The sequence below is a fragment of the Colossoma macropomum genome, unplaced genomic scaffold (assembly GCF_904425465.1).
Source record: "Colossoma macropomum unplaced genomic scaffold, Colossoma_macropomum, whole genome shotgun sequence".
Lineage (NCBI taxonomy): Eukaryota > Metazoa > Chordata > Actinopteri > Characiformes > Serrasalmidae > Colossoma > Colossoma macropomum.
The window spans coordinates 11,522,953-11,786,005 of record NW_023494801.1 but is presented as its reverse complement, the minus strand read 5'-3'; the positions used below and the strand labels follow the sequence as shown (position 1 = coordinate 11,786,005).

The 263,053-nt window shown below is 39.0% G+C and overlaps 2 protein-coding genes across 3 annotated transcripts; both read left to right on the top strand.

Moving 5' to 3' along the window:
* The first annotated feature begins 3,515 nt into the window (after positions 1 to 3,515).
* Positions 3,516 to 8,074, top strand: ndufa4a (NDUFA4 mitochondrial complex associated a). The gene is made up of 4 exons (XM_036589770.1): positions 3,516 to 3,707; positions 6,405 to 6,493; positions 6,919 to 6,979; positions 7,728 to 8,074. The coding sequence occupies exons 1-4, from the start codon at positions 3,666 to 3,668 to the stop codon at positions 7,782 to 7,784; spliced, it is 249 nt and encodes an 82-aa protein (XP_036445663.1). The 5' UTR covers positions 3,516 to 3,665; the 3' UTR covers positions 7,785 to 8,074.
* Positions 8,075 to 84,602: 76,528 nt separating this feature from the next.
* Positions 84,603 to 193,298, top strand: LOC118821828 (speckle type BTB/POZ protein). Of its 2 annotated transcripts, none has more exons than XM_036590563.1 (11): positions 84,603 to 84,689; positions 113,551 to 113,724; positions 143,213 to 143,525; positions 144,791 to 144,912; positions 145,378 to 145,529; positions 159,222 to 159,349; positions 176,517 to 176,694; positions 180,139 to 180,194; positions 185,842 to 185,964; positions 187,805 to 187,947; positions 191,989 to 193,298. In XM_036590563.1, the coding sequence occupies exons 3-11, from the start codon at positions 143,448 to 143,450 to the stop codon at positions 192,131 to 192,133; spliced, it is 1,125 nt and encodes a 374-aa protein (XP_036446456.1). In that variant the 5' UTR covers positions 84,603 to 84,689; positions 113,551 to 113,724; positions 143,213 to 143,447; the 3' UTR covers positions 192,134 to 193,298. The 2 variants fall into 2 exon arrangements, with proteins under 2 accessions (XP_036446456.1, XP_036446457.1); XM_036590564.1 differs by lacking the exon at positions 84,603 to 84,689 and adding an exon at positions 98,310 to 98,428 and having other exon boundaries at positions 191,989 to 192,164.
* Positions 193,299 to 263,053: the final 69,755 nt, after the last annotated feature.

Here is a 263,053-nt window from a genome sequence, read left to right as displayed (position 1 = left end):
TCATGTTGTGTGTCTTGTTTACTGTCTGGGAAAATGTCATTTTCCTCTACATACATTTAGAGAAAAAAAAAAACACTTTTGGAATAATTAGTTTTGGTATGTGTCTTTTTCCTTTTTTTGTGACCAACCCCAGTTGGAGCTATAATGGATGTTAAACTAAAAGGGACTCTGCCAGGCTGGTGGGGGTTTCTGTTGACCAGCTGTTGTATATGAACGGCCGCCAAACATTGTGTTCAACTCTGCCAGTTACGCCATGCTGTCCATCTGTCCAGAGAGAGAAACGCCCAACAAGATGACATTAAAATTAGAGCTTGGACGTAAATGAACTCAATACGTGCATCTTTTCTCCACATACATGCAGCATTACGTAATATTTCACAGACTCTTTAGCTGCAAAGTCACATATGACTAAGCAGATGTGCCAAAATAGTTCTCCCAAAAGATTCTGTCCAAAACTGTACTATCCATGAAGTACATGAAAAGTATGGATATCTAGATGCCATCCTACCACCGGTCAAGTTCCAAGACATGCACTGCACACTATCCAATCCTGTATTTCCAGTGGTATGGAGGGCTGTAGCATCTGACAGGTCTGGTCAGCTTTGAGAAGATATTCTTAATAATAGCATGTGATTATTATACTTCATTATATTTCATTATGTCATAAACAAGGGCACTAGATAAAACTGTCCAAAAATCCAAGGTGACACTATTTTGAGTGGTCCTTTTAGATCAAACACTCAATGGACTCTCAGTATCATGTCAAAAACATATGAGGGTTAGGGTTGGGTTTTAGGTTGAGGTTAAGATTAGGGTTGGAATTAGGGCCAGGGTGAGGGTTAGGTGTTGGGTAAGGTTGAGTAAGGTTAGGTTTTGTGTAATGGAAGTAACATTTTAACTACTTAATGTAAGTAATGAATCAACAGAACATCTACAAGATATTTACTTCAGTGTGTTCAGATGCTTCACTACTGCTACTCCACTGATATGTTGTTAATGTATTACTGATAATCTGTTAAGAGTTTGTCAATCATCTACAAAGGACCACTCCAAATAAACTGATACCAAATCCAATTTAGGTAAATTTATTGGTGTTAAATAATCTATTCCAAAATATGACATCCCAAAATTTACTATGCAGTAGTAAATTGAGCCTGTAATCCTGTGCAAAAGTCAGAAACCGCTCGTCATTTATTTAATTTCCAGTCAAAACAACCATTCAGACCAAGTTATTTGTTTTTCAGGAGATTCTGAGGAGATACATGAAAATCCACGTGGATAATGAAGGGGAAAGTCAAACAAAAACAAGTGAAAACATTGGAGTTTCCAGAACTGGAATTCAATAAATGATTAAAATATACAGAGAAAATGGGACTCCTAACAACAATACAAGACCTGGTAGACCACCAACACTGACCCCATCAGATAACCTGTTCTTGAAACTTTAATCTTTGAGAGAGAGGAGAATATGAAGCTCCACTCTTCTAACAGATCAGAAAAAAATCCACAGGTGTTTCTGTGAGAAGACAACTCAACACTATGAGTCTGAAAGGATATGTAGCTGTCAAGAAGCCCTTAGTGAGAAAAGAAATAGACACTAACAAGTAAAAAGGAAACTTTGCAAATGAAACGAAAAAGCTGCTGGTGTTTTCAGAAAAATGGACTGACCACACCCAAGTCCAGACCTCAGCATCATTAAGTGTGTTTGGAATTACTTGGATTGTGAGAAGCAGAAAATGCAATTTACAAGACTGAACTTTGGAGAAGGGAAAAATATGTCTGTAGATTTCTTTCAGAGACTGAAAGTATCCTGAAGAGAATAAGAGCTGTAAAGAAGGCAAATAGTGAACACAGTAAATACTGAAAAAATGATACTGATTTAGTAGAGGCAGTGTAACTGTCTGTTAAATACGTTTTCTCTTTTTTTCTGATGCTAAATTGCCATTTTGACTGCAAATTAAATTAACAAAGGGTGGTCTCTGACTTTTGCACAAAATACAAGGTGTATGTCATCAAATAATCAGTTTAGAGGCTGTCGGGATGACTAGCTTTGCTAACTATATTCAGTCTATAAAGTTTCACTCGCCTGAATGTAGTGCTAAGTAAGCAGGAGAAATGTATGTTGCAAAGAGGTGTACAATATGTTATACTCAATTCAGTCATAATGGGAAGATTCCCCCGTGCCAGTCCAGGCCTAATCCAGGACTGAAAGGGATTTTCAGTGGTGAATCAGCATTGGCATTACAGTTTAGTGTAAAACTAACTGTATGAGAAGCCAGCTAATATCTTTCTGACCAAGTGTGATGTAACAGTCAAAAATAAGAAATGCAGTCTGATTAGCACAGGCACTTTTCTGTAGAGATCTCAGCTTTGTGTAAATTGTCTTTTTCAGAAGAGAGTGGAGTTTAGAGCAGGTCAGATGGCCCTGGAGGGAGTCTTCTCTGCCCACCTGTCGTATTCGTGACATGGCTCCAGAGTGTCGTCGTTTGCCTCCGTTTGCTCAACCAGGACTCTCTGCAGAGAAAGGTTAATGCTCAATTGAGAGCAGAAAATGAAATTGCAGGGAAACAAACACGAGTGGGTGTCAGGGAAGGCAATCTGATTAAAGGAGTGAGCGGAGGAGAACTGGCAGAGCAGCAAAACCCTACATTTCCAAACTCAGCGTTTAAACAGCCTGCCCTCGGGGCAGCTTCACTCAAACACACAGTCTCTCTCTCTCTCCACCTGCTGATCAAAGTGTAAAAAGTAGATTGCGTAAAAAGTAGATTATTTTCCCTACAAATATGCTTGAGTAGAATTGATAGTATTATTCGAAATATACTTTTTTATTAGTGCAATTATTAATACCAATAACAACACACATCACTACTAAATGGGTAAATTAACAGCAGCAAAATAATCTAAAATAACACAAAGTGAAATACGATCAAATAAACAAATAAACAAGATAAAAAAGAATAAATAATAACAACAACATAAAAAAATACAAAAAGAAAATCATAATGACAGCCAGACAGTGAGGGATTCAAAATATGTTGCAAAGCACCAATTTTTTCTTTTTAAATTTTTGCAGATAAAATACAAAAATTAATAACATATTGTACATTGTATACAACATATTGAATATTGTAGTAACAAAAGATATATTGCACAGTTAAGCTGTGTCTGATTTACAGAAGAAAAAATAGACTTAAGTAAAAAACAGACAAGAAACACAAAAATAAAGCCATAAGACAACTGAAACAGTGATTCACTTTCCTTCTTAGAAAACACAAGAAATCCTTCAAAACTATGATTAACTGAGTCCATGGACGCTCACCGAGATGGCTGTCCAGAGCACTGCCGTTTGGAAGTTACCCAAACAAACGTTTCAGGCAACTTTTACAACGTAGATATATCAACGTTAACGTTAAAAATATGTCTGTAACGTGATGAAACATAGTCCAAAGCAAAATACGCCTGCTAAAAGCTGCCGAAACAGATAAACCCTTATATTGGAGGTAGTTTGTGGAGACAGGCGGAGTGAGTGTCTGTGTTGTTTTCTCTCCTTATCTGGTGACGGTGAAGCGCTACTACTATAAAACCGAGTCCGATTCCTGAGGCCGCGACTTAATCCAGTTAGCTGGGTACAGTTTGGGAGATTTAAATCATCTCGATCCGCAACGATGCTGGGTACTGTTGCACGGCAACTTAGAAGCCACCCCGCTGTAAGTAAGACCGAAATCGTGAATAGTCTTAGTTTTTTACGGTGAAAACTGTCAGTTTGTTAGCTGCGTTGCTACGGAATGCAGGAAGCTAGCGTTAGCGGTTAGCGACCGTGTTTGTCTCTTTGTCTCGTATTTTTATGCAGGTAGGCGAGCAGTTTTCGCATATTTACAACAACCACAGCTAGAGAATAATTTAGTTTGCACAAACGTGCCGTTTTGTTTAACGTTTGTCAGCTATTTTATCACGACGTCTGTAATCGTTAAAACGTGACGTGTTAAGTGTCAAAAACAGGTCGCTTTCAGATGCGACCTCAAGAGCTAACGAAAGGTCAGTACTCGCTGTGATCTGACCGTGTGGTGTTACAGCGGTCACTGGTAGACTGTATTTTGTGGTGGTGTTGGTGTGAAAGGGTACCCCGTTCAAAAAAACAAAACAAAACAAAAAAAAAAACAAGTGTTAACGTGCGTTGGACCACGTTAGCTACTTGGCGGCCCACCCAAAAGGCCCCCTGTCACGTGACTTCAGGACCTCAAGGACGCGCTGTGTGAGCCGAGGACGAAGTGTCAAGTGCAGCTATGCACAATTTTCACTTCCTATTTAACACAGCAAAATAGAAGTGTTTGCATTTACCTTCCCGTCTGCAGTAGGTTTGCTTATCTGCTAAATTTGTACGGCTATTGTTTCCACTCTTAAAGGGGAGCACCGCCGTTTTTTCAAAATTTCTGAATTTGTAAGTTTCTCTATAATAAAATGCTTCATTGTAGAGAAACTTACAAACTCTAATTTCTTCACAGTGGTGGTGACAGGAAACAGGGAGCACAGTGTCTACAAGACAAACATATATCTATTTACCATCCAGAACCACCACTGAACTTGCACATCTTGAATTTTTATATGTAATGTTGATAATAGTAAAATAGTCATAAATCTGAAAAAACAAGCTTTCTCTGTAAACTGTTAACTTGCAATGCTATGCGGGTACCTCTCTGCCATGAAGCCAAATTAAGCCAACACGTTATCACAAAACTATCATAAAACAATGTGTCAGACACCAGGCAGCATATATCTACCCATTTCATGTAATAAGAGGCATTAAACTCTTCAGATGTCTGTTTCACCACCACTGTAAACAATTCTGACTTGGCAAGTTCCTCTAGAACAAGTTATTTCATGTTGAATTACTCTGAATGGCTTTGTTTACATCTCAGCCATTTAATTTTGTAGAAATTTTGAAAAATCAATCAGAGTTTTCCTTTAGCTTTTGGCCATTGTTTGGTGGGGGTGAAAAAATTTCAATACAATATTGGAAAAATGACATTGAAATGTAAAGCTGTGCTGCTGGTATGCCCCTCAGTCTTTTCCAGTGGTCTCTCATTTGCAATCTTTCATGGAAATCACTTTCTGATCAAAACTAGGCAGTTGGTTGAATGTGTTTTTGTATTATTTCTACTGCAGTTGGTTGGGGTTTCACACAAGGACATGCTACTTTGTAATAATTTGTTGAAGTAAAATTTGTAATTACCAATCTGTATTTGCCAAACCAATTTTTTAAAGTTTATGAACTCAAAACGTTAGAGGCTTAGGCTATATATATCTGAGTGAAAAGTAGACAGATTTCCTTACAAATCTGCTTGAGTAGAGGTGTTATTGTTTAAAATATTCTGGGAAGTACACATCCAATAAGATGCCATTTGAGTACAGGGAACTGAGAAACTATGCATGCTTTAGGGTCAATGAAATAGGTGTCCAGAGTATTGTCTTTTGGAAGTAACCCAAACAAGTGCTTTAGGCTGCAAGTGGAAATGTTTTATAAAAAAAAGAGGCCTCATTCACCAACTGTTCTTAAGACATTTCTTCTTAAAACCCACTTGCACAGTTTTTAAAAGATTCTGACTTTCACAAAGGTTTTCTTATTTTGGATTTGTTCTTGGGTAAGAACAGAATCTACACACACTCAACAAAAAAGGTGTGAACTATTATGTGGTTTAAGAACATGTCATGAATTTGACTTTCTTAGGACCTTTCTCATTTAAGGAAAAGTAAAGTCTTGGTGAATGAAGCCCATTCTTTATTTTCTGAGTCACAGCTGCGGTGTGTGCATGTATATATAATTAAGGCTGTGTAGAGTCGATGCCAATTTGGCACATTTTAGTTAAGTAAGTAAAATTGATTTGAATTCTTAAAACAATTGATATCAAAAATTGCATAGAACCTGAAAACATGCGTGTTATGTACCTGTAGTAGGAAATGGTCCCATGTACCAGTGTTTATTTTTAAGTACAGAACAGCAAAAGCTCATTTATAAGGGCTAATTTCCTCAAAGTGGTATTATACTGGTTTAAGAAGCTTTTTGGCATGGTGTTTGAAAGCTTTCAGTTTTGCGGTTTCTTGCTTGTTTATATTTTCATCATCACTCCAGACACAGTAAATCACATTTTTGTTTACTTGTGCATGAGCCAATATTTATTCATTAACCATTAACACTTGGGAGGCGTTGGGGCCCGTTGTATATTTGTCTCCAAGTGTTCCGTGTGGCCTCCGTGTCTGACACCAACAACATACTTGACCACTGCCTGGTTAGTTTATTCAGCCACCTTTTTCTTTTCAAAGTTTGCTGAGAGGAGATGTCAGCTCATTTACATCAACTTTTATGACCTTTTATGAATGATTTTACTCATCTATCTTCCTCTCCTTAGCTGATCCCCCTCTTTATCTTCATTGGGGGTGGGTGCACAATGTCATTGACTTACCTGGCGAGACTGGGCCTCCGTAACCCTGATGTCTGGTAAGATTTAGCAACACCATCATCCAGCTTTTCTTTGTAGATGCATTGAAAGATGCCTTTTAACTCAAGGGAGTTTAGATTTAAGAAAGTAACCTCAATGTTTAATTACTCTTACTTTATAAGAGATAAGCCTGATACATAGTGCAGGCTTGCAGTCCCAGTCTTATTGTTAAGTGACTAAACATGTCATTAAATGGACTGAAGTGAGACTTTTTAAAACAATGTTTTCACAAATGCAGCCATGTAGAGCTTTCATTAGTTCATGTTATTGAACAGTTTGACAGGCTTCCCTAAATTTGTTGAGATGGAGATCTTAACTTGAATTGGTTTCCCCTTGCAGTTAAAGGCATTGTTACTCCATTGCACCTCTTTTTGTTCATGCATGCCTTCATTTTTCATTCACTCATTCACTCGCTCATTCACAGCTGGGACAAATCGAACAACCCCGAGCCCTGGAACAAACTGGGGCCCACTGATCAGTACAAGGTAGGAATACAAATGATTAGTGCTAAAACTTGTTTGGCAGATCAGGGGTTAATAATGGCAGGTTGTTAAGACTTGAGGATAAAATAGTGTAATGGTGTTTTATTTTTACTAGAGTGTGTGAAAATAGTGGAATAAACGAATCTGCTGACATGTGTGTATATCTCATGAGCTGCAGACAGTCTGCATTGAGCAGAGGATATGAGAACAATTAAAAGCTTGCTTTAAATATCTGCTCACGTCTCAAGGTTTTGCTGTTTAGTTTTTGTAACTAAGCCACGGATTTCATTACAGTTATAAAACTGGTCTGTGACGGCAAAGATGGGGGGGATTGTGTGGGGTATTCCCAGCATTACTGAAAAGCACCCAAGTGTTGGTAGTTATCTAAGCCTTTCAGTGTTGCCGTGTTGCCTAAGGGGATCAAATTAAGAGTTCTGGCAGGAGCGAATGACCGTATCAGAACCTAATCTCCAATCTTAATGAGTTTAATTCATTAAGCCTTACATAAGCTCATTTTATGCGAGCTCCGTTACTAGTCACAAATCTAATCAAGCAGTCTCCTTAATGCGAATTTGATACAGCGCCAAGTTAGACACTTAAACATGGTTCGAAGTTATTGAATTTTCCAAAGAGCTTGTTAAAGTAGTTGGTTGTTGATAAATTGCTAATTTTGTTTCTCAATCTCCATTTCATGCCTATTTGTCATTTAAAAATGAACTCTGATTGGGATTGTGTCCTTTTCTGTGCTCAGTTCTTCGCTGTGAACATGGACTACAGCAAGCTGAAGAAGGACCGCCCCGACTTCTAAAGCGGCATCATCCAGTGAAGCCTCCTGCAACACTGCTGGACCAAAGGCTTGAGGAAAAACAAAGAAAGACAAACTAAAGAAGCAACCCGCACATTGTTCTCCAATGCCCTTTCCCCCAGCCCAACATAAGCAAAGAGGCTAAACCGCACAATTTTGTCTCTGCTCAATTGTTGAGTCCCACTTTTTTTTAATCTATTTGGGCTACGACTTCTTGTATTTTCTCATTGTTTATGGTTGTCTACAGCGACACAATAAAGGAGGCTTATCTCCCTTGTACAGAGAAAATCATGGCCATGGGTCTTGCTTGTGTTTGTTGTGCGTGTGTGAGGGGAACAGTCTCTACTAAACATTCTCTACCTCACATCTCAAAACCCATCCTGATAGTCTGGTGAGTACAGTTATCCCAGTCCCTGAAAGTGAGAGTCAGAAAAGTCATCATTCTAAACTAATTAGCTCCAGCTCTGTCATCCTCCATAGCTCCTACCAGCGTAACCTTTCAAAGAGCCAAGTGTGGTGCAATAATGGCTGTCTTCCAAGAGGCAGAATTGTACAGAAATGCCTGGAGTGCCTGGTGAAAGTACAGTAGTATTCTTGGCTCACAGAGACTGAATGAGCAGTCAGATTTCCCTCCTTCCTCACGTTTCCCCCGTCTGTCCTGCTGTGCTCCTGGACTTTGACAGGTCCTGGCTGCTGGCCAGTTCTACACTTTTAAAAACATTGTCTCGTCTGGATAGTTCCTGCTGGTTCATGTGCAATTTAGCATCTTCTATTCTCGTGAGTTGACAAGGTTACATTGAAAGGATTCATGGTAAATGCGACGTGGTTAAAATTAACTAAAAGGCGCAGGATTATTGTTATGTTCTTGTCTGAGGTCATAGGTTTTCTGCAGGTATTTGGAAATGTCTGTGTGCCATTTGCCTATTCTACCTACTTTTCTATGCCATGTGGGGACTACAGGTAACAAGCAAGGTCAATGTGTTATTTTTGAACATTTCAAACGTAATCAAACCACACAATCTCAAACCCTAGAGAGGCTGTGAGGGTCTGGTCCTCGGATCAGTGCAGAAGGCCACCTTGTATCTGAATGGGATTTATAGCCTCCTCCTGTGGCAGTAGCAGCAGTGCCAATTGGGTGCCCTGGGCGAAAGACATAAATAAATTCTGCCCCTCAACACATTTTCCAAAGCCAAGAAAAATGTGTTTTCACCTGCCATTTTGTCTGATAATATACGAAGCCATCACCATGTACCAAAGAGAAAAGGCTATTGACTAATCCACAAATAAGTTTACTAGATTTCACTAGACATATAAGAGCAGGTCAGTGTAAGTGGTGCAGTGAGGAGCTCCCTATTATAAACGTTTTGGGGACTAAACTGGCATTTAGTGATAAGGTTTTGGTGTATAGCTTGGATTATACTAGCTGGTTGGGTGGGTTGGTAAATTGGCTCCCACACTGCTACCAGTTTTATGATCTAGCTTGTGCTTCTGCTATAAATTATAGCACTATTAAGTAGTAGCCGGTTGTTACAACTGTCCAACCCAGATGGTTCTATAACACTGTCGATTGCAAATAGTTCTTCATATGTGTCAGCTGAGAAAAACTAATTTCTCCTGAAACACAACGCCTGTCTTGAGCTGGTTAGCCAACTACGGATGCTATAATTTAATAAAGAAAATGCACATCATAAACTGGCAGCAGAGTGGTGCCCCCAGCGGTCTGGCACCCTGGGCAATTGCTTGTTTAGCCCTGCCTCAATCTAGCTGTGCACCTGCACTTGTTTGGCCTAATGCTTTTTGAGTCAGAGGTTTTAAAGCAGGAAAACAGAACTGTGAAGTGCAGGTGGACCACAGGACTGGAAGTTAGAAACACTGGTTTAGTCAGTCTTGATGTAGGACAGTTGTTGTCTAACCCTGGTCCTGGACCACCCCTGACCTGGGTTTACAGGTTTGCATTTTAAGGCCTGTCCCAAAAAGTGCCTTAAGTCCAATGTTTTTTGTTTTTTTTTTTCCCCCAAGCCCACATTTTGGAGGCATAATGTACAGATATATAGGGCAAGAGACTGCAAGGGCACTAGGTTTAAAACATGGATTTGGGACTTGGCTACCATGGCTAAACTTATTTTATCCATCATCCTTTTTTCCAATCCAAGCTGCAAGTAAAATGCAGCTCAGCAAGAAGTTAAAGACATAAAGAAATGTAACTTTTTACACCTGAATCTCTTTTCCACCATGTTATCCAAGCAGCTGGGAACAAAACCAGCCACTGAGACAGGCTGCGTCCAAAAAAAAAATCATGTACTACCGTACTAAATAGCATATCAACGTATGCTACCAGTACCAGTCCATTCTATAGTAGGCTATAGTATAGTTGTATGCAGTTTTTGATGGAGCCTAGGCCTTTTTGTGTTTTATCTGCTCCCAATATAGCTGATTCAACTACAGCCATAACATTAAAAACCCACAGCAGTGCTGCAGGAGTATTTCACCTCAGTGTCACTGCTGGACTGAGAATAGTTCACCCACCAAAAATATCCAGCCAGCAGCGTCCTGTGGCCACTGATGAAGGGAAGGACTAAATGAAGACCAACACGAGCTGTGCAGCAACAGATGAGCTACCGTCTCTGACTTTACATCTACAAGGTGGACCAGCAAAGTAAGTATGTCTAATAGAGTGGACATTAAGTGGACACAGTCTTGTGGTGGTCTGGTGGGAGTCCTGGCCATTGACGAACAGGGTGAAAGGGAGGTAACAAAGTATGCAGAGAAACAGATGGACTACAGTCTGTAATTGCAGAACGTGTAAACTTTACTGAGTTAGAGTAGGACAGAGAAACACTTGAATGTGCAGAACAGGGGAACCAGGCTTGGAGAAGTGTGATGAAAAATATGCTCCCAATTTCCAGTGATTCCTGAACGTGTTTTATCTAATGCCATAAAGGCCCCTTTCAGCCATGATTCTGTTCCTCTCAAGCAGGACAGACTGTCCTCCAGCACGGCAGAAATAGTAACCCGTGTTAAAGACCAGACTAGCGTGTCGCATAAATAACGGCTCCGTGGCTCAGTTTTGTGGAAAAGAGCTGATAAAACGAGTTCTTCTCGAACAGAACGCGCTGCTGAGCTCTTCCTTCTCAAGGCTTGTCATCTTTTTTAGCTCGTGAGCCTGACGACTTTGGTAAATGTCACCGAGCCTCGCGAGAAATGTCAAGGAGCCGCTCGCGCTCGAGCAGCAGCAGCTCGCGCCTTCAAACTCTCCCGCCTTCCCAAAGGTTAGTACTTCTTTTCGCCGCTAATGAAAGAATACAGTTTCTTCGTCTTTAGAGAGCGGACGGGGGCCTGTTCTCACTTAATGGCTTCAGGGGACGGCGAGTATTAGAAAGCGCAGTTAAGTCTTACTTAATTGAGAGGAAATACTGTAAAGGTTGGCAAACTTTTCAGTAAGAGCCAGAGAAATAGAAAGAACACGGTTTAAAGTGAACCCACTGGAGTGAATGTGGGGCTTCAGCCCTGCTGAAAAAACACAAACAAACAAACAAACAAAAAACACAGTACAGACCAACATATATTCAATACTAATTTAAGCTGGTTATGCTGGTCTGGTGCTGATTTAGCTGGTCATGTTAGTTGACCAGCACACCAGCATCCAAAACACACGCTGTTGTAACAAAACCTTGTATCTCCAAAAAAGGTAACTTTACAGGAGAAGAAAAAACGTTCTTAACTTTGAATGGAAGTGAATGAAGTGAATATTTACTCCAATGAATTTTGGACCATTTCTGTTGGTCCTTTCATCATAAAACTTTGATATAAAGGGCAGCTGCCTTTTTCAAATGTTGTCAAAAAAATAAAAAAAACAATGATGGAGAAAAGTTTTGTCCTGACAGTGACAGTATACTGGTTTTGCTGGTGATCTGCTATGCTGGTCGATGCTGTATTTTTCTAGCAGGAGGTCCTCATACCTGAATGTGTGTATATGACAGAGAGCATTTTTTATTTCATGTCTCTATTTTTTATGTCTCTTGGGGATGCTTCAATTTCACTGTTTTTTTCCACCAGTTCAATTCAGAGTGGTTTGATGTGAAATGGCGCACTGTAGAGAGATTTTACCGACTTCTTTAAAGTGGTGGTAAGAACCAGGGGTCAGTCGAGGCCCACATATCTGAATGTATATATGACTGAGAGCACTTTTTTTATTTAACATCTCTCAGTGATTCCTCGACTTTTTAGACTATTTAGGAAAATTTCACTGATTTTTTCGACCCGTTCCATCACAGTCATTCAGATTGGTTTGATGTGAAATGTAGATAAACTTCACCGACTTCTTTAAAGTGGTGGTAAGAACCGAGGGTCAGTGTCCGAAGTTCAAATATAGCCATTTTATGTGCTATCCAAAATGAGTAGTGAACCTACATGCAGTTTTTAAATGTAACCTTAACAATGTGGTAAACCTGAAAAAGTAACTTGTCCTTCACCTTACGTGTCACTCTCTTCCAGGAATGTATTCAAAAACATCTCAAGACTATTGCAATAAAACAATGTCTCAGCATTTTGTGTAATAGCTTCCCTTGATGTATATTTTAGAGGCATTAAATGCTTCAGACGTCAGGTTCCTCTATCTACTGCTGTGAAAAATTCTGACCCTGTAAGTTTCACATGAAATCACTATGGATGTCTGTTTTATCTTATGATTGTTAAGCAGAACTTTTGAAAATTCAGTGGAATTCCCCTTTAACAGAGAACTTCTAGTCTTATGAAACAAATCATCAGTTTTTGTTTCTTCTTGTAGTCTGGTTGAAGAAAGCTGCATGCCTGCATTGGACTGAGCCCCCTGAAGTTGTGGAGGCCTGTGTACAAAGTGTGGCTATTTGGTGGACGTTTGCTGTCAGACACCTCAGGGGTCAGTGAGGTGTGGGCCAGTACCTGCCTGACCTCTTGACCCCAACTGAAGGCGGAGAGCTCTGTGTCACTGTGGAGATGGTTCTGATGAGGAAAATAATGAGAGTGGAAGGGGATAGAGTGTCAGCAGTGCTGAAAATGACCCACCGCAGGTCACAGGAGGATCGATGTGGTGTGAGACATGCACACACCCCCGCACACATACATACAGCAGCGAGAGTGACTGTAGAAAACCAATTGGAGTGGGAGTGATTGTGCACCCTACACAATGAATAGTTTCTTCAGTAACAGCAATGAAATACAGACATTGGTGCTGGTGAAATAGCCCACATATAAGCAACCTGCTTTCTCTTCCACTGGAAGCCCCCCACAGCCCTCACTTTCATACTCTTATATGTTCTGTTTATACATATATATGCATATATATAATACCAATACTATGCCAATTCTCAATTTTTGTCTCTTTTTCCCTCAAAATTTTGGGAGACAGATCTGGACTGCTGGCAGGCCAGTCTAGCACCCGCACTCTTTGATTACACAGCCACGCTGTTGTGACATGCAGAATGTGTGTTGATACAAAATGTGTTAATATTATTGCAGATATGCTACTAATGGTGTCTTCACAGATGTGCATGTTACCCATGCTATGGGCGCTAATATAACATGATAGACCCTGGCTTTTGTAGTTTACTCTGGAAACAAACTGGATTAAACACAATATCCATAATTACCGTAGACAGTCTGAAGGTTTGGCTTGACAGACTGCAGTACAGTTCTTACTGATCTTCTGTTCATTTCAGCTTGATCCTAGAAGCTTTCTGGATGATGCTAACATATGACTTCTGCTGTACGTAGTACAGTCTTGACTTGCATTTGTGGATGCAGCGCCGATTGTTTTTTATTGACAACGGTTTGTCAAAGTATTTTCATGTGGTAATATCCATCACAGAAGCATGCTGGTTTTTAATGATTTTCCAGCTGAGGGATCTAAGATCTGGGGCATTCAGTTGTGGTTTTTGGTCCTGCCCTTTACACTTAGTGATTTCTCTGGATTCCCTGAATCCTTTGACGGTATTATGCATCGTAAGTGGTGAAATACTAAAAATCCTGTCAATCGCTCACTGAGGAACATTAATCGTTTAAGAACATATTATTCAGTATCGCATTTTTTGACAAAGTGGCAAGCCTTGACCTAGCCATGCTTATAAAAGCCTAGGCTTTTCCTAGATGCTCTTTTTATACCCAAGCATGGTTGCATCACCTGTTTAAGAGTTCATTTCAACATTTCATTTTTATATCTACCAGGGGGTAGGGGCCAGTCACACTGGGGCCCATGGTGGATATTTTTATTGGGCTTGGACTGTACCAGGAGGTGTCTGGCTAGTAGTCTGACCTGTCGGTAGGACCATTCATGCCTGTTTCAGTGACATAGCCATCTTACAACTGATTACAAACAGAACATAACAGAACAGTCTTAAATCGTGTGGTGCCTACCAACTTACATTTGTACTTTCTGCTCAGGTTGATTAGCCCCTTAAACTTCCAGGCTTATTATGTAGTAAATACAGTGACTTCAGTGTAAACTGGCTGAGCTATTCTTGTGATAAGTGTGTGATAAAACTTTGGGCCTGCCTGTGGGCCATGGCCATTAGAGGTGTTAAAGGTATCACTGCAGTATTTACAGTTACCTACCAATACCTATTTTATCTAATCAGTCCTTCATTAAGTTAATACAGTTGTGCTTCTGATGGAATTGAACATATTCATGCAGTGGCTGGAGTGCAGAAGTCAGGAATGAAACGTATATAAATAACTTTTAATAACTTACAAATAATATATAGCAATCCAAATAGGTAGCTGCTAGTAGGTGGAGTAGCATGCCTTGAGAGCACAACATAACAACAGAAAAAACACGCATATTACACTGTCATTTTTTATTAATTGAAAGTAATTTTCCAATGGGGGAGGCGGGGTAATTTTTTTTTACACTGTGGCGTGTAAGATCATAGTTATGCCACTGCGCCATATGATTGTGTGTGTTTTACATTTTGTAAACATTTCATGACCAATCAACTAATGGTTCATAATTATTAGTAATAAAATCTCATTACACTAAATTGAAGATACAAGTTTTTCTTATATCTGTTGCACAGGTGGACAGGATATGGCAGCTCAGTAGTCATCAGAGTTGATATGGCAGCTGGATTAAAAATTCAGAACAGCGGAGTCTGCCTGAGCACACGCTGCAGCTGTCAGTCATGACTCTGTGTGGACACACACTGCTGGCGATGTCAGACAGGTGTGAAATACAGACTCACACATCTAACTTAGCTCAGTTCAGCTGCTGTGCAGACGCTGGACATTCCAGGGTCCATCCTCTCCAGCCATGGCTCACGCAGTGTTAGGATAGTGAAGTCAAAAGTGTTATTTTTATTGACAACACAGTGTACATACAGTGCAGTCTACAACTAATTGAACAGTGTTGTTTTTATTGTTTTGTCTACTTCAGAACATTGGATTTGAAAAGAAACACTGAGTTAGTGTTTGTGATGTTAAAGAACAGAATTTCAGCTCTAATTCAAGGATATTTGGCCTTTTTATATAGTTCCCCAATTTCAGGGGGATGATATTATAATGGCAGTCTTAAGAAAAGTAGTGTGAAGACATGATTCTGCTATGAGAACAGGCCTTTTATTAAACTGCTCAGGCAGAAAAACACACAAACTCATGGGGGAGGTCCCCACCAGCCACAGGCTTCACCCTGACTGTGGACCCCCCCTCCTAAACCCACACCCCAATGCAGAACATTGGAATAAACTCATTCACATAACTTAAACTAACCAACATCAACATAAACAACACAAACAGTACCACTTTTAACTGGGACACGTGCCTCCCATGAGCCTCTTCCCCGCTTGCCAGCTCCTGGTTGGCTTCGCAACCCGTGGCCGTTGCCACAATGTATAAATGGATGGTTAACACCGCAGTTGTTTCTTGGACAACTTATGTCATAACATTTATTCATGCTCTAGAGAACTAAAAAAAACTGATTCCAGATGTGCCATTGGTATCTGGAGCCTGTCACTGTTATATATCTGCTTTAAGACCAAAGGAGTTTACTAGGAGATGCTAGTAAAGCAGGCCACTCTTTCAGTTGTAAAGAAAAACTGTTTAACAGATTGAGAACATCATCCAGATCTAGTGCGTAGGCAAAGATGTGTGTAAGACTGCTGTAAGGAGAAGAATACACCAGCATTTCCTCAGAAAGATGCAAACCACTGACCTCAACAACAGAAGAGCCAATGCACAGTTCAAAGTCTACTCAGGGGCACATTTTTACAGACACCTGAGATGACGTCTAGCCTGTACCAGAGTGATGTAAAGAAAAAAGTGTAGAGGAACACAGGGGCTGCTCATTATCCAAGGCAAACCCCCTTATCTCTGAAACATGATGACACACGCATGTATGGCTATGAGTGGAACTGGCTCATTTGTCTTTATTAATGATGTGACTGCCTATGGCAGCCACAGGATGAATTCTGAAGTGTACAGAAGCAACCATATGCCTCAAATAGTGGATGACGCAGCTGGACAACGAATATACTTTGCCATTAAAGCAACTGCATAGTTTTTCAGGGCCTAAAAGTGATGTGTTCTTGGCTGGCAGATTCACCGCCCCCCCAACCTGAAACCCATTGGGTATGTTTTTCACTGACTGAAGACAACAAAGGTATAAAAACTAAAAAAAGCTTCATTACAGGTCTTGCTGAGGGATGTGCTGGTGATGGAATGGCTCTCAAGCAGCATTAATTGCAACAGATTTGCAACCAAGGCAGTTTGATATAAAACTATGTTAATTTGTCTAATTACTTGTAGCCCCCAGATCATGTGAATCCTACACTACATGGCCAAAACGTGTGTCCACTCCTTATAATTTTTGAGTTTGCCAATTTTAGTCTCACCCATTGCTAACAAGTACATAAAATCAGTGTGAGGCATACAATGTCCATAGACAAACATTGGCAATAGAATGAGTCGTACTGAAAAACTCAGTCACTTAAAATATGGCACTGTTGTAGGATACTACCTTTTCCCTGCCCTGCTAGAGCTGCCCCAGACAACTGTAAGTGCTGTTCTTGTGAAATGGAAACATCTAGGAGCAACAAAAACTTGGCCATAAAGAGGTAGACTAAAAGCTGAAGTGTATAGCTCTTAAAAATCAGTACTCACTACTGAGTTCTAAACGGCCTCTGGATATAATGTCTGCACAGGAACTATTTGTCGGGCGCTTCATGGATTGGGTTTCCCTGGCTGAGCAGCAACATGAAAGCTTAAGATCACCATGCCAAACTTTGGCTAGAGTGGTGTAGATTACAGTTTTGGGGGAGGAGGAATAATGTTATGGGGCTTTAATGGTTTGGGCTAGGCCTTTCAGTTACACTGAAAAGACATCTTAGTGCTCCAGCATATGATGCCATTCTAGAGAACTGGATGCTTTCAAATTTGAGGGTAAGGTTTTAGAACGGCCCTTTATCAGGCCTTAAATTAAAGTTGACATTGTGAACTTTAAACCTATTTCAAATTCAATGTAGGAACAGAATGAGACAACAAAAATGATCTGTTGTCCATATTCTTCATATCTCATTCCTCATTCTCATTACCAAGACTTATAGTGACACTCTACTCCAACCATCTGGGGTCCACAGAGAAATCCGGTTAGCTCTACCACACTGCCTACTTCTTGGGAAATGTAACTGTTCTTCCTTCCAAACTCCAGGTGTACTCTATTGTCTTTACAGAAGTTTGTTCACCTTAAGAAGGTTCCTGAGGGCGTATTAAGCTACTTTGCCTGTGTATTAGTTTCAGCACTCTGAGTGTTCTTTGGGTTTAAAAGCCGCAGTGTTGGCTTTGGATTATCCCATCTCCCAGAATAGAGAGAGCGCGCTCCTATATTAGTGAGTGGATGGGCAAATATTGGCTGTTTGGAAAGCTTTCAGTCATTCTAAAGTCTCAAATACTTTGCATTTTCATTTCATCTTAGTTTTTAAAACTTTAAGAGCTTGATATTATTAAAGAACCAATAACAGCTCATTATCACCAGAACTCACACTCCCCTGTCAGACTAGAAGATCAAGGCTAAAAAATTCCATCTTGATTTTTCTGCCAACAGTTATGCACACAGATGCACAGACTATGAACCCATAACTCTTGCTTCCTCCATCTAATATGCATTAATTTGGTCAGAGAGAAACAGAAACAGAGTTTTATTAGAAATAGCAACAGAAAATGGTTTAATGGATATAGTACATTTTTGGATGAAGCTCCAAAATGAGTGATATGTTACTGTTTTGTTCATGAAAGCTGTACTGGTTTGGCTTACAATATCAGTCAAAACGGCCATTAACGACAAGTTATTGATTTTCAGCATCAGGAATAAAACAGCAGAAAACATGTTCAACAGAAAAACAGACAGAAGTCTAAACAACTAAATAAATATCAAAAATTGTAATATTTGGTATGTTCAGGCTTTCTCTTTATGACAACTTTCATTCTTTTCAGGACACTTGCTTTCAATTTTTCAAAGATATGTGCAGGGATATTTTTCCACACCTCAAAAGTTCAGTTTTAGAGTTCAGTTTCTGCTTTTCAAGATGCAAGTAATCCCAAACACATACACTGATGTTGAGGTCTGAACTCGCAGGTCAGTCCATTGTTCTGAGAACAGCAGCAGCTTCTTTGTTTGACTTGCAAATTTTCTGCTTTTTTGCCTATTTTTTTTCAATAACAACTTCGTGACAGCTACACATTCCTCCAGTCCCTTTGTCTGGCCCATTGTATTGAGTTGTCTTCTTACAGTGGAAGGATGTACAGAACATTTGTGGATTTGTTCATATCTTAAACAAGAGTGGAGTTCATTTTCTCTTCTCTCTCAAAGATGAAAGCTTAAATTACTGTTTACATTACAGTTTGCCTGGAAATTAAATAAATGAAGGGTGGTCTCTGACTTGTGCATGGCACTGTACATTTAAAAGAACCATCCACCCCAGTCTTAAAAAAATTAAGGTGTTAAAAGGGTTCTTTGGATTGATGCTATAGAAGAACTACGTTTGATTCCCTAAGAAATGTGAAGAACCTTTTTAAAGTTTTAATGACCTCCAGATAATGTAAAGGTTCCATACCAATTAAAGTTTGTTCTTAGACCTGCCCGACTACAAATGCATTAGGAGCCATTTTTTAAAGAGTATATTATACGTGTTTGTTGAAATTATTTTGTACAGAGCTTTTTTTCTTAATGTTTTTGATGGTAATGGCATCTTGAAGACCTTAACACATAATACTTACAGAGACATGAAACTGCATCCTTGGGATGTTGCACCAGTGCTCCAGTGCGCAGGTGTGAAGAAAAAGAAGAAAATAATGATGAGGAGCTGAATCTGTATCTCCACTCTAGAGTTGTTCACGGCCTTACTGTGCTCGTCATCCTAAAGGTAACCTGAAATAACCTTTAGGCCTTTGTCTTGCTTGGCATGTGCTCAGTGGTGCTGACAGGTGGAGCTGGGAGCCTTCTGGGGATCCTCTGTTCTGATTGGATTATGAGCAGAGCATGCTTGCAAATGATTGGGTTATGCAGCAGGCAGTGCTTACAGATGATTGGGTTAGAGTGATGGATGGGCTTCAGTGTTGACAACATTTAGTGCTTCACGCTCTCTGTCTCTCTCTCTCTATCTCTGTCTCTCCCTCTCTCTGTGTTTGTGTGTGTACAGATGTGCAACGTACAAACATTTCAAACATTCTATTCATTCTTCTATACTATATATGACAGTATCTTTATTTTGATTGTTAAATAGGTTGTAGAGATACATTTAATTTAGTAATGCATTAATTTGGAGGAGGATATTTAACTACATTGGTTTGCAATGAATGAAATCAATTATAGTCAATTATAATCTATTGAAATATTCATCAGCACTTTATCACAGTAGCTGTAAAATGCAGCTTCCACTTGTTTTGGAAATGCCTCAGTTGAACTATGCATTTTTTTTCATCATAACCATGGATGAAATATATTTAAATGGAAATGTATATGATTTACAAAAGCACAAGCACAAGCTAGATTTCCATCTTAATATGTCAGTGTGCAAGTCAACATTTATAAACAACTTTTTATTGTGTTTAAATTTTTTTTATTTTATCGAGTTCTTTTATATTACTTTGTAATATCAGATTTCATTTTGCAGTTTGGGGGACGATTTATTTGTCCAGGTCAGTTTCAGACAGAATTTTAAGCCTGAGTCAGTTTCAGACTGAAAAGTTGATGATGTGATTCAGGCCGGGCTTAGACAGATTTTTGCTGGGTTTGGTTCATGTTCAGTGTGTTGGATGGGATCACAGTTGGATAGAAAACTCTCGGGCTGTATTTGGGGTCAGACCACAATTTCAGGCTTGATTAAAGCTGTACTACAGTATGTACATATTTAATGGCAAAAAATTGTCAGGCACATACTGTGTTTTTATTGTCCATTTTATCAGGTCTACTTACTATATAGGTGCACTTTGTGGTTCTGCCATTACAGACAGTAGTCCATCTATATCTGTATACTTTGTTAGCCCCCTTTCACCCCATTCTTTAAAGGTCAGGACTCCCACAGGACCACTACAGAGCAGGTATTATTTGGGTGATGGATCATTCCCAGTGCTGCAGTGACACTGACATGGTGGTGGCATGTTAATGTGTGTTGCGCTTGTATGAGATCAGACACAACAGTGCTGCTAGAGTGCCCACTATATTAGACACTCCTACCTGGTCCACCTTGTAGATGTAAAGTCAGAGACGATAGCTCATCTGTTGCTGCACAGTTTGTGTTGGTCATCCTCTAGTCCTTTATCAGTGGTCACAGGACTGTGGCTATAGAATGCTGTTAGCTGGATATTTTTGGTTGGTGGACTGTTCTCAGCCCAGCAGTGACACAGAGGTCTTTAAAAACTCCAGCAGCACTCCTGTGTCTGATCCACTCATACCAGCACAACACACACTAACACACCACCACCATTTTTGAGTCACTGCAGTGCTGAGAACGATCTACCACTCAAAAAATACCTGCTCTGTGGTGGTCCTCTTTACTGACGAACAAGGTTAAAGGGGGCTAAAAAAGTATGTAGAGAAACAGATGGACTACAGTCTGTAATTGTAGAACTACAAAGTGCACCTATATGGTAGGTGGAGCTCATAAAATGGACAAAGAGTGTAGATGCAAGGAGGTGTGCTTAATGAGGTGGCTAGTTGGTGTATGGTTCATCCAGGCACATTTGTGTATTTAGTGGTTTTTCTGAATTGTATGAAAATAAGTGGACTGAATCAAATTGAATCATGGTGAAATCTGAGATTTCATGATGCACTGAATCTTTTCTTCAAGAATCCTCTCTCTGTCTCTCTCTCTCTCTCTCTCTCTCTCTCCCTCTCTCTCTCTCTATCTCTCCACATACACTCTCAGACACTCATTCAGAGAAAGGTCAGCTGTGTCCCAGTAGTTTGGTGTGAAATATTGGCTGCTGTGTGGTCTTAGTACCAGCTCCATATTAATAGCTGCTGGGAGAGGCAGTGCAGCAGCATGCAGACAAAAGAGGGAGATGATGTCAAAGTTGTGCGTTTGGCTTTAGAGAGGGTAAAAGAGTGCAAGAGTGCATGCTCCTGATTTATGAGTCGTTTGTAGGTATTGCTGATACTGTTGTGCGTTTGTGGTTGTCAGGATGGCATGCCCGGTGTTAGGAAGTGTTTATGGAAACTGATGTGTTACATTTGCATTGCGGTTGTTTTTCTGACAGCCCTGCTGTCGGCTCTTACAGTATTAGTGAGCTGAGAACAGACTGAGGGAGTTAAAGAGGGTTAAAATCTCACTTTGCTCTCTGAACCTTTTCCTCAGCCAGACAGAACAATTGACAGAGAAAACAACACAACAAACAAACACAAGCACACCTTCTTATCTACCTCAGCATCTGTGCTGTTGTTGATTGAAATCGCTCCAACCCCCCTACCCCCCCCACCACCACCACTTCTGTTCTTCATGCATGGTGGCACGCAGAAAGCAGGTCAAAATTTAAATAGCGAAAATAGAACATCTGGCAAGGGCCTGTCGCTCAGCAGTGTGTAATGAAATATGGAAATGGTGGTGGTGGTGGAGGTGGGGAGGGTTTGGAGGGGCTCTTCAAAGAGCATCTCTCACCCCTCAGTGCCTCGCGCCCCTCTGCGGCCCCCCCCACCGCCACCCCCCCGTCCCTGCAGTGCGTGCCCGGCATCCAGGTGCCCCACTCCCGCTCCTCTGGCACTGCCAGCTCGTTAGTGCCCGCAGGCTGGCGGAGCTGGCAGCTGGCATCATTAAACTTCAAACCCAAAGCCACACACCCAGGGTGCCTCGGCACCAAGCAGAGACGGCCCGCTCAGCCCCACGCTGCCAGCAGCTGATTAGCGTCATGCTAACACAACAAGCCCCCTATAACACATGTACAGAGTCACCATCTAAAACTGTCGAGCCCCCTGCAAACACACGGCTTTTCTGTCATTGAGAATGGGTGCAGATTTAGGAGGATGAGAAGTGACCAGACTCAGATTGTCTTCATTTACACCCTGGTTCAAAAGTTTGGAATTGCCAGTCATAGTTAATCTTAGAAGTCCAGATGCTCTGCTATACTATTTCAATATAATTATGTGATCACATATTCATCCCCTTAAAACCCCAGGCTTCATACATGCAGTGGCTTATTATTTGTTAACTACATGGACTACAGTGCAAACTGGCTGACTTATTCATCTACATTCTGTATCGACAGTTTCAAGACTGCATTTCTGGCTTTTTCTGGTGTCAAAATTGACAAAAAATATGGCAATTTTTGTTTCTGTGAAAAAAACTGTGCACACAATAGCTTATCAGCAACTTTTATCTTAATAAAATAAAAAACATCAAAAAACACAAAAGTGCTATCACTTGAAAGTTGACTCAATTCCATTGTATTTGTCGCAATATACTTTTGTTTTTGCTGGCAATAATTATGACTACTAATGGTTAATATGTTATTTTCATTTATGTATAACAATAATGTACACATGTATATGCGTATGTTTCAGACATTGTATTCCATATTTCAAGTATTTTGAGATAAAGAAAAAAAAACAATAATCTATTTACAAAACACTACATACTTAAAAATGATGGTTCTTCAAGGGTTCTTTAGTAAGGATCATTCTATGTGGAGCCATGAATACTCAAAGAACACTGTCCATGATGGAGAGTGTTCTGTAGATGGTTCTGTATAGCACCTTTTCGAAAAGAGTTCTATATAGCTCCAAAAGGGGTTCTGCTGTTATTACGATGTCAGGCTTGTTACAATAGAAGAACCCTTTTCGGTGCTATATAGAACCCTTTTCAGGACATTCTCCATCAGTCTGAAGATTCCTTTCATAATGCAAAGAACTACTAAACCATGCCAAGTGTTCTATATAGAACCATTTTCTTTACTAAAGAACCCTTGAAAAACCATCTTCCCTAATTGCGTATATATTCAGAAGTTTGTAGACATCTGCTTATCAGGGGGGTCTTATCAGGGGTATTAATGGGGAGTTTGCCCCCTTTCGCTGCAGTAACAGCCTCTACTTTTCTGTGAAGGTTTTACACTAGATATTAGAACTGAGGATTTGATTGCATTGAGCCACAAGAGCATTAGTGAGGTCAGCTAGGATGGATTGCTGACTGGGTGTGGGGGAGGGGGGCTCAAATGGCTCAAATAGTTCCGAAAATCCACTGTAGCTGTAAGTATTACATGAGTGAAGGATCCTGGATATGTTCAATTGACTAAATAAATGAAATGCATGAAGAAATGTTGTCTGTTCTCAGGACCCTCAAGCTTTATATAATAATTGTCTCTAGGCATTCTGTTGTTTCTATTCAGGTTGTTTTAGATTGTGTGTGATGGTGGTGTTTACCCTTCCATATGTGTAGGACTGTTTGTGCTTTTGCATTCCGTCTCAGTTTGGCTAGAAAGAAAAAGAGATGAAATCTTGATTCAAATCTCAGTCCAAAAACACAAACTTTTTCTAGACACAGTAGGATGTTAAACATTAATAAGACTAATGTACTTTACTTTCCAAACAAAAACAAACACATTTCCATTGTTGCTCAGAATGAACATAAACATGAATGTGAAATATTGATTAAAATTGAAATCTGTTATTGTTGCAGTGCAGGGGCCTCCAAAGACTCTTGTGTCCAGGGGCCTTACAAGACCACGGTCCATCCTTGAAGGTCAGGTACTGATGTTGGATGATTAGTTCTGATCACTCCACCTCATCCCAAAGGTATTGGACAGACTTCCATCACTCCAGAAAACACAGTTCCACTGCTCCTTAGCCCAGTACTGTGGGGCTTTATACCCCTCTATACCCCTCTCGTTAAAGAACCCATATCTTGGAAAACACAAGTTCACTCTAGCCGACACTTTGCATTGGACATGGGAACCATAGGCCCATGTGCGGCTGCTCCAGAGTGTCCCATTCTATTGGCAGTGCTTTTCTATGGAGATCATAAAAGCTGCCTGTGAGATATTGAACACCTTTGTCAGTATTGGGTGCATCTTAAGGCAGCTAAATTCACTAACTAGAGGAGTCGTCTGGATATTTTTTGGTACAAATATTTGCCAAGTTATCTACCGTGAGATACTTCATTTCCAAAGTTCTACAGCTTTCTCATTAACTACACAATTTTCCACAGCTCTGTTCATCTTTATTTATTATCATTTTTACAGCTTCCTAGCTTCCTACTAATTAACTGAAAGCTGTGAAGCTGCGCAGGATTTGTATATTATAAACATTCAATACATAAATATGTATTAACATTAATTCCAAACTTTTCTACAGTGATTCCAAACTTTTGAGCTATAGTGTGTGTTAACCCTTTCAATCTGTTGTCTGTCCCATAGTCATGGAATGTGTCTGACATTCTCTCTCTCTCTCTCTCTCTCTCTCTCTCTCTCTCTCTCTGTCTGTCTCTCTCTCTCTCTATCTCTCTCCCTGTCTTTTGGTGCTGACTGACTGTGGCGTCCTCTCTGGCTGCTTCTGTGGAGCGACTCCCTGTGTGTGTAATTAAGTCGTGAGTGATAACGGTTCAATTATTTGCCCAAACGCGTCTCCATGGATTCATTACACACTCAGTGATGATGGAGAGTCCCCAGACGCACTGCGCAGAGGGGAAAGGGGAGGTGGAAGATGAAAAAACAATGCATCTTTGTAGACTTTATAGCATAATTTTCCTCTCCCTCTTTGTCAGGGGAGTGGCACTATTGCTAGAAAGAGAGTGAACTGCTGAATGAACGGATGATCTGCTGGCATTTGGCTTCAGACGGCTTTAAAGGAGAAATCTGACAGCGCATTTAGCCCTCTAGCCCACATGGCACTCTTGAGGGAGTTTTCTTCCATGATATTTCATAACATTTCTCATTATTCTATGTTTCTCGTTGAAGAGCCTTGATCTTGGAAAACACCATTTTTAGCCTAATGCTAATCCTAAAGTTTGAACTGTTCATTACACAGTTCATACATATAAACTCAGCAGCAAAAAGCAGCCTGTTTAGAAGTAAATGATTTTGTGATGTCACAAAAAATCACATTTACATATATCTACTTACTCAGCTTGAGGCAGTTTTGCCCCGCCCAATCACATTGAACTGATGACTGTTTCAGTCTGAACTGTTTTAAAAAAAATAATAACCACAATAATAATAAATGTAATAATAATACACACACACACACTCACACGTTCTAATCTGCTTATCCTTCTGGGTCGTGGGGGGGAGTTGCTGGAACCTATCCCAGTGCTCATTGGGCGGAAGGCAGGAATCACCCTGGACAGGTGTAATAATATACACTTTATTTATTTACCAACTTTTTAATACAAGTAATACAAGCACTTTACTGGGAGATTAAAACAAAATATTAAATTACTACTGAGGTAATTTGCATTTTATTAATCAATGCACAGTGACATAAGCAGCCTCTTTACATTGAAGAGATAATGAAAGGTTAGGAAATGGTAATGTAGAATGAATCACATCTATTTTTGATACACTGAATTATGTAGCCCATCTGGATATCGAGGTGAAAAAAAACGTGTAGGATATGGCAACTTTTTTTAACACTGTGAATGAAGCCTGGATTGTGAACAGTGAACTGACATTCTGATTCATGCGGTGTGGGTCAGCTGAACTCATTCAGCTTTTCTTACTGAAATGTTTATGGTTTTTGAAAAGGAAAGTGACCATGTACTTCCAGATGGTCCATAACTCATCAGTTTCACCAGATTAATTCCAGTTTTCGTGAACTTCTGAGGCCAATCTCCAACTGTCCTTGAGACTCCCAGGGGAAATGACGGTCATAGGCCTCCCAGCATGCCTTGCAGTGCCTTGGAGTGTTGCTGTGGAGATGTACTGCTGAGGCTGCGTCACTCAGACTCTCCCAGGCTGTCACTCCGATCAGCGAGAGCCACCGGCTGGCTCAGCTCTCAGAAATTGTGGAAGCATATGAACCAACATGGCAGACTGCTAGAAATGCAAAATGTAAATAAAAACTGAATGCAATGATTTGCAAATCTCATAGACTCATCATTTATTCACAATAGAACATAGAACACATGTCAGATGTTGAAAGTGAGACATTTTACCATTTCATGAAAATGATTTGCTCATTTAGAACTTGATGGCAGCAACGCATCTCAAAAAAGATGTTGGGACAGGGCCACGTCTACCATTGTGTTGCATCCCTTCTTCTTTTAACAACAGTCTGTAAACGTCTGGGAAGTGAGAAGACCAATTTCAACAGTCCTGGGGCTTCTTTGCTGGATTTTTCGTTTCATGATGAGCCAAATGTTTTCTATTGGTGAAAGGTCTGTACTGCAGACCAGCCAGTTCAGCACCCAGACTTTTCTGCGAAGTCATGCTGTTGTGATGGATGCAGTGTGTGGTTTAGCATTGTCTTGCTGAAATATGTAAGGCCTTCCCTGAAAAAAACACTGTCTGGATGGGAGCATATGTTGTTCTAAACGCTCTATATATACTGTTCAGCATTGATAGGTCCTTTCCAGATGTGTAAGCTGCCCATGCCATAGGCACTAATGCAACCCCATACCATCAAAGATGCAGGCTTTTGAACTGTGCGCTGATAACAAGCTAGACGGTCCCTCTCCTCTTGAGTCTGCAGGACACGGCGTCCGTGGTTTCCAAAAAGAATTTCAAATTTTGATTCATCTGACCACAGAACAGTTTTACATTTTGCCCCAGTCCATTTTAGATGATCTTTGGCCCAGAGAAGACAGCGGTGTTTCTGGATCTTGTTGACATATGACTTCTTTGCATGACAGAGCTTTAACTTGCGTCTGTTGATTGCATGGTGAACTGTGTTCACAGACAATGTTCTTTAAGTGTTCCTGAGCCCATGCAGTGCTTTCCAATACAGAATCATGCCTGTTTTTAATGCAGTGCCACCTGAGGGCCTGAAGATCACAAGCATCCAGTATTGACCATCGGCCTTGTCCCTTGCGTACAGGGATTTCTCCAGATTCTCTGAGTCTTTTGATGATATTATGTACTGTAGATGGTGGGATATCCAAAGTCTTCAAATTTTATGTTAAGAAACATTTTTCTGAAATTGTTCCACAATTTTTAGAAGGACTTTAGATGGAGTCTCTCAGAAGCAATCTTGCTTCTGAGAGACTCTGCCTCCCTAAAATACTCTTTTTATACTCATCATGTCGTCATGTGAGTTAGTTGTAAATTACTCTTCAGGCTGTTTTTCATTAGTACCACTTTTCCAGCCTTTTGTTGCCCCTGTCCCAACTTTTTTGAGATGCGTTGCTGCCATCAAGTTCTAAATGAGTTAATGTTTTTCATGGAATGGTAAAATGTCTCACTTTCAACATCTGATATGTGTTCTATGTTCTATTGTGAATAAATGATGGGTCTTTGAGATTTGCAAATCATTGCATTCTGTTTTATTTACATTTAATTACATTTTACACAGCATCCCAACTTTTTTGGAATTGGGGTTATATATATATATATATATATATATATATATATATATATATATATTTTACTACAAGGGGGGCTACGCACCTAAGATTTTCTTAATAAACGTAATTTGATTTGATTTGATTTGATATGACAAATGATCAAAATATATAAGTCAGAGTGTTCTAACATCTAATGATATTTTGTATGCATGTTAGGACAGATTGGGTGTAGTTTTCTTGTTGTGTGATTGACATAGCAGTAACATGGTTCTGTGTCATTTCAGTCTTACTGGTTCTGATTAGCTGCTATGACATACTGCAGCTTGTACAGTATAGCGATTTAAACTGGAAATTCAATGTTATGTAAAAACTCCAAACAGTGTATCGGTCCAATATGAATAATGTATGTATTTCACCAAAAAGAGTTGAGCTAAGGTTTTCTCATTAAGTTGAATGAGATATTTATAAAGCTAGACCAACCTCACACCTAAGAAAGGGTGCAGTGGATGGAGCATGAATTGGGCAATACAAAATGCGTTATATGATAGGAGTACCTGATAAAATAGCCAACACATCTATGTACAATTTAGATGTAGCTAATGAACTGGTAACTCAGTGTATCTTCTTTTATCCTCAAATAGTGCTTTGTGTTTTGTGCTGTTTTTTGGTTGCAAATTAGCAGCAGTTATGGAGAAATAAAACATGCAGTGGTAGAAGAAGTTGCGGTCAAGACTGTATTATTCCTGTTTTATGGGACGGCAGAGGATTGGTAATGTCCTATTATGAGCCTAGAGGGAGCAGTAATGGTGGATGTAAGGAGAAAAAATGGGCTTTTGTTGCTGTTGTAGGAGAAAATGGTCTTTGACCTAACTCAGACTTGATGGTAATAAGACCACACGCACAATAATACTGGAACAGGCCTGACTTTAAATCTTCAGTGACAGCAACCAGAGGTAGGAATCCCTGCAAGTTGTTTACCTACTAGCTCTCCCTTACAAAAGCTTTTGTTTCTCCTGAAAAATTACAGACACAGTCACTGATACCTTAATTGCTGATGAATGTTTTCATGTTGTTCTTTTTTCTCATTAGTCTACACAGAGAATGCTGGTGCCATAAGGTTAATGGTAGGTGCAATAAATCAACAAGTAAACTATCATTAAGACAGCCAAACATAGGTCCTTGTTTGGTTTCAGGTCAGTATGGCCTTTTGCCCTTATTAACCTTTGGCCCACGGGCTCAATTAGCTTCCAAACTCTGATGCATACATAAAAGTCCCAAGAGACTATGTAACCGTGTCTTTAACTTCCTTTTTCATACCGTTTGGCTTGATTAATGAAAGGATGCACCATTTATCCAGAAGTACATTACCAGTGTCAAGTAATATGATCACACAAAACTCTTTTTGACATCAATTTTTGTAATTTAAGGTGCTGATTACATTCGTCTCTAATTTGCCAAGTCTTATTTTGTTGAACATTCAAGGTTAGACTTCCTTACTACCATATAGGGATGCACAAATACGTTGGTGCATTATGATACACCGATCTGAAGGTGCTGAAATAATTGTTTTGATTTTGGAATGTTAGAATTGATTATAATAATGTTCAATAACCAGTGGTGAGCCTTGACTATTCAAGCTAGGCCTTCAATTTGGGCCATAAATGTGAGAACTTGGTGAAAAGATGTGGGAAAAATAATGCTAATATTGATAATGCTAACTTCTGCCAGCATCCCTGTTATATTCTAGTCCAGGGGTCAGCAATCAAAATGTTAAGAAGAGACATTTTGTCCTTGCAACAAAAATGAAATCACCTTGAGAGCCACAACATTTTATGTCCATTTTACTATCTTGGCTATAATTCACTGAACGAAATTGTCGATGTTTATCTTAAATCTGTCTCTTTGCCTTTTCGTTAGCTACTAGCTAGGCAAGACTGTTGTCTGTGTTGCTATGGTGAATAGCAGCCTGCACGCCAACCTTCAGGGTTAAAGGGTAAATTAGCAATTACACGTTAACTCCAGTATTTAAGACTATTTATTGTTAATACTGTGTTAGAATGATTAGCAGAACTTTATTTTACTGCAAAGGAGGATTATTATATTTTTACATAAAAATCTAATTCTGCAGAGCCACAACAAGGCAGTAAAGAGCCACATGTTGCCGACCCCTGTTCTAGTAGTTTGTTAGTGCAATAGATAAGATAACAGCGATTCATAGAAGCATTTTTTTGCAGTTCTAGATTAAACACAGACTTTGAAGCTTCTGAAAGACATTCTGTGTTTTACTTGAAGATCAAGTTTCACTGTGAGTCTTTCTGTAGAGAGGCTGGGATAGAGCTGCTGCCACTGTTTTCCATTCCTGCTGCTGCTCGTATTCAGTCAGTGACTAATCTGGGATTTCCAAAATGCCAAGAGTGACTGTTTTTTTCAAAGAATTGGTCTCAACTATTGGAAATCAAAAAGTGTTTAATTGATTCCTCTATCACTATATAGTTGGTTAATCTAGCACATTAGGCCTTCTCTTCAATGCTTGAAGTCCTAACCAATAGCAGAGCTCACTTTAAATCTACCCAGATATCACAGATAAAAACAGTTCCTGATTGGCTAATTTGCCCCTTTTGTTTCCATCTGAAACTTTGCAATGACAAAGGAATGGTACTGTAAAACTTGCTGAGTTTAAATAAAAGCATAATTCTGTAGAATAAAAATGAACTAAACGTTACGGACATTTATTTTTTCATTCACAGAGATCATGACACCTTTTAGGCCTTCAAAGAAGGCCTAATAATTTCTGGGAACTTCCCTTTCGTCAAAAACGTTTATGCCCATTTTTTTGGCCAAAATTACATTTTCAGGCTTGTGTAAAAATAAAAAGCCCAGAATCTGTCATGGGGAAATTCAGATTTACTTATGCATTACATCTTTTCCGAAACAATTGTGATTAGGTTGTATCAGGTCAGTGATTTGCGCCCGTATTAGTATGAAGTTGGTGTTTAAGTAACAGAACAAGTATCTGCAGTCCTGACCTGCAGTTCCGACTTTGACCACTTGGGAGCACTAATGTTTGCGTGTCTGTTTGTCAGGCGCTGTCAGTGTAAAGCGTTTCTGTAAGCAGTTGACCTGTGCTGCTGTGGAGAGTGTGGGTGAGCAGGCTGGTCCTGACCCGCGTGTTCCCCAGGCATGAGGCCTCTTTCCTGGCCATGAGCAGAGGACAGACAGGGCTGAGGGGGGATGAGGGGGATGCATCAGAATCTTCGGACTCCATCTGTCGCCACAGAGACGCCAGGGAGGTGATGGTGCAGGTGGGGTGGGGAGTGTGGGACAGGTGTTCCACCTCCACCAGCTGCCATCATCCCAACAGCTGGCCCACTGCAGTGGGCAGAGCTCCTCCTCCTCCTCTTCCTCCTCCTCCTCCTTCTTCTTCTTCATCATCCTTCTTTCTCCTTCGTCATATTCTTCCTTTTCTTCTGCTTTTTCATTCCCTCCTTTGTCTTCTGTTTGCTCTTCTTTTCCTGCTTCTTCATGTTTTTCCTTTTCTCTTCCTTGTTTTTCTTCTTCATTAGCCTCATCCTTTTCTTCTTTTTATTCTGATACTTTTGGCATCTCCATCATCATTATCAGCAGCAGCAGCATCTTCATCTTGTATTTTCCTCCTCTTTGTTTTCTTCTTCTTTGCTATCATCATCACCACCATCTTCATCGTCATCGCCTTCATCTTCCTCCTCTTCTGCTTTCACCTTCATCGTCATTGTCGGCTTTTGGTTGCACCTCAAGCACCTTTTTTCCTTCATCTTGCTCTTCTTCATCATCACCATGCAGGTGGTTTTATAACCATCTTCATTTTCTCCATCCTCTTCTTTGTCATCATCTTCATCTATCCTTCGTCTTTTCATTTCTTTTCTTCATATCTGTTCTTGTTTATCAGCATCCTCATCATCTTCTCCTCCTTACTGTACCCTTATTTGTATCATCATCATCATCATCATCATCATCATCACCACCGTCATTAACGTCTTCTTCTTCTTCTTCCTTTTGTTCCCTCCTGTCTTTGCTCCATCGGTTCTTGGTTCTTCCTCAGTTCTTTTCTCCTGGAGCTGTGTCAGTGCCTCAGCAGTGTGGTAACTGTGTGAATGAGACCGTCTCAGCGCTGTTACAGTCAGCCTGCGTGTACACAGAGCACGTACAGCTATTAAAGCACATGGCCCATAGAGGGCGCTCTCACACCAGCCCGCCGCCTCTGTGGGCTCGCGCTCCGGTGGGACGTGGCGGCGCGTGGCAGCGCGCTGTGTGTGATTAGTATTCCGACGGCTGCGCGCGGGAATCAAATCGCAAGGTCTTTACACAGAAGCCGCCTCCACACTTCCAACACTGGAAACAAGCCAGAGCCCTGAGTCTGAGTGGAGACTGTTTACGAGTATATGAGAGAGAAAGAGAGACAGAAAGGTGAAAGAGTAATAGAGAGAGAGACAGAAAGGTGAAAGAGCAATAGAGAGAGAGACAGGTGAAAGAGTAAAAGAGAGAGAGACAGAAAGGTGAAAGAGTAAAAGAGGGAGAGAGTAAAATAAAGAGAGAAAGAGAAGGACAGAGGGTGATAGAGAAAAGGGAAAGATGGGGTGAGAGAAGAAGAAGACAGAGAGGATAAAAGGTAGAGAGAGCTTGACAGACAGAAAAGAGAAAAAGTAAAAGAGAGAGGTGAAAAATTAAAAGAGAGAGAGAGAGCAAAATAGAGAGAGATGGAGAAAAGAAGAGAAAGTAGATAAAGTAGAGAGAGAGAGCATGATGGACAAAGAGAGAAGGTGAAAGAGAGATGATAGAGTGATAGAGAAGGGAGAGAGAGAATAAGAGAGAGTGATAGAGTAAGAGCTAGAGAGAGAAAGAAAGGGGAGAGAGAAAGGGAAGGAGGGAGAGGGTGAAAGAGAGAGAGTGGTAAAGGAAGAGAAAGAAGGGGAGAGGAAGAGGCAAGACAGAAAGAAAAAGTGGAGAGAATAATACAGAGAGAAAGAGGGTAAAAGAGAGGAAGGGAAAGAGAAAGAGGAGAAAGCGTGATTGAAAGAAGTAGAGTGATAGAGAGGGTGAAATATATGTAGAGAGAGTGATAGTAAGCGAAAGATGGGAGAGAGAGAAAGAGTAAAAAGAGAGCAGTACAGGAAAAAGAATGAAGGGGAGAGAAAGAGGCAAAACCGAAAGAAAAGTGGAGAGAGTAATACAGAGAGAAAGAGGAAAAGATAAATGGAAAGGGGAGAGAGAGAAAGAGGGGTAGAGACAGAAATGAAAGGAGTGATAGAGAGAAAGAGAAAGAAGGGAGAGAAAGAGGAGAGCATGAATGAGAGAAGTAGAGTGATAGAGGGAGAGCAAAGAGAGAAAGAAAAAGTGAAGAGAGAGAGAGAGAGGATGAGAGAGAGAGAGAGAGAGAGAGGGTGAGAGAGAAAGAGAGAGGGTGAGAGAGAGAGAGCATTACCGATTCCAGTGAGTGGACTGTTTCCATTTAGCTGCAAATTGATACAAAGACTGGAAGGGAATTTAAAGAACAGGCAGTCATCCGTGCCTGATTAGTCATCGTGTAGCCAATTATCAATTACAGTCTTGTGTTATGTTGCATACTCCGTTCTGTATAAACCTCACCACGTCCTTCTTTTAGAAAATAGAAATGTAATGGAATTGTAGTTGGTGTGGGCTGGCTGCATTAGAGAGCGTATAATGATGAGAAAGCCTTGGGGTAATTCATTCAGGCTTGAAACTCTAGAAGTGTAGTCGGCTGTAATGAGTCTACACACTGTTTGCGCTTGTGTTCAAAAGACACAGTTAAGTGAAACCTTATCACAAGAGCCGACAACTCATTAGGCCACAATCCTGAGGCAGTAATAATAGGCCTGGCAAGTGCCTTAAAACCACCGCAGGCCATGTCGTGTCCCTACATTAAAAATGCTGTTCTATTTGTTTTGCTGTCAGTGGGGAGAGGGTACGTGTTGAGCGACAAATATTAGATAGTTAATGTCACATTTGTGCATGGAAGCTATAGGCTACTGGAAGGGAAAGACTTGGGGACACAAAATTACCTAATTATTTTCCAGACTAGAGGGTTAAACACATTTATAGATGGCCAAACCAGTATTCAACAGGCCTGTACTGTTAATAGCGTACAAACAGAGAGAAGTAGTATAATATACAGTCGTTTGTAAAAGTTTGGGCGCCCTGGTCACATTCTGTTTTGTTGATTTTCTAAGTGAGAATAAGTTAACACATCTTCTACACAGAACACACTTCTGTGCCCTTAAAATCCCAGTCTTATTACGTTCTAAGGCTTATTATTCAGTTACTACAGGGACTTCGGTACAAACTGATGGAGCTATTGTTGGGTTATAGAATTGTGTGTAATAAAACATTGGGCCTGCTGGTGGGCCCTGGCCATTTACGGCCAGCACAATTGCACAATTACTTGTTTATTTGCAACATTTGTATTTTTTCCAACATGGTAAACTCAGCAAATAAATAGACAGCAAATAAATAGACATGCACTACAGTTTTGCTTTGTGAACTAAAAAGATTAAGGATTGTGTACAAACAAACAAAGAAAAGAAAAGCATTTTGGTAGTTTAAAATTGTCACAATTATGTGGTTTTCAGAACGCACACTTACTGCTCCCCAAGTTCTGTTTCAAGGCTGTGTTCTAGTGGCATACACGCATTGCGTATAGCAGTACACAAGCTAGTACCTTCCTGTAAAAGCACTGGCTAGTAATGCTCAGTACGGTCACAATTACTGCAGATAGAATGCACTTCACCATCATCACTGCTTTCCTTTCTCTTAAAGGGCCCTTATCATGGAAAACTAATTATACCTTGATTTTTTTTTGAATAAAAGAATGACAGCCCACTCCATACAGTCTATATATGAAAACTAAGCTGCAAAAACATCCTGTGTTGAATTCTTTGTTTGTGATGTCATGAAAAACGAATGCATTTATATTTAGCCGCTTTTCCAACATACAGCAGTTTAACTCTGCCCACTCACAATGTAGTTAAGGAGTGTTTCAGCCTGGACTGCTTTTTGAACACAGCACAGGGAATTCGTTCAGAACAGAAATCGTTTATATATTATATGGATATTATATAGACATAGAATTTGTACAGATGATCTAAAAACAGCCTGTTTAATTCTGAGGGATAAAGAGTGGTTGGAAAATTGACATGTAAAAATGAACTATGACTGTCTTTGGTACATAAACCACACAAACCTCATAAGCAGACTTCTTATAAAATACAAGAAAAATGTAAGACAGACAGTTTAATTACATGCCAAATAGATAGTTTGCAAGCTGGTTAGCTTGATGGTCATCAGCTCGCTAATACCAAAAATGGAATACACAGTGAAGTGAATTTAAACAATGCACAGGATACACAAGCGTGTTGTTGTTGAATAACATTGTGGTATAATTTAACACCTCTAAAGTTATTTGTAACTTTTCCACATGGTGTACTGTGTTCCTATGTACCATGGCATGCTCTGAGGCATGTATAAAAATCATAAGCAGTTCTCAGTTAACCTTGGTTTAGGATCAAGATGGCAAAAGAAAAAGATCTAAATGGCTTGATCTAAGATTATTGGGGCATGGCACTGCTGTCACAAAGACTGCTCAACTGGCCAGTGTTTCAACAGAAACAGTGAGTTAAAGCAACAATATGTAACAATTACACCCTAAAATAACAGCTTCAGAATCATTTTGATGGTACAGAGACTTATAATAGTGAGAATGGTGTCTCTGTCATTGCCGAGTCCCTGCCCGGAACACCTTGGGACTACCCGATTAGAACTGGAAACTCGATTTGGACTACGCATGCATGAAAAGGTAAGCCATCTAACCCGGTTTAGACCATGGATACACAGGAACATCTTAAAAGAATATCAGAAATGACATAACTTTGCTGTCCATGCGTAGTTCATATTGGGTTTCCGGTTCTAATTGGGTAGTGATATGCCTGCTATAAAGCTATGTAACTTTGGAGGAGCGGGCACGAAACCTCTCACAAGAACTGCTTTACGGCATCACAGCACAAACCAACAACTATGGCTCTTTAGCTGGCTATAAGAAGCTAGCAAAGTATTTCCAGTATGGACATCGTGGCAGAAGCTGCGAAGACACAGAAGATGTTAGCGGAAGCGAGGAAGAGAAAAAGAAAGAGACAGAGCAAGAGACTGGACAAGTGTAAATCTCAGATTGGCTCATGGGTAACAGGAAAACAACAAAAATCTGACATCAGATTGTATCCCTGCCAATGTTATTCATGAAAGATTGTATCATAGGCTGTAATCTTACCAGAGGTTTGTAATTTTGTAATTTACCAGAGCTTTGTAATTTTTACGGATGCCAAAAGTCGTCTAACCCCAGTCCTGTTTTAGGCATGCAAAGAAATAAATTAATCTCTCGCCAAATAGGCCTTGATAGTTTGCAACCTCCTGTAATGAAATCCTGTAATATTACTCTATCCTATAAGTCTACATGGTTGTTTCTCGTCTGATGTTGTCTTTGCCAGTGTTGTGCCGAATTCCCTCTTGCCGGCAGAATCTTGCAGAATCTTGCCGAATCTTGCCGGCACTCTTAGCGTGCACCCACGTCATACAGGCACATGGACGCTACAGATTACATTTGTGATTTCTGTTATTTACACATAGAAACATAGAAATCATTAGTGTAATCTGTAGTATTCATGTGCCTGCATGACAGGCTTGCGCACAAAGGGCCGTCAACAAATGCTCATGTACATGAGGGGGACACACAGTGCAATTTGTATTTGTGACAGTGGTGCAAAAGTGCAATACACTCTGGAACTGTAGGGGGAGCCCCAGAGCAGCAAATACCAATTCTCCCATAACCTCCTCATTTATAAAGATGAGTAGACATTTGAGAGTTCAGTGGTATAAAAAACACAAACACTGGTCTACAGAGACCCACAGAGATCTGGACAAAAGTGATATGGTTAGGTGAGTCAGTCTTCACCGTATTTTAAGGGGGCGAGTACATGTGTGGCGTCCACCAAGAGAGCAGTACAGGCTTGGATGCCTGACCCCTATAGTGAGGGGGCCAGTGGCTCTGTTATGCTGTTGGAGACATTTTGCTTGCATGGATTGGGTCCGTTTGCTATCTTAGATGGAGGGGTCACTGCAAATCAATACAAAGTTATTCTGATGAGTTGTGGATGGTATTGGTTTTCTGATGGTTTCAGTACAGTCATGGTGTAGTACATTTTCTGTGATTTTCTCAAATAAAATCAATTTGGATGCATAGGTAAATCTATTTGGTGTATTATTCTGGGATGCCCTATCACTTTTAGCTTTAATCAGCGGTCATCAGAATGCTGCTGGAATTGGATAAACGTTATAAGTCATTTACATTGTCAGCATTGTCTGAGAAGTTGCACAGCCTCTCGGCTTGTAATGAGGTCTAGGCCCAAGACTGTACGCCTGAAGAAGCTGCCTGATGGAGGGGCACTGTAGGCGGTGCACACAGAGATCTGGTGAGTCCCCATGCAAGGCTTATGCTAACAGCTAACTCCAAGAGACCACTTTTTCCTTCCACTCCCTTTTCCCCTCTTTAACCCAACAGCTCATTTATATTCTGAAGTCTGCTCCTTCATCAACAAACTGGACTAGCTTACTTCAGACTGCAGGTCACCACACGGGAAGTGAGGGACGTAGTGTTTTGCACTATATGTGCGTGGCGTTATTTGCGTTTACTTCTGGCTGATATTATAGTACTGACAAAACTCATACCTCAGGAAGAATTTCAACCAGCATACTGAATGAACTGGTATATTGCCCACTGCTAACTCTGTCTGTCACAGTCAGCAGATCTCGACCCAGTTGAACTCCTATGGGAAATCCTGTTAAACAGTGCTTTCTAGCACCATCATAAAAACAACAAATGAGTTGATATCTTCTGGGAAAATGGTGTTCCATCTCTTGAGTACAGTTCCAGAAACTTGTAGAATCTAGGCCAAAGCACATTTAAGCTGTTTTGCTGACCTTAACTAGATACAGCCTGTTACTTTGGACGCATTTATTTTGAGAGTAAGGCCCAATCCCAGTACTTTTTTTTTACCCCCTACCCCTTGTTTTCGAGTGTCACCTTGACCCTTGGAACTGATTTACAAGGGGCAGTGGTTAAAGATGTCCCCTACAAAATGAAAAAGAACATTACATCATTAACAGGCTACTAGCGGTGCTCTGTAGGCGACCCTGCCAGTCTGCAGTGATAGCAGAGGAGGGTAAAGTTCAGTGACCTCACTGCTGGGCTTTAGTTACATTTAGGGCATTATATGCCTTCAGAGAGGGGGGATGCTACAAGTGTTTATTAGCACCCACCCCTAATTCTTCAGTGATATGAAGCTGAAGTCAGCTATTTGCCAGCTTCTTTTTTTAATTTTCCCTTTCCAGCATGGTGCAGCAATTCTGAATGTAACTCCTGTGCCATTTAGGGTGGAATGGAAAATTTGCGACTTTTTTGCTTGTTATGATGAATGGACCATAATACATTGAAGCGACATTAAACTAAGATAATACAATGGTTATCGTGTTTTTAAATGCATACATTTGTGGGTTTATTTGGTCGCTTGTGCAGCCATCTTGCCGTTTTTTCTTTCTTTCTCATAACACTCTGTTTGGAGTGTGCCTCAGAAAACCTCCATTTGGAGGGCCATGTAGCCCTAACACTTCGCTCTACACCTGTATCTCAACAAAAATCAGGACACCCTACCCCTAGTCTTGAACATGCAAAACACGGGGCTAAGGGCTACATGGTAGGGGAAAGGGGTGAAATGGGATTGGGCCTAAATGGCTGAACTGTCAATGGCTCCTATGGCCTGTATAGTGTACTACAGAAGTCATGAAATAAGGCCTTCACCCAAGTATTGCACTGTATGTTCCATAGTGAGCCATTTGGGGTTCAGTCAATGACTGTGAATACTCTAGAGTGTTTACAGGCAGAATTGAGGAATAAATTCCCTGAAGATCCCAGATTAATTCACCATTTAGGCTCTGGATTTAAGCTACATGGCTACTTTTATGGCTCTTGTGGTGATGTTACAAGAAAGGCATGGTCAAGACATGCTAGATTAACCTTTTACACTTTGGCTCTGTGTAGTCTTTCAGTTTAAAGAGTAGAGAGAAAGCCAAAGAGTGGCATGACTGTCAGAGAGCTGTCACTAATCTGATACTCTGCCGAGTCCAAGACTGAAGATGGGCTTTTCTGCCTTTTTTTCACTTCTGCAATACAACAAGCGTGCGTCTTATAGTGCTGGTAGCATCTGGCACAAATGCTCGAAATGTCCCATATCCGTGTTTTTATATGAAGTCTAATTCCATTCCGAGATATTGCTTTCATTTGTCTCCGGCGCTATGGTTGCTTTAACAACGATTGGCGCTCCCAAGAGGACACCTTTTTTCACTGCCTTCACCTTCCCCCAGCGTTCTGCTTGTCACCTCGCATTCACATTCTCTTGGACAGTTGTGCTCGAGATCATTACGCTTTTCTTCTGATCATCCGTTATCTGTGACTGAACATATTGGGTTATTGATTTCACCAATCGCCATTTGTGTGAAAAGATGAAACGAGGCGAGGAAATGAGCACTAGAGCGAGAGAGAGAGAGAGAGAGTGTGAGATGGAGAGAGGAAGAGAGAGAGGGAGGTCATATATCTCACACCATTACCATCCTTTTTCTCTTGTTGTATCCTGTCATTTTTCAGCCTCTCTCTACAGCCAATAAGCAGACAGGCAGTGTCTGAACTTTCTTCTTCCTCTTTTGTTGAAGAACACTGAGCTGAAGAGAGTGACGCTGTCTGCGGCGCTGATTTAAATCAGCCTCCTTTACTCTAATTAGTTGTAAACGACACTCCACCTTTAAATAGGAGAGGAAAAAAAGGAAAATCTCAGTGGCCTTGGAGGTTTCACGTCAGTGTTCATCAAGAGGACAAGAAAGGAAGGTAGCTGAAAAAAAGCAGACATAAAAAAGTGATGAAAGGGAGGAGAGGAAAAGAGAGAGAATTGGATTACGGTTCAGAAGCTTCACGTCATTGCATAGTTTTATTGCTTTGCAGTGTAAATTTACACAGCAGCTTGAAACTCCTTAAAACCCAGTGATTCCATTGTAAACTCAATCTATCCAGCTGTGTATGTAACCAGTGAATACATTGAGTAAATAGTTATGAATGTAAGTGAAGTTCATAAAGTAATTCATAGAGATATGTATTTGACCAACTGCATACACGTACAGTAATACATAATAATGATAATAGTAATAATAATGATAATAATAATAGAACTACTGGGGGAGAAGGATGTATTAAAGATATTTTATGTAGTTCAGTGTGCTTCATTTCTCTAGATTCACTCTCTGAAGACATTTTTGTAGCATAAAAGTATATCTTCATCATGTATGTTTTTGTCAATCATGGATGAATGTTTAGAATTTACAGAATTCAAACCTGTATTATTTTAATCACCCTCTTAGTGGCTGCACCATTTTGTAAACAGCCAGTCAGGCTAAAGCACAGCCTCCACACTGTGTTACAACTGAGGAAACAATGAGTCCCTATCCCTCCCATATATGCTCAAAATAGTTCAAAGGCCCATAACATAGAAACCTAAATATTCTTCATTTTTCTGAAATAGAAAGTTTGATGTAGTATCCAAACACTGTCAAAGCTTTAAAACTTCTCATTTCGCAGTCCATACATTCAGAAAATAAGCTGCAAAAACAGCCTGTTTTCAATTCATTATACTTGTGATGACACAAGCACATTTACATACACCCACCTATTCAGCTTATAGCAGTTTAGCCCTGCACATTTATGTTAAAGTTGTTAGGAGTATTTTAGCTCTGAGTATTTTTTGGTTGAAACCCTACAGGGCAGCCAATCAGAACAGAGCTCACTTGCACACATCGGTTTTTAAGACACAATAACAAAAACAGCCTGAGAAATTCCAGAAATAAAGAGATGCGGGACAGTGATCATGTTAAAATGAATTATGATGCATATTATGAATTATGGTGCATAAAATCACACAAATTCCCATATTGTTATGTTGTTATGCCCTCACTCCTACTGAACACTGGATACTACCGATACTGTTATAACTACTTGGTTATTGTTAAGTAATTTTTAAAGTGTTTGAGAAGATTCGTTCATTGATTTTTGTACAGCATGTGCATCTCTGCTATGAATAAAACCATATATTTCCAGCACCTACTGTTTATGAATAATTCAGCCAAAAGTGGAGCGAGTGCAAATGTTACAACTGACCCCAAAAGTGAGGTTAACTATAATAGGCTAAAGGGGCTGATTGTAAAAGTTGCTAAAAAGTCTAGTAAACTGATGCAGAAAACAGTTCATTCAGTACAGTTCTACATTGTTTGAACCATACAAGCTTTACTGCCTGAACACAAAAAATATTTATTATTCTAAACAAATATGACAACAAGAAGAGAGAGACTTTGTTGGATATGGGAAATTTATTTCTGACCACAAAATAAAAGAGCATCTATCAGCACAATAAAATTGAAATATATTTCATCTACATGCACATTTATTGTGTGTTTCAGATTGATCTGTGCATAAAAACTGTTTTGGGTGTGTACTGGAGGATATAATCTTAGCTCATTGTATTCATTGGGAGGCTTAGCTGTAACACAGTGTAGAGACTGTACTACAGTCTGACTCTCTCTCACTCAGAGTTACTTACATGCTTCAAAATGGTGCTTTATTATAACCACCAAGAGGACAATTAAACTAATGTGGGAATAAATTCTGTTACTTATACAGATATATAACTCAGTAATGTAAAAACACCTATGATGAAAATGTTACAGTAACACTGCCTATGAATACCATATCTATGAGCATCTATAAACACATTATAAGGCATTCATAAGTCTTTATAAACATGGCTAAAATATTTCAAAAATGAATTATACCTTATTGCAGTGTTTATAGTTCATCATTAACATAATGCATTATAAGAAGTGTTAATAACTTATTAATAACATGTTATGTTGTCAGTGCCCAGTTCACAGAGTGCATTATGGTTAACAAACTTGCATAGTCATAAAGACACACAGAATTTGCTTGTCACTATGAGTATAGATTGTTATTGATGATATATGAAGTTATAACCACATTTTAGAGCTTTTAAGTTGTATTTGTCAGTTTTTAGTTTATTTACACCATGGCATTTCCAATATTTTATTTCTTACAACAGGTCTTGTTAGGGCTGGACCTTCGGGGCATAAGTCCTGAATGCTCAGAAGCCGGCCTCAAACAAGTTATTAATATAGTACAATACTGCTCTCACTTTAAAAATTACATTACATCACAGCAACCCAAGTACTCATCACGCCCCTCCCCTAAACCCTTCGGACATCACACAAAGCATGAATGTACTGTGGAGTGAAGGCATGGAGAGTGAGAGGCAAGTGAGTAGAGTGCTGTCATTGTTATTTGTTCCTTCACTGAATCTAACATTAACCATGAGAAGCCTTCACTTTGTAACATAACTACACTACACTACAGTAATACTAATTTCTACTAGCAAGAACACCAATCAGGGTACAGCATGCACTGTTTTGAACTTGTTTTGACCTGTTGGACATACCTACCCAGTGCAAGCATACGGTTCAACGTCAGTGTAACAGCATAAAAGTTTGAGAGTGCCTATTCCTACATAAATGATGGAGGAAACTCCTGACTCTAACCAAACTTTGTGTAAATAGACCACAATATAGAAATAAGTACACATATGCAGTTGTGACTGACGTGTCTTTTTTCTGAATTTTCATTTTATGGTAAATTCGTTTTGGCTAGTTTACGTTTATGAACAGAGATCTACAGATGCCATATAGTAAAGGAAAACTCATTTGTGAACCTGTGTTTAAAGCAAGTTTTTATTAAACTTGTTTAAATTTAAACTAATTTTTATTTAAAATAAGTTGCAAATACATCTTAACTGAAACTTTTCTTGTTCACAAAAGGTTATTTCATGGCCACTTGGTTCTACTTAATGGAAATTGTGTGCCTTCAGTGTTTTGTGCTTTTGATAATTTTAATAGACATCAGTGACAGACTAATTAATGACATTCTAATAAAAGATTGGTGTTACAAGAGTGACACTAGAGTATTTTCACCTAAAATGAGGTGATAAAGCAAGAGTCTTGTTAAAAAATGATAATAGGACATTAAAGTCATAATTAATCTTTTAGTACTTTTACTTTTGATACTTAAGTACATTTGAAGGCAAATACTTTTGTACTTTTACTCAAGTGGAGGTCTAAAGGGAGGACTTCTACTTTTACTGGAGTAATATTTTACCTTGGTTATCTCTAACTCAAGTACATGGTTTGTGTACTTCATCCGACACTGATTAAATCAGCCTGTCAGGTGGATATGAATGTGTTAGTCTAAATTTATTTTAGTGACACATTCACATCCACCTGACAGGCTGGTTTAAACAGTGAAACTTTCATGCAGCTAGTTTCTACTAGTTGCAACTGGTACAGGCAACATCATTTCCATGCAACTTGACAGTTACACCAACACAACTCAAAAACAAATTTGCATGCAACACATTTATTTACTTCACTAGTTTTTTAATTAACGGCTCATATTTTTGACACACCATATCATTCTCACCAGAAATTCATCCACAAAATACAATTTACACATTTGCAGGATTTTCATCATCTTTATATGTTTTTCCAGCTGTCATTGCCATTCTTTTCCTCCCATATCTATATGTCTGTCTTTTATCTACCTATCTAGATACACTCTTAAAAGAGATGGTTCTTCAGGGGTTTTTTAGTAAAGAGAGTGATTTTATTTAGAATAGAAAAAATTTCATGCTTAAATGCAATAGTTCTTTAGATTGATAGAGAATGTGTTGTAAATATAGGAAAGTATAGAACGTTTTTGAAAATGATTCTCTATAGCACCAAAAAGAGTTCTACATAGAACCATTTACAACATATTTTTCATCAATCTGAAGATGGATTTTTTAAAAAAGGTTCTACATAGAACCATATACAACACATTGTCCGTCAATCTGAAGATACATTTTCAAGAAAGTTCTACACTGAACCATATACAACACATTCTCCATCAATGTGAAGAATCATTTCACCATGCAAAGAATCATTTATGCGTGAAATGGTTCTATATGGAACTCACGGTTCTAAATAGAACCATTCCCTTTACTAAAGAACCCTTGAAGAACCATCTTTTTTAAGAGTGTCTATCTGAGTGTTTTTTATTTGGTGTGTGTCTGTAAAGAAGTAAAAAAATGAATGTAACTATTGTATTATATAAAATGTAAAACCATTAACTACAAAATGTAACTATTACTGTTATAGTCTACTTCACATCTCACACATCCTGTCCTAGAAGCACAACAAGTTCATCACAGGCCGCATATCAGTCTCCTCTTCTGTTATAATTTTCATCCTTTGGATCCCAAAGTAATTTGAGCTCTGTGTAAAATTAGGCAACATCAAGAGAGAGAAAATGAAGCTAACTACATAAATCAAGGCAACAGCAGGCTAAAAGAGAATGAATGCTGGCACAAGCAGCCTACAGCTGTTAGCATTAGTTGCTCGGTCTCCTTTGCTCGCAAAATAAACCAACTTCTGTTTTATTTATTTGTGTATTGATCCAGTGAAAGCAGTGAAATTATGTAGGTTGGCGTGATCACATGATGTGTTATCAGCATTTTGATTGGCTATTCCATGAAAGTGAGATGCTTGCAACTGTTACAGGTAAATATCAAATGAGTTACAGGACACTCAAGTGCAATTTAGTTTCATGTAGGTTTCAAGCAACTAAAGTTTCACAAAAGTTTCATCGTGTAAAGCCAGCCTTACAGTTGTGCTTGGTCTCCTCTCCCTGTCAGCAGTGACTAGGCAGAGTCGTCACTGCAACAAGATTTTCTCATATTTACACCTACTGTCTGTCTACACTGCAGCTTACTTCTGCACAGCAGGCTTACCAATTAAACTGTATAAAAATATGTGCAGTGTTTTTGCAGAGCTTTAGTTCATCAGACTGGCCATGCTGATGGAGGTGGTGTTGGTGTGTTAATCAGCTGCAGCAGCTGTTATTTTTTTTTTCCTTTTGGCAATTCCTCAACTGCAAACTACACCAACAATGGACCACTGTTGCAGCAGAAACTGGACTGCAGTATGTAGGTCAGGATAGACTCTGCTGAAGAGAATGTATTCATATCACCACTGACTGAAAGGGAGGCAGTCCAGCAGACAGGGAAGAGATGGTGTGCTTCTGTTCCACATTCCTAAAAAGGGTGCCAAAAATGGATCTTTGAAGCAAAGCCATTGAAGAAACACCTTTGGTTTCCTAAGGAACTTTTCAGTGGAGAGCCATTTTTGTAAATGAGATGTGCGAGTGTGAAGAATCTTTTTAAAGTTGAAAGAACCGTCACATAATGCAAAGGTTCTATTGCAAATAAGGTTTTTTCCTAGAATCGTCCATTCAAGCAAACAACCATTTAAGAGCCTTATTGTTAAGATTGTATAATGTGTTTGTTTAGCTATTTGAAGAATTTAAGCACTGCAAAAGTGCAAAATCCTAAATTCATATGTACACTGCAAAAATGGTATCTTGTCAAGTGAAATGATAGTAAGTCTGGTTGACACTTCTAATATTTCCTATTTTGAGATGGTTGTGCTCTTATTATGAGATTATCTCGCTTATTTCTAGACACTTTTTACTTGTTTTAGGTCATTTTATCAAGTAAAATTATCTCACTATACTGGCAGATAATTTTGCTATCTGAAATAATCTTAAATTAAGCTTAAAACAATCTCAACAGAAGAAGTATTAGAATTATTGGCTAATTTTAAGATAATTTTGGTTGATAAGATACCATTTTTTTGCAGTGTATGGTACAAATAGCTTTGTGGATGTTCACACATCCCTCTGCAAATGTGTTGTACAGAAACTGTGCAGAATTCATTCACAGATATGACCATTTCATTTCCAGTCAAAATGGCCATTAAGTACACGTTATTAATTTTTAGAGAAATCTGCAGGGATATTTTTTCACACCTTCAAAGTTCAGTCTTAGAAGTTGGTTGATTTTCTGCTTCTTACTATCCAAGTAATCCCAAACACATTCAGTGATGTTGAGGTCTGGACTCTTGAGTGGACAGTCCTTTTTTCTGAGAACACCAGCAGCTTCTTTTTTGACATGCAAATGTTCTTCTTTTTTGTCTATTTATTTTTCTAAGTAAGGGCTTTCTTGACAGCTACACATTCTCTTAGTCTCATAGCAGTTGTCGTCTCACAGTGTAAGGATGGACAGAAACACCTGTGGATTTTTCAGATCTGAAGCAACAGTGGAGCTTGATTTTCTCCTCTTTCTCAAAGATGAAAGTCTTGTTTATATGAAGGTGGCAGTGTTGGTGGTCTACTAGGTCTTACATGGCTGTTGAGTCCCATTGTCTCTGTATCTTTTAATTATTTCTTAAACTTAAATTTTGGAAATTTTTATTTGTTCCACGTCTTTTCCTTGAACTCAGAAACATCTCCTGAAAAAGAATCACTTGTATGTAATGGCCATTTTGACTAGAAATTGTGTGAATGAAGGGTGGTCTCTAACTTTTGGACAGTGCTGAATATATACTGTAGCACTGAAAACAAACAAACAAAAAACATGCATTGCCTTGATTGCTCCTCTCTTAATTCAGGAATCACAGTATTGACTTGGAAATGATGAGCTACTCAATTATTCTGCATAAAATTCACTTTTATATTGTTGAGTGTGCAGCTCTGTATAATAAAAGAAGAAAACAGCGGGCTTATTATCTTCCTCTTTATTCTGTGTGTTATCTCATACCTCTATCTGTTTTTGCTTTATGCTTTTCCTTCATCTTCATGTGTGTATATTACTGGCCTATAATAACATTTCAATTGTACTCTACACAGCTTTGGCATAATGCTACTTTGACAGTCATTTCAATAAAGCTCCACTGAGGTAACTGTAGCAGGGGGTGGGGGTGGTGTTGTGTGCATACATATATTTAGCAATATATGTTTTTTTTATACTATATATATCGTCACTCTCCAAAAAAATCTCCAAAACTTTACAGGAGAAGGCAAAACTGGTTATTTATCTTGATCCATTCATCATGAAATGTTCACACAATGTAAAGGACAGCTACTGTATTCAAATGATGTAGAAAAACAAAAATCCACAAAAATGGAGAGATATGTGGTTTTTGGTTAGTCAATGTGAGTACAGAGTCAGAGACCACCCTACATTTATTTTATTTCCACTCAAAACATCCATTAAGTTATTCATTTTTCAGAAAGCAGAAAGCAAATTTAGCAGATAATCACACTGAAGCCTCCATTGGAAAGTATGAAATTTCACATTTTTCAGCATTTAATATTTCCACTCTTCGTCTTTGGTCACTGACATTTGCACAGTAGTGTATCTATATGTAATAAGAATATTCTAAACCTGGCTCTGTAACCATTAACACAATGTCAGATTAGTATGAAAACAAACACACACACACACGCACACACACAGAACCATCTGGTTGTGAACTGATCCTCTGTGGAGATGAATTGGTGATGTGGTGTGAGCAGGAGAGAGAAAGTGTAAGTGTATGTGTGTGTGTGTGTGTGTGTGTGTGTGTGTGTGTGTGTCTGTACAGCTCAGGGGGTCTGTGTGTGTGAGAGTGTGTGTGTGTGTGTGTGTGTGTGTGTGTGTGTGCGCACAGCTCAGGGGGTCTGTGTTTTGTAGACGTCCTGCTGGAGACTCAGAGAATCGTGGCATCTGGCTGTAGAAAAGGGAATACACTGACGGAGGCTAGAGGAGAAGAGACTGGAGCTGATAGATGATTATTAATAGCTTAGCTCTGAGTGTGTAGTTGTGTAGTTGTGTGTGTGTGTGTGTGTGTGTGTGTGTGTGTGTGTGTGTGTGTGTGTGTGTGTGTGTGTGTGTGTCTTTCAGTTTTTGTAGGAAAAGGAGAGACTAACCTACAGGGCCAACAAAAGATTCTGACTTAGTGAGGTGTTTTTAAAAAGCTTCATGCATTTTTGCACTAAAAGAGCAAAATCATCTCTTCTTGGTTATTGAGATCAAGGATAGGGTTGGATTTAAACTATACATACAGATGCGTACACATATATACATGTGGGACATACATTTACTAGAACTTTCATTTATACATATATAAGTAGTAAATGTGGACACTTATGTATGAAGGGTTTCATTCCAAAACGCATTGAACACTTTTTCTTTTTGTCATAATATTGATGATTCTACCAAATAGGTCCAAAGTCAGAGGTGAAAAATTTTGGACTTTAGCCTGAATTCCTTTGGTTTTGAGTGATCTTATGTTTTACTTATGTTCATTTTATTAAAACAAATGACTAAAAATTCCATTTTGTCACAAACAAATGTTACAAAATTTAATGTTTGGTATGTTTTGGTATGTGTGTGTGTATGTATATATATATATATATATATATATATATATATATATATATATATATATATATATATATATATATATATATATATATATTGTGTACATATATGTGCCCTGTCTGAAAATCAGAGTGTGTGCGCATGTGTGTGTGCATGTGCACACCTTACATCATTCAGCAGACTCATGCTTCCCCCAAACACAATCTTTTCCTTACATATGTGTGTTTTTGTGTGTGTGTGTGTGTGTGTGCATTTCACCACATGTAACTCTTACATCAGTATCAGCTGACACATAGCATAAGCTCAGAGGCTCCAGCCAAACACAGCTCAGCTTCAGAGAAACCAGCCTGTCCCCTCCGCTCCCCACCAGCCCCCTCCGCCTGCCACCATCAATTACTAACACACACACAGCTGTTCACACCTGTGCATTGACACATTTAGTCTCTTCAGCATAGTTCAGCAAAAGACCTCAGAGAAGCCTCTCTATGACTCTTTACTGCTGATGAATCTGCCTCACAGAGATAGAGAGAGAGAGAGAGAGAGAGAGAGAGAGAGAGAGAGAGAGAGAGAGAGAGAGAAAGAGAGTGAATGAGAGAGAGAAAGAGAGAGAGACAGAGGGAGAGAGTGAAGGGGAGAGAGAGACAGTGAGTTAAGGGGAGAGAGAGGAGTAAAGGAGAGAAAGAGAGAGACTGAGTGAGTAAGGGGGAGAGAGAGATACTGAGTGCGTAAAGGGGACAGAGAGAGAGAGTGGAGAGAAAGAGAGAGACTGAGTGTGCAAGGGAGAGAGAGAGAGACTGAGTGAGTAAGGGGGGGAGAGAGAAGGAGTAGAGGAAAGAAAGAGAGACTGAGTGAGTAAAGGGGAGAGAGAGAGACTGAGTGAGTAAAGGGGAAAGAGACTGAGTGAGTAAAGGGGGAGAGAGAAGGAGTGAGTAAGGGGAGAGAGAGACTGAGTGAGTAAGGGGAGAGAGAGACTGAGTGAGTAAAGAGGAGAGACTGAGTGAGTAAAGGGGAGAGAGAAAGCAGATATATCTCATATATCTGAAATATGTATGTATATATATATATATATATATATATATATATATATATATATATATATCAGATGTACGAGTGCCATACACTCAGGGACAGTGAGTGACACACCACAGCCTTTACTCAATGTTATATATGTACATATGTAATATAAATGTGCCTTTTTTTCCTTCATTCTATTTTTTCCCTTTTTTAATCACATAAATATATTTGATTATTAATTTTTTTTTATTCTCTTTTCTGTTATAAACTACACACATATTTAATAAGTTTTGTTTTATTATTCCATATACTTTTAGACTGTTAATTGATGAATAACACTTTCTCCTCTTAATTATTAATATATTATCATATATTAATCTTGATTTGTATTTTAATTTATTTATTATTTTGTATTTATTTATTTATTTATTTATTTATATATTGTAATTAACCTTTGATATATAGATCATTTTTATTATGCTTTGACAATACAAATGTACATTTGTCATGTCAATAAAGCAAACTTGAACTGAACTGAGAGACTGAGTGAGTAAAGAGGAGAGAGACTGTCAATAATAAATGTGGAATAAAAATTGGCAATAAAATGACAGATCTCTTCACTCAAGGGCGTGGTGTCAGACAGGGTTGCAGCTTGTCCCCTACTCTATTTAACATGTACATTAATGATTTAGCGGTGTTACTGGAGCAATCTGCAACACCTGGCCTGACACTAAACCAAACGGAAGTTAAATTTCTCCTCTACGCAGATGACCTTGTGCTGCTATCGCCCACTGAAAAGGGGCTACAGCAGCACTTGGATCTGCTAGAGCAGTACTGTCAGAACTGGGCCCTGACAGTCAACCCAAACAAGTCATGATCTTCCAAAAGAAAGCCAGATCTCAGGAAAGCAGATATATGTTCAATCTAGGAGACACCGCCCTGGATCAAACGCTTTCCTACAATTACCTGGGACTAAAGATTAGTGCTTCAGGAGGCTTCGGTCTGGCAGTGAATGCACTGAAAGAAAAGGCCTGCAGGGCCCTCTATTCAATCAGGAAACAATTCCACAAGATTAATATCCCAATCAGAATCTGGACAAAGATCTTTGACAGTGTAGTCCTGCCCATTGCGCTGTATGGTAGTGAAGTCTGGGGTCCACTCAGTCATCGTGACTACACTAGATGGGACAAGCATCCCACTGAAGTCCTGCATGCAGAATTTTGCAGAATGATTCTAAACGTCCAAAGAAAAACACCAACGAATGCATGCAGGGCTGAATTAGGCCGATTCCCTTTAATCATGAACATTGAAAAAAGAACACTTAAATTTTGGATGCACCTTAAATCGAGTCCCAAAACAACACTGCAGTTTCAGGCACTCCGGTCCCAGGAGCTGAACCCTGAAAAGAGTCCCCTGTGTCAGCTGGTACAGAGATTGACCACTTCACTGACCCCCAACAACCCAAACTCTCTGACCAGCACTGCTTCCCAAACACCAATCAGAGTAAACCAAATTATTAAACAACGCAAAAATATCTACCTGGAACATTGGAAACACCAAATTCACTCACAAAACAGACTGAACTGCTTTCTGGCCCTAAAACAGGAATACAGATTGGCTGAATATCTTCTTACTGTCCAAGAAATGAAGCAGAGACGGATCCTCACCAAATACAGACTCAGTGACCACAGCCTGGCCATCGAGAGAGGCAGGTTTAAAAAGTCCTGGCTAGCGAGAGAGGAGAGAATATGTGGTCACTGCAGGACAGGTGAGGTAGAGACAGAGGTGCACTTCCTACTGAACTGCCCAAAATATGAATCTATTAGAAATAAATATTTTAACCAATTTGAAAAACAGATACTTCAGGACGTTGGGAGATACAGATAAATTAGCGATTATATTAGGAGAGGGCACAGCAGCGTCCACTGCAGCCAGATATGTATACGAGTGCCATACACTCCGGGACAGCGAGTGACCACCACACCACAGCCTTTACTCACAGTTATATATGTACATATGTAATATAGATGTCCTTTTTATATATATATATTTTTCTTTTCCCTATATTTTATTATTAACATTTTCTTTTCTCTTCTCTATTATAAACTACACACATATTCAATAGGTTTTGTTTTATTATTACATGTAATTTTATATTATTAATTTATGATTAACACTTTCTGTTCTTAATTATTACATTATCATATAGTAATCTTGGTTTGTATTTTGTTTTATTATTATTATTATTATTTTTTATATATTTTTCTTTATTAACTTTTAATATATAGATCGTTTTTTGTTGTGCTTTGACAATACAAATGTACATTTGTCATGTCAATAAAGCAAATTTGAACTTGAACTTGACTGAGTGAGTAAGGGGGAGAGAGAGACTGAGTGAGTAAGGGGGAGAGAGAGACTGAGTGAGTAAAGGGGAGAGAGAGTGACTGAGTGAGTAAGGGGGGGAGAGAAACTAAGTGAGTAAAGAGGAGAGAGACTGAGTGAGTAAGGGGGAGAGAGAAAGAGAGAGTGAATGAGAGAAATAGACTGAGTGAGTAAGGGGAGCTAGAGAGAGAAAGAGAGAGACTGAGTGAGTAAGGGGAGATAGAGAGAGAAAGACAGAGTGAACAAGAGAAAGAGAGAGACTGAGTGAGTAAGGGGAGATAGAGAGAGAAAGAGAGAGACTGAGTGAGTAAGGGTGTATGAGAATGAGCGAGAGAGTGAGAGAGAGAGGGAGTGATGAGGGGTTCTCTTCTGATCTCCTGAAGGGGGAAATAAAGGACACGGTCACACTGATAAAGTGCAGACGGTGAATACAGGCTGTGTGTGGAAACAGGCAGTATAAGAAATCATGCAGCAGCAGCAACTGAGCCAGCAGAGCAGCAATGACAGGACACTTCCTGATTAAATGTGAAAACAAACATCTAATCAAATATAAATATTTCTCTAATGCTGACAAACGGCCCATCCAATCAGGAGAAAAGAACAGAAACTGCTTTGGCAGGAGAGGATATATCAGAGACAGGGAGAGACTCTCCCAAACACTGCCGCACACACAATACAAGAAATACCTGTAGATAATGTTTTTTTATTATTATCCTAATTTAGACTTAAATCTGTAAAGGTTAGTTGTTGTTGAAAAATAATACAGCCATGCTAGTAAAACTCACTGAGCTGAGTTAAATGGCATTTCCCAAACTGAAAAAGAGAGAAGGGGGATAGAGTTTGTGCTTATTAAACTCTCTCTTATTAGACTCAGTGAGAGTTCTCTCACACCCTCACTCTGTCAGTTCTCTCTCTCCAACTCTCTCCCTCTGTTCCTCTCTCCCCCACTCTTTCTCTTTCTCCCCCTCTTCCTCTCTCACCCACTCTTCCTCTCTCTCTGTTGTTTCTCCATCTCTCACACATCCTCACAAACAACAAACACACACAGAGACAAATGGCGACTCCAGCTCTGCCAGAACTATTCCAAAGCCTGCTTTAAATTTACATATGTAAATGAGAGCAATTCTGTTCATAGATCTGTAATTAAACAAACAGCCCGAGCTTACAAAACAAATGTCCCTCTCCATTACTTTTCAAATAATAGAGTTGCCACAGCAACACATTTAAATGGGCAATTTCATCAGGTGCCTCTATTGCTATGGCTCTCTCTCCCTCTCTGATTATTAATGCTAATTCATTCTATTTGAGCCTTTATCCCCAGGGTTTTTTTTTTGGCCAGGCTGAAACGTTTAGATTCTTAAGTCCCTTACCCAGAGGATAGGCCCTTTGATGTGTCACTACAGTACGAACTAAAGCAACAAGCCACAACTCATTTTAGCCAGCGTTCAGCATGCAAGCATCTTTAGCTGCAGTCAACATATAATCTACAATGGTGATTCATTCAAAAGCATTGCTTTAGCTGGCTTGCCAAGTCATAGAACTCTATCTGTGAAAGGGGAGGGTTATATTATCATAATCTACAGCACATTTAGCCAGCTGGAGTTAGCTAGTTAGCTTGCAAGTATCTTAAGCTGCAGTTAATGTTATATACAGAGTCGTTTCTGAATGTTTGGGGACCCTAAGCATTATACTATTTGTGGGTCCTTGAGCATATTTTGTATGAATAGATGAAAAAACTTTTTTCATTTTTTCATGATGATAAAAAATGGTAAAAAAATGTTTGCAGCAGGGACTTTTATTTTGAAGGGTGGGTCTAGGTTCTGAGGGCAGTGGTTGTTGTAGGAGCAGGGTAGAGAGCCTTGTCAGCTTACAGAGCTGTGAGTTAGCACAACGCTTTGTTTGTCTTTCTTTGTTGTTCTGATGTTTCCTGAGTAATTCCAGAAAAGCTGAGTTGTGGACCAGAACCTGTCTAGGTTTCTTGTGATGTTGTGATATATATTGTACTAATTAAACAGATAATAAATACTACATACTTGTGGAGTTGTGGAGGGACCAGCTGGTAACTTGGGGGCCCTAAGCAACTACTTATACCACTTGTAGCAATAAACAGCCCTTTACCTGTTATTACCCACCCAGATAGCAAACAGCCATTGCACAAGCATCTATGTTAACCTCATTGAATCAACATTCCAATCTAATGTTGATTCTTAATTACTTTTGCATGCCAAATTAACAACACTGGCAGTGTAACAAAAATGCAATGTAACACCAACGTTACCTCAGTTATTTTTCAGGCCTTTGAAAATCAAAGCCATCGCGCATTACCTACAGCATAGATCATAAAAAGTAAACTGGCCTAAAACAAACAAGAAACTCTCTATTAGTTTCTTTTTTGTCAGATTTATTGAACAAGAAAATAAGATAACAAGATAATGCTTTAAAATTACTTTTCAATAGTCCAAAATCAGTCACACACTCAAACTCTCAGTAATTCATAACACCAAATGACTGTCTTACTTCACAACATCTTTTAAATTGAATTAAAGAAAGTAATCAAGCTGCATTTTTCAAGCTGTGTTCTTATTTTAGCCAGCTGGACTTAGCAAAGTAGCTTGCAAGCGGTTATCATTAAATACAATCTGATGATGATTGATAAAAAAGCATTGCTTCATCTGACTAGCCAAGTAATAAAACCATTAATAGAGATAGATTCTGATTAGAGCCATTCAGTTTATTTTAGCCAACAGTATAAGTTGAGTTAAAGCCACTGTGCGCCAGATGCTTTCCAGTGGGCAGTGTCCAAAAATTCTAAACCATTGTTTGTAATAAAGGTATATACTGTGGTGCTGACATTTATGTCAGTGTGCATCAGCACTTAGTGACTCTAAGCTAAGGTCACTAGATTTCTGAAATGAAAACCAGGGACATTTCTAGTTCAGCAGTCAATATGTCATTAAAATATACAATGTTTTATATATGTAACAAAAAGGGGTGGCAGTTTCCTTTTCATGTATTCTGATGGTGGTAACTATTCTATTTTAATAAACCATGATGAAGGCCCATTGATAAAATTGGGTACTAAATCATACAGTAGGCCACCATGGTGAGTAAAGCTATAATAAACTATGGAGCACTCAATAAAGAAAATGGTCAGCATGTATGGGAATAAATTCCAAAGGTCTATAACAGATTTATGTTTCTTGCTTTTCCCCTCACGAGATTTGTTGCTCAACACTTTTTAGAAATAAAGTTGCTAAGTAAAACGTCTCAAAAATCTGTAAGTCTAGTGGTCTTAGGAAGGGATTAGGCAGGGATACATTTACCACAAAAGATTCAGTGGTTGTATGAGCACATAATTCATATTCATATTAAATATTTTGGCAGTAAAAAAATAACCTGTGGCTATAGAAAAAGACCCTACAGAAAAAGAGACCCTAAACCCCCCCCGTGCTAGCTCCAGCTCTGGAGAGACAGAGATAGCTGGTATCAACATATGTCATATATGGATGGCTGAAAAAGTAATGCAGTTTTAAAAATTGTATGGTGCACAGTGGCGCAGTGGGTAGCGCTGTCGCCGCACAGCAAGAAGGGCCTGGGTTCGATTCCCGGCTGGGCGACCAGGGTCATTTCTGTGTGGAGTTTGCATGTTCTCCCCGTGTCTGCGTGGGTTTCCTCCCACGGTCCAAAGACATGCAGTCAGGCCAATTGGAAATGCTAAATTGCCCCTATGTGTGATTGTGTATGTATGTCTGTCTGTTTGCTCTGCGATGGACTGGTGACCTGTCCAGGGTGTATCCTGCCTTCCGCCCAATGACAGCTGGGATAGGTTCCAGCACCCCACCGCAACCCAGAAGGATAAGTGGTTTAGATGATGTATGTATGCCTATACTCCTATATACCTATCACCTGGTAGTCTGATTTAAGTCCCTTAACCCCACCCTGCTTTTAATCCCTGGGTTACCTTGTGTCTTTAAAAGATGTTTGTATTGATATTATGGATTCACTTGACACTTGAGTTGAGTTTCACACGGCAATATTCTCTAAAACTAGGCAAGCAAGTGGTAGAAGTGTTTAGTAGATAGCAGCAGCCAGCCCCCAATGTTAGCTAAAACAAGCACAACACGAGACGTCTGCCCATGAGCTCTGCTGCCAGATCTTTCTTAGGACTTTTTGATGTGTTTTTAATTCACAGTTCAAACCAGGGACATTTCCGGGAACAGCTCCAGCCGGGAACAGCCCGCAAAAAATAGGGACTCTGTATTTGGTTGCATTTGTCTTTATGGAAATGGAGTAAAGAGGTTCAGGGGAGTATGAAGAGACTGACAAGAGAACATAAACACAACCAAGGATTCTGTCCCGGAGCTCATTTCACAAGGTTTTCCCAGGTAAACAGTGCACTGGTGTTGATGACCTTAGGCCAACCCAGCCGGGCATCCAGAGTCCTTTCTGTGTAGAGTTTGCATGTTCTCCCTGTGTCCGTGTGGGTTTCCTCCCACAGTCCAAACGCATGCAGTCAAGTGGATTGGAGACGCAAATTTGCCCCTATATGCTTGTGTGTCTGCCCTGGACTGGTGTCTGCCATGGACTGGCGACCTGTCCAGGGTGTTTCCTGCCTTTTGTCCGATGAGTGCTCGGATAGGCTCCAGCACCCGCCGCGACCCAGAAGGATAAGTGAAAATCTGTGTGTTTGAGAATAAAAATATGAATTAGTGCATCTGTAGAGGCTGCTATTAGGCATAATAAAGCAGAGTGGCTTATTGCTCTTATAAAACATTGGCAACATATAATATGACAAAATATGCACGTTTAATAAATAATTTTTTGTATCAATAATAATTGCTTCCGCCAAGCAATCATTATTCCATGACCAGCAAACAGTTTTTTTTGTTTTGTTTTGTTGTCTTTGTGCAGTCATACGTGTACATACTGTTTACAACAGTGTGGCTCAGCCAATCATATTTTAGAGTTAGAACTATCCGTTTTGTAATACTCAGTGTTTCTGCATCCTTGTGTAGTCGGCTACTGTGGCTTTATGAACGGAAAACCTGAACCCTTTTTGACCAGGTGATGTTTCATCATCTCAGACAACAAGCCTTGTTTAAAACCTTTTGTCTTGTGAATGTGACAAATACAATTAATATATGATCTTGTCTTGGCCAGCTGTCTCGGTTTCCCTGTGTGTGTATAATTGCAGCCATGGCATGATCTTTCAGTGCACAAAAATCAGTGTAAGCTGGAGGATTTGAGCCTTGAGGTCATCATGACCTGCTTCTCTGTGTGTGTGTGTGTGTGTGTGTGTGTGTGTATTCGCCAGAGGACGCCTCTACAGACGGAATGAAAGGATTGAAACTCCATTTTTGTTTGAAGACAGGAGCGCATGTGACCTAAGACCACCAAATCCATGTCATGCATTTCTCTCTCTCTCTCTCTCTCTCTCTCTCTCTCTTTCTCTCTTCCTTCTCTATGTTTTCTCTTTATCTCATCATCTGTTCCTCGGCTCTCCTTTTTCTATTCTGTGTTCCCATTTTTTAATAGCATATAGTACTTTGCTTGATATATTTGCATTTATACTGTGAGAAAATCTGTCATAGTTAGATGTGATTTTTTACTGTTGTGGAAAAAGAGCCTGGGGGTCTTATCTGGTTCATGTGTTGTCCTGGTGCTGATGAGGGATTGGGACTGAGCTTTGGCTGAAATGTTAAGTGTCGTCTTCGGCACAGTCAGCTAATGAAGGCAGCTGCGACAGAGCGGTGTCTGGGAAAGACAGTCCAACTGAGAGTGAGCGGTAGAGAGAGACAGTGAGAGACTGAGGCAGTGAAAGTGAATTAGCCTGTATGTATAAGAGGAAGCTGAAGTTCTAATGCATGTGTTATATTCTCTATCAGACAGAATTGGCTTTTATAGCTACACCAGGGACAGTAATTGACCTATCTAAAGGTTTGAAGTAGGGCTATAAAGGTTAATGCATTAATAACATCTTAACATGACGAATTATTAACCCCACATTTTTTTTACACTCTTAACACATTTTCCTTGTTTGACACTTCGACTGTCTATAGTAGTGCAGGCTAAAGCTTAGCTGCTCAGGTGCTGTGTGTTGCTATGACTGACTCCATGACTGTCCTCTTATTCAAATATAGTTTGTAAATGGCCAGTTCCATTGATGGCTGAGTAGTTTTCAGCAACTCCAAAGGTGAATTTGTTTATCAGTGGAGTACATTGAGTCTGAAGTATCATTTACAAGGAAAAACACTACTGATGCCAGTAATACTAGTATTTCAGCAGACCACAGTGGACAGTGTTTATGAGAGACCTATGCATTAATCAAATTACAAATTAGAGTGTAAAGCCACAGTTACCTTACAGAGCATCTACTGTGACGAGAATCCACAGTGATGAAAACTGGAAATGCTATAGTTATTATGTTATAATTTATGTGTTCAGGTTCATGTGAATCCTGCATTCACATGATTAAAAGAATGTTATTTTGAATTATTGAAAGTTATAAATACATCCTGATCAAGCTAATTTTTTTTCCACTTATATAGCAATAACAAAATACACAGCTTTGAAATATAAAGAAGAATATTATAAATAAATATATAAGGAAGAATATTTTCCTGTCAAATTTGATCAAATTAGAGAAATCTTAATTGTGATTAACTACACAAATAATGTGATTATTTGCGATTCATTATTTTAATCATATGACAGACTGAGTTTAAAGTGTAACTGAAATTAAAATTTAACATTTTTAGTTAGTTTCCTGTTGCTGGTCATTATAAGCTCAATTCAGATAATCTCATTTAAAATCTAAATTCTTGTTTACCTCTAATCTTCCATCAGTATAATGACTTGCTTGCTTGCAAAATTTCTGACACCATGTTTCACTCAGAAATGAGTCCCAGTATGGAAGGAAAATGAGCTATGACTTCTGATTCTTTGTGACTTATTACACATACATCTACATACATTATACATCTTTTGCGAATTATTTTAAAATAGTGTCAGACTGAAGAAAATGTACTTCACATGTACTTATTAAAGAAGGGCGAGAGGAAGACGTCGTGTTCTGAGACACATCGTCCCACCGCCATCTTATAAAGTTCAGAGCATAAACTTCCCCTCCTCTGCTGACCAGTTTCTGCTCCCGCCACACTGAATGTTCTAAACTTTCGCTATGACATGACGCACATGCGCAGAACATGCTTAAACTTTCCGATTGGGAATGTAATCAGATACAGGCGGTTACATGGTTATAATTCTTCTATTTATCAGATTATTTACAGAATTACCCACCTCGTTCAATAGGATAGAAATTGTATTGCGAATGGCCTCAATCAGACTAGTCTATTCCGATTGAGATGTATACATTGATGTATTGTATTCCGATTAAGCGATTAATCAGATTATTAGTGGATTATTAGGCTGCATGTAAAAATGGCTATATAGTCACACCTGTTGATTTATTCATGATTGGGCCTGTCATAATCATGATATGGTGATTTAGTTAATGATTAGCTGCCATATAAATAACGGTGATTAATGGTTAGATTATTTTTTTTCCTGTTAATGTTATGCAACTAAGTACAACCTTAAAGCAGCCAAATTACCTACTATTCTGCTTCCTATCTTAGAGGCTAAATTAGCTGCTATTTTGCTTTCTAGCTTCCTAGCTTAGTAGCTCACTGGTTGTACTGACATGAAATTATACTGTTGTGTGCACACATGTACACTCACACAATGTCTGCAGTTACACAGAATCATGTGTAGAATCAAGCAAAGCTACATTTTTTTACGTTTTTCTAGCATACATGCTAAAACATTACTTTAAAAAAAAAGGTTTTACATTAAAAGCATGCTTAACAATGTATTATTATTTAAATTTTAAAATTGTGCTGTAAATTTGCATCGTTTGACACTTTTTCATTGTGATTTTTACCAGCTTTCTGTAGCTTGTCCAACAGTTTCTATGTAAGAACATGTTTGTCTGCAGAGCTTACGTCAATTGTGTACACTGGATGCCCCTTCTGTCTGTTTGTATGTCTGTCTTGCTATCTCTCTGTCTAACATACTGACGTTACAGGGCTTTTCTACTCAGTGGTGATGGCCACACTGATTGGGCCTTAATGAGGTTTAATGAAAAAGTCAATAGCATCTTTAATGAGTCCATCGTTGCACTGTTTGTGTGAAGTGGTTCACCCTCAGCTAATGACAACAAACTGCTAATACTTATATATGTGTATGTGCGTTGTGTTGTCCACCTTTTTGGATGGCAGAGTTGCAGTTACAAACACAGATGTCACATTTTCCAATCAGGAAACAAGGACACAAGTCCCAAGACAATATAGGACCTCTACTAACCAATACATTTCACTGTCAAATTCTCCTTTAGTGTCATTTATACAAACTTCAGGAGCAGCTTAGAAAATCAGCATGTCTTTACTTATATACTGTAAATAAAAACCTGGCGATGTTCACAATAGAGTTACAGATAACCACGTGTGACTTCCAACCCAAAAAGCACACCAACACTGTTTAAGTTCCAGACCATCTAGGAATCCACCCTTCACTCCATGTTGAGCGGACCCCTTCTCCACTGCTCCAAAATCAGTATTCCATCCTGTTAGAAAGCAATTAGAATTCCACCAGCAAATCTCTGGCAACAGGCCGCCTCCATCCGAGCTCCTTTCACTTCAAATATTTCACCCTCGCTTTTCATGTTGGGCTGGCTAATTAAAATATTAATAATTGGCTCTTTTGACGGGGGATGCAGGCAGGAAACTCTGAAATAGCAAATAGGACACTCATCCGCTGAGTACTGGAGTTATTGGCTTGGTTGTAGTAACATATTTCTCAATAAAGTGATCCTATGCCGGCCGGCATGCCGATGGATAGTGGGCTGGGAGAGTTTGCTGTGTTTGATGTTTCTTTCTGCTGCTGTCCATGTAGTCTGGAAGGATTTTATTAGGCAAACCTACACATAGATGGAAATTTGCAGGCCTGTATTTAGTTGCTGTCATAAAATAAAACTTGTAATTCATTTCTTGTCCCACACATGCACCGATAGAAATGTTGAAAAGTAAATATTTGGAGTCACAATAACATGTTGAGACCTTTTTTTTTTGCTTCTCCTATGAAGTTACTGTTCATAAGCTCTGCGTTTTAATACTGATTTCAACATATACTCACCTACTTCACCTTCTCAGTTGGAAATGAGTAGAACCTAAACAAGGAGTGGCTTTTTTAATGGACTAGCCTGAGTGACCTCATTAACTGTCATCCAAATTTTTTGTGATGTATGTAAACCGTGTGAATAATTGCTTTGTCTGGTTTACCCTTCAGTTTTAGAATGAAAACTATGGTTCACTGTCTTTCTTTTCCTTTGTTTTCAGCTATGAAGCCCTTAGCTTGGTAACTAGCAGGCTAGCAGAGTGAGGAACAAAGTTCTAAGTCTGAACAGTTTGCTGCATAAGGCTCAGCCTAAACAAAACAAATTGGATGTTACAGTTTTTAATTCTTACTCTTTGCTTCCGCCTTTGCTTACCATAATCTTATTCTTCGAAATCTGTATTGCTCTTATAAACAGCTTTGTCCAACATGTTTTTTTTTTTGGTTTTGTTTTAAAAGGAAATTGTGTAAGACTGCAGTGATTTCTGGGCAAGTTCTGCTGCTGAATTTCACATTTTGTGTTGACTTAATCCCTTACCTCTCCAACAACCACTGAACAAACTTCACTTGAAGTAATACAGTAATTAAACAATGTTGAGCCTTGTTGAAGCTTGTGTGTCACTGGAGATCCATTCTGAGAGTCTGGATATGGTCCTTTTAACCCGTTTAAATCTGCTGCCAGAAGATGTAGCGCACTACCCTTTTTCTAGCACTGTATAAAAGATGCATGTGGCTTCCTTTATTGTTGGATACACCAGGATTTTTTTCTGAGTGAGTGCACAAGTGGGTTTGTGGATTAGATCAGTAAGCACTAAATATTGTTTTTGTTAATCTCTATTAGTAACAGGACCAGTGTGTGACTTATCTTCCTTTTCATGCACTTTCTTGCAAAAAATGGTAGTTTGTGACACAGATTAAATAAAAATCTATGAATGTTCGGCTTTGTTAGATCATGCTCTCTACACATAAAAATAAATGCAACAACAGCACAGAAATCACATAATTAATGGTGGAGAGCAGATTAATTGGCAGAAATCCATGTTTTTGCATCGGCCTTAAAGGATTAACATGGCATTGGGGATTCTCCAAAAGGGAAACAGTCAGAGAACTTGTAGAGAGGAGAATTACCACTCTGTAATGTCTTCTGGATTCTCAAATGCTAGAGGGCGCTCCCGAGCGAGTCCAAAATAAATGGGTTAAGATGTGGCATTTGAGTAAAATCGTAGTTAATAAATGCTTAAACAGCATAAAACATTTTAACACCACTGTTATATTTATAAAAGCTTTTGAACTCGAGTTATAGGAGTTTAAAACGGCGCCTCATGTACATCCATGACATCTGTGAGTGTGAACAGCCAATGACCAATCAGTACTTACTAGCAGTAATGCTAGCATTCTGCTGCCCAAAACCCGTTTGCTGTAGGAAAAAGGAAACATATAGGTGAGTTTTCTTTCCTTTTTTTAGTAAAATACATCCTTCTACTTTCTAAAATTTAAGGAAAGTTCTGTTCAAGTGATTAGAAACTATTTTGACTTTTCTTTTTTAGGCGTTTAGCTCCATTCACTCCAATTCATTGAGGACTCGCTTGTGGGCGCCCTCTGGCGTTTTTCCGTCATGTTTGTGATATAACGGGGGAAATAGGAAGCGGCCAGGCTCCTTATAAACCGTCTCTGGGAAATAGTGAGGGCAAGTCATCGAGGGCCTGTTAAAAACAGAACTGAAACAGGGGGCCCTCTGTCTCCCTTGTTGTTTGGTCTGTAAGCCAAAATTTTCAGCTTAGTCAAGTTCATCATTAGTAAGGAACTGTGCCCAGACACCGCTCACTTTGTTGTTACTCAGGGCAGAAAATGAGAGAGAGAGAGAATATAAATTTATTTGGAAAATATGGAGCAGTCTTCCAATGGCTACCTCTAATTGGAGGGGAGGGAGTGTCGGCTGCGAGTATGTGTGTTTGTGTGTGTGTGTGTGTGTCTGTGTGTGCTTGTGTAAGTAATAGCGCAGGCCAGTCCATTTGCTTGTGTGAAGACTCATTAAACAGCTATTTACACTCCTCTGCATCTAATATTGTTCGGTGTTTGGATCTACTGGCTTGAAAGGCCTTCTCTTAATTTCCCTCTCGCCACAAAACACACACACACACACACACACACACACACACACACACACACACACACACACACACACACAGAAATGGCTCATCATATTCTTCTGTCCCAGATGCAGCTCTTTGTTTCTCCTGTTCCCTTGTTTCTCTCAGTCGTCTCTCTCTCTGTTTGTTCTTTGGCCTTCAGTGGCCTGTTTGATTACGTGTGTGTGTGTGTAAGAAAGAGGGAAACGCAGACCAAAAGAGAGAGAGAGATTTCATTGGGAGCGCTAAGGGGACAGTTACGGCCAATTCATTCAACAAAAGGAGAGAGAAAGAAAGAGAGAGAGAGAAAGAGAGAGAGAGAAAGAGAGAGAGAGAGATATGCAGAGAGTGACCAACAGAAAGAACGTGAGAGAGATAAACAGCAGGAGAGAGATAGTCAGGGAGTGAAACAGAGAGAAAGACATGTAGATGGAGAGAGCGACTTACAGTACTGTCGGTCGGCCACTCAAAGTGTGTCATTAGGCTGGCTTTACATGGTGAAACTACCATGCGACTTTAGTTGCTTGAAACTTACATGAAACTGCACTTCAGCTGCATACTGTAAAGCCTCCTGCAATCTGCAACTCATTTGAAACTCACTTGCAATATTTGCAAGCTTGTAAACTTTGTGAAACAAGTTACTTAAACAGCTAATCAAAATGCCAATAACACATCACATGATCATGTTGAACAACATCACTGCAAGCGATTGATTACACTGGACAAGAAAATAAAACAGAAGATAGTTTACTGGACGGTTGAATCAGAGATCTTTCTGATTAATTCTGTGCAAGGTTGGTAGTTATTCATTTTGACAGTTATCTGAACCATGACAAACAAACGTGACTTTCTCAAAGCTATGTAAACAGTAGGAGTTGTTTAACCGTCCACTTTTGTCACTGGTTATTCCTCTTTGTTAGCCTGCTGTTTTTGTGACCCATACAGCTAGATTATTCTTTTTCTCCCTTCTTGACGCCCCCTTTTTTGTCACTTGTGTGCCGTGGTTCACCCCTCTGGAGTTAAACTACATGGACTCACTGGGATTGGCTCTATTTGGCTTCAGCTCCACCCTAGCTCCACTTTCTTATAACAACACATCTGCAGCTAATTCCTGGACTCATTAGCTTGCACACATATTCTCCTCTGTTTGTATCTGGTCTTAGCAAAGTCTCTTATGTCCAGGGGCATAGCAAGAACTTTCAGAATGGGGTGGCCAGGTAAGACCAAGAGATTTTATTGTGGTGACACGCTGCTATGAAAAAAATTTAAATATAATACATTCAAGTAAATGAAATGTATCACCTTTTTCAGTGCGCAACATTAGCGTTAAGAAAGACGTTTCATGTAGGCAGACCATAGAAGTTGTTCATTTAGGCCCTCACTCTACATGAGTTTAATGATTAAAAAGAACAAGCTAGACAGCACTGTATTAACTAAGAGGGAATAGGCCAAGCTTTAGCACAAACTTGTTCTACAGATAGAATTTAGCCTACAACACATTATGTTCACCTGTGTAAATATTTAGCATGCTTAACACAGAGCAGCATTGCTGAAGGGACCCGGTGCACATTCACTCACCTGTTTGCTCTGCAAATTAGCTGATCACAGCAGGACACGCTAATTATTACATGCAGCATCGTCAGGCTTTTATTACTGACTGGCAACTGACCAGATGGCAGATTTTCATTGTAATGTGTACGGCTGAATGTTTCACATTTTCTACAACTGGGGTGGCCAGAAGGGCTTCATGCTAGAGTGCCACTGGCCACCACAGCCACCCCTTAGCTTCACCTCTCCTTTTGTCAGTGTTCGGACAGCGGAGCATGTTCTGCAACAAATCCTTGTCTGAACCTGAGCTGAGTGTTTTTAAACTTGCAAATGTGAGCAAACCTGTCCTACTGTACAGTCCTGCCTTCACTCTCTGGCTCAGTTTTACCCATTCTCTATTTTGTTTGGTTATCTCTAGAAAAGTGACGAGTGGAGATTCTCCGCTGAACGTTTTTGAGGATCTGTGGCGGAATGAATGAAACCCGCAGAATCCACAGCCTGCTGTAGGCTATAATGGAGTTTTGGGCGGAATGCACTAATGTTGTCTGTATACAGCCTTGAGTTCTAAGCTGTGTTTCTTACGATAGTCTTTTTTGGTGTTTGACCCTGGCCTGGAGTTTTCCTGGTTTTACTATTATGGATTCAAACTTGCCTGTTTTCTGACCCCTGCCTGTGATGACGGTGAGTGTTGGAGTGCTGTCAATAAAGCTACTCAGCACACACACATCCTTTGCAAGACATGGTCTACGAAGGCGTGTCCTTCAAAGGCTGCTTAGACTCACGAAAGCTGGATGAAAATGCTTCATTCTGCGCTACGGCGGATTTTCTGTTTGCATCTCAGCACTGCTGTTCCCATTTTTACCGTTGCATCACGAAACGCCGCTCCTGTCAAGTTCTTTAAAAGTTCTTTAAAGATGGAGCCATAAATTCTTATTTATTTATTTTTATTTTTTCATTTGTTAGACCTGGAGGTGCTTCACCACCGGCTACTGATGAGATTTTTTTTTGAACAATTGTATCATTAGCTATTTGCCTCTACTTAAAGCCAATACTTATATTTAAAAGTAACTCCTCAGCTGGTGCCGTCATGTTTTCGAATCCTCACTGGCATGCAGTGAATCTCAGGATATGCCTAGTTGTGCCGCTGTGATGCAATCGGCCTTCAAATGCAGCCTCTAAAGGATGCAGCCCCTGAATTGGGACACAGCTACAGCCTACCTACAAGCCTCTTTTCGGTGAAACATGGCTCCCACAAGAATCCACATCCAGTTTATTTCACTGCTTCGGTTGACGGCAAACTGAACTCTTGACGGAACGTACTGCTGACCGCTTAGTCTGCAGGGTGCCTACCATCCATCCATCCATCCATCATCTAAACCGCTTATCCTTCTGGGTTGCGGTGGGGTGCTGGAGCCTATCCCAGCTGTCATTGGGCGGAAGGCGGGTGCCTACCATCAACATGTAAATGCAGAATTAAAGCTCATTTGCATATTGCTTGCCTTCTATGACATCAGCATCAATATTGTGATAGTAATTAACAAGCGATTGTTATTGTGCAGCCCTAGTGCACAGGTGTCTCTGGGTGTTTATATTCCTGTGTGCACGCATGCTTGTGATTTTATCTGTGATTCCTCCCTCTCTCTCTCTCTCTCTCTCTCTCTCTCTCTCTCTCTCACTCTCTCTCTCTCTCAGATCTGATAGGGGGCTGCCTTCTATTCCCTGACTAATTATTATGCAGATTTTCTCAGAACATCCATCTCTCAGAGGAGCAGCAGAAATCTTTCACATTACAATGGTGCACAAACACACACACACACACACAGACATACAAACAAACCAACAGTGCCACACACACTGCATCACAAAACATCCCTTCTGTCCCAGCTTTTCCGTTGAAATAGGAGCAGAGCTATGTTTTCCTCCACCACGCAAACAGCACTTGGACAGCAGCTGATAAACTCCATCAGCAATGATGAATTTATTAGACAGAAAATATTAATCGCACAGATATCTTCAGAGGCGCTACTGACGAAGCAATGAAGTCCAGCCTCAAAGATCGTCTTTCCTGCCCCCTCTTTCTCTTTCTCTCCCTTCGTAGCTGCTGTTCAAGTTTTCTCTTTGAAAGCATCCTAATCTCAGCGGCGCTTGGGCAAACAACACAGTCAGTAATTAAGCCGCCAGCACCCCATCACAAGGACCTGTTTCAATTAATTATTCACATTATCTCGCATTGTCTTTTAAAGCGCAGCCAAGCAATCAAATTAGTTTCTCCCCCCTCCTCCCTGTTCTTGCTTTTTCTTTTGCACCCTACTCCCCTTTTACGTGGTGCACTCGTCTTAAAAAGCGCGTCCTTCAGCGCTCCTCCTTTCAGAGCGGAGTGGCTAAGCTGAACAAAGGCAATCCGCTGTTTATCGCAGGCTCGCAGGCAAATCCACTCTAAAAGGCCAGCAATAGCCTACTTGCTTGGTGCACCCATAATCCACCGGGGTATTTACCCCAGGCCTCGCAACCACATTGTTGATGTTGTTGTTGGTGTTTACTCCCTCTACCTTCCTTTCAAACATCACTTTTTTCATTCTCGTTCTCTTTCACAGGGAATTATGTTAATAAAGTGCATGCTCGGAGGACAGACGTGGAGAGAAAGGAGAGAGTGGTTGGATAAACAGTGTCTGACTTTGGAATGCTCCGTTCTCCCTCTGACTGCACAGCAGTGGTACGCACCATCCGAGTCAACACAATAGAACAATGTTTCATGGAAAGGACTAACCCTCAGGAGAAAAAGGGAGGGTGAAACTGGGGTAAGTTGTCTCAGCTGCCTCCATTTAAGTGGAAGTTCTCAAGGATACCCTCTTCTTCACACCAAACTCTTCCTAATTTCTTCTCCTTGGTGTATTTGGTGCCTACGCTTTTATAAACAATGGCACCAAGAAACACTCTGTTTTCATGACTTAAGACCATGCCTAGGTTTTCACACCGTGAAGTGACTAGTCTTTCTCTAAATGTGCCGCAGGACGTAAATATGCCGTAAATTAGAGTCCAAACTTATCTTAAAGGCTGTTTATACCATGCATTAACACGCGTCTGGAGACTGTATTAGAGCTACAAAAGAACAAACATTTTGATAGCTGACTATTCGTGTGAATTAATTGACTAATAACCGATTTATCTGCTTATATGTGGTCTAGAAATGTAAAGAGCTGTAATGATAAGATGTTTGGTGATGTTCTGATAAACTGAGGTTCTGTTTGCCAAGACTTAAACTACCACCATGGAAAAAATGTAGTTCTTTGTTTAAGCCTGCCCATAATTTCAAACTGCATTAACTAATAAGAAATAGCAAATAAGTGATACAATGATAAATATGTATAGTTATACTATTATTTATATAAATATATATATATATACTATGTTATTATATATACTATGTCATACATATATATAAATATTTATACAAAGGTTTGAGCACCTCTGGTCAAATTACATGTTTTGTGAAAATAATAATAATGATAATGATAATAATAATAATAATAATAATAATAATAATTTATTTACTACTACTACTAATAATAATCATTTAGCATGTCCTCTACAGGGAACAGGCTTAAATATAGCATTTTCAGTGCAGAATTTTTATTTATTTACTTTATGTTAAAAAATTATAAAACATGCAACATTAAATGTACCATAACTATTGCACAGTCTACATTTGATGTTTTATTTTTCCCAATGTGTTAAATTCAGCAGATAAACAGTGCATAAATAATTGTGCATTAAGATGAGCAGAGGTGTGATCTCTGTAGAGGATGTGTTAACTTACTATAAAATCAACAAAACATGTCATTTGAGCAGAAGTGCCCAAACCTTTGCATAAGGCTGCAGATCCAGCATCATTTAACCACTTTGACATTTTAACATGATAGTTCACTGCACAAGCTGTGTGTGAACAGATGAGCAGATGAGCAGATGACATTTTTTCACATGAAAAGTATGTTTACAAAATGAGTTTGAAAAGCTGACTAAGCAGTTGTACATAGTTAGCTACTTAATGTATGTGACACTGTGACAGGAAGAGCTGCCTTCAGTAGTTTTTTGAAGTAGCTGCTAAATACTTCTAATTAATAGAAACTGATATGACCAATATGATCCCAGTGACCAGCGTTAGATGAGCTTTAGTGATTTTTGTAAGCGTGACTTTAGCTCATTCAGTTAAATCACTTACAGTGTGAACTGCTTGTGCTCAGGGAGTAGTCCAGTTTGTCAGAACTCTGACATGGAGGAAAAGCTACCATTCACTGACCAGAGTTGACACCAGCATGTTTTCGGTTAAAGGTAACATTGTGCTTCCATAGAAAACTAGGTCAGCCTTGCATATTGCTGCTGTTGGAAGAAAACCTCGTATCTCCAAAATGGTAACTTTACATCAAAGAGAAAAAACCTACTTAACTTTTAATGTAAGTCAATGGAAACACCTTTTTCAAGTAATTTTTGGTCATTTCCTTTTGTCCAATCATCATGAAATCTAAATACAATGTAAAGGGCAACAGATATTTTCAAATTATGGCTGTAACTGAAAACGTCAAAAATGGAGATACAAGGTTTCCTTATGACAACAGCACTATGTTATTTGCGACTACTTTTCCCTTTATTCTGAGAAAATGCTCTCAGGCTTTACTTCGTTTTTAACTTTCGGCCATAAGTGTTCTTTTTTTCACTATCTGCTCACATAGGTACACAACTATCAGTGAACTACTTCTATCATCAGATAAAGTTACCTCGCTCTAGGTTGGATGTCACTTGAAAATGTAAAATCAACAATGAAAATATTATGGCTGAAACAATTATTTGTCGTGATAATGCCAACAGTAAAAATAATTAAAAACACTTTGGCTGGATTCCATTTATACTTATACTTGGTTTATGGAACTGCAGCCTCAGGAATCCTCCATCTTGTGTTTCCTTGTTTATCCTCTCACCTGCTAGTCAGCACTTCGTTCCCGTTATGTAATTGCATGAACATATTGAAAACCCATTTCAATCACACCTGTGTTGCACGTGGTCAAGATTTGTCCCTGACCACTACCGAATGTGGTTTGTGCAATCTGACTGTAATCTGATCTTAATGCATACTGGGAGACTTTTCATGCAGTTAAGTGGGGTCCAATCACAGAAACTGCATGTTGATGCAAACTGTAAACAGCATCATGGATTCTTCACTCTGGATGCCCACTGTTCCTTACAGAGAACAGATGTGCAAAAATAAAGGTTCTTGGCTTGGACATGTGGTTCTGGGAAAACCTTTAATTGACCGCCCTTAAATATGCTCTTTCATAGCATCTGTTGGCAGGTTGGACAAGCTTTCAGAATGCGGGCAAAAATCCCATTCAACCTAATGAGAAATCGTAGCAGGCTTGGTTTAGAGTTGCTATTGATAGAACTCGGATGACGTCACAATCGCGCTGGCACGGCAACTTCAAGTTCATTCAGCAGAGCTGTGGCTGTTTGTATTGAGATAACAAAGCGATAACCGATCCAGCAAAGGCAGTAAACATGTTTTTAAAGCACATTAACCAATGTATTTGAGTCTACTGACTTGATTTCATTTGAGTTGTGGTTGTAGTGATAACGAACGAAAGCTATTGAAATAGTATACAAAAACAGCACATTTATCATTAGAAGTGCACTCATTAGTGTAGTAGGTGAAGCACAAGTGTGTGGTTTGGGACGCAGCATTCAACAGCTCTGATGACTGATTAGCTTCGCTGTGCTGCTCGTTAGCTGCTCAGTAACAGTTATACATCTCCAAGTGAGAGTTTGAGGTATTTTCTGGTTAAGGATCATTTATTGAGGTAGGCTGATGTTAGCTTCATATTCGCCAACATTTTCAAACTTCATTCTATGTTTAAGGCGCCTCAGTGTAACTGCAGCACCATTTAAAGTGGAACGGAAAATTCAAATGAGAAACTGGCAAATAAGAAGCTGACTTAAGCTTAATATTTATGTATGAGTTTATTTTTTAGGAGCTTTGGCAGCTTTGGTGGCCTCTTTATATATATATATATATATATATATATATATATATATATATATATATATATATATATATATGTATATATATGTATATATACACTGGGATGTTCTGCGCTCTAGAGGCTATACGAATCCAGTCCACCAATCTAGCTAATCTTCTCCTTGTAGTGTTTTCCAGAGAAGCATCTAAAGCGTCTATATGTCTTTAAATCTTTTTTGCGGTCATTCTGGTTTATTTTGCTTGCTTTTGTATCCACCTACTGGGTTGTAGTGATGAGCTTGCCCACCAAAATGGTGACATGGTCTTCTTAGTGATGTAATCAAATACTATGAATATTACACTGAGCTTCCATTTGCTAAATGCTACGCTACTGAGCTAGACTATGTTGCTGTAGGTAATCAAAACTAAACAATGACAATAATTGATGCCACCATTCTACCAGTAGAGTACAAAGTCAACATACAAGAACATTTGAATCAATACTCTATGGTTGGATATTTTGAGTGTTCTGGTGTTTTATTGTGTGCTACAGTTTCTCATTAGACTGAATGTGATTTTTGCTTATGTTCTATAAAGCTTGTCCACCCTACATTTGTAGGTGGAATCAGGTCAAGTATCAAGTCAAGTCAAGTAGTTTGTGACCTTTACATTATGTTCTCTAAACCTTTAAAAAGGTCTTCACACCAGTACATCTCTTTTACAACAATGGTTCCTTTAGGAACCATCCACTGAAAGGGAACCAAGAATGCATTTGCCCCTAAGGATCCTTCTTGGCATTATTTTTAAGAGTGCAGTGAGGACATACAAGTGCCTTGGATTGATTAGATTGAGTGGACTACCAAAAACAAAGCTATGTGCATGTAGGCCTAGATTATCCTCTTCCTGGGGTCTTTTTGTGTATGCAGCTCATTCATACAGGTCTCCTTTCAGTCTCTTGTTGCATTCTTCTGTGTGTTATACAATGGCATAAATGCTAGTGATGCAAGATCAATAATCTGATTAGGCTGGTTCTGTCCTCAGAGCCAGGCCAGACTCATTGGAGACTATGGCAAAATGAAGGACACTGTAAACTTGTGGCTTATTTCTTTCTCCATTTGCAAACCATATTAGCTACACAGAAGCGTGTTCAGCAGCAGACTGATGAAGGTGCACTGTTCCAGAGTGCTATGTGAGGTCGTTCCTACTCCCAGTCATTAGGCTCTATAATGAGTCAACCTACAGCCAGTGAGGTATTGACCTTCCTTCAGACTAGATGGTTCTTAGCTGTGTAACACAGACACTGTGTTGATAGTCTGCCTTAGTATAAAACCATTTCCAAAAAAGTTGGGACAGTAGGGAAAGTAACACAAATAAAAACAGAAAGCAGAGGTTTATAAATCTACTTTGACCTGTATTTGACCAAAAACAATACAAAGAGAAGATGTGTAATGTTTTATCTTATCAACTTCATTGGTTTTTTGTTCAATACCTGCAACATATTCCAAAAAAGTTGTGACAAGAGCAATTAAAGACTAGAAACATTGTAAAATGTTTAAAAAAACATCTTAAACTGGCGATGCAGTCACCTGATAAGTGCACTGCAGAAGTGGCTGAATTTAAGGTTCATATCTCGCTCTGAATGGATAGACTCTTCACTGTTGCTGTGTACAGGATGGATAACTGTGTGGTCATGCCAAATCATTAAACATTCTCTTCCAAACTCCTTGTTGTGCATGTGGTGTGCATGATTGTCTGCGTATACCAAAAACTTTTTTGTGTGTAAAGGAATAGTTACATAACATTTACATTAACACAGTTTGCCCCAGTTTCCTTACCCCAAAAGTAGTCAATCAGCCAAGACATATTTGGTGTGAGAAGTTTACTTCTTTAGTTTTACACCGGAGCTACAAAGCTAATGTAGCTAACAAGCAACGGAAGCTTATGTACAGTGATTAGCATTAGCTAACTGCATACCTAAGACTCGGGACATGTTTAAGAACTAGCGATGACTATGTCTGACTGATGATTGCCTTCTGTTAGCTCAACAATGCCTCACATTTCCTGTGAAAATTTGCACTAGATCATACCAACTACAGCTGACACACATATACTTAAGTAAGGAACCAATTCCCTTTAGCAGACATGAGCAATAGTGTAAAGAATGTATTGTTTGAATGTATTATAAGCTTCAAATGTTCCATGTTTTCACTTGTGAAAGTGAATCACAGTTAGCAGTGCTGCGTGGGTAAGATGGCTACTTATAACTGCTAAAACAGTTAAAATGCTCATTCCTAGTGCTAAAAGTTTGCTACTTCCACTGGTGTTGAAAAATGAGGCTATTCTTTGTGTGTGTCCTCTTGAGAGTGCTGTATTCTTGCACTGCTTTCTTTCTTTGTTCATTTCTCTCCTCGTTCGCCCTCTCTAACAGCCAGCCGCCGGCGCTGATTCAAAATGCTCGGTCGGCCAAAAGGGTGCTGATGAGGACCGACTAGAGCCAACGGCGCCTTATACACAGCACTGACTATGGGCGACAGTCGGCCACCGGCGCTCTCCAACGGCCTGACGGCTTCCAGCGGCTTGGTGTGTCCCGGGCCTAAATCATCCCAACCTTGCCTCAAGCCATGTTGTGTTGTTCAGTAATCGTCTTGCTTAAGTGGTTTCAACATTGTGATATACTGTTATCTATAAAAACTACAGGCAAAATTTAGGCTTAAAAAATGATAGTAAAACTTTATGTAGTTTATGTCGCTTGTTTAATTTTAGTTGCAAAATCTAAAGGGCTTTACACAGGAAGATGAACTGAAGATTAGAGAGATAAATTATCTGTGGTCTGATAACAACACAATCACAAACAAGGGGAGAAAATGAGCGACGATGATTCAGCCATATGCCAGCTTAACAAATATGTTTTTTTATCTGGATTTAAAAATGAGCTGCACTATTCTCTGGAATGTTATTTCAGTTTAACAGCAACATAAGCAAAGGATCTTCCACCAACTGAGCTGTGAGCGATCCTGTGGGGTTTGCTGTAAGCCTGTCTCAGCTGAGCAGTGTGGTCTCTTCAATATGGCAGCTGCTAGTGTTTTCAGCTAGGCAGCAACCTTTGGTATGAGTCCATTTTTATTTTGTTATTTGGCATTTTATATTCATTTATATTGCTTATTTTTTGCCTGCTTCCATTACAGTCTATCCAAGTTTGGTTCTCATCAAGAAAGGAAGAAAGAATGAAAGGAAGAAAGGAAGGAAGAAAGGAATGAAGAAAGAAAGAAAGGAAGAAAGTAAGGAAGGAAGAAAGAAAGAAAGGAAGAAAGAAAGGAAGAAAGTAAGGAAGAAAGAAAGAAAGAAAGAAAGAAAGGAAGGAAGGAAGGAAGGAAGGAATGAAGGAAGGAAGAAAGTATGGAAGAAAGAAAGGAAGGAAGGAGGAAAAGAAGAAAGAAAGGAAGAAGAAAAGAAAGGAAGGAAGGAAAAGAAAGAAGGAATGAAGAAAGAAAGGAAGAAGGAAAGAACGGAAGAAGTAAAAGAACGGATAAAGGAAAGGAAGGAATGAAGAAAAATGAAGGAAGGAAGAAAGGAAGGGAGATAGGTGAAAAGACAGTGAGTGTTTGTTTGTCCTCTCTCTCTCTCCCTCCCTCTCTCTCTCTCTCTCTCTCTCTCTGTGGTGTCATAATTGAGAGAGTGGTGTGGCCCATGAGTCCAGTGTGTAATCCACACTCTATAAGCACTCTCTAATTGAAGTGCAAACTCAATACTCCCTTATCAGTCCTTCTCTCCCCCCATCTCTCTCTCTCTCTCTCTCTCTGTCTCTCTCTCTCTCTCTCTCTCTGTCTCTCTCTCTCTCTCTCTCTCTCGCTCTCTCTCTCTCTCTCTTGCTCTCTCTCTTTCTTCTAATTGGTAATTACACACAATGCCTGGCAATCCAATCACTGCAGCGAACACAACAAACAAACAATCAAACTAAAAGATAAATATAACTGAACTGCTTCCTATGTTTGGTTTAGGGAGGGACGAATGATTAAAAGAAAAAAAAACAAGTGGGACTAAAACCCACCACAACACCTCATTCCAGAGAAGATTAATTTCATATTGCTCGCTCTCTTTTCTTCATTTTCTTCATCCCTCACTTGGCATTCGTTTAGTTGTGTCCCTGGTGTGCGTTCCCATTACAGTCTCCTTCTTTAATGTGCAGGTAACCCAATTCCTCTCTGAAGATGTCTAATTATTTTTCCGAAGAGCAGTGAAGTGGTAAGCGATCCGCGGGCACATGGGCTGACGTGGGCAGGCAAACGGTGGGTATATTAAAACTTTTCACACAGACATGTTTAAACAATGAGGAAATATGAGTGTGTGTTTGTGTGTGTGTGTCTGTGTGTGTGTGTGTGTGTGTGTGTGTGTGTGTGTGGGGGGGGTATCACTTTAATTAAAGTTCTATTTTTCTCTCTCGAGGTCTCTATGGAGCTTAATCTTCCTGTTGACCGTGTGCTTATTTGTGTCTAATTCCGTTAGACCTGCCGCCCTGCCAACACAGAAGTGAACTCGGTGCCAACGCCGCATCACTGAACTGGCATCAGCCTGGCGAGAGGGCAAATCCAAGCCTGTCGCTTCATTTCATTCTAGTGAATCGCATAGCAGCACGGCCGTAACCCAAAGCCACTCTAATGGATTCCAAACTGACGCTGAGCGGTTTCCAGGCATCAGCCAGGAAGGACATCATGACGGCGGCAAATGAAAGTAGTGAAATGCTAGCTTTGAGTTAAACGCGCTGCTAGCAGTGCTTTGAGATAGCCATGCCAGATGAAGGCACATATGAAGACGCTTTGGTGTTTTATCACTATAGATTATCATCGGCTATATATTGCGTGTGTGACAACTGGGAACTTGGTGAGAACTGTGTTTGTGCTTCAGACAGCAGAGTGAGTATTCCCAACACGCTCCAGTGCTTCTGCTGGGGCAAACATGGATGTCCATAGCAAACCAGCAAATTTACAGATCGCAAGCATCTTAAGAGGACCTGCATTAACTATTACAGCAGTTTTATATTAGAAAATAACAAAAGCTGTTTAACACTTGATTTGGATAGTCCACTTTAGATGCTTAGTAGATACTCTATTTACTTTTAAGTTACATTCAACGAAATGTCCACTGAATTGACTAATTTTCTTAAACTCTAAACCGGCTCTAATCCTAACCCTAACCTTATCCTCAACCCAAAACCTGAACCCAACCCTCACCCTGGTCCTAGCCCTAACCCTGGTCCAAATCCTAACCATAACCCCAGTACTGTTTATAATCACCAGAGTTTCAACAGATAGTTTGTTAACAATTTGGACATCTGTAGAGAATATATAGGGGACTGTAGTGGACTATCCAAATAAAGTGAGACCGTAAACTGATGTAAAGGAGGTATTTTCACTGCTGTTTAAAGTTGGAAAAGGGGGATGAACACAGTAAGCTATAGCTGCTGTGAGAGTATAACTGAAAAGCTGTCAGCTTTTACATAACACATACACACAGGGATACACTTATGTATACTGAGTAAATATCTAAATGAATAAATATCTTGTGCAGTTTAAATTCTGCTGTTATGTAGAGCTCCACAATGTTGAAATGACATCACAACATTGCAACTCTGAGAAGTCTGAACTCTTGAGAAACCCTGACCTTCTGAGTGGGAATTACACATTGGAGGGTACCTTAAGTGGATTTTTCCTTCTTGGAAGTCAGAAGGTTCTTAAGAGATTCTCCGAGTTGCTATTCTATGAGCTCATTTCCACAGGGGGCGCCCAAAGAACAAGAAGTAATAGCTTGTTTTGAACTAGACCTTTGAGTTTCTATTTGTGTGTTTCTGTCTATTTGTTTATTATATGGCTAAACACAGCGGGATATTTAAATAATTTTAATTTAAACCACTCGTTGCAAAATAAGATTTTTAATCAAACTGCATGCCTTCATGTCTTTTTTGTTGGCATCTTGTTAACAGTGGATTTCCATACCCTAGTTCCACTTTTAAAATAAAACAAGCAATAAATGAATGACTCTTTAATTCATGTAAACGCTTTATAAGAGTTTTATACACACAGCCACCAAACAAATGTTAGCTTGCTGTCCATTTTTGTTCCTACCTCAAACAGCTGAAGCTGTGTGAACACTTTGAGGTGGGAAGTAGGGGTTTCCGAGTTGGAAAAATTCCAAGCTCCCATTTGTCATGAACACAGCGTAATTGATCCTGGTTTTATTGGGAAAAGTGTTTCCCATCAGGGGGCACCACATGGACACCCTTTGAAGTCAGACGTAGTAGGGTACGTCGGGAATTTTGATGCTGACTTTTGATGTCATCGCCAAGGAAAAAAGCAAACAGTTGATGAGTGTTAAATACATAACACTGTAGAAAGGTAGATTAATGAAAATAATAGTTTTTATATGTAACCCATAGTTTGTTTTTCTGCTACATTGTTGTTCAAAACCAGACACAGGCCAAACTTGTAAATAGTGAAAGATAGGACAAACCAACTTCTTCTACAGGGTCCAGAGGCTTGGTCATCCAGAGAAAGTTTTAGTGATTTCAAATGAAAATTAAGCATTGTGGTGCAATCTGGGAATGAAATACATGGAAACAAGTAATTGCTGTAGAAACAGGGGTTTCTAATCCACAAACCTGCCTCTAACATTCAGATGCCTTAAAGGCCTTCATTACCTGGATCAGGTTTGTTACATAAGGGTTGCACTTACAGAAAAGTCACATATGGTTCACATAATAAGTGTGAAATAGTTTTTTCACAGGTGATTACACATTTTTTCACTTCTGAATATCTTTTTTTTTTTTACCTGTGAACACATATTTTCACATGTGACACATTTTTAACGTGTTTTCTTCCTCACGTGTGAAATTCATGTGATTTTTTGTATGAGTGGAGCTACATTCTGCAGGGTGCAACAGCTATGCCAGGGGTCGGCAACATGAGGCTCCGGAGCCGCATGCGGCTCTTTTGCTGTTCTGTTGCGGTTCCATAGCCGAACTAGGTTTTTAGGTAAAAATAAAATAATCCTCCTTTGCAGTAAAATAAGTCTCTGCTGATCGTTCTCACACAGTTTTAGCATCTAACGAAAAGGCAAAGAGAAAGATATAAGACAAACATCGACTATTTGGAGACAAATGGACTTATTTGCATTTATAATCACTCCAGCTGGTTTCCTGATACGTTTAATCTACAATGAGAAACTGTCAAACACTAGAAAGTCCAGAAGCTGAAGTCATCTTCAGAGGTCAGAAATTTGTTAGCCTATACTAGCACATTAGCACATGCTGAGACATATTTACAGCCAAGATGTTAAAATGGACATAATATGTCGTAGCTCCCAAGGTGGTTTGCTTTTTGTTGGAAAAATTATTTTGTTTAAAATTACATATTGCTTAGCATACGAAGGTCAGAAGGTCAGTGTGTATGAAACTTGTTGGACATCTCCTTGCAAGATCCCTCTTCAACAGTTGTTATAAATAGAGACCATTAAAAAAAAAAAAAACATTTGTGTTCTATTGCTAAAAGAACTTTACAGACATTATGCTTGGACCCCAATGATTGCCACTTGTGTAATCTGCAATCACTTATAGCTTTTATAGTGATTAGAACAAACCGCAGAAATCACATGTTGCCTTTTTGCACTCACCTGTTTTAAGGTTATTTAAAACGATATCATATGTGAAAATTAAACCAACTTCTCAAGAAACTTCTGTTCCATTAAGGTTCCATTTATCAAGACTGCCAGTAACTTTAGCTAAGTGGATGTTGTCCAGCAGCACTCCGGAAACGTTTTCAATCTACGTGATTCATAAATGGCATATTTACCCTTTTAAAGCCACGATTTTTACTGAAAGTTTCATACGTTTTATGAGGACGCAATTAACTGGGGGTGGGGGGGGGGGGCTAATCAATTTTTTCTGGGACCAGCGACCCTGTGGCCCCACCCCTCCACCCCAAGCTATAGCTAACAAACTACAACATTTAGTTTCACGACTGCTGTGGTTTATATGCCACACAAACCATGTTAGTGTGACTGAGTCACGTGAAGAAGTTCCTACTCTGATTTGCACTTAAAAGCAGAATTAGTCATAACGCAGCGAGAGCAGCACTCGTGATACATGAACTGAGACTAGAAAACAAGGCTATTGGTGGACAATGAGAAAAAGGGCCAGACAGCAGTGTGGAACAAGATGGCATCATCTGTCACAGCATGTGTTGGTGGAAGTTTCCCTTTTATGCTGATCTGGGCTCTCAAGTGACATGATACCCAAAGAATGCTTACAGTGCAGAAGCACAAATAGTGATCTTTAGGGAACAAAAGCCTCTTTTTAATGGGGAAGCATGTGGATGTTCAAGCATGTTGCTTATGACCTCACACGTTATAAAGAAACAGTCAACCATTTAACCAGAAAGATAAAAAATCTGTCAGTAGAGCAGTACAGAGTAGCGCTCTTATCTTAGCTGGGGAGTTTCCCTTTTACTGACAGATGATCTAACCACGCTCTGCTATGTTAGCGCTTGGATTTCGGAGAACAATGGCGCTCAAAGTCAGCAGCGAAACGGTTCACCACTTTTGCTACAGGAAATATAATGGCTTTGTGAAACATGAAAATGACGCCTGAGAAAAGTGATGCTTCTAAGACTTCAAAGACGTGAGAGTCAGTTCAGTTAGAGTCAAGTACAGCTTCAGAGGGACAGAGGGGGGCAGAGTCATACCACGCACTGTGTGCCAGGCTGCTGGTGTTGTATAATACATGCGGGCATTTTGAAAAAAAAAGGGCACAAAGTGCAGCTTCTGCAGGCCACACAGCACTGGAACCAGCTTTAGCAAGCTTTGTGTTTGAATACCCTGGTGCATTTCAACCTAATCTCTATCTGCTGCATGCAAAGCGTATAGTCCATTACTACAATCATTTTCATGTGCTATACTGTACTAAGAATAGAAAACTCAATGCATTAAAACTCACTTATGAAAGTCAATGTGCAGCTGCTCAGCATTATTACACTGACAAATATGTATGTAAAGTAAAACTAAAAAAAGTGTCCTTCACCTACAACCTACAGTTCTATGCAAAAGTTTGAACACTCTGTGTTCTGAAATTTAACCATGGGCGATACTTTTGCATACTTTTGCATGTGTGTGCATGCATCAGATAAATAACTTAAAACATTAATAGAATCTACCTACAGCACTTAGATGTAATAGAAATGTGACCATTAAAAGATATCAAAATTCTTTTTTGCATTAAAGGGCCTTTAAAATGGAGCATTTTTTCCTCATTTGTTTGACAGAGTTTGATATAATATATAAACATTGCTACAGTTTCAAAACATACCGTTCATTCCCCGGTCCATGTATTGACCATGCAGTCCATAAATGGCAGCTAAGCAGCAAAAACAAAAACAGCCCGTTTTGAATTCATTGTTTCTGTGATGCCACAAAAACCAAAGCACTTACATATATTTGCCTATTCAGCCTAAAGCAGTTTAGCCACGCCTGTTCACACTGTAGTAATACAGAGTGTTTCAGCCCAGCCTGCTTTTTGCAAGAAGCACAACACAGGGCAGCCTCAGGGTGGAGAGGTACATGCAGGGTGTTCTAGGGCAAAACAGATATCAAAGAAAACTTTTGTCTCAGATTTATTACTAATTAACTATTATTACTTTACATTATAAATGAAAACTCAGAAGAGTTTGTGCAGGTCCGCTGGTCATTTAGATAATAAGAAAATGTCTATATTTGTGTTGTAGACATTATGATTCTTAGTTCCTATCACCACCACTGTAAGGAAATCTGAGTCTGTCAGCTTCTCTATAACCATTTCAGATCAAACCACTCTGAATTACTGTTCACATCTCAACCACTGAATTACACTGAATATTTCTGAAAAAAACACTCACAGCAACAAAAAACTTGTGAAAAAAGATAAACATAAAAAACCAAAAGCTACCTTACAGGAAGATTTTGCATTAAATTGTTGCATTGTTTTACAACAGATTTGAGATACAATTTTGGGCTAAAATGTAATTTTTTATGTTACTTATAAAAGTTCAGTATATAAAAACATTACATATAAAAACTCACTATATAAATAGAAACATTACATATAAAAACTCAGAAGACAGGTGTAGGTCCACTGCTGATTTTGGATACAAAATAAAATGGCTATTTGTGTTGTAGACATTATGATTCTTAGTTCCTATCACCACCACTGTAAGGAAATCAGAGTCAGTAAGTTTCTCTATAATGGACCATTTTAGATCAAACCACTCAAAATTACTGTTCACATCAGGGAAACATGTTGAATTTTCGTAGTTTGTGGTAATTGATATTACAACAAAGATGCAGTAGCTAGATATATGTAGACACGTGTCTCTTCATTGCTGCTTTTGGACAGTAAATAAAATGACTGTTTGTGTTGTGGACATCATGACTCCTGGTTCCTATCACCACCACTGTAAAGAAGCCTTTGTTGGTAGGTTTCTCTGCAATTAACCTTTTCACATCAAACTCTGAATGACTTTTATTATATCTCAACAATTGAATTATGCAGGCATTTTGAAAAACTGGTGAAATTCCACTTTAATCAAGTTATGGGGTCACATTTAACACACAGCACTATTCACAGTTTGCGAAGCCGTGCATATCTTCACATGCTCCCCCTGTTGTTTTTGATCTTATTCCCCTTTTTCTTCCTTTCAAGTTTTTTTTCTCCCCACTGAGTGTTTTTTTCATGAACTTCCTTTGGCTGGGATTCACATCTCTCTGCAGACGCAGGGCTGGAAGAGGAACACAGAACCTGCACACACACACACACAGCACATACACACACTCGCTCACTCACTCACACAGTCACTCACTCACTGATGTCCCTCTCAAAGAGAGAGTGAATGTCACTGTTTATTCTACTGCAGTGACTATCAGATGAAATCCAACAATATCGCAAGCAAACAAAATGAGCGTCCCTTTAAAACACTCTCATGCAATCATTTGATAAACATCATTAAAATGATGATGATAGCATGTTTATTTTTCCGGCAAAATGAAAAAAATTCAGATAATCGTCTCAAACTCCATAACCAGCGGCTTCCACGGAAAATGAGACAACAGCAGGCTTTGGTTTTGGTTTTTAGATGAGATGCAAATTTCCACTGAAATGCAGAACGAATAGATTGACTCAATGTCATAACAGAGTTTTATTGTTTTGGGTTTTAACTAAGACAACCACTTTAGAATTGTTTTGTTTGCATCAAGGAGACCCACCGCAAACACAGCCTCTTAGAGAATAAGTGCATGTCAGTATTCTACCATGTGATGCTACAAGTCTTGTGGAAAGCCTTCCCAGAAGAGTGGAGGCTGTTATAGCTATATTATTCATATTATTCCCCATAGTTTTGGAATATGATATACCCTGATCTCATATAGGTGTGCTGGTCAGGTGTCCACATACTATTGGCCATATAGTCTATGTATGCTTTGTAAAATTATTAAACTCTCTTAAAAGTCATCAGATTCATTTGGGGTACAAATGACACTTTGATATTAATGCTGGGTCATATTTAATTTTGAAAGACTGACCCTCAAAATGAATTCATTTAAAGTGATATTGGTTTTATGTAGGAAAAAACTGTGTCAAAAATTACTAACTGAAAAATGCTGTTTGCATAAGTATTCAACCCCTGTGCTGTGGAGGCTTCAAGTTTACACAAATGAAAGGTATTGTCCTACCAAGGAAACAACTGGCTTACAATCAGCCTCCAGTTGTGAATCATAAAAAAGTTAATCTTTTCTGGATAAAAGACCCCCTTAATTCAAGTATCACACGTCAGACTGTAAATCTAAAGGAAAGCTGTGAAAATGACCAAAAGACCAAATGACCAACGACCAAAGAAGTTACAGACATGCGCAAGATAAGAAAAGGCTACAAAATAATATCCAACTGTTTGGATATCCTAGTGAGCACTGTTGGATCAATTGTGAGGAATGTAAAGCTTCAGAATACCACCCAGGCACTGCCTGGACAAGGCCATCCCTCAAAACTCAGCATCAGAGCAAGAAGGGGACTTGTTAGTGATATCAAGAGCTTTGCACACAACTGGCCTGTATGGGAGAGTGACTAGAAAGAAGCCATGACTCCACTACTGAAGAAAACAAACTGATTACTGAAAAACCTTGTCAAAGCTTGTCTGGAGTTTGTCAGAAAGCATCAGAGTGAACCAACTAGATTTAGGTTAAGGCTTTTTTAGATGAGACAAAAATTGAGCTTTTTTGGCAACAACTTAAAATACTATGTGTGGCATAAACCTAATACTTCTCATTCCTCAATAGACCCCATCTCAACAGTGAAGTATGGGGGTGGCAGCATCGTGTTGTTGGACTGGCAATCTTATTAAAATTGAAGGACGGATAGATGGTACAAAATAAAGGGAGATACTGCAAGACAGCCTCCTTCAGACTGCTGAAAAACTAAAGCCTGGGAGAAACTTTTCAGCCAGAGCAACACAGGAGTATTTAAACAACAAAAAGGTGAATGTTCTACAATGGCCAAGTCAAAGCCCAGATCTCAGTCAAATCGAGAATCAAAATTTGTGGCAATATTTGAAAACTGTGGGCCATAAGTATCATCCAACTAACCTGAACGACCTGGAACAAATCTGGCAGGAAGAATGCTTATGCACCAGCAATTTTCAGTTTTTAATTGTTTTAAAGATCTGCTGGCAAATAATGTATTTTGATTTATTCAACGCTTTTGTTTCCATTCAAAACATAACAATGAAACAAGAGCAGTACTGTAATTGCTGAGTTTAAATACAAGCACAAGTCTATTTAATATAAAATTCACTAAAAATCCAGATATGCATTATGTATATTTTTAGTTTAGAAATCTAGAAGGCCCTGATGGTTCCCCTCTGTATACAAATATATCATAATTCTATCTGGTGCTATTTCATTTCTCTCAGCGTTTCTTCTTGTAGGGAAGCTTTTAAGAAAAACTTCCCTACTTGGAGTTTTTGCAAGAATGCTTTCAGACAATATTTGATCTGTCGATCTAAAGCAGGGGCAGTCTTTGCACTTTGCAATGGTAGGCAGCCGTCTAGGGCCCCCAAGAGCCAGGGACCATACTAATTATAAAATACAAATTAGATGTACTGTATGTGTTGATGTTTTCCAATAATTTCAAAACAGCCCCACCCCCTGATCATCATTATAATGGACTATTTCATCTTGTTACGTGACGACACTGCGTGAAGACAGACTGCACAGGAGGTTCTTTGGTGTGATTTTCTGGGTGTTGAGAGGGAAATTCAAATAAAAATTATACAAGTGCAGTAGAGAAACACAAAAATCACAGCAAGCAAGTGTTCAAAATTAATTAAGCCTTCAGGATGTCTATACTGGGAATGTCAAATACATTACTTATTACTTCCTGGAAAACAATATAAACAAAGAAAAAAAATACTTTATTATGTTACTTTCTACTAAATTATCTCACTATATTGGAATATAATTTACATTGTTTCAAGCAAAAAACAAGCCTAATTACTTGCTAATGTAGTGAGAAAATTGCACTTAAGAAAGTTTAATTACTTATACTTAAGTTAAATTATCTTATAATATTCTTACAACAATCTCAAAATGAGACATAGTCTATATTATCAACTAGATGAGTTCACATGCCAAGATATAATTGGTTTGCATTGCAAACGGACGTACCACTTGGGAGCCACAACTAAATACTAATACTAAAGATAAAAAAGTAAGATAAAAAATATAAAATCCTTCACATAAACTCTATTCACAAAATTTAACAAAATAAACAATTATAAATAAAAAAGCAAAAAAATATTTACACTGTAAGGATATCTTATCCGAATTGCACATGGAGTATTGATTATATTACTCCTTATAAACACTAAAAAATGTTTACACTATAGAGATATTTTACACGTATTGCACATTTAAAAATTTCATTCAGGGGCCTCATTCCTGTCTTTTTCCCACAGCCCCACAATCACTAAATCCAGCCCTGATCTGCACTGAACTGATCTGAACTGAGTTGAATGGAGCTGGAACACGGGGCGCGCTCCCCTTTTCCTGCGTGCGCGTGCCCGATTTTTGTCGTCACACGCTTAACCCGGACGTGAAGCAGCGCGACAGAAAAATATCCGATACGGTCGAAGAAAAGCCTCAAAAAGGTAAGTTTGGAAAGAAAAATATGGCGTTACAAGCCTCACATTTTAATGATGGTCGGCTGTCGCGCTTCTCCTGAAGCGGATGAACGGAAGACGCGAGCGTTAGCTCGTGCGCGGAGACATTTTACGGTCGTTAGCTGTAGCTTAGGAGTCTGTTGACGGGCTAGCCAGGAGCTAAAGCAGCAGACTTCAGTAGCTTCAAGCTACAGGCTGCCAGTTATTCTGTTATTCTTACATAATGAGCAAGAATCACATCGGCATTTGAGTTCATTACTGCTTTTTGGCCGGTGTATTATATGGAGAGGTTTCGGTGGCTCGTTGTTTATACGTCCTGATAGTCGGCGTGCTAAGCCACTGCCACCAGCTGGTGTTGCCTCATATTTAAAACTCTCGCATCTTTTCAACCAGCTGTCCAACTTAGCATGCTAGCTTAGCTAACTAGCCTGGATATAAGTTGTTAGCATTTTGGCTCTGTTTGTTGAGTGGAGGGTCAGCGCCCATCTCTCTTTTAGTACCTTTTCAAAACAAGGTGAGTTGTTCTGTGGTGTAAATAGCTTGTATAGTAGATTAGTATGCCATGGCTAGGCATTTATGACCAATCTGGGATACATTAGCGAGTAAGTTGTTTCTGTTAAGGGGCCTGTGCGTCAGCCTTTTGCCAAATAAAGATCCCCTATGTTGTGTACAGAGAATTGTGTCTGCGCATGCGCACTGACCCGACTCCAGCTGCTGCTAAATAATGAGCCTTTTCTCTGCATGCGCAGTGCAGCGCTGCAGGGGTGCACTCTGCCAGAAAGTGAGCTACACTGAGGTTGGGAGAAGATGGGTTCAGTGGGTGCTGCATTGCAGAAAGTAGGTCTGGATGGCGAGTTGGGCTAGATGGAGCGGTCATTACAGCAGGACAAGGATCCCGACATGGATGGACAGTGAGAGTAATGAGGAAGGGATGTCTCTTTAGGCATTTTTAGTAGTGTTTGCGCTTTTCGCCACACTTGCTGTTGTTCATGCTAGAACTGTGGAGAAGTGCCGCACACTTAACTAAGATGCTTCTTCAAGGGTTCTTTAGTAAAGTCAGTGGTCCTGTTTGGAACCGTGGGTTCTGTATAGAATCATTTACTGCTTATGGTTCTTTGCATGGTAAAGTGGTTTTTCAGACTGATGGAGAGTGTGTTGTATATATGGTTCTATATAGAAGCTTGTTGAAAATGGTTCCACATAGCACCAAAGAGAGTTCTGCTATTGTCACCTTCAAAACCAAATACAACACATTCTCTATCCATCTGAAGAACCGTTTCAGCAGGAAATGGTTCTGTATACAACTTATGGTTCTAAACAGAACCACTACCTTTACTGAAGAACCACCAAAAGGAGGCTTACGCTTTATTGTAAACATTAGACAGATATAGGTCACGTGCAAAAATGACTTTTTAGTGTTAATGTATTTTCAGCTTTTCTTTCAAAACAATGTGATGGACAGCAGAAACAAAACATCAATATTTCTGATCCTGTTGATTCTCGATATTTCTCTTATTATAAAATGTGTTTTTGAAAAAAGCTCTTATTCGAATATGTAAGACATTATTTGAATATCTGTTTGGCTAAATTGCATGTCTTTAGTTTACACCTTGCATTGCCGTGTGATCATGCCTCCAGTGACCGCTTATGACTGGATTTCATGACTGTATGTACCATGCACATTTATTATGTCAGTCTCTCACTGCATTTGTTGACAGGCAGAAATGTCCCACAAGTCCATTTTCATGCATGTGTGTGTATATACGTAGGCTGTTTCAAATTTAGTCTCTGACTTTTGCACAGTACTGTACTTTTTCATCTCTGCACATTTGCAAAGAGTTCCCCTTTTCACATGCACAACATGCACAACTCTTAAATGTGCTGGTGATGGTATTTCATGTTGGTATACCAGTCTCTGTATTGCTTGGTGTTGGATCGGGAAGGAAATCGCTCATCCGTAGTAGTGAGGGAGGGCTGCCTTTGCATTTCCGTTTTGTGTGTACACAGCAGGCATTGTTGGTTGAAGATGCTTTGATATCAGGAGTGTTTTTCTTCACACTTTCTGGTAATACAAGGACAGTAGAGACATCCCAGAAACCCTGAATCAAGAAAACACAGACACAGATACATTCTCTTCTACCTGTCACACCTGTTTGAAACACACTTCCCCCATGCTACATTCGAGCTTAGCTGAGCAGCAGGCTTGTGTGTGTGTGTGTGTGTATTTGTTTGCACCTGTCTGGGCATGTATGTTAAGTGAATGTAGCCTTCAAAGCAGTTCTCTAAATATAGCTTTTGTTAACATAAGTGTTGGTGAAAGTTGCCTTTTTGATGTTGTTCTGAGAGCTCTTTTACACTTTGCTTTATCTTGGTTATAGTATAATATTAAGACTTCTATATGCAAAGGCAGCCCTGTCTGAGACTAGAAGGGCTGTTCAGAACAGCACAGACCGGCAGCATTCCCCAGCACTTTGTGAAACCGTAACAAAGCAGTTTCTGCTATCACCCAAACTCTGCAATGACAACCTAGCTTGGTATTTGTAAGTAATGCCATGTATTTTAATGCTTTTCCATTTTGTTTATTGATTAAATGACTGATTGAGATTGAAATCTTGGTTATTTGGGGTGATGGATGAAGAGCGGGAGTGAAACACAGTACATATATTGTGACATTTTTGGCCGATATTTATCTTCAGATTTGTTCCTGAAACTGATGTTATAATGAATAAATAAACATGGGGAGAATAATAATGATAATAATGATAGTTTTTCTGTAAATGCTCACCTAAATTGTTTTAAGATCATTTTAAAATTGCAAAAAACAACGAATGCATTAGTAATGCTGGAGGAGCTTCATACATGTGGTTCACTCTAAGGGCCTAACCTTCTGCACTTTTATTCAATTTTATTCACACAATTTTTATGAAGCAGTATTATAAACTCGTAACCAAAATGCCCTCATTTTTGATCTGTGTTTATAATGCTGCTTGATTTTGTGGCACTAACCACAGCAGCTACAATCTAATTACTCAGAACTAAACCGCATATGTGAAAGTGAAATTAACTTGATTCTGCGACGAATGATGATCATAACGGCCATAATGACAGTTAGGAAAGGACACTCTCTTCATTCACACACAAAACAGCAAATGATTAACGAATGAATAAACTTTGCTTGGTGCTCCATTTCTCCAAAGAGTGTGAGGCACGGAGCAACGCTTTTTTTCTCCAATAAAACCTTTTATGCAAATAATTTAAAAAAGAGCTAAACCCTATCTATAAGAGTACAGGTTTACCACATGCTGGGCGCTGTACAATCCTCAGACCCTGTTTACACCTGGTCACTTCATGCATCTTGAGTATCAGGATTATATCTGGATAAGGGCAAGCCACATAAAAATGTAAAAAAGTGCATATAAAATAGATACAAATCCAATCACTCACACCACTTCAGGAGGTGGTCTGAGACAGATTTGAACCTCCCCATGCAGTACGTCACTGGGTGCATGATCCGGGTCTGCGAGGAACATAATCATGGTGGACGCACATAGTTGGAGATTGGATGAAACGAAATGCTTAATAACAATTTGTACAGGCACTACTATGTCAAACAAACTGCAGACAACTTAATAAACAGTTGGTAACTGGTTGCTGTGTGACAATGCATTGGCGTATTCTGTCCCACACGGCAGGATTTCAGGCCAACTAGCTAGAGACTACCATTGTTTAAATGCATGTGACTAAAATCTTATCAGGATACCATCCAGATACGTTTCCAGGTGTAAAACAGGGTCACAGACTTGGATGCAGAATCTGTTTCACTTGTATATTAAAGCATTGTGTAAAAGTAAATTTATAAATATTGATGCAGCCGTCACTGTGTCAATACACACATCACCACACGCTTATCCTTTATACATTGGCATATTGATATTTTGAACTCAGCTATAGATGTAACCAATGAAAAATTGGCCATAAGGAAGTAACATGGTCTGGGCTATAACAGCAGCAGTAATAATAACCATCGTTATCATCATTATTATTGCCAAGTTTATCACATTATGAGTTTTGTCCAAAAAAAAGGTAACAGAAGACTGAAAATGACAAATTAAAAAATGTAATAGAAGTGGTGAATTCAGTTTACATGGTTGATTACCTACTTGTGGTAATAATTATGTTTATTCATGTAGAAATTATGTACACATTTGAACTGAATGAAGTAAATAGTTACATAAATGCTGAAACAGTTTATGCATTGTTGAATTTATGAGAATTATTTAAGCTGTTCGGGTATAATTAGTCTTGGGGACAGGGCTTCGTATTGTTTCACCGCCTTTTGGCTTTTGATGTATCCTTAATAGGGTAAACTATACATAATGGGACATTACCGCACTGCTTTTCACATTTTTACCGGTATACCTTCCAGCCTTAGTCTGGAGATCTGATTTAAAGTTTGCACGGGGAGCCCTATTTCTTTCCTTCTTTAATACTTTGGTTTTGTGAAGGTGACTGGAGGATGGTGGAATTGGTTCATTGTGCAGAGAGTGCAGAGGCACAGAGCACTCCACCCAAACACCTTCACTTAGCTTTTACTGCCTCTCCACTTAAGCTATGTAACATGTTTTTCATTCAGTGCTTTCACTTTTAATTTAACTTGGTGCCAATCCATAAACTCTAAAAATGTGTAAGTGGAAAAAGTCTTCACAAGTCAACTTCAGGATAACACTTATGGCGAGAATGAGAGACTAGTGCAGAAACTTAGGCCTGTTGTACAAAATAGTGTTTTTTATGACTTTTAAAATGATGTGCTGCTTTATTTATTTGTAAGTGTCTGTCAGCATCTGGCAGGTTGTAGTAAGTAAGGTCTTTTTTAGGCTAAAGCCAGTGTTACACTACACAACCTTTACCCCAATTTTAGCCCCGATTCTCAGTCTGGCCAAGTCTGTGCTAGTTGGCTCTAGTCTGCAGATTTTTGGGTCGGTCGGAGTCGACAGTTGGAGAGAGAGTCGAGTAGTGCGTGAGAAACACAGACTCAGATTTTTTTGCCTCCCGATCGCATTTTAGACCGATCAGCGCGTATCAAACATGTTTGATTTTTTTCAGCTTGAATCTGAGCATAGTCCGGTAGTGTAAACTTGTCAACGCTCAATCTAAACGGACTCCTGCAACACTGAGAGTGTGAAAGAAGAAAATAGGACAAGTAAACAAAGAAAAATGGCAAAAAGTCACTCATGTGTGGAGCGTAGCTTTCTAATGAGCTGAGTTTAAGGCACAAGCACAGTTGAGTTTATGAACGATTGAACCTCTAAAAAAATACCACACTGATTACATTTTTAAATCAATGATCCTCACTTAAACACGTTTACCTGCTACTTCTTTACTACGTCCGTGCAAATGGCAGAGAAAACAGCAGCGAGCAGCTTCACCTTTGTTTATTTGGGTCTCCTAGTAACAGGAGAATGCAAGTTTGCGCCAGTTCAGTGAGTTCGGTTCGGTTTAGCAGCAGCTTAAAAGTCGAATAGTGTGTGATCCCTAATCGTTTAGTGTGGATAAGTATTTCAGTTGCCCAAAAAAATCTGCCAGTCAGATAGTGTGAGGTGGCCAGTCTTTTTATAAGCTGTTAAGACTTTAAAAGTCATGTAGTGAACCCAAGGCCTAAGGAAAAACTGATGGGCAAGTTCTTTGCACAACACAGTAATTAGGACTTTATAATTTGACACTTGACAGATATTCAGGTAGTTTTTACTCCTTAAGTTGTATTTTACAGTTAATCCTTCAGTAAACATTTCAACTTAAAGCCTGAAGCTGCAGGCAAACTAGACTTCTGCCTTTCACGCTGCCTTGCAAAGGCGGTGTGACTGAGGCTGCTCCAGAAGTTTTGCGACAAATGAAGTCTGTACAGTTAGCAAACTAGCTCACTACTCACTAACGCAATAACTATAAACAGTGCACAAAAGTGAAATAATTCTATCAGGTAATTATATACTTGTGGGATTGTAGTGCTGCACACTGAGTTGTACCAAAAACAGTAGGTAACTGGTAATGGTGTCGGCAGTGACATGCTAGTTAGCTACATTACACTGGTAAGCAAAAGAGCTAAAGCAGTTAACAAACTGGATGACTCGCCTACCATAAACAGGAAAAACTCAAAAGTGAACATTATTATATCAGATAACTATATATTCACCACACAGTAGAGCTGCAATCTGATCTGTAGCAAAAATGTGTGGATAACTGGTGTGGTTGGCAGCAGCGGGGTGACTTGGCTGCAGCTGTAATTGCACTGCAGTTAGCAAGCTAGTTAACTTGTCCGAAACAAATTGTAAAACCACTAAAGTAAAGGTAATAATACAGTCCCCCAGCTGACTGTTGTGCATCTCTTTTTCATGTGCTTATTTATAGCCAGAGGGGAAGCAATGATAGAAGGTTTGTCTATTTTGAAGGTGCTATGAAGTGCCACCCCTTCAGAGGTCAACACAGTGAAAACAGTAAGACTATTGGTTGAGGACATGAACTCTGGAATTATTTGCACACAGTCGTAGTTACTAAATACTACTGTGTTAGGCTGTTGGTTGCTAAACAAAACTGGGTCCTTGTGTAGGGTTATAATTGATGTGCCGTCAGTCCTTTTGCTAACATATGTACACAAGTTACAACTGCAAACATACATGTACTTGTGAGATCCTGCATGTTTTCCTTTCCTAAGCTAGTTGGAATGTGAGTTTTCACCTTTGATGATGGTGGAAAAAGTTCTGTGACCTCTTTTTGACATGCATTGGTTGTGCGTGGTGAATGTTTATACTCGGATCTCTTATCCGCTTAGAGGAGCGAAGGTAACACGTGATCAAACTGTGACCTTATGAAACAAAAGCTTATGTGCACATTTAAAAAATCCGCAACTTGTTTGACGAAATTCACTAAATTGAATGAGTATCTCGCACTAACTGACTGCAGATTTTTTTGGACAATTGAAATACTGAGGATCACGCGCTACACAGCCTATAAGTTGTTGCTGAGGCAGACCGAACTGACTCGTGTTCTCCCGCTACTAGGAGAGACAGATAAACAAATAATGAAGCAGCTTGCTGCTGTTGCAGTTTTGCCACCGTTTGCACTGACACAGTAAAGGAGCAACAGACAAACATTTAAATAAGTTGTATGGGTGATCATTGTGGTCACATTTAAGGTTTTAGATGTAGGTGCTCTCGATTAAAAAGCTTTGCTACACACATGAGGGTCTTTTCACTATTTATTTTTTTTCCACTTGCTGTGTTTTCATCTTTCGTGCTCTCAGTTTTCACTGGCTTTTGAAGAAGTCCATACAGATTGAGTCGTTGACCGGCACACACTACTAGATAATGCTAGTCGGGTCGAAAAAATCAAACGTTTCCTATTCTCTCACTGTTCTGAAACGTGATTGGGAGGCAGAAAAATCTGAGTCCGTGCCCCTACATTACTCGATTTACTCTCCCTACTGGTGACTCCGACTGACCAAAATTCTGCAGACTACAGCAAATAAGCACAGACTCAGCTGGATTGAGAATCAGGGCTAAACTCAAGGTACAAGATGTGTAGTGTAAACCCACCTTAAGTCTACACAATTTTTACCTCGATTTTAGCCCTGATTCGAGGTCTGGCAGAGTCTGTGCTTGTTGGCTGTAGTCTGCAGATTTTGGGTCAGTCAGATTTGACAGTTGGAGGGCAGACTCAGACTCCCAATTACATTTCAGACCAGTCTGAATGTATTAAACATTTTATTGTTTCGGTCCGACTCTGAGCGTAACCTAGTAGTGTATACTGGTCAGTGACTCAATCAGAATAGACTCTTCCAACAGCCATTGAAAACTGAGAGCACGAAAAAAGAAAATATAGCAGGTAAAAAAGAAAAATGGCAAAAAGACACATGTTTAGTGAAGCAGTTTAATAAACAGAATTTAAGGCATGAGCAAAATCGCGTGCATGTACATGGAACGCTCTAAAAACTCCCACACTAATCACACCTTATACCCACGACCCTCATTTAAATATGTTTATCTGATCCTTCTTCACTGTGTCAGTGCAAACACCAATGAAGTACGCTGCAGCTTTGACCTGCTTCCTTTTCTTTTTTTAGTGTGTATGCTTTTTTTTTTTAACGTTAACTGTCTTAATTACAATGTTAATAAAAATGTTTAACAATATAGTACTGCGTATCCCAACATCTTTTGAAAACTGTTTTACTTGTTTAAGATGTTACTGCAAACAGGTGCATTAATGAGCTGCTTCTGGTGCAGATTTATGGTGAATTGCATGCTAATAGTGCTCTGTGCTGGAGAAACTTCAGACTCAAGGCGGTTTCCAAAGCCATGTTCACGTGCTATACATATTAAAATACAAGGCATTTTCCTAAGCTGCACAGAAAATACTGCAAATTGTACTCACGCAAATTGTAAATCACACACAGCAGAGGCAGGGGAAGTTTACTCTGCCGTTATAGCTCAGTGTTTTAACAGTAAACGAGAATTAAACATTAGGTGTACATATTATTTGTTTCGTTTTCAGATTCTTTTTCTCAGCCATAAACGCTGGTCAGAGATCAACTTCTAAAGGTTCCAGGTTAGAGATAGCTGCAGTATGGTAATACCCAGTCAGTTTAGCTTGGCTGTAGTACTGCTGAGAGTCTTTCTATGGAAAGCACAAAGGAACATTGACATTTATTTTCGGTTCTATGCACTCGAGCCAAACTTTGTGTAAAGTAAGTAGAAGGAGAAGAGGTACTGTTAGACAAAGCTAGCAGTACAATGCATAGCAGAGAGAACTAACACAGGCAGCTTCTTAACAATCTCTATATCTCCCACACTCAACACTCCCGCACACTTCTTAAATGTGACCATACTGTCCGCGCACGTATACAAATTGTTTGATTTTAAATTTGTCCTCTCTAATTCTCCCTCTGTTCTCTTCCCAAAGCAGCAGTTACTAGATTTTACTCACCGGGGTGCTTATCCTTGATCGACGATATCTGTAACATTGCCCCATCGCCTAGGCCTTGCTGTCACTCTCGATTATATTAGTAATTGAAAATCTACTGAATGTTTTGATAATTAATTTGGAAATTGGAGTGTTTATAAAGAAAACTAATTTAAAAAAATGATTTTACAAAATGATCTTAGTTAACAGTAACAAACCATGCAGATCCTTTAAAAGGCTCAAAAAATACTTTATTGGAAAAAGATAAACAAGTAAGCCTTTTAATAAGACTCTTTAAAAAGATGGATATAAATGAAGGTGTCCTTTTATGAAGCAGGCTCTGTTTCTTACTGTCAGAGGGAACAGTAGGAGAATTTAAAATATGCATGATCATCATGCAACTACTTATTGCAGATTCATCAAGAAAGTGTGATTTTATCAACCTTTTTTTAAAAACAATGTAATTAATGTAATTAAATTTAATCATTACAGCTGTAATATTTGCTGTAGGCAGTCTTTTCTCTATATGCTGTTGCCAAGTAAAAGCTTCAAGCTCATGTAAACATGTAGCTGGCAAAGCGCTCTTTCTTTTTTGTCATCTGGGCTGGAAGGTCTGTTCTCTGTCCGTCGGCTCTGTCATCAGCTGCTTATTAAGCCCAGGACTTGGCTGAAATGTCTTTTAGTTTCATTATGATTTGCTGCTAGGTAACCGCAGCATTACATAATAATAGAAGTGAGGCTGCACGTTGAGAGAGTTTGATCATACAACACTTGCATTATCAGATTGGATGAGGATAATGCAGGCATGGAATTACATATCAGTTAAACAGTTATTGTGATTTTCAGAAGTGAAGGGCCTGTTTCAGATACGGAATTGATCACTTTCTTTGGGCTTCCAAACGACTTGGAACAGTTGGAGACCAGTAAGATTCCTAAAAATACATCACTCCTTTCAGAAATATAGGACTGGAGGTGGTAAAACAGTGAAAGCTTTAAGCAGTTTTTGAAGGATCTTAGATACATATTAAACCTCCTGATGAAGCAGTAAGAGCTTTAAGCTCATTATATTGTGTTTTACTGTGAATTTTAATTGTTGATTCAAGTAATATATCATGTAATTAACGTATTATAAAGAAATAAATACAATATTGTTTATTTGAAGCTTCACACAGTGCGCTACAATACATCCACTTAACCAGGACTAATTATTGTGATGCTCTGAAATGAAAATTGGCCGAAACCAACACTGAAATTCAGGACTCGCCAAGCTGAAAACCAAACGTCGAAACTAAAACCGAAAAAGAAAGTATTTATACTTTTGAATAAATGTGCTAAATATAAAAGCAAAAAATACTAATAGTTTACATAAAATAATCTTATTGTAATTATTACAGTACATAGGCTACAGAGCCACAAAATTCAGCGTCTTTGACAACAGAAAACAGCTAATTGCTTGAGGGTGTCAATTCCACTATTTTTTTTTTTATTTATGATTTGCTTTTTTGCTCTGTTGTTTGTGAATTTATTAGCTAGACATTTTAAAACCTGTGTGGGGAAGCTGGCATTCTTCTGTTTTGCTGTATGCTGCGTATCACTGTTTCTCGTTTTCATTTTCAGCTGGAAATTGATGGTCTTCATTTTTGGCTGAAATGTTTCGGCGGCTGAAATGCAGTGCACTTTAAAATGAAATATGCAGTTGGTCAGTGTTCTTTAAGTACCACACTGTCCATTTTATGTTCAGGAGAGCATATTGAGAATTGTGAGGTCACAGTAATGATAAATATTGTCTTCTTGACAACCAGGATTGCGCTATATGGAAATATTTGAAGCATAGTTTTAAATGTTGTTAACTTTGGTAGGGGAACTAGCACAGGAGTGCAGTTTTTAATGGTGGATATTATAACGTTACAGCAGAACAGATAAACTGATTAACTATATTGGCTGAAACTCTGTATTGGTGATTAATCAAACAACAGTTAATATACCCAGTTTAAATATCACCGATTCTGCTGAAGCTTATGAGTAGGTGTAAGGGAGATGCTGTGTGTGTATGTAAGAGGGGAAGAAGGGCGCTTAAAACCTGTGGGTGAGAATAGGCTCATTTCTCACAGGCGATTGCTGGTGAGGAAATACAGCCCAGATTGAATTAGTTTACATGAGGGGATGGAAATTGAAATATGGATTGGGGTCGCAAATGACTGTCTGCGCTTTCATATATGGGATGAAATATATTATTGCTCTTTCACATTGTGTGTGTGTGTGTGTGTGGGGGGGGGCGGTGTGTGTGTGTGTGTGTGTGTGTGTGCTTGTGTGTTTTTTAAGCATTTTGGATGCTTTTGTTTAAAGAGCAGTTTAACAGGTGGTTTATCTCTGTGTGCATAGGATGACAATTTATCGATTCGTCGCTTTTCTATGTACTATGTTCCTGATTTTTCTCCACTTGTTTTGTATTTGTATTGCTGTGTTATTGGCAGTTTGAGGAATGAGAATGAAAACTGGAAAATTAATCATATTTTGATAGCAACAGAAACAAAACCAAAAACAGTCTTCCTTAACTTTTCAGGACCATAAACATTCATGTAAATCAGTGTTACTGGTTATTAGGGATGCCACTATGCTATACATTTTTTCAGGCCGAGTTTAAGTTTTGTTGGTGATGTTTTTCCTTGACCCTGCTGGGTACATAGCTGTTTGATTTTCAACTTGGTTAACTAGTTTTTTTTGCTTGTTTTATTGAACAGCCTGTAGCAGATGTGGGTTGCTAGCTTGTTGGTTAGCGTATTAACTAACATAAATACGTTATGGCGTGTGCCCGTTCCCTGGGCCCCGATGATGGCTGCGAGAGCTGGCAGGAAGGCGGAGCCTGAACTCTGAGCGGGGACGAAGCCTGTCGAGACGGTGGGGAGAGGAACACCACGAGTGAGTGGGGAACGGCGTGCGAGTCCTGAGCCCCACCTCCTGGGCGCCGCCTCCGGTCCTGCAGTGAGGCCACTTTTGATCCAGGTGGACGAGCTGTGGATTGGGGGCGGTGACAGGGAGGCAGAGCAACAAGCTCTTGTTCCCTCTCAGCAGAGAGAGAGAGAGAGGCCGCCTGAGAGACTGAGTGAAGAACTGAAAAGCTTGAGGGAGAAAAGGACTGAAAAGTCCAGGCTGAAGCCACTGAAAAGTGGCCAGCGCAGCTTTGGGTTTTGGTTTTGTTTCATTTGTTGTGTTTGTTTGGTGACTGAAAATAAAGAAAATGGCTGCTGCAACACTGAACCCTGCCTCCAGTGTTGTCCTTGAGCCCGGGGTAGCGCATGACGTGCTACATATGTACGTACAAGTACGTCATCAAATATTAGTCAAATCTAAACATTTGTTAAGCATTTATCTGCAGATACTGATGTTACACCAATATCATTGTGGATCCCTGTCTGACTTTGTTTTAGTTGGCCATAATCAAACATTCTGCGGTGAGCAGAGCTGTTATCATGCTAGCTAAGTTAATGCTAACCAGCGTCTCTCTCTTGGTTAGCTCCTGTCTCATTATTAGCAGCTCCAGCAAAGAATGATGGCTTGAAAATTGTATGCTGTATCAGTTATTTGGTGATCATGTAAGCGAACTAAAATTTTGTATTATTTTCCGTTTTGAAATGGCGCAGGATGAGACGGCACAGAAGTGATGTAAACGCTTTACAGAATTTTTACGCTAAACCCCCGGTTATACTGGATGCCACAGTAATATTTGAGGATGGTTTGACAGTGAGAAACAAGTGGATACCACTAATCCTATTTTACAGCAAGGCTGAAAGATTAACAGTTTTTGTATCGAAATCGCAACATAAGAGTGCAATTTTCGAATAGCAAGAGCTGCAATTTTTAGTGTCTACATTATCAAGAAAGTTGTCCTAACTGGTAAGAGGGGAAATTTACCCTAAGAAAACAGAACTTGTGAACTGCCTGCAGATTAGTTAGACCAATCAAAGGTAACCGAACCTCCATGTGTTGTGACATCACAACCACAACTTACTGGCTTTCTGGCACAGTACATTCTAGGATCAAGCCTTAAGCCAAAAAAATGGATAGTCTGGTCTTCTTGGCAAAAAAAAAAAACAGGCCTGAACCTTAATTTACAAAAATAATAACAATTTGAACCAAAGTTGCAATAATAGTCAGAAAAATTGCAGTTAGATATTTTTCCTATAGCTTATCTTTTCATGGCATCTTACAGTGTTGGAGTGAAGGTGTAAACATTTCCTCTTTCCTTTCTGTGTTTGTGCTCCCAAAACAAAACACACAAGCACACTGGTCTCTTTTCCTTCAGCCTGTCTAGCATGATATCTTCATTAGTATTCATGTAAATGTAAATCGCTGAAGATTGTTGCAGATATGACTGGATGGTATTTCATTTGACTCTAGCCAAAGTGAGAGAGGAATAGAGAAGAGTGACTGTGGAAAAGAAAGGGCAAGATATTTTCAGGAGATATGAATAAGTGGCATTTTAGTAGCTTTAACCATTTTGCGTGTGCGGCGGTAAGACAGATTTTGGCAGATATGCAGAATGGTTGGCATTTCAGTTTTAGCTTTAACCTTTTGGTGTGTGTGTGTGTGTGTGTGTGTGTGTGTGTGTGTGTGTGGTTTTGGTACACTGAGCAGGCTGGGTGGTGCAAAGCTGAGGTCTTCTGTGGCTGAGCTTCAGTGTGATCAGGTCCAGGTGCTTCTCGGCCATTAGACACTGATCTGTGGTAAATAGAGTTCAGGTTAAAAGAAGCCGATGCACAGCTACTTTCCAGAGTCAGGTGAGCAAAGTAAAAAGTAATTGTATGAGCGGAGCAGGAGAGAGAGAGAGAGATAGAGGTATAGAGCATTGGCTGAGTGAAATCGATAGTTCATATGGTTGTGAAATTGGCTTTTTGGTTTTGGGGAAAGAAGGAGAGAGAGCAATATGTGTTGGATTGTTCACTGAACACTTTTGAGCTCAGTGCCTGCTGATATTCAATCTTTATTTACCATAAAATGTTTGTTGTGTATTCTATTTGCACTCCGTCTGCCGTGCTTAGGCAAATGTGGAGTCTAAATACACATGTAACAGACTGTGGGCACAGGACTGTTTATTGTTTACTAATTCTTTAGAAGAAATATTACACAAAAGTCTGCTGTTGTGTATTATTTGATGATGACTGTGATATTTGACTGTGTTCAATATTGAATTGCAAGGAGTGTCTGGAAACAAGTATATTGAATATCATTATTTAATGATTCATTGTAATATTTTATGCTATTTTTTCCATTAGTCAAATGTTACACTTCTTAAACTCAAACAGAAACCCATAGACTAAAATGATAAATATTGTAGCATTGAGGGTAGAGTGACTAGGAATTCACCAATCATACATTTTTATTGCTGGTTTTTGTTAGCCCCCTTTTTAATACAAAGCTCACATTTCCAGTATTTTCTATTAGCCAAAATCTCAATATAAATAACACCATTTGCTCTCTAACAGGCCAAAACTGGTATTTGAAGTTTTTCCAATTTTAAGTCAGTTGCCGATTTCAATAATAAGTAAGAGGCAACTGGCTATTTGGTATAATGAGTAATTCAAATTATACCACAGCAGTTTGTTATAGCAGTTATAGCAGCATTCAGATACAGAGTTCATGCACTTCCCTACCCAAATTTGCGAACAGCAAACACAAATTTGCCAAAGCAAGAACAATAAATTGTCCGTTTGCCAGTTTCACGCTTTAAGCAAAAATGTGCTGATTCCGATTTGTGCATCTCTAGGAGTGACCTGTAGAGTTTGTAGGGTTATTTATTATTTTTTTTTTAATTAAAAGTTAGGCTTGGATATTACATATTTCTATCATTTTAATCATGACAGTGTTTTTGTGTTCAAATTTACCAGTTCAGTCTGTATCGCTGTAATATAATTAAACAAGAAGTGAGTCATTTTGGGCTCCATAAAGCTGTCTGATATTTTGCCCTGTCATTGGCAATTCAAATAAAATTTTAGCTGATATTATATACCTTCTGATGGTCAGGCTCTAGTTATTATGTAGTCATTATGTATGTGTTATGTTAAATCATTTACACCTCAAACACAGACAGATCAATAGGCAACCAAGTACGGATCACCTCTTGTGCTCACTGGTAAACTTTCTCATACAAAGTTAAAATACTGTATTTACCATGTTATTCTCTATGTTTCTAATTTTATGTGGTTTACATAAAATAGGCATTAAAGTGTTCCCTTTGGGCTATTCGTTCGTAAATTGGAAAAAAAAATTGATTACTAATTTATTTTGAATACAGCGTGAATCTGAAAGTAAAAGATGATTCAAATAGCAAAATAGTTAAAATGCCCTTTTCTAGACCTCTGTGATATAAACATCAGTGAACAGCAGTTTATTTTGGCTAATGTTGATTATATCTGCATGCCCATTGTTTTTCATAGTTTTTTTAAAATGTGGATTTTAGTTTATTCTTGTTCACAAACCTTAGAAACACCAAACATGGTGATGAACTGTGTATTACATAAACATCTTGAAGTATCGTGATGATTCATTTTTGCCCTGTCTCCCACCTTAGGGTGCAATAATTTGTATGTCTACTTTTTTACAGCTTGTAGTCTGACCGCTCCAGTGTAATGAAGGCCGGGTATCAGTGCAGCTCTGCATTTCCTCTTCCAGCGGCATTTGTTTGCTGCCAACCTGGCAGCAAGAGCAGGAAACATTGTAGAAGAGAGAGAGAATAATTTCCCCACACATCCTGAAAACTTTTAGAAAAAAGCTGGATTATGTTCAGCCCAGGAACCGAATGGAAGAAGACGTCTGCTGCATTGCTGCGGGTGCCTGAGTAAATTGTGTTTTGCTGAGTGTTTGGTAGCTGCGTTGAACACACACTGTTTTCACACACTGCTGTGGTGCACAGTGTTAGCTGAGCGAGGTGAACGTATTGATACACATTAAAACAAAGTGAAACCTGTGACAGCTGTGAAGGAGCTGTGCGTCCCCTGTTTAACCTCTTGTTACTGACACTTCTGGAAGATTAAGTGCTGGGAGGTGGTTTTCTGCAGGATAATTAGTGAAGCTGAGCTCAGATCACCAAAACACCTTCGCTAATAAGCTGTTTAGCCTAGACAAAAGGCAAATAATGAACCTGGATGCTCCTCATGTGCAGCCTCCTTAAAGCTGGTTTTGCATTTGAATCATTTCGGTGCAGGATTTTAAAATTTAATTGTATGAATGGCATCTCTGTAGGGACATTTAAATGCCATGATAGATGCAGATTTGATTTCAGATGTACGGATGTAGCCTACATGTTTATTGTAGGGATGTGAAATGATGTCTGAAATTATATATCAGCAGATAATTGCTTTTATAAAGATTATCTGCATCAGACAGATGTTTAGATTTGACTGACAACATCTGCGCTGAGCATCCATAATATATTGGTTGTTACGAAGGCTTACTTATTGTAAGAATGCAGAATCAGCACGTATTTGCTTTAAAATAGTCTCTTAATTGGGCAGATGTTTAGCTTTGACTGATATTTCAAACCAATATTTGATGATGTATTTATCGTAGTCCAAGAAGAAGTGAATGTTTAGGGGATGCTGGGCTGCTGTACTAAAATCTCTGTATTTTATTGATCTTACTACATTTGTGAAGGTGATATTTTCTTATTGTGATAATTTTTAATGGTGATAAACCGAAAGCCTTTCTAACATATCATGGATAATGTCAGCACTAGTAGTGCATTGTGTCTGTATGTCAAAATATGCGGATCATGTGTTGAGAAAATGTCCTAGAACTGCGCAGTATGACAATATTTATCATTATTGTGATAAATTGTGTCCTGGTGTGTCACGGTATGCTTTTCTGTGTATAAACACTGACCAAATGCATGTTTCATTACAGAGAGAGCTTAATTAGTCATGTTTAATAGGATTTGGTGCAGTACAGTATGTGAAACGATAAATATTTTGTTTTTATAGTTTTTTTATTTTTTTTAATATGACACTACTGACTTTTTTTTGTCTGTCTCAGAAACCTCTTTCTCACTCTCTCACTCCCTTGTGCTCTCTCTCTTTTTCTCTCTCTCGCTCGCTCGCTCTAAAATATCACTTGTTTCCCCACTTGTGTGGTAATGAGTTTGATGAATATTCATGAAGCGGGGCAGTCGCCAGCATGTGGTCTGAGAATTCCTCTGAAATTGATTCTGTGTGTGAGAATGTGATGAGTCTGAGGTATTTGGATGGCATGTTGGAGAGTGTCTGGAGAAGCTGTAGTTGTGTATGTGTAATAGAGTCGCTACACTGTGCTGTGGTAGTAGATAATGAGAACAAGTTGTCTGTTCTCTTCATACTGCTCTTGGGCCTGGATGACGGCTATTAAGATGGATAAATGAAAATGAAATATAAATCATTTTGAAAAGGCTTTTTGTTGATCATTTTTAGTTCACATTTTTGGATGACCGACAGTGTTTATCTTAAAACTCATTTTAAACCTGCAGTAATAATGAATACACCAGTAAGGTTTAGGGAAATTCTAGTATTTTTTTAAATGTAAAAATTTTACCATAAAATATTAATTAGTAAATAAAGACTTTTTCTACATACAATACAGTTTTTCTACAAACAATATTAAATAAAATAATGCTGAAGGAACTTCTAAGAACCACATTGTAGTTGTGGTTGAGTCTGAGATGCTGGTGAGAGTGCAGAGAGAGAGGAGTGAACTTTCTGCTCTTTCCCCTCGAGGCTGCCAGTGTTGTTACGTGTGCACAGTGTTGTCAAATGTGTGGGGTCGCATCATCAGAATTATTTTTAGTAAACATATGTATAGAGTAAACTATACATATGAACACACCAAGTTCTACATTTTCAAGAAGTGTAATTGTGACTGATTAGGAAGTCATTTATATTCAGTTAATTTATGTTAAAACAGTTCATATGTGACTGAATGTAAAGCATTCATTTAACTTCACACTGGGCCAAGGAATAGTGCCTATAGATTTCTATACAGTTGTTTTTGTAAGAGTAGTTTATATTTTGTGAGCTAGTTTAAAAGGCAAAGTTTGGTTTTAGGTTTTTCCTGGATGCCCCCAGCCATCACATTGATTTGACAAATTCCATTACCTGCATTTGATTTAACATAATGAACTATTGATTAGCCAAAGCAAGTATTGGATGATTGCAAATTATAACAGCTATCCTCAAGGAGAGGTTTGGAAATGGTTGAATGAAAATGCTTACATAAATAAAATCACTACTTATTTTGATAATGTTGTTTGAAGTTATCTACCTCGATAAATAGCTTTTTAAACAGACTTTTCTCAAGTGCCAAAACACAAGTGATTTCGGAGGCACTGATGTTGGGTTAGTACTTGGCTGATACGCTGAGTTCAGATATCAGAAGCATTATAAGGGACAAAGTTGCGTCCCTAGAAATTGCAAACGACTGCCATATTTTCATTGTGTGTTATGATCATCCTGAATAATGTCACGTTTCACATGAGTGTTTTGTTGAATCAGAAGTTTTCATGTGATCCACTAGTGGTTAATAATTTTCAGAATGATTCAGGCCAGTCTTTAACTTTGTTACATATATTGCAAGGAATGTTGCTATCGCAGTATGTAGCAGTATAATCTAAATGGGATTTTTTTTTTCCATACTGTGGAGCCCTATGATTAAGTGTTGAGGGTCATGGGTCACTGAGCCTGCTGGGCGGTGGTCAGCACATGTGTCGTCTGTGCTCCGGCTGAGTGGGTGAGTGTGGATCAGAAACGGAAACCGGCTGTAAATTCGATGATCTGACCAGCGAGAGCGACAGCTGAAGAAGCCATAGACAGAAAAGGTCCCTTGTCGTCAGCGGTATGGGGGTGGTTTGCCTATTTTAACTCTGAGAGGTCACTCTTGGAACGATTCATTGAAAACAAGTGCCCACAGAGCTGAGTAACAGCAGTTTCTGAGTCTGGCATACCATTTAAAGAACGAGCCATGCCCCGCGTAACATGGCCGTGTTGGAGTGTCGCTTGAGCTGTGATCCATTACACAGACGGCATTTCTCCGAAGTAATGATTCAGAGATCAGAAAAATTGCATAAACTGTTTTCTAGTCTCTTGTGATACATTCTGGAGCCACCTGTCCATCGTGAAGTGCCACCGCTCACCAGCCCTACAGGACGCCAGAGCTCTGCAAATGCGGTAAACTTTGGGTTACCTACGCTTCTGATTGCCTAAAACTAGAACTAATTTCTTTGTGAGGACCAGCTGTTTTAGGAAATTTGAGTAAAAGTATGTAAAATGCAAAAGAAAATCAAAAAGCAGTGATTAGATAATTGTTTGACACGTATTAATTTGAAAATAGTATGAAAATACCATTTTACCACTGCGTTACATCACATTTAGAAGCTCTAAATAAATGTTTAGGAACTGTGAAAACACAAACGGATCCAGTTTTGAAAGTGGAATTTTTTGCCATTCTTTGATAAATCTTTAGTTGTGAAACTGTACACACCCTTTGTTGTTGTATTTTTAGCTTAATAAGACACATGTTTTCAATGGGTCAGTTCTGGACTGCAGGCAGGCTTGCTGTTGTAATACATGCAGAATGTGGCTTAGTGATGACGTCAATTGAAATAAATATGGACGTCTCTGAAAAAGACGGCAGATTGTATTCTGCATTAATGCTACTTTCACAGATGTGCTGGTTACCCACTAAAGCCCTACTTATACCATGACAGCCGCTGGCTTTTAACCCACCACTTTGGTCCAGAGAACAGGGGTCAAAGGTCATGGAAGGTCATGGTTTTTGGTGTTTTCATTTTCCAAAAATGCTGTTGGGTTACACTTAAGGTTACGTTTATGATAAGGTTTATAGATTACAATGGTTGGGGTTGAGATTAGGGACAGACAGATTGCTGGGTTTTTTTAATACAGCAATGCACCTGTGAGTGGGGCTAAACAATTTGTGGAAAATATCTAATTGTGATTTTTCCTACCAATATTGTGATAGCGATTTAAATTGCGACTATTTTCTGTAAATTGAATTCCAGGCTTGTTGTTGTCCAGAAAGACCAGAATATTCCCTCTTTCTGGCTTGAGGATTGAATGCTGAACGTACTGTGGCAGACTGACAGTTCTGTTGTGATGTTGTATTGTCCAGTGTGTAGCACATGGGGTGTTTGGTCTGTAACTGGTCTAATTCGGTGGTTCCCAACCCAATCTTCAAGGCCCCCCAGATGCTACACATTTTTGCTCTAACACAACTCGTAACACATAGGAATGAAGAAAAAATGTGGACTGTTTCGGGGGCCTGAGGCCTGGTTTAGGAACCGTTGATCTAACTCTGATCTATAGGCTCGTGTCTACTCCTTTCACACTGTCAGAATGAGCTGTTTATAGAAAACAAAAGTGGAGTTCTGTGCTGGTTTTAATTGTGAAAGCTGATCAGTCAGTGAAAGGAAGCTCAATTTCTTTCTTTTACCTGTCAGGAACAAGAATGCTAGCAAGATTTTGCATAACTGTTAGTTTGATTTCTTTCACTGTAAAGCACTTTGCTTATTTGTGTACACTGCCCTGCTTGTCGTCTTCTTCCAAAACGAAAGACGTGAAGCACAACCATAGTAACAGGTATTTTGATGACGTTGCTTAAAGGATCAGTTCTCATGTGAATTCAGACATGAGGTTCAGACAGAACATGTATCTGATATGTATTGGATTTCAGCACTGCATATGAAAGTGTCTCAAATCTGAATTGTCATTCACTGTTTTCTGTTCACAGTGCCACACACATCACATATGAAGAAAAAGATCAGATTTGGGCCACTTTTATGTGCAGTCTGAATGCCTTAAATGAAGTGCTTCAATTAAAAAAGACACCTAATTTAATAATTTAGTTGTCTTTAAACACAGCCCACACAGTTTTAACAAACCTGGGTTCCCCTACAGTCTCTTTCTCTCGTTTTGAGTCAGAGAGAATTAGTAAGCAAAAGCTTGCTGTGTGAAAGCTAACATAGCAGTCATAATTGAGCTATCAAGCTCGCTCCTTTGTCTGTCCGCCTGTCTTCTGTTTATTTATTTGCTTGTCCATCTGTTTTAGTTTGTCTATCTCGCCGTTTGTTTATTTGTTTGTCTGTTTGTCTGCCAGTTTTTTCATTTTTTGGCTTAGTATTATACAAACTTGTAAATGAAAAATATTGGATTGTTATTCGTATCCATCTATTCAAGGTTTCAGTATAAGCTTTGGTAATGAAAAAGGAGGTGTATCATGTTGTCTCTACCATCATGTGTTCATACTGTGAATGTGACGAACATCATTCACTTAGTTTTTAATATCCTACTCAAGTGATGTTAGGTTCTCCGTGCCGGAGGTGAGAGCATAACTGTAAACGGTTTTGGAGCTCCTGCACGTTAAACTGTACTACGAGGAAGGTGTTCAGGCCGTGTCCTCAGTTTTGATGTGTTCTTGCATTTCTGACCACCACCAAGAAAGCAGAACCCTGTTTACATCTTACCGCTTTTCTTCTCTTACACAGATGAGCTCCATAAAAAGAAAAATGGAGATTAAATTAGACCTCAGCAGTGAAAATTTTCTCTTACTGGAAGCAGAGCCTGATGGACACAGCTAGTAAAATGCGTTTGTGCCTCAGTGTTTCTGTATGTGTTTTGTTTGTAAGAGAGACCTGCTGTTCTATCACTGTGTGAGCAAGTGAGTATGGTCATTAAACTGGACAGCCCAGTTTCTTATGTTGTCTGATAACATGGCAAATCATTTAAATATAATTAACGTTGTAGATAATAGACTTCATCATGTAAAAAAAGCAAACAGTGCTTTAACAAGTCTCTCCTGTGTGTGTGTGTGTGTGTGTGTGTGTGTGTGTGTGTGCATATGGGTGTTCTCCTCTGGGGGATTTCTGCTCACTCGTTTTCTACACTTCTGTCTTACTGAGTGCTCTGTTCTCTTCATCATTCAAACAACAACCTCCTTACATTCCCTCCATCCTCTCTCGCTTTTAAACTTTCTCTCTGTCACTCTCTCACTCCCCTTGTTCACTCTCTCCATGTACACCTCTTTTTCTGTCTCTCTCTCCTTCCGTTCCCTCTGTCTCTCTTGCTCTCTCTTGCTCTGTTCTTCTCGTTCTTCTCTTTCTTTCTTTCCTCTACTGCTTCGTGCTCTCTCATACTCTGTCTCTGTAAATCTTTTCTGTCTCTCTCCTCCTTCTCTCTTTCCTCCCTCTCTCTCTCTCCCTCTCACTCCCTCTCTCTCCCTCTTTCTGTCTCTTTCTCTCTCTCTGTGTCTATCTCTCTCTGTCTGTCTGTCGGCCTCCCGCTGTCATGTTTTTAACAGCTCGTTAAGCCATCTGCAAAATCTTTGATCTCTCGCCGTCCACACGCGGCAGCCATGTGGAGGGGTGTGTGTGTGTGTGTGTGTGTGTGTGTGTGTGTGTGTGTGTGTGTGTGTGTGTGTGTGTCTCAAGGCTGCTCAGCACAAGAAAAGTGTGTTTGCATGAGAGAGAGAAATGAGTTTGACACTTTGTTTCTCTCTCTCTCTCTCTCTCTCTCTCTCTCTCTCTCTCTCTCTCTCTCTCTCTCGCTCTCGCTCTTTCGCTCTCTGCCCCCCCCATATGCAACTGGGGTTACACAACTCTGCCTCAGTCAGTGTTCTTTCATTATTTCTGAACAGGATAATCTTTGAATGCTTTGGCATAGTAGCATTTTTAATTTCGTGCAGTGACAACAAGCTTGGCAGCAAATCTATATTATTCCAGTCACCTTCCTTTACATTCAGAGGAACTATATAATAGTTCTGTGGTTTACAAGCAAGTTATTCATTGTTGATTTATGCCTAATGTTGCAGCCAATGTCATTATTCAGTAACAACTTTGTAATAACATGGTTTGTAACGTACATTACTCTGATGAATCTAATCAATAATCATTTGCAAAGCAATGTGAATTGTGCAATGTATATGTGCACTCGCTCACTCAAACTGTCACCGTGCATCCCAGGGATGTAGGCTAACTTTTTTTCAGAACCATCCCACAAATCTATGTCAGTAGAAAGTCCCAAAAGGAAAATAAAACTGCTTTGTTATATTTCTCTCTTGAATTTTTTAACTGCCATATTATTCAAAAACAACAAATGTCAGATGGCAAGACATGAATACATGCTTAGCACTCGTGCACACACCCATACACTCTCACACATTGCATGAAAACATGTCTATGGTCTATAAATGCATTTATGTGTATACAGGATTTATGTTAGTATGCGTCTCAAAAGCTCTGTTTTATGTTTTAAAGCGTCACTGAGTTCTTTGTAATGAACTGCATACCAGAAATACAAAACAAATCTCTGTAATTTCTGATTGTGTTTGTGTGATTTCTTGCAGTAACTATTAATATTATTATGTCTGAATACTGAAATGTTTTTAATGTCTTCTGAATCAGCTTGGATTGTAACTGGAATCAGAATTAGCTAGTAAACAACAACTATAAACAATTATTCGCATGTGATTCACCATTTATGGCTGCCTAGAATAAGAATAGAGCACAATCATATTGTGTGCCCTGGAACACATTTTGGGTCTGAAAGGGTGAAATGCCTGGGCGCGTTATGACCTCATTGGCTATTCACTGTGCACAGCAAGCACTTAACAGCAGTCTGTCAATAGGACTGTAGACGATCAGATTACAGAAAGACTGTAAAACTCCAACAGAGTAAAAATGTTACCTTAGTCCCTGTTGCAAACTTTAATTGCCAGTGTTTAGGGTAGAGCATGTATATGAATCTCGCACAGGAATTCCCATCAATGGGCTAATGGAAATTAGCATTAAGATAAAAAACGTGGACACAGCTGTTATCTTAATGCTAATCTTGCATGGGAGTTTCCGTCGATGGGATTATGGAAATTAGCAGTAATCTTAAAAACGTGGACCCAGCTATTAGTTTAACGCTAATCTTGCATAGGAATTCCCATTGATGGGCTAATGAAAATTAACATTAAGCTAAAAACATGGACACAGTTATTAGCTTAATGCTACTCTTGCATAGGCGTTCTCATTGATGGGCTAATGGAAATTAGCATTATGCTGGTGTCAGAGATATGAAATGCTCCTTTTAAAGTGAATTAAAAACAGTTCAGGATTAAGCACAACTGGATTTAGGGTGGGTGTGAACAGCTGACACATTCATGATTTTACAATCATTAAGTGTTATTTTTATCGGCCTCAGGACAGCGTTAGTCTGGACCTTGTTGCATCTCGCAATAAAGACAGCATAGTACTTTCTTGTCATAGTGATATAAAACACGGTAACATGCAGGAAGGATGTGGGATACGGGGCCTTTAAAACTGAATCTCTGGATGATGTGTAGGGCAGGGGAAGGCTAAACGCTGCAGTGGTGGTCTCGTGCTCTTTGTGCTGATTCTGAATGTCCTTGTGCAGCCTGACGGAAGTCTTAGAGAACTAAATCTAAATCTTTGTCTTTCATCACCTGTTTTTAGCTCACTTTCTTGACGGGGCCACCATGCGGCCTCATTGCTGTGTTCTTTTTCTTCAAAGTGCTGTCCGTCCTCAGGGGCCGAGAGCACATGACTCTGCCCGTCAGCGTGTCTGATCACTTAACGATCTATCAGTCTGATCAAAGCCATGGTGAGGCAGCTAATGAGATGTCATTTGTTCAATAGTGAAGGCGGTTAAAAGGCTCTGTTCTCCAGAGTGACTGAACGGCGTATAACGGCCCCACGCGCACACGCACACACGCACCCGCGCTCGTCAGAGCCTTTTATAGTTCTCTAATGTCTCACTCTCCTCTAGTGAGGAGAATCAATGATCAGTGTTAATGTCACTGTCTTAGCGGCTCGTTCTCCTGTCCTCTCGCCGTCTCCCTCTCCTTTCCTTTATACTCCATTCCTCTTTTCATTCCCGTTTCTCTTCCTCTTTAAAGTAGCATTCCAGACTAAATCCATAATTTAGGTTGTGGTTCCTCACAGCTGAGCAGATCATCCAGCAGGACCTGAATGTGGCTCCTAGTTAAAACGCTGCATGACTCACTCAGCCCTGATCTTAATGACAGCACTTTCCCTCTCACACCGCTCAAACTTTCTTTCTTTCTTTCGTCTTTTCTTTCATCCTTCCGCCCATCCTTCCTTCCATCCTTCCTTCTGTCTGTCTGTCCTTTTTTGTGTCTGTCCTTCCCTATTTTCTTTTGGCTCTCTTTCTTTCTTCCTTTTTTCTCTTTACCTTCCTGCCTTCTATCCTTCCTTCCTTCCATCCTTCCTTTCTTCCGTCCTTCCTTCCTTTCTTTGATCATATTCTGTCTGTCTTTCTGTCTGTCTTTTTCTTTTTCTTTTTTCTTCTCTCATCTTTTTTTCTTGCTTGCTTTCTTTCTTCCTTGCTATTTTTCTATCTTTCTTGCTTTTTTCTTTCGATGTTCCATCTTTCTATCTGTCTTTCTTTTTCTTTCCTTCTTGCTTTTTTCTGTCTTTTTTCTTGCTTTCTTTTGATATTCTATCTGTTTCTAGCTGTCTTTTTCTTTCTTGCTTTCTTTGCTTGTTTTTTTTTTGTTTCTTGCTTTCTTTCTTTTCATGTTCTGTCTGCCTACCTGTTTCTATATCTATCTGTCTTTCTTTCCTTCTGTCTGTCTATCTTTCTTTCTGAAATTGTTCTGTAATTGTAAAGAAGTGTTCATGTAAACAGTGTCAGTTCTGAATTGTTATAGCTCACTATAATATTCAGAGAAATATGCACTCATTTTTATTTCAAAATAAATGTTTTTCAAGCGTAAAAATCTCACATCTGTAGAGCTGGAATCGACTGTTGGTGCTGTTTAAACACGTCTGAACTCTTCATGTGACCCCCTAGACATTCATCGCTTTCTCTCTCTCTCTCTCTCTTGTTCTCGCTCTCTTTTGTTCTCTTCATGTCCTGTCCCATGTTTCTGTTACTTTCTTATCTCTGTTTAATTCGTCCTCGGTGGTTCCTCCTGTCATCTTTTTTAATCTTTCCTTTTCTGTTCTGTCTTCCTTTCTGTCTGGGCTTCTTTCTCTCTCTGCCTGAAGTTGCAGTTGTTACTAATTGACCAACTCCTAATGAGTTAAAGTTTATCGGTCGGAAATACAAAAAGTTTCAGAAACTTTACTCTTTGCACATCTAACGGCTCAGAGCGATTTTAGTCAAAAATGTGCTCTTAGGAATAAAAAGAAAACCAAAACTGAAACTTTTCTCCGTTAAAGTGCGCACTGTTTTTAATGCTCCCAAAGTGATTTTTGTTTTCAGTGTTTGTTTTGAGATAATCACTTTGGGAGAGCTAAGAAGACTGTGTGCAGGCACTTTAACAAAAAGAAGTTTTGGATTTTAGCTTGAACCATCTGTTTTTGGTATTTATTTGAGGAAAATGAAGTGGGATTTCGCTAATGGAGAAAGTGTTGTGCTGTTTTGTTAAAGGGCCAATATCATGGTAAACTGAGTTGGAGTTAAAGTTACTTAAAGAGTTTGATTTATTACGCAAATGTTGTTAACTTCAGCCCTACCCTTTCGTGCTGCACCGATGTGGAGTGTTTCAGTCTGGACTGCATATTGAATGAGGCACCATACAGCCAATCAAAACAGAGATCATTTACATAGATCAGTCTTAAAGACACAGTAACAAGAAATAAAGAGAGGTTGGAAATTTGTCATGTGAAAATGAGTGTTATTCTCTTTACCTGAATATCTCTTTCTGGGTGTAGATGACAGTCTGAGTTCATTTTAATCCAGGGATGTTAATCGAGGGACTGAACATTAGAGAGATATGTGGAAAGAACAGTTAGTCTCTGGGGTTAAAGGTGGCCTTTAGCCTAGAAGCCTGTTGGCTGCGTTGTATTCCGTAACACTGCCTGTGTTTTGTGTCTGAGGTTAGTTGCATCTGACGATGACACAATCTCTGAGTCTGGTCCTCATGTCAAGCTGAGAATCCACTGCTTGCCAGCTGCTGCTGATGGTATGAATGATTGTAATATTTCCCAAATTCCAGCAGCGTCTGACGGTCATAGATGTAAGCTCGAGTGTATGAGGTGTATGACACAATACTTGAGAAATTCAGATGTGAAATCACTTTAGCACTGTTGTTGACAAGTCCAGAGAAGCTGCTGTTTGTGAACACCTCCATGTATCTACACTCATTGTCCACTTTATCTGCTCCACTTAACGTATAGTTGCACTTTGTAGTTCTACAATTACAGATTAATGTCTTCTCTGTATACTATACAATGCTCAGGACCCCCACAGAGCATGTATTATTCGGGTGATGGATCATTCACAGCACTGCAGTGACACTGACATGGTCTTGGCCTTTTACTGAGGCCTTTTACTGTGGGGCGGACCACTGAACAACAGGTTAAATGTGGGACTAAGAAGGTATGCAGAGAAACAGATAGCCTTCAGTGTGTAAATGCTGTTGTACTGTAATTGTAATTTCTGGTCTCTGTGTGTGTATACAGATAGACAGATAGTTAGTATCACTATCAGTACTCAGCATTGGCTAATAGTTGAGGCTCAGGTATCTGTAATAATCACAGTACTTTATTCTATATGTTTTGTCCATATCATGCTCTAGTTGAGCCCTAGTTGCTCTAGTTAAGAGAAATAAGGTTATTTCCTTTTTCCTGTTGCTTTTCGCTAGTTTCTTTGCATATCGTGAAGACTCTTGCACAGAGAAACTCTCCCTGTAGGCCTGATAAGTGTATCCTATCTACAGATATCGTATCTGTCTCTTACAGTCCTGTGTGCGTGTCCTGATCAGTCGTGTCTGTCTGGCAGTTCTGAACTGAGAGAAACCGAACTCTTCGTGAAGTAACATACAGATTGATCTTACAAGTTCAATTATTTCTAACAGTGCTCTTTCTGTGTAGTATATTCAGAAAGAAAGACTACTTACCGAGGATCATAAGTGCTGTGTATTTAGAAGCACTAACATGATTAGTTCAAGTGCTGCTGTCTTATCAAAACTATTACATGCGCTTACAACATTATGTCACTATTCAGCTGGGAAGGTATAAGAAAAAGGCACTAAAAATATGATCCCAAATAACAGGACTAATTTCTTTAATCTTTTAAGAATTCGCTCCCAGGAGTAAAATCTGCTCATGGTGTATGAGATCAGTCATGTCGCTTCAAATAGAGCTATCTCTGTTCTCGAGCTGTGTCCAGATTTTGTGTATATTAATGAGTCATTGCTGAACCATCGATGATTCAGCACTGAATGTCATTAATGTATACTTACCCTGTGTGATTAATTTCAGTTTGCACTTAAGCCAGCTTTACTGGGGGAAATAAGCTTCTTTTCTCAATAAAAATGTTTTTCTTTCATTACAGGACAGGCTTAATATTATTTCAACATTTCTCAAGCTTGTTCTTGCTATCCCCTGTGCATATCATTAATAACCAAGTACTAAGGGTTGGCTGATATATTTGTTGTCCAGTAATACTGGCCGATATTACTGTACAAAACCATGTAATATTCATCCAAACCCAACCTATTGCATTAGGATATCTTTACGTTCCAAATAAAACTGCAAAACTTTTGGGAAACTTTGTCTCTGACTTTACAAAGTTCATGCAGTTAAGTCAAAGCTGTTAAAGGATTTTTTCCCCCAGATTTCTGCATTCAGTTGCATGCTGTCTCTTTTTTGCCTGTTCTAGCATTTTAAATGTAAGAAAAAAAGAATGATTTTGTGGCATGTCATATCATGAAAATGTTTTCAAGTATCATGATGTTTTTACCATAGCGTCCACCTCTACATAAAGTCTGTATTAGTAGATAAGATTAGATTTTATCAAAATTGCCCAGCACTAGTCTCTAAACAGATCCTGGTGTTTACCTCAGTGTGAGTCTAATAACAATTCTTCTTTTTGTCTCTCTGCTCTGCTTTCAGTTTCCTGACTGGACAGACAAAGCTTCACACTGTTCTGAGACATATGCAGAGACAGACACACCTCAGCCAATGGGGAGCGAGACATTGTGATAGAGAGAGTGAAAAAGAAACACCTGGCTCGGCAATGGCGACTCCTGCTTCACCGGATGTTTAATGGACTTTAATCTCAAACAGGTAAGAGCGATGTGAATGAGAGTAGCTGTGGAGGGCTCCTCCGTTGCTGAAAGAAGTGTATGTAGAGAGAGTTAAAGGGAAGTAAAAGAAGCTTTTAGGTTATATAAAGCTGAACAGAGAGTAAGGGTGGTTATCTAATAAGGGAAATTAGCGATAAAAAGACGGGCAAAGCTGAGAGTAAAGAGCAATTAGGTTGAAAAAGTAAAGAACAAGAAAAGTGGAATGAGAGAGGAAGCGGAGGCAGGTTTGAGCTGCTTGATTAAACCATTGTGGCCAGCATTTTGACCTATACATTATAAAAGTGTTCTTTTGGAGCAGCTTTTGCTAGGATGGACTGAGGGGATCGATGTTTGTTTTGGTATCAGAAAAAATAAGTGATATTGTGTGATAAGTTTGAGTCAAATCACATTTAAATTGTTATTGATTTGGTTTTTTTGATTTTAGTTTTTTTTGGCCATGTAATCATCAACTAAATAAAACTAAATAAATTCTAACTCGCTTAGTTTCATTTAGCTACAACAGCATAGTCATTGAAAGCGTAGCAAAACTGAGGAACAGTATGTAGAGTCTGAGTCTGTCAAACAATTGAAATAATAAATCACCTTTACTTTGTGTGACTGACCATCTTTGTCCTGTTTAATCAAATTTGACTTTTTTCCATTTAAAAAGCAGCATTTCTTGTTATAGCTGTATGACACATTGCTGGTTGACAAAGCTACATTAGAATGTGTTCATTACTTTCAGTAGTTCAGTTAACATTGTCACAGAGGGTTCACTTGAACCTAAATATGCAAATCATGTGATTTCCACAGAGTAGCCAGTTTAAACTGCTAACGTCCAGTGAGAGCAACCGTGGCTTGTTCCAAGCAGTGAGTGTATATATTATATGAATATAGCCAGTGCTTCCAGCTGCTTCCTGATTGTAGCCTCTCACTCTCTCTCTCGTTCATACAGCTCATGGATTCTTACTGTGGGGGCTCTCAAGGGGAGCTATAGCTTCATACTTTGCTGTTGATTGTTAGTTTGCTGCTCCTTGGTTTATCCAAAGATCTCCCTTGAGCACTGTCCAGTGAAGTCTGCGAAAGGTGCTGAAAGCAATTTAAAAGCTGTATTGATATGAGAAGGCTACAGTTGCGGAGTGTATCATAGCAACATAGAGTACGCTTTAGCCTGGAACTACTACAAATGATTCGAAGGGTCAAATTAAAAAAAAAGAAACAACAAACGTTGTAGGGATCTGATGTGAATAATGTTGACATGAACATATTTTGACTAAAACGCTACAAGTCTTACGTTAAGATGAATGTGAATTTGCTGATGTTCTCTAAAGCTCGTCCAGCTTATCAACTAACAAAACAACATGTTTATTGGTCAGTGCATGGATAGAGCAATTTATTTTAAAACCAAGATGAATGTCTCTTAAAGTAAGCAAAGTAGAAAGACTCACAAACCTGCACAACACAGACAGACAAACAAATATGTTTTTCTAATTCTTGCTGTCTCTCTCATACTTGAACAGCTGGGCAAGAGAAAGTGCAACATGAGATGTCATGACCTAGGTTTACCTTTTAAGACCGGTTACCACACACACACACGTGACTGATCTAGTGTGGCAACGTTTACTGAGAGAAAGAGAGAGATGGCCGACCCACAGAGAGATGGACTGATAAAATTGGAGATGAGGGTCAGAACTGGCTAATTATCCTGTCGGTAGAAATGTGGTCATGTCTTTGATCAACACAGAGAAGCGAGCACAACTGTCTCTCTCTTACTCAGCCACACACTCACGCTCTCACTGAGGGCTTCTCACTGCTGCTTTGTAGTTCATAGTTTTGCTTTGCCTTAAAGGGGAATAGCACAAGTTTTTCGCTTTTACGCATATTTCTAGAATGTCAGAGAACATTTGCACAAACTCTTTTTATTTTAAACAGCCATTAAGATGCATTGTGTGCAGTGAAATAAACTGAATGTAAATCAACCGCACCCAATATTATACTAAAGCATTAAGCCACGAGAGGCTGTGTGTTACTACAGTTTTATCATGGGAAGGATGTTCTTAGGCACAACATGAAGTGGAGTGCCTAAAACTCCTTTCCCTATGATAAAGTCGCAGTAATGCACAGCCTCAAGTGGCTTATTGCTTGTATAAAAAGGTGGCCAACATAAAATATGATAAAATACAAATTTTTTTAAAAAACAATGTTATTAATAATAATAATCATTATTCCAAGTATTCCATTATTATCAAGTATTCCACCAAAAAATATAGTTCCTTTAGAGTATGGTATTGTTGCCAAGCAGCCATGGACTGTTGGATGAGGAGAAGAACGTTCGGTCGCCCATTACTGTATCCTGTGGTCATTTCATGAGTTTTTTAAACCTTTTGTTGTATAACAATGAACATATGAGAACACAGCATTGTTTAATGAAAAACTTTCACTTTAAGTACTTTTTGGTCACCAAATTACAACTGCCAGTCTTATTTAGCACCTATCCAGCGGTGCCCCTCTTCTCATGCTGGGGCTGAATCTTAAATGCCTCCCTGCTCCCTACATAGGAATTTAAATACTGGATTTTGCACCACAACGGCGCAAGTATAGCTAGGAAATGGTCATTTGGGACTCAACCGTACTCAATAAATGATGCATTGTTTGGCTGTAGAGGCTAGAATTTCAAAACTCTCATAGCTAGCACACCATTTAGGGAATACAGAGCCGTTTGGAATTCTGCCTGGGTTTGATGTGACTTCTGACTGAAACACATTTTTTAGACTTTTATACTGCTATTTTACAGTTAATCATACTGTAAGTACTTTAATTCAAGCCTGCGTTATTATTGATGGAGATGTTTAGGCTGTTGGCTATCTTTTAGCCTGTAAGCTAGCTGACCAGCCTAGTTCTAGTTAAGAACTTAAGTCGCCAGCCTCTTAGTTTAAATAAAAAAACGGGTTCTTACTTCATCAGTATACTTGGTGGTCCATGCGAGCAGCATGAAAGTCAAAGACCATTCCATTAACAGCACAAGGGTCTTGGCATAGTAATATACAATTCAGTTGTTGTAAGGTGGTCACAGGTGTGCATATATCATGGATTTTACAAAGGCTTTGAACGCAGCTCAGCCAATCAGATTTAATAATACAAATATTAAAAGTGTAGAGCTGTTACCATTTCAACGACAACTTATGAACACGGCATTAGGTAGCCACTGTTTAAAACTATATCTTTTTGCAGGTGTTTTTGATACTACAAAAGTAAAATTGCCACTTTAGAATTAGAATGAATGTGTGTGCGTGTGTGTGTGTATATTTGATACCTTTAAGAGTTGGATAACGTTGCATGCAGCTATGATAATATGGACTTGTATGCATAATGTTGTTTTGTACTGCTTTATGTTGGATGATCTGGATCACAAAATTTTTAATTTTGTCTGAGTTCCTGTGCAGTGGTTGTGCCTTTTTGACCCCTAAATGGCCAAAAAGTGCTTCTGGAAACTTGTATTAAGGAAGGAAAAGCTCACTTAGTTTTAACATTGTGGTACTTTGGTTTCAAACATTGAATGATGTGGTGAAAGGAGGGTGGTAGGTTTGACGTAGAGAAACTGTGGTGACTTTCGCCAGGGCTTTATTTCAGAGAACAGGAAGGAAGTGTGTTACTGGGCTTCATTAAGTTAGGTGGATGTTTCTATTGCTTTGTAAAATGAAGCACTAGGATTTTTTCTTTTTTCCCCCTCTTGTGCTTGTCTCATTCTCTATCTCTGCTCTATTACCCACGCTAGAGCTACATGGTATATTGTTTGTTAATCATTATTGCAGAATTGGCCTTTGCCGATGGCTGTGTTATGCAAATGAGCTCACAGTTTTCTTATTGTGTTCTGTAAGCCTCCTGAACTCATCTTAAGTGTTTCAGGTAAGTGTTCACTCATTATTTTTGTAATCCAAGAAAATGTAAATTGTTTTGATCAGAATAATTCAGGACTGTCTTCAACCACGTCATATGTTTCCCTTGATTTGTAGCATGCATTGCATTCACAGTATGGTCCCTTTTGGAACAGAACCTTCAGTAGAAATGTGCATGGCTACTTGAGTACTTGATCAGTTGTGTCAGGTGCAAGTATTTGAATACTGAAGTCTCTCTTCGTTTGTTCATTACACTGCATCATGGGAAGTTATATAGGCTAATAACTCAGTATAAGTCTTTATGCTTTAACAATATGACAGTTTTGCTCTTGTCTAATGAACATTTACTTTGCTGCAATGAACAAGAGGACCTTGACATGAGCTACTGGGGATGGACAGTATGATTATTGTTATAGAATCTAATCTTTAAAATGTCTCCGGAGAAGGAAAAAATGTTCTTAGTTTTTAACGTAAGTTAATGTAATGAGATGTTATTCCATGTAATTTTGGGCTATTTCTGTTGGTCCATACATCATGATGCACATCATAAAGAGCAGGTGGTGTGTTTAAATAGTAGTAAAAAAAAAAAAAATAGAAAGTTTTAATTTAACACTGACTATATGTAGCGGCATAACCACAATATGGTATTTTATCCTCGTCATGCAGACCTGACCCTTATGATTAGTGGTCGGTTGGCAGGTAAATTTGAATGTGTCTGTCCTTAATGACCTCGCTGGCTTGCTTTAATCTGACTCAGTGTGGTTTATTTTGTATTGATTGTAGATTTATCCATATGTAAGGTGTTTTGCTGCAGAGTGTGAACTTTTAACTCAGAGTTTACTCAGAGTTGAGCTCCAAATTACTCAGAGCTAGAGGTGGAGTGGCAGTGGAAAGGAAACTTTGGCTTATTTTCGTGTGTTGGTTTGAAGCCCAAGGTCTTTAACTGAGTGGGAGAAGTGTGTTTGTGCATCATTCGTTTTAAGGTTTTTTGATTACAAACTGTGCAGCTTTAAATGTCACTCTTTACTGTTTCTTTATTTTTCTTTGACCAGACTGCTCCCTCCTTTTGTCTGTCCATTCCCTGAGCTCTTGCCTTAGACACTAGAGGGAGAGGAGGAATTTCTGTATATATACGTGACTGTGTGTGTGTGTGTGTGTGTGTGTGTGTGTGTGTGTGTGAGTGAATGAGAGAGAGAGCGTGTGTGCGTATGTGTGTTATCTGGTTGGCATTTAGAGTGATTTGGTGGAGAGGAGAGATAGCCGTGCTGGTACTCTGAGCCTCTCCTTTTAAAGAACAACACTAGTATAGTGTTCAGGGACACTTAACCTCTATCCCCACCATGACAGAGTGAGGGGGGGTGGGATTTAACACCTTGTACATGTTTAGTTACAGATTTTAACACATCAGTTGATACAAATTATTACTGGAGTACGTAGGAATTCAGGTGGACGAGAGGCGAGACCCTCTCTACAGGTCTCAGGCAGACTGCGCTCAGTGAAATACTGTACGCTTTTTGTTTTTTCTCCCCTCTTTTTCCCACCTTGATATAGTGAATTTTTCAGGCATGATGTTTTGTTCCTATCTGTGAGTCCCTCAATGTGCTGTTTAAAGCCACACCGTGTAAATTATGGGGTTTTGGAGACCTCTTTGGTGTTCAGGAAACATGCAGAAGAACATTTTGTGACATTGGTTATGTTTCAGACTCCTTCCCTGCGAGGATGAATCTGATGATTATAAGCGTGTTGGAGGAGTATTAAAGAGAACTGTCAAAACTTGGTGAAGGATGTGTCGTCCCAGAATGAGTGAATTGTCTACTATTGTCATCATGTCTTCAACAATGTTAATTTTTCATTTGAGACAAAAAAAAATCGAGCTGGACCTTTTTTTTTTCTTCTTCAAGGTCTTGTGGATGATTTATCAGTACAAAAAACTATATATATATCTATATATATATATATATATATATATATATATATATATATATATATATACAATATATATATATATATATATATATATATACAATATATATATATATATATATATATATATATATATATATATATACAATATATATATATATATATATATATATATATACAATATATATATATTTAATATATATATACACACGCGCACACACACACATACACCTTAACAGTGGTACGTCATTGTTCTGTGCAGCTGTGTTAAGTAGCCTGTTGATTGAGTAATTTATACTGAATTCCAATAAATCAACTTTATTTTGTGCAAATGTTAATTATTTGAACTAAATGTTGAACTTTATTTTTGTTTTTTTATTTTGGCCAATCTGTGTTGTAAGTTTATGATTAGTAATAATGTAGAGGTGTTCTCAGTTGTTAAATTCTCAATTCTTAAAACGATTAATACTGGGGGTGAAGCTACCCAGAATTCTTTGTAGATTTTGTTTCTATTAATTACCTTTTATGTTTTAAAATTTGTTTTGTTTTATTATTCCCATATTGAATTCTCATTTGAATTCTGTCATTGACCAAAGAAGTTGATAATTATTGGTATGTTACCTGCGATTGTATTTTTTTTAACTGTTAGTCATCAGTATTGACTGATATTATTGGAATTGATTCATATCAGTCAGGCTGTAATTAGGGAGTCCTAACTGTTCTTGATCCTGATCTACTGGCTTTAAGAGTTTAGTTTTAACACTAGCTCTAATATTCAGATGCTTCTAAAGGCCTCCATCAACTTGATAAGGGGTGTTAGATTTATGTTGGAAATAAAACTCTCCAGGCTGGTTTATCACCAGGACCGGATTTGGGAACCCCTGCATTACACAGTCCAGTTTCAGCTTGTCTACAGCGTGAAGAAGGGTGTGTGGGTTAGACTTTTGCAATTGCCACCCTCAATTTGAGCACATACTTTCATGACTGGCAGAGGATGCATCCTCCTGCCAAAACCGATGTGAGTGGGTTGCTTCCCCTGCCTACTGTTGTTGTTTCTTTCATCACTTTCTGACCTAGGTTCATTTTACGTGTTGCTTTAGCCAAGGAGTGGTTAGTCACAACTCTGATGAGCAGCAGTTCCCTGTTCAGCTGCACTAAAACTGTGAGCAAGTTATGAATACACATTCAGAGAAGTGCTGGAATATGGCCTGTGATTAATTTGGAAAATTTAAATTAAGTAAACATTGTGATTACAGTCTAGCAGGCGTAACAAATGTGTTCAGTATTAATATTAATGCCTGCATTTTAGTGCTTCATTGTAGATCACAGTGTTAGACCATCGATGGTGAAATGAACCTGCCATGCCATTCGGTTTCCTAAAGGAAGGCTAGGCTATGGAGAAAAAAAGCTGCACCTGACTTCAGATGCTAATCTCTCCCCACACTTAGCCTGCATGACACTGCATAATCTACACTTCATATCCACACGTTCTGTTGAGTTGTGTCCCTTGCTGCAGTTAGTGTCAGTCCTTGCTGCATGATGCATTGATATAGTGGATATTACGGTAGCTACGTGTGGATAATGAGTGCATATATTGTGTTTTGGTAAGATGCTCAGGTTGAGGGAGTCTTGCTGTCTTTATAGTAGGACACTGTTGGTATAATTAAATTTCATCTGTTGAAGCCAGTAACATGATTTGTGTTCTGTGTGTGATTAATTAGAGGACTCATTTGCATATTGCAGCCTTATGCGATATTTGTATCGCTAAATACTGTACTGGGTGTAACAACACACTCAGCCCACAATTTGATTCAGTACTAGATTCACAATTTGGTATTCTTGTGATATTTTGAACAAAAATCGTATGAAAAGAACTTATATGGTTGCACAGCGTCCTAACCACATTAGAGCTATGAGGCAGGAGGAGTGCTGGACTGAGTCTTTGATTGGTGCTGCAAATTTTGGTGTTCAAACAATGCACTTTGTATAACGGCTAGATGTCACATCTCCACCATGATGCATTGTCACTGTGTCAATTCTAGAGAACCTTACAAAGTCAGACTGGTTCACAGCAGTGGTGATAGGAACCAGACATCTACCAGAACCAGACATCTACCAGAGCATGCCTGAGACACTGTTTTACAGTAGTTTTCAAAGAAGATATTGGCTTCAAATGTATTTTTAAGAATACATGCTTAGCCTGTAGGTTCACGGGGCATTTTGGAGAGTAAATAAAATGACTGTTTTAGAGTTGTAGGTAGAGTTGTTGATTCTTTTCACCACCACTTAAAAGTAATCAGAGTCAGTAAGTTTTAAGTCATTACTTACACACGGAACAACTGTGTTTCATTACAGCGAGAATGCCTGGTTTATTGGGTTTAGTGCAGCGCAGTATGTGACATTTTGAATAGAAATGATATTTATAATTTTTGATAGATATTTTCAATAAGTGCTGCTCTAAAAAGCCATGCTTTTTTGATTGTTCCAACTGATCAACCCTCAGAAAAACTAAATGTCATGATGCATATCGTGTGTCATGAAAATGTCTTCAGGAATCATGAAATTTGTATTTTGCCCCATCACCCACCACTGATTACAGTCCCGCATAAGAGGAATTCAGATTTTAATGTAATTAAAAGTTTGTTGTACGTAGGTGTGTGTGGGACTGTGTTTGTCTTCTTCTTTGCAGTATTATTTTAAATAATGTTCTTTTTTTATCTGGAAGGAGAGACAGTTGAACTAATAAAGAATTACATGTTATGATTGGACTAAAATGGAAGGCTGTCTCTGTGTGTGCGCGTTCTGTTTTGGGTCTAAATCAGATAATTGGGAGAAAGAAGGACGTTTGGGCTTGGTGAAATGTCGCAGGTGTCTTGAAGGGGAAAGCAGACAGATACAACTGAACTTATTAACAATGCTTCCTTTCTACTATTCACCAAAAAGAGCATAGCACATCTGCCTTCCCCCCTGCCTCAGATATCATTTTTCAGAGTCTAATATTCATCCAGATCTCACTCTTTTCCCCTCTCCCTTATACTAATAGCCTAAAACTACATTCTGTCTGATACTCATTCCTTCATTAATACAGTGTTATTGACGTGTGCTTAGCACTATGCTTAGTCGACTGTTGTGTAAGCATTCTTGGTCAAGTAAGATTCTATCAGTTGACCAGTGGCATGTGAATTTTAGTTAAAACTACAAAGTTTGGATCATGTGGCTAGTCTCCATATTGGTAAATATTCTCTATTTTCACACGTGTTCATGTTCCTCAGTTTTGTACGGTACTGGGAAACTGCTGAAGAGCAAAGAGGTCACAAAACAAAGCAAACTGTTGGTCTGTTATTTGGGTGCATTTTGAGTCTTTGGCATTTTGTACTTTTGTCTGTCACCAGCGAGTCTTGTAGGTTTTGTTTCACGTTGCCAAGAACCGCCTACTTTGACTGACATAAACGACAGCGACCAATTATAAGCTGTTTTTGTTTGCATGGCATGTTGTCCAAATGATGACAAAACCAAGAAACAGTCTAGCAGGAAACAATGAGGTATACCTCCCAGCAAACACATGAGGATATCTCATTTTCTTGCTACTAACTGCTTCAAAGAAAACTCTTGAGTTACTGTTTTTCATTCCAGTGACTATATTTTGTTCTAATAGTCTCATTATTGTCACAGTATGCAGTATGTGGGAAGCGGCTTGCTATTGATGACTGACCAGCATTTAGCTTTCCAAACAAAATTTCCCAGTGGACTGATTTTAAAAAAGGGAACTGCGTGGATTTGAATGGCCTTACAGTCTTCAAATTTATTGAATTTTAATGATTATTCGTTTGAGCCCTTTTTTGATATGTAATTATTCAGATTTCAGGTTTATATTTCATTTTTGTGGTATATTTGTTTAAATTTGCCTTTCTGACTTTTTTACCTATTTCAGTATCAAAACATGACAAACATGGCAAAAGTTGGGCTGCTACAAAATAGTGCATGATTAGTTGACCTGTAGATGAAAATTAGGCCTTTTTATGTTGTTTCTTTCATTGCTTTCTGATCTAGGTTCATTTTACATGTTGCTTTAGTCAAGGGTGGTTACAGTTATGATAGCAAGCAGCAGTTCCCTGTTAAGCTGCATTAAAATTGTCATGCCAGTCCGTTTCCTAAAGGGAGGCAGGGCCTTACGAAAAAAAGAAAAAAAACAGCACCAACCAAATAGATGTTTCGTATTGGCTGCTATAAAACGATGCATGATTGATCAACTTTTAGATGAAAATCAGAACTTTTTCATCAACTAAAAAATGGAGAATAAGAAAGAAAATAAGAGAATATAGGATGGAGGAGCATGTGTGTTGTGGTGGCCCACTGGCCTTGATCGCAGCCCACTGGCCTTGATCACTCTGCTTATCCACACTGCTGTGACAGAATGGCAGGTTAAAAGAACACTTGATCTTAATTGGCTGTGCTCAAAGCTGCTCTGTGTGTGTGTGTGTGTGTGTGTGTGTTTGTGTGTTTGTGGAAGTGTGTGTTTGTATATGTGTTTAGGAGAAGGAACAATTACTGGCAGATGTAGTCATAAGTAAATTAACCATATGAGTATTGTGTGTGTTGGTTGTGTGTGCTAATTTGTAGTCAAGCAAAATATTGTCACTTTACATCCCTCCCCATATTCTGCAGGAGATATTGTCTTTCTTCCTTCTTTCTTTTTCTTTCTATCTTTTTTTTAGTTTCATTCTATTCTCCTCTCTTGTTCCGTCTTTATATTTGTCTTATTCTTTAGTTTTGTCTCTTTCTGCTCACTTTTCCTTCTTTGTAAATATGCTGGTGCTGTTTCTAGTGTTAATATTTGTAGTTGTTTGTAAAAGTGCTGAAGAATTTGAATGAGAGCAAACAGATTCTTTGATTTTGGTATTGCGTATCAGTTCATTTTGTTTTATTATGTGAAAAGGTAGAGGTCTTCAGATCCAGACCTTGAACCTTGAAGTTTCTGGTCCTGGATTTTGTAATCACTAGTAGGTATGGCACTAGGTCAGTTACATCAACAGCTCAGAGCAGTGATTACAAAATCCAGGGCATGACATTGGGTTTGAAGACCTCTCTATTAAAGAGAAATTCCACCAATTTTTCCAGATGTCTGCATGATTAAGCTGTACACAGTCATTCAGAGTCAGAATTGTTTACAGTGGTGGTGATAGGGACCAGACGTGTAAAGTGTTTTAATGTCTCTAAAAGCTAAATTACACAGTTATTACATGATTATAAATAAACTGCCTGCTGCCCGAGACATTTTTAATGATAGTTTTGAGATGAGCTTTTGCCATGAAACGTATAGTCTTGAAATGCATTCATGGAAAAATGGTACATACAGGCAAAATAATACACAAGAATTATTACCAACTCTTACCAACATTACCTATAAACACCCAGAAGACACATTTAGGTTTACTGGTTGTTTTGGATAATTAATAAAATAGCTAAATTTGCTTTGTATACTTCAAAACATCTGGTTCCTATCACCACAATTATAAAGAAATTTGAAATCTGTTTTTTTTCTACAACGCTCTACTTAACATCATAATGTTCTAAATGACTTTGCTTACATCCTAGAAACTGAATTATGCAGATATTTTGAAACATCTGTGAAATTCTCCTTCAATGTATCAGTAGTTCAGATCTAGAAACTACTTTGATATGAATTGATCAGGGAAGATGTGCCTAAAAGAGCTTACACGGCTTGCATTAGCAAATGTAAAATTGTATTGAGCTTTGACCCTGTACCCTACTGACCTTCAAATGTACAGCCACTGATTGTATAGTGCTGCTTTAGACTGCAAATTGCCTTCCTCCAGTTAGCCTGACTAAATGTTGGTGTAGAAGTCTTGGGGATAAAGCCTAGTACTAGACTAGATTTTCCTTTCAGTGGAGAATCTCCATTTAAAAAGCTGTTTAGTCTAAAAGTAGGCTTGATCCCAGGCTGGGAACCCATCACTATGTATCTTAAAGAGTCCAGGCACTTGCTCTTCCAGCATTTCTTCCCAAATCAAGGGTATTAATAGGGATTTGGTCCTCCTCTGCTGCAGCAACTGCCTCTACTCTTCTGGGAAGACCTACAAGCTGCATGTTGAAATGTTGCTGCTGGGATTTGATTCCACTCAGCCACAAGTGAGGTCATCAGCGAGGTCAGTGATGTTGGCCGATTAGGTCTGACTCACAAACGGCACTCTAACTCATCCCAGAGGTATTCAGCGGTGCTTCATCACTCCAAAGCACGTGATTCCACTGCTCCACAGTCCAATTTCTGTGGGTTTTACAGTCCTCAAGCTAGAGCTTGACATTGCACATGGTAAGCTCAGGCTTGCAGCTTCGTCAGAGCATGATTTTCTATAGAGTTACATGGCTGTTTGTTTACATTTTAACACTGGTGTCAGCATTCGATGACCTTCAGGTAGTGAATCCACTAATGAGAGAAGTCTTATGGACATTTTTGGACCTGGGGCAGAGGTCTCAAACTCAAATTACCTGGGGGCCTCTAGCCAGGTGGTCTTCTCCAAGGGGGATCGGTAGAAAGTAACCATGATTTATTTATTCCAAGTATGAATTATAACTACTATACGCTCATTTAAGCACAACTTTACTACTACTACTAATGATGATGATTGTTATTATTGTTGTTATTGTAGTGGAACATTTAATAAGCAAACTTAATTAAAACATAATAATTAAGTAAACTTACATTTAACTCATTATGAATTAAGTAACCTTACATTATTTAATTACGTAATGACTCTATGATAGCATTGAAATTTTTTCTGACAGTGAGAAGTTTTTGCGGGTGATTTTGTTGGAATGGAGAGTCCATCCTTGATAGATTTGTTTGATAATTCTATTCATTTCTTAAATCTGACAAACTGTATCTACTGTTGTGTAATAAATGAATCAGGAACATGACACGTTTAACTAGCTATCGATCAAAATTAGGATAAGAGCTAAGTTAGTTGTAGCTAAATTACAGCCATGCCTGCTCAGTGTGCGTTTTAATGGCTCCTCTTGGATGGAGCACTTCTCATTTTTGCTTTTAACAATGTAAACATCAGCCTAAGCTGATGAGCTGTATGAAGCTGTCTCACAGGCTGGTACTGTGAGACCCCTGACCTGTGGTGTACACTTTAAGACAGGGGCCCAAATCTGGTGTTAGAGGGCAGGAGCCAGCAGAGTTTGGTAATTTCCCTGTTCTAACATGCGTGATACAGCTTATCAGTTCATTACCAGGTTTAGTCAGTGTCAGGAAATGACTGATGATTTCTGGTTTGGCACCTTGCGGTAAGGTAAAATACAACGGGACTCAAATGCTCACTTTGGTTTTGGTTGTGTTTGTCATTTTCAGGATCTATGTCTGACTTCGGTCAGGTGTGAACCTCTTACATTTTAGACAGATTTAACTCATTTTTCCATGCTTTAGCTTTTAGATTCTTTTTCACTACTTTCATAAGCTTAAAACAGTTTTAAATCTGGCATGCTATAGTCATACACCTGTGAATTTTCACCAGTCCCACTCTCAAATAAAAAATTTCATCCAGAAAAAATGTTTGGGATGATGTTCAAAAACATTAATTGATAAATAAATTTGTTAGAGCCGAATATAAACATAAGTTTTGTATATTCTCCAAGAGAATCTCCAAAATGGCATTTTTACAGGAGAAAGCAAAAATTGTTTATTTTTAATGTAACTTATGACATTAATCCAAGCAGTTTTGAAGCGTTTCTGTCCATTCATTATGAATTTTTCACACACTTCGAGGGCACCCTGTGTGCTCAAATGATGTAGAAAACTGAAAATCGTATAAGATGAAGATAACTTTATTTTGGACAGTGACAGTGTATAATATATATAATTTTTATATTTTTTATTTTTCCACTGGTGTTGTTGCTATGGTCTAATTTAACCAATGCTGTCCTGTCAGGTTTTGTTCGGTTGTTGGGTGATGATGGGCAGTTTTGATAGTTTCAGATAGGATTTTGATAAGCCCAGGTCAGTTTTGGATTAAAAACGTAAGTGGTTCAAATCAGGTCAGATCAGATAGGACTCAGATTCTTGGGCTTTATTTGGGTTCGGACTAAAATGTCAGGCCAGATTGAAGCTCGGTAGTGTATTGCAGGTCTGACTTAAAAGTGATTCTGCAATTTTGGTTGTCACACTTTGTTAATACTTTAGCATTATCCCTATCTTATTATTTCATTGGTCCACAGGTCAGTTCTTTTTTTTATTAACATTGGCAGGGTCAAATGGATTGCTTTTTGCCATTGGCGTTCAGCATGCATGAGTCATGCAGTATAATTTCTGTACAGATTAGAGATCTGACTGATGGATTATTGTAGCAGTAAGATGTATTTTGTCAGCATGACTTTTAAGATGCATGCTACTTATTATTCATTCCTTTTAAAAAGAATTTCAAAACTACCTTGTATCTTATGCAAGTCATACTAGGTGGTGATTCTGACTTCCTTGCCAATAAATTGGCACAGCATGAAAGAGAGAATGCTGGGAACTCAAAAGCTTGGTTGGGGGAAAAAGCATGGGTGTTTTTGAATCAGCTGAATGTGTGACTGTCCAAGTGTTTATGTGTGGAGAGAGGGATCAGCAGAGATTAGACACAACTGAGGAGAGCAGAAAAAAATTAGCTGTAGATGTGCTTTGTTTTGCTGGCTTTTATGAGCGAGAGCTCCTGCTAATTGTGCTGCTCTGCGGTAATAAAAACATCTTTGAAATCCACTGGAGATGGATAATTGATGCTGGAAATGTGTTAACCTGGCAAAGTCAAGCTGAAGGACATTGCAGGAAAAAAATTAAAAAAACCTCTGCATTTTATACCTGTTTTATTTTTCCTCATCTTTTTTTGCCTCGTGCCTCTTTCTCCGGTTGTGACTATCTTTGGTCTGAATTGAAAAAGGACTAATGATCCATTTGGGAGAAGATCTTTTGTTGCTACTGCTGTTCGTGTGTTGTTTTAACTCTGTGGCATTTATGCTGAAGCCAGCATTTGAAGTGCAGCAGCAAATTAAGGAAGGACCTGAGGGTGAGCCTTGGGGAACCCCTAACTGGGTGTGTGGAGGGCATGAAGGGACACCACATTCACAAATGTAATGGTGTGAAACCCTTCTTTTCCTTTAAACAAGCTCAAAAGTAGCCCTCAGCGATGAGGCAAGTGATGTCTAATGAAGTTTCAAATATTAATAATATTGTATGGTAGTTATTAACAATTATGCTAATTAAACAGTTTTCAGATTTAACATATAAAAAGCACAGAAATAAGGAAGTGATAAATATGAGTTAGACTAGTTTTGTTGATTAGGCTTTTATTATTAGAAATGGAGTTTATTTTTCTAATGAAGAGGTTTGAAGATTTGATACATTAGCTCCTAATTGCGATTGATTTACAGAGCATGCTCTTTTTTAATGAACTGCGTATTTGGATGAACCAGTCATGATTAATTGTTTTTGTGGGAAATTTTGCAATAGTTTCACCCTTTAAATGTCTTTGAATTTTGGGGATAAAGACTATTGCACAGAGCAAGGTCACTTTGCAGCGCTTTGCAGAAGATGACGCTTGTTAAAATTTAACAGAATTCTGCTTTAAGAAGACGTCAGACAGCATTGTCTGTCTGCACAGTGCTGTCAATGAAGAAAAGTGGATTAGAGGCATGTAAAGGATCTTTGTAGTAATACTGGCATTACGCTTTTACAGAATTCTTATGAGAGAGGAGTATGCTGTAGAGAAAGGAAGAGGAAGAGAATTGCGGTGAAATTTGATCACGTCTAATAGACTGGCAGTGCAGTGCATTTGCATTTTAATTATAAATCGCATAATTACAGGCAGTAAGTTAACCGCTCCACCTCTCACGTCCCCTCTGCTTCGTTGTGCCCCTATCCCCCACCCATTTTTTTTCCTCCCTGTTCCTCTTTCCCTTTCTTATTATAGCTAAAAACTGCTAAACTGCTGGTTGTGGTGGTGAGAAAACTGGAGATTACTTAGTGCTTGGTGACAAGTTTTGTGTCTACATTTTGTCCTGCTACAGTCACCTCATTGGTCCATCTTCTGTGTAGTATATGCTTCCTGTGGACTGTGTGGCCTTTCTGGTATGACACCCAGTTTATTAGGACATGTAGTGAGAACGAAGAACATAATCATTCTGAGGTAACACTATGTAAAAGGACTGTTTTGGATATTTGTTATTTTATATGTGTCACAATACAATTCCGTTCTTTTTTAAAGATTTGTGATATGCTGATTCCTGCAATGCAGAGACTGTTCACTGTTTGAGGTATGAAGGGAAAAGCTCAATGCTCCACATGACAGCTGTATTATGGAAAGTCCCGCCATTCATTAAGAAGAGCCACCTGGATTTTTGGTAAAGGCGTTACGTGGGGAAAAAGCACTCTTTGTTCTACAAGGAACTACCTGAAAAATACATTTGTGGCTGTTATTTGAACCACAACCACAAACTATTTATGATATTTTTGTAAGATTGCATCTCTGATTTCAAACAGGTGTTTACCTGCCTATCATTTTCTTGTCTGTGGCCGTTTGGTATGTTTTTCCCGAGACTCAAAGCCGCTTTGTCTGAGCCCCGAGGAAGTCCTAAAATGTACACCATAACATGGCGGTGTTGTTTTTTGTAGGGTTGGGCAATATGATAGTATACATCATTACAACCATGTCACAATATGCTTGTCTGTAGTTAAAGACCAGTGAATAACTGTATCATTAAGTGGGGTGTTGCTAAGGTAGCCGGCAAGTGGTTAGACTTCCTATAAGAGTTTAATTGATCATATTTGCATGCTGCCCAGCTTGAATGAGATACATTAGGATGTCATGAGCAGGCTAACATTTGCTCACTATCACAATGTAGCATTAGAGCATTGTTTAAAAAAAAAAAAACTCTTTAAACCTAAAAAAGAATGTACCCTCACTTCCTTTAAATTTTAAGTTCATTAAAGTTCAGATAAGGTAACACAATGTAAGTGCAGATCGGTGTTCTGATCAGTTACTATTCTAATAATCTCCACATTTTAAGACAGTTTAGTAGCTTAATTTAAGTTGAAGCAATGCGTTTCTTTTACAGTGAAAGAAAAAAATTGATTTTCAAAATCAGCTAAACGTGTGTTTAGCTGATTTTTCCCACCAGAAACGATGGAGCACAAGCCCCCCTTCAGCATATTGCACAAGAAAGTAATTTGATTTTCATCGTAAAGACAAAGTAAGTTGTTCGCTGGAGTTTTACTGTAAAGCTAACGTTAGTGTTAGAAGCTAGATCTAGTGATCATTAGCCTGGATTAGGCAGCAGTTTTAGTGAACTTTTAAGAGAGGAATATGCACCAGTTATTTATACTTACCATTGAAATGTTAAATGTGAAAAAAAAAAAAAACTTATACACAATGTTGAATCCTGTTCCTTTTATTTAAATGGTTTAAATATTGTTATTGTCATAATGATAATAATAATATCAAAATAAGTTGTACATGCTGTACCTGTACATGCTAAACTCATACACCAATATGATTTAGCTTTACCTTAAATGAACTTTGTTTTTAAGAGGGACATTTTCCCCCTGTAAAATCTGTACTTGGGGCCCAAAAACTCAAATTACTGATACTGTGTTGTATCTATTTTTCCCTCCCACCGCTAGTGTACATTCATTCTCACGTAAGTGCATGCCTCTCTGTGTATGAGTAAATGCCTTTGGGTATTTTGAGCCTGTGGTTTTATCTTAATATTAGAAATTATGAGGTGCGTGATCAATTTCTAATTAGAAGAGAAAGAATGCAGTTGTGTGAGCGAATGCAGGGCTGGATGGATGGGTGGAGTGTGGATTTGGGTGTTTAGAATGTGCAGGTTTTTTTCCCTGTGGTGTAAACTGGAGTGTGAGCAGTCTAATTGATCACACTGGAGCAATATGCAAGGGCAAACTGTTCATACAAACACCAGAGCACCAGCACTGTGTACTAATGAGAGGACACACAGAGAGAGAAAGAGCGAGAGAGAGCCTAAGACAGACTGATGAGTGATAGAATCAGGACAAAATCCAGATTTCGGACACTTGAGCGGCTCCTGTGGTTGTTTCTGTGTTGGGCTGGATGATGTATTATGGTGGCATGCCTAGGATATTTTGGGCCCTAATGCATAATAATTCAGTTAATAATAATAATTGTGTGAATAATTCAGATTAAACAGTAATTTAAAGCTCTTTGTGCACTTTTGCTACAAAAACACATGAAGCCAGATTGTATTTGATCATGTAAAACATTCATTGTGCTGAGTTTGTGGGTCAAAGGTGTGTATGGTTGTCAATGATATGGGCATTATATGTCAGTAATACATCATTTATGTTCTCTAGCTGACAGGAATAGATCAGACTTTAATCTTTTTGAAACTGCGTTGTTGTAATGGAGGGCAAATCTTTTCCTCTAAAAATTGTTTCCCTGGTCTTTAAGTAACCAGTGTGAGAGTGTAGGAACCTCTAGAGCCAAATATCCCAAGATTCATTCGTCGTGTGCATATTTTCTGTGAATGTGTGAAAACCTGGAGACATCTAATTATTTTATATAACAGTGCAAACAGCTGGTAAAGATGAGTAAAAAGGGTTTTAAGAAATTCACCTTTTGGTGAACTAGCATAATCTAATTCACCAAAAGGTTGGATGAGAAAAATCTAATTAATTGAAGTAAATTTATTCTGAGCCAAAAAAAAATTCCTTTATCAAGAAATATTTTTTTTTAACCAAACCACAATTATTAGCACCCCTGCCTTTTATACTTTGCCAAAAAATGTCACTTAGTCTTCTCCTGTAACATCTTATAAAGTTTGATAATACAGAGCAGGGAATTTGAGACCACTCCTCTTTCCAGAATCTTTCCAGATTGTCCAGGGCCCTAGGTCTTCTCTTGTGCACTGTCCTTTTAGCTCACCCCACAGGTTTTCAGTTGGGTTTAGATCAGGGCACTGAGATGGCCGAAGGTTGATTTTGTGTTCAGTAAACCATTTTTGTGTTATCTGGATGTATGTTTTGGATCACTGTCCTCCTGAAAGATCCAGTGACTACCCATATTTAGTTTCTTGATTGAGGCAAACACATATGATTTAAAATGTCCTGGTATTTCCAGGAGCCCATGGTGCCTTGTAACCTAACAAAGTTTCCAGGGCAGATTAAAGGAAAGGCTTTTTTCTGGAATGCTTTTTAAATATTCTGTTGGCATGGAGGTGGTGTCTGAAGGCAGTTTTGGAGACCTGGTGACCCCAAGGTGCTACTTTTTTGTACCTCCCCAACAGTGATCCTTGCAGATTTTTTTAAACCTCTCATCCTCCTCCTCACTGTGGGTGGAGGCAAAATGAAATTGAGTTCTTGTTCAGTCAAGTTTGTCTAAGTTGACGTTTTTTGGAACTCATAAATATACCCCAGAAATTTACTTTATTTAAAGTTGGATTTTTCTCATTTCTTCAGTGTGAGATTAATGTAATTCACCACTACCAGGAGGCAGGAGGTCGAATGTGTGTGTGTGTGTGTGTGTGTGTCTGTGTATATATTTTTTTCCGAATGTAAATAGCTATTAGTATTAGTATTATTAATAATAGTATTTTTTCATTTTGTACAGTAGTGATGCATTTATAATTTTTTGTGTTTTGATATTTGCCTGAAGAATAGAACAGTTAGATTTTTGTGGACACTGCAAAAAAAGGTCTTTACTTGCAGCACATTCAGTCAGAGGCAAATTATTTTAATAATAATTTTTCGTATCTCATATCCTCTTTGTGATGTCCAGCAGTTTATTGGTCATTGCATTTTGTGTGTATGTAGAGCAGCCCTAGTCCTTTCATGTACATGAACAAGGACTCACTGGAGTCCTATCTGACAGCAAATGCAACAAGAGACTGGCATAATAAATGTGCGCAGTTCTTTTCCTCAAGCCATGAAATCCAATTCTAAGTTTTCACTGGAGGTGCATTCGAAACATATTTAAATGCCAGGAGTAAACGGCTTTACGTCTCACTGCCCAGTTGTGATTAGATAACTTAAGGCATATGGTAATATCAGGTGTGTACAGGGACTCTGTGTTAGACCTGTTAAAGCGTTTTTGTCTCTGGGCATGCTTATGTATGTTTGCTAAAGGTTTAAATGGACGTGAACAGAGAGGAAAAGAGTTTTCTTTCTTTTCTGTGTGCTGCGAGTGAGTCAGGTAGCAGAAGACAGTACAGACTGGGAATGATAGGTTTAGAGGTATTTGACGCCCTTCCTCCTCCCCTTTCTTTCATAGAGCTCCGCCCCATGACTGACGACAATCTGGTGACTTGGCTAGTGGGAAGGGCCTTATATATTTATTTATTTACTTATTTATTTTTAAGAAAAATGGGATGGGACACATTTCCTCTCCTCCACAGGAAGTAGAACCCGGAGGGAGAGTCTTGTGGGTGGCGCTGCATTTGATGTTTCTCTTTCAAGTCGCAACTAAAAGAGACTTTCAGGCCAGAGCCGCTGCGTGTGGGATGCTTTTTCTCCTCCCTTCATTAATTCATTAATTATTTTGGCAGGCTAGCGGCTGCTGTAATGAGTTCCTGAAGGGCTAAATCGCCTCGCCTGGCAGCCGACTCCTCCTCCACCCCAAACTCGGCTCTGCTAACACCAAAGCTCATATCAGCAAGAGCACACAGGGCTAGGTTCTCCTACATTGGCTTTATTATTCAGCTGAATCGAAATTGCAGATTTAAATGTGAACACCTGAACTCTTGAAGGTCTGCACTCCAGGCTACTGTCCTCTGCCAGGGCTAGGCTTTAATCCACTCTAAATAGCAAACTTAGTAATTTATTTTCAGATTCTCTTCAATATGCAATCAATCAGTTTAATCCACAAGTGACCTTAATGCTTCTCCAAGGGAACGAGCCCAGCTAGTCTTGGACTTCAGTTATCTTAGTATAGTCAGCTTTATTTATAACCTGGCTTTTTAAATTCTCTTTTTTTAAAAATTAGAGCAAACAGAGATTATGATAATGATATGACGAGACCTTCCTGTTGCTGACCACTTATTAGCAACATAAAAAAATATAGGGGGAGATGGGGTGTGTTTGCACAAGTGTTGGTTGGCACACTGTTTACTTCCAAGCCCATAGGGGTACAACAAAAATAAGTGATTGCTTCCTTGACCAACATTCATCCATTTTTTGGGTTTTTCTTTGACCTGTTAAAGTGAGGATATATTTGTCCTTGTGTTACAACCAAAAAACATCTCCCTGTGATAAGTTCTTCTGTTATTATTTGCTTGTAGAACTGTGCCCACAAACTTCGCTTTCCCCTGTATCTTATCGCTTTTTGAATTTATATTTAAAAAATGTTTGTTTTGGAAATAAATTTGTGCATCAGTTTTACTATTTGTATTTATCTTGGAAACTAATTTTATTTGAATTAAGGAATAAACCTTTAGATAAGAATGGCTTTAGGATTATAAAAAAAATGCATATTCCACTCGGTGTCCAAACTATCTGTGAATAATTGGAGGCTTCACCATTGTAGATGTTTCATAGTTAAGACTTGGTTTAATTTTTGAGAATGATATGATATGGCAAAAATACTGTGATGCAGTTAATGCAGTTACTATACACAAATTGTTGTTTAGTCAGTGAGGAATTTTTTTTTATATCTGCAGAAATATGTTCAGTGCATTGATGTTTGTTTCATAGCTTTCATAATACTATAAATTCATTTTAAAACAGGGTAGTACATTTTATCATTTAGAAAATGTCAGGTGATGCAACTGCTCATTAATTAAAAATATTATATATGCGTTTACCAAAGTTTACCACTGCAGACATAAAGTCCTTGAAGTTTATACATACTTTTTACTCAAGTAAATAAACATTAATGTAATAATAACACAGATTCTTGGTTTTCCTGGGGTCACACCATCTGACTTGGTAAAGCCAAACCAATCTCTGCGAAAGAGATGCTGACTTCGGCATTGCACCATGAAGGTCACTTGAGTCCTTCTTTATGGTGCAGTAACCTGCGCACTTTTTTTTTGAAGCATGTCGTAATATAAGTCCTTTGATGGCTGTGCCACGTGACATTTGAGGAAATGAGAATTACAGACAAAAGTTTGTGAGTTGAATACTTTTAATGCTGCTGGGTTTTCTCAGTGTTATGATTTTAAAAGTTTCAAACATGAAATCATGCCAATTTGTTTACATTTATTTATATTTTATTTACAAGTAGGTTACGTAATCTGGGTATATGGTTGGACGCTCACACCACCTGACGTTGTTAGACTTTGGGAGACATAAATGCCTAAAATAATTTTTGATGCACTGAAGTTGTCTTTGTGTAAAGAGGAAGTATTGTAGAATGTGTGGTATGTCATGTGTATTTAAAATTATTTAGTAGGAAAATAATGAACTTTGAACAGGCTTGATCAGTGTTCTAGTGCTGATGATACCATGATAAACTCAGGTGTACTCAGATACACTATTTTGTATCGTAACATAATTCATCATGATAACGATAGCACATCGTCATATTTCTCATCCCTGCTATACGTTAATAAGGTGTTCCTGGCTAGATGATGAACCTATGCTGTAGCTGACAGGCTATACATGTGCTTCCCATCTCCCCTCTTTTCCATGTAATGTGATAAATATAACAAACCCAGTAATTATGAGTTTGTGTGTGTTTGTCAATATTTATTCTCTGCGTGTCTTGTGGATTATCACCCATTAGTCACTCTCCCTGCGAGCACGGTCAGCATGTACTCACTGCCCGAGGAGGAGAGAGGATAGTGATGAATGAAGCGTCTGAAGATGTCTGATGAAAAAGCCTTTCGATTAGCAGACTTCACTTTCTCTTACAGACCTGACATGCTTTTAGCTGGGGCTGTAATCTGTTGTCATCAACTGATAAAATGTGAGTGTGTGTGGGTGTATGTCTGCATGTTTGCTCATTTGTGTGTGTGTGTGTGTGTGTGTGTGTGTGTTAGCTCAGATCCTCTGTCATCAGGGCCTATTTACAGAGTTGAGCGATTGTTAGCTGCTTTGTGAACATTATTATGTTGCCACCAAGCGAGTTCCCGTTGATTAGTTGACAGTTGCGATAGACATGATACAAATACCATTGAAAATTAAGTTGAGAAAATAGACAGACATGACTACAGACGCACACGAGCGGACGCGCACACAAATTAATTGCCAGGAAGTCTAAGGTAATTTAAATTGCAAATGGGCACCAACTTGTTCCCCAACTTGAGTGATTAATATTTTATTGTCTCACTGAGTGAAAATGCCAACAGTGTTTTTCATCAGATACAAATAGGACAAACGATGAGGGAGAGAGAAACAGCGAGAAGAGAAAGCCCAGCTGTGGAGTCGAAACATATAATCGATGACGTTGGTAACGTCAGTGCACCTGTGGGAAGTGAACAACAATGGAAGCCTTTTAAATTGGGGTGGGCAAAACGGCAAATGTATAAAATCATGATACTTGAAGAGTAAACACGTGTGTGTGTGTGTGTGTGTGTGTGTGTGTGTGTGTGTGTGTGTGTGTGTGTGTATATATATATATATATATATATATATATATTATCATGTTCCGTAGAAAGGATAGTATACATATATATGATGTTTACTTTTTCTGAGGTTTTGAATAGTGGGTCAGCAAAAAGCAGCAGTAGTGCAGAGTGAACAAAAGACTAAAACAAAAAAAAAAAGAAAAACAATGAATGCAATTTATCCAGTTAAACAGACCTAATGATGCACTCTTTGACCTTCACATTACCAGGTTCAAGTGGCACAAATCCAATGTTTTTGCCTTTTTTATTGCTTTTCATTGTTTTTGGAGCTCTGTGAACACACAAACCTGATCTTTTCAAATCAGGTCTGAGGCACCCTCATGTTCCTAGATCAGATACATATTTGATTCGTGGCCATGTGACCTTACTGAAAATGGTCAGATCGGAATTCGTGTGACCCGTTTTTTCTATCTGACCCTTTTTCACCCTCATCTTGCTCTAGTACTGAACAGCTGCGAGCTTATTATCCTGGTGACGAAGGCTTGTTCTGTTGGTTAGGTTGTTGTTCATCACGAAAGTGTTTAATTCACAGGACATTATCAGTTAGGATGAGATCGTTTCAGGACACAGGTTCGTTCACATTAATGACGGATTCAAGTTAGTAAGATTTGAGAGAATTGAGCACAGCTTTGTAATAAAACATTTGGTGAGTATATTTAAGCAATGATGTCCATGGTATGCTCATTAAATGCATTCTGATGTTATTTATCTTAATACAGCAAAAATTAGAGATGCATGATGATATCAGAATCATATCAGTATCAGCAGATAATTGCTTTAAAAATATCTGCATCAGATAGTGTTCAGAATGGGCTAACAGGTGAACCCAGTAATAGTCAGAGTTAGTCAAAATATTTACTAAATTATTGACTGTTAACCTGGAACAGACAATTTAAAAAGGTTACCTGAATGTCTGTTACAAGCTTCATTTGTCTAAAGTGTTAAAGTGAAGGCTTGGACCATGTAATAAAAAGCTCAGTGTGAAAATAAACCTTCACCACTGTTCGCTTGATGCGAACATGTAATTGAAAAACTTGGTTTACATTATTCATTTCAAATGATTATAAATCGCGTTTTATTTTGAATGATATTTATTTTTATGCATGTGAAAGGTTACAGGGATAGAATAGATTATGGTACGGCATGGTGGCAAGTTCGTTGTTGTTTCCAACCTGCTTAGTTTGCTTTAGCTACATTGGCCTAGTCTAGTTCGGTAGCATGGCATTTTAACTGAACACTCAGCATAGCAACTCTAAACTCCAACTTTAATAGTTTGTACTATAAGGCTTGGCCAACCTAGTAACCGTTGCTGGGAAGGAACACATTAGCAGGCAGAGCATGGATAGGGCAGTCATAATCTTTGGACATTTTATGAAATTTGATTACAGTTTTACCGAACAGTTTTTATTTTTGAAGGTGTTTTATAATTAATTGAAGCAGATCAATTGATTATTAACAGATTAGTCAAAAGATTATCAGAAGTAGCTGCAGCCCTGCAGTAATTATCAAATTCAGGAAACTGAAAGTTTTCTTTGAGCATTAATTAAACTCTGTGAGCATGACAGTAAAGGTATGTGGGTAAAGGGTTCAGTTGCTCTGTGGCCCTTTCCACTTTTCGTCTTAAAACTTTAAGAACTGACCTTTTCTATGTCTGCCTGCTGTCTTTTTTACTTTCTCTTGTTCCCTTCTTCCTCCATGTGTTACTAACTGCATTTTTTTGTTTCTGTTCTTCTGCTAGTTAATCACTCCCTTCCTCGTTAATAGCTGCTCCTCTCACCTCCCCCCTCTCAGTTGCTCAATCCTCTCTTCTCCTTCCTCCTCTTCTTCTCAGACTTGTTCTGTAATTTCTTGAAGGTTCTACCAGGCCATGATCTATCCTTTCAATCAGGCGCTAATTAAAGAAAAAAGGAACGGACTGTCCCTCGCTTCCCTGCTTGCTGGCTGAGGGAGGCGCAGGTTGAGTGACAAAGGCGAGAGAGGAGAGCATAGAACGAAGGAGGCGGAAAGAAAGGAAAGATGAAGAGGTGATGAGGTGGCTTCAGTTTTTTGCCAATGAGAGACGGAGAGGAAGTGAAGTGTATTAGTTTGTTTTGCATGTTATTAAAAGTTCATGCCTGAAGCACTTCATGACGGGCCTGATAATTAGCTCATGAGTTGAATTGGTTGTTTTATTTTAGATCAGTAAAATCCCCAATCTGAGAATTACTGTGGTTCTTTAGGGCTTTTCTAGACTGTAGGATGGCTGCATTGTCTTGCACATTTATCAGTTTGTCATAATGTTAGACATTTATTTCTATAGGAGCTGTTCGTTTTGATCAAAACATTCTTATTTTCTTTTGAAAAATGCTGTGTTTTGGCACATATTGTGCACCAGTTGGGCTGAGTTAGAAAATGCTATTGTTTTGTAATATTTTATTTATTCATTTTTGAGACTTGGCTGTTTTGTTCTATAGTGTAGAACACCTGTCACATACAAGGGTTGTACATGCTTATAGAAACAATGTAGTACTTACACTCGTCCTTTTTATTAGAAACACTTACTGTATACAGTGATATGCAAACATTTGGGTGCCCCGGTTCAAATGTCTTGTTTATTTTCATTTTCTAAGTGAAAATAATTTATTACATAAATAACATACTGAGAATAAAGTAAATAATGACATGTAGCTTATGCAAATATCATGGCTCATTTTGTATTTTATCAATTATTTTTTTCGAAAATGTTTAAAGTCGAGTGTCCTTTCTTAACTCTTGTTAAGTCCTGTATGATTCTAGTTATTAGTTTGTAGCTGCTGTGCTTAAACATTAGCATTTAGAATTCGTGTTTATAATGTTGCTTTGTGTTTGTGTTGCTGGTAAAAACTAAATGGATGAGTAAACTGTGCTGTGCTATGTGATCTTTGACGCATGGGACTTTTGTTGTTTGTTGATAGCTTCACACACGTGTATGTGGCCAGTTACTCACTGCACTGTGAATAAAAGTGCAGAAAGTTCTCTCTCTGCCTTTCTGTGCTCTGACCAGCTCCACAGCTTTTTTTCAAACTTACCTCACCTTTGTTATGTGTTCATATAAAAAAGTAATTCTGCCCAACCTTATTTATTTATTCTTTTTTACGGTAGTTTGCAGAACAAATTGTAAGTTAAACATTGACCTAAAGTATCTGTTGAACACGTGTTTTGTATCTTAAGCCCGGTTGGAGCTGGATTATTTTGCCTAGGGAGTTTGTCATTTGTAATTTGAGTGATTACAGAGGAGATCTGTGATATAGTCCAGTATGAATCTGCAATGTGTGTAGTTTTTACGAATCTACTAAGTAATAACTCTAGAATTCGCCGAACTTGGAGCTCCCTCAGCAATAGTAATCATTTTCGAACTGACATCACAGTAATGTAATAACAAAACCAGGTCACAGAAAATGGCGCCTCCATTTTTTTCTTTGTAGCTTGAAGACAAAACTACTCAGTTCCTTAATCCACAAGTTCATGACCAGACCACTGAAATTAATAATATTTGATGGAAAGTCTACTCTCTTGTACCATATTTGCCATTTAGCTGCATATTTTGTTGTTGTTTGGAAACATGGTGCCTGTCACAAAATGCTGCCGTAAATGTTCTGGCTGAAAATTACACAGATCCCTTATCCTGTACTAATTGGCCAGTCAAATCTCACACAGATTACATTACCGGGCCTCCTTTGGTAAAACTAACCCAGCTCGAATAGGGCTATATTGTGATATGTTTTGTAAAGTTGCTGACAATACCCAGCCCTAACAATTAGGAAACCTAGCAATTTCATACATTTTAAAAGTGAAAAAAGATTGTTCACTTCAACTGATGTATCTATTCTCACTGAAAACAGTTGCTGCTGTGGTGTAATTCTCCTGGGACGGTGAGGAGGAGAAGGCTGCGTCTTTGGGGACAGTGTTGTTTCTCATGCATTTAGAAACAGCAGTCTTAGTGTTGATGTATGTTTCATTAGATTTTATGTATTGTCAGATGTGCATGTGGACCTTCTTATCATGTGTTTCTGTGCAATCAGACGTCACATTAAAATGACAAGTTTGTTGGTGTAGGATTTTTGTGCTGAGGTAGGTTACTGAAGAAAAAAAAAAACATATCTAGCCAGAAACTGATGACAGGTAAACACCATTTATTATGTAAAATTTGCTACAACATCCTGAACATGGGCTGAATTTTGATGTGTCAGTGCTCAGCTGTAAGTCTGGGCTTTTTGGGAAATGAGTTTTGGTACCCAGGCCTGAACACTTGGTGAAAATGTCTGTGCTGTGTTGGACTAGAGTTCACCAGAATGTTATTGATAGATTGGACATCACTCTTGTTCTGTTGGCTCAATAATGTGCTTTCTGGCTAGGAATGCTTGGTTTTCTTGCTGCAGCCATAACTTCCAATTGGAATGAATTAGTTGCAGCCTTAATTGACTAATTCAGGCCAGAATTGCCTTTTCAGTATGATTAATTGATTAAGTAGTGAAGTGTCTGCCCGTTTCCTGATTGCAAATTCTAAACGTTGTTTTCAGATATTCAGCCGCACTCAGTTTAAACTAGTGTAATATCGGATAAATGGAAATGGATATTAGATTTAGCATTTACTGAAAAACAGCTACATAAAAAGATATCTTGCTTGAATTTTGTAGAAACTTTAAATATTTGTGTATAAGTTACAGATGCCACAACAGGTGTTAAACCCAGTCTGAAAAAAAAGAGTGCTAATCGCTGTTAGCGTGTTCAGTGGTACATAAAGATTCTCATTGAAAGTCTAGCAGAAAGTAGCCTTATTGTAGTGGAGCTAATCTCTTGAAAAAGCTAATAAAGTGAAGGCTTTTTCATTAAACGCTGCACATCAAGCAACTTACATGAAGTGAACTTATCATTTAAACTGCAAAAAAACTGCACCTTGAGGCTTCTTTCCTGTTATGTGTAGATATGAACATGGTTATATAAACAAAAAATACAACTGGATACATTACTAAAAAAAGCCTAAAAGTTTGTCTACAACTGATCACTTTGCTGGTGACATGGGGCAACCAATCAGAGCAGAGGTCATTTACATACCAGTCTAAAAAGCAAAGTGAGGATCAAGATAGGTTGGAAAACGGTCATGAATTATTACTGTTTTTGTTACATAAAACCACGTTATGAATAAATCTCAGTGAAGAACATAAAATACAAGAAAAATGTAGGATATGGGCCCTTTAAAACAAGCAGCGTGCTTCCACTGGATGTCGGTGATGAGAATTAGAAACTGCATTCAATCGTTGGAAATAATTATCAGTTTTATATAATGAAAATAATATTAATGAATTATCGAAAGTAATAAACACGCCGATTAAGTTAATTTTGTGCACTCATATATCTTATAAAATATGTGTTTTAAATGGAAATTCAGAATTGAACAAGATGTGATTAATTGGCATTATCCAGAATAATGTGATTAATCATAATTATTTTAAATTTAATGCTCATGTGTTTTTTTATTTGACTAAGTAATGTGCATTTCATTATGCAAACTTAATGTTGTATTTTTCAGAGTGTTCAACGTCAGACTCAACAAACGTCTGTTGACCATTATTTAAGAGTTAGAGTTGAAGGTTTTACTGAGTAATGCTCAGCTCATTTAGAGAAGAGAAGCTGCTTTCTGATCTTGGTTAAGAGAATCAATATGTTCAGATTATTGGATCACTAATCCTGACGCACAGTATCTGTGGAACTCCTGTATGTACTAATGGGTGTTCTAGAAGGAAGCCGTGAGCACCAGTATTCATTTTAAATATCCTGCATCCAGGGTTACAAGCTTCATGACAGGCGTGTCTGTGTGCTCGAGCTCTTCAGTGAAATTCAGTGGAGTGGTTGTGCACGATATATTAGTGGCTAATATATTTTTCACAGATTAATAGGAGCATTTAAATTGTTGTTTTTGGTTTGATACGGGAATTACAGCCGATAACTTTGCACAGTGTATATGTTCACTGTATATGCAGATGCTGACATCTCTCTCTCTCTCTCTCTCTCTCTCTCTCTCTCTCTCTCTCTCTCTCTCTCTCTCTCTCTCTCTCACAGGTTCTGCTGTTGTTGTGACGTTCTTCGTGTTCTCCCTCCGTGTTCTCTCCGAGTTTTCTGGATGACTTTGAACCTCAGCGCATGCGCAGATCCTAGCGGCGGCTGTGCTATCTCTGCGTAAAGTTTTTGCGAGAGTGTGAGAAGTGCTACTCTGAGAGAGAGTGTGTGTGTGTGGGGGGGCGTCGTCTGCTGGCAGTTGTAGTGCCCTCTTCTCTCCACACGCTCAAAGCTGGCGATGTCCAGGGTCCCGAGTCCGCCCCCTCCCGCTGAGATGACCAGCGGCCCAGTGGCCGAAAGCTGGTGTTACACACAGGTGAGTATTTGTTAGTATGTAAAAAAGTATGTTTTTAATTTGATCTCTTTGTGCATGCTGTCCTCTACATGTCTCTGTGTAATAGCGATGGCCATTTTACCAGTAATTGAATCGTGACAAGCTATTTGATTAGTATTTTCAGAGAGTCAGCACAGCTAACAAAAGACTGCAGTTTCAAATCAGATTTTTATTCCACAGAATAAAATGATTCTGTTAAATGCCATATAAAAAATAACCATAACTAGGTCTGGCACAATTATTGCATAATCGCCTGATATCAGTTATTTAATCTGCACTAATAAACACGCTTCTGCTTTCTTTCATTGTATTTTTCTCAACCCAGTGGACGAAAATGCACCCAATTCACATTCTGTTTGCTACAACATAAATATAGCAATGTGTACTGGACGTGTTTTCATCCATTGGGTTGAGGCAAATACAATGAAAGAAAGCAGAAGCAGGTTTATTAGAAGACATCATGGTATAATGACAACAACAGTTTAAATAGCCTACTTGACTGCCTTTAGAGTGCCGCAGGGCGTAAAGTTTGTTTATTTGATGTTTGTAAATAAAACTTTGAGGCAACTTTGAGTTGTGTTTGTTTATTTGAGTTGGGCTGTGGCTGTTGTCAGTTGGGAGCTACTAAGTATCATTAGCTAGAAAGTAAAAGAGCTAATCAGCTAATTTAACCACCTTAGGCTTGTATTTTTATAGTGGCTTACATCAAACAAAAAAGACAAATTATTAATAGCAGTTATTTATATGGCATTCAATCATCAGCTAAAAGGTCATGATTATTACAGGTCTAGTATGTTTTGAGCCCATTCCTGCTGTGTAATAAAGAGAGTGCTCTTGCCAGGGTGATTTCATCAGAGAAAGACGATGAAAGAGATTTTTCTGTGAACAAAGGATATGTGTATCTGCATACACATGGTGTTTATGTGCAGCAGTGAGCTCTTTAAGGGACTGAGGCACATTACATACCAGCCTCATGTGAGCAGGAGCCTATAGGCTTGTCCCCTCTCTGCCCTTCTCTCTCTGTCCTTTCTAAACTAGTGTTTGTTCATTACCTTTTTTTTTTTCCTTTTTCCTCAAACCCATTTGTTTCCACGGTGTATCAAGATGAAAGTCAGTTTTGATGTGGCCGATTTTTGAAGCCTTAGCCGCCATTTACCAATATATCAAAAGAAAAGGACAGGAAAGGGACACAGATGCATAAGTGTGTGTGTGTGTTTCTTTTCTTTTTTTTTTTGCATGTGTATCAGATCAAAGTGGTGAAGTTTTCCTACATGTGGACCATCAACAACTTCAGCTTCTGTCGGGAGGAAATGGGCGAGGTCATTAAAAGCTCCACCTTCTCCTCGGGAGCCAATGACAAGCTCAAATGGTGAGGACTTTTAGGAACTTAATGAGACTTGAGGCTGTTTGATTTCTGCTTTACCCGGTCAGACCTGGACGTTGGCTGTCACAATCACACAACTAACCTTGATTAAAAAAAAATCTTCTTGATGAATCTGCAGTAATTACTTGGCAGTTTGTATGATTTATGTTATGAACTTTTATGGTGTATATTTGTAATTCTCCTGTTCTCCTGTCTGGGTGATCTCAATTCATTAAAGAATTTTAGAATCATTGAAGGCCTATGTAGAGTTTATTTATGTTTGGTCCATAAGTCCATTTTTATCATTTCTCATGTTTAGAATCTCTGATGACACAACTAATTGTCTAAATTCTTGGTAGATTAATCCATTACTAACAGAATTGATAGTTACAGCCTTAAATTGGACTAGAAATTACTTGAACATCAGTAACAATGACTCATCTACTTACCTCTGTTGTCCTCTTTGTGCAGGTGTTTGCGAGTGAATCCAAAAGGGCTGGATGAGGAGAGTAAAGATTACTTGTCTCTCTATCTGCTCCTGGTCAGCTGTCCCAAGAGTGAAGTGCGTGCCAAGTTCAAGTTCTCCATCCTTAATGCCAAGGGGGAGGAGACCAAAGCCATGGGTGAGCGTACACACTGAACATGACACATTCAGCGCAGAGCTCAGATCAGAAGTTCATTAGCAGTACATTCGGCTCTGGACGGTCTAGTCTCTCTACCAGATTTCTTATTACCCTGACTTATTTATCTCCACATTGTAGAAGGGTAAATATTTTAGAGGTCCACCTGATAATCATCAGAATCTTTTTTCTGACAGGAGCAAGATGTACAAGGAATTTTTGTGCAGGTGTCAACCTGAATTCCAATACAAATATAGAAAAAAAGATAACTACAGTTTGGTACACTAAATTAATTAGGCTAAAATGGCTTGTAGAGGTGGGAAAAAACTGCTGGGTGGGTCATGAAAACAGAATGCAGACAAAATAGAGCCCTTTTAGACCTCAAATTAAGCTATATCCTCCTTCTGTGGTTTTATGTGGTTAAATTAATTTGCTGTAACACTATTGTGCATTTTGTGCCATTACACTAGTGCTCAACAAACACAGTCCATATGGATAAATAGCTGATCAATCAGATAGAACTTGAAAGTTAACTGCTTGGACATTTGGTCAGTATTTTAAGCACTGGTCCAAATATACAGACAGCTTTGTAGAAATATAGATCAGCCCTCTGTGTGTGTGTGTGTGTGTGTGTGTGGCTGAGAGATAAAAATTAAATTCATGATGTTAATGAAATAGCAAAGACCATTTGAATACTCTCCCCCTCATAATGTTTGATTTAAGTATAGGAAGTGTGGTATGAATTTAGAGTTTTAATTGGTGCTGGAGCTCCTTAGACGGAGGTCTTGAGGCCGTCTCGTTTGATGAGTTAGAGGGAGTATGTGTTTAATTGGGTTATATCGAGTCCAAACTGCAGCAGAACTGAGTTAGATCTAAGAGCTTTATGCTTTCAATGTTCTGTTCCTGACTTTTCTTAGGATAAGTATTTAGTGTTTTTGTGTGAGTAAAAGAGTGTCTGTGTGTATGTATGAGAAAATTAGAGCCTGGCCGATTTATTGGTTGTCTGGTAAAAATGTTTCCACTTGTTTACGCTTTGTGTCAGCTTGTGTTTTTGATGAGTGGATCACGCTTGGATTTCAGGTGACTGCATGAAAAGTGTAAACACCCCGAAACACATAGGTGGATTACGATTGAATTGCTCAAACCTCATTCGGTGGTCAGAGACCACATTTAACACAAGTGTAAACAGAATGCATTTTTGTTATCTGTATATAGTAGTCCTGACTAGCAGGTCAGTGAATAGAGCTTGGAAATCTAATAATAGGTTGAAATGAGTTCCACAGTTTAAAAAAAGCTTCAAATTCAAATTTGATTTTACATCCCTAAAAAAAGGTTTCTAAATAGTGAATTGGTGAAAAATAAGGTAAGAGGCAGTTAACAGCAGTCAACAAAACTACTAAGCATTCTGAGCTGCTAATACTTATATTACTTATTAGTTATTATTTTGTACTTTTTACATTGAGTTTCTGCTGTCTGAGTCCAAGAAATTGGCAGTTAACAGTAGACAGTGGTATTGGTCATTAAAGCACTATCAAACTGTTAGAGTCTATTATTATTGTTGGATATTGGAACATTTCGCTTCTTAACATCAGTATCAGTCATAAAACGTTTATATTTGTCGGGCTCTAGAGAGCATCAGTCTGTGTTTGTGTAATAGTAGAAGTATGTGAGTGTGATTTGCACAGTAATTCCTGTGCTGGTGGTCCCTGGAGTGCCTGCCGTGTGCGGAAAGACAGAGCAGCGAGGGAGGAACAGTTATTCCTCTGAACACCGCTGGGTAGACTCTTTTCCTTTCTCCCCATCTCTCTGACATCTCACCCCCCCACTCTATCTGCCTCTTATTCCTCCTGCACTCTTTGTTCTTCTCTGCTTATTTTCTGAGGCTTCTCTACTTCTTTCCCTCTACATTTATTGCCTTGCCATCATTACATCATTATTGTATATACCTCTGTATGCTTGTCAAGGGAATTTCATGTGTTCAGTTTAAAAGCTAAAATGGTAATAAGGCAATGGAAGGAAGCTAAGAGGTGCTAGGCTAAGCGCACATCCTTCAAAGTGACTAAAAGTGAGCCAAAACGAGGCAAAATGTTGCCCCACTGTATAAAACGCTCAAATAAATAAATGAAAGAAAATTTAGGTTTTTTTAACGTTTTATGGCTTTGCATGATGATGAAATGCTTAGAGCTGCCACTAAAGACTGTTTTTTATCAATTAATCTATCAACTGTTTTACTGATTAGTTGATTAATCCAAATGATTGATTTTCCTCCAAAAAATCTAAATGGCCACTTCATTCAAGTTCCTTTTATTTTGACAAAACAAACTATGTCATTGCATAATGCAGCATGAAACAAAATGTAAACAGAGGTTTACATATAAAAGTTTAATTTAAACTGTAGTTCTTAAAAGGCAACTTCAGGATGATAGGAATCAACAAAAAGAGGGCTTGTTATTTACAACAGTAGTGCAAATTTCTTTGTATTTAAGGCATTCCCTACACAAAGAAATGTGCTTAAAATAATGGCAGAAATAAAATAATTAGATAAGGTGCGCATCCCATCAAGCCCAATGTGCACGGACACACCTACTGGCTCTGACAGGCAATGTAGAATAGAAGCCCAGATTCCAGCCTAAACATTTTCTCAGACACTTATTCAGTGGACATTCTAAGGTAGCAGGCAAATGACTGGCTTTATTAATGAGTTTATTTACCAGCTACAACAGATTTTAAAAAGCTCTCCCTACTAATAGTAACATGAATAGGCAACACTTACGTGGTACCTTATCATCCAAAATAGCACCTGTGTGTTTTCTCTTCAGGTGCTCCTCCATCACTCTAGTCCTGCTGTGCTTTGCCATCAAAATGTTGCACAGTTTACAGACCACTTTTTTGTTCTGTGCTAATATGAAGTACATCTATACTTTTCACGCCTTGGGTCTTTGGAAACTTTTAGAAGCCTCTTTCGCAGCAGAATCAAACTCTGCTGCAGCTGCCAACTGGAGCATTGAATGAAGCCGACTGGTGACTGGAGCCAAAAACGACTGATAACATGCGAGCAGCAATTATGTGGTGGTATTGAGGAAAAACATTTGTAATTTTGAATTAAAGCTCTTTAGAACTCAAAAAGCCAAATTCATAAAAATAATTTAAAAACTGATGTGTCGGTTTAAAATATTGATGTTGATGCATTTTCAGTGTTGACATCATCGGTTACGTCAACTAATCACAGCAGCCCTAGAAATATTTTCAATAATAATATCTCATCAAAAGGAATGCTGCCACTTTTCCAATCTTACTGAGAGAGATGTCCAGAATAGGTTACAGTCTCTGTAAAGCAGAGAAACATGATCTCTTGCATTATAGTAATAATAAACAATTTCTTTAGCAGGAGGTTCAGGGGAAGTCTGTGAAGCCCAAGGTACACAAATTACAATATAGATGCCATTAAAGATGAAAACATGACATACACGTCTTTATCAGTACACCACGACCTACGGCAGAAAATGACATCATTGCATTATTTATTATTTTTTGCGTATTTACGTTTTATCGCTTGCAGGTTGTGCAGAAAGTGCACGGAAACATGACTACTGTCTAAATACCAGATGTTTATTTGATTATACGCATGAAGAAATTCTAATTTTACAGCTTAATTAACGTTTTTTTTTCTTCAAATGCAGACAGAGTACAATGTCAGTGTTGTGCTAGCTTATTTTTTTGATACATTTAGACAAATTATTATTACTATTATTTTTTAAATAAATAATTAAACAGTTTTGAAGTTGCCAAATTGCAATATGGAAAGAACACTGAAACTTTGAATATTTTAGCTCTAGTTTACAGGTTCTCTGTAATTGTTATAAATTGTTGTATGATCCATTTGTTGTTGTTAAGTGCTCTAGAAGTACTGACCGTACCCATGATTGTCATATTACCCATTCCTTGTTTAATCTTTAGACTGTAACGCTGAACTCATTGTTGATTTCAAGGTAGCATTATCCGATATGAATTTTGTTGCTCTTATCCAGAGTGATCATGTTCCAGAGGTAGACGAAGGCAGAGTTAGAACACTTACTGGTCTGGTCTGATATGCTTACCCATGTGGGAAATCAAGCCTTAGTCTGCTGTGCCCCAAGACTCAAAACTTTGGCAAGAATAATGTTTTAAAACCACAGAGATTTCAGCATTATTTAAGATCAAATCTAAACATATAACAATTCTGTATATGATATGCCAGGTTTGATTGGCAACGTAATGTGGTTCAGCTTACTTTAGTGACGCACAGGCTCAGTTCTAACAAAGCTCTAGTTTGTCTGTTCAGTAAACTTTCACTAATGACAGTGAGCCATGGAGCTATTGTATGTGCGCAAGTTATTAGAGTACAGGGGGGGAGAGTATGTGCCTGCCCAAAACTCTCTTCAAAGCGATGGGAAGCGGAGGTGTGAGTCTTAGTCACGGATTCATCTTTCTGAAGCATCCTGGGTAGAAGTGAGGGAGGGGGGAGGAGAGAAAAGGCTGAAAGAACGAGAGGGAGATGAGAGGCTGAACAAGCTCGTATTTCATTTTCCAAATTTTCTCATTTTCTGCACCTTAATGGGCGAGACTCACTTGCCGGTCGTGTTGGCCGCCCCCTCCTCCTCCTCCTCCTGTTCCTCTATCTATCCGTTCAGTCGCATCCTCCATTCCCTCACTCTCGCAGGCCCTTCCCCGGGGAGGTGCAGGGACCTGCTGAAGCCCCTCGCTGCAGAAAATGAAGCCCCTGACAGCGCTGTTGTGAGACGGGAGGAGTTTTTTAAAAAGGAGGACGGCGAGAGTGCGAGAGATGGAGGGGAAAAAAATGGCAGTAGAAATCGGTTCTGGATCATTTAGAATCCAATTTAATCCTGGCCTCCTCCTGAAGGGGTGGAGGTGGGAGGAAAAAGAGAGAGAGTCAGAGAGAAAGAGAGGGAGTGTGAGGGGTGAGAAACAGAGAGAGAGAGAGAAATAAAAACAAAGTAAAGTGCTTTAATTAAGAGGGCTGTGTGTCAGCAGAGGCACACTGCATTACGGCTGCTGTTTATGGAGCCTGTTTGAGGTGTGGTTGTGTGTGTGTGTGTTTAGGCTAAGCGTAGGTGATATTAGAAGAAAGGAGAATGAAAAGACGCTGCATTTTTGAGAAAGTGTCCATGACATAACAGTATAAATGGATAGATAGAAAAGGTGGGCGATATGACCATGTTTATGGTTATTGTGGTATTTTAGGCTACTGCACACTTTTCTAAGCATAAAGTGGATAAGTGGATTTCGTCCGTACTCAAAAAATGCTGACCAACTGCATGATTCATTAAAAAGTGTGCATTATTAGTGCTGTTATAACCTGTATAGAGCACTTCACTCAGCTGAGGCAGGCAGTCTGCAAACCTCTAGAATCACTTCCAGCTCAGTTGGTGGAAGGTTTTCGTATATAGCTCCTAAACTGTCAAACAACTTCATGCAATATTGGCAGTGCAATCCTGTGTGTGTGTGTGCGTGCGTGCGTGCGTGCGTGCGTGTTTGTGTCAGGACCCCCATGGACCCTCACAGAGCAGGTACTATTTGGGTGGTGGATCATTCTCAGCACTGCAGTAACACTGACGTGGTGGTGGTGTGTTAGTGTGTGTTGCGCTGGTCTGAGTGGATCAGACACAGCAGTGCTGCTGGAGTTTTTAAACGCATCAGTATCACTGGACTGAGAATAGCCCGCCAACCAAAAATATCCAGCCAACAGCGACCTGTGGGCAGCGTCCTGTGACCACTGATGAAGGACTAGAGAATGACCAACATAAACTGTGCAGCAGCAGATGAGCTATCATCTCTGACTTTATCTACAATGTGGGCTGACAAGGTAGGAGTGTCCAATAGAGTGGACAGTGAGTGGACACAGTGTCTGATCCACTCGTGCCAGCACAACACACACTAACACCACCACGTCAGTGGTACTGCAGTGCTGAGAATGATCCACCACCCAAATAGTACCTGCTCTGTGAGGGTCCATGGGGGTCCTGACCTCAGAATAGGGTAAAAGGGGGCTAACAAAGTATGCAGAGAAACAGATGGACTACAGTCTATAATTGTAGAACTACAAAGTGCACCTATATATTAAGTGGAGCTGATAAAATGGACAATGAGCGTAGAAACAAGGATAATGTTATGCCTGATCAGTCTGTGAGTGTGTGTGTGTGTGTGTGTGTGTGTACACCACAGAATTATGAAATATAATTCTAACCCAATTTTTTTTATCCTAATTCTGTGGAGCTTGATTCATGCCATTGCCAGAAGTTTGAATTTCACCCAAAATATGGTGATACTACGTTGTATCAATTATTTTCCCTACCACTTGTAATAGATCAGGTGAATAGTGGTAAAATGCAGAGCAGAAGAATAAAGTGAGTGGATTGTATCGTTACAGGCATGTGCCCATTCATGCATTTCTCCGCTGGCCATTTTGCAGCCCTGTTGCTCGTGTATATTAGCTAATAAAACACTTGGCTGGTGATGAATGTGTAGATGTGCTTTAGCTCAGCCGCCTGGGTTGATGAAGGAATTGGAGAGTTAACTGTAGGATGGATGGATGTGGCTAAAGGCCTGGGTATATTTAGAGTTCTATAGCTTCATAGCCTGTCTCTCTATCGATCCTGTCAGATGGTTATTCAAATGAATTTGTGTGCTGTCCGTTACGGCCTTGGTGCATGCTTTATTGCCTGTTTGACTTTATAAAGCCATAAAGCAAGTGGATCAGTGCTTTAGCATGAATATTTATATTCACACGGAGGGTTATTCACTCCTAGCTTTGCGAAATTCTCTCTTATCTATGCCACATTTTCTCTTATCAAGACTGCGAGTGTCTAAGGCCTAAAACCGTTTCATCATATAAGGTAGATAATTAATCTTATATTAAGTCTTCAGGGCTTTAAAAAGTTGATGAATAGCTTTCAGTTATTTGAATATTTGAATAGCTTTTCAGTTTATTGAATTTGTGTTTTTAGTCTTTGCATCAGCTCAAGTGAAGAGGTTTCTAGTTGACAGTGTAGATGGTGTTTACCTAACTGTGATCAATGCTATGATATGTCATTGTGTATAGTTCTATGCAAGCTTCCCTATTCTAATTTCCAAACCTTCCAAAGAGTTATTACTGTAATTTTGCATGTTTACATGATTGTTTATGTAACATAATTACATACTGCATAATAATATAATCCACATTTAATTTAGATTTGATTTCCATTTTGTGTCCATAAGGTTGTGTCTGCACTGCATGACAAAACCATGGCAAATTTTTTTTCTTTTTTTTTTAAAAAGCGAATTTCACAGATTTTTAAACTTTTCCATAATTAAATTGTTAGAATGTAAAAAAAGTTGGTCTGAGTGGTTTGATATGAATTCAACCAAGTCAGAATTGTTCACAGTGATGGGAACCAGACACCTGAAACGTTTTAATGACACAAAGCCTTTGACACAAAATCTTTATGAATATGCTGCCTGATGCCTGAAACATTCTTACAGTAGTTTTGAGATAAGGGGCATTCTAAGGCAAAGTATCACTCAAAGAAAGCACATTTTTTTTAGATTTATCGTTATTTTACAATAAACATTTTAGGTTCAGTGGTCACTTTGGCTAACAAGTAAAATGGATATATTGCTGCTGTAGACATTGCAATCCTGTCACCACCACCAGTTTGTAAGTTTCTCTACATTTAATTATTTCATATCAAGCCACTGTGAATGACTATTTTCATCTCAGTGATTTAAATAATACATTTCGAAAAAATGACAGAATTTTATATAACAAGACTGTATGCACAGCATTAACTTTGTCTTAACATTCAAATCATAATAAAATATCTCCTCTGCATTTGGTATCGATATTAAAGTTTGGAATTTTCACTCCAGTTAATATTTAAGAGCTACAAGTGAGAAATAATGAAACCAAACAGGCGTTTCCAGGCCTATACACCATGGAGGACTTGGGGTCTGTAAAGTGAATGCCCCCACTGCCCCTCCTTCACTCGTCCGTGCCTGTTTGCTCTGTGGAGCGGCTGTGGCAGGGCAGAGGTATGTTTGCGTGTCTGGAGCAGTGCCGCTGGCTTCGTCATGTTTGGGCTTGGGTTCAGCATGAGAGCTGGAAGCTGCTCTGTGTTCTGGCAGGTTCATTCACACTGGCAGAGTGCCACGCTGCCGTTAACCTCGCACAATGCCCACTGACTCCACGCAGCCAAAGCAAGGCTGCTGGCACAGAGTACATTACACTTATAGTTCCAGCAATTTGTGTAGCTGCATGATGTGGAGAAAAAATATGATGTGTGATAAAGTGGTTGGATATTGCAGTGAGAGTGAGATGCATTAAATTGTGATTAAAGTAACTTACACAGTCATTACAAGAGGTAGTATTCATGTAAACTTTAATTGAATTTAGATTTGATATAAAATATTTGACCTCTTTTAGCATTGAGTGCAGCAACACAGAATGCGTTGGTGGGTTCGAAGGCTTAATGATAGATTTCATTTTGGTGCTGTGTGGGGTGATATAATTTTTATTGCTGCCATTTACTATGTGTTTATCACGAACCCATATAGCAATGATGATGAAAGTACAATACATCGCACACCTTTGCACCTGTGCAAATAGATTTGATTGCATTCAGGCACAGGAGCATTTGTGAGGTCAGGTACTGATGTTAGATGATTCGTCCCAAAGATATTCACTGGTGCTCCATCACCCCAGAGGACACAGTTCCACTGTTCTGCAGGCCGGTGCTGTTATCAGAGCTCTCTGCAAAGTATTTATCTCAGAAATAATATTGCTATGACTAGAAGTGTCACGATTCACACAATGTATGAAACAGTAGCGTCTCGATTCAATAAGTGTTTTTAACAGCAAAAATAAGGAGTGCCTAAAATGTGCCTTACCTCAATAATGCTTACCTCACTAATGCTGAAATAATGTTCAGTTCAGCAGGGCATAACGTTGCTGTTGGTACAAAACCTCATATCTCCATTTTTGTTATTTTTCAGTTTTTGACATAATTTGACAGTACCTGTTGTCCTTTACATTGTGTGTAAATTTCATGATGAATGGAAATTAAAATTACTTGGGGGGAAAAAAGTCTGGTTCCACTGACTTACATTAAAAGTAGATTGTTTTTTCTTCTCCTGTAAAGTTACCATTTTTGAGATACGTAAGATATTTGAAACAAAACTTTGCTTTGTGTTCTCCTGATCTAACTCTCTCACTACAAAGTAATGTCAGTGCCGAGCTGACACACTAGCCCCAAGCTAACATGCTAGTCACAGTACATTGATACAGTGGACAGCAGTACTATTTGATACAATACGATATGCTGTATTGTCTGCAATGATAAAAATACATCGTGCATCCTTGTAGAAAATCGATTGTTATATAGCAATGCTGTTAGCAATGGGTTAAAGCATGTTTGAGGTTGTTGAAATAAATTTCGTGCGAAGGACTTCTGTGGTATGAATATCAATTTCTAATTGTTTCCTTGTACTTAATAAAAGAACAGACAAACTATTGCCTTGAAATACACTTAAAATTTAGCAGCTCCCATTGGCTTTCATTACAAGTGTACTGTGAGTCAACAGGTACAAGCAAACACATTCAAACTACTGTCCATGATAATAAACGATATGATACAGATATAGTTAGGTGAAAGATAGAGGCTGAAAAAGCTGGAGAATACATTTAATAAACCCTGAACTCCCCCTTTACGAAGGTCCGCAGCTATGAAGGTGTGACATTGGTCATCCAGGATTGTTGTCTTGGTTCCAGCTGCTGTTAAATGTTGTGGTGCTTTTTTCGAAGCTCAGTGGACAAGGCCAGCATTGTGTCGTATTGTATTGAGTGCCTGAGCAGTAGGGAGATTTACTCTTGTTTGATAGAGTAGGAGGTATTGATGAATGTTTACTGTATTAGATTGTATTGATGTCTCTTGAGAGGATGTCGATATCCACATGCGTTTGTGCTGACACTTCACTACAGCGGCCGCTCCTCAATTAAGCTTATAGTGTGTTTGTTGTGTTGTACAAGTACAAACTGTAATGATCTCTTGCTTACATTCTCTTGCGCTCGCTCTCTCTCTCTCTCTCTCTCTCTCTCTCTCTCTCTCTCTCTCTCTCTCTCCCCCTCTCTCCCTCTCTCCCTCCCTCTCTCTCGCTCGCAAATGCACACTCACACACGCATTCTCTCACACTTTCTAGGCCTACTGTCACCCATACAGATTTATTTCGTTTCCAGTCAAAGCAGCCATTAAGTAGATGTTTTTAATTTTTCAGCATCAGGAAACAACAGAAAACATGTTTAACAGAAAATTACACAGACGCCTTTACAACTAAATATAATCTCAGGTTTTATATATTTAAAATTTCACAAAAACCTGCAGGGATATTTTTCCACACCTCAAAAGTTTTAGATGTTGGTTGCATTTCCTGCTTCTTACAATTTCTAAGTCCCAAACACATTTAGTGATTCAGCAGCTTCTTTATATGATTTGCATTGTCTATTTCCTCTAATGGCTTCACATCCTTTCAGACCCTTAGTGTTGAGTTGTCTTCTAACTGTGGAAGAATTGTCAGAAATACCTGTGGATTTTTTCAGATCTAAAACAAAAATGGAGTCCCGTTTTCTCTGTAGTTTTTCATAATTTTTTAAACTTCAGTTTTGGAGACTCTTCCGCCCCCCTCCACTTTTGTTTCCTTCCTTTTGCAAGTATATTGTCTTATATCTAACCTCCTCAGAAATATCTCCTGAACAATGAACTGACTTGTATTTACTGCCTGTTTTGCCTGGAAGTTAAATTAATGAAGGACGGTCTCCTACTTTTGCACAGCTCTGTATATTTTTTAAAGTTTAGGCTAGTGCGACTGTGTGTGTGTATGACCTTCTCTTTCTCTCTAACCCAGTTCCAGCACATTGGGCATTGAGACCTCAAAGCCCATAGCTGCGACCTGAATATGGATGTTCTAACGCACACCCACCCCTCCTCCTCCTCCTCCTCCTCCTCCTTCTTATCACACTTTCCCTGATTGCCTCTCAGTCTAAGTCAGTTTTCCCTTGTCTGGTCAGCAGGTCACTGACCTCTCTCTCTGTCTCTCTCTCTCTCTCTCTCTCTCTCTCTCTCTCTCTCTCTCTCTCTCTCTCTCTCTCTCTGATCCTCTGAAGTGACTTTGATGCTCTGTCAGCAGTCACTGAGGTCTATCCTGATTGGCTGGTTGCCACTGTGACTTTACCCTGCCTTAACTTTGATTGGTCAGCTGCTAGGCTGATGCCCAAACCAAGCCCTGAGCTGACCCTGAATAATCTCTACAGGCCAATCAGTCTCTCTCGCTCTCTCTCTCACTCACTCTCTCTCTCCCTCTCTCCTCCCTCCCTCCCCACTTTTTTTTGCTCTTTCTTTCTTTCTTTCTTTCTTTCTTTCTTTCTTTCTTTCCCCTATGTTTTTCACCTTCTTTCCTCTCCATCTGTCTTATTCTTTCTTTCCCCATTGTGCAGTCTCTCTTTCTATTTCAGTTTTCTTTCTTTTGTTCTTTCTTTCTTGTTTGTTTGTCTCTCTCTCTCTCTCTCTCTCTCTCTCTCTCTCTCTCTCTCTCTCTCTCTCTCTCTCTCTCTCTCTCTCTCTCTCTCTAATGCTCCCCTGTGGAGCGGATCAGTGTCACTATCAGACTCTCACCGTGTAAGACATGGAGCATTTCACACTGTGTTAATACACACACACACACAGACAAAGCAGTCGAATAGCCAACTATGAAAGAGATAATAGAAGAACAGACATGGAAGGAAGAAAGAAAAAAGCATAGGAAGCATAACATTTGGAGAGTTATTCTCACTCTAGATAGAGCAGAGTATTGGATAAACCATCAATGCAACTGAAGCAGTGAAGAATCTCTTCATCTCCTCCTCCGGCTCACACTTTCTCCACACAGTGTAACTCAGGGGAGGAATGAGTCAGGGCATGTTGAAGGTTTGGTTGAGTTGATTTCGTTCTGCATTTGTCTGTATATCAGTCATCCTGTGTTCTGATAGACTCATTACAAATAAGTTAAAATTCATACCCCAGGCGGCAACCTTGAGAGAGTTCAGCTCTGCAGTAAAAAGGGGTTAATTCACTTCTGATTCCTCTTCTGTTCTGACTGACTTCTGTCTGATCCTGTCTCCTCCTTTTAATTGCAGACTAGCACATCACTTTTCTGAGCCTGAAAAGAAAAAGCCTGTGAAGTTAAAATGATAGTTTGGTAAAAATGTACCCATTTTCTCCCTTACCACAGAAGTACTTGATAAGCCAGTCTTTGGAAGGCTACACGTGGTTAGTTGTTGTTAAATCTATTTTATTTTTAGGTCCTTTTTTTAAAAAAAACTGATTACTCTTTAAATGATTTGAGTACTAATATTATTAATAGTGACAGCACTAATTACATTTACATTTATGCTTTTGGCAGATGCTCTCAGACCACCTTACAATTTAATGATATCACAGAAGTTGTTGAATGTAGCATTAGGCGTCTTGACCAAGCATTGTTTGCTTGCCCAGAATAGGAATCAAATCCTAGTCTGCCAAATAGAAGGCAGCAGTGTTTCCCTCTACACTATACCAACCATTAAAACTGCTAATATTGTGTGTTGTGAAAATATCTTAAAGTATTACAGTTATTCATTCCTGTCATTTCATCCATCAAGACAAGCCACCCATTCCAGCAGCCTCCTCTGCACAGCACTGATCATATAGGCTGGCTTTTAGCAGTGCTGCAGGTTTGTCCAGCATTCTGGCAGCCACACTTTTTCCCTACAGGGCTGCTGGGGCAAAGGCCATGTCCACTGAGACTGTTCGGCTCGCACTTTCTCTTCTGTGCACGTGCACTGGTCACTTCAGTGACTGCCGTGCTCTGTTAGTGACCACTGAGGTCTGACCCTGATTGGCTGGTTGCCACCACCAATTTGGCCTGCCCTTACTTTGATTGGCCAGTTACCAGGCCAGTCCCCAGCGAGAGCACAGATTCAGCTAAAAGCCCTGCGCTGTCCCATGATACACTCCGGAGGAGACTCTCTTATTCTCCTATTTATTCTTTCCACCTTTCTCTTCTTCATTCTCTCTCACTCTTGCTCACTGGCTTATCCCCCTCAGTGTCCAGTGAGTAAGGGGGAGAAATTAGTCATCGCTGGTCGACTTCACTTGATTTTTCTGTCTGCCAGGATAAATATATTCCTCCTGTTGTGAAATAGGAAGTTTCAGCAGTGGCATCGCTTCAGTTGGTTTTGCTTTAAATCAGAGAGAGTACGTAGAGTGGAAGAGGATGATGATTTTTGAAAATTGGCACTGAGACTAAGAGGTGTGTTTGCAAGAGAAACATGGGTGTAGGAGAGATGAAAGCACCTGCCTATGATGTGAAAGAATGAAACCCCGGATAAAGCGAGGATCAGATCTTGCAGAAATAAACAGTTTAACAGAGGGCTTATGATGGTGGGTACATGGACATGGAGATTGTCCAGAAAAAGCACATAAACTACTCTGATGAAAATATGAAATAATAAGAAAAATTTAATAAATAACTATTTTCATTATACTTTGGCTGAGGTTGTACAAGTTATTCATTTAAGGCTGGACATAACTGAAATGTAAATGAGTAAAAGCCTGTCATTGTTCATATACTGTTTGTTGTTGTTTGCAGAGAGTCAGCGAGCCTACCGATTTGTTCAGGGCAAAGACTGGGGCTTCAAGAAGTTCATAAGGCGGGACTTTCTGCTGGACGAAGCCAATGGGCTGCTTCCTGACGACAAACTGACCCTCTTCTGTGAGGTAAGGCCCCATCTGATTGGCTGATTCTTGATCACTGATTAATTACATGTCTCCATTCAGTGGGGGTTGAACCTGCTACAATAATCGATTGTGGATCAGCTGTTAGTGGTAGAACTCATTCCCTTTGGCTGGCCTCATCTCTTATTTAGAAAAATGGAGAACTATAGCTGAGCCTACAACAGAGTTCTACCCACAGATCAATATCAGTTGCTTGTATCCTGATGTTCTTTGGGGTTCTGTGGTTTATGCTCTGTCATAAACATCATACACAATGCTGGTTTTATTTCACTTTCACTCTCATTCCAAACTACACATTATTTGAACATCAGACTAAGTAAACAGATACTAATATGAGATCTGCCATCTGTGTATGCAAACAAATATGCCTATCCCCAGTTAAGACAAGATTGATTGAAATGAGGGTGAACTAATGTGTGCTTGTGATGCAGAAATGATTTATTTACAATAAGAAAGTAAATACATAATTGAGAATTTTGAAAAATGCATGCAGGGCCAGTTTCCTTGGAGTCTGGTCTGTCCAGTGTACGAGATGAAAAACAGTGTAAAACTCCCAAAGACTAGTCTTCTTTCCAGCTGTGATTGTATGTTTGAGGTGCGAGAAGCACATTGGCTCTTTAGATTTCTCTGTGGAGAGCATCATCGCCATGCAGCCTTCAGTCATATTGCAAAGAACATTACAGTAGCCAAGACTTAAGAAAAAAAATGATATCGATCTCATATTCTTGCAAGCCTAGGATCATAAGAGTCTCTGACAATCTCACATTAAAGTCATGTTATTTACAAGTTTGTGCTCATGTCTTAGGTAGACTAATGAATTGATGGGACATTCTAGCCAAAAATGTAGCATTTATTATTTATTTGTCATGTTATGTACTATTCTGTTTAGCAGAATTCATGATTTTGTAGCCTTTTCCATCAGTGTTCTGTCACTACAATACCCAGTGTAGATCACACAAACACATCATATAGCTGTTTGGAAAAGCTCTCCAACCATGATTTAAAAAAAAAAACTCGTAGTATAGTAGTATAATCACTATATATCAGTGCAATATTTGTCTTCCAAGCAGTACCGTTATCTGTCTGGTTTCCTTCTGCATTAACCAGCTAATGGCGAGAAATAAAACATTTCAATTAGCCCACCCTCAAGTACCAGCCCCAAAGCAGTTATATATATTTTTAAAGTTCGTCCCACCCACAAGATACGTCAGAAGGGGTTTTTCCTACTCTTTAAACCAGAAAATCACACTCTAGAGACTACTATGGCACATTGTAAGAGGCGAATAGGCATGCTTAGAGCAAATGTAGTGCTGGATACATTTTTCGGTCACACTTCATTTGGATGGTCCCTTGTAGACGCTCTACAGATACTTAAATCATTAACACACCTTTTGGTGATGTTCAGTTGATTATCAACAACATTATGGTTAAGGTTAGGAGTAGATGTGGGTTTTGCCTTAAGGTTAGGGTTAGATTTAGGTTTAGGGATAGATTAAATAAACTCTTTCACACTGAACTTTGAAAGTTGGGTTGCTTTTAATGGATATTTAGTTGAACATTACCTCTAGACAGACTGAGCATTTACAAAGCATCTACAGTGGACCATCCAAATAACACTCAACTTCAAATTAGGTTGCATTTAGGTTGCATTTAATGGATATTTAGTTGAATGTTTATTATAGACAGACTGAGCATTTACAAAGCATCTAATGTGGAACATCCAAATAACACTCAACTTCAAGTTCAGTTGCATTTAATGGATATTTAGTTGAATGTTACTGAAAGGTATACTGAGCATTTACAGACCATCTAAGTAAAGTGTTACCCATTTTTCATTTTGTTTGCCATTCCCATTTAAGAGTGGACTACCAACTTAACTTGCTAACAAAGATCCAAAGATCTGTTGGCTCAATAGAAACCAACCGATGCAAAAAACACTTAGAAAAGAAGCCAGTGGGCAGGTGCTAAAGCCCTGGATTCTATTCTAAGTGGGTTTTGTGTTGCTTGGTTTTATATTTTTTGGCAAAGTACAGGGAAACATGTTGAAATGGTCTCTGATAATCAGCCATATGCTACAGATGTGGTTGATAGAGGTTGAAGAACGCTGGAATACTCCTTTAAATTCAGACTAAAATCCTTTGGTGTGTTAAGGTTAGACTCCAAGTTTCTTATATATGATCAAAACTTGGCAGTGAGTGCAGTAGGTTAATGTATGCTGATAGCGCTTAAAGAATGCAAGATGTTTTGCTTTTTAATGCACAGTAGCTGTGAATACCATGGAAAGTTGATCGTAGCTCAATACTCCTTCGCTATTCTGTATGAAAAGGGGCCAGGTTGGATTTCAGAGTTTTTGCCCTTCTTTTCTCGTCCTTTTTTGTGGAGTAGGTTAGAGCATGTGGAGAGCGCTATGCTAATGCGCTAGCAGTAATGCTATGCAGTGATTAATGTTTAACGTACGCGCCACAGAGTTGGCTGTTTCAAGCTAGCCTAATGAAGCCTGCAGGCACACAGCAGAAGGCTCTCTCTCCCTCACTCACTCTCTCTCTCTCTCTCTCTCTCACCCTCTCTCTCTCTCTCTCTCTCTCTCTCTCTCTCTCTCTCTCTGTCTCTCTTTGGATGAGAAGGAGGAGGGGAGAAAGAGGGAAGAAGAATGAGGGCTCGTTTTAAGTGTTTCCAATCTGGGTCCCATTACGTCACAGGGACCCAAACATGTCCTCAGCTCCTCCTTTTCTTGGAGTCTGTGTTTACTTGTGCAGTGTTAGTTTGTTAGTGTGTTGGCTGCGATCCCTTCCAGATGGATTGCAGATGGAGTAAGAAAAAAAGGCTGTATCTCTCTTCTCCTCCTCTCTTCTCTCCACTCCTCAAAAGCACACTATCCTTTGGACTTGTGCAGTTTAACTTTAGGCGAATGTTTCTTAGTGATTTCTGGTATTTTCCCAGTTTTGGGTCATTTCAGTGCTGACTTTCTTTCTGTCTGCTGACTTTCCTCCTTCATTAAAAACCTGTGTAAGTGTGTCACCTCGTCTGTGCCGCTTTGTTCTCTGCAAAAAATGGTATCTTGTCAAGTGAAATGGTCTTAAGTCTAGTTGATATACTAATATTTCCCATTTTTAAATGGTTGTGCACTGATTATAAGATTACTTAGCTTATTATTTACTTGTTTTAGGTAATTTTATCATGTAAAATTCTCAATATACTGGCAGATATTTTTTCTGGTTTCAAGCACATTTAATAAAACAAGCAAAATTATCTGTCAATATAGTGAGAATTTTGCTTAAAAATTGCTTAAAGCAAGTAAAAAAGTCTTAATAAGATAAATAATCTTAAATTAAGCTTAAAACAATCTCAACATGAGATATTAGATTTATTGACTATATTTAGGATCATATTACTTGACAAGATGTCATTTTTTTATTTCAGTGCTTTTAAACAGGAGCGTTTGGATCTCTCTCTGTCTCATAGTCATATGTCTCTCGTTCTTTTTTTCTTTCTCCCTCTCTTCTGTTAGTGTTCAGTGTTATATGTACTGCACCTGTGATTCCACTCGAATCACTTCATCACTTTAATGAAGGATACACACTCTCTCTCTCCGCTCTGTAAAGCTGCTCCACAATCTTTCTGGAAATTCTCTCTTCCCCCACTTCCTTATGTCTTTCTGTTTCTTTTTTCTCCCCCTCTCTCCTTCTTTTCTTACATCCCTTCTCACCCTCACTCTTTTCTCTCTTTTATGTCTTTATTTGTGCTTTTTTCTCTGTTTTCTATCTCTTTTCTGTCTCTCTTTTTTCGCTGTCTCTCTCTTGTCTGTCTCTTTCTCTTCTTTTCTCTCTGTCTCTCTTTTTCATCTCTCTTCCTTTTCCTTCTTTTCTATTTCGGTCTTCTTTTCTCTTTCTTTCTCTTCTCTCTCTCCTGTTTTTCTTGTCTTACTGCCTCCCTCTTCCTTCCTCACTCTCCCTTGTTTTCTCACTCTATCTCTCATCTCTATCTCTGTCTCTCTTTGCCCCCCACCTCAAACACACACACACACGCCCTCTCTGTATGTGTGTGAGTCTCCTGAAGGTATTTAATGAGGAGAAAGTTCCCATTAAAGGTGCTGTGCTGGATGTCATTACCCACAGAGTGAGAGAGATGGAGGGATGAAAATAGGCAAGAGGAAAAGAGTCCCTGAAGTCCCTTCCCTTTCTTTTCTTTTTTAATCTGTGTTTTTCGCCATAATCCTGTCTGTGTGCTGAGGGGGTCTGAGAGCTGGAGCAGGTTTTTGGGGGAGTGTAGTGTTATCTGTTTGAGTCACACCTGCCTCTACCTGCTCTTCTTTTTCCCTCTCTTGCTTCTTGTTTCTCACTCTCTCCATCATGCCCATGTCCTCCTCGTCTTCCTCTCACCTCTTTCTACACTTTTCCTTTCTCACCTTCCTCTCCATCATTGCTTCTACTGTTGCTCCAGCCTCAGCAGGTACAGAACTTTCTCCCTCCCACCCCTTTCTTTCTTAGTCTCTCAGCCCTGTTTTTTCTCCCTCTCTCTTTCTCCCCTCCAGGTCCCTTGTTTATTCTTTCTCTTACTCTATGTCCGTCTCTCTCTCTCTTTCTCCCTCCCTCTTTCTTTTTCTTCCTCTTTTCTTTTTTTCTTCCTCCCTCTCTCTCCCTCTTTCTCTTTCCATCTTCTTTTTTCCTCTCTCCTCTCCCCCTCTCTATTTCTCCCGCTCTTCTTCTCTCCCCTCCAAATTCCCTCACTAATTCTTTCTCTAACTCTGTTTCCCTTTCTCTCTCGTTCTCTCCATCTTTTCTTCCTTCCTCTTTCTCCCCTCCAAATTCCCTCTCATCCTCTCTCTCTTTCTATTTTCATCTCTCTCTCTCTCTCTCTCTCTCTCTCTCTCTCTCTCTCTCTCTCTCTCTCTCTCTCTGACAGCCCCCATCTTTCATTCACTGGAGCCATATGCCACACTGATGTCTCAGAGAACTACTACAGCTGCAACATCTGCTGCACACACACACACAGAGTTTGGAGCAGGTAGTTAGTTGGAGTGAGAGAGAGTGAGAGAGAAGTGCTATTCCTGCAGCATCTGCTTCAGGCCTAGCATGATGGAGGGAGGTGAGAGAGATGGTAGAGAGACAGGGCTGATAAGCTGTTGTATGATGAAGAGCTGAAAAAGATCTGTTGAGTGAGTGTGGAGAGAAAAGTAGCCTTGAAGTGAATTTGTTTTGGGGGGGTATAAATGTTATTCTGCTCTTCATTCACCTTTAGATTCAAGTCCCGGTTCAGTCTATGTTTGTTTTCATGTTGATTGGAGCTGCTGATGCTTGAAACCTGTGACATAGTGATGGACTGCATTGATGAAAACCTTTCCAAATGCATTTCATGATATTTGTTAGCCTTAATGAAGTTAATAAATGCAGTACTGCTACTCCACACTAAAAGTGTCTTACAAACCTAATATAGCTTGTTTAAATTTGGCCTTATTTAATTCATAATGAATTATGTAGTTACGGAATTAATATTTGCATTTGGATCATTGTAAAATTAGTTATGTATTAATTTACAGTTATATTCAGTTTTATCCTGTTCTGCTTCTCTTAAAATTACACCAAATGGAATTTTACACAGTATTGTAAATATTAAACAAACACCAGAGTTCCTGAAAGCAAACAGGAAGCAAAATGCATTTTGAACGGTTTGAGCACATACATTACAGTTAACTAACCGATTTTTCTCCCAAATTGCTTCAAGCTTCTCCTGTGAATAGCTGAAGCCGTCCACCACATTGTATTAAATTGATACAGCAATGTTGTTGGACAGCTCACTACAACTAATGGGTGCTTGCATTGACTAGCATTGCCAATCAGATTGTGTTCTCTTGGAATCCCGGCCATTCTGTAGCATTGTTACAGTTTGAACTAGTGATCCCACGACAACATGGCAAAGGCTTAGACGATTCTGGCAACCAGAAGTCTCCAATACTGTTTTGAGACATGGGTGGTTGGGTTGTAACAATACATTGTATTGAACTTGCTGCTAATACTGTGTTTACACTCTGTTTACTCAAGTACTGTGTAGAGAAGGTGTGGAGAAAGTGTCTGGTGAGCTGTTTTTACCAGCTGGAAAAGCATGGCTATTTTGTAATAGTCATAATTTAAGAAAGAAAACAGATTATTTTTAGCTGATGACGAGCGCTCGGCTGCCCCTTTACAAATGACATCACAGTATTCAGACACCAGCTAGCGACGACTGGATTTCTCTATACTATCGTAGTAGTTTAAGTGGTGAACTGCAAAATATCTAACACCAGACAAACGGAGTCCTCTTTTTAGGTACGTTTAAACTGAAAGCGGTGCTTTTGTGTTGTGTTTGATCGACAGTATCATCAATTCTCCATGCTATGTGAGTGACGGAGTGCTGGTCCAAGTTAGCCAGCTGCTGAAAACAGCTAGTCTGAAGAGCTAGCGCTCTCCCACTCTCCAATGCCTCACAGCTTCCTCAGTTTACTTTTGTTTAAATCAGGGCTGTAAATTACATGAACCCACTTCTTCTTTTCACTTTTGTTGCTTGGGAATGCAGTAATACTAAATTATGACTGTCCGAGCGCTGTAACAGCGCTGTAGCTGTGATTGTGGTTTAACGCTGCTAAAGCTTGTTAGGAAGTTAGTAAAGAGGTGAGTTCACTGTAGGACAGTACAGTTACACCACTGACCTCGTCACTCACACTCGGTCACAGGAGAACAGATCGCCGGTCGCTCCACTCAAACAGGGAATATATAACTCCGCGTTTCAGCCGTTGGTAAAGACTCTTCTTACTCGTGGCCCCCTCCCTCTCTAATCATGTCGAAAAACTTGGAAGTGCACCCTCTCCTGGCGACAGCAGAGTAGTGTCGCTTTCCTTGCAGTAGAAAACGCCACCAAGGCTTTCGCTAGAACGTGGAAGTGTGAGAATGGTGTATTATATCGGACATTTATCAAACATGTCGTATCACTCTATCGAGGAAAAGTCATATCGCGATAATTATCGTTAACGTTTTATCGTCCAGCCCTAGTACTGTGTATATCCTACCTCAGGAACTGCTGTGCTCACGTATGTTGTAATCTGACTGCATTTACTCACACATCACAGCATGTTAAATAATCTTTGCAACCTTATTCTCACTACCTCATGCTCAGAAATGAGTGCTGTGTTGGTGCTGCACTGTCCTGTCTGTTTACTGTGTCTGTTTTATTTATCGTATTTGTTGTATTCTTTCTAGTTTAATTTTTTTGCACACTTACGTCTGCACGTTTGCACTCTGTACTGTCTATTTTGTTCCATGTTCCTGGAGGAACGTAATTTCACTCCACTGTATACTTGTACATAGATGGAATGACAATAAAAGCCTCTTGACTATTGACTTGACTTTATCGTATCGTACTGTATGTTACTGTATCGTAGCATATATTGTTGTCTTATAACTAGTGTATCAGCTAAGGCCTAACATATTAGCTTGTGGCTAGCACTAATCTAGCACTAGGTTAGTGCATTATAAAGCACAACTTTTCTTTAGAGTTTCTGTGCTGCTAAGAAGTAAGTCTGAATAAATCAAGTTAATTGTGCTGTTCTAAAGTCTCAAATCTTTTGCTTATACAACACTCTAATAAACTGAAACTGGAAACTTTTCATGCACTCAAAATGTATTGAATTGAGATGCTGCCGTATTGTATTGAACTGAGTTATGAATTTTGTGAATGGTTACGCTCCTCCTGGGTGGAATATCTGGAGAAACGCTGAAAGTAGAAACTGCGCTGTAGGAGAGGAATGGCAGGATCGTTTGGTGAACAGTGGAGCGCTCTCCAGCTCCTCTTCTCACATTCAATCACTTCTCTTCTTCAGCTTTTTGAGTGTGCTCGTTTGAACAGATCCTCAGAGGCTCCAAGCGATCAGCTTCTGTCTGTCTGATCCTCATTCAGGGGAAAAGAAACAGATGATTTTAAAAATGGCTCCAAATGTTTCTACAGGTTTAATGTGATGTGTATGTGCTGATGGTCCCACAGAGAGAGAAAGAGAGCGAGAGAGATGCGGGTTGGTGTTTGTGGTCAGATCCAGACTTTGAACAGCTTGAGTGGAAATGATGCGTAAAAGATCCCTCTGTGTGTGTAGACTGAATAAGAGCGCCTTTTCCTACACATCAGTCATGCCTCAAAAACCAGCATTCTGCCTTCTCTCTCTTGCTCTCTCTCACTCTCTCTCTCTCTCTCTTTCTCTCTCTCCCACTCTTTCTCTCTTAGGTATTACAGGTCATTGGTAGGTCAGTGACATTTACTTGTCTCTAGGCAAGAAATTCTTTTTTTCACCATTTCTGTACTTCTGTTTGAAACATGTCTTTCTCTGACTCGAGCAAACACAGCCTTCATCTTCTATACATCAGTTGAACTCTTCTCTTCTGGGCTGTTTTTTCCCGTTTTCCCTGTTTTCCTCCTCACTGTGGATCAGTCAGACTCGTCCATCAAAACATGTTCTGCAGTGTAACTGCTTCACTGTGGATAAACGCTTTGTGTAGCAGGTGTATGCATACAAGTTTTTATTTAAAACTGAAAGGCTAAAAACTAAAATCATTTACTTTGAGTTACTGAGGGTAAAAGTGTGGTTAAGTTTGGAAATCAGGATTTAAAGTTCTTATTACATTTAGATTCTTTCATATACATGTAATGCGTATGTATGTAATACATATAAAACATTATATATAGACACGTTGTTGTCACAAAAAAGCTTATATCTCTACTTCTGTCTTTTTTACTGTGTTGCTTTTGAAAACACCAGTTATGATTTGCATTATGTTTAAATTTCATGATGAATGGATTACATGAAGAAAAAAATCTTATTATTACATTGTTTTATCTTTACAATTTAAAATGTTTTTGTTCTCTTGTAAAGTTATCCATTTGGAGATACAAGATTTTTTCATATTTCATATTGGAACATGCATATAGGTATTTGTGTATGTATATATACAGTGGTGCTTGAAAGTTTGTGAACCCTTTAAAATTTTCTATATTTCTGTGTAAATTTGACCAGAAACCTCAGATTTTCACACAAGTCATAATAGTAGATAAAGAGAACCACATTAAACAAATGAGCAAAAATATTAGACTGAATCATTTATTTATTAAAGAAAATGATTTATTTATGATTTATATAATTACAGGCATTAGATGTAACGCATAGGGGACATTCTACAAAATCTCCAACATGTTCCTAACTTTAAATGCAAGTTAAAAAAAAATTGTTCCAATTACTTTTGGACTCTATATCTATGTATATGTTTGTGTGTGTAGCTATCATTGTCATCACAACAAAACCTTATATCTCTGAAAAGATAACTCAAAATACAGAATATTCGTAATTTAATTGAAGTTCAGTGTGAAGAGATTTCCTTCCATGACCTTTTGGACCATTCCTATTGGTCCAGTCATCATGAAATGTTCCTATAATGTAAAGCATTGGTAAGGCAGCAGAAATATGTATATGTATAATACTTATGGGACACACAAATGAACCCATGTCCTCACTTTATAAAAAGAATCCTGTTTGTATGTTAAACAGCTGAAGGTTAATCATGCATTCCAAAAAGATGCTTATGAAACCTAGTAGATAGGATACACACATCAGTAAGTTGTGTGCTTGTTTGTGTTTGTTTTTCAAACCCCTCATTACTTTGGATGGAAGGAAAAAAGCATCTTCTGATGAGGCTAATTTGGTTAATTCGGTAGTGTGTGCTGTTTGCGCATGCATATATGTGTGTGTGTTTGATGCAAGCGCTGTTTGTACAGCTAAATGAAACAGTGAAGGAATAAATACCAGCTCTCCCCAGACTTAATGAACTTATTGGATTTGATTTGTGTTCTTTCTTTTGGCACTATTTCACGCTTGGCCACTCACTCCACATCTATAAACAAAGCGCACAAACAGACGCCCCGGAAAGGCCGCTTGCATAGACCCGTTAACAAATGAGTAAAATAGAGGGAGTCTAATGCAGAGTTTATGAGGTGTTTTTCTTTCTCTGTACAGAACGCAGGGCTTTATTACAGTAGCTAACAGCAAAATACTCTGTGTTTTTGTGTTTTGGCTGCGGAGAGAGAGAGAGAGAGAGAGAGGGAGAGAGAGAGAGAGAGAGAGAGAGGGAGGGAGGTGTCTACAGCTTTAACACAATAACAGGCTGGCAGGAAGGATCGGAGGGGTTACGCTCTTACTGACGCATCGTTTAAACTGGAAACCCCCTGGCCTTGATTTTCCAGTCTCAGATTAACTTTAGATTCTGAATGCATTACGCTGTCAGTGGGGAATTTCCATAGGCAAATGCTTTTTAGCCTAGGACTTCCTTCCTACATCTCTTTCTGGAAAGAAAAGACCATGAATTTGTAACACTTCCATGATCAGATGTTCAGAGTTAGGTACTTTAACCTTTGTGCTCAGTGTAGCGATTTCTAATGTTTAAGCTAGCCTTCTGTTGTTGCATATATTTGATATATAAAGAATGTGAAAATTTATAGGGTTTTTTTTTCTCCATTTGTCACAAACTTTTTCTAACAAGAAAAAAGCGTGAATAAGGAATAATAGTAACACATCATTAGGGTTTGATTGCTACATGCTTGTGCTAGTCTGATTAAATAAGTCAGTAATAAGCTGTTTTTTTATCATCTCTATCTCGCACAATGTAAAAGGCAACTGAGTTCCAAATTATGTCAAAAACACTAAAAATTGTCAAAAACACAGAGGATTTTGTTCTGAAAGCAATGACATGCTCACACGCTCACTCAAAAACAATCAAAGCTCAGTAAACATGCATACAGGAAGGTCCAGCTCCAGTTCCACTAGTTGGTATGTTTTACTGTCTAACATGGACATATATATATATATATATATATATATATATATATATATATATATATATATATATATATATGGCAGAAAAACCCTAATTTTATAAAAAAGCGTGTGGGCACAGCTTTGGAAATCACTCATCTAGGGCACCTGTTGCACTCTGATGTTTCTCCAGCAAGGAGTGCTATTAGCCATGAACCTAGACCAGAAGGAGCTCATGAATGCACTTGTTGGCAGAAACAGTTACCTATTAAAATGACAGGTAGTTTTCAAGATGTTGAGTTGTTCGGTATTGTTTAATATGTTATTTTTATTTAACTGTTTTTATGGTTTTTTTAATGTGAAACAAAACCATATGAACTAAAAATAGAATGGGAAGTAAGTCTAAGCTGCAGCAGACTGCATGTATTGTTTTTGGGAAGCGGGCTATATAATCAATAATTGTGATTTTAAATTAGAAAATAATATGCTAATTATTTTTAGATGTTTCCCAGGTCTAATCACAATACGTAAAGAGAGTGCAGGCTCACGGAGAAGGTACATTTTAAATAAAATTTCTTTTTAATCAAGTTTAATCGATGGTGACAGCTGTAGTTGTGAGTGGTCGCCACAGTAAGGGTACACTTGCTGTCGTCTTGGTGTGGTTAGCTAGTTAGTTATTTAATGAAGTCATTAGCTCATTCTGGCTGTGAAGCTGTTGTGGTTACAGTTTATACTGTGCATTTTTTTTCAGAAAGTCATGTGTGAGGGTGTGTACAGTTCTGCCATTTCTCTCGTCCTTTCCATCGTCCTCTCTTCATCCCCGCTCACCGCTCTTCTGCAACTTACTAATGAGCGAGTGATGAATGTGTGTGCGTGTGTCCCCGTGAGTGTGTGTATCACAGCCTGTTTCCCACAGCTGCTTTCATTAATCACACTGCAGGGGGGAGCTGAGTTGACTGACCACACATGCATGCGTGTGCATTTATACATACAGACAGACGGACAGACAGACCTGTGTATATGCTTAACTTTCATCTCCCTCATTAGTTGCTCGTTAGGTACATATACGCGTAAAGGTTTTACTGTATCATCATTTCAGCATAGCATTAACAAACTGAAAAAAATAATGTTTGAAAGACAAAATTGCCATTTGTATCTAAAGCCTTTCAGTCTATAATTTGCCAGCTTTTTTTTCTGAGGTCACTTACAAATTTTTTTAGGCCTTGCTTTGTTTTGTAAAATCGAATAGTGGCCCCAGAAACTGAACTCCACTGATGTTTTACATTTCCTTCTAATTTAATGCAGAGCTTTCCATTACCAATATTATCAGCATAACAATTTGAGGTCAGAGTCGAATATTTGAATGTTTATATTAATTTTAAAACTTTTTAGTATTTGGTATCTCCCCCTTTTGCTTTAATGACGGCGTACACTCAAGCTGGCATGACTTCCATGAGTCCAGAAGCTTCTGATGGATAGATCAGATCTACCTGAGAGTCGTCTGAACACGTGTTTCAAAGGAAGGAATAAGACTTAAGCAAAACAGACCTTTTTGTGCAAAAGGTCTCAACATGGTCAGTTGCACAAATTAGCTTCAATTTGAATAGTGATCTATAAATACTGCAGAATTTTGAATATTTCTTCATTTTAACTGTCATAACTTTTTCTTTGTTTTAAAATTTTCAAGATTCTAAAACTTTCCAGATTTAAATGGAAAAAATCTGATTTTTAATGTGGTCTCAGACTTTTTGACTCTGTATAAATAATGAAATTTTGGATTTTTGAAGCTGGTCACAGTGTCTGCAAATAATTGTTTGCCAGAAAAAAAGTAAAGTTTCAGTCATACATTCATGTAAACATTGCACGGAATTTGTACTGTATTATCACAACATTAAAGGCTACTCCAGACTTTACCACATGCTTGAATTTTATAAAAATGTTCTCTTCCTGCACTGTTTTAAACCAGAGCGCTGCAAACTTGAGCATGTATCAGTCCACATTCCTTGTTTTGTTGCAGCAGATAATGTCTTTATTGACCTTGAAATTAATATAAACATACCACTCGTAAATGATCAGGTAAAGGTTATGTAGACAAGACTTGAGCATGTGAATAACTGTCTTACAGATGTTATACAAGTTAATTTGCTATGACTATTTTAATAGCCTTGCATAGCTCTTGGCTGCAATTAAATACTTAAGTTACATTATTTCCCTTCAGGATGTTCCTGAGGAAACATGCAGTTGTGATGAGGAGAGAAAAGCATTCTGAAAGCATCGGCAGTACATGATAAGAAGATGATGCTGAAATAAACTGACAGGAGTTTTACTTAAGCTAAATTCCTCAGCACTAGTAGGCTACTGAAGTTGAAAAGCATCAATAATGAACTAAGGAGTGATTATACGGCGGCGATCTCTTATCCATTTGCAGAGCAGCATGTGGACGTGATTAGATAAACTGTGTTGGATTATCCAGTTCAACTGTAAATACTGAGCGTCCTCGAAGAGAGGCATAGAAATGGTTAAGCGAAGACACTCTCACACAGTTGTCATATTATTTATTTGTATTTATTCAGATTTTAATGGGTTTTCAAAATGAATGAATGCTCAGTGCCCAGATAAATGGCTTTATATGTCATTTCCTCAGATGACAATTGCACAGTACTGCATACAACACATTATGTTAAAGGACTGTAAGTTTTCTTGTTAACCTTTACCCTGTTATAAAGCTCCTCAGAATCAAGATTACACATGGAGGAACTGAACAGTAGTGAGTGGTTGGAGATTATTTAAGTCTCTTTCAGTAAATATGACTTTGGTCAATGTTAAATGCTCACAGTGGGTGCAGCCCAAGGAAAACGCACACATTTCCTCCTCTCTTACATTCTACAGCCCCATGGTGATAAACAGACTTCTGTTTTTGAATACAACCAATGAAGAATGTGGCTTAACATTCATTCTGTTATGTATTTATTATACAAGTGTTGGACAAGTGTTATGTATTTATTATAACACCTTTTAAAAACGAACAATGTAATATATTTGAATTGAAGACAGTGTTTCATTACACAGGGACACCTGTAATTTGTTTGGTATTCAGAAGCCACAGATTAGAAGGAATTGCTTGGGTTGAAATAAAGGAATACAGTACATGCTCTTTCCTTGTCATCAGTCTTCTCATTTTATGCATCTGATCCTTTTTACTCCTTTTAACAACTACTACTCTCGCGCCCTCTCTCTGTCTCTCTCTCTTCCCTGAGGTGAACATTTAGTCCTCCATTAAGGACATACAAGGGTCCTTGACATTTAATTTCCTGTTTGCAGTGCACTTTTCCCCTCTGCTTGTGTACCTCTCTCTGCTGCACTCTCCTTTGTGCCCATGTGTTGGTGCATTACGCTCTGTGTGTGCATTTGTTTTTCGAGTATGAGTTGTGTGTGCTGCACGTTGCTGGTCTTGTGTGTCTCATTTTCCCTGACAGACCTGTATAAGATCTGTGTGTACTGCTAAAATCGACCAATATCAGGGTTCTACATATGTATTGGTATCTGCAAAGATCCAATAAAGCGTTGGTACCTATTATATATTTAATGAACTCACCCAAACTAGAAATGGTTCATAGAGTTTTAATTAGGGAGGTGCCTTCGTCTGATGAGGACTCATCGTCTTAAAGGAGCGATTTCCTCCAATGTTATTTTGTCAGAGAAATGTATTTCCACTGTTTCTGGACCTGGCTAACATTAGCTAGGCTAGTTAGCATAGTTAGCATTAAAGCTGCACTACATCTACCTTCTTAATGATGTCCTTAATAATCCTCAGCAATGTGCCCAGTTAAAGCACTCATGTTTGAGTAGCTAAGTGTAATATACATACTGACTCGCGAAAACATTTAACTGAAACGGACTGAGTCCCTGCATATTGATTTCAGTTTCTAATCTTGGCACCTCAAACGGTGAACCGAATACTTGTGTACCTCTGCACATCCCTAATTTGAATGGCCTCATATACTTACAGCACTGTTTTGCAGTTAATGCTCCATTGTCAGTGATTAGTCACAACAGGAATACAGACTGAACTTTAGTTCTGTAGCCCTATCTTCAGGAGAGGATTTTGGTCCTTGGCTGGGAGTCATAGAAAGCGTCATTGGCCTGGCTTTGTCTGGGTGGGTTGGATGGCCCTCTCTCTCAGCACAATGCACAGATAAGGACAAAATGAATGCAGAGTATGGACTGGAGGCGCCGTCCGTATCCATTTTTAACGCTGAGCGTAAATGAGCCTTAAGTATTCTCCTCTGAGATTATTAAGCTGTCCAATTACGTTACGCAAGTGCACGTTTTGCAAGATGCTGGCTGGCTTCACATGACTTCCAACTTTGTAACATGATGTGATGGGGGGAGGCCTAATTATTTGGTGGAATTGACAGAAACTGGGGAGAAAAGTTGGATGAAGTTTAAACCTTTCACGCAAAGATAGCTTTATAACAGAGAATCCCTTATGTGAAGAGAACTGATTAGTAATAAGAACAAATATGTAACCAGCAGAACCACTTAGAGTAATGAGAAGCTCCACCCCCCAATGCTATAATATTCAAATTATTAAAGATGCTCAGTAAAGTACTGGTTGAGTAAAACTAGCTTGTTTTGGTTAACAGTATTGTCTGTTCAATGTTTAGCCATATAAAATTACATCAGCTGATAATATAAAATTTTTGCTCTTTAAAAAGTTTTTGGTTCAAGTGCAAGGCAAGTTTTGTATCTGCCGGCCCTAGTGTGTGTTTGTTTGTGTGTGTGAACCCTTCTGCACATATTATAGGATGTTGTATTCTAGGCTGCTCTATCATGAAGTGATCTAACAAAAGGATTTCTTTGGAAAAGATATTAACTACAGGAAAATAAGAATAAAATAAAATTATTTACTCTAATTTTTAGAGTAAGAGATGAGATTGGAGAAAAGAGCCAGTGTGAACAAGTCAAAAGGCCATATATAAATATGTGCATATGAAAGCAATGGGATGCGTGAGCTACTGCTTTCATTTTACTTGTATACTGCTTGGTGTATCAATTTGTGTGGTGTTTGTGTGCGAGCTGTTTGTATTTTGAGCTTGTATATATGCACTTGAGGTTTATTTTTTTGCGTGTCCATGCACTTCCGTGTGTGCATGTGTGTCCTGCAGAGAGATAAATGAATGTGCTTACTGTCTGCAGGAACAGGTGGCAAAGTCAGCATGGTGGCCCTCTATGCGTGCTTACACACACACACCGCAAACAAATGGAAGCAATTTGTGTAAATGAAGAGATAAGTAGATGTCTGCCCTTGTTCGACACGCTAGTGTCCCTCCTGAGCACCTGTAGTTAACGGTCTCAAGTCACTTCAGAACATGCTTGTCGTTTTGACTGAAATGCGCTCTTCTAAATACATGAATTAACATCTGCCTTTTCTTCACTGCTGGAGCTTGGAGCCAGTCTTCAGCTAACAGGGATGCTCATGTGAAGTGTTTTCCAGAGGTCATGCCTTCATGTTCTCTGATTTGAGGGCTAAAATAGAGAATCTAAAACTGGAATATTTAAAGGTGCATGAGATTTTAGAGGACGATACATGTGTACCGATAAATTGGAATATGTTTTTATTAATGTTATTGCTCCAGCATTCAAATTGCGCTTGACTGTTACAATTAGAGATGGCTCAGTACTACTTTTTCTCTTCCAATACTGATATTGAAGCCTTGATTGTCGACTGATACCGATACCAGTCTGAAATTTCAGACTATAAAGCTTTAAAATGAGCTATTTCTAATTGATGTACTTCACTTGATAAGAGTATGATTATCTAAAAGTAGGCTATCATGCTTTAACTACTCTAACTCTACTACCTCACAACAAGAAATACACAGCTAACAACATCACGCAATGTGAGTGTGTGCTAATTCAGGCTAAATTTATTAAAGGATAGGATCAGATTAATCCTTCTTCGGTTTGATATTCGATCCAGCATTTTCTGCTGGTATTGGCCCAATACAAACACCTGGTATCAGATCTGTGCCAGCTGACAACTTGGAATGCCTTTTTTTTCATGCAGGCACCAACACACACATAGCTAAGCTCTGATGGTGCTTAAAAGGTCATAATTCCAGTTATGTGCATATCAGAAAGTATACCTCCTCATATGGAGAATATACTTTAAACTTTAATCAGTATCAGCCTATGAATTCCATAGTGGTGTAATTAGTATTGACCCAGAAATTGTATATAAGTACATCCTGAATATTAGTTAACTCACAGTAATAGTACGTTATTGGTACTGTAACTAATTGGTATTGATTTTGTTTGTGTGTGCAGGTGAGTGTGGTGCAGGACTCGGTGAACATCTCTGGGCAGAACACTATGAACATGGTGAAGGTTCCAGACTGCAGGCTGGCTGATGAGCTGGGCGGACTGTGGGAACACTCTCGCTTCACCGACTGCTCGCTCTGCGTAGCTGGACAAGAGTTCCAGGCACACAAAGCCATTCTGGCAGGTAACTCACACACTCACACACTTGCGCACACACACACAGGACACAGCTTGTACTGCTCAGTAAGCAGTGTTTCCTCTATAGTAACTGTACTGCATTCTGTTCACTAGCAGTATGTCCTCCTTACTGCAAATTTTGTGTGTTTTATTATATTATGATTAACTATCATTCCAGTTTTATTGTACACAAACAGCCTGAAATATCCATAGTGTCCAATATAGTGTTTAATACACCTTTTCAAAGTATTTAATGAAGAAGTGAGATTATATGGATGCTAAAGGAATTCTCCCTGATCAGTATCTGTAACATACACTCAGTTACCACAGTAAGCACCTAAAAACAAGCCTAAAAACATTCAATATCACAATAATAACCCTTAACTTTTTGTCACAGTTTATAATGTTATGACATTATTCTTTTAAAAAAAAAAGAAAAAACTAGCACATTGAGTGTGAACAGAGAGCAATGCCATCCTTACTTTCAGCTGTAAAGATGCTCTGAGCAGTAACACACTAAATCAGCTATACATACATTAGTTAAACCATGGCATCATGCTGTGACAGCATAGTGTGAGCTTATGGTAAGAGAGTTAATTTGCGTAACTAAAAACTCTGCTACCCCTTTGTAATAATGATAATAAAATTGTGTCTGTTGAATGTCACGGTACACCTTGTTTATGAATATCTACACCTGTCTTTACCACAGGCAATAATTTTGATGTGTTGCTCTGTACTTTGGGTTTACTGTTCTTTTACATTCGCACAAAATACACTTACAACAGAACCCAAAGGGAAGCTAGTCTCAACTCACACGCAGCTCTGGCCTGATGGAGCGTCTGTAATCTTTTGTACACAAAGCTGGCCACAACTGTCTGGATTTTGTCAGTTGCATTCTGATTGGCTGTGTGTGTTTTTATCATTCAGACAGGAAACAGCTGTTTTTCCAGCTATAATTATATTCAGCAGTAGCACACAGCTGACTGCACTGACCATTGTGACAAAAATGAGCCTTTCAGAGCAAGACATCTATGGGATTTTCACATTTGCCTTTCCCTACATGCTGCACCAAAGCAGCCGGCTGTGATTGGTCAGTTGATATGTCATTCAAACAGCCTCATTGTGACAAGGTAGGTGCTTCTTGGCCACATTCTGCAGTGAAAAGTAGCAGACTTTCCGCCGATAAACAGAAGTTTGGCTCGCGAGGTTGATGAGAAGCTGCTGAAACACTTGCTTAAAGTGTTTTCTGTTGGTTTCGATGTGCAGGGAAATTGCTGTTGTAATCGATTATGTACCACAGACACAGCAACAAAGATCAGGTTGAAAAGGGTATTTAGTCTTCACTCTCAGCTGTGCAGTGGAGTACAGGACCATGTCTTATAATACTAGCTCATTTAGAAGAAATCACTCCAGCTCATTCTCCTTACCTCCCTCCATCCTCTCTCCATCCCTCCCTCTGTCTCTCAGTCTGTCACGCGCTCGACTTCTGTCCCAGCTGAGGCGGGGTTCCTCGTTATCTCGCCGTATCAGCCTGTGGCTCGTTAATTGCCGAGGAGACGGGCAAACGGTGCAAGCTGATTGGCTGAGAGTGACTGGTGTGATTAGTGAAGTCTTTGCAGTCAGAGAATGTGCCAGACTTCACCTGGCATTCTGAAACTGTCAGAGTAAGCCATGTAGATCTGAAGCTGTATCCTTGAAGCGAACTCCTCTTAGGTATAGTGCTCTCGTTCTGACATGTTGTAACATATGGGCTGATGTTTTGTATGCATTTTGTCTCCTCTGACATTATCAGAGGAGCAGACAGTTCACTGGTTAGATGATCCAGATGAGTTTCTGTGGGTCTTGGGATGAATCAAGGAAATCACTCTAAATTAAGATCATCTAACAAATGTAAATAACTTTCAGTTAAAATAATGCACTAATAATTAACCGTGTTACATCAAAGGTTGACAAGTGCATGACGTACCATTCACTGCCAAGGCCATACAGTCCATTTACAGAAACTAAGCCGCCAAAACCACCTGGATCCATTGTTTCTGTGATGTCACGAGAACCAACTGCTTAACATACATAGATCTATTCAGCCTACAGCACATTGAAGTTCCAAGCAGTGTTTCAGCTCTGAGTGCTTTTTGAATGAAGCACAATACAGAGCAGCCAGTCAGAATATAACTTATTTACATGTATCAGTCTTAAAGGCACAGCACCAAAAGGGGAGGTTCTGCCATTCAATTAAAAGAGCTAGTTACCTTGTTGGTAAAGACCTAACTGGAAAACATGTCACATTCAAATCATATTCAGTAATCCTAAAATTTGGGTACTGCTATCTGTACAACAGTCCTGACTGATATTCACTGAAGTTATCTTTGCTCCACACTTGTTTCATTAGAACCATTTTAGATGCTGAAGTAAACCTGTTTTTGTAGACTGACAGTGGTTTATTATTCTGAGAACCATTTTTAACCACCAAAGTAAACCTAAAATATTTTATTGTGCAAAATAGTAAAAACGAAACTGAGCAATGTATAGATAAATCTCTGTCAGTAGTGCTTTCTGGCAAAAACGGTTAATGGTGAGTCACGTTAGAATTTCTCCAAAGCTGAATTTGGCTTCTATTTGGCAGCTTTTTGTTAAATTTTTCTGTCCCATGTCAAATAGAGTAGCATTTACATTCTGACACCTGTACAGGTGCTTGCATTTTAGGTGGAACAAGAAATTTGTACAAAAACCTGTATAAGTAAGCAACCTAATTTTGAAAGTCATTTGTCCCATACATTTGTCTCAAGCAGCGCTTGACTATGCTACAAAAACCACTGTAATACCCCTTCATAACAAATGCTGTTAACAAAATTAGAAAAGCTTAAACAATTTACCTGCTGTGAGTTTTGTCTGGGACTGCGAAGAGCAGTCACTGTATGAGGGAGAGGAATGTGAGTAGCTGACGTATACTTACTGCTGACTCTGATTGGTGCTTTGGCAGATCTGGTGTGCCAAATTTAGCACCGCCCAACTCAAACTGAAGAAAAACAGCAGAAAAAGTCATTTTAAAAATGTCTCAACAGAGAACACCAACTGCATTCTTTCTCTGCCAGTTTGCAGTAAAAACATCACAGTGGCTATAGATAATAAAAAAAATCCTGAAGATGTGTAGACAGAGGCTTTAAATGTTTTTCTGGGTTGATGCAAAGTCCTCATCTTCTCATCTTCTTCATTCTACTTATAGCACACTTGCAAAACATTTGGGTAATGTATCTAGACCTTATTTTTTATTGTGTTTATTTTATTGACGTGCAGACATTACCGATGCTAAAAGCGCCTGAACTTTGTAGACCTTTGATCTTTTCAGTTCAGAAGTTTATATGTTGGAATAAACTAAATTCTGAATGATTGTTATAATAAGAAATGTTTCTGTGAGATTAACTGATTTTCTCTCTTTCTGTCTCTCTTTCAGCTCGCTCGCCAGTTTTCAGTGCCATGTTTGAGCATGAAATGGAGGAGAGCAAAAAGGTGAGTCAGTCACCCCCCCAATTTCTCTCCCTCTCTCTGACTCTCCATTGCCTTGTCAGGCTTTTATTCTCTCATTAAACTTCAAAAGGAGCAACAAAGCTCCCATGCTGTTGGAAGCAGTGAAAGACACAGAGCCCCCTCAAACTGTTTTGTGTGTGTGCATGTGCACACACTCGAAAGCTACTTGATATTCTTAGATCAAGTGTTATTCTAATATCTCAATTAGTCTTCTTGCAGTGTGGAAGTGCATTCCTGATTTCTCTTTAGGGGATGTCTCTGCAGTCCACACTCTTCAGCAGAGAAATGCCAGCGAATAATGTCTGTATGTAAGAGAGACAGATACAAATACTACATTATTTTTAGAGCTGTGCATTAGGGGTGGGCAGTATGACATGTTATCATTATTATATTGAATTATGTCACGACACACATTGCGTACTCTATGTGCATCATGGTATCATCAGTGCACTGAACAACTGCATGTATCATAAAGACACATTTAGATTGATTAGTGAGCCTCCAAACAACAACACTGCACACACTGCATAGTAACAAGTAGCTGATTGGATGTCGCCCCATTATGAGATCATCTCTTTTTTTTATATATTTTTCATTAATTGTTAGAGTTTACCTCATGTTGCTCCATTTAAGGAGATATTTCTGTTTGTTTTTACAGAAGCATAAGTAAAAATCTGTTAGTTTTGCACTACTGATTTGCTGGGGCATTTTGTCTGTTCCAACTTATGTGCAGCCTTAGAGAAATGCAATCTTGATTCATATTGTGTGTCGTGAAAAAGAATTGTGATATTGGAAAAAAAGAGTATTATGATATTGCGATATTTTGGATTATATATGTATTCCTTAAAATTCTATTCAGTTTAACAGCGTTTTTATTTGCCAAAAACTGTGCAAATAATTATATATATATATAAAATGTTAGTAAAATGGAAATTTCTGATAAACATGTGCTGCACTGGTGTAAAAAGGCATCATTTTAAAGGCAGCAGTTTGAATCAGTTGTAACTGAATATTATTTACAATACTATACAGTAAAATGTGCACTCGGGTTTTGGCAAATAAAAACGCTGTTTTCAAACACAAACTGAATGGAATTTTAAGGAATTTTGTTATGTGTATTTCACTACTGTCAAATAATTCTCCCTTTCATTTGAAAATTCAGTATGTTCCTTAAATATAATTCTGTACCACACTAAAGTTGAATCGTTGTAAGTTGAACTATGGTGATATTTTCAGATTTCATGATGCATTGAATATTTTCTAAATAATGAAAAGTGAATCATTGTAAGGTCAGAGATTCACAGTCCTAGTCTCCAGGCACAGTCTGCCACACACCGTACGGTTTCTTGATTCTTTAATAAGACATGCTTGAAAGCATTTTGTATTACATCACTTTCTCTATATTTAATCAGTTGAACTTGGGCTGTTTTGTTCTGAACATGATTAGTCAGTCACTTCCTTGTCATATCGTTGTCATATCCCAGCCTTTGCTGACAACAGTAGTACCAACGTAAAGTCTTTTCCTTATAGTGACACACTTCCAGATACAAGTTTTTTTCCCATTCTCCTTTTTCTCTGCTCTCCTCTCATCACTTCCTGCCTTTGACCACCTGCTGGTTCACTGCGCCTCCTTCTCCCCTGTCTTTCTCCTGTCTTTTCTTCCCCCCCACATCCCTCTTTCCCAGAGTTTCATCATGCCTTGTTTTTTTGGGACGAGATGTGCTTGCGTTTGGGATTTCTAGACTTGGCTCTGGAGAAACAGTTTGAAGACATTTCCTGTTTTTTGTAAAGGAGATGCTCCATCCTATCCGCTCTAGCAGGGATCATGCAAATGTTAGGACACTGTGTGTGTGTGTGTGTGTGTGTGTGTGTGTGGTCTGAGGTCTGAGACTGATTTTATATAAATATATAAGAGGCTGAGGCTCAGTAATGTATATTTTTTGAGGAAATGTGATGAGATAGTGTAAAAATGTGTCTGGGCATGATATATGTTTTATATATAATACATACATAGGTGTGTGTGTGTGTGTGTGTGTGTGTGGCCTGAGACTGATTTTATATAAGTGTAAAAGAGGCTGAGGCTGAGTGGTGTGTATTTTTTGAGGAAATGTGGTGAGATAGAGTAGATATGTGTCTGGGCATGATGTATGTTTTATATATAATACATACGTAGGTTTGTGTGTGTGTGTGTGTGTGTGTGTGTGTGTGTGTGTGTGTGTGTGTGTGTGTGTGTGTATACTTAAATATGTCAGCGCTTAAATAACTCAGCACTTTGGAGCACTGTGGCTACAGTCTGTAATTTCAGAACTACATAGTGAACCTATATGGTAAATGGAGCTGATAAAAGGAACAGTGAGTGTGTATAGAAGGATACTTACTTAATGAAGTGGCAGATCAGTGTATATTATAAATGAAAATATTTAAGTGATATAAATAAATAAATAAGTGATCATCCTGATCATTGAGAGAAATGTGGAGATGAACAAAAGGAGAGAGGTGAAGAAAGAGGTGATAGTGGTCTATAGCAGAGACGGATGGGCTCATAAGGCCACGTTTGAGGACTGAGCGGGGTATATGTGTAACCATGCACTTAAACTATGTGCCTCTCTTTGTCGTGGGTGTTGATAAATGGCTTTGTTTATGAATGTGCAAGTAAAGCCATGCTTTGACCTTGTCATTGTTTAGTGAGTGAGTGAGTTTGATTTAGATTTGTGGGTTTCATATACTTGTTTTTTTCACTCTTCCATTTTGCTTATTCACAGTTTTTGTAGAGAGAGGTGTGCGTGTGTGCGTTAAAATGCGTCAAACAGCCATTTTAGCAGGAGTGACCTGGGTCAGGCTGTTTGGGTTTCTGTGAATACGATAAAGCCAAGTTGTAATTGGTTCACTGGCGGAGCGGGAGAAAGGTGTTAGGTTGCTGTTACGGCAACGGCAAGCGATAAAGAGCGCTCGGTACAGTGTCCCGAGGCTAGAGAGAGGGATTGAGAGAGAGAGAACGTAGGATTAAAGAGGAATTGCACTGATTTTTCAGAGTATCTCCGTAATTGTTAAGGTGTAAACAGTGTCATTCAGGGTGGTTTGATGTGATATCTGCCATTCTAGAGAAACTTCATAGAGAATTCTAAAGAATTCTAGAGAATTCCTGATAATTGTTCACAGTGGTGGTGATGGGAACTGGACACCCAAAGAGCTCAATGCCTGTAGAAACTCCCTTACAGAAAGTTACTGCACAAAATGGTTACAAATGTGTTGCCTGGTGTCTGAGATGATGTTTTATAATTGTTTAGAAGCCTTTGGCCCATAATATATTTTCGAACTATGTTACATGGGGTGGTCATGGGCTGGAGGTTAGGGAACCAGCCTTGTGACCGGAAGGTCGCCGGTTCAACCCCCTTCGAGCCGACAGTTCGTGACTGAAGTGCCCTTGAGCTCACTGCTCACTGGCCCCTAGTGTGTGTGTTCACTAGTGTGTATGTGGTATTTCACTGCATGGATGGGTTAAATGTGGAGGTGAAATTTCCCCTTTGTGGGGGTAATAAGGCTCACTTAAGTACATTTGTAAGGCGAAATATTCCCCAATACAGAATTACCATTATTTTGTCATTATCAACATTACATATAAAACTCAGAAGACGTGTGTAGGTTTATTGGTTGTTTTGTAAATAAAATGGCTATAATTGACGACATCATGACCCCGGTTCCCATCACCACTGAAAAGAAATCAGTACCTAAATTTCTTTACAGTTAGGGCTGGGGAGTATGACACATCATTATTACAATAAATTATGTCACAATACAATACATCATGCTTTTCTAAACATATGGATAGTGTCGGTACCTGTAGAATGCTACCAACTGCATGTTTTATTGTGAATAGATAAAAATTAGCCCCGTTTAACTGGATTTAGTACAACGCAGTATGTGAAATAATGAATAAAACTCAATTGTGTTTACAGTTAAATGTAGCACTACTGGTTCCTTTTTCTCTGTTACAACTGATCAGAAGTGTGAAAAAACGTTGTGTATCATGAAAATTTATTGAAATACTGCAATATAAAATTTTTGCCATATCGTCAACCTCTAAGTGTGACTCATCGTTTATCATGAAAATGTTTTGAAGTATTGTGATATATTTTTTGCCATATCGCCCACCCTAATCCACAGTGCACCATTTCACATCAGACTTGTTTACATCTCAGTGAGCGAATCGTGCAAAAAAAAAACTTAAGAAAAAGGCAAGAGAATGAACACAGATTGTGGCATTAAGTTTCATTTTGTGCTTCAATTTCAGTTTTTGTGTTCAGGGAGGGTTCCGTCCTTGTGTTCCAGTGTAGTAAAGATTTTATTTGTGAAAAGGCATGAATGGTTTGAATACTGTGTGCGTAGATGTGATTGCTGGGACTCTGGTATTCCATTCTTCATTTAGAAGGCCTGCGTGGTGCACAGCGCTGTGTTGGCTGGTGTGTGACGGTAGCATGTTGCAGATCCAGGGCTGGGCTGGTCAGAGAGTGTCTGTGTAGAAGATACTGGGCTTGAGTGGTGCGTGTTTGCTGTTCAGAGAGCTGTTTGACTGTAGGCACAGGGTACAGCTTGGAATATTTCTCTAAACCTGACAGGACCTGACTTTTCTTGTTAATTCAGATTGTGGTTGAATGTTTTTTCTCCCAGATTCACATATTCACCCTCTGGTCAGATTAATATTTCATGTTTGATTTTCTCTCACTTTTAATTTAATTTATTTTTCCTCCATTTCATTTGTTTAATCTGGCATGCTGGTGTCACTTGTGTTTTGGCAGTGACATCCAATAAAGTCCTTAAGGCTAGCATGGGACCAACACATTATGTAGCATTCACCCAGACAAATTTTTTTTTAAACTAAAATGGTTGTTTAAAAAGCATTTAAGCTGAATTTTGACAGGTTACATTCAAGTTCAGACACATTTTGTGAGGATACACGTGAGTTCAGACAGGATTTTGTTGGGCTAGAGTCAGTTTCAGACAGAATTTTTTTGGGATTACGTTCAGGTCCAGTCCGAACTTTGTCAGGCTGCATTCAAGTTCATACAGAATTTGTTCAGGATAAAGTTGATTTCAGACAGAATTTCATTTTCTTATGTATTTCCTAAACTTTGGAATAGTGTTACAACAAAATGCAAGCTCGATGGGTGCTTAATCCAGATTAAAAACAATGTAAAACAGTAATAGAACAATGTAAAACTGCATTGACTGAACTAAGAAACACATTCTTTTAAATTTTGCTTTAATTCAGACATCTGGTTTCCTCATCACATTGCATTAAAGTCTTTTAAGTAACTGTCAGTAAGCTCACTTTTAGGTCTTGTATTAAACCTAACGAGTCTGAGACCTTCATCGCAATTAATACTGTCTGAGCGACTGCCACACTGATATACTTGATACAAAATAATCATTTCATTCTTTTGTTTATGAGTGTCTGTGTGAGAGAGTGCAGGGTTGGATGCTGTAAAGCGGATTTTAAACTACTCTGTAATACGTTTTGACAGTATCAGTGGAAGACAGTAAAGATGTTTCTAGAAGGCAGAAGTGAGCTGTATTGTCCTGTTGAATGTGCTATTAAGATATTAACGCATGTTCATGTCGTGCTGTGCAGAATCGAGTGGAGATTAATGATGTGGAGCCAGAAGTGTTCAAGGAGATGATGTGCTTCATCTACACTGGCAAAGCGCCCAACCTGGACAAGATGGCAGACGATTTACTCGCTGCTGCTGACAAGGTGAGCTATACGCTAACACACATACACACACACACTAACAATATCTTCATTGATCTATAACATCATCCAGTTGTGAGGTCTCATGGATTTAACAGTGTCTGTGTACTTTTGCCATTACATCACCAATATGTAGTTGCTTGTTTTCGCAAAACATTGTGGTGAAAATAAACATCTGAAATGCATCCAAACCAAACTTTTAGCATCACAAAAACGTTAGAACAAAAAACGTTCTATTATGATAACTGATGATTGGTTACAAAAATCAACAAAAACATACAAGTCTATTTTGGCCATGTTATTTTGCCTAATAATATTATGTCTCCTTAGCTCCTTAAAATCTGTATTACAATATTGACAACCCACAGTTTTATTGGTATCGGCAATAATATCACCATTAATGTGCTGACAATTAGCAACTATTATTGGCTTTTGGGATCCAGACCCACGATCTCCTGATGACCGGTCTTAAATGGTTGTGCCACCAGAAAACCCTAATATAAGTCACTTTTTTTGTCTCGATAAATCACAGCAATATAGGCTGATTATGGCAACTTTTGAATGTGAAAACAAAACACAATCATGGTTGAAATAACAAATATATATACAATATGAAATATATACAAACTTAACCTTTAGCATGAGAAAAACATGTTTTAATACAAAAAGAAAACTGATTAGTAAAATAGAAGGTAATTAAGTGAAACCCAAACCACAAAGGATTCTGTGTAGGTGCACTTCCGTGCTACAATATTTACTTTTAGTTTGTTACATGAAGTTTCTTCTGTTTATCTGAGTTCACATAGAATAACAATCGAGAACTGACAACTATATCAGTCAGTAAATCACTAATCTGAAATAAAAATATAAAATGATATCAACAGATATTATCGGCTGACAGAAGTTTTAACACATTAAAATCAGTCCTCCATAACATTTTCATATTATGCCATAATCTGCATTCATCATTAAATGTTCATATTAGTTGGCCCCTAACATGCACACTTACATCATATTCCCCCTTTTTCATATAAAGGATAAGGAGTATTTTAAGCTGCGCTCATTAAACATCTCTTTTGGACTCCTACTTGTTTTGCTCAAGGTTTTCTCTTCATTGTCAAAACAGCTCACTCATTCCATCTCCTAATTACACTCTCCCTCACCTCTCAGTCTCTTGTGCTTTGTGACAGTCTACAGCCTTATCCTGCTTTATAATGGGGGGCTATTCATAGGACTTCTCATAATGTATCTTATGTGGCTTTGTATATTCCTTTATTTGAGAGAGAACAAGCGTGTATGTGTTAGGACCGGGCTTTATATCTCCAAGACCATCCAGTGCCACTCTGAAATTTCTTCGTTGCTGTAGGATGTGCTTATTTCTTATATGACCTCTGTCTGCATGCGTCCCCCCCGTGTGAGGATGGTGCACTCTCTTGTCGTGTAACGCTCTGAAGCCCCTCACACTTTTTCTGTGTCTTGTGGGTGTTTTTGTTTTCTGCTTTGGTGTGTCCGGCTGTGCCTACATGTTTTTGATGGCAGTTAAAGGACATACTGAGTCTCGGAGGAAAAAGGATGCTTTTAGTTTGAAGTTTCTCTGAATGTCTCTTGTCTCTCTCTCTGTGTCTTACAAGTTACATTATAGCTGTAAACAGTAAACATGGTAAATACAGAGAAAACAACACGGTAACTTCTTAAAATGAAGAAAGTAATGTGGATGTAATGGAAGCTTTTGATCATGATTTATGCATGGTTTGACAATCCCCTCTCTCTCTCTCTCTCTCTCTCTCTCTCTCTCTCTCTCTCTCTCTCTCTCTCTCTCTCTCTCTCTCTCTCTCTGGTGCAGTACGCTCTGGAGCGTCTGAAGGTGATGTGTGAAGATGCACTGTGTACGAGCTTGTCCGTGGAGAATGCGGCGGAGATCCTTATTCTGGCCGACCTGCACAGCGCTGACCAGCTCAAAACACAGGCCGTCGACTTCATCAACTAGTGAGTGACTAAACTTTAACCTGAATACGCTCTTCTGATGCATCCTTCAATGGAGAGATCAATAAAGCCTAGTTAATAATGTTAATATTAGGCTAACTCAAGGGAAGAAGGCCCCAAGGGTAAGATGTCCCTCCTTATTTTCTCTCCTGATCAAATTGTTGTGCCAAACCTAGTCTCAGCACATTAAATAGCTGTTCTCTAACTAATTCAGAAATTTCACTGCATTCCTGGAATTTGTTCCCCCAAAACCTTTCAGGGTCAGTTGATCTTGTGTTTTGTCATTGGATAACAACGATATACGTAAAAATGTACAGAGCCAATAGTGAGACAAGATGCCCCTTTACAAGATTTCTTTCTTGTTGGTTATGCTGCACATAAACTCATACACAAATATGGTTTAGCTTTAGAGTAAATGGACATTATTCTAAAGGGAGGCAGCTTTTTTAACCATTTTCCCTGCTCAGTGTTGGTAGGTAGGTAATAGGGGTGTAAATATCTGACCTCACAGTGCTGTAGTTGGCCTTATACACATGTATACACCACATACTGATATTTTTTACTGGGCTGTTTTACTACACTATTTCACTTACTTCTAAAGATGTGTTTTTGCATAAACCCATTTATTGTCTTCTGTCCAAGACCTCTCAAGTCAAGGAGAAGCAAAGTTTAACAGAACACAATGTGACTGGTCAGTTCCATGATTAATAAACAGAGAGTGGTTAATTTTTGTCAATTTGTATGGATACCACCATGGGATTCCACCATGTTGGAGTCTCTGCAGTCAGTCTCGGACGTGCCAATATCATTTAAGGTGAATAAAAAAAAAACAAATTGAAGCAAATATGAATGTTGGTTCTGATAAGTAATAGTGCTAGTCTAGCATAGCAACATGATACGTTAACTAACCCTTGGTAAGGTTTTCTAACGTCAGCAATGTGAAACTAAGAGCATTTCAGCAGCTAAGTAGACTAGTAGTAATATGGTAAAAGACACACTTCAAAATAAGACCAAAATATTATGAATGATGTGTGTGTGTGTGTGTGTATGTGTGTGTGTGTATATATATATATATATATATATATATATATATATATATATATATATATATATACACACACACACACAAGCACATTTTTTCCCTTCTCTTTGTGTCTATCCTAAAATAGATAGAAGAAAAAGGGAAGTTTGTTTATTGACCTTGTTTGCTAGTCTGGAGCAGATTTAAAGTGTACTTACTCTTAGGGCTGGCTATACCACTGCTTGCAATGATTTGATAAGATTACAGTTGTTCAGGAAGCAATACGGCACTTCATTGAATATTATTTAAATCAATTGTAGTCAGTATAGTCAAGGTAGTCAGTTGTAGTCAATGTGTTGCATCCCTAATAGGCAATCTGGCATGATAACAGAAACTGAAGGCTTACAGACGTCCTTAAGTTGTCCAGACGCTTCGCTGTTATTTTTAAAATGATGTGATTAACTGCCAGCCACATCGTTGTAATGCATATTTCCATCAGTGCGTGGTAACTTCTTCTTCACCGACTATATTGTTATGCACTGCATGAACTTTCCACCCATTTAAAGCATTACAGGCCTGTTCTGTTCAAGTAAGCACCTGTTAGGCCTTTTTTTCCTCTCCTTGCCTTTTCTCTCTAGCCTTCTCTCAATACGTTAGCCCTTAAACCTTGTGGGTCGACTTGAGAGCGCACACTTCCTCACTCTTATAACTACTGAATTTATTATAGGAGATCCTAGAGCTTCAAAATGTATCATTTGTTTAACAGTATCACAATATTGTTCTTTGCTTTACTGATGTCACATAAGGCTTTGAGATGCAAATAATCTCAGTAACCAGTCATTAGGTTTGTTACTGTGGCTATGAGCGTCCTGACCAGTTGCAGTTCCAGATGAGAGTTTGTGTAGGTGTTTTGATGAAGCAAGCTATTTATACAGTCTAAAAAAAGTAAATTTTGCTAGCCCAGATTAGGAATGGGCAATATGACAAAAAAATCATATAAACAAAAAAGCCCCAGTTGTGCCATTTTTATTTCTTTTTTTTTGTAGCATTTCACATGCTGTGCTGTGCTAAATCAAACTAAGCAGACTCAATGTTGCTCTCTTTGTAATGAAACGTGCAGTGTTCTGACGGTATCCATGACAGGCATATTCTTTTTATGATATAATGGGACACAATTTATCACAGTAACAAAAATTATATGTTGGTCCGTCCTAGTCCAAATGATGCACCCCAGTCTTTAAAACATGACACACTATAGGTTAATAATGGAATAACAAGTTTAAGGAATTAAATTAGGCTAGTTTTGTGCACCTGCCCAGTGCTCCACAGGCTTTATTGAGCAGTAGAATTTTGAGTTCATTTTGTGTGTGGCACTGTATTGCTCTCTCTCTCTCTGTCTTTCTCTTGTTTTACCACTCCTGTTTGCCCACTCTCTGCTCAACAACCACAACAATAACAACACAAGCCACACCGAGAAATCAATAAACCACAATGGCAGAAAATACGCACAGGCTCACTCGCACATGTGCACACACACCACGTGTTCCACAGCAAGTTCTGTCCGCTTAGAAACACACACTTCCAGACAAAAAGCAAGCACATGCATCCACCCAACACAAGCCACTTTTCCTTTTTGCCACCAAACTGGCCCCATCTTCTAAAACGATTGGCATTCACCTTTATATTCACATTCACTGTTTCTCCTTTTGTTTGTTTACGAGCGGCTCCCTCTCTCCGGAGCAGTGTGGGGCTCCATGCAGAGTAATAGTGGAGCTATTGATCTGCTGAGGGACTGCTGGAGGGTTAGACTGGAGCATGCTGAGCTGAGCCATGCTGCTTACAGCCTTCTACAGGATCCTGCCCAGATGTAGCACAAAGCATGGCAATAAGCTGACAAAACAACAACTACGAAATAGCCACAACTTTGCCAGCATGTGTTGGTAAACACAGCACAGTTATAAACTGAGCCGCTTGCTCCGTTTTTGCTACTATAGCATACCTTACCATAGCATGCCTTTGAGATGTTTAGAAAATTAAAAACATTTTGAAAATAAAAACAAGGGAGTATGTTTTAACTGGTCAGCGCAGTGACCATGCATTGACCTTTAGTATCTTCGGCATAGCATTAGCTGTTTCTCATACAAGAGGGCAGGGGCTAGCAGCCTGCCAGCCCTGATCTCATACTCCAATTAATGTCAAGAGTTTGGGGGCAGCAGTGTGGCGAGGTGAGCTGGAGGACACACACACACACACACACACTCACTCAGACAGAGGGTAAATGTCATTAAAGGCCATTGGTTGGTGTATGTGATAGTGCAGTGTAGACCCCTCAGGCTGGCAGGCAGAGGGAGCGATAAGAACATTGGAAGATTAGGTAGAGTACTATTCAAAAGTTTGGAATCACTTCCATATTAGCAATATTTATTATTTCATATACAATAACAAACTTATACAGGGTAAATTTCTGTATTATAAACTAGACAGCAAAAGGTATTTTTAGGCGTTTCATTTAATATTTAATGAATAACCTGCATTTAATGGCTGTTTTGACTGAAAATTAAACAAAGTGGTCTCTGACTTTGGCACAATACTCTATTATCCCTGAATAACTTCCTGTTCATCAAGTACTTGAAATATTGAATAAAACATCTTAAAATATATTTTGGCGTCTAGTTTATAATGTTTAAATCTGCATTGTACAAGTATATATATATATTAAAATATATAAAGAACTGCTCCACTTTTGCTTCAGATCTAAAACTACGTGTTTCTGTCCATCCACTCAGTGCTTTGAGTCTGAAAGGATGTGTAACTGTTGGGAAACCCTTACTAAGAAATGAAAATAGGCAAAAAGAAATGTCTTTATGAACTTCTAAATTTGTAACTGGTATTACTTGATTGGTTAAACATAGATTATTTTTATGTCATTGAACACAGTTGTAATGTAACATTGTAGTATAATTGAAATATCTGTCTCTCTCTCTCTCTCTCTCTCTCTCTCTCTCTCTCTCTCTCTCTCTCAGCCATGCGTCGGATGTGATGGAGACATCAGGATGGAAATCTATGGTGGCGTCTCACCCTCACCTGGTGGCCGAGGCATATCGCTCGCTGGCCTCTGCTCAGTGCCCCTTCTTGGGTCCACCCCGCAAACGTCTCAAACAGTCATAGTGCCCACCTCCCCTTAGCTTTCCTAACCAACCCCCACTGGACTGCCCACACGGAGGTGACATTCTTAAATTTAACCTTAACCTCTAAATATACTCCCAAGTAGGGAACCTAGCCAACCCTTGACTCTGAAGTAAGTGTCCTGTAGTGTCCCTCTTCGTCCATATACCAGCCAACCCTCTCCTTGACAACCCGAATCCCCAAAGACCCCAAAAGAGAGCCAGGAGGAACCTTTTGGCTCTTACCCCCAGCAAAGAGCTCGTCCACGGTGGCAATGTGAAAGCTGTAGCTGGGTGGGGGTTGTCCCCTCCTCAGTACCTTGCCACACTTGCCCAGCAAAGCCAGGATAAGATAGATTTCTGCAAAGTTCCTGGTGACAGTGGTCTGGGGGTTGGATGAATGGACAGACAAATGAGCGAGAAAAGAGATGGATTGATGCTGTTTGATGCAACTGTTTGTTTATATATATATATATATATATATATATATATATATATATATATATATATATATATATATATATATATAAAATACACAAATACAGGATGCACGCTGTATTGACCATGGTCTTCTTTATCTATGGACTCTGACCTTTTACCCACTGTCCCCCTGCGATGGACTGTCCTTCACTGTGTGTGTCTTTCGTATCCCTTTCTCGGTGGCAGATGAAAGAATTTCTGTCAATTCCAGATGAAAGGACTTGAGCAAAAAACAACATTAATTATTGGTGGAGGACTGCAGAGCTTTTAAATAGCAAGCTTGTCTCCTTATGATGACCATCAGCATTTTCTTCAGATGTTCCAGTAGGTCCTGTCTCTTTTTGATAACGTTTTTCCCCCCACTTGACTTCGCACAAGTCGAGGATGACCCTGGAGAAAATGACTCTTCTACAGGACTCTTTGCGCTAGTCTATGACCTATGACCACCTGATTGAACGATTCCAGAACATAGAAGCAAACTGACTCCCTGTTTGTCTCTTTCAGAGAGCACATGATAGGATGGATTGACGGAAGAGGGTTTAAAGCAGGGGAGTGTGTAAATATAAGGGTTTATTTCTTTTAATGTTTATTTGAGAATTTCTCCTCCTTGTAGCACTTGTGTATTTAAACCCAGGCTTTCTGTATGAAAACAAAAACTCCAAAAAAAAGAAAAAGATTCTACAAATAAACCTGGCTGTGCTCATGTTATTTGTTCCTGGACTGTTGCAGTGCAGTGTTTACCCACATTTTCTGCCCTTTCTGTTTTGTCTCTTTATATTTGGTCTTAGTTGCTGGTTGAAAGAGTTTTGAAGCGTTTTCTGGAATAAAAGAAATCAGCTTTGTGAACATAAAAGTCTAGCTGACAGTTAGTGTACAGAAGGCTTTCTGTCTGTGGATAAAGGTAAAGCAGTTATTTCTGGCTATTTCAAAAACGAAAGGAAGAAAACGATGAATCACAGTAAAAATGCAAACTGTCCCCTCAAAGTGGGGAACATAAATGACCTCTCTCCTCTTTCGTGGAGCGACAGTGAAATAACGACGCACTTGTTCGCATCTTGGGAAACATCACTTCTTGTTAGTCGGTTTTTGACAAGCACGAGCGAATGCATGGAGAGCACTTTATAGTTGGACTGTGAGCTTCCTTCCTTGCTCATTTCTTGTTAGGCAACATAGTTTTAAGGCTGTGAGAAACACTACTGAACCAAACAGTGTTTTTATGCTGGTCTGCACACATGGCCAGTGTCTCACACCAGTTATTTACTAGGTCATCTATCAGGTTGAATCTTGCTGGTTTGGTTAGCATTTGATTTAATAGATGCACATAATGCATACTGAATATTTATCATACCAAGTTCAGTGAAAGGAATAGTTTATTATTGCATTGTTGAACAAGCTTTAAGGAACATTGGCAACTATTACATTCAAATTAATGAGTTTAGGTTGGAAAGATTCACTACATAACATGTTTCCAGTTTGAAATGTGATTGAAAACAGTGACAAATTTTACACAAATCTAACTACACATGATGTCCATTTTTATAGATAACAGTATCAGACACCACATAACCAAGTCTTTTTGAGATAACTGAACAACTCAGGCTGAGGCTGAGACAAGCCTGTGATGATTTAGACATGTGATTTACACCATGTGAACTTGTGGGGTTAAGGGAGGTAAATTTTGACTGATAATGGACGGTTGATTGATCTCTAACCAGCAAAAGGATGCAAATCTTTAAGTTATCGATTAAATTTGAATGGCTGATCTCTGCTCAAAGCCATTGTTAAATACATACTTGCGAGCGATTATTGCAAAAGTGCTCCTTGTTTGGACTATGGAACAGAGTACTGATAGGTGGGGTCGAACATAACTGCGACGTAAACAGCTCGAAACCAAATTAAACACAAGAACTGTATTATAGCTGTCAGCCATGATTGTGTGACCAAAAATAATAAATTTGATTAAATGACTGGAATATGCAGTGATGAGCTACTAAAAGTTCTGTGTTCTAAAGTTATATTTACCACTCATTATTAGCCCAAGTTAACACACAAATAAGTGCCATGAACGGGGGGCTAGCTACCTCCTAAAAAGCCATCACCCTCCACAATGTCCTCTTTAATTATGCACACCCATGTGTGATTTCTTCACACTACCCATCTCACTTTCTGGATAACGTGGATGAAATAGTTGTCTGTGCTTCCTAATATAGTTGTTACATAATATGAAAAGTGGTCCGGTCACCACTGTTTTTAGTAGGTCTGTTGCCTGTTACCCCCTCGTGACTACAGTCAGAGACGTTACAAAGGAGGAAACAACCCCCGTAATGTTTTGACATGTGCTCTGTTTACAGGGAAAGTCCTGCCTTGCAATAAAATGAGCTAATCATGTTGCTGGTTAAGCTGCAAGTGGAAAAGATTCCCTCAGTTGTGTCAGTTTTTATAAGAACTTTAAAAAATGTTCCTCTGCGTGAATGATATTTCCACCTATTCAAATAGGAACTGTTGTTAATTGGAAATTAAATAATAATAATGTTTTTAATAGTCAGCATTGGCCAAACACTTGTTTCTTTGTCTGTTAATGGTTAATCGTTTAACCCCTGGCCAGGGTTCACCAGCAGGCCCAAAGTTTCATTACACACTTCTTGACCTAAGAATAGCTCAGCCAGTTTGCATTGAAGTCCCTGTAGTTACTGAATAATAAGCCTTAGTATGTAATAAGCCTGGGATTTTAAGAGGTTAATCATTTAGATCCCTAGTGGGGTATTAGCTTCCATTACATGTTAGCTATGTTAGCCTCAGCTCAAGTGCAAAACTAACAAAGGATATTTCAGACACCAAAGATGTCTTTGCTGATTAACTACATTTGTTGTGAGGGAGAAATTGTGTATTTGACATTTTCTTGAACTACTATTTAAAAAGACAGTTAACCATTGGGTTTTTCCAAAGTCGTTTTTTTAAAAAAAGTCAAATACATCAGCCATAATACAACTTTCAAGACCCTTTTTCTTCTGACAAAGGTAAGTTTAGTGTTGAGTTGAATTACATGGTCAGTAATGGGTTCTGCATTGAAAATCTGGCTTAACATTTGCCTGGAAAACCAGCCTGTAATTGAGGGAGATGCTTCACTATCTCTGTCCAGAGAGAAAGCTCGGAAATACACGACATTTACTTTCAAAGTCTTACTGACTAATAAGAGGAGCAACGAATACCAGCTTCTGTACAGAGCTCACAGGAAAATGAGAATACTTTTGGCATCTGGTTAATAAGGAATGTGTACGTGCGCACATGAGAGAGTGAGCAGGTGTGATGGCTTATAGTCTTCTCCTTTTGTTTCTCTTGAAATGCATTCTGAGTTTTGTAATTGAGTTCCAGCTTTTTCAGTAAAAACCTTACTTTAAATTCGAATAGCCGTTTTGCTCTGTTTAACAGGACTGAAAGGAAATGCACTCAAAAACATTAGCCGCACATTAATCTTCTGTAGGCCTGTCGCTGTCGGTTATATTACTAATCGAGTAATCGACTAATTATTTCGACAATTAAGAAGGTGTGTATAAATGTGTGCTCATCAGGTTTATTAGGAGTGTGGGAGAGACCAGTAGGAGAGTTTAAAGTGTTTCTCGTTGCCAGTGAATCAGTAACAGTCCACCATGAGGGTAAATACACTAGCAGTCAAACAGAACTGCTTGCATGCACGTGTGTCATACACTGATGTGAAGGAGCTGCTTTTGATGTGTTTATCTGTCTGTTTACTAAAAGGAGGAGAATCACAACAGATGACAGACGTTCCAACAAGACAATACAAAATACAGTTCATTAAGCCAAATTCAGACACAATTTAAAAGCCTTTGAGGTCTTGTGGAGCTACTACCTGTGTGGTGTGCATCTCTCTCTCTCTCTTTTCTTGTCTTTTTTTCTTTCTTTTTTTCCTCCCGTACTCCTGCTCTCTCTCCCTTACTTATTCTCAATTTTTCTTTTCTATTCCCCTTTTACTTTCTTTCCTGTTTTCTTTCTCTTTCTCTCTTTCCTTTTCTCTTTTCCTCCCTTTCTCAGACACCCTCTCTTTTTCTTTTTCCCTTTCCCTCCATTTCTCATTCCTTCTCTTTTTTTTCTTATGTTTCCCCTTCTCTCTCTTTCTCTTTCCCTTTGTCTCACTTAGTTCCCTCCACTTTTCTCTCTCTCGCGCTTCCTTTCCTGCTTTCGTTTTTCCTTTCATTCTTTCGTTCTCTTCCTATCTCTTTCTTATTTCTTCTCATTCCTTTTCTTTCGTCTCATGTCTTTTTCCATCCATATATATATATATATATATATATATATATATATATATATATATATATATATATATATATATATATATATAATATGTGTATATATATTGCTGCTGTCAGAAGAAAACCTTGTATCTCCAATTTTGTCACTTTTTCTCTTTTTCTCTTTCCCTCAGTCTCATTCCCTCTCTTACCCTTCCCCTTCTCTTTTTTCCCTTTATCTCACTCTTTAAATCTCTCCCTCTTCTTTTTTTCTTTTTCTTTTTTCACTTTCTGTCACTCTCTCTCTCTCTCTCTCTCTCTCCTTTTTTCTTTCTCTTTCCCTCCATGTCTCAATCCCTCTCTCTTTCACGTTTTGCTTCTCTCTTTTTATTTTTCACTCTTTAAATCTCCCCCTCTCTCTCTATCTCTCTCTCTCCCTCTCTCTCCTTCATCATTCTTTGTCTCTTTATAGAGGTACAGCAGGTCAAAGCTGTAAACAGCCCAAGAGCCTCTGTGTCCCTGTCATTCCCTCAGAGAGAGAGAGCGAGAGAGAGAGAGAGAGAGAGAGAGAGGGAGGTAGGTAGACGTGTGCTGGTAGTGCAGAGATAGAATGAAGAGGAGGAGAGAGAGAGAATTTAAGGGAGGGAGAACGTGATGCTGGTGTAGAAAGGGCACAGCACAATCGCCTCTGACAGTTTTAACAGCACTATAAATACACACAGTCTTACACTGCGTATACACAAACACACACACACACACACACACACTCCTGTGCAGGCATGTCTATCAGTGATGTAGTATTGACACACACACACAGACACAGTGCTCCTGTGATGAATGGCGGATGCCGAGGCCTTGAGAGAGAAAAGATGGATGGATATTGAGGTGAAAAAGGGGAGGGATAGACTGATAGAAAGTGACACAAAGACCAAGCGAGGGAGGCGGACAGGACAGCTGGGGAAAGGGAGAAGGACAGAGATGTATGGAGAGAGACGGGGGGCTCTGTATGCGGGCGTGTTTGCTGGGACTATGTTGTGGTGCATCAGCCGCTGCCGATGCTTAATAAATATCAATGAGCTGCAGTCATTATTGGATCAATTTAGGCTTCTTGGGCCTTGCTAATGCACTTGTCAGCCTTCAATACAAGGCTATTGTTTTCACCAAGAAGTGAGAAAATGACTCAACCTTCCTGAACCCTCCGCTTTAATGAGGCGCAAGGATGCTTTCTGTTCCATAGCAACTGCTCTAACATTTTCACTTTCTCCAGGAAAAAAAAAGTTCCCGGCACATTATGTAAATTGCACTGTGCTATAAAACGATTATCACCTCTGATTTAGCAACACTGTGCTTGTGGCAGGTTTGATTGTCAAAGCTGCATATGCATAACACACATAGGAGAATTATTAACAGCAGCCCTGCTGCTTGGTTTGCAGCACTGGGATCCAATTTACACCACAAAAAGGAGGCAGGCTCTTAAAGGAGTAGTCTGGTGAAAGAAAGATTTGCTCAGTTTCCCCTTACTGCCAAATGTAGTCACTCAGCCAAGACATGTTTGGTGTCTGAAGTTTACTTCAGTGGTGTTGCTGGAGCTGAAAGGCTAGCGTAGCTAACACATCATAGACATATATGTACACCAGTTAGCATTGAGCGCACTGTCTGCCTAAGTCATTGCACACTTTTCTCAAACTGTGTGGCGCCTCAGGCTTGCTTATGTGGTTTCTGACTAGGCTTGATAGATCCTATTTATCATGATTGATAGTCGAGTTGGATGATTTAAATCTCAGAAAATTCTTTAAGATGCGCTATAGTGACTGTTTGTCTCGTAATGTCTGTTTGTTTTTTTCATTTAATATCTTGTCCGTGTCCATATCAGTCTAAGTATGTCGTCTGGCTTCAGAACATTCTGTAACAGCACAATGCAGCACTGTTTTATAGGCTATATATTGTTAGTGTTAAACAGATAAAGCCGTGCTGCAGCCTTTCACCACACAATGCCTTCTCTAGCAAAACATAGAGGGCTGAAACGATATGTAAGATATTCAGAATACATTGCAATGTTAACCAAATGTATATTTAAAATACATTTATTCTGAATGTGTGGCGAAATATTACACCTTGAGATGTACCATACAAAAATGAACGTGTGTAAATGTATCCATCAAATACATTAGAAAATCATGTCTAAAGCACGTTACTATTTGATTCCTTTTGAAATGAATTTGTATTCCAGTATCTTAATTTAAAATACCAGCCAATGAACCTTTAATGTAGCAAAAGCAAGTGTTGTAGGTATTGATGCACTGTGAAAATGCAGGTCGATGATTTGATATCCTGTTAATTTAAAATACATTTTGTGTCTTACTGCCATACAGGTGCACTTTGTAGTTCTACAATTACAGACTGTAGTCCATCAGTTTTTTTTGCATGATTTGTTTTCCCACCTCTACTCCATTTATCAACGGTCAGGACCAGCACAGAGCAGGTATTATTAGGATGGTGGATCATTCTCAGCACTGCAGTGAGACTAATGTGGTATTAGTGTGTTAGAGTGTGTTGTGCTGGTATGAGTGGATCAGATACAGCAGTGCTGCTGGAGTATTTAAACACCTCAGTGTTGCTGCTGGACTGAGAATAGTCCAGCAACCAAAGATATCCAGCCAACAGTGTCCTGTGGGCAATAAAGTCCATATATGCCCTGACTAGAGTAACATAGAAAAGGGTCTTTTCCTGAAGGATTATGGTATGAGATGTACAGTGGTTACGTACATTACACTGTGTGTGAAACTAAAGTGCAGTGTTTATAGTGGGCCAAGAATCAAAAAAACAAATCAGTATACAAATAAAGAATGTAAGTATATTTCAAAATGAGTTTTTAAAATTTGTTTTATAGCCTCACCATATATTTTGTTACTAAAACACTTCGTAACTGCAGAATGTATAAAGTTATATGTAGTATGAAAATCTGTTTTTTTTTTTTCTCTGGGTGAGGGATGGGATTAGAGTAACTTTCTGGCAGGCCAGATCAAACGTTTGTGCGGCCCTGCTGTAGCCCAACAATTAGCATCACTTAAACTGCTTATAAAATCATAAGACACTTCTAGACATCTTGACCTGTTCAGTAACCTCATATAGACCTGCTCATGTACTTTCTGATGCTCTGGCATCTGGTGTGTATAAAAATGACTGTGACACAGCTAGAACAGTAGATGCAGCCAGAGTTTTGTTGGTACTGTTGTTCGTTATTAACAGACTGATGGATCACTTCTCTCGTGTGTTGCTGTAAGTCAGCGTAGCTGAATGTTCAGAGTGCTAGGTGTGTGTTCATTGGGTGGTTTTTATCTGTAGTTTTAATGTCAGTAATGCACAGGCGTGTAGACGCTGTTCTCTCCACTGACGATGTGGTTTCAGACAAGCTCCAGCAGGGAGAGGAGTGGAGCAACACACAATAAGAATACAGTTAAAGCCAGCAGCTGGAGCTGTGATGGAAACTCTCTCTCTCTCTCTCTCTCTCTCTCTCTCTCTCTCTCTCTCTCTCTCTCTCTCTCTCATTATGCAAATGCGTTTATTAAAGGGCCCATATGATGGAAAAGCTAATTTTAAGAGAATGCTAGTGTGTAACACTTTTCATTCCCTCAACTCTATGCAATTCATATGAAAACAAAGTTGCAGAAACGGCCTATTTTAATTCATAGCTGTGATGTCACAACCATGAACACACATACACATGACCAAGCAGCCTACAGCAGTGTGAGTTTCGCAAATAAGTTCCAACTATCTTTGGCTTTTGAGCACTGTGACATGCTCCATGCAACCGATTTACTGCTTCTGCAACCAAAGACAGCCTACAATAAAGTTCGGGCGGGGTCAGAAGTTTTAGTCCAAAATCTCAGAGTGACCGGGGCTAAGACACACGCCTAAAAACAACCAATAAAGAACAGCATGGAATGACGTGTGTGTGTGTGTGCGCGCGTGAGGGGGAGAGAGAGAGAGAGATGATATGGTAAAAACTTAATTCCTCACATGTTGAAGAATATTAGTTGATGTTATTGATCTGGTCTGGCCTGCACTTCACATATAAAGTGAGCTGCAGTGAAGCAAAGACAGCGGACCAGTATTTCAATATTAATAGCATATGTGTTTATATTAAATATAATGTAATTTCCTTCAGCTCTACAAAGAGTTAACTTTGTTCCTACCTGAACATGCAGTGATGTGGTTTGTCAGAAGAGAGAGCTCGCTGGCTGTCACAGGTGTTTTGCCTTCTGTGGTCATAACATTATGGTACCACTGTCAAATTAAACACACAACTCTGATTGTCCAGTGATATGAAAGAGACAGTCATGCCTGCATACAGATCAGAAATTGTAGTAGTCTTGCTAACATTAGCACTGTACAAACAAAAATAGTTAGTTATATTAATATTATACTGGCTAATATAGTATACTTAGCGAACATTATCAGATAACGTAGTTAGCTAGCAACCTAATATTATGACAGGATGATTTAATGCAATTACTTTCGACTTGGGCAGCATTAATAGCTCTTGTTCTTGTCATGTTGGCACTAAACCTGTTGGCCAAACAAGAGGAGCGTTAGTAATTCTTCCAGTATCGCTAATTTGCTATTTTATCTTCTCCAGTTTCAGATCTGATCTGTGTTTCTACAGCCTAGTCCAGGATTCGACAACCCACATGTTAAGAAGAGCCATTTTGTCTAAATGAAATCTAACCATCTTGGAAGCCACAACATTTTATGTCCATTTTACTGTCTTGGCTGTAAATATGTCTCAGTATGTGCTAATGTACTAGTACAGGCTAAAAATATAATATAAATAAAAATCCAGACTTTTTTGCTCTGTTTAAAGTTTTAGCTCAGCTGTAGCAGCTTTTCTCGCATCTTTTCCAAAACTTGAATAGTTTCTTGTAAATGTCTCTCAACATTTGATTTTTAATAGCTGAAATCAGCTCCTCACTCGCCAGCTTCTTGTTTTTTTCAGCTTTCTTGTTCCAGCAGGCACCATTCAAGGTGAAATGGGAAAATTTGAACAAGAAGCTGTTGAACAAGAAACTGACTTCAGCTTCGTGACTTTTTAGTGTTTGACAGTTTCGTACTGCAGATTAAACATATCAGGAAACCAGTTGGAGTGTTTAGAAATACAAATAAGTCCATTCATCTCCAAATTATCGATGTTCATCTTAAATCTCTCTCTTTGCCTCGTTGTTAGCTACTAGCTAGGTGAGACTGTTATCTGCATTGCTATGGTGACCACCAGTCTGCAGGCCAACCTTCAGGGTCAAAAGGTGGAGAACTTATTTATGAATTTATTGTTAAAACTGTTAGAAGGCCATCAGAGTTTATTTTGCTGCAAAGGAGGATTATTTTATTTTTACCTGAAAAATTGAATTCTACTGTCGAGCCACAACAGAGAAGTAAAAGAACCGCATGCAGCTCTGGAGCCGCATGTTGCTGACCCCTGGACGAGGGTTAATGTAGTTAACGTTACAATCAGTAATTATTTTCTGATGACTGATTGAGCCTCATGCAATATTTCCTCTTAATGCAGCTGACTGGATTAACAAGTATTAGGTAATCAACACTAGACTGCACAAGGTAAATTATCAAGCTTTGTGGATGCACTTAAACAATCACAGCCTATATGGGTGGTCTAGGTTGGGGGATGGGAGGCAAAATTCTTTAATAGGGCCCAAAGTACATTGTGTAGAATTTCAGGAAATGCTATAAAAAATTCCTAAATTTTCTACAGTAGGACCCCCAGACTCCCTGCCAACTTTTATGTCCCCACCACTTTCCAGATCAAACCTATGCTCTTGTAGGTGTTCAAATCCCACCAGTGGGACTGACTATAAAGGGACCAGCCACAGGCAAATCCCACTGGTGGGACTGTATTTGTGAAAGGGTTAAATGTTCCTGCCTGCCTGGAAGCAGATACATCACTGCAGCTGTCGAAAGGATTCAGACATCCAACAGATGTTGTAAGTGGACTTAAGAGAGAAAAATAAAGTACCAGAGAATGTAGGATATGGGGCCTTTAAAGCTACGTCTTTTATTCTCACACAGGAGCACAGCAGCAGCAGCAGTCCTCAGGGCAGGTGCAGCATTCGTGTGTAATGTTGTGCTGTGTATTGTCCTCACACTCACAGGCGTGAGCAGCGCGTGTGTTTGGTGCAGAGGCCAGCGAGTGTATTAAGAGATCCGTGCCATTTGGCTGTGCATGTATTTCCCCTGTGATTTCATCCTCTGCTCTGAACGCAGAAGAGAGAGATACGGCCTTAATGAAGCACAACTCAGAGAGAGAGAGCACAAGCGAACGAGTGTCCTTGTGCTTTCCTCACTCGATATCTACTGAGCACTCGATGTTGTGTGTGTGTGTGGTGATTTATTCTGCTTAAACAAGCCAGTGAAAGGTTTGTGTTTTTATTTCTGTGGCATTTCCCAGGGTTGCAGTCTCTCAAGGTTAGCAGCCTGGCCTTTTTCCCCCTTTACTTCCCCCTCTCTCCGCTGAGTGAAGACTTCATCTTCTCACAGGACTCATTAAGCGATGAGAGAGCGAGCAGTTTAATAAATGGGTGAAAATAACAGACAGAGAGACAGAGAGAGAGAGAGAGAGAGAGAAAGAGAGCAGAGTGGCACAAAGAAAAACCAAAGAAACCAAGGGTGAGTTCAGCTGTTAAAGGACGCAGCTTTTGCCGACCATCGCCAAAGCATTTTGAAATGTTACATTAATTCTAATTAGCCTCTCCTAGCTTTTAGAAACAAGCAGAGAAATTCTTAAAACTTAGTGACAGAATTTATATACATTGACAATAAGACTTCTAAGCATTATTGTTCTCATAATCGGGATCAGATATGTCTTTCAGTAACACTTTACACTGTAAAAAATGTGTTTTTACAGGTTATGCCTGTGTAATTAAAACAAAATTTTTCCGTTCTGTATTTCACTGCAACTCTTCCGTATTTCCTAGCATGCACTGCTTGATGGGCTGAGTTATTATACTGAACAAAAACTATTACTAAAATAGCAGTGAAAAAATATGCCAGAACAGTGAACTTGCATGATGAAGGGTTCTTTGCATGAAATGGTTCTTCAGATTGATGGAGAACGTGTTGTGCTATATAGAACCCTTTTTTCTATTGGTACAAGCTTGACATCATTTTCCATTAAAGGAGTGATGAAATTTTCTGTTTACAGAAAATGTACTGGTAATTTTAGATAGTATATAAATACTGCTTGGTGCATTATAAACATGGCAATGAAGCAGTTTACTAAATACTTATTGTCATATTTTTAATGCGTTTGAGCAAGATTACTCATTTCATACAAGCAACCTGCACATCTCTGCTATAAAAGAAGACAAACGCTTTCTTTCCAGCACCGGCCATGTCTGAACAACTGAAAGCAGAGCGAGTGCGAATGTTACAACTTACCCCATAGGTGGGGTTAAATTGTTAGAAACACAGTTCATTTCATATACACTGATGAACCAAAACTATAATGCTGTTGGTCCCCTGCTTGCTGCCAAAACAGCTCCGACCCACTGAAGCATGGACTCTAAAAGACCTCTGATGATGTCGTGTGCTATCTGGCACCAAGACATTAGCAGCAGATCCTTTAAGTCCTGTACACGAAGTGTAGCTGCCACGGATCGGATTTGTTGTTCCAGCACAAACCACAGATGCTTGATTGGATTGAGATCTGGGGACTTTGAAGGCCAGAGCAACACCTTGAACTCTTCATCAAGTTCCTCAGTTCCTGAACAATGTGCACAGGGTGGCAGGATGCATTATCAAGCTGAAAGAGACCACGCCGATTGGGAAATACTGTTGCTATGAGGGGGTGTACCTGGTCTGCAGCGATGTTTAGGTAGGTAAAACATATCACATTGACATCCTTATGAATGATGGACCCAGAGTTTCCCAGCAGAACATCACTCTCCCTCTATCAGCTTGTCTTCTTCCCCAGTACATGCTGCTGTCGTCATTTCCCCAGGTAAACAGCGATGTAAACACATGACTCAGGTGGCTTTGCTCAAAGATACAGTTCTGATGCTCGTGTGCCCATTGTGGCCGCTTTCAATGGTGGACAGGGGTCAGCAAGGGCACCCCACATGCCGCAGGGTGTGATGCACTGTAATATGACACATTCCTCTCGTAACCATTATTAAAAATTCTTCTGACTTATGAAGCAGTAGCCCTTCTGTTGGTTTGAACCAGACAAGATAGCCTTCGTTACCCTTACACATCGATGAGCCTTGGACTCCCAACCTTGACATGCGCCATTATTACAAGATAATCAGTGTTTCATACAGTATGTGAAATACCCCCTGGTATTTGGGTATTTATTCAAATAGCATTTATAGAATATTTTTGAATAATCTGTACATAAAAACATTAAAAACTTGCAATAATCGAAAACAACACAACACGAAATCATGCGAAATGTACTTTCGCTGTTTAAAAACCATCTTCTGGGTGAATCTTGAGAAGCATCTGTCCAAGTACTGTCAAAAGTCCCCCCCCACCAAATACTTAGGTAAATATATTTAAATAGTAAAGCAAACCACCAATAACTCTACACAAAACTACACAGAGGAATAGGAGCCAGGAATTCATGGCTTGAAGGCAAACCAATGCAAACAGAGGAAATGTATGAGTGAATGTGTATGTGTTTGATGTTTCCACTGCACTGTGATGTGTTTTTCCTGCTCTAACACATTTCATCCACTTCAACAAGCACTTAGTAATTAGCTAATGATGTGACTCAGGTGCAGGAAAACAGTGCATACAGGGCTGGAGGTGGAAAACACTACTCTAGACCATGTGTCTCTCTGTGTGTAATGCAGTGGCACTCAGTGATTAAAATCCCCCTTAAGTCCTCTGGTGTCTCACAATCCCTCAGCAAATAGACGAGAAGGTTCTGCTTCAGCCATCACCTCCCTTACACACGTCACACACAGCGAACCAGAGCAACACACGATTACACACTCCAGCATTCGCACCACATATAGGCTGAAGGATTTTTGGAAAGTTTATTCCAGACATGGAATAGTCACGGAGTCTTTTATAGGCCAAGCGGCAGGTTCTTTTTATATATTTGTCACACTTACAATTCAATGTTCTGGTGCTTTTTCATGTTTTTGCATTCAAGACAACCAAAGCACTTCTGTTCTGCTCTGTTGTACATTCTTCAACATGAAAGTTCCAAAATGGCTCTTGGCCTGGACGAAAGGTTCTAGGAAAAACATGTAAGGGAACCTTTACATTATGTTGAGGTGGAACTTCAGGAAGGTTCTTCACACTCACACATCTCACTCATGGGTTTTTAAGGAACCATACATTGAAATGTTTGCTAGGGAAACAAATGTGGTTCTTCTACAGCATCACTCCTAAAACCCCTTTCTGGCAGCTGTACTTCTTAATAGTATACATGAACATTCAATCATATGCCTAAACTCAGACCCCTGGACAAAATAATGTGTTTTATTGAAGTGAAAATAAGTTACACATCCTCTGCAGAGAACACACTTCTGCACATTTTAATACACAAAATACTGTTTACTTGCTTTGCTGAGTTTTAAATATTGAGGGGGGTAAATAAACACATTTTATGGCACATTTTATACTTTATGTATTTAAGTCTGTATGTATATGTATATGTGTATATATATATATATGTCTTGCTCCCTCTCTCAATTCAATTATATTCAAATCAATTAAAAAATTTTTATTGGCATGACCATATTCAGTTTTAGTATTACCAAAAGCATCATCAAGAAGGAACCTGAAAAATGAACATTTAGAACATTACAGAGTTTAAAACTTAATTTGATTTGATACAAAAAAAAATGACAAGAATCACATAAAAGAAAGAAAAGAAAAGAAAAGAAAATAAAAAAGAAATAATAAATAAATAATCTCTCTCTCTCTCTTTCTCTCCCCCCCTTGAAGTAATTTTGCAGCATTTCTATTGGTCCATTCATTATGAAACCTTTATGCAATGTGAAGGACAGCTGCTGAGCTCAGATCATGCACAATAGCAGAATACACACACACACACACACACACACACACACACACACACACACACACTCTTTTGTTCTCCTATAAGGTTATCATCACAAGTTTCCTTAGCAGAGTGATGATACATACAGTATGGGTGAATATATCTGTGGAACATTTACAGTGATGATGTTGGAGCTTCATGTTTAGAGTTTAGAGGGTGGTAATGAAATATTTTGATCATGGACAGTGATGACTGGCAGTGGGAAAGTTACCCATTTGCTCTTTCCTAGCTTAACTAACACACCCACACACACGCACACATGCTGCTTTCTAACTCCATAATGAGCCTGAACCTAAGCAGAGGCTTGAAAGACAGCGGGTGTACACTCGTTTAATCTCCCTCTCTTTTCATCTTTCTGCTCATCTAGCTTGCTTTCCTGCGTTTCGGAAGCGTTTGGAGCGTCACGCTCTTTGATAGTTCCTAACGGAGATGGTGTAATCACTCTTGGCACAAAAAGGTTAAAGCAGAAGGGAAGAAGGCAGAAGTTCATCTCCTCTTTTTTTCACCTTTTCTGCTCTTACTCCTTCTTCTGCTGAGCTGCTCATTCGTTTAGACTGGATTTCACTCAGAGCTCAGAGCGCCTCCAAACTGTGTTTGAGTACACACTGTGTAGAGTTGGGTAGACTAAAGCCTCACTTCAATCAGGTAATGTCTACTATTAGAAAAATAAACAGTATTATTAAAAAATAAGTAGAAGTAAAAGCTGTTGAAGCCCATTCCCACCAAGCAGAGATTTTTTTTTCTCCACACTTCTGGCAGCTGTGTGTCAAAATAACTTAGCATCTCAGAATAATGAGTTCTCCAATGTTCCTGTGATTTTCATTTAATATATCGCTGCTGTCGGAACAAAACCTTGTATCTCCATTTTTGTCGTTTTTAAGCTTTTGACATATTTTGAAAATGACTGTTGTTCTTCACATTGTGTGTAGATTTCATGATGAATGGAGCAAAAGAAATGGCCCAAAATGACTTGGGGGGGAAAAAAGTCTGGTTTCATTGATTTACATTAAAAGTAGAGTATGTTTTTTTCTTCTCCTGTAAAGTTACTATTTTGGAGATACAAGGTTTTCTTGCAACAGCACTATGAAATATTGGCTGACTTTGTCAAAATACATCAGTATTTTAGAAATATATCATTTTTATGTATTTAAAAATATATTTAAATATAATTATTTTGAGATACAAAGTCAAATGTCTGAGAAAATAAGTCAAGACTTTGTCAGTATTATATTAGTATTTTCTTTCTCCATATTTCTGGCAGCAATATGTCAAAATATTTACTTACTTTGTCAAAATAATGGCTTATGTTCTTGTGTTTTTGACTTAATATGAGACATATTATGTTACACTTTTGAAATATGTTAATATTTACTTAATATATCAAAATAATTCAGTATGTCAAGAAAAAATAGGTCATATTTTAAGAAAAATCTATTTTATAAGTCAAAATATATATATATTATGTAAATTTTTGAGATTTTTTAAAAATAATTTCAAGATACTATATCAATATTTCAAGAAAAAGAGGAGAGAAAAACATCACCTAGCTCCATGTGGCAGAAATGGCTTCCATATAAAGAAGACTAACGAAAAAAAAAACAGCTTGAGTAGAAGCAAATAAGAAAGTAAGTAAGAATACTACTTAAAAAAGCAAAAAAGTAAGTACTGAGTGACTTGTAGAACTTCTTAGTACATCCAGCATCTATCAGCGTAAGAACTGAAGTTTAATAGCTGCTATTCTTCTCATTTTGGTATCCATTTGGGCTAAAATAGAATACTGTAGCTCCAAAGTGAGATGTATGAGCAACAGCAAAGCAGTCCAGGAGCTGAACCAATAGAACAGAATGAAATTAAGGAGTAAAAAGAGTAACTCTCTGTGAATGGTTAAAGTGGAACTCAAATGTAGTCAAATGTAGATCCTTTCTCAGAAATGCACTGGAGTAAAAGTATTATCATTTGAAAGCACAAATCCATTAAAATAGTTCTTAAGCAATGACACTGAGCAGATGTAACTACTCACCTCTGATGCTGTGTGCACCAGTAATGTAAGAGAAGCCCAGTGCAAAATAACACCTTATTACTCGTTTCCTAATTAATAAGCACATTATCAGTTGAATTGAGTGTGTTAGAGCGGCGACCGCGCTGAAATGTGAGGCAGGTGAACAGGACTTAATAACACTGCTCTGGAAACTCGCAGAAACTATTATCACCACTCACACCTGGCCTGGAAGGCTACATAGGCAAGCAGCAGTAATGAGTGAGTCTGCAAGGAGGGCAGCAGGAACTTCATCATCCACAGGCCTTTAGCTGAGACTGCTCACACTGAGCGCTGTGCAGTGACATCAAACGTGACCTATGAGTGACACCTGTAAGGAAAAGCGCCATGATTACAGCCCTTAGCCTGATTAGGAGAATATAGACAGGTGCTGGTAGAGTTTGGTGACCTCCAGGCTTAATGTTCAGGTGTTAGTCTTAAAGGGGAATTCCATCATTAAAAAAAAAAAAAAATCTGTATAATTAAATGGTTGAGATGTAAACAGAGTGAAATAGTTCATTGTAGAGAATTGTACTGACTCAGACCACTTTACAGTGATGCTGAGAGGAACCAGGGGCTATAATGTCTACAACACAAATACCGCCATTTTATTTACAATCTAAAATGACAAGTGAACCTTCACGTCTTATGTAGGGAGTGTTTCAGTTCTGAGTTCTTTTTGAATGAGGCAGAAAATAGGACAGCCAATCAGAGCAGACCTTATTTACATACATCAGTCTAAAAAATACAGCCTGTTTAATTCTAAGGGATAAAGGGAGGTTGAAAATGATCATGTATTATTAAAACCACACAAATATTACAAGTGGACCTCAAGGGAAAAAATAAAATACGAGAAAAATGAAGGATACAGCTGTAATGGACTGGTGACCTGTCCAGGGTGTTTCCTGCCTTTTGCCCAGTGACTGCTGGGATAGGCTCCAATGTCCCTCGTGACCCAGAAGGATAAGCGACTTATATAATGTGTCTGTGTTTAAACGATACAGCCCCTTTAACCACTTAGGGCGTCTGGTTACTATCACCACCACTGTGATCAGTACACTGTAAGTTTCTCTGATATTTCAGATCAAACCACACTGAATGACTTTGTTTACATCTTAACCATTTAATTTTGAAAAAAATGTTGTTCCCTTTAAGGGAATTTTAAAACATCAATTATTCAGTAACTACTATAGAGCTAATATTTAAGCTATGCAGGTAGGAGAGTGAGGAGCTGACATGTGGGCTCACATAGAGATGCTCAGGTGATTCATATATTTTACACAGTATCGCTGGTGCATTTCTATTGGTCCATTCATCATGACATCACTTTCAGACAATGTAAAGGACAGCTTCTGTGTTCAAATGATGTCGAAAAATGAAAGTCGACAAAAATGGACAGCGACGATATAAATAGTTTAGCACCAGCCAAATGCAGTGCATCACCAAAAGAACACCCCACTGTGAAGGAGAGCTTAGTCTGTCTTTCTTTCCTTCTTTTCATGTCTCTGTCTTTATGGATTCGTCATAACAATGTTCTACCTCTTCCTCTCCCCATTTCACCTTTCTCTCATCTTCCTTTCCTGTCTTTCTCCTGTTTCCTTTACCTGAAGACGTTCTTATTTTCTCTCTGTCTGTCTGTCTCTCTCTCTCTCTGCTGTGGGTCTGAGGGTGTAATTGGCAGTGCCGCTGTTGGGTTTTGTATTGAGAGGGGCTTTAATCTTTAGTCTCGCTCAAAATGCAAAGTGAAGGCTGGAGGCAGGCAGGGATTTCATTCTGTGTGTGCGCATGTGCCGCACAAATTCTCCTCTAACAAACGGCAGAAGATTTGCATCGTCTAATATGCAGTATAGATTTCTTTATAATGGAAGAGAAACTCATGCATGCCCCGAAATATTAGGACTGAAGTCAGACGGATGTTTTAAACTCAAGCAGTTAGGACTAAACATAAGAAGACAAATGTGAGAGAAATGGTCTATTGTGGACATTTTCGGCTCATGTTGGTATCTGTTTGGAATAAAAGACTGTTTTGTTTGACTTGAATGTTAAGTGGAAAGAAATTTAGCATCAAAGTTCATTTCAATTGCATACACCTCATAAAAATGCTGTTAAGGTAGGGCTATGACCATCTGCAGAGGTGGGTACTACATAGACACCCGTACTGTAAAACTTTACTGGATTTGTACCTCCACATCTAAAAATGTTACTTTTACTTTCACTCAGGAATATTTGTGAAAAAAGTAATCTACTTTTTTCTGAAATGTAGTCTAGTCTTTAACATGTAGTTACTACTGTGTGTTTAATTTCATTCTGTTCTGCTGGTGACCTCATCTGAACTGCTTTGTGATTGTTCACATCTCACATGTTTGAGATTTTTCACCTAATTTTTGTTACATTCCAAACTGAACATGCCTTTTTTCAGATACACAAAGTGAACTGTAAGAATACTAAGATGAGTTTGGATATACACTTGCATGGTTAAACTGGTTAAACGCTGGACTCTTTCTGGTGGTCAGGAAGCAAAGAAAAGGAGTGACATTTGAAAGGAGTGACTGAAGTGTATTTTTCCTTACATTCCTAAACATTTCAGTCCAAACTTAACAGTTCTGAGTATTTTAGTCCAGACTGCTCTTTAAATGAGGCACAATATAGGACAGCCAATCAGATCAGAGGTGATTACCATATATCAATAGCTGTCAAGTTTCATGATTTACTCATGCTTTTTTTTCCATTTTTTTTGCATTTGCATTCGATGCAGTCTCATGGCCATGAACATACAGTTGTGTGCAAAAGTTTTGGCACCCCAGGCAAGCAATATTTTTGAAGTCAAAACAAGTGAACACATCTTCTATAGGGAAATAAGTTAAATTAACTATCAATTTTAGTGCACAATTTCTATTCATTTATTTATTAAATTTAACATATTGGAAAAACTAAAACAGAATAAAAATAACCCTAACCCTAATATTGAGCAGTCGTAATTTTTTTTCTGATCATATTTTGACAATCATCATCTAAACAAATACAAATCTAAGCAAATATATCCTGCAAACCTGCCTATTCAATTTGTATTGGAAAGTGAAGGGTTAATATCTTCCTTCTAAAAGGATGGGCTTTGTTATCACTAATTCTGACATGTTCCACCTGCTGTGGAGACACGAAGCTAGAGAAAAATGCTAGCTAGCTTGTTGGTTCATGATGGAAGTTGAGAGTAGCGTTACTGCTAGTGAGGAGGACTGCGAATGTATTATCCATACCATTTTCTCGATTAACTTTTAATGAAAAGTTGGAGTTAATCAGCAAAGGACGACCAACACCAGAGCTTAATTTTGTGCAAAAAAAAAAAGGCTTTTGAGCAATTACACCACAACACCCCTGGATAACAGGATTGATCAAGGAGCAGAAGCTCTGCTGGGACTCCTTGTTGTTGGTGTAGAAAGGGGGTCTCGGGCCAGGGATGGATTTTGTGATTTTGGAAGTTTATCCAAGTCAGCCCATCGCCATCAGAATGCTTGAGAAGCAATTGTTGATCAATTTAAAAGCAATGGATCAGTTGCATGACCCTGCCATCAACCACTTCATCCAAAAGGACAGGTTCAATAGGCACAGTTGTGTGCAAAAGTTCTGTATGTATGATTTGACCACTCTTTGACTACTTTTTCCCCTTCTCCTCTTGTAATTATAAACTTGCAGGAATTTGGCTCATTGTCATCTACTAATACATTAGTGGTACATACACATTTTGTGAATGTAAGCGGCATTGATTCTTTATACCTGACCTTGTTCTCTGTATTTTTAGAGTCAGTATGAATAAACCAACATGAAGTCTGGAGAGCTGTCTGGATGATAAAAAACATTCAGACAAAATCAAGCACTGTAAAATCAACAAGCAGCGGTGAACAAAGTGCAATTGTTATTCTACGATGATAAAACACGTGCCTAACAATACACAAAGTAAAAGGTCACTTTCTGTACTGGTCATATTGAATGTGAGCTGTTTGTATGGGGATGTGAGTGTCTTGGCTGCATGCTTGAATTTTTCAATGAATTGCAATGTTCATTCAGTCTGTGCACTGACTTTAAAGGGTTGATGTGCAAACACTTTAAGTATCAAAACATTGGGTCCATATGGTCCACATCTGGCTACACACACAGACTGTTTTGAATTCATTATTTTTGTGATGTCACAAAAACCAAAGCATTTCCATTTATCCATCTACTCTTGCTGCGGAGGTGTAGCTCCACCCATTCAGACTAAGGTTATAAGGAGTGTCTGAGCTTTGAATGCTGTTTAAATTAGGTACAATACAGTACAGCCAATCCGAACAGAGATCATTATTTTAGTAATGTAAAGGTGAATTCTGACAGTTTTACATTCAATAATTGAAAATAATAATAATACAATACCTGGAAAGTGTAGAATCTGGGCCATTTCAATGTTTTTGCACACACAGCCTTGAATGAAAAGACAGAATGTAGTAGCTCCTATTGTTTGCTTGAAGGAAAGAGCCTGAGTTTCTGAGTGGTGTGTGGAGGTGGAGGAAGGGGAGAGAGAGAGTGGAGGAAGTCATCAATCGTTTTAGCCAGAGACAAGGTTGATACATGAGGTCTGGAGCTCTTGAGAGAGAGAGAGAGAGAGAGAGGCTTAGCTGCGTCTACACGCACACCTGCCTAAAAGGTCACTGCCACAAAATAAATGTGTTTGCCATGTCATGTGAGCCATTACCTCTGTCTTACCTCTTTCTCTCTGTCTCTCTCCCCCACTCTCTGTCATCACACTCTTTTTCCATACAACTTTACATGCTCACAAACATTCTGTCACAATTGTAGCAAAGCTTCGATCTCAGAAACGTTTAGTTTAAAGGAACATTTAAAAGAAAATGAAAAAAGACCCTTAATAAATACACAGAGGTAACAACAGATATGTAGCTAATAGTTACGAGCTAAGCAGTGTGCCTCATACTTAAAGAAAACACTGGAGTATTTAAAGAATACACTTTCTTCCTTTATACTGGTAACATGCAAAAAATGTAAAGCTAATGTAATTCTTACCTAGCTGTTTAGTTTTTGTGACTCTTTGTTCCACCACAAACGTTACACTGGCCCTTATTTATCAGGGTTGCATAGAAATGAGTGCAGACTTGACCATCCTAAATGACATACAAACTATTCCACTTTTAATTCAGGAAACTGCCATATGACAATGAAACAAGTGGTGATTTGGGAGTGATTGATTAATCAGCTTCAGTGCACTGAAACAAGCGCCCACGCACGAGTACTTGATTTACATATCATTTGCAACGGACATGCCCCAATTTGCCCTCATATACATATAATTTACATCAGGCACACACTAATTCATGCAGACGTTTTAATAGTGAGCCAATAAAAGCATTCAGCAGCTCATGAGCCAGTGTTTGTCCTCATAGGTCTCACTGCTCCCCCACACTCTTTCAGAAAAAAAGATACGATACTGTCACTGGGGTGGTACGCTCAAGGGTACATCTCAGTACCTTTAGTCAGAGAACATAATTGTACCATAATCCATCGAAGTTATATTGTCTAAGTTGTACTGACTCCACACACCCCGTCTCGTCTCAAAGCTTTTTATTTTATTGTTCTCTTTTAAACCATTAGGTTATGAAGAGGTACAAATACGTACTTTTCACCTGAAAAAACTTGTTTAGGGTACATAATTGGACCTTTAATCCACTGTTGGACCTTTGAGGTACACTTACACTGTTTGTACACTGATGAACAAAATATGTACCTGCACTGAACCTTTATCTCTAACAGTGCTGCTTCAGTGTTAATATTTCAGTAGATGAGCTTCTACTGTACTAGATATGTTTTGCTTTTTTAGGGAAGTAGTTATCTACTTCAACATTAACTTATCAGCAGTATAAAGCAAAAATCTTTAAATAGAACATAGTCACAGCATTTGTTTACATTAGTGTACATGGAAAAGTAAGTACATGATGAATGATGTTAATGAAGATAATTTTGGTTATTTAACCAAAAATTAGGCATTTTTGAGGTTATTAGAAACCAGAGCCTGCAGTTTGCTGGCAAAATGGTAGGTAATGGTTTAAGCTACGGACATAGAACACATATAAGACCATTCATCAGTCCTGCCCTAACTAGCGAGCGTGACATCATCGAACTGTGACGTCAGCATCAGTGTGTAATTCGGCTTGGAAAATCCTGATATCATTGTTCTGATTTTGACCTTAATATTCCAACAAAGACTTAAAACAGCGACATGATTCACACATCAGATCACTCATCCAGAGTGACTTCATCCACATGTGACCATCCATCAGCCAGCAATCCAGCTCCAAAATCACCCAAAACCCCCTCGCTACTGTTATATTACATCTCTGCTTTTAGCCTTCATATTATAAACAAAGGGTTAAAAATAGCGACATGATTCACACATCAGAACACTCAGAGGAACCTGCCATCACTAGCCAGAGTGAGAGAAAGCAGCTCTAACATCCCACAACACAGAAATACAGCTCAAACACAGCTGGATCACTGTAAAACCTGCTGTTAGCTCTCTGCTTTAGCCTTCATACGGCAACAAAAAGGTTAAACCATTGCACTCAATTTTACACACATTCCTAGCAGACGTGAGTTTGATTGTCCAGATATGATCAATGAAACTGATGAATAGCGAAACTGTATTAGAACCAATGTGCTAGAGTAGAGAGCCAAAACAACAAAGCTGTTCCAGCTGTTATCACTGTCTAGTTACTTTTGGACTTCACGGTACTTTTTTCAGCAAACAATGCAAAATTCAATCATATACATGGTAATTAAATTTGAATACAGAAATTGATTACATTTACATTTACACTTACATTTTATGTCTCTAGCATTTTCTATCATGGTCATCGACACAAAGCAGCTGTCAGAGATCCAGGTCCAGATCTGAGTCCTTACAGATGTAAGCAAATGTAAAGCATGTTTAGGTGAGGTAATTAATGCTGGAGTAATGCTAACATAAAGTAATGCCTTGTGCAGAACACCAGCTCAGTGATGGCGGTGGTCGTCCTGCTGTTAGTAATATTATTCCCATGACCTTTCCTTGACATGCATACACACACACACACACACACACACACACACACTCTCCTCCCAGCCCCTCACTATAAGTGTGTGTCAATCCAAAAATCCGTCTCATTAAAAATTCCATCAAAGCTAATTCTGTTCTTCTTCTTTTTTTCTTTTTTGTTTATGTATCAGCACTCCTCCGTTTTGGGTGATTTACATTCTGTTCAAAGTTTTCATTAAAATGCAAAAGATTTTTTTTCTCTCCCTAACTCTCACTCTTTCCTCTTCAATCTCTCAAATCCCCCGGCACTTGAGAATTAGCTTCACTCGCAAAGCTTTCTCTCTCTTTCTCTCACCTTCTCCTCTCCTCTCCCTTTATCCCTCTCTCTCTTTCTGAACACCTTTAACAACATAATAGGTGGTTCTAATAGTTGCGCTGCTTCTTTTGGCTTATAAGTTGTCAATCAAGCTCACAGTTTGGGGAAGTAAACAAACAGTGTCAAAAACACTGCTGAAAATGATTCATTCTGCATTATTTACTGGATGTTGCTAATGTAACAACTGTTCAACTAAATAAATGTGATTATTTCTCAGATTCAGAAATAAAATACCTTGTTTGGTCTTATTCTGGTGTGGTAAGTCTGATGAAATGAAATCTTGCAAATATATTTTAGAAGCAAACTGTAAGCAAATAATATACAAATTATTTTGTGACTTTATCTCTGGGTGGAAGTACAATACCATCATTGTATTTTATGAGCAAAAGTTGGATGGCATTCTCTCGCAATTAGACTCCATCTGCTTTGGGTTTTAGTTATTTATGAGGCCCTCATTGGACAGCAGCCTATATATATATCCCTGCTCTACTGTCTGTAAATAATAGTTCTCATCCAGCTCATTTCAGTGATTGGCTTACGCTTCAGCTGCTGCATATTTAAGCTGGAACAATTTGCAAAGTTGTCTTTCTCTTAGTTATTTACTCTTTTTTTTTTGTTAGTGATGGTATATTATTAGTGATTCTGCTTTCCACTTCCTCTTTTTTTCTGCCGGATTTTTGTCCACTAACTCGTTACGCAGTTTCCGAGATATCACCATAGCAACTTCGGAATGTTTGGTCTTGTTTGGAATGGTGTGCTTGTACACAGCTTTTTGATCTGATGAATGTTTTTTGTACAATCTTCGTCAAATTCCGAATTTTTTTATTTCCATAGGAATGAAAGGGGTTAAAAATTGTATGTCCATCTATTGTACTTCTGCTCAAACGAAACACTCAGTTTTGCATATACTATTTTCGTATATATACCATGGCAGCCACCTCAGATACTATGGTAACCACCTAGCAACACCTTAGCAACTAGCTGGGATACCATAGCAACTGGTTAGGAACCACTTGGGATACCATACCAAATGCCTAGCAACACCATATCAACCACCTGTGATACCATAGCAACCTCCTAGCAACATCCTACCAACCACCTGTGATACTACAGCAACCACCTATCAACCACTTGCAGTTCCACAGCAACTACCTATCAGCACCCTAGCAACCATATTAAATACCATAGCAACTGCCTGGCAACATTTTTGCAACCGTCAAGTTGCACAATCACTCTGCATTTTCTTCAGGAAATGCACTGTTCTAGTTCTTCTTTTACTTTTGTCTTTTTTTGCCTGATTTTTGTCTGCTAACTCATCCCGCAGTTTTCAAAATATCGTCACCATTCCAACTCTGGAATGTTTGGTCTGGTCGGGAATGGTGTGCTTGTATGCAGCTTTTTTGATCTGACGTACGGTTTTCATACAATCTTCATTAAAGGACGTTTTTCCCCCATAGAAATGAAATGAAAGTCAAATCCATTAGAAACACACTATTGGCTGCCATAGAAATGATGTAGTATCACCCTAGCAACCATCAGGGCGACCATAGCAATTGCGTAGCAACACCAGAGCAACCACCAAGGAATCAACTGGGAAACCATAATAAATGGCTACAAACATGTTAGCAACCACTGAACATATCACAGTAACCATTTGGCAGCACCCTGTCAACCATCTAGCAACTGTTTAAGCTGTGCAATCACTCTGCGTTTTCTTCAGCAGACGCACTTTTCTAGTACTAATTACCCTGTTTTCTGTGCTGAGAATGATAAACAAAATTTTGGACCGTAGTGAACAAAAAAATTCCAAACTCTGTGTGTTTGTGCTGCATAGATTTTCACCCAAGTGTCACTAGATACTCTGAAGTACAAGGTTGTTTAACAATCAAAATATGAGTAATGCTGCATACGTTACAAGCGCTCTAGTGCACTTAAATAACAGCACTTAAAAGTATGTCCATATTTACCTTTCAACACAACTATATCCTAACACACACTATTATATTATACTATATAGTACACCATAACGTGCTACTGTCGTACTCTATTATATAGCAACACACATTACTATATTATACTCTATTATACTCTATTTTACACAAATTGTGAGTTACCTGCAGCATATTTATTTATTATACTTGATAGTTACACAAAGCAATTCAAAAACAGTCATGTTTAATAATTCCATTATTTAGCTAAATTAGCAGCTAAATTTTTTTGAAACATGTATTGTTCTTGTTATTAAGTCATCTTTGCATATATTGCATGTTATTTGCATATTTGCAGCATTTTATCACCCTTATATATTTCTCCAGCTGTTGCTGCAGTTCGTTTTTTCAGATTGATTAATGTAATAATTGCTGACACTTAATCTTAATCTACCTGATACTCTTATGATACCCTTAGTGGCTTAGAGTGGCAGTTAAATAGAGCATTGTCATTTATCCAAGACAGTAACATTCCTACCTGGACAACCATCAATATTCTGGTGTGGTATCCACTGACTGATATCCACTATAATATCCATTTCAGTGAGTTTAAAAAGAATGGTTTGAGGTAGCACTAGTCATGACTGTAATTAGCATGAAGACACTAAGGCCTGAATCTGGGCTATAGTTTTGGAAGGGTTTTATGAGATACCAACAGGTACCTTTATGAAATGCACAGCAAGGTTTTGTAAACTTTTAGAAGTGTTATGAAAAAGATAACATCTCTAACGCGCACACACTCTCACACACAAACTCAGCTCACTCATGTCTGTGCTCCAGCAGAGCAAATAAATTGAGTGATATGGCTTTAATTAAGTTTCCCATCACAGCGGCATCAGTAAACAAGCTGCACACTCTTTCTGCAGGTGCGCTCTCACTAACAACCCACTAATAGCGACTGGTGTCCTGTGTGCTCCACCACTCCTGAGAGCTAATCCCCACCGTAGCTTCAGGCTAGACATGCGCACCGGACCCGTGGGTTTTTGTCACTTTGCATCCATCACATACAACTAGCCACATTACTCAAGCTAAACTCGGCCCTCGGGGTCTATCCTAGGCTCTGTCACACACATGACAGGTGCACAGAGCGCTGCGGCACAGAACTGTAGTGCTTTGGTAATGATCCCATGCTGACCTGTATTTAAAGGACTACAGTTGTACAGGACAGAAGGACAGAAAACTGTCCATACTGAAGCTTGATGGCAACAAAAGGAATGTGACGCTTAGCACTATTCTGTTTGGTTAGCTATTTATCCTAATGCCGTCAAGAAAGTTTAACTTTGTAGTGTAATAAAGTGTGGAGAATTCTACTTGTATGTCACCTGCTATAGAGAGAGACAGTGATGCTGACAGCATGTGTAAACCCTTCATCATCTCATCATCATCTTTAACCTCTTAGTCCAGGGTCGGTAGCAGTTGGGAAAGCAGAGAATCCTCCAGCTCATTCTGGGGGACCCTGAGCTGTTCCCAGGCCAACTTAGAGATATAGTTCCTCCAGCAGGTCCTAGGATGACCTCAGGGCCTCGTCCCAGTAGGCCATGTCTGGTAGACTCCCACCGGGAGGCGTCCGGGGCGGAGTAGTGGCTCTACTCTGAGCACCTCCCGGATGACTGAGTTCCTCACCCTATCAAGTAGAGTGTAGCCCACCACCCTGCGAAGAGAGCTCATTTCCGCCGCTTGTATTTGTGATCTGATTCTTTCGCTCATTACTCACAGCTCACGATCATAGGTGTGGGTTGAGATGTTGACTGAACGGTAAACAAAGAACTTTGCCTTATGGCTCAGCACCCTCTTCACCACTACAGCCCAGTCCAGTGACTGCATTACTGCTGCTGCCTGTCCCAGCCTGTGGCTGAACTCAGGATCCCTGTGTGTATCAATATATGAAAATGGCCCAAAATGTTAAATGTATTTTTAAATGTGTTTATTTGTGTTTGTTACATTTTTTTAATCATATGTAGTTTATACAAAGGGTACAAATATAACTAAATGGTACTGACTTCCGCGTTTTGTATTGTACTTTGCATTAACCATGTTTGTATGCAGTAAGACACAAAATGTATTTCATATAACAAGATATCAAATCATTAAACCACAAAGTGTATCAAAACCTACAACACTTGCTGTTGCTATGTTAAAGTATTTTAAACAGTAAAGTGCATTAGACAAGTATTTTGGCTATTTTCATACATTAACAAATGTATTTGATATATACATTTACATACATTTATTTTTGTATAGTACATTTCTAGGTGTAATATATTCCCACACGTTTTACAAGAAATGTTTTTTAAATTATATTTTTTTACTACGACAATGTATTCTGAAATACGCTTTGGTGTTTCAAATGTATTTCGGCAGGAATTGCAAAGTATTTGAAATGTATTTACAATGTATAAAATTGTCCATATATTTTTTTCTATATGAGAAGAGAGCCAGCCAGGAGAAGACTCAGAGTTCCCTTTGGTTTATCTTGACCAGTTGTTACTGTTTACTATCAGTATGTAATTCAAAACAAAACAAAATCTTATCAACTTAATGCCCAAAAATAATTCTTGTGGGGATGAAATCAACACATAAATTGGCTCTGATATGTAAATGCTGATAATGACTATTAACCCTTTAGACCCCAACACAATTCTAGAACAAAACGTTTTATCGTGAAACCAGAAGAAAAAGACAGTTACAAGTTGAGAAGATTTTAAAGGCAAGTCTCACCTTTTTAATATGAAAACAAAACCAAGGAATAGAAATCAACACAGAGCTGTCAGCCCAGGACTGAAAGTATAATTGGCATTGTAAGTGTAATATTGAAAATACGTAGTCATAAATGAAAATTACTAGAAAGAAAGAAAAGGGATATCATATAAGTTCATTATCATTTCCTATCATTTTCATTATATTCAATGAATATAATAACACACGTGCTCGTATAGCCTAAGAACTCTCTCCAGCTACAATTTAGCAGGCCTCGCTGTTTCTCTGAACTGAATTGAACGACACTCTGGTCAGTGTTGCTTAGGGACTGAGACTAACTGGAAATTGGCAGAGATATCAGGCTATCTAACTAGGTAGATGATTCGTGTATGAACTGTGCTTAAACTGATATGAATTGGTATCAAACACTGAGATAACATGGGAAGCCATTGATTCCAAATGAGATTTAAGCCACGTTGGAGCTCGAACAGCCGTTCAATAAAGTGGGTAAAATAACTATGAAAACACATCGCTAAACAAAATTTTTAAATATTCCTGTGTTGAACTCACATCCAGATCATCACTGCTCTGTAGCTGAAATCCTGTCAGACAGATCTGTCTCCATATCACATAAACAGAACAATTGAATGATGTAAGTCTCATCCTCGTTGGTGGATTCATCATAAGAAAGGATGCATAAATGTGTAAAATGTTCTGTGATGAATTAAAAACTGGAATATTTTGATTAAAAACTTAATGTCTAATGATCTCAATTGTCAAAGAACACTGTGACTATTGTGTTTTCTGTCTGGATACATTATCAGGAAATATTATTAATAATTATTCAATAAATCTCTGCAGCCCTCACAGTGAAATACAAAGCAGCTGGCAGAGGCCTCTGTGGGGTCTAGAGGTTTTACCAAATGTCCATTTAAGGTTATAGTAGAACAGCTTCCGCACAACCAGAGAAGGAACCTTACAATGGAGTTCCTGGAGCAGCTTTAAACCAGACATTCACTTCACAGTTTTGGAAACTTTGCTCTTTCATGACAACATAACAGTGTTTGAATGTTTGGTTGCACATTTGAATTGGTCATTGTGTACAAACCAAGCCTACGATTTATATGTTCACACTGTATGAAAATGCTTGGGTCCAGTTGTCATGCTGTAGTGTGGGTACTCACAATGCACATGAAACACAGTCTTTATACTCAGCTCTGTCTACAGACAATGTACACCAATCAGGCATAACATTATGACTACCTCCTTGTTTCTTGCAGTGCTGAGAATGATCCACCACCCAAATAGTACCTGCTCTGTGAGGGTCCATGGGGGTCCTGACCACTGAAGAACAGGGTAAAAGGGGGCTAACAAAGTATGCAGAGAAACAGATGGACTACAGTCTGTAATTACAGAACTTCAAAGTGCACCTATATAGTAAGTGGAGCTGATAAAATGGACAATGAGCATAGAAACAAGGAGGTGGTCATAATGTTATGCGTGATCAGTGTACAATAAAGCTGTTTCATTCAAAACAACACACTGTGCTCCTGAGTACCGAGCAAAGACACTGAGAAACTGAACTATGGCAGCTTTGCTAACTTGTGCCACACTATGCAAGTGGTGATGTACATGACTAAGACAATATGGTCTCCCTGCAGCAAAGACAAGGACAAGTGGAAAAAAACAAAACAAAACTATGAATGCATACACTTAAAAAAAAGTGTTGGATTTACTTAAAAATGTTAGGTCAAGTTGTTCCACAGTAGCGTTTAAGATGCTCAGTTGAGTAATATATACTATTTAAAGACAAAAAAGAACATAAAGTTAATAGGTTTAAATTAGATCTACATATTTTCTATATGTTATTTCTGTGCTACTTAGCTGTCGTAGAAATTAAGCTCATCAGTAAGTTACACAGTAATCTGCACTCACAGCCCACAGGCTCTGCAGTTCACTGTGGAGTATGAGAAAGATGCACACACAAGGGAAGGTATTCCAGGGGGAAAGACAACACAAAGAGGGTAGAAGAAGTAAAACAATATGCAAATAGATGATGCCAGGAGCCAATGGCAAAGATGTTGAGATTTACTCAACAGGATTACATTGATCAAACACTTCTAAAGTAAATCTGACAACTTACTCAATTTCACTGAAACAACACAACTAACTCAGTTTCACTGAGTCACACAGAGCGATTTCATTTTTTTTTTGAGCGCCGCCATTCTGTTCAGTCAACTACAGCAAAGTCGGCATACGGTGCTGTGAAAAAGTATCTGCCCCCACCCAATTTCTTCTTTTTTTGCTAATTCGTCCTATTCAAATATTTCAGATCGTCCAACTAATTTTGATATAAGATAAAGACAACATGAATAAACACAAAATGCAGCTTTTAAATGATCATTCCATTTATTGAAGATAAAGATTTATTCAAAACTTATGTCACTCGTGAAAAAGTAATTGCTTTGCTTTGCATCCCTTAAACCTAATAACTGATTGTTCCACCCTTGGCAGTAACAACTGCAATCAAACATTTGCAATAACTTGTTTTGAGTCTTTTACATCACTGTGGAGAAATTTCGGCTCGCTCTTTGCAGAATTGTTTTCATTTGGCTGCGTTGGAGGGTTTTCAAGCATCAACTGCCCATTTAAGCTCTAGCCACAGCATGTCAATGGGATTCAAGTCAGGACTTTGACTCCCCAGTGATCTCAGTTTTGTTTGTTTTGAGCCGTTGAGAGGTATACTTGCGTGTGTGCTTTGGATCATTGTCCTGCTGCATAACCCAACTGTGCTTGAGCTTTAGGTCACAAGCTGATGGGTAGACATTCTCCTTCAGGATTTTCTGATAGAGATCAGAATTCACAGTTCCATTAATTATAACAAGTCATTCAGGTCCTGCAGAAGCAAAGCAGCTCCAGACCATCACAGCACCAGCACCATGTTTGACTGTTGGTATGTTGTTCTTATGGTGGAATTTGGTGTTCGCTTTACAGCAGATGTAATGGGACCCATGTTTTCCAAAGAACCATCTTTGAACCATCAGTCCACATAATATTATCCCAAAAGTTTTGGAGATCATCTGAATGTTTTTTTCTGACAAATACAAGATGAGCCTTTGTGTTCTTTTTGGTCAGCAGTGGTTTAAACTTTGCAGCTCTGCCATGGATGCCATTTTTGCCCAGTGCCTTTCGCATTGTGGAATTGTGTTCGTTGACCTTAACTGAGGCAAGTGAGGCCTGCAGTTCTTTAGATGTGCATCTAGGTTCTTTTGTGACCTCCTGGATGAGTTGTCCATGCGCTCTTGGTGAAATTTTGGTAGGCTGGTCACTCCTGGGAAAGTTCACCACTGTTCAAAGTTTTCTCCATTTGTTTGTAATGGCTCTCACTGTGGGTCGCTGGAGTCCCAGAGCCTTAGCAATGGCTTTACCCTTTCCAGACAGTTAGATTTCAGTGACTTCACATTCAGTGTTTCACATCTGTATTTGAATTTCTTTAGAATGTGGCATCATGTGCTGCGTTTTGAGAACTTCTAGCTGCTTCACATCACCAGACAGGTTATATTTAAATGATGTTTAGATTCAACAAGTCTGGCAGTAATCATGCCTGGCTGCGGCTAGTGAAACTAAACCCAACAGTCAGTGGAATTTGGTTGACTGGTCGATTAAGTAGCTAAGGGGACAGTTACTTTTCCACAAAGGCCAGGCAGGGCTGGACAGCATTTTTCCTTCAGTAAGTGAAATTCCCATTTAAAAACAGCATTGTCTGTTTACTTGGCTTATCTTTGTCTAATATTAAAAGTAGTTTGATGATCTGAAACATTAAAATCTGACAAATATGCAAGAATAGAAGGAATTGGTAGGGGTCAAATACTTTATCATAGCCCTGTGTACTGACTTTGGTTAACTTGTTTATCGATGTTTTGTTAGCCACCTGTGTAGGAGCAGTGATTGTGATCATATATGCGTGTAGTATGCGTGCGGCTTCGAGAAATTGGTTTGTGAGATCAGTTCAAACTGTAAGACAAGCGGCTGAAATTTCTAACATCAGGAATCCACCCAATCATCCAGCTGCTCAACTGGAGATCATCTGGGCAATTGCAACCCTCCTCACACTGCACGTGAAACGACAACCAATGTAGCTGAAACTCTGCCAGAATCATGAAATTTAGTCATCGATGACCAATTCATGCTAAAAATGGTGCAATATATGGCTGGTTTTAGGCCTACAATATCCGTTCCATGTCAGCAAACGCCACATTGCATCTTTGCTGAAATTTTCCAAAAGTGACGTTCAGCTGGACTTTGGGACTGTGGCTTTAATACACTGTTCCAGCTACAGTTTGGCTCGGCTACCAGGGGAGCGACAGAGGGAGGTGTTGTGCGGGAAGCAGCCTGAAAATTGCGAGCTGGGGAACGGCCTATCTGTCCCCACAGTGCAGTTATGCTGATTCCATTTTCTTGAGTGTACCATTCTGCAGAGCCAGCGCCGTTTGAGCCTCTGCTTTATCTCTCACTTAGTTTGCGCTGCTGCTGGAAACAAAGAGCAGGTGTGTGTGTGTGTGTGTGTGTGTGTGTGTGTGTGTGTGTGTGTGTGTGTGTGTGTGTGTAATGAAAAAAGAAATGGACAGCCACTCCAGTCCATAACAAGAAGCAAGGTGAACATGGTAGAAATCTTATAAAGAGAGGGTTTGTCTCTGATGTTGGCTTCATTTGATGTTCTTTCACGTAGCTTTCCTAGGAGAATGAACTCATCGAGTGTGCGTGTGAGGAGTAGATATCTGTGTGCATTGATTCTAGCCTTTTCCTTCTGCCTGTGTGCTTAGTTTTTTTAGCCAGACCACACAGTATGTTCTTTGGTTCTGATCTGACAGTACCAGTCCTTTTGGTCCAGCATTGATTCCTGCTGACTGTAATCTAAAGGCGCAGTAAAAATGGATTATCCTTCTGTAGAATTCCACTGTAATCTATCTATATTCACAGTTAGACTTTGCAGGCCTGGTGGTTTGTCTCTTCACAACTTGTGGCTGCAACACAATTAACGAGATTAGAAAACACCCTGTTATTTTTTCACCATGCTAATAATTCAAATTCAAATATATTGATAAAGTGGCGACTATGTGATAATGTTAAGTGTAATATTAATTTAGGCATGTACCTATAGTATCAATAAATGTTGAACAGCTTGGTGAGCATTTTTACAGTAGCTATTAACTTAGCAAATGAGTTAGCATAGCATCTCGCTCTGAATATCAGCACCAAACAACACATTACAGACTAAAAAATGTTTGAGATGCTATTCAAAAGCATTATTTGATAAATAAATTTGTTTAAGCCTATTTTTAGACCGCTGATCATTTTATTTTATTGTGTTATGGCATACTATTTTATTTACATGCTCTAAAAACAACTGTTATTGTCACTACACAGTAATCGGCGCTATCAAGTTTTATTCTGCACTTTGAGTGATTATAGGCAGTTTTAGACAGCATTTAGCTATACTCAGATCAGTTTGGCACTCAAAATATGCCAATGTGGTTCAGGTCTGGTCAGGAGTGGACAAAATCCCAAATGTGATGCTGGGTTGGGTTGAATTCAGACAGAACATTTTTTGTGCTGTATTCAGGTTCGGACCAAATTCTCAGGCCAGATTAAAGCTCTAAACTGAATGCAGCTCAGGTTAATTTAATGGCCCATAATGTCATTTTCATGGAGCTTTGTTTCTCCTTAATGACCTCATTTGCTCAAACTGAGCAGACCAGGCCAGTCATCTGGGTCTGCCTTGCAACTTTGTGCTGGACTTTAAAGGAAACTCCTTACTAATGCTTTTGAGAGCAGGTCTATTGTGAGAGTGTTGCTGCATTTGCTGATTTGGTAGAACTTAACAATTTACAGGTGTGTGCGCCTGTGTGTGTGAGTGTGTGTGAGTGTGTGTGTGTGTGTGTGTGTGTGGGTGTGTGAGCATTGTTTAATGTGCATGTCTCATGCCTCTCCTTTTGTTTCCCTTTTCAAACAAATTACAATATTTTGGGCTGCAGGTGTGCGAATGAATTAAATGGATTATATCTTAGTCCTTATGAGTTACAGTTATTGCTGATGATAACATAAGCAAGCTGCAGCTTTTCTGTTATTCTCACAAAAAATAGGAAATTCTGTAGTCAATGCAGATTCTAACCCGTCAATCAATACCACATTTGTGTTTATACAGTTGTATGGAAAAGTTTAGGCGTCCTTGGTCAAGTAACATGTTTTGTGGATTTTCTAGGTGAAAAAAAACACTTAAAATCCCAGGCTTGTTACATACTAATGCTTATTATTCAGTAACTACAGGGACTTCAATGCAAACTGGCTGAGCTGTTCTTAGGTTATAGAAGCGTGTAATAAAGCTTTGGGCCTGTTGGTGGGCCCTGGCCATTTAAAGGGTTAAAACATTTTGTTTGTGCAAAAGTTAGGGCACATTTTTATGTTATATTGTTCTGTGTAAAGGATGTGTTATTTAATTTTTGAGACAGAAAACAAACAAAACGTAATTTAAACAGAGGCACCCAAATTTTGCATATGACTGTGAAGAAGATGAGACACTTTATTAAAATACATGAAGGTTATTATTGTGTATGCAGTCTTGTTTTATGAAAAGATAACAATCCTTGACATTTATGACCTGACTTTCATTTTCTTTTTTTAAACACTTGTGCAGACATGAACGTGTTAAGACAACGGATAATGGAATGTAAATGCAATTTATTATGTAACTATGTATTTAACAGGGCTGTCAAATTAGCACAATAAATTAACACCACTAATTGTTTGTAAGGCATAAAGCTTTTTCCTAGTTTGACCTTTCAAACCATCTGTAGTAGTGCAGGCTAAAGCCCAGCTGCTCGCTTACTGTTTGTTGCTATTAAAGAGACACAGTGCTCATGTGTGACCTATGGATGAATAAACAAGCAGCACACTAATAAAAGCAACAGCAAAATCTAAAGCTACAGACACCTTCAGAGCCTCCACTGTAACAAGAATCCACTAGCTGTATGAATGAAAATGAGAGTGAGGGGCTTTAGATCTCTTGAGCGCTTTAGCAGGAACACTGTACTAATACTGGGTAGGGCCTCTCTTTGCTCTCAAAACAGCCTCAAGCCTTCATGGCATGTATTCCACAAGATGTTGGAAAGATTCCATTGGGATTGTGGATCATATTGACATGATTACATCATGCAATTCCTGTATTTTTCAGGTACACTTTCATGCTCAAGGTGTTCTATTGGATTGAGATCCAGTGACTGGGAAGGCCTCCGTAGAACATTAAACTCAGTAGCTGTTTCCAAAACTGTGCCCTATTCACTATATAGTGCATTATTTTGGAGATCTGCAATTTTGTGGTGGTCTTGAAAAACATAGTACAGAAGACCCAGAAGATTAAACAATCCAAAAAAGGCACTGCACTAAGTAGCATACAGGGGACATCCATAATGCAATGCATGTGCAACTTCTCTGAGGAGGATTACTGAGCCCAGCTACAATGGCGCCTCCCCACAGACCTCTCATCAAACCTGCTACAAATGTAAGTTAAACTCGCTGGTTATACTGGACTGGTGGCATGATGAGTAACACATTACCCAAAGCGTGCCTATATAACACATTCATAACACTTCATAACGTGTTCATGAATGTTTAAATCAACATTCATAAAGCATACATGTTTTACATGATATTAATATGGACAATTATGTCATTTTACTGAAAAACATGTTCAGAAAAGTTTTTAATTAAAAAAATTGTATTATTTTCAGTGAAATGCCTAATTTCTGGACAGCCAAAACAAAAATGACCCCTTTGGTCATTAAGTGCTTTTGTCAACTTTCAACTTGTTGTTAATTATTTCATACTTGTTAAGCATTTGTATTTTGCACTTTATTATTCTTTCTCTTTTTTACTCTGTCTTCTTTTTAAATTTATTGTGCCAAAGGGTAAATTCAACGGTCTATATATTGTTACTTATCATAAGTTTAACCCTCTTGGGGTTAAATACAAGCACTTTTAGTGATGTTCTTCCTTGCTTATGGTATTAGAGAAGGCACAATTACAATTATGCATTGGTTATCCCATGTAATTGATACTGGTTGAGGTTAAATGTTGCACTGTTATCCCAAACATGGATCAATTCTGTTTTGCCTTTACCTCAAAAGTGATGGAAGTTAACCAGACTGAAATGCATGTTATGTGGAAATTCTAATGCAAAGTAGGCTACTTACATTAATGTGGCTATCCAGCATCTACAGCAAACAGATGAGTGTTGTGGCCCTGTAAAATCCCTCTTCATGCAATGAGTCCCACCGCCACACTAATATTTATTGAATGATTGTTTCTAAGCATATTAATGAGTAATTTACTGTCCATGTAGTGAAGTATTGCATGTAAAGCAACAAATGCTTAAGAAAAAAGAAATAATGAAAAAGAAGTTGAAAGTATACATGAAACATGCCTCAGGGATAGGGATAGCGATAGAGTGAGGTCATTTTTGTTTTGCCTGTCCAGAAGTGAGGCATTTTACTGAAAACAATATGCTTTTTCAAAATAAAACATGAAGACTTTTATTTTGAAAAATGATTCTTAGTAAAATGGCATAGTAGTCCATATAAATGTAATGTAAAACATGTATACTTTATAAACTTTGATTTACGCATTCATGAACGTTATAAAGAGTTTATGTAAGATGTTATGAATGTATTATGTAGACACTCTTCAAGTAAAGTGTCACCACAACTATCATGTTGATGAAACCAGTTTGAGACGACTTTTTTATTTTGTGACCTGGTGCATCATCATGCTGGAAGTAGCCATGAGAAGATAGTTAAACTCATGCTTTCGAGTTGGGCCTTGAGGTGGAAAGGGTGGAAAACCTCTGCTCTGTGTGATCCTAATCCCTTTAAACTACTGAGATGCAAGTATCGATACAAGTCTGCCTTTCTGCACCCTCTGTTCACGATGCAATATTAAAAAGCTGGTGTGCTCGTGCATGCGCTTTGTGTGTGGGGGTGAGTGTGTACCGCATGCCTGAATGTCATCGCTCCCTGTCCCCCATGGCTCACTCTGCTGGGGAGCCGCTCTCCCATGGTGCTGTGCGTCGCCGCTGTTGCCCGCGGCGATATTGAGGAGTAAAAATAGAGATGGCAGCGAGCTGATGATATTTGCCCATCCCACCTGCCATTACTGCAGGCCGTGTTTGCTCTCCGCTACAGAGCGCTGAAACACAGGGAGGATATTAAAAGAGAAGCGTTTTGTAAGAGGCCTTCCTCACCGACCTCACTGCTAACCCCCCCACTGCCATGTAAATAAAGAGGAAGAGGTGGAGTGAGCCACGAGTGGGGAGAAAATGAGAGAAAAATGAGAGAAAAGTGGACGAAAGTAATCAGAGGTGTGGGTCAGGGAGGGAGCAGGCCCAGAGAATAGAGAGAATTGCTTTGAGGAGATCAAACAATGGCAAAACAGAAGGGGGGAGAGAGAGAGACGGAGACAGAGAGAGAGAGAGAGAGAGGTTCAAGGACTGATGGGAACTGTTACATGGACAGATGGAGCAACTGAAATGCAGGAAAGGTATGAAGCAGGGAGAAATAACAAGTTGAGGAGGAAACAGCAGGATTTTTTTTCATATTCATATTGTTTGCAGATGAAAAGGTGAGAGCTTTAGTGTTGTATGAAACAGATTTAGGCCGGAGGAGGCGGGTTACAGAGCAAAAAGTGAAAGAAAAAGCAGGAAAACTAAGTTTCTAAGTTGGACCAAGAGTGAGAGACACTTGCATAGAGAGAAATGAGCTCCACGGCACCGAATGACTGACAGATAATAACACGCTACTGTTTGTTGGAGTGTGAAAGTAAGACAGAATGAAATTACAGGTATCATCATTCCAAAACACAGCATGGATAACAGCATGACTGAAATGCACTCAATATTGTCAGCAGCAGAAATATAGCCGTTATTACACATTTATATCATGTAATTACAGTGTAATAACAGAATTCCTTAAGAAACTCAAGTCAAAACCTCATTTCCTGAACTTCCTGCTGTACAATACTGTGCAAACCTCACCTGCACACCAATGACCCTCCTGATGATACTGCTGCATACACAGACTCGAACTATTTAATCATAATCATTGCTTCTCCTGCTTTTCCCCTTTTCTGAAACTTATTCTAATGGTCAAACCTTATCCTTTGTTCATTTTACTCTTGTGTTGTTTTGCTATCCGGTGTCGACCAGAGGAGGATGAGTTCCTCTTTGGGTCTTGGTTCCTCTCAAGGTTTCTTCCTTTTACTCTTAGGGAGTTCTTCCTTGCCACTGTTGCCATTGGCGACGCTCATGGGGGCTCAGACCAGGATTTTGCTGTAAAGCTGCTTTGTGACAACGCCTGTTGTAAAAAGCACTATATAAATAAACTTTGTCTTGACTTCACTAAAGGACTACCTGACCTATTCATACTCCACCCACACATGTTTTTAACTATTGCTTATAGCTTAGCAAATATCCTAATCAACTTGAGAAACTAGCAACTCAGTTCCTAAAAGTATCTAAATTTAGAGCATGTTATTAATTTCAAATGATATATTTTTTTTGTGTGCATTGGAAAGGTCACACTGGTATGATAGATCAAGTGTAGTATTTTTGTTGTTTAATCTCACCTTGCCTTACAGTTACAGCAAGGATTCATGACTGAATCATCTTCTAATTTTACGGTGCGGTTTATCATTTCTTTGTGGAGATCTAAAGATTTCCAGCTTTACTTGTTTCTCTCTGTTGCTGTCACTGAGTAGCACTGATGCAGAGAACCTTCACCCATGCTATAGTAGCTAGCTGGAGTGACATCAGCCATGCTACAGTAGTTAGTTAGAGTGATGTCAGCCAGTACACTCTTTACACTGTAGTTGTATATATGCCTGTAGATGTTCTTTTTTGTTTATATTTTGATATTGTATCACCCTCTTTATTATAACTGTGCTGTGTTGTGTGACTGCTATCTATCTATCTATCTATAGGCATCTATAGTAAAGACAATGGTTCTATATACCAAAAACACTCAAAGAACCATTTGCATACTTACATGGTTCTTTGCATGGTGAAATCATTCTTTAGATTGATGTACAATGTGTGATATATGTACCATTATATAGTTCTGGCCACGCAAGCTGATTGGTTGAGAAGCGCTCTAACTGTGCTGTTATTTTGCCATAACATCACAGTTTTTTCACAAACAGTATCACTCTGCTGATACGCCATTGCTAAGCAACGACTTTGCCAGCTGTAGGAGACGCTCACGCCATTTGACCGTTTTTATTTCTACATGTTTGCCGAATGGTATTCGTTTCATTTGTGGCTAATTCCAGGTTGTTTAGGTGTTCTTCTGTCACAGCTGCTGACTGAAAAGCTTGCTTAGTGGTGATGACAGTTTCGGAATTTAGTGTAAGGAGCTGGAGAACAAACTGCTGGCTGTGCAGGGAGTGAGCGGAGCTCGTTACTCTGACGTAGCAACAAGCTGCTTGTTAAGGAACTATAATTTGGCGGAAGGAACTGCTAATATTAAAACATTAAATGCCATGTTCACAACTCAATTTATTTATTTCTTACTTCATTTATTTAACTGTTATATAAAAGCAATAGAGCACTCGAGGTCATGTGTGGTCGACAGCTGTGATTTGGTTGTGATGTTATTTCATGATAACACACGACATTGAGTGTTCTATCGCTTAAAAAACAATTTTGCTATTGTGATGATGTAACTCTTGTAACAAGAGAAGAACGCTGAAAAACTGAAATGAAACCACTGATTTTTCTGTTAGGATGTTGACTTTTTAAATATACAAGTTCTATATATACACATGTTCAAAATGTGCATATAATATTTAGAAAAGAGAATTATTGTTGATTACAGTAATACATTGCTGTTAATAAATAGACTGGTAAATACAGTTTTGCAATGAATCAAAAAATTCAATATGAAATTATGAAAAACACATTACAGTATGAATGCTGTAAATATCAGTTCTGCTTACAGTAAGTTACTGTAAATTTACATAGTAATTTTTGCAGCGCAATGTTAACTGAGCTATCCAGAAGCAGGTGAACTGTCTGCTTAGCCTATCAATCAGATGTTTATGCCTAAAAATTATACAAAATACTTCGCACTGATGCTAAAGCACTCAAAATAAATATCATTCTAACTTAAGAAAACACTGTAAAATGTATGTATTGTGACATGTTTTAGTGCTACAATTTCTCATTAGGTTTAATGAGATTTTGCCAAAATTCTGTAAAGCTTGCCCAATGTTAAGAGTAAGTGCAACTGTTAAAAAAAGTGTAGGGAGCATGAATAGGTCAACTGGGGACACAGAATGATCAATAATTGAAGTTTTTTTGGGGTGTCTGGATAATTACAGTTTGTTTAATTATTTATCAGGTAGCACTTAACCTCCCCCTGCCCCCTGCCCCTGTACAATGTGTGCTCCATTACTGCAGACCTTCGAGAATGCCTTTAGTTGGGCTCTTTTTCCGTCTCTCTCCTTTCATCGAGCGAGGCAGCCGGTCAGGCATCTGCTGTTTGGCGGAGTCCAGTGCCCAGTGTTCTCTGAGCTCATTCAGGCATTTAACAGTGCTGGGCGAGCGGCGGTGTGAAAGGATGCCCCGGAGAAGGCTGAGATCCTGTCTCATGTCGGTGGGAGTGACGTGTGACTTGAGGGAGAGAATTAATACACAGGGATTTGGCTATGACTGAAGCGGGATAAAAATGGAAAGAAAACGTTTGAAAAGCCATCAATAAACATCAGTTCAGCTCTGTGAACACTCGAGTCTTGCCCCAGAAAAGCTCCCAGGAGACTGTACCAGTGCTTAAAGTTAAAGCTCTTGGCTTGATGGATGATGACACAGTAGTAGCGTAGGCGCTGCTCGGAAGAGGCCAGAACTGGATCCCCTGTCCAACAACAGATTTAAAGAACTATTTAAAACGTGCAATTAATTTATTAATTTGTGTTTATTTTGGGGTGAATTTTAGACATCCTGCAGAGGCTATTAAATTTGCAGGTGGTGTTGGACAAAGTGCAGAAAGGATGGAGAGAGTGTGACCCACGGTGACTGGCCTGGCCCATGGCCGTACTTTCCTGCGGTTGAAGGTCGCTGCTGGCATCCGTGGCTAAAAGCTGTTCGGCCGGTCCCGCAAGCGCTAATAGAATTAGCGTGCCATCTGTTAGCATGCGGCGTGCCAGCCTGGAACCCCTGCTAATTATGATACAATATCAAGAGCAAATGGCAGACGTCTCCTTAATATTCCCCCAGCAAATGCACCAGGGAACCCTGAGTGGATACCAATAACAGCAGAGATATTGAGAGAGGGGGAGAGAGAGAGATGGAGAGAGCTATGAAAGGAAGGGAGATGGGGAGTGGAGGAAAGACAAATGCAAAGAGAGAGGGAATAAGGGTGAACAGAGATAAAGGGAGGGGTAGACGGAGAGCGACAGATGGGGAGATGAAGGAAAGGGAAGCGATTGCTGGAATAAAGGAGGGATAAACAAAGGAAGGAAGAAAAAAATGTCAGGAAGCAAGCGCCGCTGAGCTACTGGGCTAACAAAATACATATTGAAGCTGCAGCAGGATTACGAATTTTCTGGGGAAGAGCGTTTTTGGCGGTTGGCTAGCGGCGGCCGCAGCCCTCCACTTCCCTAATCAACCGGCATGACTTGTAAGCATATATTTCACTCAAGCCCACAAATATGTTTAGTGGCTTAGTCATGTTGCCAGGCGACAGTTGCCGGGGATGGCAGGTCTCTCCGTGCAGCCCGGCTACAGTGCGGGTGCCAGCCATGAAATCTTTTGAACAGAACAGTCTGCAGTCTGCTCCTCTGACCGCCACGCAAACGTTCTGGGGCCACCACACTTTTTCAAAGTCGCGTTACTAAGGGGAATAAGTTCTACTTCATAACTTTCAGGACAGATTTTCTACACTTTCTTTTTTTTTTGATTAGGCTGCTAGAACAAATTGGCCAAAAGTGTTGCTGTCAAGCTTGTTTTGCCCATTCCATTCAAGAAATATCTACATAATTTAATTCTGTAGTGTCTGGGTGAAGAAGAACCAGAGGAAGGGATAGCTTCTGCTCAGAAAATGCACTTTTATTACATCAGGCAGAAGTGCCACTGAAAATACAGTACATACTTCACAGATGACACACAAACCCCACTATCTACCCCAACAACCCAGCACAAGATAACACAATAACATAGATGCACCTTAAACTAGTGGACAACCAACAACAGCAACAATAACAACATTTAATGTCTTTTTGGCAGAGGGCGGAGGGGGGGCGGGGCGTGTGGTGCAGCTCTGCAAACCACACCTCTAGAGCCCCTTCTGCAAACCATGCAAGTGGCAGCTGCCACAATATCATTGTATACCCTAGATCAGTGATTTCTGAGATCAATTCTCGGGACTCACCAGATGGTCCGCAATTTTGCTTTATCCAAGTTCCCAAGCCACTCAAACAAAGCCATAAAGAACACTGAATACCTGATACAGCTGTACATGGAACTACATTTGAGGAACAAAGTGTAGACCATCTGGAGAGCCTCAAGGACTAGGTTGGGAAACACTGTCCAAGACCATCTAATCCAGCAGTGTCCGACCCTGGTCCTGGAGTACCCCTGCTCTAACACACCTACTTCAACTGAGAAAGAGCTTGTTCATTTATACATTAGTTGGGAAAACAGAAAAACATGCAGGACAAGGTCACTGCACAAACATGATTGGGAACCGCTGCTCTAGTTGGTCTAATTTTTGTATTCTTTTTTATTTTCCCATGTGAGTGATTTTAGCATGAAGTGCTCACGTGTGGCTGCTGAATAACTGAAATGCAGCCAGTTTACAATTAAACTATCAAGTGCCACCACTGCTTTTTTGAGTTTCCCACTGGTAAATATGACATTGTGGAGACATTTATGTGCAGTCATCTTTTTACCACGATATGTCCGAGCATGACTTGAAGGCAGCGCAAGGCAACGCTGCTGGACAGCTCAACACGTTTGAAGGAAAATGCTCACTGCCAACTCTGTTACATCAGCCCATATCAGCAAGCACTGCACTGAGTGATGGGGGGAAAAAGGGAGTCATCGGGCCCACCCAGTCAATTATGCAGCACAGCCATGTCAGGAATCCAACTCAGGTAAACATGACATTGTAGTGGCGTTCATGTGCGCTCATCTCATATCTATGATATGTCCGAGCACGACTTGAAGGCAGCATAAGGCAACCCCGCTGGAGAGCTCAACGTGCTTGGAGGAGAATGTTAACTGCCAACTCTGTTACATCAGCCCATACTGGCTAGCATTACACTGAGTGATGGGGAGAAAAGGAGAGTCATCAGGCCCACCCAAGCAATTATGCATTGTTGCCATGCTGTGTATCCAACTTGCAATACTCAGACTATAGGGCCAACACCTGTCACTTGTTATTCACTTCATTTGTCAACACTAGAATTTGTGAGACTATCGTCCCAGCACTGTGAGTTCTTGCTTTATCTGCTTTTCTTGTCAGTTTTAGCCTTGGCTCATCTTTCAACCATCCTCTCTGCCTTGCACCAGCAGGCACCATCTTGATTTACCTGTTTCCTCATTTGTAGAGTTTCCTGCAGCTTGCTTTGTGGGTCTGAGGTGACCTTGTACCAGGTATGGACAATGAGTTTCGGAGCGCCGCTCATTAGCTGACAGTACAGTCTGTTTTATCGTTGTCCACGGATGAAAATGATTCCATTACACTCACTCCATGCCCTCCTCTGTCACTCTAACGAACCGTGGGCTGCCGTATCCGTCATGCTGGCACAACAGGTGTGCAGTTGCCACCACAGCCGTGGCCGGTAAAGGACGACTCTCTGCAATCTGTGGCTCTGTTAACTTTCCACTCAGCAATGAAGAACGAGGAGAAATTGTTGCCGTTTTTCATCGCAAATAACCTTGCAGCCCTCACAGCAGAGAGAAACAGAGCACAAAAGTGAGGAAATAAGGTGAGAAATTGTTTGTACTGGATCTTTAAACGTATCCACTGGTTGTGTCATTAAGATCTCTGGAACGTGAAAGTTGAATTTACAGCACAGTAGCATCCTGTATTCCACATTTTTCTTGTATTCTTGTATTAATGTTTACATGACTGTTTTTCTGACCTCTGTTTACCTCAAGCACACATGCCCTGTATTGTGCCTCATTCAAAAAGAAGTCTGAGCTGAACAGTAGCACGTGAATGTGACTAGGTAACACTGGACTCTGAATAATCTGTCATATACAAATGATGTCACAAACATGATTCATTCCAAACAGGCTGTTTTTACCACTTAGTTTCCATATCGCTGTTGTTGGAAGAAAACCTCATATCTTCAAAATGATAACTTTACAGGAGAAGGAAAAAGCCTACTTTATTTTTAATGTAAGTCAATGGAACCAGACTTTTTGCTAAGTCATTATGAGCCGTTTCTTTTGGTCCATTCTTCATGAAATTTACACACAATGTAAAGGACAACAGTCATTTTCAAATTATGTCAAAAACTGAAAAACGACAAAAATGGAGATAGGAGGTTTTCTTCCGACAGCATATATGGGTTGTATGCACTGCACAGTTAGCAATACATTTTGCTTGTTTAATACTAACGTACTGAATCTGTACTGTACTGAATTAAATTGTAAAAGATTATCATCATCTTTAACTGCTTACTCACTCCCAGGCCAGCTTAGAGATATATCCCTTCAGCAGGTCCTAGGATGACCCCAGGCTCTCATCCCAGTAGGCCATGTCTGGTAACCCAGTAGGCCATGCCTCCCTACCAGGAGGCATCCAGGGGGCATCCTGATCAGATGCCCAAACTACCTCAACAGGCTCCTCTCAATGCGGAGGAGTAACGGCTCTGCTCTGAGCTCCTCACAGATGACCGAGCTCCTCACCCTATCAAGTAGAGTGTAGCCCACCACCCTGCGAAGAGAGCTCATTTCCGCCGCTTATATTTGCGATCTCATTCTTTCGCTCATTACCCACAGCTCATATCCATAGGTGAGGGTCGCAATGTAGATCGACTGGTAAACAGAGAGCTTTGCCTTACGGCTTAGCTCCCTCTTCACCACTACAGTCCGGTACAGAGACCGCATTACTGCTGCCGCCTCTCCCAGCCTGTGGGCGATCTCATGATCCCTCCTAGAACCATAGGGAAAAATGCAAGGGAAAAATTGTTTGGCTTAATATGGGCCCTTTAAGACTCACATAAGGTGAGGTATTAGGTGTACCAGCTCTTTAAATGCATCCACTGGTTGTGTCAATAAAGTCTCTGTGATATGAAAGATGAATTTCTGGCACTTTAAAGCAGAAATGGTCTGTATTCGTTGAACAGGCTTTGATAAAGGCCTCTGTGTCAACATTTGCTGTGTGTGCTTGTTAACTTTGTAATCCTATTTATTGGGAAGTTTGTAGCACAATGTAATTTTTCCCCTCTGCGGTGCTGTCAGGGTGTTGAAAACTGATTTCTGACTGCAGCTACTTCATGGTTTGACTGTACTGAATCCGATTAAGAAGAGGGAAAGGTGAAAGCGCAGCTGAAAAAAAATTGCCTCCCGCTGGAACGGATCCTGAGAAAGTAGCAGCGAGTTTCGTTTTTTCCCCCCTGTTTGGCTGTCTGACCATTTGAGCTGATTGGGTTATCCCCCCTCAAGGTAAAGGCCCTCTCTGACAGCATGCAAGGCCTTAGCCGTCTGTCAGATGCCTGTCTGTAATTTGTGATTACAGCGCTGGCGAAGGGGGTGGCAGAGATTAATTCAATCCAGAGCTTGAATCTGATTGCCTGCATTTGCATATTAATGAGAAAAATTCTGGAATGTTTTTTTTTCTCCTTCTTCCTTGGTCCCATCCTTTTCTTCAGCAGGTGGGGAAGTAGAAGACGGATTTAAAAGTGAGTGTGTGGAAAAAATGTGATATTTACAGCACTTGCGTCTGGCGATTTGAGGTCAGTGTCTGCCTGCGCATGGATTTGCATAAATTTGCATGTGGAATGAGGCTAGGTGCGCAAGGCACTTATAGTTGGACTCCTATGTTCATTTACTCTCTTTTAAGAGAGTGAGTGAGTGAGAGAGAGTGAGAAAGAGGCAGAGAGGGAGGCAGTGTTGGCCCTTCTTTAGCAGATAGGCTACATGTGTAATTGTGTGATGGGATCAGAGTAAATAAAAACAAAGCTGAGATGCACACACACACACACACACACACACACACACAGTCTCTCTCTCAGCTCATCTGCTGTGGAAGAATGAGAGCAAAGCCGACCTTCACACCTTCAGGTAGGCCTTAGTTCTGCTAACTCTCCCACTATCTCTCTGTCTGAATCAATTCAATTTCAGTTCAATTCAAATAACTTTATTGGCATGAATTATAATGAACAATTGTTGCCAAAGCAATTAAAATATCCTAGTAGAATATGAAGATAATCTCTCTCTCTCTGTTTCAGTGTCTCTCTCCCTCTCTCCCTGTCTCTCTCTCTTTCTCTTTCTGTCCTTGTTTGTCTCTCTTATTTCTGAATCTCTCTCTCTCTCTCTCTCTCTCTCTCTCTCTCTCTGTCTCATTCAGGTTCAGTGTCTCTCATTTCTGAATCTCTCTTCCTCTGTTTGGGTGTCACTCTCTCCTTCTCTTTCTGTCCCTACATCTCATTCTGTCTGTCTGTCTGTCTGTCTCTCTCTCTTTCATATATATATATATATATATATATATATATATATATATATATATATATCTTTCTCTCTCTCTATTTTTCTGTCTCTGTACCTCTCTCTTTGTCTGTCTCTTGTTCTCTCTGTCTCTGTTTCATCTCATTTTCTAATAGTTTACTCCACCCTGTTTCTGATGGCATGTCTGTGAGTGTGAGTGTGTGTTATTTGGGTAGAGCCTGAGTGGTGTGTGTGATGGGTGGTGGTGTGTTGCAGCCACGCTCGGATGCTGCCATGCTTTATGGGCACTGGTGCAGGGCCGTTAAGCGGCCGTGCTCTTTTGTAAAGGTTGTCTGCCTCTTAAATGCTGTCGATGTTATTGATATGTCTCTCTCTCTCTCCTTCCCTCTCTCTTTACCTATCTCGCTCTCTCCAAGCACAGCTATGCTGGATGGCCCTGGTTTCAATTCAATTCTCCAGCACAAGCTGTTTATTAAGGAGTGAGAGAGAGAGAGAGAGAGAGAGAGAGAGAGGAGGGGTTGCAGGCTGAGATGATAAAGCAAATTAATGTCTTTTCACTGTTAAACACACACACACACACACAAGCTTGGTGGTGCTATTTAGTAAGCAGGCTGACAGAGCCATTGGTTGTAAACTGGCCTCGTAGTGTGAGGTGGAACACAAATCACCGTGGCGATAAGAGAGGCCCGGACGCCCGTCTGGAAAGGCGAAAACTGTCAATCATCCCGACAGGGCGGGGAATAAGAGCAGCTCCGTCTCCGCCTCTCCACAGAGTGTGGCACTTTAACTGCAGGTACAACCTTCAGAATGCTGAGAGCAGCAGTGCATCACAGTGCTGCTCCACTGTCTGGCCAGTCTAATGAGCTCCAGCATCCCTGTGTCATGTTTTACCACCCGTGCACTCATCCTGTTTTTATGTCATCATCAGTCATGGCAGTATGTATTTAATCAGCATTACTTTGACAGGTCTATTCGGTTTAGATGGGGTTTTCCTGGTAGATATTAAAGGGCCTATTCCATGAAAAACAAACTGATCTACCGTGTTAAGATTGTTAAAGTGTCAAAGCTCAGTCTATTTATGGGAACTAAGCTGCAAAAACATCTCATTTTGAATTAATCATGGTTGGGAATAATGAGCAAACATTTTTAAAATTATTTTATTTAAACAGTTTAATATTCTAGGCCCCATTCTCTACAGAGAACACCCTCCTACACATTTAATATATAATTACAGTTTTTTTCTAAATATATAACATGTTGAAAAAAAAAATACATAAAATGTGACCTGTGCAAAAGTTGTGCTATGTTATATTTTTTCCAACATGTTAACCTCTGCAAAATAAAAAGAAATTGTGCCCTAATATTTGCAGAAAAATGTCATGTTTACATTTTTTTTTCCCTCTGGACCATATGTACTCATTTTTTTGTTTATTTTCACAGTAAACAAAAAAGTTGAGTTTAAAAGGGGGTGCAGACTTCTCATATGACTGCATATGACTGTATATGGAATATGGAGTTGCCAAAACAGCTCGTTTGAATTCATTGTTGTTGTGACATCACAACACATGACGAACAAACAAAATTTCCTTGTTTTTTCTTTAAATTCAACAGTTTGATATGAAGGCACTGATACCGTTTCAAAACCTACACATCACTCCCCACTTTATACACTCTACACAGTTTTTAGCTGATTTTCTGAGTGAAAAACATCCTGTACACAGTTTTTTTAAAATTATCACAGTATTGACAAAATACCTGAGGGCCGACATATTACTCTCAAATGTTTTCAAAATATCAGCACATAAAATCTGGGCTTTCTGTGTGCTACTGTGTTTCCTATTACTGTACAAAAGATGCACAAGGTTTCTTTTATTGTTGGATTGCTTATTGAGAGCTATTTGGATCAGTAAGCGCTTATAACAATTAACAATTGCTTAAGAGTAACAATAAAACATGTCTAATGTATTAATTCTATTCCTATTCAAGTGTTACTTGTTATATGAGTTACGAAACAAACTAAACAAAAATCTATACATTTTCAATTTAGTTAGTCTTCTTTACAGATCAAATAGGTGCAGGAATTACACTCAGAAATAACTTTATTAAATAAGTGGAGCAGATTAAGCAGCATGAACAGCCACATTTTTGTTTAACCTAATAATTGGTTAATATTTACTGAACCACTACTTTTGCTCTGATAAGAAAATAGCTTGCAGTTACTTTAGTTTCCCTGCCCTGTCCTCAATATTTACTGTGTTATTTACAATATGTTATATTTATTGCTGGTTCTCAGTGTGAAGTTTGTGCTTTGTGGCTGTAGATTTGACTAAATTCCATAATGTATTAATTTGGTCTGTAAAATTCAGTCATTCAGTGAATGAAGCTGCAGGTCTAGTCTAAGAAGAAATGCTTTTAAATTATAGCTTTAGCTACCTTTTAGCTACCTTCATTACCATAGTGCAGCGCATTACACTGTTTTACAGTTGTGCTGCCACCATCAGGTGAAAGGAAAAACTACAGCGTACTCGCTGGCGGGCTACTTAAAACACCCACTTCAACAGAAGCCACTGGCCAATTAAAATCTGTCTGTGGAGCACGTTCGGCCCTGGACAGATCTACTCTACAGAGAACACACTTGGCATTTTCCTGCTAATTTTTAGAATTTTTGAACATATTGGAAAAAATAAAACATAAAATATAAAATGTAGCATAACTTTTGCACAGGCCATTATTTTGTTTCCCAATATGTTAAATTCAATGAATAAACAGTAATTGTGTATTAAAATGTTCAGAAGTGTGTAAAAGTGTTAGCTTTTCACTTGATTTGACCAGGGGTACCTTAACTTTTGCATATGACTGTATCATGTAAATATTGTTTCAAAACCTACCGTTCACTCCCGACCCTGTTCAGTCCAGCTGCAAAAACTTGTTTCCTCATGATTGTTTGTGGTTGTGACATCACAACACATCACGAGAAAGGCAATATTTCCTTATACTAGTATGCTATGGACGAAATGTACGTATCACTCTCCACTCCATTCACCATGTATGGACACTAAGCTGCAGAAACAGCCCAGAAAGCTGGGGCGATATAGAAAAGCAGGATTCATTAGCATCTCTGCCCACTGGATACACACGCCATCCCCCTGCATGCTTTTCCCGCGTCACTAATGGCTGCTAATTTGTGCTCAGCAGGAGGCGAGCAGTGTTAGACTAATATCAGCAGAACAAGCAAATCATGTTACTGATGTGGATCTGTGATTGACAGCTCTACTGACCAACAGCATATTGGAGAGGGTGGAGCTCCATTCCACTACAGGTTTATCTCTCTCTCTCTCTCTCTCTCTCTATTTTCAGTCTGTGACTCTCTCTGTCTCTCTGATCTTCCTCCTTTCTCCCTACCTTTTATCTCTCTCCCTCTGTCTCTATCTGTCCTTCTCTCTCTCTGTCTTTCTATCTCCCTCTGCTTTTTCTCTCTGTCTTTATATCTCTCTTCTTTCTCTCTCTGTCTCTCTGCTTTCTGTCTTTATATCTCTCTGCTTCCTCCCCCTGTCTTTATATCTCTCTTCTTTCTCTCTCTGTCTCTCTGCTTTCTGTCTTTATATCTCTCTGCTTCTTTCCCTTGTCTTTATATCTATCTCTGCTTTCTCTGTCTTTACTTCTCTCTTCCCTCTCTCTCTATTTCTCTCTGCTTTCTGTGTCTTTATATCTCTCTTCCCTCTCTCTCTCTGTATATCTCTCCGCTCTTTGTCTTTATATCTCTCTTCCCTCTCTCTCTGTATTTCTCTCTGCTCTTTGTCTTTATATCTCTTCCCTCTATCTCTCTTTCTATTTCTCTTTGCTTTCTCTCTGTCTTCATATCTCTCTTCTTTCTATCTCTCTAATTCTCTCTGCTTTCTGTGTCTTTATATCTCTCCCTGCTTTTTTCTCTGTCTTTATATCTCTCTTTCCTCTCTCTCTTCTATTACTCTCTGCTTTCTCTGTCTTTATTTCTCTCTTCTTTCTCACTGTCTTTATATATCTCTTCCTGTCATTATATGTTTTTTTTCTCTCTTTCTATTTCTCTTTGCTTCCTCTCTTTATATCTCTTCTTTTTTCTCTTTGTCTTTGTATATCTCTCCCTGTCTTTCTATCTCTCTCTGCTTTCTGTCTTTATGTCTCTTTTCTTTCTCTCTCTTTCTATTTCTCTCTGCTTTCTCTTTCTTTTTATCTCTCTCTGTTTTTCTCTTTGTTCTGTCTTTATATATCTCTTTTTCTCTCTTCCCTGTGTTTTTATTGCTCTCTGCTTTCTATGTCTCTCTCTCTCTATGTCTCTGTTTTTCTGTCTGTCTCTATCTTTTTCTGTCTCTGCTTTCTCTGTTTCCCAATCCTTCTGTTTTTTTCTCACTGTTTTCTCTCTACTTATCTGTCTCTCTTTTGCTCTCTGCGTTCTATGTCTCTGTCTCTCTCTTTGTCACTCTCTACCTTTATTTCTCTACTTTCCCTCAATGTCTCTCCATCTTTCTGTCTCTTTTTCTTACTGCTTTCTCTTTATCTCTCTGTTCTTTTAGCGCTCTCTGCTTTCTATGTCTCTCTCTGTCTTCTCTCTCTACCTTTATGTCTGCCTTTCTGCCTTCTCTGTTTCTGTCTGTGACTCCTGCTCTCTCTCTCTCTCTCTCTCTCTCTCTCTCTCTCTCTGATCTTCCTGTTCTATTCCACAATTTTGCTTTTAAACTCTTACATATTTCTATTCACAGTCGACTAACAGGCTGACAGTGAAATCCTCTGTTGATCCTCCTCTCTCTCTCTCTGTTTGTCTATCACCTCAAATCTGACACGCTCCTCAGAAAAGAAGACAAAACCCAAGAAAAAACCCAGTGCAGACGAGTAAATGGGTGCAGACAGCTCCTGTTAGCAAGCTTAGCTTAGCACCGGCTCCTCTCTGAGCTGTTTGGAGAGACATATTGATCGCCCTCCTCTGACTCCCTCCATATCCTCACTCATTCATCCTTTGATAAATGAATTGCTTGGTTTGTAAATCTACTCCTGAATCTCTTTATGTCTCTCAATTCATCCTCCATCTCTTCATCCCTGAACACCGTTCATCTTGTCTTTTGCACATTCAAGTCTACATGCCTCATCCCCTGGTAAAAGTCACCTTTATTAACAGGTTTATATGTATATATATTTTGCAACTACTTTGAGGATTATTTTTCATTTTTGCAAAAGCATCATATTCTTAAAACCATCTTGAAGTGATAATTGAGACGATTAAGGAAGGCAGATTGCAAAATTCTGGTGCACAATTGGTGGGGTGCCAGCTTAAAAGTAAAAGTTTAGATGATTTAGGAATGCAATTTGCACAATGCTAATTGCTGGAGTATCAGCTTCCATTACTTCTTGTTACCTTCATTAGCCTCATAGTTCCTGTGCTAAATTGTGTGTAAAGGAAATTTAGAGATTTATTTCTAAACACATTATTAATGTTAGAAAACTATTGCTTAAAAAAAACACATGAAAGTTGGTTTTTCATCATTTTTGTGTTCAGGATTTTTTGGGGGGTGAAATCATGACTCAGTCATGTGCTGGAGCCATACTTAGCATGACCCCTCCCCTAGTTTTGCTAACAATATAAAAACTACAGCGCTAGCCTCGCTAACGTTGGCTAAGCTAAAGGCACTGTCAGCTAGCCGGCCTACTCTAGACTCTTTGGGTTTTTTAAGCTAGGTCAGTGCACAGTGGCTACATTTCACACTGCGAGCTGTGGCTCCTGTTACGGCTCACTGACCCTCTTCAGGCAGCGCCTGCTTTGCTAAATTCAGCTAAGCTAATGGCGCTATCAGCTACACGGTATTGTGAGTGGCCAAGCCTACCTGACTCGAAGACCACGTGAGGTAAAAGTGTTGTCTCCAGGCGATACATTAGCCGGAACGGCTGCTTAAAGAACAGGGCAAAACAGGCTACAGGCTACTTCCTCTCCATTAGCTTACACTAGCTACCACTTGCATAAATGGGAGAAAAAGACCATTCTGTTACAGACTGAGAGGAATGAGGTTGATTCTAGGGTAGGTCAGTGCAATCTGGCTCCAAATTGGATTCTGGCTCTGGTGGCTCAAACATGTATGACATATCTGTATATGCATAAGAACTTTTGAAGTCAAATCAAAATTCATTTGTATTCCATGTTTTAAAATGTATGTGTAACATTTTAAATACATCTAATGCAGAATATTTAGAGTAAATTTTTTTCTACCTTGGAAAATCAAAGGAGAACATATCCAGTTATCAACATTTCAGCCTAACAGCAGCCTTGATAGGTCCATTGCATGTTGCAACCAATTCCCCTGAACAAAAACGAGGCAGGAGTGGAAGCTAGAGAGTGGAGAGTTTGGCTATATAAAGCAAGAATAACCAGAAAATAAATGAGAGAATTTCAGTTCATCACTCAAGATATTAAGCGTTAAGCACCAGTCTAACAACAAAGACCAGTAAATGTTAAAGATCACTTATAGAGTAGAGTAAAGCTAGTTATCTTAGTACTAGTGCTGCTTAGCTAGCAGGCAGTTGCTTCAGTGCTCCACAGAACAGGTGTGATTCTGGTTAACTGACTGGCTCTTGACTTTTTTCTCTCAGATTAAAATCATTATCCTTTAGTGTCAGTGAAGCTACTGGAATCGAACTTCCAGTTCTAGTATATGGCAGTGGGTAGTATTAGTCTCTCTCTCTCTCTCTCTCTCTCTCTCTCTTATATATATATATATATATATATATATATATATATATATATATATATATATATATATATATGTTGTATGGTGTTTCATATTCAGCTCACCAAATAGTTATCCTCTTGTGTCAATGAAGCATGAGTTAGCTGGGATCAGACATCAAACATCATCTATGGCAGCTAAGGTAACACTATCACCACAACAAGCACTACTCCACTGTCCTTATTAGTACTACTGCTAGCTTAGCCAGCAAGCTAACAGCTCCACAGCACGTTTCATTCTTGATATCTTGATAACACCAGGCATTTAAATGCGTTCGTTTAGAACGTCATCTTTATTCTCCAAACTTGTCAGTGGAGCATAAACCTGCCCTGCTGAAAAAACAGCATAGACCAGCATAAGATTCCATACTGGTCTAAGCTGGTTTATGCTGATCTAGTGCTTGTTTTGCAGGTCACTCAGCATGGTCATGCATTCCAGCATCCAAAACATAACATATGCTGGTACTGCTAATGATCAGCCTGCTTGCTGAGCTAGCATTAGTGCTGACTAGCTAAACAATGTAGTGGTACTTGTTGTGGTTCTAGTGTTAGCTGCCCCAGTAGAGGTCCATTTCCAGCTAACTGATACTTCATTGACACAAGAGGATAACTACTTGATGAATTCAATTTGAAACACAAAAATTAGAATTTTCTACATTGCAAATGTTGGAATACAAATTTCATTTTGTATTTTGTATTTGTAATTTCTACCTCAACTTTAAACTACAATTTCAAATCTAGGCATAACTATTCAAATTCAAGTCCTATTGGTACAGAAATAATTCCAGAAAAATTGTGTAAATATGATTTTTCTCCAAACTATTGTTTTAACTATATGTTGTGGAATTTAAAGCAACAATCTGAGTGACCTCTGTGCTACTTTGTTGTTCAGAAATTCATCCCCATTGAAAGTCACAACTTTATAAATCAAGTCTTCAGCAGAAATGCGCACCATATCTTTCCTATGTTACATAACTTCCCAAAAAATGGCTACTATCAATTCATCTTTGACTTGCATTTTGCCTCTTTCCCGTTCTGCATATTATTAAAATATTATTGAATAGCAGGAATGTGAAGGCTGCAATCACCCCCTAAAGCAGCACTATGTAACATTTGAGGATCTGGAGACCTCTGTGGTGGAAATGCATAATTGCATGCAAACATACAGAGGACATTTCGGACCCTGACAAGTGGATAAAATCTGATGATTGTGCAAATTTATAGAGTATTCAAAGCGAACTCAGTCATAACTTGGTGCAGGATGTTTCCTGTGTGAATTATCACCTCTTATCATCATATTTTAATCAGTATAATATTTATTTTGCATTTGAGGCCTAAGCATCGAGTCAGACCTTCTTTTTGAGTCTGTGTGTGTGATGTTGACATGTAAAGACATATGGCATGATTTGAAAAACTCCTGAATTCCATCTCGACACCTTCCACATTTTTATTTCAGGCTATGAAGGTCGACTCGTGGCAGCACGCGCACCATATTTTGCACATCTTTTTTTTTTCTTCTGACTCAGTAGCACTACTTCTGTCAGGTTTCAAAAAAAAAAAAACCTTACATAGTGCTGCTTTAAAAACTACCAGTGAAAATTGCTACTTGCTTTGTCCTGCAAGTAATGGACCAGCGGTCAGCAGGTGTGAAATCTCTGTGAAAAGTTTTTTTAAGTCCTTTGAGAGAAGATAATGTCCACAGCTGAAGTAAGTGCACCCAAAGCACTGTGTTTCACATGATTGAAATCCTGTTTGAAGAATCACCATATTTTACAGCAGGAACCAAAAGTGTCTTTGTTTTAGTGAATAAAGACAGCAGTGCAGAAGGAAATGCTGGTTTGACATCTGACATCTGACTTGTCTTCTACTCTTGACAACAGCAGTGCTCACTGTCCTATATTCTACATTTTCCTGTATTATATGTTTTTTCCTTGGAGCCACATACATTCTCAGAAAAATGGTACGAAGCTGTCACTGGGGCAGTACTCCTCTTGTCACTGGGGTGGGACTCTAAAGTGTACATCTCAGTACTTTTAGTCAGGGAACATAATTGTACCATAATCCATTGAAATGATCATTTCTAGGCTGTACTGACTCCACACACCCCGTCTCGTCTCCACGCTTTTTATTTTATTGTTTTATTTTATTATTTTATTGTTCTGTTTTAAAATATTAGATTATAAAGTACAAATATGTACTTTTCACCTGGAAAAACTTATTTAAGGTGCACAGTTGGACCTTAAAACCACTGCTGTACCTTTGAGGGTACATTAACATCGTTTGTACCTGATGAATGAAAAATGTACCTGTACAGAACTTTCATTTCTAATAGTGTATGACACCTGTGTGGGTTCAGGTATAAAAACCTTAATTTTTACATGACCATTTTCCAACTTGCCTTTATCCTTTTAGTTTAACAATCTGTTTTGTAACTGCAGGACCGATATATTCAATATTCAGAAAAAGCTTTCTAAACTTCATCACTCAAATCTGCAGTGTGGATGGATGGGGCTAAACTGCTGTAGGCTCAATGGGTGGATACATGTAAATGTGTTGTTTATTTGTGATGTCATAAAAACAATTAAAAATGGGCTGATAGATTCAGGACAGAATGTTTTGCAGCTTGTTGATGTTTACATATTACATCAAATGTATTCTTCTTTATTTCAACAAAGTGAGGAAATTTGGTTTTCTGTGTTATGGGCCCTTTAAATAATGAGTATCCTTCCAAATCTGCCTCATGTTTTTTTTTTCTATAGTGTACAGTTACAGAGACTCACACAGTAACAGAACACTGATGTATGCTGTAGACCACCCAAGGAAGGGGTGAAAGGATGGATAGAGCGAAGGAGAAAATGGAGAGAGAAAGAGAGAGGGCTGAACTTATGCATGCAAAAGCTTGACATCTGCTGCATTTCATTTGCGAGGGCATTTAGAGGGAGAGCAATAGATGGAGAGATAGAGAGAGAGAGGGAGAGAGAGAAAGAGAGAGAGAGAGAGAGAGAGAGAGAGAGAGAGAGAGAGAGAGAGAGAGAGAGAGAGGGTGATAGAGTGATACTGGTGTGAAGTGGCTGTCCTGGTTTTTGTCCCTGAGTTAAGTGCTCCATATGTATCTCTCCATCTCTCCTTTGCTCCGCCTCTGTAGCTTTTATTTCCCTCTTGTTTCAAACCCAATTTTCCACCAAAACTCTCCTCGTCAGCATCTGCGCACCGTCTGCCTCCAACTCGGAGCACACACACTCTACCCAATTAAACTCTTATATTCCACACACACACACACACACACACACGCTGAGAATATGGCACCCTCTCCATCTCAATCTCATTTAGTCTCTCTTCCACCTGACTGTGCATTTCTCTCTTGCTCTTTCTCGCACATTCTCTCTCTCTCTCTCTCTCTCTCTCTCTCTCTCTCTCTCTCTCTCTCTCTTTCTTTCACTCTTTTGTGTTCTTGCTTTCTTTCTCTAATTTTCTTTCTCACTCTCCCTTCTTTCTGTCTCTTTCTCCTCTGTGTATTGACGTGTACAGAAGATGTATTGGTCTGTTTGGTCTATTGTATTATTCTGTTTGCTTTTCTCTTTTCCTGTTCTTTTCTTCATCTCTCTTCTTTTTCTTTATACCCAGCATCTTTCATTCACCAATTGCCTTCTTCCATAAATCTTCCAAACCACCTTTACTCCATTCATCTTGGTTTAATCTCTCTCTCTCTCTCTCTCTCTCTCTCTCTCTCTCTCTCTCTCTCTCTCTCTCTCACACACACACACACACACACACTCTTTCTATTTTTCTTTCTCTGCCCTCTATCTCACTCCTTTGCTCACTCTGTATATCTCTCACTGTCTCTTCTTTCTTTCCTTTTTCTTTTCCCTTTTGTGTTCTCTTTTGTTCTCTCTCTCTCTCTCTCTCTCTCTCTTTCTCTCTCACACACACACTCTTCTGTATCGGCTTATTTGCTCTTTTGTATCATTCTATTTTTGTTCCTTTTCATCTTTCATGCATCTTTTCTCTATTTATCTTGCTCTCCATCTCCCATTTCTCCATCTCTCTCTCTCTCCTCTAAGGATTGATGAGTACATTTTCTGTCTATCATCTTCTCTCCATTGGTCTTGCTCTCCATCTATCTGTCATCTCTCTATCTGTCTGTCTCTCACTTTTGCTCTCTCCTCTCTCTCACGCTCCCTCTATCTCTCTCTTTCTGCCCCTATCTCTTTTGCTCACGGTGCGTCTTTCTTATACTTTCTCTTCTTTATTTCCCTTCTCTCTCTCTTTCTCTCTCTCTCTTTCTCTGTGCTCTACTCTATGTATTGATGTGTACAGAAGATGTATAGGTTTGTATATTGTGTTCTATTTTGTGTTCACGTTTCTTATATTTGTCCTTCTTCCACACTTCCCTCCAGATTATCCTCGCTATCCTTCCTCATTTCATCCTTCTTTGTCACCCCCACAATCAATTGTATGCATTTATATGTACAGTGAATGTATCTATTCGATTGAATAGTAATATATTGTACTGCTGTTTTCTCTCTCCCTCCATATCGTCCTCCTCATTTCTCCCTCTCTCTCTCTTTGTCTCTCCCTCTCTCCCTGAGCAGATGGAAGAGGTTGGAGGTGGACAGGTAACAGATGACCCAGTGTCCCTCCTGATCACACCGGCCCTGCCCCGGCCAGGCCTGCTCTCCTCTTCTCCTCCCTTGCTCCCTCTCTCACTCGCCTTTCAACCCTCTCTCTCACTGTCTCTCACTCGCACTCTGTCCCAAATTCAAGATTAAACTCAAAGTAGCCTTACTGACATGACCACATTAAAGTGATAGTTCAGTGAATAATCAGACTCACACAGTTTATCCTAAAGGTAGTCAGTCAGTTGAGACACGTTTGGTCTGTGAGGTTTCCTTCTTTAGTTTTGTGCAGGAAGTACAAGGCTAATGTAGCTAACAAGTAATGGAGGCTCATAAACCATAGCAATTAGCATCACTGCCATACACTATCACCTGATAGTAGGCACTAACGGTAGATAGATAGATAGATAGATATATAGATAGATCCAGACAAATAACACATGTACCCATATTTAGGCTAATAACAATGACCCATTTACAATAAATGTTTGTCTTACCATAATGGAGCACTTCCCAAGAGCCTCCTCACATGGCTACTCTGTATGGTTCGAGCAGAGCTCCTGGAGCATTCAAGGGCATGCCTGACTTCCAGCCCTGGCCAACCATGCTGCTGGTGCCTGCTTGAAGGGTTGCTGGAGGACCACAGTTAATGCCACTGGCCTGCAATGTTGCTGCACCAGTCGCTGTCTTCAGGTAGTGATCCTCAACGTACTGGTTCCTCTTCCACCATCTTTGCCACCCATCCTTGCCACGCTGCTTCTTCTTCTGCAGTCCTCAGCCAGGCTCAGTTGTCATTTCTCTCATTTCTCTCCAGTCCTCTGGGAGGTGCTATCCCACTTCTGACACCAGTGTGGTGTCTGCGAAGAAGAAGATTTGGGGAACAATGTACTCTAAGTGAATGCTCTTTAATCTTGAGTTGCTAAGTAATGTAAAATTAGCTTGCGTATGTGGTTTCTGACATACTTTTATAAGGGGTGGAAATGGCCTTTTTTTTTTTACAGCCTAACCTTACATCAGTGGTCTCTGGCCTTAGCTGAAAGGACAGAAATATTCAAATTCTGCATGTAGCCAGCAACTTCTGACTGATTGTTGCAAATTAATCAAGGTCTCTATCCATCCCAAACATTATCATTACAGACCTTAGAATCATTAATGCTTTGATTAAACACTGGGGATCCTCCCATACAAGAACAGTTTATTTGAAGCTTAAACCTCCTTAAACCTATTTAACATTATTTTTCTTAAATGCAGATGTTATCATTACTATGGAGAGCAAGAATGTTTATTAAGAACAGTCTGAAAATTGGAACAAAATCTGGCTCTTTGAATGTTTAAATGTCACCGAATGTGTTCATAAACTAAGAGGTATAGACGTTTTCTAAAAATAACTAAAGAACACCATAGAAGAACACCTCCTAAAACTTATTGGTACTTTTGTTGAAACTACCGTGAACGGGTGACATAACATACAGGAATCCAAGCAGCTTTCTGACACCGCAGAGACTACAAAGCAAATCATCAAATCCTCATCAAAACAAGCACTATTGCATCAGAAATACTAAGTGCCTCTTTTACAATGTGATCCAGACTGTCAAAAACATCCAGTTACTTATACATTAGTGTGGCATGCTCTGAACAGTGGCCAGCGTACCTTTGGTTAGGTTTTGTACTGTTTGTTTGAATTTGGTGTGTGATTAAAGAAACATGGCTGCTGCAACCCTGAACCTTGCCTCCAGCGTCCTCCTTGAGCCCGGGGTAGCACATGCCGTGTTACAATTAGATTTGTTTGTATTTAAACACTTAGTTCACAATGAGTGGCTAACATTAGCAAGCTAGCTTGCTGGGTATTAGCCATTGCGCTACATCATATTTGAGTTGCATTAACTATTGTGTTAAATTATAGTGGACATTTTAAACTGAGCCCACCGACTGAAATTTTCAGAAATAAACACAGATTATCAAATAATAGAGTAGACTACATATTCAACAAATGCCACCATGGTTTGAAGAAAATTATAAAGTGAAACACTGCTTTTATTACTGATTGTGGAGTTTTTTGGCTGCCTTCATGTTCCTTCATGGAGACTAGGGGTGCGGACGCTGCTGCAGCACCATTATTTTCCATTGTAGACTGAAAATTAGGTGCATTCAACAGACTCTTTGTTTTATGCACACACTTTACAACAGAGCAAAAGAACTATATACACATTCCTTATTAGAATAGTTTTCAAGGTTTTTGAGATTTGAGCCGGAACGCTGTTCTGTCTCGACTTTTACTCTCGGAATGGGGTTCAGATGTGTTCCAGCCCATTTCCACTCTGACTGTTACCTATAAAATTGGACAAACAGTCACAGTTAAAAATGGTAGCATCACCCTGCATTTACACTGTTCCAGTGCATCAATGGACGTGAACGCATCCTCCCTTTCAGTTGGCATTTGGGTGTTACAAGGGAGTCTCCTGCGAATTAAGCTAACATTTTCCCAAACGTTAATAAGGTTACAGTGAAAAGATTAGAATTTAGGTCGTTGCTTAACTTTTTGACTCACCGCGTCCATCAGACTCGACATGTCAGACCCATCATGCACTGCGCGGCCACCTCTGATGAAACCGATGCTTTCCATGGAAAACAAGTGGAATACGTTGTAGTGCGTTGATGTGCTACCGTGATGTGCTGGAGCAGTGTAAATGCAGCGTCAGCCACTTGAACGGTCGAATTTTGTTTGAACTTTTCTGCATTTTTATAGATCTACTTACTGTAAGTTACAGCAATTATGAAGTAGTTACGCCTGTCTCTGTCACATGTGAGCCTATTAATTAACAAAAACACGTGATTAATCATACACATAGAAACGGAAACATAAATTATATTAGGCTGGCTGTAGAAGCCAGAAATATCTAGCATGCTAGTAATATTAATGCTGCAATATTATTGATGTCTACTGACTTGCCTTTAAGCTGTGTTGTGTATGTATTGTTCAGCCAGAGAAGTATTTTGCCCTTTTCCTTACAATATTTTCCAGTTTTTCTGTCTTCAGAAAACACAGTGATGTCTTCTTTGCACAATAGAATTATTCTTAGATATGTTTGTATCTTTGTCTTCACCTCTGCCATCTCACACTGACCCATAACCTTTCTTCTTTGGGCAGTGAGATTTCTCTGTTTCTGCTTTTCTTTAAAGCTCAGTTGTAGCTGCTTGTATTTCACTGTTGCTTCTTTGCTCATGACTGAGAAGAGATATAAGGACCAATGTGTAACAAATTCATTTGTTTTGCTGTTTGGTTTGTTGTTCCAATGTTCCAGATAAGAAGTGTGTTTATTTCATTATTTGGTGAATTGGAGATGTAATGTGAGCTGATGAGTGTCAGATGAATGAGCTCTAAGACAGACCTAAGAGGAATCTTTTTAATGGGGGCTTTCAGTTGAGTTGGGGGAGTTTGCTTTGAGATGCATCTAGACATTTTATTTAGCATTTTATTTCCTTTTTAGGTTTCTATTGCCATGGGGATGAGTCTAGTTTTGCCCTACATGTGTTGTTTTTTGTGGAAGTATAACATTAAAGATATTAGGTTATTATTTACAATAGACTGCTCCAAAATTCTACATATAGGGTCTCATTTGGATTAATGTCCCTAATAGCATAATTAATTTTAATTTTATGTTAATTTTATGGAGCGGACCCCATATTTCACTCCCATAGAGTGCTACTGGGTTAATGATACTGTCAGACAGTTTAGACCAAATTCTTTTGGGCATTTCTTTTAAACTCTGCAAATAGAGTTATGTGTGTATTTGCTTTTGATGCATTTGCTGCCTTGTTAAAATTTCCTGTTACAGTGTTAATAAATCCAAGGTACTCAAGTCAAATGTATTTATATAATGCTTTTTACAACAGGCATTATCACAAGGGCCCAGGTCCAGGCCCCACTAACCAAGTCAAGGGCAACAGTGGCAAGGAAAAACTCCCTAAGAGCAAGAGAAAGAAACCTTCAGACTCTTACTTTACCTTAAGGTACTGTTTGCATGGCTTGGAAGTGTATCTCCGAAAGTGGTCATAACTGCTCAATTAATCTTAATTAATTTAAATCATCAGTTTAAATTTACCCTCAAAATGATCTGATTATCTTTCAATTTTCAGTCTGATTTGCCACGTCATATCGCACTCTTTAGCACTCAAGTTGTTTTTGTGTATTATTGAAAGGGAGGAAACCCACATCTCACGAATGTGTGTATGTTTGCAAACATTGCATGTATGTAAATAAAAGTTTTGAAGCCATGCTAAACATAATAACACAGTTTTGTTTAACTACAGCGTAGATGAACCAGCTTGGTAGATGTGGCCTAGCTCTGTGGTATTCAAACCAATCCTTAGGGTTCCCCAGATGGTCCACATTTTTGCTCTCTTCCTATGCATTATGAGTTAGGTTGGAGCAAAAATGTGAACAGTATGAGGGTCCTGAGGACTGGTTTGAGAACTGCGGGCCTAGCGAAATAGCTAACATTCTTCTCTATTACTATTACTATTTAAGTAGGAATTTTTACTGTAAAACTGCGACATACAGAGTAAAATATGTTACTTTACTGTCTGTTACAAGCTTCATATTTCAGTGTTCTGGCATAAGTAGAGTGACACCCAGGTGGGAAGTGAAAGTTCTAAAATTGGAAACCACACAGAGTCGCAAGCGAATATTAACAGTATTGTAGTGGCGGTAATCAGGTAAACAAAAGCTACTAGTAAGGTCAAGGTGTTTGCATTTAACACTATTACATAATGTTAAGCATGCCTGTCACATTCATGATTATATGATTGTAGAACAATTTTTCCTTAAGTAATAATATAATGCATAATGACTGTGACAGCCCTTATAGCTAGTCTTCTCAATTTTGCATTTCTACAGAAGAAGATCATAATATTTGCCTTTTTTTAGACTGAAAGGTAGCACACATGTCTGGTGAAGAATTTGAACACCTCTCTTGATTAATAGAAGAATCGAACCAGGGAGTGCAGCCTTGTGTCTGGAGACTGAACTTCTTTTGTGCATAGTTCACAGTGACAAGCTGACCCACTGACCATTGGGTGGACCATGTTTATATAGGCTGGTTCATGCATTGCCAACATTAGAAAGCAACAGCGGCAGGCAAAAGTAAGTGAACAGGCAAAAATAACTGCCCTCTCAAAATGTCCTCCCAGAATGTCCTCAAGTACAACAGTCAGTTTACATGAAACACACACAGATAACACAGAACATAAAACACAATCATTCCTTCGCTGACAGTGAGTTTGATGAGATCCAGCATCTTTTAGAGTCGTTGTTGAGTGGGAGAGGGCAAGATAAGGTTGTTTGCATAAAGCAGGAATTTAACCTTTAGATGATAAAGTTGGAGGTCTGGAGGCTGCAAACTGTTTGAACTGCACTACTGATTCATTGACGTAGGTGTTGAAAAAAAGAGAAATGTATTGGCCCCAGACTGGAGCCCTGTCTCACACCATGACCCTGCTAACTTATTCCACTTTGTTGCCAGTTTTCAGCGCTTAGTTGTTTTCTGCATCGCCCCCTGAGTAAAAGTTCGCAAAGTGTCACTCAAATACAAAATGCTTTTCCACCACTCGAACTGGGATTATTTTTGATCGAGAAATCAAGTAAAGAAAATTGTTTTCTCACTTTGTTCTTTCTCTTCTTCTCTCTCATCCCTCTCTCTTGCTGTCTTTCTCTCTCTATATTTCTTCTCCCTGTCTTGCTCCACACCTTCTGTTTCCTCTTTCTACTTCATTCTCCCCATCTCTCTCTTCCTCTTTCTCAATTATTTTGTTTTTATCTTCCTCTCTTGTTCTCTTGCACACTTTCCCTTCTCTCTCTCTCTTTCTGTCTCATTCATTTTCTTTCTGTCTTCCTTTCACTTTCTCTTCCACACTCTCCCTTTTCTCTCTTTCTCCCTCTCTGTCCCTTCCTCTCTCTTTCATTTCCTTTCTCTCTTCATGTCTCTTTCTCTTCCTCGCTCTCCTTTCTCTCTCTCTCTCTCTCTCTCCCACTCTCTCTCTCTTCCTCTGTCATTCATTTCCTTTCTCTCTTGATCTCTTTCTCTTCCTAGCTCTCCCTTTTCTCTCTCTCTCTCTCTCTCTCTCTCTCTCTCTCTCTCTCTCTCTCTCTCTCTCTCTCTCTCTCTCTCTCTCTCTCTCTCTCTCTCTCTCTCTCTCTACCCCCAGTGGCGTGGTCCGTCTGGTCAGTAGCAGATGGTTGAGTGGATCAGAAGGAGACGTCCTCTAACCCGGGCCTCAGTCCAGAACCCTCAGAACATTCTAGTCCAGCCCAGCAGAGCTGGACAACAACATTGTTTGTGTATGTGTGTGTGTGTGTGTGTCTATTTTCGTCTCTGCTGGTATGAGACTGTTCTTCAGACCAATTTGCTTTGTATGGCATCATCAAGTGTTTTGCACGTACGTTGGGGAGCCTGTGCATGTTTGTGTTTCTATTTTTGCTGCTCATGGTGTGAGAACAGTTTTTACAGAGGTTCAATTTTGGATGAAATAGGACTCTTACCTGGTGTGGGTTTGGTGTTAGGATGTTTACTGAAGAAAGCCAGTGATGTTGTATTAAAACCTTTAGAGAGTTGAAAACACGTGTGTGTTCTCCACATGGGGGCATCATTGCTTTTGTGTGCATCATTGAAAAGGAGGAAACTGAACTCACATTAGCAAAATCTCACTAATGCACACATGCCTGTAGACACAAATGGAAAATAAAACATCCGAACATGGTTTTGTTTGACAAATAAGGGTGGACTGACCAGCTCGAAAGATATGGAACAGCTAACTGGCTAACAGGCTTCTCATATTTGCCTGTAAGTTGAAATACTTACGGTAAAACAACATACAGAGTAAAGAATGTTACTGGAATGTCTGTTACAAGCTTCAAATGCCAGTCTTTAAGACAGACCTGCCATGAATAGCATTAAACCCAGTGAGGTAAGTGAATGTTCACCACCGTTAGCTTGGTACTAACATAAAATTAATTCAAATTTCATAGAGCTGGCAGTAAATATTAGCATTATTATAATGCAAGCAATCTGTTAAACAAAATCTATTTATAAAGTGGAAGCATCTGCTTTAAGCACTGCTATATAGTGATATGCCCATCTGTCACAAGTTCATTATTATGTGATCATATTACACATTCTTTTTGCCAATTAAGTGCATAAATGCATGCATGTGTTTACTCACACTCATGCTAATGCATTCTTACTTCCTCTTCTAAGTTCATTACTATCTCTCTTAGTAACTCTAGGCTGGTTACTGTGGGCTGACAACATTTATACCCCCAAATATAAACACAAGAACAAACGTACTAACTGTGAATGTCACAACGACGTGTATATTTGGGGTAGCTTGTGTTATGGGGTGGGGGGTGATTGTCATCGGCTAGCTAATAAGGCTAATGGAGCAGGTAGAGACTAGCCTTTTCCAATTCATCATGAATCTGCTGCTGGTTAATATAACACGCAGATAGCAGCACTTTCAGCATTGCTGACCATTGCAGCTATTTCAGTATGTGAACAGCAGTGGCAGAATGTGTTGCACCAAGAATGCAGGATTAAAAAAGCACTTTAGGAGGATGCGGAGAAGTACTCTAAAATATTGGCTATATTTGGCACAACACCCATGTAGTCTAAAATGACTGCCTGCAGCTACACAATGCAGTTTTGTTCATTTTTATAGTTCACAGTAACTCATACTGTACCATATTGACAAGTCTGCACAACCTCAATGAAGACCTGGATGCAGTTTAAGTGGGTTGGGTGAAGGTTGGTGGATGCTTTTACAGAAAAGATTTGGGTGTCTGTTGATTCCTAGTGTTTGTCAGTAACACCAATCCCACTCTGGCTCTGATCTGAATGACTGTCAGAGATTTTTTTTCTTAAGTTGGAGTCTTGCCTCAGTGCTCTGTTTTTAAAGGATGAAGACATTGTTTCAATGTTTCTGCAATATACAGTCCTGTGCAAAGACTTAGGCCCTACCTGGACACCACTTTGGGAAAAGAGGCCTCTGATTAGTATAAACATCTTGACATCTGAAGTTATGTCATCACTCTGTAGTGCTGTCATGCCCATGTTAGGAACTCTGGGTCTGAGCAGGTTATTTTGTCCCCTTGGTATTATAAGGTTCTATCTGACATTTTTGTCAGTATTGAGTTATTCACATATTCTTGGTCTGTTACAGCTTCTTAACATTGTGTGAGATGTTTTTTAAAGTTATATGCATTTTTGGACTCAATCTAGAAAACAAAAAGGTTCTATCTTCAAAGTCAAACTCTATCTTAATTCTATGAGGTTCTAGCCAATCAGCTCTTCGTATACACACAAGAGGACCAATCAGGTTCTGCTTCTTTGTCATGTTGCCACACTGCTTAGTGACTGCAGGAAAAGTTTATAAAACTTTATGAAACATGAAAACAGTTTATTACAGTAGTTTATTGCTATCTGACCTAAAGGGAGCTTAAACTAATAGTTCCTTTTTTGAATAAGAATTATTCAGGATTAATAAGAAGGTTATTTGTCCTAAAACAATAAATAAATGTCATAAAATGTATACATAAATTGCATCAAATGAAAAAACTTCCTGACACATGTAGACACTAATTTTATGCTTTAAAACAAATAATAAGTAAACTGTTTGCGTTCCTTGAGAATCATGGTTTCTTTTCATGTTTTGCCAGGTAGAACCTTATAACTCCAAAATTATAGTGAGAAAGTGAGTTCTTAGGATTAGAGGCTTCTATCTGCATTTGACCTGTTCCAAAAAAGTAATTTAAAAATTTGATAGGATTTTGATATTGTACATTTAGAACACATTTAGGGTGTCTGTCATTTTCACGTTTGACACAGACTTGTTCCACATATCAGTTTTGCTATTTAGAATGCAAAATCTTTTAAGTTTAATATCTCTTAACTGCTAAGGATGCAGACAGAACCTTATAATTCCAAAGAGATGATTTCTATAAATCTATAAATCTATTAAATAAATAGCGATTTACAAAAAATGCCACATACATGCTACAAACTACACACTTAAAAATGTAAAGGGAATGGATCTATTTAGAATCATGAGTTCTATATAGAGCCATTTCATACATATAGAACCATTTCCACAGTGAAATGGTTTTTCAGCTATAGTTCTATATAGTACCGACAAGGGTTCTGCTATTGTTACACTGTCAAGCTTATAACAATAGAAGAACTCCTTTTTGGTGCTAGATAAAACCATCGCCAAAAACATTTTATATAGAACCATATACAATACATTCTCCAACAATCTGAAGAACAATGTCACCATGCAAAGAGCAGTTTAAGCATCCAAATGGTTCTTTGAGTGTTTGATGGTTCTAAATAGAGCCATGAACCACAACTACTGTCTTAACTAAAGAATCGTTAAAGAACCATCTTTTTAATGAGTCTAGAATCACACATTAAAACACAATACAATGAAATTTCAACACCCTTAATTGAACGGCTACTCAAACGGCCAGAGCAGTTCTCTAATGACTTTGTATTCACCTCATAATTCAGAGCATCCAGTGACACTCAGGGAGGAAACCTGTGCTTACAGCAAAATGAAACAATTTTGCTTACAACAGGTCACGATAGCAGCAAGTTTCTAAAACATGATTCATTTTCCCATAGCAACACTGCTGTCTGATCCACTGTACCAGCGCAACACACACTAACACACCACCACCACGTCAGTGTCACTGCAGTTCTGAGAATGATCCATCCAAATAATACCTGCTCTGTGGTGGTCCTGTGGAGGGTCCTGACCATTGAAGAACAGGGTTAAAGGGGGCTAACAAAGTATGCAGAGAAACAGATGGACTACGGTGCTCCTCTGTGGTAAGTGGAGCTGATTACTTTTAATCCATATCACATTTACCTTTGTAAATAATTGATTCTGGTTTTGATGTGATGAAGGTTGTTGTTTGTACAGTTTTGTTTTGGAGAAAGAAAACCAATCCTTTATATTTCAGCTACATATTAATCCTTGCTTGACATTCAAACAAACGAATAAAAGTATGAAATGATTTTAAATGTAAACTGAACGTAAATGTTGTTTATTACGTGACTATGTAATTATGTTACCTTTAAACAGTACAACAAAACAACAGTAATAAGGGTCAACAGCATGTATTTATCAAAAGCAAAGACAATTAGCTGGTTGAAATGTTTCACATTTGCCCGTTCTGCCCGAGGTCACTGTAATGGTCAGCACACATCAATGTCAAGTTAAAGTCAGCAATGTCAACTTCAAAGCAGCGCTGTGGTGTTCAGGTTTTAATAGCCGAGAGGTCATCTTGCTCATGGTCAGATAATGGTTGTTTTGCTCTTCTTAACAAGCTGGCTAATAATAAAGTCGTGTTCATGCCCTGACACAAAGCATGCTGGTATTGCTGTTCTTGTGACATACTGTAGCATCAGTGTAAAGTGGAGACCAGAAAAGGCTTGAGAGTTAAACCTGGTTTCACTATCATTACAGTACAGGCAGACGATACAGGCGTTTGTTGATCATTAGCATTCCATAGTAGTTTTTCTAACGTTTACCGAGCCGGCAGCGCTGTCCTGTGAGCAGGTCATGTCATTCAGACAGTGTAATGTCAGTTATTCTAGTTTATACAGTGCTGTGTCTTATTCATGCCTGCTTACATGTTATTTCACCATCTCTCTCACACATACAGAAAGAGAGAGAGAGAGAAAACATCCTTTTATCCTTTAGTTTCCTATCTGCTCCTGTCTGCATCTACTCTGCTTCACTTTCCCTGTTATTTTCTGTCAGACTTTTTTTTCCCAAGACTCAACACAATGTGTTAAATTCTGTAATAATGTCTGATAGTAAGGTAGAAATAAATGTAGAGAATGAGAAAAGGAGAGAGATGGAGAGAGTAAGGATAAAGAGAGAATAAGAAAGAGATGGAGAAAGTGAGGACAGATAAAGACTGAGAATGTGAGGTAAAAGAGAGAGTGAAGATAGACATAAACGGTGAGAGTGAAGGTAAAGAAAAGAGATGGAGAGAGTGAGGATAAAGAGAAAAACAGAGACATGGATGGAAGTAGGATAAAGAGAGAGAGAGGTGGAGAGATTAAGGATAACGAGAGAAAGAGAGAGTTGGAAAGAGTGAAAGTAAAGAATAAGAGATCGAGGTGTAGGAGAAAGAGATCGTGATAAAAAGAGAGAGAGCAAGTATGAAGTGAAAGAAAGATTGAGACATGAAGAGAGTGAGGATAAAGAGAGAAATAGGGAGAATGAGGAGAAAAAAACGGAGAGATGGAGAGAAATGGGGAGAATGAGGAGAAAAAGAGACATGGATAGAGTGAGGAAAAAGAGAGAAAGAGAGAAACGGGGAATGAGGAGAAAAAAAGACATGGAGAGAGTGAGCGTAAAGAGAGAAATGGGGAGAATGAGGGGAAAAAGACATGAAGAGATGGAGAGAGTGAGGGTAAAGAGAGAAATGGGTAGAATGAGAAAAAAGAGACATGGAGAGATGGAGACAGTGAGGGTAAAGAGAGAAAGAGAAACAGGGAGAATGAGAAAAAAGAGACATGGAGAGATGGAGTGAGAGAGGGTAAAGAGAGAAAGAGAGAAATGGGGAGAGTGAGGAGAAAAAGAGAGATGGAAAGAGTGAGGGTAAAAAGAAAAGGGGGAGATGGAAAGAGATGAAGAGAGGAAGGTTAAAGATAGAAATGGTGAGGTGTAAGAGAAATGGAGAGAGTGAAGATCAAGAGAAACAGAGAGACATAGAGAGTGAGGTTAAACAGAGAAAGAGTGAGGTTAGAGAGGGTGACAATAAAGAATGCAAGAGATGAAGAAAGTGAGGATGAAGAGAAAAGAGCTTGAGAGA

Coding starts and splice junctions, on each gene's coding strand:
- ndufa4a (XM_036589770.1), top strand. CDS start 3,666: ATGCTGGGTACTGTTGCACGGCAACTTAGAAGCCACCCCGCT. Junction 3,708..6,404: donor AACTTAGAAGCCACCCCGCT/GTAAGTAAGACC, acceptor TCCTCTCCTTAG/CTGATCCCCCTCTTTATCTT. Junction 6,980..7,727: donor GGCCCACTGATCAGTACAAG/GTAGGAATACAA, acceptor TTCTGTGCTCAG/TTCTTCGCTGTGAACATGGA.
- LOC118821828 (XM_036590563.1), top strand. CDS start 143,448: ATGTCCAGGGTCCCGAGTCCGCCCCCTCCCGCTGAGATGACCAGCGGC. Junction 143,526..144,790: donor AAAGCTGGTGTTACACACAG/GTGAGTATTTGT, acceptor CATGTGTATCAG/ATCAAAGTGGTGAAGTTTTC. Junction 145,530..159,221: donor GGAGGAGACCAAAGCCATGG/GTGAGCGTACAC, acceptor TGTTGTTTGCAG/AGAGTCAGCGAGCCTACCGA.